This window comes from Megalobrama amblycephala, linkage group LG2 (genome assembly GCF_018812025.1).
Source record: "Megalobrama amblycephala isolate DHTTF-2021 linkage group LG2, ASM1881202v1, whole genome shotgun sequence".
Classification (NCBI taxonomy): Eukaryota; Metazoa; Chordata; class Actinopteri; order Cypriniformes; family Xenocyprididae; genus Megalobrama; species Megalobrama amblycephala.
The window spans coordinates 46,156,227-46,444,584 of record NC_063045.1 but is presented as its reverse complement, the minus strand read 5'-3'; the positions used below and the strand labels follow the sequence as shown (position 1 = coordinate 46,444,584).

At 37.1% G+C, this 288,358-nt stretch overlaps 11 protein-coding genes and 2 long non-coding RNA genes across 30 annotated transcripts in view; 5 read left to right on the top strand and 8 right to left on the bottom strand.

Annotated features, from left to right (window-relative positions):
* Positions 1-703, bottom strand: part of f9b (coagulation factor IXb) — a 4,711-nt gene extending 4,008 nt beyond the window's left edge. Inside the window, exon 1 of the mRNA XM_048179362.1 lies at positions 416-703. Coding sequence (XP_048035319.1) covers positions 416-482 — 67 coding nt within the window. The 5' untranslated portion in view covers positions 483-703. The remainder of the gene's footprint in view (positions 1-415) is intronic.
* A 1,165-nt stretch (positions 704-1,868) lies between these two features.
* fgf13b (fibroblast growth factor 13b) lies at positions 1,869-19,627 on the top strand. 3 transcript variants are annotated; one of them, XM_048179388.1, is made up of 7 exons: positions 1,869-2,336; positions 2,572-2,721; positions 7,459-7,626; positions 13,734-13,844; positions 13,945-14,048; positions 15,240-15,438; positions 18,182-19,627. In XM_048179388.1, the coding sequence occupies exons 2-7, from the start codon at positions 2,670-2,672 to the stop codon at positions 18,316-18,318; spliced, it is 771 nt and encodes a 256-aa protein (XP_048035345.1). In that variant the 5' UTR covers positions 1,869-2,336; positions 2,572-2,669; the 3' UTR covers positions 18,319-19,627. The 3 variants fall into 3 exon arrangements, with proteins under 3 accessions (XP_048035345.1, XP_048035336.1, XP_048035329.1); XM_048179379.1 differs by lacking the exon at positions 7,459-7,626 and having other exon boundaries at positions 1,873-2,336; positions 2,575-2,721; XM_048179372.1 differs by lacking the exon at positions 7,459-7,626 and having other exon boundaries at positions 1,873-2,336.
* A 9,461-nt stretch (positions 19,628-29,088) lies between these two features.
* On the bottom strand, positions 29,089-36,228 carry tmtops3b (teleost multiple tissue opsin 3b). The gene is made up of 4 exons (XM_048179335.1): positions 35,708-36,228; positions 33,588-33,916; positions 30,021-30,251; positions 29,089-29,939 (listed from the first exon to the last, which is right to left on the bottom strand). Exons 1-4 carry the CDS (start codon positions 36,060-36,062, stop codon positions 29,709-29,711), a joined length of 1,146 nt encoding a protein of 381 aa, XP_048035292.1. The 5' UTR covers positions 36,063-36,228; the 3' UTR covers positions 29,089-29,708.
* A 5,490-nt stretch (positions 36,229-41,718) lies between these two features.
* On the bottom strand, positions 41,719-48,401 carry si:ch73-52f15.5 (uncharacterized protein LOC100150557 homolog). Of its 3 annotated transcripts, none has more exons than XM_048179302.1 (4): positions 48,286-48,401; positions 45,097-45,281; positions 44,610-44,999; positions 41,719-42,578 (listed from the first exon to the last, which is right to left on the bottom strand). In XM_048179302.1, the coding sequence occupies exons 1-4, from the start codon at positions 48,399-48,401 to the stop codon at positions 42,541-42,543; spliced, it is 729 nt and encodes a 242-aa protein (XP_048035259.1). In that variant the 3' UTR covers positions 41,719-42,540. The 3 variants fall into 3 exon arrangements, with proteins under 3 accessions (XP_048035259.1, XP_048035275.1, XP_048035268.1); XM_048179318.1 differs by having other exon boundaries at positions 45,097-45,285; positions 48,286-48,397; XM_048179311.1 differs by lacking the exon at positions 48,286-48,401 and adding an exon at positions 45,522-45,727 and having other exon boundaries at positions 45,097-45,285.
* Positions 48,402-48,551: 150 nt separating this feature from the next.
* On the bottom strand, positions 48,552-58,533 carry htatsf1 (HIV-1 Tat specific factor 1). 2 transcript variants are annotated; one of them, XM_048179290.1, is made up of 10 exons: positions 58,411-58,533; positions 57,136-57,300; positions 56,808-57,015; positions 56,667-56,714; positions 56,121-56,275; positions 52,948-53,111; positions 52,721-52,817; positions 50,587-50,676; positions 50,330-50,467; positions 48,552-49,101 (listed from the first exon to the last, which is right to left on the bottom strand). In XM_048179290.1, the coding sequence occupies exons 2-10, from the start codon at positions 57,298-57,300 to the stop codon at positions 48,814-48,816; spliced, it is 1,353 nt and encodes a 450-aa protein (XP_048035247.1). In that variant the 5' UTR covers positions 58,411-58,533; the 3' UTR covers positions 48,552-48,813. The 2 variants fall into 2 exon arrangements, with proteins under 2 accessions (XP_048035247.1, XP_048035240.1); XM_048179283.1 differs by lacking the exon at positions 58,411-58,533 and adding an exon at positions 57,991-58,140.
* Positions 58,534-58,596: 63 nt separating this feature from the next.
* LOC125260750 (adhesion G-protein coupled receptor G4) lies at positions 58,597-70,676 on the bottom strand. Of its 3 annotated transcripts, none has more exons than XM_048179252.1 (28): positions 69,822-70,676; positions 67,760-67,857; positions 67,594-67,667; positions 67,480-67,510; positions 67,349-67,392; positions 66,981-67,129; positions 66,634-66,822; positions 66,377-66,523; positions 66,191-66,264; positions 66,007-66,089; positions 65,877-65,910; positions 65,751-65,773; positions 65,487-65,635; positions 65,169-65,292; positions 64,320-64,429; positions 63,847-64,051; positions 63,460-63,628; positions 62,035-62,181; positions 61,815-61,940; positions 61,691-61,736; positions 61,499-61,602; positions 61,222-61,343; positions 60,758-61,026; positions 59,889-59,994; positions 59,487-59,767; positions 59,304-59,405; positions 59,064-59,228; positions 58,597-58,978 (listed from the first exon to the last, which is right to left on the bottom strand). In XM_048179252.1, exons 1-28 carry the CDS (start codon positions 70,426-70,428, stop codon positions 58,827-58,829), a joined length of 3,930 nt encoding a protein of 1,309 aa, XP_048035209.1. In that variant the 5' UTR covers positions 70,429-70,676; the 3' UTR covers positions 58,597-58,826. The 3 variants fall into 3 exon arrangements, with proteins under 3 accessions (XP_048035209.1, XP_048035227.1, XP_048035218.1); XM_048179270.1 differs by lacking the exon at positions 69,822-70,676 and adding an exon at positions 69,148-69,330; XM_048179261.1 differs by lacking the exon at positions 69,822-70,676 and adding an exon at positions 68,182-68,529.
* LOC125260790 lies at positions 68,736-70,288 on the top strand. Its single transcript, XR_007183123.1, has 3 exons — positions 68,736-68,949; positions 69,875-69,937; positions 70,158-70,288. It is a non-coding gene; the product is annotated as an uncharacterized LOC125260790 (long non-coding RNA).
* A 4,306-nt stretch (positions 70,677-74,982) lies between the features above and the next one.
* fhl1b (four and a half LIM domains 1b) lies at positions 74,983-83,913 on the bottom strand. The gene is made up of 6 exons (XM_048179236.1): positions 83,756-83,913; positions 77,931-78,111; positions 77,202-77,376; positions 76,246-76,415; positions 75,896-76,082; positions 74,983-75,779 (listed from the first exon to the last, which is right to left on the bottom strand). The coding sequence occupies exons 2-6, from the start codon at positions 78,084-78,086 to the stop codon at positions 75,625-75,627; spliced, it is 843 nt and encodes a 280-aa protein (XP_048035193.1). The 5' UTR covers positions 78,087-78,111; positions 83,756-83,913; the 3' UTR covers positions 74,983-75,624.
* LOC125260744 lies at positions 78,051-80,537 on the top strand. The gene is made up of 4 exons (XR_007183113.1): positions 78,051-78,293; positions 78,415-78,508; positions 80,124-80,294; positions 80,399-80,537. It is a non-coding gene; the product is annotated as an uncharacterized LOC125260744 (long non-coding RNA).
* Positions 83,914-84,330: 417 nt separating the features above from the next.
* slc9a6b (solute carrier family 9 member 6b) lies at positions 84,331-95,702 on the bottom strand. The gene is made up of 16 exons (XM_048179228.1): positions 95,294-95,702; positions 93,609-93,808; positions 91,825-91,902; positions 91,627-91,703; positions 91,171-91,283; positions 90,962-91,067; positions 89,470-89,611; positions 88,887-88,992; positions 88,309-88,397; positions 88,101-88,214; positions 87,895-88,006; positions 87,532-87,685; positions 87,413-87,443; positions 87,181-87,266; positions 85,221-85,326; positions 84,331-85,131 (listed from the first exon to the last, which is right to left on the bottom strand). The coding sequence occupies exons 1-16, from the start codon at positions 95,565-95,567 to the stop codon at positions 84,895-84,897; spliced, it is 2,025 nt and encodes a 674-aa protein (XP_048035185.1). The 5' UTR covers positions 95,568-95,702; the 3' UTR covers positions 84,331-84,894.
* Positions 95,703-96,340: 638 nt separating this feature from the next.
* On the bottom strand, positions 96,341-128,953 carry synj1 (synaptojanin 1). 11 transcript variants are annotated; one of them, XM_048179193.1, is made up of 33 exons: positions 128,806-128,953; positions 127,798-127,945; positions 127,434-127,520; positions 126,378-126,645; positions 125,934-126,159; positions 124,418-124,501; positions 121,996-122,057; positions 118,628-118,724; positions 118,307-118,482; positions 117,289-117,370; positions 117,031-117,183; positions 115,621-115,786; positions 114,966-114,989; positions 114,424-114,615; positions 113,377-113,461; positions 111,094-111,234; positions 110,775-110,967; positions 110,240-110,398; positions 109,980-110,136; positions 109,763-109,880; positions 107,458-107,670; positions 106,706-106,784; positions 106,401-106,563; positions 106,117-106,302; positions 105,456-105,494; positions 105,135-105,266; positions 104,911-104,943; positions 104,094-104,132; positions 103,701-103,747; positions 103,433-103,616; positions 102,284-102,558; positions 99,197-99,844; positions 96,341-99,082 (listed from the first exon to the last, which is right to left on the bottom strand). In XM_048179193.1, the coding sequence occupies exons 2-33, from the start codon at positions 127,919-127,921 to the stop codon at positions 98,942-98,944; spliced, it is 4,773 nt and encodes a 1,590-aa protein (XP_048035150.1). In that variant the 5' UTR covers positions 127,922-127,945; positions 128,806-128,953; the 3' UTR covers positions 96,341-98,941. The 11 variants fall into 11 exon arrangements, with proteins under 11 accessions (XP_048035150.1, XP_048035104.1, XP_048035113.1 ...); XM_048179199.1 differs by lacking the exon at positions 96,341-99,082 and adding an exon at positions 101,707-101,730 and having other exon boundaries at positions 99,708-99,844; XM_048179208.1 differs by lacking the exon at positions 96,341-99,082 and adding an exon at positions 101,707-101,727 and having other exon boundaries at positions 99,708-99,844.
* A 1,271-nt stretch (positions 128,954-130,224) lies between these two features.
* Positions 130,225-137,452, top strand: LOC125260658 (solute carrier family 46 member 3). The gene is made up of 6 exons (XM_048179139.1): positions 130,225-130,443; positions 130,552-130,757; positions 132,301-133,165; positions 134,772-134,855; positions 135,117-135,273; positions 135,942-137,452. Exons 2-6 carry the CDS (start codon positions 130,569-130,571, stop codon positions 136,036-136,038), a joined length of 1,392 nt encoding a protein of 463 aa, XP_048035096.1. The 5' UTR covers positions 130,225-130,443; positions 130,552-130,568; the 3' UTR covers positions 136,039-137,452.
* A 44,318-nt stretch (positions 137,453-181,770) lies between these two features.
* LOC125260651 (protocadherin-16-like) lies at positions 181,771-287,603 on the top strand. The gene is made up of 21 exons (XM_048179131.1): positions 181,771-182,178; positions 195,809-197,632; positions 262,896-263,084; positions 264,557-264,788; positions 265,525-265,761; positions 267,129-268,175; positions 268,719-268,906; positions 269,142-269,238; positions 269,425-269,582; positions 272,258-273,107; positions 276,904-277,143; positions 278,405-278,530; positions 279,180-279,389; positions 279,501-280,367; positions 281,214-281,327; positions 281,475-281,686; positions 282,024-282,175; positions 282,567-282,697; positions 282,819-283,105; positions 283,460-283,601; positions 283,922-287,603. The coding sequence occupies exons 2-21, from the start codon at positions 195,830-195,832 to the stop codon at positions 286,543-286,545; spliced, it is 9,906 nt and encodes a 3,301-aa protein (XP_048035088.1). The 5' UTR covers positions 181,771-182,178; positions 195,809-195,829; the 3' UTR covers positions 286,546-287,603.
* Positions 287,604-288,358: the final 755 nt, after the last annotated feature.

The following is a 288,358-nucleotide window of genomic DNA, read 5'->3' as shown; positions in this document are numbered from 1 at the left end:
AAACACTGAAGATCTGGCAAGGGAATATTGTTTTACTTTGAAAGGCTTTTTGTGCTGAATTTGAACAGCTATTTAAGGCAGAAGCAAAGACTTCATTTCAGTTCCACCATGATAAGAATGATTTGACAATTGATTTTAGGTTTCCTTTATGTTTTCGAACAACACAAAACATGAAAAGGCTTCTGGTGTTAACCAGTTTCTCTCTTTACTTACTCTAATAAGTAGTAACTATACAAGGTTTTCACATTTCAAAAGACCACGTTACATAAAAATTCTTTGACCATTAGAACATATTTTTTGACACTATATAGAATTTTGACAACTTAGTGTTTCATTATATATATTTTTTTTAAATTTTTACTGAAGTGTGTGTTAAATGGTTTCCAGGAACAGGATTAAAATAATGTTTACATACCTTCAGATGTTAGCCAGGTTTCAAACAGTAAAGTGCATATCCAAATAATGGGATAAATCTTCGCCATTTTCTTTATGATGATTTCCCTTCAGGCAGAAATCTTTCCCAACAGTCTAAATACGTTCATGATCTGCTCCAAAGTTCAGGACATATCTGTTTGCACTTCATGCAAACAGATATCTCATCCGGTGGGTGTTTTTTTTCTTTTCTTTTTCAGTCTGCACCTGCAGTGTTTGTGGGTCATTTTCCCTGCATTTTACCATTTATACCTGTAAAGCAGTTTGTAGTGTCCTGAGAAAACATCACAATGTTTGAATAATGCATTTTGTCACACTTCAGACTTCCTAACATAAAGTATGAATATATAATATGTGGATTATATAATCCCTTTGGATGATTATATTTGTATGGATAGGCTACCTATTCACATGCCTGAGTCATTTCTGTCTTTTATATTTTTCTGCTGAGTCAGAGAACTTGGTTCAGACTTGGGACCCAGCAAATATTGACAAGACTTGGCTGACTAATACTGCCCTCATTGACGTCCATGGCTGTTAAACTACTAGCTAATGCTATTGAAATAACAGTTAAGAAATAACAAACACAGACATTATGTGCTAAGTGTTGAGATGTGCAAAAAACTACACCTTTTATGACATAAACTCTTTAGTGAAAAAATATAGTCTGTATAGCTTTTATAGTTTGTTTTCCTGGAAACTTGTTGTTCTTTAGTGATTCATGGTGAATAAGCCAACATAAGTTTCCCAACAGAAACTACGTGAATTTTTGTATGTCAGTATCTTGTGCTGAACAAAAGGAACCGGACAGATCTAGTTTAAAAGTGTTTAAATATTTATAGTGCTCATATCCGACAGTCCAACTTTTTTTTATGTAACAGGATTTGTGACTTCTCTGTGGCTGTCAAACAGGAAGTTTAAACTACATAATTAATGCTGCTTTTGGATGGGTGAATGAAATGGGAATAACAATGGCAGAATGGCTTTCTGGGGGTCAACTAGTCAACTTTTACTTTGGCATTTTAATTCTAGGGACTCAACATGTAAAGATTTATATCACTCAATATGTATTTTTGCACCCATATATCTTCAACCATTGTCTTGAAGGCTCTTAACAGTTTTATCACATAAAAACGACATACTGTTGCTATAGTTACCTTTTCAGGCGAACTCGATTTCTCAGCTGAAAACAATTTAGCAGCAGGTGAAAATTAGATAAGGTAGACTACCTTGCTACTGAAAATAATATAATTAGTTATTTATTTAGAAAACGACTGAGTGAAATTAACTACCCTCCCACAATAATTCGCACCCTTAACGCTCAACAATTATTTGATAATAGCTAGCTAACTACTATAGGCTACTTGTTGAAGTAATATAGTTTTTTTTTTCGTTCAGTGTTGTTTGAAACATTGTATATCAGATATTCTTGGTTATATTTTCATTTACTGACCTGTAGCTGAACGAAACCAACATTTTAATCATAGAATGCGTGAGTTCAGCTAATGAATGGTCTTGCGTAAATCTGCGTAATGTTTGTCAACTCCAGCGCATTTTGACTCTTCTGACAGAAGCAGCAGCGGAGGGCGACGTCACGCGTCACGTGGTGAAGTTTGGGACTGGGCTTCACAACGCGACCTCAATAGTTGCGTAGCGAGGGTGATACACCGCCATGTGGTCTGATTGATGTGTCAAAGCACATCATGAGCGCACGAATTGCAATATTGTACAGTGCAAACTGAACGACAGTAAAACAGCTTGGGAAGTGGCCTTTTACATTTTAATTTTTTTCCGAAGCCTGTTGTTACAGTTTTTCACGCCTTGCTTTGCTGCCTTGTCTTTTGTCTTATGGAACAAAGCGCTTATGCACACCTGCCAGAGAAGATAATAACGACCAGCAAACGGTAAGGATTCAGCAACATTAAAATGCACTGACTAATTATCCATTAAATGGGCCTACATTAAATTAATATGAATCTTTATTTGATGAGTGTGAATTGGGAAAAAAAACATACAGACCTGATTTATTCTGGATACTAACTGTATATGTATTCTTTGATTTTAAATATATGAAAAAGATAATTAAAAAGATATCATACAATGGGAAATCGTTATGAACAGCGCTCTGGTTCCTTTAAGGAGGAGTTGGCCACTGTTTAATAGAAGAGCCAGTTTTGAATGATCGGATCGATTCGGTGTGAGTTATCATCTGGAATTCTTCATTAAAACTGGGATCTATGAGCGGGAAAGCGTTACTAAAGACGAAAGAAGATAAGGATGCAACCAAGGGTAAGACATCACATATATGTCTTTTTACTTAAACCTTTTTTCCCTCTCCATGTATTGACATCAATTTGTTGTTGTTCATAATTACGCGCAAAAGGCGCACGTTGGAAGCCATTGATAGTTCTGGTTATGCAGGCGGTTACAATTAATGGGCCGATGTCAAGCATTGCACGGAAAATCATTAAAAATTGATTCCCTCGACGCTAGTAGCCGATCTATTAGGCCTCTACAAAGAGAGCAACTTAACATTAAATTATAAAAATATGTTCGCGTTTAAGCTTAAAGATACACCTAACCAACAAGTGTGATGTTTATTTTGCGATCATATTTGCGGTGGTGCGGTCACTTTAAATCTACTTTAACAGCTGAGCGCGCTTCACGAGAAGCAAAAATAGCTTTCCACTCTTCTCACGTTTTACCTCAAAACAACAATGGCTTTTATTAAACAAACGTTCTTTTGATAAAACGTATAGATAGCAAGAAAATTATTATACATGTATTTATTTCCTTTTCTTTTTATTGAGCGTGATATAGGCACTCTCCGCGCTTCAGTTCACGGATGTAGGCTGGGTACCTATTGCCATGGAGACAAAGAGGCGGAGAGGCTGCCTTATTAAAAATACATATCATGCTGTATAAGGCAGATGTATTCTGTTTTTAGTGTCTACAGTGGTTCTTTCACTGGAAATAAATTGCATAACATTTTATATAAGGTCAACAAGCATTAAAGTGCATGCCTGATTTTTTAGCCTATATATGTGTGTTGTGTGGTTGGGCCATAAGTAATAATAGCTTCACAAACCCCTGAGAGGGAGCTGTAAATGCCAGTGCTGAGGATTACGTTTGATTAAGTTGTTACAGGAAAAACTCATTAAAGTTTATTACGTCATGGAATGATCTACACATCTATACTGAGGCCATGTTAAATGAGGGGTCATTAAAAAGACATAGCTTTTAATTATATTTAATAGACCTTTGGGGATTCAGCCTAAATGAAAGATTAAGCTTCTGCTGAGTTTTAATTGAACACCGTTTATTTAGAACACCTTCATTAAGTGTTAATTCTGTATGTCACCATTTGCGTCCAAGTTTTTTAGTTTTACTTCAAAGATACATCGTTAACACTTTACAATAACGTTCCATTTATGAGTTAGAAAAATACTTCTATACCCAGTTTCACAGACAAGGCTTAGAGGGATAGTTCACCCAAAAATTCTGTCATCATTTACTCACCCTCAAGTTGTTCCAAACCTGTATAAATTTCTTTGTTCTGCTGTACACAAAGGAAGATATCTGGAAGAATGTTTGTAACCAAGCAGATTTTGCCCCCCATTGACTACATAGTACTTTTTCCCCTATGGCAGTCAATGGGGGGCGAAATCTGCTTGGTTACAAAAATTCTTCCAAATATCTTCCTTTGTGTACAGCAGAACAAAGAAATGTATACATGTTTGGAACAACTTGAGGGTGAGTAAATGATGACAACATTTTTAATTTGATTTTGATTTTTAAGTTAATTTTATTATAATTTTTAAGCCATTATACTGTGGCATTTCTAAAGCTCAAATTGCCCGTCTTCAACTGGTCCAAAATGCTGCCTCTAGATTTCTTCTAAAAAAGAAAAAAAGGGATCATGCCACTCCACTTTTAAAGGCCCTTCATTGGTTGCCTGTTCAATTTAGAATACATTTTAAAATCTTTTTTTTTTTTTTTTTTTTATCATTACACAATCAAGCACCCGGCTACCTGAATTGCTGCATCACTACATCCCCTCGAGAAGCCTAAGATCTGGTGACCAGAACCTTCTTTTAATCCCTCACTCCAGACTTAAGCATAGAGGTGACCGTGCCTAATCGGTCCTCGCCTCTGGAATGACTTGCCAGTGGAGATCCGAATGGCCCCTAGTCTAACCATTTTTAAGTCTCTTCTAAAAACCCATCTGTTTTCATTGGCCTATTAGGTTTTATATTCCTGCCTATTATATTTCCTATTTGTGTTTTATTTCTTTTTTTCTGGTTCTTTGTTATAGTATGTTTTATGTGATCTTACTGCTCTTATGATGCTGTTTCTCTTGTGAAGCACTTTGGTCAGTCTTGTGGCTGTTTTAAATGTGCTATATAAACTTGAATCTTGAATTTTCATTTTTGGGTGAACTATCCCTTTAAGACTAGTCCCAGACTAAAATGCATGTTTGAGCTGTTTTAACTAAAAACAACTTATAATATGTCACTGCCATTGTTTTGTCTCAAGATGCGCACAGTAATGTTTTATTCTTAGGCATGTTTATAAAAGCTACTTAAATATACTAATTGAACTAAGGCCTAATCCTGCCTTAATCTAAAGGCTGATTTATACTTCTGCGTCGAGAGTACGCCGTAGCAACGGCGTAGGCTGTGCGTAGCACGCGTAGCCTACGACGTAGCCTGACATGCACCTCTTCAAAAATGTAACAACGCGTCAATTCTACGCGGACCGCAAGCGCTCTGATTGGTCTGCTAGAACCCCTCCCTCGGGTCAAAAAACTGACTTGGAGCAACAGGAGAAGAGTGACCGCTTTCAACATCCATATGAATGAAAAACACTCTGTTTCAGAGGACACATGAAGTCAAAATGCAACAAAAGTCATTACCTATTTGCCGCTTCTCTGCCGTTTCTGTTTGCAAGCTTCTCTGACAACATACATGACGAGCTGCTTCTTGCCTCGGCTTTTGTTTTGATACTCAACATGACCGCGGACACTGCCTACAACAACGACGCAGAAGTATAAATGAAATAGCCTACGGCGTTGAGGCTCCGGCGTAGGTCCGACGCTGAAGTATAAATCAGCCTTAAGCCCATAGACGTTAGAACAGGGGGGGCCCTTTAGTGAAGTGGCGCGGCGAGCTTCTGGGACGCTTCTCAAACGCACCGCGGCGCGGCTGGTGTAAACACGAGCATTGACTAGAGTGGCCGCGAATCAGCTCCGGTAGCCGCGTCGCAGCCGTAACGCGCCGCACACGCGTGCAGTGTAAACGAGGCTTAACACGTACAGACTCCATGTAGGCCTATGATTCGCTCTTTTGTTGTTCTGTTTTCTTTCAGGATCAAAAATACAACAAATGAAAGCGTTTATCTGTATTTCCGACTGATGAGAACTATGCATATACATTCATAAATCAGTAAAATTTTGTATTTTATTATGAGATATTTTATTCTAATGTGATCAGTGACTCAAGCACTGATGGACCAAAGAGCGCGCATTTCGACATTTGCAGTAAAAACTTGAAATATAAATTCTCAGAAAATGCATTTAATACCAATATATTGAAACGTCTGTTTATATGCTCCATTAATAAAGGAGTCCAGACATTGGAAAAATATCAGTCCACATGCGTTTTATATTTAATATGAGGGAAATAGACATGCATGCATGCGTGACACAAAAAAAATCTTTAACTTTTAGGTAGCAAAATATTTTGTAGTAATTCTGTCAATTACACTAAGGTTATTACATTGTCTGCTATATATTTGCTTCTTATTTATTAAATACGGGCAATTGATTGATAAAACATTGATCAAAATTAAGATACAATTTATACAAAACGAATATCTTTTAAAAAGAGTTTTCTATAAAACAAAACTTAATGAAGTCGTCAAAATCATGTTTTACCAAAAACAGCGCCGTTGCTAGGAGGGCGCCAGCGCCTCTGCCTTTCAGCGCCTATGCCTCGCGAGTGGATGATAGCCCTGAAGACGCCTAGCAATGATATACCTTTAGTGGTAGTATACCTTTAGTTAAGTTATACCTTAAGAGTCCCCCCCCCTCCCCAGACGAATCCCGCCCCCCCTCTCACAATATAGTTCCAACGTCCCTGCTTAAGCCCTGTCTGTGAAACCGAAAAATTTTAATTTTATAATTTACTAATATATTACTAAAATCAAAAGTTGTATTAATCAATATTATTTAAGGGACCCGAGCTTACATGAACAAACAATGTTCTTAAAGATGAATAGATACTGTAACAAATGTAGGCTATTGCTCATTTTTAGTTAATAGTCAATGCATTAACTAATGTTAACTATTGTAAAGTGTTATCGATACATCGTATACTGTGATATTGATACTAATAACATTGATTTTCCATGTTGAAGCCTCAGTGATTTACACTTTGTAACCTCATAAAAGTGACAAGAATTCAGTATATGTGATCTACTATATAAATGCTCCACCCAAGATGTGTAAACAAATAATACAAAAAATAAAATATTTTTTACAAATGTAATTACAGGTAGGCTATATAAAAAATCATGCTATGCATTATGTTGGACTGTCTGAAAAATATGTTTTTTCCCTTTGTTTTTGCAGTTTGTATCATTACAAACTATATTGTAGGCTATATGTGAAATTTACATGTGTATGTGTAATTGCATGACTAATTATTCAGTCTTAGATAGCCTAATACTTTGATGTGTTCAGCTAAGTATCTAATTAGTTTTGTCATGATTGAAAACATGACACTTTAAGTTAATACTGTTGTAGATTTAGTGCAGAAGATACAGTGTAGTTATAACTACATCCATGGCTTTACCACCAGATGTCAGTATCATCTTTCCAAACTTATTTGGTCTATTTGCCTTTCGGCCTCCCTCTGTGTGTGTACGTGCACGGTTGCATGCGTCATTATAGTGTAAATACGATTTATGTATTTTTGTCATACCAGAATTTTTCCTAATACTTGTTGTTCTGTCACTATCTTGAAGTATACACAGTTCAAGATGGAAAGGAGTACATTCTGTTGCGGGCGGAGTCAACTCAGTCTCTTGCAGTAGATCAGAAAGAAAACTCACCCTTTCATAGTAAATGTCAGGAGCTCTTTTGCTGTCCATTCTGGAAACTCTTCGTTCTAAAGAAAAAAGAAATCCCTGAAGGTTTGTCGAGATGAGAGGTTTATCGGTTCTGCCTGCCTAGCACCTTCAATGATAATTTCACGAAAGAGTGTTCTTTGATAACGAAAGACCAGCATTAACATTGTTTTTATTATAAAACACATTAAAAAAAACACACACACCGTACTAACCCACCGGAAATAGCATGCGTTGTAAATGTTCTATATTGCAACGCATGCTATTGTTTCAGTGCACAATGTACCAGTGCTGTTATGAATTTGAATGAACTGTATTATGTTCTTTCGGTTGGACTTTCTGTCTCTGAATAGTAAGGGAATGTTTTCACGTCTAGGCCCGCACAAGTTCTTGTTACTCCTGCATGTGTACACTAACTGTATTTCAAACCCAGGTCTGTTTTATTGTGCACTTCATGAACGTTTGGATGTGGTGATGATGATGATGATGATGTGCCCAATGTTCTCTCTCAGCCCATTTCACATCTTTTAGCGCCATCTTGTGGTGCGCTTTAAGATCAGCTTCATCAGGGTGGGGTTGTTATTTTCGCCCTCTCAACTGAAATGTGGCTGAGAACATAAGCACATTCAGTCATAAAAATAACCCAAAGAGATATTTTTATGACTTTGTGCCATAGAATCAAAGACTACAACTTTGTTTTCTCATCATAACAAGATCTGCATAAGTTCTGTAACCTGTTAGCGTTCCACTGTAGGCTACCACCCGTGGTACAAACACCAGACCTTAGGAATGCTAATGGGATAAACTATGAGGTCACTAATAGCCATAATAATTTAAATAGAGACTTTATGGTTATATTATTGCCTGGCGAATTCAATTCAGTTCCTAGATACAGAAACAATGGCGTTATATTTGTTAATAGCAGCACAGAAAATATAGAGTGTAGAAAAAAGTGCTTCATTTCAGGGTCCCTTATCTGTAGACATCAAGAAGTTACTATCACCAGAGATTAGATGTGCATGAGTAATATAGAGACTGCATAAGCATAATAGGATTACATAAAACACTTGTGTATGACAGTGACTTTGATACAATCTTAAAACTTACATTAGATTTGTTTGCTTTAGAAGAGCAGGAAAATATGCTTGGATGTGTTGCATGTTAGCTCAACACATAACAGGAAGGAAGGCCAGACTAATTCGATTCCCCTTGTTTGAGAAAAAATCCTGTTTCCTCATTACGCCGATATCTCATTAGTCTCTCTCTCTCTCTCTCTGAACATGTAGCTGGTTCGCTCTGCCGTTCTGGACTGTTCCCAAACTGTCCGTGCATGATTTTTGGAGCTTGTAAGCCAGCCATGTCTCTGATGCTTTTATTAATAAGAATAATATTTAGAAGCAGGGCTTTGAATCCAAATGAGGTTTATTCATTGGCCTGTTATTTTTCATGATCAATCAATAATACTGTAATCTGTTATTGACTATAATATGAATATATTGAGCATATACATCTTCAGGTTTGTGATTAGGATTCATTCACAAAGGTTTGAGAGTGTTTGCTCGCTCTACCCTCTTCTCTCCTCATCTTCTTGCTGTGAATGACCCTGAAGAGAATATTAGAGTTGGCATTATCTCAGATGCATCTGATGAATCATTGATAAGGCGCCTTAAACTCATAGTGGTCTGTCAATAACAGGCTATAATGATCTGCTATGATTGCCGGGCTGTGCTCTTTTAATGGACAGAATACTCATGAGAATTAGTTGAAAGTTCGCAACGCCCTTTTTCTTGCTTTGCACACTGTGAAGAAGTGCGAAAGAATAAAAGCCATCTCTGGATGCCTCTGAGAGTAGCATGGCGTTTCCCTTGAGAAGATCTGTATCAGGTACACTTTTAGATATCTGAAGATATCCAGTCAGGGGGCTTCTTTAAAAGGAGTTAGACAAATGAATGAGATTTACTGATAATATATAAGCTGATAATGGCATGTTTGAGTGGGTGAATGGGGTTGTTTGTAATTAACAGAGAGGCGTGGGTCATTAGTGCTGTCCGTGGTGCTGAAATCCACCAGCTCAACTGAACGTCAGCTTAAGTGGGTTGGAAGAGTTTTCTAGTTGTTTCAGCAAAGGAGGATTGCAGTTTTAAAAAACAAACCGTTTTGAAAAAAGTATATTTGTCTGCTGTTCATCAATGTAGTTGTTGGCACTATCCATCCTTGTAAAAATGTTTTGTTAGGTGATTTAGAAATGTGTTTGATGTGGTAACATCTTGAACTGGTTTTGGATGGACCATTCAGTGAAAAATATTATATAACATATTATTTAATCTTATTTAACTTATACAGTAAGGGTATTTTATGTAATATTATTATATATTTATATGTAAGATAATTCATGTAAACTTGCTGTAGATTTTTAGATATTTTATAAATACAAAGTATGAATTACCTTTAGTTACATTTATATTTAAAAAGACAATACTACATACTTTTATAGTAACATATTAGTGAAAACAAAATTAATTGATGATGAAAGAGGCGTTCCCAGAACTTCCTGTGTGAACCATCTTTTGTTTAGATATTATTTAAAAGAAAAAATAGTTTTACTGCATTATTTTAGTGATATGTATGTTGCACGTATGGTGTATGTGTATATGTATGTATGGTGTTTTGTCTTTGTGCTTGGTCTATGTTATTATCAGTTGCTGGAGAGGGCAATTTTTCATTGTTATGTGGCCTTATCCACATATTTTGCAGAAACAAACATATTTGAATACCACAAATTAGTTGGTAAATTAACGTTATGAATGAGATATGCAGTTATGAACTGTAAAATTGTAGTAATTGTATTTTAAGGTAAAGTTCTAGCAACCATAGGTTTTTTTTTATAGTTTATATATATATATATATGTAACAAAACAATTTTACAGTACACTCTTAAAAATAAAGGTTCCCACAGCTGGTTATCGCAGCAATGCCATAGAAGAACCATTTTTGGTTCTCCAAATGAACCTTTCAGTGAACCATTTTTCTTACTGTAAAGAACATTTTAATAATCTAAAGAACCTTTTTTCACTATAAAGAACCTTTTTTGTAGTAAACGTGTTCCATGGATGTTTAAGGTTCTTCATGAAACCAATAAAGAACCTTTATTTTTAAGAGTGCATAATTCTACAAAACAAAACAAAATATGTTATAAATAAAAAACTATGAATGAGTTGGATTATATGTGCCAAAAAGGCCACTCCTCATTACAGGAGGCTCTAATGTTGCCTGTTTATACACGGCGGCTTGTTGAAGACCACAGTCACGTCTCTGGGGCTGTCTGTCACCATGCAGCCGCTGAAGCCGTGCTGCTGCAGGAGCTACTGCGAGGAGAACGAGCTGCTGCTGCTGCTGCTGCAATCCAGCCTAGTGTCGAAAAGAGGGCAGTCTGGAATCTCCGCACTGGTGGATGTGGATATTTTTCTTTCATGGATCATATTGCTGACACCTGAGTTTAAATTCTGTTTCCTACGCCTCTGAATTTCCATATTTTGGGCGGTCTTGGGGAACGAGGACGGGGAATCTGTTGAGTACCTATGCAGATCTCCACTGCTGAAAACATGAGCGCATCTGCAGGGGAAGCCGATTAATCTACTCAACTTCAATTAAAGGCTGCGTTATTGAAAGGCGGGGACCTCTTGCTCACAATTTTCCAGCACAATTCCTCCCCTCTCTTTCTCACATGAAGACAATATTTAATTATTTCCTCAGCGGCGTTGTGTTAACAGGTGCCCGTTTTTCTGAATCAGCGCATGGCTTAGTAAAGCTTTGGATCATGGCACAATGGCACGCGTTTCTCTCTCAAACAAACGCGCAACAAAAAGGCAACATTTTCTAGAAGACAGCTTTTTTTCCCCGGAGAGAAAAAGAGGAGCTGCTGTCCGGGATCTGCTGCACCATGTCAGGGCACAACAGCCGACGCTGAACGAAGCGGTTGTGAGGGCTTCAAACCAAATGATTTGTCAATAAAAAATATGCTCATTCTTGTGGGGACAACGGTGGACTTCTGAAATGACCATTACGCAGTCCGTCATGGAGTATTGATTTTTCTTCCTTACTGACAATGTTCTGAGCACACAGGACTTTAATATACACAACATATGGTCATTTTTAATCTGGGACGCGTCGCCACAACAAAACGCCAAACTGGCTACAGCCGCAGCGATCGCCAGCTCCCTCATTCGGCAGAAGAGGCAGGCGAGGGAGCGGGAGAAAGCCAATGCCAACCGCTGCGCCAGCAGCCCCAATAAGAGCATTGGGAACTGCGAGAAGCCCAGCAAGCTCAACTTGTTCTCACGCGTCAAACTCTTCGGCTCTAAGAAACGCAAGAGAAGACGGCCAGGTCTGATGTTATGTGTGTTCTTTTTTATCAGACTTTACCCAGATAGCCATGTCCATCGATCATCGTCATCATCCTCATCCTCATCACAGTTGACTGAATTAAGAAAACATGAGTACACTTTGCTCTATCTTTAACTCCTTATATGAACGAGTCTGAACTGTACTAAGATCCGCTGCGCAAAGTAACAAGACAAGGATTTCACACTTCACTGCTTTTGAGGCTTCTCTCTGTGCTAGAGCTGATGTTGCAATATCACCAGGGCACACAGATCCTCACTTGTTCTACACTACATGTCATGCAGTCTGAATCAGAGATCGGGCTAAACACAGATCTGTGGCACTCTTTAGGTTATGCTGACTTTCATTTGATGGATTTCTATTGCCAATATTGAGTATTTGTTGGTAATATATATATATATATATATATATATATATATATATATATATATATATATATATATATATATATATGTGTGTCGTTGATATGATCACTGGTTGGTCTTCAGTGTTTTTCACTTTTTATTCAGCAATAAATAATAAATGTTGAATTTATGAATTAATATAGTTGGTTTCTGGGTGGTAGGTTGGAGGTTTTGTTGGGTCACAGAAAATGTGCTTTGCAACATGCAAAATAACAAACAAAAAAAAACTTTAAAATATATGTTAAATTATATATTCTGTTGAGATATTCATGCTCGAAGCTTTGAAAATACAACCACTTACAAGTGAAAGCAGTACAAAACTAAATGTGACCCTGGACCACAAAACCAGTCATAAAGGTCAACCATTTTGTATACATCACCTGAAGGCCGAATAAATAAGTTTTCCATTGATGTATGGTTTGTTAGGATAGGACAATATTTGGTCGAGATACAACTATTTGAAAATATGGAATCTGAGGGTGCAAAAACATCAAAATACTGAGAAAATTGCCTTTAAAGTTGTCCAGCTGAAGTCCTTGGCAATCCATATTTTTGTTGTAGGAAATTTACAAAATATCTTCATGGAACATGATCTTTACTTAATATCCTAATGATTTTTGGCATAAAAGAAAAATCGATAATTTTGACAATGTATTGTTGGCTATTGCAAAAAATATACCCATATGACTCATGACTGGTTTTGTGGTCCAGGGTCACAAATTAGAAATGTAAAATATTATTAATAATAGTAACATAAATAACAGAAGCAAATACATAGTAAAGAATATTCAAAAATATTATTTAATATGACTGAACCTGACTACTTTGGTCAATGAAAATAATTGTAAGTGTCAGGTCAAGTAGAACTGTCTCTTAAAGGTAACAACTGCGTAGGTGGGGAAATGGCAATTACTATAATTAATTGTCTGGAAAATTGTTTGTGACTGAAACTATTATTTTAAAGCATCATCAAATATCAATAGCACAGAATTGATAAACATTAATGTGATTCGTGCTCTCGTTGCTCCTTTTGTTTTTGCATCTTGTATACAGTGAGGTAATAAAGTTTTTTAACTCATAAATTCAGAGCCGTTTAGCGTTAATCAGAATATTACAGAAATGCATGTTATATAAGCCATAGTTATCTGTCACCTAAACACCGAGGAATGCTTGCCAAATGCCTGGGTCCCGTTGGCACCAGCACTCACTATGTTTTCACAATGCACATTTTATGGTTTTCCAACCGTCATTTCTTGGCTTTCACAAGCTGTGCCTTTGTTCTGAATGTTCTTCTTCACCTCATGCAATGTGTTGTTGGATGCCCTCCCTTTCCCCCTCTTCCTAAATTGTGTTGTCTCAATTCCACAGAGCCTCAGCTCAAGGGGATAGTCACCAAGCTCTACAGTCGACAAGGCTTTCATCTACAACTCCAAGCTGATGGGACCATCGATGGTACAAAAGAGGAAGATAATAGCTATGGTCCGTTCACTACGCGCAACATGTTTAAACACGACTGACTGAGCCTACACGCTTCTTTCCCATGGGTTCAATTCTGTTTTGTTGTACTGTAACTTCACAGCTATTTTCAACCTCATCCCTGTTGGACTGCGGGTGGTGGCTATACAGGGCGTTCAGACCAAGCTCTACCTGGCCATGAACAACGAAGGCTACCTGTACACCTCTGTAAGTATGCTGATCTCTTCATACTGCATCTTTGTGAGTCCCTCCTACACATTGTGGGCTCTTCTGAGATCAGGGCAGTAGTAAACATCCCACATTCTATGTCTTAGACAGCATCATGGATGCCTGAGGATCCAAGCTGTTAACTTAAAGGTTGCAGGTTGGATTCCAGACAGCGAGCGATCGATAGACTGAAGAGTTAATGAGATCCAACTCCTGCCCAAACACCATCTGCCTCTTATTTATCACAGCATTGTATCGTGATCATATTCAAAGAAGAGATAATGGCATATTTAGACATTCTTGTTAGCGCCTCGCATTCACACAAAGATAATTCACACTTCATGTAATTGCTTTGTATTTGGACTATCTATAGAACGCTCTTGGGAGATGATGCATCATCATACCCAAGGTTTTCCGCCTGATATCTACTCTGCAGTTTTTAAATATGGAGAAATCACAATAATGCTCTAATGGATATTCTGCTTTGTGAGTGCCTCCCTCGCCTCGTTCCTTTGATTAAATGTGCTTTGGCGACATGAATTATTTAGTGCTGTGCCAATAAGTGCTTCTGTCAATTCAAAATGGACATTTCGAGCAACATTGCTGGCATTAGAACGCTAAAGATTTGCAGTGTCGCTTGAAACTTTTGGCCAGGTCTGTGATTTTACTATGCGGGAACAGTTGAAACTGTACTTTTCCATTTCAACTGTGTGGGTTCATGTCTGACTGCCCACAGGAATACTCAAACTCGCACCCATGGTCGTGCCGGTATACACGTATCTCCTTGTTGAGTTTGAGAGGTTGTTTTCCCCAGGATGAATGTATTGATCTGCAGGAATGAGTCAAAGTGGTTCGGGCCTCAGGAGTTTAATGATAATCAATCTACACCACAAACTAGATGGGGTGGCGTGCTACCACGTTTAGACCGCTTATTACGGTTCCAATCACTGGAATTTACTTTCAGGTTTAAAGACAAATCACGATGAGGTGATGTGTGGATATTGATGGAGGCTGGTCCTGGACCGTCTTCAGCTCAAATTTGTCTGCTCTTGCTTTCTTCATCTCTCCCGCGCACACACATTTTTTTTTCTCTCTCTCTCTTATGCAAATACTCCTCCACAAACATGTAAGAATAATTCTCTATTGTCTCTTATGTCTCTGTTGTCTTTTCTGCCCATTTCACTCTCACAGGAGCACTTCACGCCAGAGTGCAAATTCAAAGAGTCAGTGTTTGAGAACTATTACGTGACCTACTCATCAATGATCTATCGGCAGCAGCAGTCAGGCCGAGGCTGGTACCTGGGTCTCAACAAAGAGGGTCAAATCATGAAGGGCAACCATGTAAAGAAGACCAAGCCGGCTGCACACTTCATCCCCAAACCTCTCAAAGGTTCGTTCAAGCACAGATCGTCGGGCTGATGGCTTTCTAAAAATATCTACTTTAGATTGAGGATATATTGGCTGATTGTAGCACTAGCATTCAAGTAGCTTGCTGGCTTTCAGCACGTATCTGCAGTTGTTTGGTCTTATTGCTTTATAAAAAGATGAAAATGCAGATGTGTTGGAAGCGCATGTTTGTATTGTAGAAAGTTAAATTGCATAACCGTGGTCATACTCAAGGGGTGTCTGTGCTATTAAAGTGGTTAAACTGGTATAAGCACTGTAAAGATGTCAGTTTAACTAAGTTTTATCAGACATTTTATTGGACACTGACTTAAAGTTAATCTTTACAAAAATCTTACATAATATTATGTAATCTTATCTGAACATTATAATGTTGTGATTCCTAAATTCTAGGTAGGTTTTAGTTTTTAATGTTTTATATTTAATTCTTTTAGAAAAAATACAATAAAATGTTAATATTAACTTTTTATGGGTTATTGGCCATGATATGAAATTAATTACTGCATTTACTAGCATCTTAATATCAATCCCTAACTCTCAAATATCGCTCTCCCAACAGACCATAAAAGACATAGTTAAGCATAGGCGCACTTTTTTGCCCTGAGAAATAGTTTTTCCTATTTTCTCCTTAAATTAAAGTGGTGCCTTTCTTTCTCAGAACTGGCTAAATCCGAGGGGAAATCAAAAACTGCAGCTGCTTGTGTGCAGTCATAAGTGAAGCTAAGATGACTAGACATTAGTCTGCTTGAAATGAGCATGGGAGCTCCATGCAATTAGATTTAAAACAAAGTTATGTTATATTAGAACAATGTGCAGAACAAAATAATTTTTTACTGCAATCAGGTGCTGTATATTGTACTTACCTGGAACTTGTCAAATGATGATGTTCCGTTCCGACAAACAACAGACCAGAAGTCATTCATTTCCAGTTGGAGAGTATAATAAGGGAGCTGAGTGGATTTCCGATCATATATGCGTATGTGGAATTTTTGGTTCCTTTTTAATCTTTGGTTGTGTTGAAAAATATTTGAACTTTTGCAGCTAGACCAAATGCGACCGCCTGACCGGATGTGATGTAATCAAAACTATGAGCACAAATGAGAATTACCAATATTTTCCCACCAAAACGTATTGCTTTAAAACACTATTTCTTTTTAAATGATCGATTATGAATAATTATGTCAGAATGTCAGATATTTACGTTGATTATACCTAGAAAACCTACTATGTTTTTCTTTCTCACTGTATTCATCGGTCAGTTGTTTTGTGTGGATATATTCATACATTCATTATTCAATCATTTTACAGCCAAAAATGAGACAAACTTATGCGAATATTGTAGATGGAGTAGGAACACCTAAAATACTCTGAATGTGTTCAATGTTGCATTGCTGTTTAGTGCGAAACTGAACCGCTTGGTTCTTTTTAGTGAATCAAAAACATTAAAGGATTAGTCCACTTTTAAATACACTTTTCCTGATAAATTTACTCACCCCCACGTCATCCAAGATGTTCATGTCTTTCTTTCGTCAGTCGAAAAAGAAATTAAGGTTTTTGAGGAAAACATTCCAGGATTTTTCTCCTTACAGTGGATTTCAATGGCTACCAAAAGATTGAAGGTCAAAATTACAGTTTCAGTGCAGCTTCAAGGGCTTTAAACGATACCAGATGAGTAATAAGGGTCTTATCTAGCGAATCGATCGGTCATTTTCGAAAAAAATACAACCGTTTATGCTTTATAAACAAAATATCGCCTTGAACGTACTTTCCGCTTCCGCATTCTTCATAACGCTTACGCTGAATGTCCTACGCCTTCCCTATTCAAGTTACGGAAAAAAACGAAACTGGCGCCGCGTTCGTTCCGTAAGTAGAATAGGGAAGGCGTAGAACATTCAGCGTAAGCGTTATGAAGAATGCGGAATGCGGTATTTTTTCCGAAAATGATCGATCGATTCGCTAGATAAGACCCTTATTACTCATCTGGTTTCGTTTAAAGCCCTTGAAGCTGCACTGAAACTGTAATTTTGACCTTCAATATGTTGGTACCCATTGAAATCCACTGTAAGGAGAAAAATCCTGGAATGTTTTCCTCAAAAACCTTAATTTCTTTTCGACTGACGAAAGAAAGACATGAACATCTTGGATGACATGGGGGTGAGTAAATTTATCAGGAAAAGTGTATTTAAAAGTGGACTAATCCTTTAAGCGCATCCAGTTCCGGGCTAACAGTTCCGGTTTCTTTTTAGTGAATCAAAAACAGAGCCTGCGTCCCAGTGTGCATACTATCCATCCTAAATAGTATGTGACACTAGTAATATTCAATACTATTTAGGGTGGACAGGGTGGATAGTATGCACATTGGGATGCAGGGAGAGTTTGACTACTAAAATGTCATTCCTGACCCAAAGACTGGTATGAAAATTTATTTTTAGTTAATCGCAAACAATTGTGAATCAGCATTTTTTATTTTATAAAAAGATATATATATGAAGTATGTTCCCACATTTGATGTTATTATGTTCATTTTATGTTCTTTCAAATGTTTCTTCCTTATATTCAAAAGAATTAGTAAAAGAACCATTAAAGATTCAGAAGCATTCAATTTCTTGTGATTCCCATCCCTAGTGCTGTGTAGACACTAATAGAAGTTATTGATTTACTAATAAAGAGACAAGCTTGCTAGAATCTGAACATGAGACTCATGAGGCCTGTTACTTGTGTCTCCCCAGTTGCTATGTACAGAGAGCCATCGCTCCACGATCTGACTGAGTTCTCCCGTTCCGGAAGTGGTACTCCGACCAAGAGCCGCAGCGCCTCGGCCATGCTCAACGGTGGCAAGACTCTAAGCCACAATGAGTCAACATAACCGCAGGGCACACCTGCGGTCTGCTGCTGTACAGCTGCTGGACTCGACCATCAACTAAACAGCACAAATGCGTTTACAAGAGTGCGGTGAAACTCTTAGCTGGTCGCTAGCTAGTGTTTCCTGAAATCACTGTGATGAGAACACAAGTGCAAACCTACATTGTACAATCTTCTGCAGGTCAACCTCCTGAGACAAACTAACCAAGCCATCTTATTGATGTAGGGGTCTGCCTCCGTTTGCGGTGATCCCTGTTTCCATGTGTAGCATACAGAGCTGTGGTTCTACCCCGTGGCGTTGTCACAAAATCTTCTAGAACTTTTGTGTTTTGCTTCATTTCTTCTTAGGAATGCCAACTCCATAGTGCTGAGTCAACTACAACTTGACAATAGCAGCTTGTGCGACCCATTTATCGGTATATAGAGGCAGAAATCCCAAAGGTGTTGGACATATGATACAAGTCTTTCAGCTCAGCTTTTTTGAGGCAGCAGTTCATTGTTGTGTGCTTTTTAGACAAGGCGTTTTGCTCCTTGCTTCTCTTTTTCTGTCTTTTCAGCGCCACCCCCCATTGTTATTCTGCAAATTAAACAGATTTAGGGTTCGGTCTGTCTGCACACCAAAGATGTCATTAGTCTCTTTGTATGGAGGTAAGTCAATTTGTGTAATTTCAGCTCCCTCAGACAGATGGTTGAGAAAACCGCAAGAGTGAATGTCATTTAGTCAGAGGAAATGTATTCAGGATAGATAAAGGCTACTCGCTGTGCGTCCCTGCTTTTTTTTGTCTGTTTATGTCTTCCTTTACTTCCCTTCTAATTTGGGAACCCAGCATCTTGGAGAAGTGTCAAATCAGAAAATGTTAAATTATTGATTAACATCAGATTTCCGTTACGTAAAAACAGGTCAGGCTTTTTTTCACACCCCTCTTTTTGGTAAAACGTAATGAAAGCCAAGCAAGAGAAAGCTTCCATTGCTTTAACGGGGCTAAATCAGCATACGTAAATAACTCGTGTATGAAACTACATTCTTCTAGTTCTTCTTTCTAGTCTTCAGTGGTCAGGCAGGTTATAATTTTGATCAAAATCCTCTTCTGTTGTATGTATGTATGTATGAAGCATATTTAATGCATGGGGGACAATGGACGCTGCATGTTGTGTGGCTATTTATATTAACTACAATATGGAACCATGTGCTCTAATGGATACTGGTGTAAAATACAAATGTATATAAATGCATTTTATCTTGCTACCCGCCCGTTTATTATTTGTTGTACATTTAAGAAGCTGCACTGAATAAAATGTTTTGTATGTTCAGAGCACGTTTGATTATGTGTTAAGTGACTCTTCTTCAAAACGATACTAACAAATACAAGAGTATGTGACAACCCAACATTAAAAAAGCAAACATTTTACAAATACAAATCCCCAGAAATATTCATACTGAAATGAAATATAAATATAAAAATATGCATTAAATATGTAATATAAAATAAAATAATAAAAATAAAAAGTAAGTAAAAGGTTTTAAGTATAAAATAAATACATACATACATATACAGTGTATTTGTTAAGGGGCATAAACAGGATGTTTGTGTTTATGAATGTATTTATTAGTTAGAGACAAAGGACGTATCTCTTTTATGGCAGATAATAACCCCAAAGCTCTTACATAAAATAAAATATGTAAAATAAAAATAAAAAATTCTCAATATTTTGCGTATACACCAAATGTCACCAATATATCCCATTGCAGACTTGAATAATATTAAAATGATCACAGGTGACCTTAGTTTTAAACATGTTACAGAAAAATGCAATTATTAGACACCTCTCTGGAACACTAGATTCTGATTGGCCAATCACTGCCCATCATAAAGACTGGCTGACTGTATATTATTGATTGCATTTTTAATAACATCATTTAATTATTAACTGACAGATATAACGACAACAGTAGCAAATAACTTTACATAAAAAGTGACTTCAATTAAATGATGCATTTGTTGTTCTGTACCAGTTTGTCAGTGAAACTCTTCACACCCTTTAAATATGCAGATTCTGTGACATTCAGAACTCCTCAGGAACATACTCAATGTTCATTTTGGAACCGCAGTGCATAAACAGTAGTGAATTCATCTGAATTTAAAACATAACTCCTGAATAAACATCAGGTCAGCAAGCACAGTTTGATTTTTAAGTAGATAGTTCTACCTGCTTTTATATTCATGAATTCATATTGATGAAGACACCGAGAATGAAGAAATTGATTTTGTTGTGCGTTGCTTCACTGGAGTGGTGTAATGAAACCTTGATCATGTCTAATGCATAACCTATGGGGAGACCATTGGAAATGTTGTTTAATGTACTGTAAATGGACATGATATAGGCCTCATTTAAATGCCATCCAACTCTCTTTAACTCAGATGTGATCAAACCATTTAATAATGTATATAGGGAGAATCAAATGGATAAGCACTGAAAATAAAGAAGGCAAGATGGCCTTGCTTGATTGTGTTTTCAAGATGTTCAAAACGCAATCAAGCATTTAAGACAGACCAATAGCAGCAGAAGAAAATGAAATTACAGAACATAGCTTCAACTTTAATTGTTTTTGGCTGTCATATACCAAAGAAAAAACATCAAAACAATTGTGATTCGTTGACTCCAAAGCTATAGGAACACTCAAATGCTCATTCAAGCACACAGGATGGTCACTTCAAGAATACATAATGTGCCTCAATAAGCTCCTTGGGTGAATCTGGGATGGTTACATCATCACTGCCCAGGCTAAGGCCATCAAGTCCTTAATATTTCATAACCTGAAATGAATTTTGAATGAACTGGGCTTTCATTCCCAATAAACCCCCTGAGATGGATTATTTGCCCCTGGGAAAGGTACTAAAGACTTTGCATTCATTAACATTCTTATAATTAAAATAGCATTACATGTGGTGCAGAGGATGTGACATCACCTGATTGGTAGCCAGATGGTGCCTGAACGAGAGGCACAAGCTGACTGATATGGAAGAGTGATGTGGGACGGATAGATGTGTAGATACTGAAGAAAGGAAATGAGATGGAGGAGTAAAGTTATGATGGACAGCTCAGTGCTGATCTGACGCTTTAAAATCTGATTCCGAGAGCAGCACTCAGGAAATTGTGCTCCGTGCTGCACCAGTAAATGAAAATAATGAATGGAGGGAAACCAGACAATCTGGGCTGAATCGCATGTATGAAGCCCCTGCTTTGTGCAGTCATGCATGGTCACTCTAACTCTGCCACGGTCAACCTGGACTCTATAAAGGAAATGCGTGGCTCGGTGAGCACTGGCTTCTCAGAAGAAGTGAATTTTATTGGCTATACTGTGGGAAATATCAAGTTCTAACATGACTTCTTACATAACATTGGCAAACCTGCAGATACTAGAAAGTATAGTTGCAGGTTTGTGTTTATATTTACAGTACAGCAGAGTGCTGGAGCAGGTTTGAGTGTGAAGTTCCCATCTGTTTTGGTGTGAGTGTGCTGTGAGTACTGTCTCGCAGGCTCTGATATTGATGGAGTGCAGAAGAAAGGCGGGGCTAACAGCCTGTATCATCACTGGTTGCCATGGAATCAGGGAGGACTCTTTTTATATACAGTATATATATGCTTTTTTTTGCTGATGAATGTATGTGCATCTACACTTTAGATTCAGTATTAAATGTCTGGCCAGAGAAAATACATATAGTCATGTTTTATTCTATGTGTCATAAAAGCGTTGAGTCAGGCTATCAGAAGAATCTGGAAGCTTAGGGCTTATAAATGGAGAGAGCAGGTTAAAAATGCATGTAAGCTCTGTAAAAAAATCAAACCTTGTGTTGTTTGTGGGTTTGTTTTATGCATCTTTTAAAAGCTTGGTAATGTACAGCTTCTTGTCTCACACTCTTCCCCTCTCTCTCTCTCTATCCACTGGGATTTATATATACGCACACATAGAATCATGCAAATATACTGGCAGACGCTTCAATGTAGCCCCGCCCCAAGGAGCGTCACAGTCCTAAAGTGATCAAAGGCTTGCAAAATATAGCTACACATAGACTGTCAGTTCAAATATGACAAGAATATTTTGAGACCATAATTTAATATCTAAACAGTCTGGAATACTCTGTCTAGGTCCATACAGGGTTTAAAGTTGACATGAAACAGGCAAAAACATGAAGGGCAGGACTTGATTTTGTCCATTAGAAATTGATAAGATCATTGGATGGTTGTTGTTTGCTTTTGCAGTGATCTCATGTGAGTGACTTATTGTCTTGCCCTCGCACCAGTAAACACGTCATCAGAGAAGAGCATGCAAGTACTTCTAGCACGCCACAATGAACACAGCGTGAGCCGTGCTGTCTGATTCGTGAACAAACGATTCTTATGAACTGGTTCTTCTTAATGAATCAAAATCAGGGGCATCTCAAAACCATTTTTTAGTAGCGGTGACATGGCATCATCATGCACAGAAGCCACTGGCACATGCCACTTTGTTTAGTGGCACATCCGGTTTTCAGTGGCATATGCCAGTGGATTGTGGCATATGCCACTAAAATTGTGTCATGCATGAGCCTCAGTGAAATACCACTGTGCCCTAGTAAAATACTTGGCCTGCTTGTCTGACAATGGAGATTATTGTAAAGTGACTTGATGACTTTCCATGATAATATTTTAGCAGTCACGTCATGCAATGTAGTGAAGCAGCTCTTTATTGCGTGTGCAGCTTGTGAATGAGCAACACATTCTGTACTGCAGGAAATGAAAATTTGGTCACAATTTAGATTAGGGTCCAATCTGGTTCTCACTATTAACTAACTATTAACTGTAGACTTTTGCCTCCTAATTACTGCTTATTAATAGTAAGGTAGTTGTTAAGTTTAGGCAAAGACTATAGAATAACACAAGACGCGTCACTCGTATTGATTTGAATGGGAGAAAGTGCAACACACAATATGGCGGAATAAGTCCCACCTTCTAAATAAGAGTCACTGCAGTGATCGTTAGAAGCTCCGGTTCCGATAGAAACAGTCAGATGCGCAAAATGAGGAAATGCACATGCGCAATAGCTTGATCCAGCTTGAAAAATACAGTTTTTTTGTCATGATTCAAGCATTTAGAAACAAAATTTATGAGACAGTTATTGTCAGATTTCATTGGTGATTTCAAATATGAAATTTAATCGAAAGCTTGGGAGACAGCTTTGGAGAATCTGATGTTTCCCCATTCAAAGAGAGGCCCGAGAGGCATTTCAAAGATGGCCACCGAGTAAAATTACTTGTCCGAAAAGGGACTTTGGTTTAGGTATGAGGTTGGATTAAGGGATGTAGAATGATCATGCAGAATAAGGCATTAATCTGTGCTTTATAAGTACTAAAAAAACAAGTAATATGCATGCATAAGCAACTAGTTAATAGTGAGAATTGGACCCTAAAGTAAAGTGTTACTGAATATTTATATCCATATATCCAAAACAGTATAAAAAAAAAAGAAGAGTATTAAAATATGGGGACACTTTCTGATGGGCGGCCTACTTATGAAAGACTAGAAATGCTCCTGGTCAAAATGATTAACGAAACGATCTCAAACTCACTCGTTTATGCGGTTATGTTTGAAACAAAGGGTTTAAAATAGTGAGATTCTTGTTTTAAATAGTAAGATTCAATTGTACCGTGTTGGAGCTGTAATCAACACAACATCTGTAGTCTTAAAAGCAAACCAAACACCCATGCAAGCATAATTCACACATACAACACTTTTTACTGCATAGGTTTGTGTAATATCACCATATCTTCCATAAATAGAATCCCAGTCATACTGGGTAACCAAGGACACATCCATAAGACTGACAGTGATTTATAGATTTCTCGGACTCTGTGCTCGGCTCATGGTTTGAGCGCGTATGTGCGTATGCGCTCGGCTTTGGCACTCCTTTCACCTGATCGATCAGTAAACAGTCTGAGTTCAAGGATAAGACAGATCTCTAGAGCAAAAATGACAGCTTGATGATGCCATTTAATTTGATGATGTCATTCTAACGAAATGGGAACAGAGCGAACATGAGGCCAAATGGAAAGCAGTTAAACTGAACACAAAGGGGGAGAAGGCAAAAGCCAACTCCTTTTAAAGAAATATAGACAGGAACCTCCTATTCATTAAACCACAGGATTGCGGTTTGTAATCATAAGAGGTCATGCATCATCTTTCTGCCAATGCCGTGTTTACCGCTGTGCTTAGATTGAAATATACTGCCATAGATTATCTGACATGACAGGCCAAATTAATGTCTATTGGTAATCATGCACGTGAACCTTTGCCTTGCCCTGTATAATTAACGACAATGAGATTTGTGACAGGATAATGAAGTCCAGAGATGAATACAGAGGATATGATTTGATATAATACACAAATCACTCACATTACAGATTTAATTATGGCAAATACACTGATTGCTTTGTGATGTATTGAAAGTAGATGTTAGGGAAAAACCTAGGACCACTTAATTTTGTAGTATTCATATTTTTCAAAATGAATCCAGCCTATATAAATTATTAAAAAATAATAATAATAATTATACATATATGTATTTATAATAATAATAATACAATAATTATATATTTATTTATTTAGCGCATACTTAAGAATTAAGATTATAATTAGATTGTAATTAGAATACTTACAATAATGTTTGTAACGTGTAGTTCGTTTTAGTCCTTTTTTCACTGTGTTCTGTACCTGTTTGTGTTTTGCCTGCCTTGGTTCTCTAGTTACTTTCCCTGGTTGTTAATCAGTTCCCATACCTGTTCCGTTTTATCCTTGATTACACTCATGTATTTAGCCCTGTGTTTTGTTCAGCTTTTTGTCCGGTATCGTCAATGCTAATGTGGTTGTATGTTTTTCTCCTACGATCTCCTGAGCGTTCTTTGTGGATTTATTAAAGACTATTTTTGTTACTCATCTCCTTTGTCATACGCTTCATTACAGCTACTTGTCAAGTCAAGTCAAGTCACCTTTATTTATATAACGTTAGCGCTTTTTACAATGCAGATTGTGTCAAAGCAGCTTTACAGTGATAACTGGTATATAATTTGGCTGCACAGCAGACAGAATACCGGACTTAAAACTAATTTTTGTGGTGTTTTTCTTTCTTTCATTTCCCCTCTACTCCTCACAAATGGACCTACCTGCTGTCCAACTACTATGCCTGGAGCAGAAGGACTGTTATGGACCACACAATATTTTTTGGATTTGCGGTCCTTACGGTTCAATGCACGCCTCCCAAGGAACGGTCCTCAAGAGGATTTTGGCACTTTTGTGGAGTGGATGCTAGTGAATAATGGATCTTTCACCATCTGCCCAGTGGAGGACATCACCAGCCCCACTCCAGACCCAGAGTCCAGCCAGCCATCACCCCGCTGCATGGACATGACGGCAGAGCCCACCACAGACAGAGAGCTAGAGCCTGCCAGGGTACACGAGCCGGCGCCAATAACAAGGACTGAGCATACCATAGCCCTGCAGCCTTAGGGGCCGTTCACACAGAACGCGTCTTTGCGTCTAAAAACGCGAGATGCAGCGCTCAGTAGTGGTTGTAAAAAAAGCGCAGCGTAGAACGCGAGCGTCTCGAGACGCGCCTTTGAGACGTGATGCAATAACGACAATAACGGAATTAATAGAAATAGACAAACACCAGAATTGACAGATACAAGTTTTGACATGGAAAAAAAGAAAATAAGATAATAATGAGCGCCTACTCGGCAATGTTGCCGTCAAATAAAACAGTTGTCATGCCAACTTGCTACTGTAAACAGAAGCTCGCAACGCTTGCCCCGCCTCCGAGTTCTTCTGATTGGTCCACTGTTTTGGAACTGACATTGATGAGCTGCGCTGCGTGTAAAAGTTGAAATTCTTTTAACTTGACACGGCTTCTTAAAAACGCGGCGCTCATGTGTGAGGCGCTGCAAAAGACGCGAGACGCGAGCGTAACGGTCATGCACGTCCGTCAAGCGCGTGTTTACATAGAAAAACAATGGGAAAGTAGCGCATTGGAATAGAAAAACGTGTTCTGTGTGAACGGCCCCTTAGCCTCATGAAATGTCTAACCAGGTGCATGAGCAACATCATGTGCTGACATGGGAGTATTAGTGGAGTATGAGGGAATGGAGGAAAACCCCCACTCCCACCACTGAGGGTGAGCTGAAGCTGACCTCTGTGATATATTATGAGGATTTTGAAGAGGACGTTTGCATGAATCTCCCATCCCCACTGGTCCTGTCCAGCTTAAAATCTACTATGCCCCCACTGGTTCCGACCAGCTCAAAGTCTCCTGTGTCTCCAGAGTTCCCACCCAGCCTACCTCTCCCACCCACTCTTCCAATAACAGCCAGTTCTTTCGCGTGTTTCCTTCAGCCCCTTGGCTTCTCCTCTGAAGGCACTCTATGGTGTGGAAATGCCTCTGGTCTTCCGGTCTACATCTCCGCCTAGTAAAAAGGGTCCCTCGGCTCCGGCCCATCACTACACCTCGGCTTGTCCTATGAGCTCCTGAGTGTTCTTTGTAGATTTATTAAAGACTATTTTTGTTACTCATCTCCTTCGCTGTGCACTTCATTACAGCTACTAATTTTATTCTCACAATGGCAGTAAATTATTCATAATTCATTTATTCTTTAAATCTTTAAATTTTTCCTAGCCTCCTGCTTATATATGTTCAGAAGTCTTCCAGGTTTGTGGAATTGCGCACACAGACCAGCCTCTAGCCATGTGCCTGAAATCACTGAAAACTGTGACCCCCCACAGCATTTGATCATTTGTCAGCATTTTTTTTTTTTTTGTCAGCTGAACCTCTTTGACCTAATATATTTACTTGAAGTACCCCCTGACATTTTAAGTTAATAAGTTAGGTCTATAATAAAATTAAAATTCAATAATAATAATAATAATAATAATAAAAAAACTAAGGGTTCTCTGATGTTGGTTAATGGTCGCATGACATGCAGGTATAAAATATTTCATCTTTTTAGGTAAGCATTTTATTTTGTTTTTATTTATTTTAATCTAACATTTTTATGATTTAATTAATAGCTTTTCATTAAACAAAAACTTTGATAACAAAGAATGGGATATATTTTCTTTCTCTTTGTATTTTTATATCAATATATCAAGATTATCCCATTCAAATCAATGTGAAAAACCTAATCTATAAGTAGTCAGATTATATTACTTTAAATAATGTTACTAACTACAATTTTTGTAATGTAATTTGCAATGAGTAACTGACTACAATTTGTAAGTAATATATATTAAAATTAACATATATTATTTAATTAACATTATATTAATTCATTAATAATAATAATAATAATAATAATGTACTCATCTGCCCTCTATAATGTAATGCATGGCTTTAACTATTGTGATTAATTGCAATTAATTTGATAAACTACACAGCATATCATGTAACTAATCTGATTACATTTTTGATCGATCTTAAACATAACTGCAGCATACCAAACCTTGTCAACTCAGATATTGTTTTTTGGATCAACTTGCCATTCTCAGAGCTTTCTCTCATCGACTGGTTTGCTGGCTCATTAGAGAATGTGATATGCAGCTCTATCTCTGTCAGGTACAAGCCAATTTCAGAGCCAGTCATTCTGTGATGAGAACAAGGAGCACTATTAATGAAAGCCTTCCTCACATATTTCCTGTGAACTTAATCAGCCAAGGCTAATCATAGAACCTGCACCATCTATCCTGATGAGCAGTTAAAAAAGTTTGAACCTTTTGAAATAGTCTCGATTTCTGTCAGCAGGCTCTCAGCATGTGATCTGATAGCTTCCATCTAAGGCAATATTAATTAAATTCTGTCTTTTAACAACATTTTACAGTGCCACAAAAAGTTTTATGAGAATACTTATATTTAGTAAATTTTCTGTCCCCAATCGCTGTCATTCGTCCTATAGATGACCTGATGCACAGGAGGTATTTTGGTCCATTCCTCTGCACAAGCTGTTCAGAAATATTTTGGGATATCTTGCATATTTTTGAGATGCCAAAAAATGGCCTTGAATAGAAATCATGCCACAGCATTTCAATGAGATTGAGGTCAGGACTCTGACCTGACCATTCTAATATATGGAATTTCCTCTGTTTGGACCCACTTTGATGGTGATTTATTCCTTTGTTTAGGAACAGACATGCTGCATGACCCACTTTCTTTAAAGTTTCAGATCACAAACGTCCTGACAATGTGCTATACAACTGGAACAATTATATTCTAATGCCTGCAGAGCCATGGATTTCTCTCTCTAGGGTACATTGTCATTTAAAGGATCCTTTGACATGTCCTTCCACTGACCTTTTAAAGGGCAGCCAATGTACCACTGGTGCTGAATTTCGTCTATTTGTAATCAATCTGCTTCAATTGGGACTGATGGAGCCCCAAGTCTTCAGAAATCCTCTTGTAACCTTTTCCAGACTAATGAGCCTGTACAATTCTTCCTCTGTGGTTCTCTGAAATCTCTTTAGGTCACGCCACATTGCACTTTAACAAAATTCTGTGGTAAAGAACAGGTAACCAAAATTTTCTTTCATTGGGCAGGAAGAGCATGTGATTGAAACACCTGACTTGACTGATTTAACCTTTTGTTCAATAATAATAACATGGCATTGAAAAATATTTTTGTCTTGTTTGGTAGATAAGAAATAAATCCAAATAATTTTAAAATGTTTCATCAACATTTTTCTCATCATTGTTAATTGAGAGAAAAGACAGGTTCATGAGGCAGATATAAATTGAAAAATAACTTGACTCTTGACAAAAACAATATACTCAAAAAAGAGAGACAAAAACAATATATTCAGATATAGTATGACCGAAACATCCTAACTACACAAGGCCACAGCTAGGGTATTCGGAGCCCCAGTGCAGGTTGTTGCTGTGGGCCTTTCTCGGTTGAAATCGCATACCGGGGTTGAAATCGTGGGGGCCTTCTCAAAAGCTGGGGGCCCCAAGAATCATCACCAACTTTTTCCCCTTTAGCGATGACCCTGCTTCTATTTTTTCATACCTTTGCACACCATATGCATGACCTTTGGATGTTGCCAAGCCCAAGTTACATTGTTTAACGTTTGAACAAATACTGACACCTGGTGGCAAAACTTTTATGCAACATTTAAAACAAATTTAAACAAATTAAATAATAACATCTACATTGCACTTATAAAAACACAAAACTTTGATGCAAAATACTTATATATAGTATCTTTCTTATAAAACACACATTGAGTTAAGTGTATGGCAGTAAGAATGCGCACAATGTTGTTTCCTGTCTCTTCATACATGGTTTTGCATGGATAGTACTTCCATATCCAGGGCTTTCAAGGAGTACAGTGCACCACAAGAACCAAAGTCTTATTACCTCTCTGTAGTGAAGCCCTTTGGGTCATTGTGGGCGTCCCAAACTTGTCTGGGCTGTCAGGTGGAGAAGTAGCACCATATGACCCCATAGGGATGCAGTCCTGTTGAGCACCACCTTCTTCTGTGTGAAGAGTGAGATGGGCTGGAGGTTCTGGACTGCATCTTACTAAAGCTATAAAGCACCTGTAGAACTGGCAATAAATTCAGAATTGACAGTAATACAAGTCTATAAGGATAATAAGGAAACAAATACACCTGTAAGAAGCACATACCTGATTATTGAACAGAACATAGATGATGGGATTCAAAACAGTGCTGCTCTTTGCTAGTATGGAGGACACGACGCTGGCTGTGGGGCTGACAATGCCTACGCTGAATGTGCCAAGCAATGCCATGACCCCGTATGGCATCCAACAGAGCAGGTAACAGGACACCATGGAAACCACCATCAGCAGCACGTGCGTCTCTCTCCTCTGTGCAGCTGTCTGATTGATCTTAGCAACCTGTGGGATGAGGAGACACGCTTTGAGGTTTGCTTTATAAGACAAACAGCATCAAGCCTTACATTTGTGTCTGTTTAATACGCTACGTGTCGTCTATGCACCAGAACGTTTGACTGTATTTTCATTGATGAATTAGGAGAAAATTTAAAGCATCATTTATTTATTTATTACATTTTTAGTTTTAATTTACAAAGATTTTTTTTGCATTTGTTTAGGCCTACAAGAATTTGCACATTTACATACTAAAATGCTCAATCTGTTCCAGCTGTGCATGTCATTCACCATAGTCATTTAATGGGATAGTTCACCCAAAAATAAAATTCTGACAGCATTTACTAACCCTCATGTCATATCAAAGCAATAACCCTTTGGTTAACCCTCGAAACACAAATTAAGATTTTTTAATGAAACCTGAGAAGTTTCTGTTCCACCACTGAAAGTCCAGGTAACCAAAACTTAGATCATCCAAAAAAGGTCATAAAGGCTTTGCAAAATTAATTTACATTAATCGAGTTGTTTAAAAGTGTTGTGAAGATACTGTATATGATCACAAATTAAATCTGTTCATCATATAAATCAATCACATCTCCTCACAAGACTTGGATAAAACAATTTAAATGGGTTTATTTTACGACGCCTTTATCACCCAAAAATAAAAATTCTGTCATTAATCACTCACCCTCATGTCGTTCCACACCCAAAAGACCTTTGTTCATCTTCAGAACACAAATGAAGATATTTTTGATGAAATCCAAGAGGTATATGAATCATCCATAGACAACAATTTAACAGACACTTTCAAGGTCCAGAAAGGTACTAAAGACATCGTCATTTTTGTAACGACATTGTTTTGTTTTTTTGCACAAAGGGGATGTGCGTCTTAGGTGAATGAGGCCCAGGACTTTAATATGAATAAGATATTATCACTAACATGCAGACAAAAATGGTAAAAAACATTTCTAGGAATGACAACAACAGCATTACAGTAGGCTACTTTATGCGCTCCATCATTTTGAACTTGCATTGTGGATCTATTTCAAAAATGTCAAAAAACGGCTTTTCAACAGTCTACGTTTGAATTCGACCGATTTGACTCTGGCTTTGGAATTTCAGAATGATCATAGCATCGTTTCAGATGTGAGTCCGAAGATTATTCCAGTTATGTCTGAGTTTTTTAAATACATGTTTTATTACTAAAAACATTACTAGAAATTTCTTCTCTAAATATGTTTCCATCACGTCTCATGTGCATTTTATTTCGTTGAATAAAGAGTATCCACCCCAGCAAGTACGAGTTAGATTTATTCATATCTTGTGCAGTATCTTAAAAAATGTACAGATGTAGTCATTTTTTCAGAAAACCAATATGACTCATTTAAAATTCTGTAATACTTATATTACTGCATGCATAAGTTTCAGAAACCCACTTTAAAGGGTCATGAAACCCCAGAATACATTTTTCTGAGCTGTGAACATATATGTATAGGCTGCACATCATTGAAAACACTCAAAGTACTCATTATTTTTATTTAAAAGTTGAAATTAGTTATTTTTGCATTTTTCATAGCAATTTCTGTCTTCCGGTTTGAAAAGCAAAGTCGGAGCAACGTCACAAAATCTGACGTCATCTGGTCGAACATGCTGACGTCAACAGTTTCTGCATTTATTCATGCTTATTCAATCCAATCACTGCGCTGTAGTATGCATAAGATTATAATTGCAGTATTATGCATGAGAAAGTATCACTTCTCTCGCCTCTGTCTCTGTTGTCATTCAGAGACATGGGTCGTAGCTGTTCATTTCCTCAGCGCTACAACACAAAAATGCGTTTTCCTGCGACGCTGAAGTTTTGGTGCAGGTGGTTTGTTTTGCTGTTGTCCACCAGCACAAATGGAAAATATGTTTGCGTGACATCGCATTACAGCGGCGAATTCAAATGTCTCAAAAGTGCTGTTCATTCACCTCTGCGTTCAGACACGCGAGCCGTTTGTATGTTTCCCTCAGCACAGCAGCACATGAGCGTTGTTTGCATTTTGCACGCGATGCGATCAGAACTGAAGTTTGAATACGAACACATGAAAAATACAATTGTTACACGCGGAGCGCACATATGATCGGTTTCAGCGATGAGTTTAACAACACTATCCACGTGGCTCATAGCTCATATACAGAATAAAGTACAGAATAAAGTGTGTTTAAAGTTTTTATAGACATATTTCACACATTCTCCTGCACCAAACATGAACCAGCATGGTGTATGACCCTTTAAAAATGACAGAAAAGCAAATACCGGTCAAATACAATAGATCATCGCTAAGACATGGCATGGACCATTTTATGGTCCATTTATTCAGATTCTTAATGATTTTCAGTACATTTATAGATAAGCTATAGCAAGTTATTGACAACATTATTTCTATTATACTTCATTTTTCTGAACATATGTACACGGGTTCTGTCTCGCACACAGACGTGCGTGCGAACCTTTGAAAGTATTTGGCTGCAAAAAGACGCGTTCGGTGGACTTTTGTTTTCAAGCACTCAATTCACTCTCACATGGGCTGTTGTACAGTACACACACTGTCCATTCCATCACAAAAATTGGGCTGCAAGTGGACGGGGAGTGTGGACGTCTGCGAACCCTCCTGGTGACGAAAATTTCATGATGCGGATAGTGCGCGGACACCCAAAGGATACTTTGGCCCCCCAATCCACCCGGGCCCATATGCACATGCATACCTTGAAGGCCCAGATGGTACGCCACTGAATTTAAGGGTGAACCACTGCAGTCACGTGGACTATTTTAACAATGTCTTTAGTACCTTTCTGGACCTTGAAAGTGGTGATTATATTGCTGTCTATGGACGAGTCATATACCTCTTGGATTTCATCAAAAATATCTTAATTTGTGTTCTGAAGATGAACGAAGGTCTTACGGGTGTGGAACGACATGAGGGTGAGTAATTAGTGACAGAAATTTCATTTTTTGGTGAACTATCCCTTTAACTTTTGGTTGCATAGACTTTCATTTGAGGGAGAGAAACCTCTCAGGTTTCATTTAAAAAGTCTTTTGGGTTTGGAATTACATGAGGGTGAGTAAATGATGAAAGAATTTTCATTTTTGGTTTAATTAACCCTTTAATAATAATGACGATGCATGTGAGAAGGACTTTGGCTCTGGACAGCTGCATGCATGAAAAATGCTTAATTTATGGCGAACAAACATTTGGCTAGAAAGATTGATGAGTCTTATTCGAAGAGAGCTCTTTATCAAAATCACTGCTTCCATTCCCACTCTCTCTCTTTCAACCTTTTCCTCTTTCACTCTTCCCTCACCCCATGAATGGCAATGAGGATCTTCCCGTAGCAGAAGACCATGAGAAGAAGAGGCAGCAGCAGGCAAAAGACAAAGAGGCAGATGACGTAAGAACTCGTTTCTGGGGAGTGATGGTTCCACTGGACTGAACAGGTGGTGCCAGGACCTTCAGGACCGTAGCTGCTCCAGCCGAAGAGTGGTGGCACTGTCCACGCGAGAGAGTACAGCCAGCAGCCTGTGATGAAGAGCCAGGCCTTCCTATAGTCGGAAACATCCGCTTTTGAACAGCAGAGGATGGTGCTGTAACGCTCGTATGACAGCACAGCAAGAGATACCAGTGAAACAATACCTGTTGATATTAGATAAAGAGACAAAATCACTTAGGCCAATATGATTATAAACTAAATGTTTTTCTTTATTGTAATAGCAACTTATTTTATTTTATAGCTATATTTATTTTATTTTATAGCTATTTAAAGGGTTAGTTCACCCAAAAATGAAAATTCTGTCATTTATTACTTACCCTCATGTCGTTCCACACCCGTAAGACCTTCGTTAATCTTCAGAACACAAATTAAGATATTTTAGTTGAAATCCGATGGCTCAGTGAGGCCTCCATAGGGAGCAATGGACACTTCCTCTCTCAAGATCCATAAAGGTACTAAAAACATATTTAAATCGGTTAATGTGAGTACAGTGGTTCAATATTAATATTATAAAGCGACGAGAATATTTTTGGAGCGCCAAAAAAAACTAAATAACGACTTCTTAAGTGATGGCCGATTTCAAAACAATGCTTCAGGAAGCATCGGAGCACAGATGAATCAGTGTGTCGAATCTGCTGTTCGGAACGCCAAAGTCACGTGATTTCAGCAGTTTGGCAGTTTGACACGCGATCTGAATCATGATTCGACACACTGATTCATTTATGCTCCGATGCTTCATGAAGCAGTGTTTTGAAATCGGCCATCACTAAATAAGTTGTTATTTTGTTTTTTTGGCGCTCCAAAAATATTCTCGTCGCTTTGTAACATTAATATTGAACCACTGTACCGATTTAAATATGTTTTTAGAACCGTTATGGATCTTGAGAGAAGAAGTGTCCATTGCTCCCTATGGAGGCCTCACTAAGCCATCGGAATTCAACTAAAATATCTTAATTTGTGTTCTGAAGATTAACGAAGGTCTTACGGGTGTGAAACGGCTTGAGGGTAAGTAATAAATGACAGAATTTTCATTTTTGGGTGAACTAACCCTTTAACAGGTGGGTGAATTTCACTGAAAAATCAAAACGTATCTGTACACTAAACTTACACTTAACTGCATTTTAGAATCTAGAAAAACACTGTTTCCTAACAAAACTTTACCTTGGTAACCATATCTGCCTAATTCTCTTTTTGTACTTTTATTAAACCATGCACAAATGTAGGCTAATACAAATCTATACATCTAACAGAACAAACAAACGTTTTCGACAAATTCGGTAGCGATTCAAAAATATTCAGCGCGATCATTGTCAAAATCCCTTTAAGAGTTATTCTATTATCTTTGTCAGTGTACAGAAGTCTGATTCCAGAACGAATGACTCAGAGCCGATTCTTTTCAGTGAATCACAATCATATGCAGCGCGAGATGGTCCGGTACATGTCATTGAATCAAAAACAAATCCCGCGTCTCAATGTGCATACTATGCATCCTAAATTGTAGGCTATATGACATTAGTAATATTCAATACTATTTAGGGAGGATAGGGTGGATAGTATGCACAGTGGGCATTGTCTGATTCCTGAACAAATGACTCTTATGTAGTGATTCTTATTAGTGAATTAAAAACATCCCAATGAAGTTAATACAGTTAATACAATACCTTAATACAGCTTTATATAATAATACAGACTGTTTCAAAACAATTTCAAAGTAGGCTAATAAACAGGAAAATAAGAATCAATGATGCAAACTTCATCAGTCGAAGCTGGTAATGAACTAATTTGACTTCTAGCCTACTGAACCGCATACTATTGAAACGTCCCGAAACCAGTAGATGTTGCACATTTTATGATAACGTGCATTTAAAGATAATCATTATAATTAATTTTTTTGTAATTAGTAGAATATATTAGTTTTTAAATCTTAGGCTTACCAAACAGTGCGTTGGCAAAACCATACCACCTGCAGCCGTGAACTCCCGTCAGCCACCGGCCGTATACAGACGCGGCGAAACTTAAAGGTGTGCCAAAGATACAAACAAGCATGTCGCTTACACTGATGTTCAGCAGTATTAAATTGATCGGAGTCCTCAGGACATGAAAGCGGGCGAAGACCAAAAGAACAAGAAAGTTATTTAGGAAACCGAAAAGAAAGATTATTCCCAAACACACTGCCACTACAGTGTATCCCGTGCGGCTGAATCCGGGCTGATCTGGAGTCAGTGTGTCCAGCTGGCTGCCGTTCTCTAAGGACTCTCTGAGGAACATTAAATAGCGGACAGTAACCATAGTAGACTGAGAAGAGCACACCTGTATGCTGGAATGGAGAAGCTTAAGATGAGAAAGTTAGTTGCAGTCTGTTTAAATACCCTGTAGACCCACAGATCCCATTCATTATGCCCCACTAGTGCCCCCCTCCTCAGCAGAACTCGATACCCTTCTTTAATCAGCTCTATCAGCGTAAACGCCACTCAACCACGTTTATCCTCATAGTATGGCAAGCCATTTAGTCCTTAAAACGAATAAATATTTTTGTGAATATTATATTTTTTAGAAAGAAATCTGGTAGTGAGCAGGCCTTTTATTGTTGAATTTCAATTTTAAATTCTACACTGTAAAAAATAAAAATGGAAAATGTAGCCTACTGGTAATTTTCTGCTTGGACATTGTCCCGCAATTTATACGAAAATGTCCATCAACCCTAAAACACAACACAACGCAATGCGTAATTCAAAATACAGATAAAACTCTTGAAAAAAAATACAGAATATTTATACAGTACATGCCCTATTTTTACAGTTTTACAGTGTACACAGCAAAACCCCCAGGGCCCTATCTTGCACCCAGCGCAATTGACTTTGTACACCAGTGTTTCTCAACCCTGGTCCTGAAGGACCCCCAACACTGCAGGTTTTGTCTTTCTCCCTAATTAAACACACCTGATTCAACTCATCAGCTCATTAGAAGAAACTCCACTACCTGAAATGAGTGTGTCAGACAGAGGAGACTTTCAAAATGTGCAGTGTTGGGGGTCCTCCAGGACCAGGGTTGAGAAACACTGTTGTACACCGACGCATGTGTCATTCCTATTTTGCACCCGCGCAAAGCACGCTTTTCCCTCCACAGAAGCACGTCGCTAAACTAGTGAATGAACTTGCGCTCCCTGGGGGGTTCAGCGCAAAAAAGGAGGTGTGTTCAGGCGCATTGCCCGCGCATTGCTATTTTAAGGAGCTGAAAATAGACTGCGCCATAGACCAACTCAAACCTGGTCTAAAGTCAATGGCGCAATATTTTTTTGTTAGAGCGCGTTGGTAGAAACTGCGCCTCTGGGCGCGTCCACAGTGCGCGTTGACTTTGCTTATTACACACAGGGATGCGCATCACACAAACATGCCAAATATTAAAAACAAAAGGATTACAGTGTAAAAGAATATTATTGTGTACATAAATATAAAAATGTAATGATGAATAGTCATTGCGTGTATTAGAATTAGGCTACCTATTTTCAATTCAGCCTATTACTACTTATAATGATGAACGAAATTGGCTAATTAATTGAACAATCGTGCCAATACACACACACACATATATATTAACTGACTCATCGCGTGTACGCCATGTAAATAGCAATCCGCCATGGCGCGAGCGCATCTCGCTCTTAAAGGGAATGGGAGATGACACTCTGATTGGTTTATTTCACGTTTTGCCCAAACCACACCTATGAATAATGAAGCTACTTCAGACCAACCCATTTTAGATTTGCGCCGGGCGCAAGAGCCATTTATCCCGCCGGGAACATAGCAACAGCGCCGAGACCCGCCCACAAAGTTACTTGCGCTTCGCGCTTTGACACTTGCGTTTCAGATCGTTAAAATAGGGCCCCCAGAGTTAAATCAACTCTGCTCAGAGTACATATGGTCCCTCTCTAAATAGTGTTAAAATAACACTGAAGCAGAGTTAAATTTAATGAGATAATGAAGCAATTAGTTAAGTAATGATTGCACATTAGTGATGAACACCTGCTGTTAACAAGCAGAATCACTGAAGAAATAAAAAACACAAGAACTACAAGTGACTTGAGGCACAGCCTTATTAATTGCTTAATTACCTCATTAACTTTAACTCTGCTTCAGTGTTACTTTAACATTATTTAGAGAGGGACCATATGTACTCTGAGCAGAGTTGATTTAACTCTGGGGACTTTGCTGTGTAGTAAGATGTGGAGTTGAATAATAGGTAGCCATTCTATCAATACATATAACAAGTAAAAGGCAAATGTAATTAGTGAGATAAGAAATGTTACTAGTAACAAATGGGATAGATATTAGTGACATAAATACTTATTGATAGCCTATGTAGGCTACTAGTCACCTATAGACTAAACACGTAAATGAACGGCAAGAACGCATTAAAAGTCTTCTGTTTTCAGCTAAAAATGTGTAATTTAAGCGGCCCCTAAGTTAATAATTAATGATTTTTACAACGGAAGTGATTCAATCAAAATGTACTTTAGCTCGATAATAACTTTTTCCTAGCTGCTGTGAAGCCAAAACAATCTCTGTCCATTAATTTTCCTATTATCACTGTGAAGCTGCTTCAGAACAATCTGTATTGTAAAAAGCGCTATATAAATGAAGATGACTTGACTTGACTTGACTAGTTAAGTTCGAATAGATACTGGTGAGATAGTAATTTTGGAATATTTAGTTTTATTTAGTGAAACTGAAAAAGACACTATACTACTGCATTTTATAAAATCATTTTAAAAGTAAATACTAGTAATATAAAAATATACTAGTTAGTTTAAAGGAATAAAGGTAAAAAATGGCTTGCCACAATACCCGTATGCATGACCTATGCCTATATAGGTAGAGGGTCTTTTGATATCTGTCTAAAAAGGGAACTATTAATAAGGACTGACATATGAGTATGTCTCACATCTCCAAAGGTTTCAGACATTGTCTAGTCATTGGGATATGTGGTTTCATAGTCCATTATTTAGATAAAAAAATATATACATATATATTTTAACTGCATTGGACATTTGCTAAATGAAACAGTAAATGTAACGCTGATGTTTCCAGTTGGTCCTTCCTTCTTGTGTGCCTTTAGTAACAGTCTGTAATTTAGTCAACTGCAACAAAATTAGTCTGCGTTTTTTCTTGGTTGTTCCTCAAATGTGTTGAATGTCACATGATAGATTTAGATTTAATATGCCCATGTTGTCCTCTTGGTTAGGCATCAGCTTGATTTATTTACTTCATAAGAGAGCAGGAAAATAGGGCAGATGGGAGAGAACTTAAAATGTGCCAAGGCATCAATAATCGAATAGTGAGCATGCTGAAATTAAAAGTTCCACCATCTGGTCCACTTTAATGTACCCCTTTTTGCTGTGAGATGAGCATTGCATTCCATATTGTTCAGTCAAAATGAAACTCATTTACTTTCTAAGGGTGTTTTCACACTTGGTCCTTTTCAGGGGTCTGAGTTTGGTTCTTTTAAAGAGGACCCAAGTGTGAAAACACCCTAAATCTAAGTTCCATTGTTCATAATTACGTTCTGGCCTACACATTGAATTATGTTTTACTTATGTCACATTACTGATGTAAATGGGTTAGGGATTTTGTTTCATGCTTACTAAAAAAACTGAGCTCAAACAACAGCTTCCTCTAGCATGGTTGAGATTACTGCTAACAGTTTAATCAAATGAAAAGATATTTTAATTTAGTGTTCATTTAAATCTTTATTGAACTAAGGTAAATGCTTTGAGAACATCTCAAATTGCATTTTCTCACACTCTGGGGATCTGAGAGGAAGATGGGAAAGAGACATGAAGCAAGAACAGTGCATACACTGTAAAAAAATATTTCCATGTTTGGTGTGGGGTTATGATCCACTGATTGAACCCAAGAGAGTTAAAAAACCTTCAGTTTTAATAACAATTCTCATTCTCAAGCCATATGTTACAGTAGCGAATATTTCTTAATGATTTAATTTCTGTATAGTCACATATCATAAAGTCTTGGTTACAAAATAAGCTATTGAACATTCCCACCATTATTGCCCTGAAAACATTAGGCCTATAAAACTCATTGAACACTATGTGGGGTAAGTTGTCACAACAGAACCTGCCATTAAAAAACCTCTCACAGTCTATTTATTGATTTAATAAACTTTTTTTTTTTTTTAATTAAAGATTTAAAAAATATCAAACCATTATTTTGTCAAACAAATTTTGTAATCATTGAATTTATATTGCAAATAATTATAATCATAAATAAAAAGTATATTAAATATATATGCATTAATAATTATTTTATATTTTATATTTTTTAAAAATGTATAATATTTATTAATTTCATATTTATTTATAATATATAATATGGAACGCATGTGACAATTGGCCTCTATAGTATCTAGTATTATCACTAGTATGTTCAAAGCTATTATCAGTGTTTGGGGGTAACTGAGTTACGTAATCAGATTACTTTTTCAAGTAACCAGTAAAGTAACACATTACTTTTTCAATTTACGACAAAATCACTAAGTTACTTTTTCAACTAAGTAACGCAAGTTACTTTTTCACATTTATTGACTGACAGCTCTCCTGTCCTCATGTTGAGAGAAATAAAGTGCAGAGGTGTTGTGTGCGCTGTGTGAACATGATGGTTATTGTAGTTCTAGACTAAATGTGAACATGCATTTACTCATCTCACTTGCACAAATACGTTCAGTATTCCTCAAAATTAATAAAAACAGTGATTTACAATCTCAGAATTGTATGCAAACCTGTAATAATTAACTATATTAAACTACACATATACTTTATGTATTTAATCTCACTGTATTAACAAATGTCTTTGCTGCTGACCTTCAATGATCTAATTCAACTATACTAACAAGCAAAAATTACTTTATACTAGATTTAGAAATAAGAGTGTTGAACTTCCTGCTCCTGTATCCTATTCTTCTTTAATCCAGAATGGCAGCACAGCTGAAAGGTTTGAGCTGTGCCCTCTACTGTACAGGTGTGAATATGCATTTCCTTCAGCCTGAGGCTTATTCATTTCACTTTTGGTATGATAGGGCCTTAACATTTGCCAAAAATAGAGCTTTTTTTGTTGTTATTAAAAACAAATAAGTAAGTCCAGCCCAGGTAAGAAAAAGTAATGCAAAAGTAATGTAATGCATTACTTTTCATAAAAAGTAACTAACGCAATTAGTTACTTTTTAGGGAGTAATGCCTAAAAATGCCTGACCTGCGATAAATTATTGATCATTTTGCTTTCATTTTTGGGAAATTAGCAAAAGTTGCATTTAGTGGCTCTCTATGGCCCTTTAAGGTTTGTGGAGAGTGAAATGAATGATTCTGTTCTCCTAGAGAGTTTCCCAAGGTGTTATTTGCAGTAATTGCTGTTTTGCTGGGATGTGGGAGTAAGTGAGCGTGAAAAGCCATTCTCACGTGCATGTTCATACCCCACATCCCCTGAATACATGCAGAGTAGAGAGCACTGCAGCCCTCTTCTGTTGAAGCTGAAAGCATGTAGGAGGACACCTGTGGTGTGGGGGTTTCATATATTTATGAATGAGTGGGAGACGAATCCCCCATTGGCACCCTTGCTCTGCAGACATTGTCTCCCACTTCAGAACCTTATGAAACAGCAGCACGTGAGTTCATGAAGATGTGTGGGTGGCCTAGACGTAGTTGAGTCTTTATCCTCAAAGAAATGTATCCTTAAACTGCAAATCAATGCTTTAAACAAGAGAGAGTGCAGCTGAATTTGAAAACTAGTAAATTGCCTATAAAAAGGAAATATAAAGTAAAAGTCTAAATCTGATTTATTAATAAACAACATAATGTCAAAGTGATTAAAAAATGAAATAAAAAAATCATAATAGCAGACCTGCAAAAAGGATGTAAATGTGTAAAGTAAGTACAAAAGGACAATATTTATGAGGGATTTATTAAACAATGGGTCACATGTCTAATCTGAAAATAGACTGCAGTATACAATTCTTGGAAATAATTGAAGAAATTCATCAATGTGTAAAGCCTTTAGCTGTTTTGTCATACTCATATATCAAAAGTGAGGGACTGTGACAGAGAAATGCTTCATTGCTTGAGGGAAAAAAAGTGTGAAGCAGGTTTTAAGAAAACAGGTTTGTAAAGATGAAATTCATTTGAACAATTTCGAGGAAATTTATTTTTGGATTGCTCATGTCAGTTTACTTTTGGAATTGCATGAACTATGCTTTGCCTTCTGTGTAACCTGATCTAAAGAGTCGACACACTGAGGTTTTGAACGGTCCCCCAAGGTATGAGGAACTTTTCAGAAAGAAAGTTTCCTTTAAAAAGTAGCTATATTAAATATATATATATTTTTTGTCAAATGACAATATAGTTTTTGCATTGTGGAAATTACAGTCTACAGTAAAAATAAGAACTTTCAAAACAGCATACAATACAAAAAGAAAGTTTAGAACAACAATGATTGTATTACAAATAATATAAATAGACTTTACTTCCTCAATCACCAATTAAACAGCTAAGAGAAGCAAACCATTTCCAATCAGGTTTTCTCACTTATGTCCTATTATAAGGTAGCTTATATACATGTTCACGACTAAAAGAAGCAATTCATTTCTGAGGAATGTCTGACGCCATGATAATGATGGTTTGAGTTTAAGCTTACATAATAATGTAAACACAGGCAGTCTTATGCTGAAAATGTATTTTCGTCATAAAGTAAAGCCAGAAATCTCTTCTTCAATACCAGTACAAATCCTTATTGATTTCAGGCACACCTGAAAAACACAAAATGATCACAAATAAACAATCTATCACCACATAATCAGAGTGAACAAATGCACTGCATGTTAAAGGATTAGTCCACTTTTAAATACACTTTTCCTGATAAATTTACTCACCCCCATGTCATCCAAGATGTTCATGTCTTTCTTTCGTCAGTCGAAAAGAAATGAAGGTTTTTGAGGAAAACATTCCAGGATTTTTCTCCTTACAGTGGATTTCAGTGGCTACCAACAGATTGAAGGTCAAAATTACAGTTTCAGTGCAGCTTCAAGGGCTTTAAACGATACCAGATGAGTAATAAGGGTCTTATCTAGCGAATCGATCGGTCATTTTCGAAAAAAATACAACCGTTTATGCTTTATAAATAAAATATCGCCTTGAACGTACTTTCCGCTTCCGCATTCTTCATAACGCTTACACTGAATGTTCTACGCCTTCCCTATTCTACTTACGGAACGAACGCGGCGCCAGTTTCGTTTTTTTCCGTAACTTGAATAGGGAAGGCGTAGGACATTCAGCGTAAGCGTTATGAAGAATGCGGAAGCGGAAAGTACGCTAGATAAGACCCGTATTACTCATCTGGTATTGTTTAAAGCCCTTGAAGCTGCACTGAAACTGTAATTTTGACCTTCAACCTGTTGGTAGCCATTGAAATTGACTGTAAGGACAATAATCCTGGAATGTTTTCCTCAAAAACCTTCATTTCTTTTCGACTGAAGAGAGAAAGACATGAACATCTTGGATGACATGGGGGTGAGTAAATTTATCAGGAAAAGTGTATTTAAAAGTGGACTAATCCTTTAAGCTGCATCTGAATATACATGTTTCCCTATTATATAGCTGGTGAAAAAAACAGTATGTGAAAAGAGTAGAATGTCCAAATTCACTGTACGTATACATAAAATAGATGACTTTATGCTATAACAGTCGTGAAGTAATTACTTATTCAAAGAAGCACCTACTCAGAGGCCACATACACACTGTACATTTTTTTTACGTTGATAAATCAGTTTCAAAATCATTCTCACTGACTTCGCTCCCACGCTGTTCGGTGTGAGGGTACAAAATTCAGCGAAAAGGGTGGATTGATTTACAGCAGTACCTCATAAAATATGTCACACCGACATATCAATACAGACATCATGGCAGAGGCTAAGGGTATGTTTACGCGACAACATTTTATGCGGACAGACGACAACATTGTCAAAACGATTCCTTTACACACAGATCCACGAAAACGACTAAAATTGCTGTATTATGCATGCCAGGCCAGTAGTTGGGGATGACACTTTGTAAAGAAACACTAGACAGAACACCTAATACGCATGCGCATGATGTTTTCACAAATGTGCTTTTTTGTAGTTTACATGGAGATGATAACTGCATAGTTTTTGAAAACTTGGATTTTGAAACCCATTTTGAGACCCTTAGGGGCTGTTTACGTGACAGTTTAACAAAAACAGAAACATTTTTTGTCCATTTTGGCAGTTTATTCACACGACAACAGGGTTTTGGGTCCTGAAAATGCAAACTTTTGAAAATGGGTTTCAAAGTGCACGTTTTTAAAAAATGATATAGTTATCGTCTCTGTGTAAACTACAAAAATGAGTGAGAGGAAGTTAATTTGATTGAAGATTATGAGGAAACAAGGATTTAAAAAAAAAAATTATGTGCACAGATAAATAATTTATAATACTGCAAAAATCCATTAAAAAAAATAAGAAAGTTCAATCATTTCATGGTGACTTTAATATCACTCTACTGTTGCAGTGTTTTTAAGCTCAAACTGAATGAATTTATTTATTTTTGGTGAGTAGCCATTTAATACTAAATAATGTACAATAATGTATTAATACACATTAGCATTGCATTATCACAAAAATGATAAAGGCTGACCTAATTCCCTGTCATTGTTTATTTTGCGATAAAGACCGGATTCATTATCCCTTACGTAAAAAAGAATAGCCTTCTTGCATCAGATGCATCGGTGAATGAACAGTTAGCAATGGCATAAGTTACAGTACCTGAATCTAGGCCGATCCTGCTTCCAGATACATCTTTAAAGGCCATCCCAGAATTCCACTCTGGTCTGGTATCTGATTTTGAGAAGGGCGAGATCATGATGCCCCCTGTTGGGCGATCCATTTGTAACAGATTTAGGTAAGAGTTGGCACTGCTCTCAGCAGCCACGGGCTGTTGGTAGAGTATTTGAGGCAGTTCAAAGCCTGTGCCTTGTCTGGGTGGCCAGAAGGAGGATGATGATGATGATAGTCCTGAAGGATTCACGATAACTCCCTGGGATGGAGCCGAGGCTTCCATGGATGTCAGTTGGGTCAACTTTGAGGAGCCAGAAGAGTGTGTGGACTTAGACCATGTTAGACCCCATGGTGATGATGATGATGATGGAGGGACACCTATGATAAAAAAAGCACATATTTAGAAAGAAAGAAAGAAAGAAAGAAAGAAAGAAAGAAATTTACTGCATCAATAGATTTACTGGCATTAACACACCAGATTTTGGAGTCCTGTTGCTGTCCTTGGCTTTGGTGCTGAGGTCTTTGGGTATGGTGGCTTTGTTCAGGGCACGGAAGAAGTGCTCATCCACGGCAGTGTTGATGTCACCTTGATAGTATGTAAACAGCTGAGGAGGATCTTTACACTCTTCTGAGTGCTCTAACAGTCTGCCCTCCATCATCCTGACTTAGGGATACAACATATATTATTTTACAAAACAGGTTTCATTTGTGTCCCCCATGTAAATATGTCTAAACAGTACTTAACATTGAAATAAATCTAGTATTTTCTCTTATATATTTAGATTTATTTATCATAACATTTTATTAAAAACAATGAAGTTGTGCATCAATTTTATGACTGCTGCAGATTCATTTCAGTGTTGTTGATGCTGTTGACATGGAAACACATAGGCCACTTACACATTGCAGCTAAATTCGGTTGTCAGTTCACCTTTTAGTGCTTAATCGCGTTCTGTACACACACAGTTCAGTAAAATACGGGAGTGACAACCGCATTCTGCAACCGTATTAACTCCCGAGGTAGTGACAGGTAGTGACAACCGCATTTACAGAAATTCTACACACAGAATGAGTGCCGCGCGCTGTGTGAAACTGGCTATACAAGCATAAACAAAACACGACGCCTCCGTCGACTGTGTTTAGTGTGTTTAGTTAAATTGCTGAAAATAACGAGTGTTTTGTCACTTTAATATTACTTTGGTCACGATAACGGATACCAAACACGAGAGACGCTAGAACGTCGCTACGGTTTCCGAGCTGTCAATCATCGCATTTTCGAGAGTGAGTCGTGTTCCGTACACATATGTAGCCTAATGATAATTTAGGGGATTCAATCCCGCATTTAAATGCGGTTGTCACTCCTAAGAACTTACAGTGTGTACGTGGCCATAGGCTAAGTCTGAGGGCGTGAACAGCTCCGGTTAGAACGTCACGGGTTGCCATCTCTTAAAGGGTTGGTTCACCCAAAAATGAAAATAATGTCATTTATTACTGACCCTCAAGTCGTTCCACACCCGTAAGACCTTTGTTAAATCGTTCGGAATGCAAATTAAGATATTTTTGTTGAAATCCGATGGCTCAGTGAGTCCTGCATAGACAGCAATGACATTTCCTCTCAAGATCCATTAATGTACTAAAAACATATTTAAATCAGTTAATGTGAGTACAGTGGTTCAACATTAATATTATAAAGTGACGAGAATATTTTTGGTTCGCCAAAAAACAAAATAACAACTTATATAGTGATGGCCGATTTCAAAACACTGCTTCATGAAGCTTCGGAGCATAATGAATCAGCATGTCGAATCAGCGGTTCTTTGGAGCACCAAAGTCACGTGATTTCAGCAGTTTGGTGGTTTGACACGCAATCCGAATCATTATTTGACAAAGTAGAATCATAATGCTCCGAAGCTTAATGAAGCAGTGTTTTGAAATCTGCCATCACTATATACATTAATGGATCTTGAGAGAGGAAATGTCATTGCTGGCTATGCAGGCCACACTGAGCCATTGGATTTCAAAAAAAAAATCTTAATTTGCGTTTCGAAGATTAACGAAGGTCTTACAGGTGTGGAACGGCATGAGGGTGAGTAATAAATGACATTATTTTTATTTTTTGGTGAAATAACCCTTTAACTACGCCGGTAGTTATGGTGAATGCAGCATAAGCTCGTTGTTTTGATTCGGTAGGAAATGTAAAAGGTGGCTGCTGTTTGTTTGTGGTGCTGACCGACAGACTGACATCTTGCATAAACTCTGCATAGCATGAAATGCACTGATGACGTGTGTGATTTCTACGTGAACAGGGTGCACGAGGGTAAAAACTTAGGTAGGACCAATTATTTAATTCGGACCAAATATTATGATATATGGATGAACATTTTATGGTCCTACGCCTTTCACAGATGATATATACTTATAAAAATACATTTAGACATTGTTTAACATAGTAGGATATGAGGAGACTTTCAACCAGTATAACAAAAATATCTCTGTAGAGAATCACCTATGACACCTTTAATGGATATTATATTAAGATTTAACTTTTTTTCACTACCTTGAGCACAAGGCTTGTACTGTTAAATTCAATTGTAAAATTGACCATGGCAGCTTTATAAAAGCACATGATTTTGTTCCAATATTACTGTTTGAAAGTTTACAGTCAGTAAGATTTTATTTTAATCATCAAAAGTTTTAATCATCCTGAAAAAATGTATCATGGTTTTGCACAAAAAATATTAAGCAGCACAACAGTTTTAAATTTTGATAAGAAATGTTAATGTTAATAACAAAATCAGCATATTAGAATGATTTCAGGAGGATCATGTGACTGAAAACTGGAGTAATGCCATGGCCAGAATAAATTACATTTATGTTAATGTTAATAAACAATACTTTCAAATGAAAAACAAAAGATCCACACTCACTTGTCTTCTTAAAGAATTATTAATTATTTATTATGCAACAAAGCACATATAGATCAAGATTAACCAAACGTTTCGGCAATCAGCATTCTTCAGTGAATTAGTTTGATTCACTGAAAAAGGCTGATTGCAATTTCCACTGCTCTAGGCAACCCTAATTTTTTTTTTTAATAAAAAGCAAATCAGCATATTAGAATGATTGCTGAAGGATCATGTGACATTGAAGACTGGAGTAATGGGTGTTGAAAATTCAGCATTGCCAGAATAAATTACATTTTAAAATATTAAAATCGAAGTTATTTTAAATTGGAACAATATTTCACAATATTACAATTTTTACTGTGCATTTAATCAAATAAATGCAGTCTTGGTGAGCATAAGAGACTTTCAAAAACATTGAAAATTCTTACCAACCCCAAAAGTAGCCTACTATATATTAAAATGTATGAATGCTGCTTGAGATGGAAAACTACAGTTTATTAATATTTAAACATTACTTATTTGATAGAAAACTGGATAGTGCAACAAAATTACCTATTTCATATAAATAAGCTCTTATTTAGTCTAACAATAAACAGTTAACAGTAAAAGTAAAAAAAGACAAAACCACACTTCTAAATGGGAACAGGCTGTACATTTACTATTTATCCTCTAAAGAACTCCTTCCTCAGACTGAAACAGGACTTCAACTGCATTTACAAAAAAAATCCAATCCCCGAAACATTTAACACGCTGCTTACCGAACTGAATCCAGCACACATCCAGCCACCGATCGCACTAAAACAAAATGAATGTGATACTTTGTGCGGAAGGTTGTGCACTGAGAAATGTACCCGAGCGAGTTGAACAAGGTCATCTCAAACAGATAACATCACAGCTGTCATTAAGCTTACACGGAATTACACTTCTTAAGGAAACAGCTTTTTTGTTCACATATAAACCAAAGATCTTGTTTGTGAGGCTAAGTTTCTAAGAAATGTCTTTTCATGAAAGCAAGAAACAAAGATGAGGTCACAAAATGTGTTTTTACTATAAAACTATCAACAGAAGTTGAAATAGATTCGCACAGTGACACACATTAGCATAAGGGACAGTAATAATCACACATATGATTTTTTGCAGTTAAATTTCCATCATTGTTCCCTGAATTTTGAAATGTGGGGAAATGCATTGGCATGTCATGGGAATAATAAAAAGGAAATCACTGTATATTGGTGTGGAGATGTTTGAGCAAGAGACATTAAACAAGTTCTGTTTTCTCTCCACGTTTACGCATCCTCCTCATCACTTCCTGCTAAACTGCTATCGGTCGACTGCATTCCTCCTTCTCCTTCCTCCTCGTCCTCCTCTTCATCTTTTCCCTCCTGTGGTTTTGCGGTGCTTTCGCTTTTACCCTCCTCCTGTTGAGTCGGTTCTGCTGCTTCTTGTGTGCTGTTATTCTGTTGCTCTGCTGCTTTTGAAGGGTCCGCTTTAGAAGGGTCCTCTTTAGTTCCGTCAACCAGGAAAGAGGACCAGGCTTTCAGTCTCTCTTCTCGTTCTCGTGAGGTTTCCTCAACCTGCGTGACCACAACCAAAAAGTGAGGCAAAGAAAAATAAGCAGAAGAAAACAAAAAACGATTTAACCCAGTTGTTCTTTTGCAACCATTTAGCACATTATTTGTACATCTTAAAGACAATATGAAATCAAACGGACCAGATAATGTTGTTTTTATTAACGTTTTGAAGGGTTTTTTTTATTTTATTGCTTTATTAGTTTTCATTTTAATTTTAGTAGTTTTGTGTGTTTTTCATTTTTTATTTTTTTTTTAATTACTTAATAGTTTATAATTATTTTTATTTCAATTTTAGTTTTAGTAATTTTAGTACATACTGTTTATTACGAACAAACTAAATATTAGTACAAACTAAATGACAATTAAAAATGTAACTGAAATTTTTAAAATTTGATTTCACTTAATATTTATTTTATCTCAAGTAACACTTTTTTTATGGTTCTATTTTTCATTATTATTCATTCATATTTTGACAGTTTTAGTAATTTATTATCTTTAAAGCTTTTTGTTTTAGTAATTTTAGCACATACATTTAAAATGAATGACAATTAAAAATGTTGCATTGGCAACTAGCTGAAATAAAACTTTTTATGGTTTTAGTTTTCATTATTATTATTATTATTATTAGTTTTTATTTTAATTTTAGTTGAAGTTTTACTAATTTTGTTGTGCGTTTTTTAATTTTTATTCTTGTTTTAAAAGTTTTTAATAGCTTATTTCAGTTTTAGTTATTCTAGTGCATGCAGTTAAAATGTCAATTAAAAATGTATATATGTATAAATAAATATATTATATTATATTATAATATTAATTTATTTTATGGTTTTAGTCAACTATCATAACCCTATTAACTTATTACATATCTCTGGTCTAATTGTGCATGTGATTCTAAAGGAATTAAAAAAAAAAAGAAAAAAGAAAAAAAGTTTGTGCTAGTTTAGTCAATGTAATAACTTTCCTTTTCCGATGACATCATTTAGGCTGTGCAGACGGTTGGATAATGTTAAACAACAGCCAAATAGCTATTTAGAGACTGTTTTAGCAAACCCACATTCAGTTTGTATGTAACACCCACTTCTCATGATTCAGCAAATTCCTGATGGATAAACTAATGTCCCTCCCTAAATTTCTCTCTCTTCAAAAATCCTGTTTCATTCAGAAAAAACATCAGATCGAGGAAGTAAACTCAGATGCAAATTACAATTTAGAATGACTTCAAACAGTATTTTACCTGGTAATCAGTTACACCATCCCACAGCTGTGCTGATAGTTTCCTCCCACCGAACCAGCGTCCATCCAGAGCCGCCTGACATGTGTCCGCCTCCTCAGGTTCCTTAAAAGCCACAGATGCCACTCCATCGGGGTGCCTCTGTTTCCAATGGAAGAAAGTTGAGTGTAGAAAAAACAACAACAAAAATTTAACACTGACTTGTATAAACACAATTAAGTTATCATAATAATTGTGGACAGAAGTAAAAGAGGACTTACATCAAAGATGATGACTTTCTTCACTTGCCCGAATTTCTCACATTCTGTCCGCAGATCATCTCTGTACTCATTCAGAACCAAAGGATCCTCCTGCATGAGACATATGGTGCAGCTCTTCAACACATTATCAGTTAAAAGTTTGGACACACATGATTAAATTTATATCCTTCATTATCTTAAACCATTTGATCTAAAGGCTTATAATTAAAAAAAGATTGAAATGGGCTTTGTAAAAAAAAAAAAAAAAAAAAAAAATTATATATATATATATATATATAAAAATTGTACCTAACTGGTACTAAAATTAATTAAAAATATCCTGAAATGGATGAGATTTGACCGAATAATGAAGGAAAAGCAGCTAAACAAGTGTCTAGAATACATGTGAACACTTTTTAAATGTTTAAGGATGCCCTTCATGATGTTTGTTAAAGTTATTTATGTCCAGAGTGTGAAAAGCTGAAATCTAGTACACTTTAGAAGAAGCTACAATATAACATGGTTTTGGTTTAACAAGTTTTGTGGTCGATTCCCATCAGTGTTACTTTATAGGTTTTGATCATTTGCTATTATTCTAAAAATGCAGAATAATAGTAAAAATAAAGAGTGATTAGGTGTCTAAATATTTTAATTTGCAGTATACACTACTGTTCAAAAGGGTTCTGTTCAGGGTTGGTAAGATTTTAAAGGAGACCTATAATGCCCCCTTTACAAGATGTAATATAAGTCTCTGGTGTCCCTAGAAGGTTTCTGTGAAGTTTCAGCTCAAACCCACAGATCAATTATTTTTTGTTATAGCTTGTCAATTTTACCCCTATCATGTGCCGTCATGTTAATCTTTTGTGCAAATCCAGCATTGAATTGACCCTCGTTTGAGAAGCAGTATGGCATAAAATGATGGCATGGCAACAACACTCTACTACAACAACTCTTCTTCTTCTCTAAAGCAGCCTAACATGGCCTCGCCCCCTTTGTTGCGTGTTCCCGGTGGCAGGGTTTATATAAATTTTAGGGTTAGTGATGTCACTAAAACGGGAGTTTTGGTAGTCCCTACCAGCCATTTGTTGTAGTCCTTAAACAGCGAATTCTCCCTTTGCATTGAACTTTGAGCGTTGTAACTTTGCAGATGTTGTTTATGCTCAAACAGCAACATTACACACTGACTAAAGTAAAAAAAAAGTGAAATCATAATCAACCCCCCCTTGAATGTTTTTTTTTTTAAGGAAGTATATTGCTCTTACTCACCAGGGCTGCATGTTTTTGATGAAATACAGTAGTAGCGAAATAATATTACAATTTAAAATAATTATTAATTTAAATTAAATTCATATAAAATGTCATTTATTCATGTGATGGCAAATCATTACTCCAGTCTTCATTCTCTTCTGATATGCTGATTTGGTGCTCAAGAAAGATCTATTATTATTATCAATGCTGAATACTTTTGTAGAAACCATAATACAATTTTTCAGGAGTCTTTGATGAACAGAAATGGCATTTATTTTAAATACAAATCTTTTGTAACAATGTACAAGTATTTACTGACACTTTTGATCAGTTTAATTGCTGAATAAAACTATTAATTTCTTTAATAAATAATCTTACTCATCCCAAACTGAATGGTTGTTAGTTAAATTAGCCATATATAGTATTTATAATTAGGCCTATATTATTCATAGTTTATGACAAACAGCTTTAGTTCGATCTTAGTATCAATTTCATTCATTAAACACAATTAAAAGATGTAGAAAGCATGAGGACTTTTGAAGTGCGGATCCACACCTGCATTCCTGCTCTCCTCTGAGCCTTTAAGCTGCACCTACTTCAGGAATGCAGACAGACCTGCCTTGAGCTCTGACGCAGAGAGGTTTATCGTGGTTACAGAGAAACTAAACAATGCCATAGCTCTAAACTGTTACTAATCAAAACTATTTCTATAATTAACTTTACACATCTTGAATACCAGTGCAGGGCTGTACTTATTCTGAGCAGTAAAAAGAAATTCTGTACATCAGCTGAAGCAAAAAGCTCTGTCAAAGTACTGCCAACAAAATGTTCTTCTATTCAATAACATCTACAGTATGTTCAAGTGTTTCTTCTGGGTGTGTCAGTGTGTCCTGAGATTGACCCTTACCTCAAAGTCACTGGGATGAAACATGTTTTGAATGATGAGAACTTTTTCATGCCTTTTGCGAGCTTCCCCGGCCTTCTCCGGCCTCCAGTCCAGCTGCCTGAAGTCATAAATGACAAAAGTGCCAGTCATATTTACAGCAACACACAACATATATTGATTAAGCAGAGCACTGTTGCACCAGAATTGACTAAATAGAGCCGCAGGATTCAACTTGAAAATGTTCTTACTTTTGTTGCTGCTGGAGCTTTTTGCGGTACTCTTTGTTCTTTTTCTTCTTCTTGCTGGCGTCATACTGTCCTTTGAGCTCGAATCGTGCTTCCTCCACGTGCAGTCGGTAGCCCCGAATCTCAGATTCATCCAAGAGCCGCTCGGCAAGAGCTACAGACTCTTTCTGCAGGGAATAATCAAATAAAAATGTATGTCAACAAATTATAATACACAATAAATACACATGTAAAAAGTGTTAGTTTTAAAACAAACTATTAAAACAGTGAAATCAAGCTGACAAAAATAAAATATAAATATTAGATGAGAAACTTGGTAACGTTTTACAATAAGGTTTCATTATTTACCATTAGTTAACTACATTAGTTAATATGAACTAAGAATGAACAATATTTCTACAGCATTTATTAATCTTGGTTAATGTTAATTTCAACATATACTAATACATTATGGAAATCAAATGTTGTATTAGTTAACATTAGTTAATGCACTGTGAAGTAACATGAACAAACCATGAACAGCTGGATTTTTATTAAAGGATTAGTTCACTTTTAAATAAACTTTTGCTGATAATTTACTCACCCCTATGTCATCCAAGATGTCCATGTCTTTCTTTCTTCAGTCGAAAAGAAATTAAGGTTTTTGATGAAAACATTCCAGGATTTTTCTCCATATAATGACTTCAATGGGCACCAAACGGTTCAAGGTCCAAATTACAGTTTCAGTGCAGCTTCAAAGGGCTTTAAACGATACCAGACGAGGAATAAGGGTCTTATCTAGCTAAACGATCGGTCATTTAAAAAAAAAAAAAAATGTAAGTTTTATAAGCACAAATGCTCGCCTTGCTCTGTTCTGCGATGCGCGTTCGTGACGTCACGTAATACGCAATTACGTTGAAAAGTTCGCGCTTGACGTAGGCGGAAGTACCAAGTCCAAGTGTTTACAAGTTGAACGTGCAAATACTAAGTCAAACGGCGTTTACAAAAAAAAGGTAAAACAACAATGTCGGACAATTTTGAACTTCGAGGAGAAGATGAGTTTTTCGCCCTGCCCTACCTTTTTGAACCGGAATACACAGAGGAAGAAATTAGGCAGATGGAAGAGACTGCTGCGGCGACACACACCTCTCAAGCATCGGGCAGACAAGATCTAACGAGACGTGGTGGTGCACATGTGGCAAATGCCAACCATTGCCAACAGAGAAAGAATCTAGATGCTGCCACGACTGGACCATTTTAATCCTGCCATTAGAATCAGTCGGTGAGTCCCTGATTCCATCTCGCTGCATTACCGGACAAAATGGATTTCCACCGTTACTGAGCAACAACGTTTTTAGAGGTGTTTTTGTTCTGATGGAGAAGGGTATGACAGTCTGACGGCACTGACAACACAGGATGAAAGAACCATTAGTTGTTTTACCTTTTTTTTTGTAAACGGCGTTTGACTAAGTATTTGCACGTTCAACTTGTAAACACTGACTCGGTACTTCCGCCTACGTCAAGCGTGACCTTTTCAACGTAATTGAACCTCCTCCAGGAGTCTGAATGACAGGCGATCTAACCAATCATAACGCCGAATCTGCCATTTTGTCCGACAAAGCAGTCAGGGGAGTTAGCAGATTAACATAGGTGGACTTGAAATTGAAAAAAGGTGTGTACTGACATCTTTCCGCGATTAAAACAACATTCCTTAATTTCCTTATGATGTTCATTCATGTTTATTTGATGCTATAAATGAACTAGTAGGAAGAGATGATTGGTTCCATGATGTATTTTTCACTGCGTGAGAACATGATGTGTGGCGAGAGATCGGCATGGCTTGTCGGACATAGCAACAGTAACTAAAGTGGGCGGGTCTTTGCGAACAGTCAATTGCGTATTATGTGACGTCACAAACGCGCATCGCAGAACAGAGCAAGGCGAGCATTTGTGCTTATAAAACTTTAACTTTTTTTTTTTTTTTTTTTTTAATGACCGATCGTTTCGCTAGATAAGACCCTTATTCATCATCTGGTATCGTCTGGTATCGTTTAAAGCCCTTTGAAGCTGCACTGAAACTGTAATTTCGACCTTAAACCATTTGGTGCCCATTGAAGTCCACTATAAGGAGAATAATCCTGGAATGTTATCATCAAAAACCTTAATTTCTTTTCGACTGAAGAAAGAATGACATGGACATCTTGGATGACATGGGGGTGAGTAAATTATCAGCAAAAGTTTATTTAAAAGTGAACTAATCCTTTAACATTAAAGCTTCAGTCCGTAAATTTTGTCTATTTGTCGCCATCTCGGTTTGAAACCTGCAATTGCAGTTATTTGTGGAATTATCATCTTTACGTGGGTTGTGCAGCGGCACGGCTCCTCAGCACGGATGAATCTAATGTTTGCGGTCAGTCACCACATCGGTGTGGATACTGTACTTCAGAATCACAGATTCTACATCTTGGAAGTATGACCAAAATAAGAATTTTCACTGGAAAGTGTCATCTGAAGGAATAAGTAACATGTCCACGACTATTGTTCTGACCAACTGAGAAAAAAAATAAATTGCGCTGCCAATGGTGATTAATTCTAACGATTGCTTAGCTAAGATCATGTCAAACAGTGCAAATTATTATTATCGTTATACTTTGTTCTCAAATTGTTAATGTTAACAACATCAGCATTGCGTGACTGTATTTAATGTTAATGCAGGAGTGGAAGCTAAATTAGTACCAGTGCATCATGTTAGCTTAATTTCCATATATATGCCATCGGAGCGCATCTTCTCAAAGGTTGGCTTCACTGTGAGCAAGACACTGAGCTCACTTCATTTTGTCAAAGAAGAAACTCTGAGAAACATCTCATCATATTTTGAAAGTTATTCTTGGCCTTCCAGTCCTTTTCCATTACATTTAGGTATAAGAGAGCCAGGTTGCTGCTATTGCTCAAGTATAAGGGGAGGGGTCACTAAATACTTGATACTTTAGCCTATACCTTTACCCCCCCTATTTTTTAATACTGCATACAATTTTCCTGTATTTTCTGGTTATATTCTAATAAAGACACTGAGAAATAATTATATATGGTCAGTATACCATTGCTAAAACAACATCTAATCGTGGCCTAAGACTTTTGCACAGTACTATATATAGAATATTTACATGATACATGATCATAATAGTATAATGACCAACCTTCAAGTAGCAGCAAAGTCCATCTCCTTTTTGGTTTCCATCCTTGTCCTTGTAGAGCTTGATTTTATATTCTTCTGTGATAGGATCACGCATGATAATTCCACATTTGGACATGATCTCCACAAACTCATCAGGAGTTATGTCTGGTGGAAGACCTAGCAGAAAGACACATGTGAATAGTTGATGATCAGTTCTTATTCAAACCAGACGACTGATTTAAAAAGCAGATATGGCCACTAGAGGGAGTCAAACCAGTATTTACATCATGATACCAACTTGATATCAATATTAAAGACATAAACCCCTGGTTTCACAGACAAGGCTTAAGTCTAGTCCCAGACTAAAATGCATGTTTGAGCTGTTGAAACAGCAAGCAACATGCACTGACATGTCTTAAAATAAGCCATTGCCATTGTTTTGTCTTAAGATACACGTTTATAAAAGCTACTTAAATGTCCTAATTAAACTATGGCCTAATCCTGCCTTAATCTAAACCCTGTCTGTGAATCCAGGACATAGTAATCTAATAATGGGGAAATTATTTACCTGTCACATAAACATTTGTGTTTTTTTCATTTTCAATTTCAAACCAGCCTGTAAAATACAAGACACAATATTTTCTTTGTTAATATAATTAGAATACTTATTCATAATTATTTAGCTTATAATTTTTTTATATCTTCTAACCTGGATCTGCTTTCCGTTTCTCTCCTTTTTCCTTAGTTTTGCCCTCGTCCGAGCTCTCCTCTGTTTTCTTGGGTTCTTCTGGTTTCTTGGGCTCCTCTGGTTGGGCCGGGAGAGAGTCAGCAGGAGGGGCCGCAGCTAATGGATCAGGGGCCCCTTCCTCATTGAATCCATAGTTTGCTTGATATGCTGCGATGAAATCATCATTTATCTATACAAAAACAAAACAAATAACATGACCTTTAATGCACAATTTATAGCGCATCAGCTCTGATGGGGTTATTAAAACAGACATTGTGCAAATGTAGTATTTCGTTTGGTAATGGAAGACCTTTGGAAACCATGCTCTCTTTTCATGGTCCCAGTCATACGCAGTGCCATCTTCTGGATCGACGTATGTGTATGGATCATCTCCACCCTCTTTCTTCTGTTCATACAGCTGCTGCAAACGGAGCTGCTCGTGAAACTCTTTATTACCGTCTGAGTCCCGGCTCATCTACAGAAACAAAGATAAGACAGAGATAGCCTACTTCATGCAAATCAAGAGCTCTGAAGACACAAACATATTAAACAGATGTAGTATTAGGATGATATCAGATATCTGGAATCTGACAACAAAAACTTGTAAATTCTATGAACTTAAATATTCACTAACATGTAGAGAGCAAATTTAGATATGCTTATAGAAGATATAAGATTGAGAAGAAAAAAACAAAAACAATAAACTGATAGATCACACTGGAAGTAAAAGACTTTTGATAATTCAGTATGAATTGCCGCTTCATTTGGGGCCAGGGTTACTACACATCTAAATCACATTATGAATAAATATTAAAATATAAGAGTTTTCAGCAACATGATAAGAGTGAGACAGACTGATGTGAACTAACGCACATAAATTACCTTATGCCGAAAAATCCTAACTGTACAAGTAATTATGAATCATATTTTTATTGTTGTCTGCCCTAGCTTCCTCCCTGCCTATACTATAATTCGATGTGAATATCTCTCTGCTAAATTACTAATAACGTTACAACAGATAGACGTAATAATGATTCCCTTTAGCATACAGTATTTTGAGTGACTACAGTAATAGAGTGCTACTGTTAACTTTTGCTAGTAGTTTAATACTTAGCCATGTTAAGGAAGACAAAACAACAGTAGCCTATTTACAGATGAAACTGACCTGCACTTGAAGCCCTGGACAAGTCAATAATTTCGCTACATTGCCAGTACAGACTATCAGATTCATTGTTTATTATCTTTATTAATGCCGTATTGATCACTGTCGTACAGTGAGCAGGCAATTATATCAATTAATAATAACTTTAATAATAATAATATTTAAAAAAAAAAAACAGGGCAGCGGGCCAAATCAGCCGGGAATTCTCCCGGTGCCCCCGGTGGCCAGTCCGGGCCTGGATAAAACAGACTGATGTGAACTAAACCACATAAATCCGCTTATGCCGATCTGACGGGTGAACACACCTGCTCATCAGATTATTCAGTGAAACCGCAAGGTCCACATTTAATATAATAAAAGGCGAACAGGAAAAATTACACTGCTTTAATATTTTAAATAAAGAAAATATAAAAGACAACCTACCTTTTCCAGTGCTGAGCCTCCAAAACGTATAAATGTTGCACTTCCGAGGGCAACGCGCAAGTCCCGCGCTGTGTGTCTCCCGGAGTGCAACTGTCGCGCTTACATAGTTCCGCCCTAATGTTTCTCTGTCAGTACTAGGAAGCCTATGATTTTCATTCAAATCCACTTTTAGACTTTATTGCAGATTTATTATGGAAACATATAGGTAATTTCACATTTTTACAGACAAATCATACTGTTAAATCATTGTTGTATAAGGTACAACATACTTTTTCTTGATATAATCTAATTGACATTTTAATTTACATACATTTTTATTTTTGTATATTTATTTTTCTGAAGAGGCAAGTGTCATTTTAAAACTGAAAGTTTCCAGAAAAACATGTGCTTTAGTACAGAGCAACAAACAGTCACATTTATTTGGGATAAATATCTGTGTCGAATCCATTCATCCATGGCTTTGAAGAAAACTCAATCTCACTTGCTGTGGCAGGAGATGCATCACGAGGAAGAAACGACAGTCCTGTCCTGGCTCTTGGTATTACCAAACTGTTTTCATATAGAAATCCTACCACAGGAAAAGTTCAAACAAGAAACTGTAAAAGATTTGAACATTGTAGCATTAACAATATATCATATCGGTAACGTCTTACCCAGGTCCGGTCTTGTGATAGTCACTTGACGTTGGCTGGATTCTGAGGAAACAGTTGAGCTCTGAGTTGAATTCGATTTGATGGATCTCACAGATGCCATGAAGGGAAATGTATTTGGTGGATTGGGTTTGTGTTTGGGAACCACAGTTGCAGTTTGGCTCCATTCTGCAAACAATCAGGAAGTAAGTGCATGTGTTTTTCAATATTATTAATATTGCGAGGAAGAAATTTGTGCTTTACCAGAGTATTCCTGCAGCTTGAAAGCTCCACAACATAAATGTATTCTCCATTGCTTACGTACGTTTTCCTTCATGAGACAGTGGAACACAAAAATGAAGAATCCTGGAACAAATCACAACATAGAATATTAATAGATTGGCTTGTAAAGCTAAATCTAACTTCATTTTATGTGCTCGTTTTCACCTTGAAGGCTGTTAAGTATGGAGAACAAGTAGAGGAGGAACACTTTGACAGGACCCCAAGTGAGAAAAGCCACAGACCAGGTGAGACCCAGTAAGAAGGTAAGGCTCGCCACAGCCCGCAGGTCTTTCAAGATCCCACTTCGGGTGCCAGCAGGTTGATTGACTTGCATGTTTCTGATCTGGATCAGAACCACTAAGAAGATGGAGCCATTGCACAGTAGTATAAAGGCTATGTAGCTCACCACTGTCACATAGAATACCACATCATTTTGTACCCAGCAGCTGAAAAAGAAAGGCATGAAAATTCTTCACTTGCATTTGACACCACAGTAATGTGAAGTTTGTTATTTGTAATGCTGTTCTGTTACGGTTTTCATGCTAAAAATCATTCAGCTTCACTGACAACATTTCAGAATCATCCAGGGTCATTTGGGAATCACTCATGATGTTCATGCCATACGCATCCATGTTTATAGCCAGCACCAAGCCACATATAACAAGTGGAATCCCTGTGCAAAGACATAATGGATGTTAAGGATTAGTCCACTTTCAAATAAAATTTTCCTGATAATTTACTCACCCCCATGTCATTCAAGATGTCCATGTCCTTCTTTCTTCAGACGAAAAGAAATTAAGGTTTTTGATGAAAACATTCCAGGATTATTTTCCTCATAGTGGCCTCCAGATGGTTGAAGTTCAAAATTACAGTTTCAGTGCAGCTTCAGAGGGCTTTAAACAATACCAGACGAGGATCAAAAACAAATGATAAACAAATGATCACCAGCGCCAGTTCCATTTTTTCCTTAAGTACAATAGGGAAGGCATAGGACATACAGCGTAAGCTTTTTGAAGAATACGAAAATGTGGTTTTGGAAGAAGCACTTGAAAGGCGATCATTTGTTTATATAAAGCATATACATTTACATTTTTTTTCTAAAATGACCGATCGTTTCGCTAGATAAGACCATTATTCCTCGTCTGGTATCGTTTAAAGCCCTTTGAAGCTGCACTGAAACTGTAATTTTGACCTTCAACCGTTTGGTGCCCATTGAAGTCCACTATAAGGAGAATAATCCTGGAATGTTTTCATCAAAACCTTAATTTCTTTTCAACTGAAGAAAGAAAGACATGGACATCTTGGATGACATGGGAGTGAGTAAATTATCAGCAAAAGTTTATTTAAAAGTGAACTAATCCTTTAAAAAGAGGTAAATGAAGGAATTAAAGACATAAATCTGTTTCTGAATGTTTTAATGAGCTTAAATCTCTCACCCCAGCCAAGCAGGCAGAATTTCAAGATGTACGAGGGCACATACACATTGAAAACTTTGACCAAAGCAAAGTACATATTCACAGCCCCCAGGCCCATCCAGGTAAAGGAAGTCAGTAAGAAATAGTGTAAGGTCACAGCCACAGCAATGCATAGGCCATAGATGTCAAAAGAAGAAATCCAGGAGTTCAGTAGAAACACCAGGTTCAGTCCCAGTAATGCAATGGACAGGTTCAAAAGAATTTTGGATGGGTAGTCTCTTCTTAACTTCCTGTATTAAGATGCAATGCATTCAAAGTTAAGGACAAAGCAATGCATCATGAAAAAATGACTTTTAAAATATAAATTGTATTGTAAAACTGTTTGAATAGACATGAAAGTATTGCATATACATTGTGGCAAGTACCATAGAAATGCAAGTATGCTGCATTGTCATTTATTAACATCAAATATAAAAGCATCTTACTCTAAGAGGGTGTATGTTAGCACTGTGATCCCAAGAAAGCATGAAGACACACCACAGCCCAGGTATGTAATAAGAGTAAGGATTCTCTCATTCTTTTCATCAATGGGAGTTCTAGACACATCCTTAAATAATAATATAACCAATATAACAATATTTTTATAAAATAAATATAACAATATACAACAAATATAATATAAAATTATATATTATTGTATTACTGTTATTGTATTTATATACTATATTTTAAATTAATAAAGTTATTGTAATTGTGTCATACCAGCAGCACTCCAAAGTGGGTCATGTGGTCACACAGACAGGTTGTGTAATCTTTGCTGATGTTATATGTCCAGCACCCCTTTGGACTCCATCCTCCATATCCATCTAAAACAGTACATGCATAAACACTTATGAGACACAGCACTTAATGTGAGAAGGATTATAATGTATTCATTTAGTCCAAGTGACTTGCCATTCTTATTGAAATCCCAGTAGACACACTGGACATTCTGGTCCTTCTGTCAAAGGTAAAGATAATTTAATTATTTCTGCCAGTGTTTTTTTAATTGCTGGACATTTTTAAGAACTCCACTTACTCTCTTATCTTTTAGATGGTGCAGAGTGACTGCAACATATTCTTTTAGGTTTTCAATGTTTCCTGTGGCATTAGTCACACTTGCAGACACCACGTAAGTGTTCAGTTTTTTCATATCTGGGTTATTCTGAGGCAAGTTCACAAAAGTAGTGTGTCAAAATAGTCAACAAAAAGACAAACAAACTGTAAAATGAACATCTGCCTTAGTAACTTGAACTCACCTTTGTTTGAAAAAGAGTTGGAACACCATAAAACTGAAACTGAATACGGGGGCTGGTGTTGTTTACGATTGGGAATCTGTCTTGTATTTCAGAGGGAAGAGAAACAAAGGCCACTGTACCATCAAAAGGCTCCTGGTTGATATAAATCTATAGAAGAAAAGCATAAGATTTGATCATTGTGTGACTTTTAAAGGGTTAGTTTACCACAAAATGAAAATTCTGTCATAAATTACTCACCCTCATGTCATTCCAAACCCATAAGTTCATCTTCGGAACACAAATCAAGATCTTTTTGATGAAATCTGAGAGCTTTCTGTCCCTCCATAGACGGCTACGCAACTAAAACTTGGACTCTTCCAAAAAGTTCATAAAGAGATCGTAAAACGAATTCATATGAATTGAGTGTTTTAGTCCAAATTTTCTGAAGAGACACAATCGCTTTATATGATGAACAGATTGAATTTAGGCTTTTATTCACATATAAACATTGATCAGCGAACATAAACAGAAGCTCAACCGAACCTGCATAACGTGCAAGAACAAACCTCTTCCTGAAGCTCAAACGTGCTGCGTAACACATGAGAACGAACCTCATTGGTTCTTACACGTCAAGCAAACATGCTTTACCACAACTGCTGTGTGATTTGAATGTTTATATGTGAATATAAGCTTAAATTCAATCTGTTCATCAAATAAAGTGATCGAGTCTCTTCAGAAAATTTGGACTAAACTGCTCAGTTCATATGGATTAGTTTTACAATCTCTTTATGAATTTTTTTGAAAGAGTCCAAGTTTAAGTTGTGTAACTGTAGACAGAAAGCTCTCAGATTTCACCAAAATGATCCAAAAAAGTCTTATGGGTTTGGAACGACATGAGGGTGAGTAAATGATGACAAAATTTTCATTTTTGGGTGAACTTAACCCTTTAAGATGGGTTAAGTATATGATTCATTATATTTTAATAGGTAGTAAAAAGTATAAAATAGAAACATTCAAAGCTTGTGATGATTATTATATTATATTATATTATAACTTAAATTTTTTATATTTTAATATATTTTAAAATGTAATTTATTCCTGTGATGGCAAAGCTGAATTTTCAGCACTCATTATTCTTAGTCTTCAGTGTCACATGATCCTTCAGAAATCATTCTAATATGATGATTTGGTACTCATGTTAAAAACAGTTGTGCTGCTTAATTTGGGGGAGATTTCAAAAGATTTATTTAAAATAGAAATCTTTTGTAACATTATAAATGTCTTTACTGTCACTTTTGATCAATTTACTACACCCTTGTTAAATAAAAGTATTAATTTCTTAAAACTATTTCTTTTTTTTTTTTTACTGACCCCAAACTTTTAAACAAGAGCGAATGAAAGTAAAGTTCACCTAGTTTCATGAAAGTGCTGTGCAGGTGTGCTCACCTCAGGGTTAAAGCCTTTGTTAGTGGATGAGACTCCAAAGGTGAGGTTATGAAAATTGTCTTGGTCAATATTGACCACTGATATTGCCATGGCAGAAGCTGTTAAACTGACTAAGCCTCCAGTGAACCCTAACATCTGGTCTCCAACAGCCTCTGTGATGTTCAGAATACTACACAAATACAGGAAAGGACTTTTTGTTTACATGGAAAATATAAAATCTGCCTGTAAAACCCTCACATACAACATCAGACTTAATTTATTATATAGTTACACAATGTATTTTACTATCAACCACGTCAATTAAATAATTTACTATATTTGTTTTATTACTTTTATTGTTTAATAAAAATCCAGCAAATATATTAATTGAATATCACAAACACACACCTGTTGGTGAAAGGCTGCAGGTTGCTTTTAGACTCCAGGATGTCAGACGTGATGCTGATGATGACCTCTCCCAGCGGAGGTGTGATCACTCTAACGTTAATCACATCGGACAGTTTATTCAGTACAGTTGAGAGCTCATTCTCATCCAGATCTTTGATCTCATGTATCAAGTCCTTAATCATCATCAGAATATCTTCTGCATTGTCTAATAGGGAAAAGCATAAGGAAGTGCTCTGAAGATATACTCAAATATACGATATGTTTGGATGATATAAAGGCTAATGTGTTAAAAAAGATTTCCACACTCTTAAAAAAAAAGTATTAAAATATACTTCACACTAAGAAAAATTTGTTCTTTAAAAAAAAAACTGGGGAACCCAAAATGGCATAACTGTGGCACTGTGAACTGTAACATTCTGTTTACTTTAAAAGGGAAGCTTGTGTATCTAATGTGAATTCTAAGAAGGGTTTACCAGTAGTGACTATAATGCCCTCCAGATCTGACAATCTGTTGACCACAACCTGGCAATCGCCCAAGTCTGGAGACTTCCAAAGAGCATCGTTAGAGTTTGCATCCAGAAAACTGGTGAGAAGGGTGAGACAGTCACAATCAATAAACATATCAAATCATAAATTATTTGGATTAAATACTTCTATTAATTAGTTCTTGACTCCAAGATACACAACATTATATACTGCTCTTCAGGTTCAGGGATAGAACCAGTCCATCCGTTTTATGGCTGCACTAAACCAGAAACGACTGGAACATTGTTGAAACGCAAGAGATTGTTTAACCTCGGCAATGAAATCGATCATACAAACAGTTCTGACATTAATGATACCACCATATGGAACATGCATGTGATTAATTGGTTTACAGCAGCCCCTTCAAATATTAAATCAGATGGCTTCCTCTTTTTAGAGTTGGTAATGTGGAGCAACAACCCTGACAGTGGAGTGGTGAAGGATTTATAATATTCTATTACCAAGGTCTTATTAAGTAGAACAAAAGGCATCTTTGAACTGGAAATGTTCAAATGATCTAATGCAATTATTGCAATATGATCAAAGATCAAGTATGCGATTTGCTCAAATGAAACTGCATTCGGTTGTTTGAAACGTTGGCTCGACCGTTCCTGGAAGAACGTTGTCAGAAAATATAATGTTCTATTAAAGTTTTTTAAACTTTAAAAAATTATGTTTCAAAACTAAATGGGAATGTTGGGAAAACATTCTTACAATATTAGTTAGCTGGGAATGGAGTGAATTATTTGTGCAATTAAATTACACACTTTACAATTAAGCTTCAGAGAGGCTCTTACCATTCCCTAAATGCTGTCTTTTCAGGGTTTCCTTCACAGGAAAGCGATGCAATGCGCTGAACATCAGTTTGGGGCCATTTGAAAAGCCCCTGTCTGGTGTGATGGTTGTGTTCAGGACATGGCCCTGTTTTTGGAGTTGAAGAGAAATGCATTCAGAAACTCTGTGTGTGGTTATAGAATTAAATGTAATTCATTCAGTTGATTATACTCCTCAGTTTCTGTCGATATTACAATGAGAGAATAGCATGCAATACTGAGAATGTATTATGATCTTATTCCCTCATCATCAGATTGTTTTTCTTCAGATGTAGCTCATACCAATATAAGAAATTAAAATGTCGTCAGGCTGGGCATCCAAGCATACTGATCCACTGGTGTATGTTTTCTCCAGAAGAAAATGAATTTGTTTTTGTGTCTCTGTGATGTTTGAGGAAGTTGTTACCCGAGCATGAAAGACACAGCTTTGTCTGGGAACAAGCCATATCAGATTAAATCATTAAATCATGTTGTACATTCATAACAATTATTATTCACTATTGTTCACTTTTCTGCAATTGTTGTGTCTTGTAATGAAGAACTCACCTTGTTACTGAGAGCAGGGAATGCTGCGAAACAAATGAACAAGGTAATAGGAAATATAGTTATTTTGTGTGTCTAAGAGAAACATTTTGAATTTCAATATATTGAATATATACATATAGCATGTACCTTTCTAACCACTTGGGATGATTTTGTTTCCACACTGCAAACACAAATCAGACATGCATGTTTAAAACAAATTCTATAGTGTCTTGGTGTTTGGTCTGTTCTCTGCAATATAACAGCAAGACTGACTAACCTTCGTTTTCGTGCATGTGTTGAGGAGGTCAAGAGTTTAAAGTGGAACACAGATATTCCTTTACTAGAAAGAGTTTCATTAAGCTGTAATGATGATAAAAAACACAACTGAGATGTGATACTTGTTTCCAGTTTGACATGCAACACATCTGGATAATTTCAGGATTTCTTTGTTGAGATCTTACCCAGGTTTCAATGATATTCTTAGGGTCACCAGAGCCGTTTATTGTCACATTGACGTTGACATTGAAATAACTATCTATTTTTAGGACAGAGACATTATTAAATACACCACACTTCACAAGAGCAGTAATTGTGCGTGGACATTTTTTGTTGTTTTATTATGTCACAGTAAAAATGCAATTCTTTACCTGATTTTATTCCTTCAGGTGACACTATAGAAGAGCATGTAGTTGTTTTTAATGTAAGACTTGTTGTGGAGGATAAAACTGTTGTGTGTTTAATTGTCGAGGAACTTTCTGCCAGGGTTGTTTCCATGAATGGTGTGGAGATAGTGACTGTTGAAGACACAAAGAGATAAACAGCCAGAGAATCCTGTGTGAATCTTGCATATATCCATATTACTGTTCATAAGAGGTAAACTGATACATATAGTTTGAGTACAGACTTGTTGTTTCAGTAGAGGATGAGACAACTGCTGTTGTTGCTTCCATTTGTATATGTGTTGTTCCTATTGTTTTTGCAGTAGTCATGATTTCAGTAGTCGGCTGAGGAGCTGTGGTTGTTGGTGTTTCAGTTGTGCGAGGCAAAGATGTCGTCGCTGTTATTGGTGGGGTTGTGTTTGGTCGGAGATCCTCTATAGAGTGTAAAGTGAAAAAAAAAGACAATCAGATCATTGAAAACATGCATACCTGCACTGGTACTTGTTAGCTATCAGAAACATGCTTGACTATGGACAATTGTTAATTTGGATGGAGATTATGCATTATTGTCTTGGAGTATTATTTGATTTACCAAGAGGGTATATGAAGATGAAATCAGGATCTGTAAATATTTCATAGTGGTCTATTTTGTTTCTCTTGGCGAGAATCTCCGAGAGTTCTACCTGCATTTTCCCTACATTAGCACTAGGAACCACAGTCAGTTGAGCTAAGCAGTTAAACCTATAAAGAAAAACAAGGATGACATTATCGATAGTCTCTCTGCTTGTGCTGTAGAGTGACATTTTTCAGGTGTTTACTTTCAAAATTGCATGTTATACATGTTATCCAATATCAAATGTTACATTTCCATATACCAAAATCAATGTATGAAAAGCAAAAATGGTATTTAAAAAGCTGAAATGAAAGGTAAAAAAGATGAGATTTAGAAAAGATCCTCACTGGCTGATTCCAGGACTTGTGGCCCACAATTTCATGGTTCCCTCCTGAAAAGAGAAATCTTGTTAGTTTGATGAGCATGTGAATATTTATTTAATATAATATTTATAATTGTCTTAATGCGACTGACGCACCTCTGCATTACTACTGGAAAGTGTATGTAAGCTGTAGAAAGACAACAAGGGTAAATTTGAATTCTGGCCTGAGAACATTTGTACTGTGTTTAGAGAGATATTACAATATCTTACCCTCCTAAAGGAAACACTTCGTGGAAATATATGTATGACTGCCCGAATTTTAACTCTCCTATTGCTTTTGTCAACTTGAAGAGAGAGAGGATAATATACAAATATTATTGACATTTTGTCTTGTACTAATAGCAGTAAAAATTCAATATGGTTTTTTGTAGCTCACCCATTGATGTACAACTTCTTTAGCATCATAAATATTTGTTTTGTTTCCATCTTCACGATGGATGATGATCACTAATTTTACTTCATAATAAGGCCAGTCTGGAACAAGAGGAAATTGTGTGAGGTATAAAAAGACCAATAAAGTGGGCATGGTATATATGCTGTACTTACTGAATTGGACACAATTTAGCAAACATAATTTAATTTTGTTTAAATGGTCATAATGTAAATAGACATAATTTAATTACTTCAGCCAATATACACTATCACTTTTCATGAATATGGAACTCTGTTGTACTCCATTACTTTTGAAAACATTTGAAGCAAAAATACTTTTTTGTGGCCCTATTATATTTGATAATCTATTGCCTAACATAAAACTAACCTATCATGAAAAGGAGCAGAGAGACAAGTAAATATTACCAATCCATTTTCTCATTTTACTCAAACTGGACTGTCGATTTAGTAAAATGTGAGCATTCAACCTTGTTGGCTACTGAAAAAAACAAACAAAAAACAACAACCAAAAGCTCCATGTCAGGGACCTCAGACCATGGACGAGTGGAGCTCCACTCTCGAACAGGAAATACGTCACCTCCACTTGCGTTTTACTTACATCTACACCTAACCCAACCCTAAACCTACCCTTTACAGTAATGCAAATACTTGTTTTACTAACGTCTACACCTACCCCAACCCTAAACCTACCCTTACAAATAATGCAAATACAGTAATTAAACTATTGGAGGTGACGTATTTCCTGTTCGAGAGTGGAGCTCCACTCGCCCCCTCAGGCTGCAACTAGACCCTATTGGAGAAACCTGCCATTATCCAGGCTTACTCACGCAAATAATTAAATAAACATGGACATTAAAAAAACTATGTAACTGTTGGCCTTCTAGTAGTTAAAGAAATAAAACTGCACGAGTCTTGCGGAAGAACATTGTTTTGGTGCTTAGGCTCTGCTTCTCTGCGCGGATGAATGTGTGGCTCGAGACACCAATTTACAAAGAGATCTTATTAGAGCAGATGGATAAATAAATTACGTTTCTTTGTTTTTACAACCAGTGATTCCCCAAAGGTTTACTGTTTTGAATGATGGACAACATTTTCAACTTCACGCTGCTCCCACGCTGCAGTAACTACTTTTCTTTGTGTATGGATATGATGTGAAACACACGGGTGAATGACGTATGTATGCATTTTCCCCGCAAAATTAATCCCGACCAGTTTAAAATGTAAATCTTTTTAGGTTTATCAAAAGATATTTGGGTAAAGTAAAACTTTTTTTAGAAGATGATTGTTTCACACTTCTATTAGGCCTAATTAAATAATAATAAAAAAATAGTAGCTACTGCAAAATGTGCGTTCACGCCATGTCGCAATTACCTTAATGTCAGTTTGTAAAAACCATGCATGTCATTGAAGAGCTCAATTTTCGGAGTGCTCCTACTTGTACTAACGTTACGTGATCGCTGCAGATTCAAGCTCATGGTGTGATAGGACCAGGGCAGAGTTTCCCAAAAGTATCGTAAGCCTAAGCTGATCGTAGCTCCATTGGTGGCAATGGAGCTACGATCAATTTAAGCTTACGATGCTTTTGGGAAATTCTGCCCAGGACAAACATGAAAGTAGCGCCGTTTCAGAAAAGAGCGGCAATTGAAATTATTTATTATTTATTGCCAAGAAATTTTCTAAACTGCATTTATGTTGACATGATTGTGAAAATCGAAAAATATAGCTTACAGAAATTAATAATTATTATTTTTTTATAAAAGAGATTTTAAGGACTTTTTGTACACTGTAAAAATTAAAACGTAAAATGTGCTGGCAATTTTCTGCCAGGACATTATCCAGTAATTTTACCGAAATTTCCATTAACCCTAAAATACAACACAAAGCAATGTGTAATTCAAAATACAGGTAAAACACCTGTAAAAAAACAAAACAAAACCAAAATATACACTTTATATTTATGCACCTACATTATGCCTTATTTTTATGGATTTTTTTTTTTTTTTTTTTTTTTACAGTGTACCCTATTTGTGAAAAGTGCCCCTTACCACACTGTTGCGTATTGTCATCTATAGGATGACAGTCTTTGATTTCTTTCCAGATTCTTTCATCCCAATGCAGAACATCCCCATCAGTGCAGGTCTTCCCTGAAATGTCCTCAGCGGTACGTACATGTTTCCACACCCTGAACTGACTTAAACTGCCCTTTAGTTCAGTTCCTGTTTCAATGTTAATATTGTCCTTTACAAAACTGTGGGCCACAGCTAAAGTCAAAGTGCCACCACCGGCCACAATATGGTAGTGAGGGTGCAGAGCCATTCCTTCAAACTGTGCTTTTAAGACCACCTTGGATCCATTAACATATACTTTTGGCTCAATCATAGACTTGGACCACGTCATGCAAACTGAATGCCAGTTATCCAAGGACACCACAGAAGAAATGGTCCAAACTCTCTCAAACATTATGATATAGAGGTCTTTTCCATGACCCTTCATCCCTAGCTCTATGTGCGTCTTATCAGGGTGCAGGTACGTGAACACGGTCCAGTGCGAATTGCTGATCTTCCTCTTTATGTTGACGCACACACTGAGCTCTTCCAGGTCAGGGATTTCCTGACCATCTTCCAGCAGCCAGAATTTACAGTCCTTCTGCATGAAATTCACCTCCTTCCCCCACAGACTGACATCATTTACTGAACCTCAGGTATAAAGTGAAATTATGTAAAACATAACAAAACAACAAAACATTACAAATTGTGAATGTTAAAATATTTTGCACAACAATAATACCTCCATTCTTCGATGTTATTATACATAGAACGAGGATGATGAAAGCCTTAACCTGTTTGTGTTGTTCCATTCTTCACCTGACGAAAGGCAAGAAAACTCGTAAAGATAAAAAAAAAAGAGGCAGAAAATTGATTTTGGTTTATTTTATATATTCTGCAGTATCAAGCTCCACAGCAAACATAGGGCTAAAAGATGTTACAAAACCATTTATATACCATACAAAAGACGTACAAAACCATTTATCATTTATTGAGCATATTGCAGATAGATAGATAGATAGATAACTGCATAGTAAGTAATTTTGTTAAATACGTCAGTTAAAAATAAAAGCTCATCAATTATTCAATCATTTTTGTTATTTTTTAAAGGTAAAACAAAATTTAGATGTAACAGAATGCAAGCGAAATGAAACAATAGTTACTCACCGCATTCAGCATGTGCTAGTGTCAAATTTCCATGTCATTTCTTCATTCAAGAGAGTAACTACATCAACATGTATGTTGATAGATGTGAAAGGTATGACCATGAGAGAGATCTTGTGTTCATCCTTACAAGTTCCCCTGTTGTCCTGTTGAGTTATTCATTAAGCTCATCAATCATTCACTTATTCAGATTAGCCATGACATATTGTCTACCAGTGATTTTGTACATGCACTGTACACCATCTTCATAAAGCCAAGTGCAGCTATCAGTCAGTATAGTTGTTATATGATTAGCAAACAACAGCTGTAACTTTGAGGTTACAAGCCTAATTTTACAATTTCTCTCTCATTGCACAGCATCACATGGAGACATCCCAGGTGAAAAAAAGTACACTTCTATAATGTACTTAAAGTGGTCTATTTTTGTGCACTAATTTTGTACTTAATATACTAAAAATTCTTCTGTAGTACATCTAAGTGTAATCAACTGTGCTATTTTGAGACACCTTGAAATATTAACTAAAATCTGCTTTTAATATACTATCTCTGTATTAAAAAAACGTATTCAGATACCCCTTATAGTATTTGAACCCATAGTATACTAAAAGTGGTAACTAAATATATTTTTTAAATACAGAGATAGTATATTTAAAGCACATTTTCGTTCATATTTCATGGTGTCTCAAAATAGCACAGTCGAGTACACTTATTATCTTAAGAAGTACTAAAGAAGAATTTTTAGTATATTAAGTACAAAATTAGTACAAAAATAGAGCACTTTAAGTACATTATAGAAGTGTACTTTTTTTCACATGGGATATGCAATAAACCTAGAGGCACTTGTTTTTGCTGGCCAGCAAAATTCAGACAACTTTATTTACGGTGCTGAAATGTCTTTACTTCTTATTTAGATCACCTTTCATATTGATCAAATCTATTAGCATTGTAATACCAATGCTCTTAAACTCACCACTGTATACATTGGTGAGTTGAGACATTTATGGTGTAAGTATTTGAGTAAATGTCAGAAGTTAGCCTACTTAAGTATCTTTTTGAAGATACCTAAAATATACTTAAGTAACTAATGACATTAAAGATATAAAGATATTAGCAACTTTTACTCTCTACTTGAGTCTATTTTTGAATAAGTATGTACTCTTTACTCCAATACATTTGTGATGATGAATAATGCAAAAGAACACAAAAAAGTGATATCGCCATCTACAGGACATTGAAGGTACTATACCTTGTGCATTTTGCCCTTATAAGGCTACTCTGCTCGAATGTGAGTGCGCTAGCAGATATATAGCTAGTTGCTGAATCGCAGGTGCTTCACATATGAGATGACATGCGCTGCAGCCGACGATGAGGCCGAAACCAGCACGCCCAGTGCAAGTAGGCTTTGACTATTTAATTGGATTTATTGAAGAGACCTTTTGAATGATATTGGTTTATTTATGCAGTTTTTTAGCAGTTGAGCTTAACTGAGACTTGACTCTAGACATTTAAGAGGCTGTTGTGTCGACCTTGATTTATGACAATTTTGAGTTGTTCAGTTTTATTTCGACATCAGAAACAAAAAACAAAATTTATTCACCCTCAAACCATCCTAGATGTATATGACTTTCTTCTACCAGCCAAACTAAAAATGAAAATATATCCTGGATCTTCCAAGCTTTATAATGGGAGTGAATGGTACCCGAGATTTTGAAGCCCAAAAAAGCGCATCCGTCCTTCATAAAAGTAATCCATACAACTACAGGGAGTTAATAAAGGCCTTCTGATGGGAAGCGATGGGTTCTTGTAAGAAAAATATTTAAAACTTTATAAACTATTATAATTATGCGAGTCTAGTTCCAGCAGAAGAGTGACCTCTGACCCAACATATGACGTATTGATGAATGTGGAAGCGTAGAGGATAGAGCAAAACAAAACACTGGTCACAAATTAGAAAATATAGCTGCGAGCAGCGATGGCGGGCCCAAGCCGGTGGCACCGCCACCCCGGTGGCTTCAGGGCAACTGTGCACAGCGGGCAATAGGCAGTTAAAATGGTTAAACATCAAAGGACTATGTCAAATTCACTCTACATTTACTGCAATATAAGGTGGCGCTATTGAGCCCCTCCTCCCTGCCCGTTTCTAAGGCTTTGTCCGTGTCTACTGGCTAACAATCCTGACATGTGTGTGGAGTTTCAAACAATTTGAAGCATGCTAAGAGTCTCAAAAGCATCTAAAATGAATATTAAATTTTAATGCTTTGCCAGGGCAACTGTGTTTGAGATATCACGATTCTTTTGAAAGATCTACATGTGCCATGTTTTGACATTATTCAAATGAAGTTTGAAGCAAATCGGGTAAAAATAAGATGGTGATCTCAAAGCATGCTGAAAGTAACACATTTCCTGCTGCCAGTTGGTGGCGCTATAACTTTGACTCACAATAGACACATCCATGTGATCAGCCTTGTACAACGAAAGCCACACAGCCAAAGATTAATCAAAATCAATTAATCTATGCAGAAGTTATAACACTTTGTTTCCCTTTTCTCGCCATAAATTTGTTGCCTCGCCACGACCAAACGGTTTGATTGCCCAGCCCTATTTGTTTGAACTGGAAGAGGTGTCTACTCTCACCTAAACTTACACTACTCATACATCCTACATCATATGTCGGGTCAGAGGTCACTCTTCCACCCGAACTTGACTTGTGTACGACTGTTACCGGAAGCCAGTGATTATAGTTTATAAAGTTACTAAAATGCGTTGCTTTGCTTCAGAAGGCCTTTATTAACCTCATGGAGCTAGATCTCCACGGATTAATTATGATGGATGGATGGATGGATGGATGCACTTTTTTGGGCTTCAAAAACTCGGATACCAATCACTCCCATTATAAAGCCAGGAAGGGCCAGAATATTTATTTAATATAACTCTGATTGTGTTTGGCTGAAAGAAGAAAGTTACATATGCCTAGGATGGCTTTTGGGTGTGTAAATTATGTGATAATTTTGGGTGAAATAACCCTTGAAGCCTTTTCTGTAAAACCATGCATTAAACTTTTACTCAAGTGGTATTGGAATTTGTGACTTGTAATGGGGTCATTTTCGATGCAAGGTATTTTACTTAAGTATGGTTTTCAGGTACTCTTTACACCTTGCATTACAAGGCTACAATCTATCAATGGTGCTGAAACCATCATGTTATATTTGACAGAGTTATGCTTACAAAACACTTTGAAATTTTGACACCATTAATTTTGCTAAACTGGTAACATGTTTGTGTTCTATTGTAATACAAAATATTTAATACACATTTTATTCTATAGAATGTTTAAAAAGTACAGTTAAATTAACAAGAGATTGTCATTTAAAAATAAAGGATTTTTAGGTTTTAAAGGGTTAGTTCACCCTCATGTCATCCCAAACCTGTAAGACCAGTGCTTACATTCGAATACCGGCTCAGTATTGGCCGACACTGTTCACGTGAGCAGCACGACGCATGCGTGTGAAGCTAATACAGGAGCCGGCCAATAATGAGTCGACATTCTGACGTAGAACACAAACACAGAAGCCTGCAATGCGTTCACTACGTCAACTGCGTAGGAAACTGACAGGGGAGAGAAGTTGTTTAATAAAGTCGTTATTTTTTATCTTTCATTATGGTTGAACCACTGTAGTCACATGGACTATTTTAACAATGTCTTTAATACCTTTCTGGACCTCAAAATGTGCAGTGATGTTGCTGCTTATGTGTGGTTCAGAAAGCCTCGGATTTCATCAAAAATATCTTAATTTGTGTTCCGAAGATGAACGAAGGTCTTACTGGTTTGCAACGACACGAGGGTGAGTAGTTAATGACAGAAATGTCATTTTTGGGTGAACTAATACTGGTTTGAAGTGATTAAACATTTACTGATTCTGTGCTACATTGTGCCACTAGATGTCGCTGTTGCATGAAAAAAGACACGGCACATGGCAAATACAAATGACATTAGCAGTTTTCTCAGAATCTCAACTTTATTTTTCTCAGATCATACAGTGGTAAAATAAAAAAGTTTTCATTTTAATTACAGCAAGGAGAATGTGTAAGTAAAAATAGACAAAAGCTACACATTTAAATTTTTTCCAGTAAGGGTTTTTATATGTCAATGACATAAAATGTACAATTAGTATTTCAAATCACAAAGAAGCAATCTAAAAGATACCAAAAACACATAGTACTGTAAAGTTCAGCGGCCACGATTACAAGCTGTTACAGATTTAAACGTTATAAACACAAAGCTAGATTAGATAAAATGAAATGAGTCCTTCTGAAACACAGATGTACCGGCAATAAATCTCTAACAACCTCTCAAATTCTTCTCACCTCTCTTCATTATCCATCTTTCATCCTTTCTCACTATCTTTCCTGAGACAAATGGGCCATTGGAAAGAGAGAGGATAAGTTTTCCCATTAAAGCCTCTAGGTAAACGTCAAATTTCTCACAGGAAATATCAAACTCCCCTCATAAAGAAGCCAGAACCAACATAACAGAAGCCTTTGTCAATACTTATGTGGGATTTCTGTATAAATTGAAATGAATGCTGATATTTTTTCTGAATTAATCTCACTTTTCTGCGTCTCCGTGGTGAGCGGGCGCTTACAGTTTCTTGGAGCAGTCAGAGCAGTAAATGTCTCCATTGCGAGCTACAAAGCGCTTGTCTGCCAGGTTGAGGGAGCATTTCTTACAGTTAAAGCAGTAATCGTGCCAAGAGCCACCCTCATAGTTCACTACGTTCGTAGCCTTGCCAAATCCTGTGGGATGAGAAAAAGTAGATTTATTTGTCACTTTAGTTCAAGTTAAATACACAACGTTCAAGAAGAATGCATAAAGTCGAGAATTGTGCATATGTATGTGTGTGGATTCAAACCTGTAATGGGATTCTGGCAGCCGCTGCATTTTTTGGCCACAGTGCTTTTGTAGCAGTCCACACAGTAGACCTTTTCCTCATGGGAGGTGAAGCTGGTGCCAGCCAGAGGCTTTCGGCAGGAGGAGCACACAAAGCACTCTGAATGCCACGGCTGGTCCTGGTAATTCACACCTCCTGTGGTAATGGGCTGGAGGAATGGGCCAAAACATGTGGAAACAATACAGTGAGGCAACTCTCGACAGTCATTATTATCATAAAATTTTATAAAAGAACATGTTTGTATTTACAGAATATTAAGAAATCGACAACTTTAAAAGTAATCATAAAAAAATCCATTAATTTCTCTATACCTTCTTACAGCAAGCACATTGTTTGGCAAATTTCTTCTCGTGGCAAGGGCTGCAGTAGATGTTGTTGTTCTTTGTTATGAAACTTTTGGAGCCGATTGGCTTTTGACACTGATAGCAGATGAAACACTCATCATGCCATGAGTTGCCTTTGTATTCCACATTCTCAGTGCCTGTATCAAACACAGTAGAAGGTAAAAATGGAAAATACAGTCTGTTACACATGAAGATATTATATATATACAAAGGAAATGAATTAAACAAGAAATATAATGTCAGTTTATGTCTTTATTTTGTATTTCAGTTTAATGGTTGTTTTATTTTAATTCATTTAAGCCGTCTTAAAGGGATAGTTCACCCAAAAATGAAAATTATCCCATGATTTACTCACCCTCAAGCAATCCTAGGTGTATATGACTATCTTCTTTCAGACGAACACAATTGGAGATATATTTAAAAATATCCTTTGTCCTCCAAGGTGTATAATGGTTGTGAATGTTAGCCCAAATTCAGAAGACAAAAAAAAAGAAAAAAAGAATCCATATGATGTACTACGCGTTGTATGTCATGGTGTAGTGCAGAAGGCCTTTATTAACCCCCTGGAGTCTTTTTTTTTAATTTTTTTTTTTTTTATGGATGCATTTTTTTTTCTTTTTTGTCTTCAGAATTTGGGCTACCATTCACAACCATTATAAACCTTGGAGGACTAAGGATATTTTTAAATATATCTCCGATTGTGTTCGTCTGAAAGAAGATAGTCATATACACCTGGGATGGCTTGAGGGTGAGTAAATCATGGGATAATTTTCATTTTTGGGTGAACTATCCCTTAAAACCCTCTTAAATGTTAAATATGTGCTGAGGAGGCCCTGTCTTTCAGTTTGCTACAGTGAAGATATATATTTGATAATGAATTATAACTACTTTATATAAAAATACATATACATTTACATTCATACCTGCCAGTATGGGCTTGTAGCAGCCATGGCAGCGAGGGGCGTCCACACGTGAGCTACACGTCCCACACAGGATCTTGTCATCCTTGGAGGTGAAAGACTCCTTGGCCAGGTTCTTATAGCACTTTGCACATCGGAAACAATCTGAGTGCCAGTACCGCCCTTTATGGTGAAGCTCCTACACAGACAGGAACCAAGACTGAGAGACGTAGACACTTGATATATAATATAATATAATATAATATAAAATAATTTGTGAAAGTAATATATTCATAAATATACACAAATATACAAAGATTTTTTTCAGCAAGGATGCATTAAATTAATCAAAAAGTGACAGTAAATACATTTATAATGTTACAAAATATCTATTTCAAATAAATGCTTATCAAAGAATCCAGAAAAAGTGTATCAGTTTCCAAAAAAAATATTAAGCAGCACAACTGTTTCCAACATTGAGAATAAGAAATGTTTCTCAAGCACCAAATCATCATATTAGAATGATTTCTGAAGGATCATGTGACACTGAAGACTGGAGTAATGATACTGAAAATTCAGCTATGACATTACAGGAATAAATTACTTTTTTTTTTTTTATCAAATAAATGCAGCCAAAACATTCAAGCATCTTATCTCATCAAGATTTCATTCTGGGTTTTGTGCCATTTTAACTACCATGGAAAAAAAAAAAAAAAAACAGACAAACATACCGATCCAGATATCACGTGTTACCTTAGACTCGGTGCTGATTGGGCGCCGACACTCAGTGCAGGTGTTGGCGCAGAACTTGTCAAAGCATCGCACGCAGACTTGCTTCTCGTCTTTCCTCACGAACTTCTTTCCACTGAGGTCCTCGCGACAGTAAAAACAGTTGGAACGGTCTGCCATTGTTCTCCAATAAACCCGGGAATAGCTGTGAGAAATAATAACAGCGATTACCTCATCGTGATCATAAAATTAGGTCATAAAAATGCATCATGATGTATAAATGTAGGGGAAAAAAATGCATCTTTTGAAAAAAAGAAAAAGTTTAACACGTCCCACACCCCTCATGTAACTAACAGTGTTCAGAGTTTCCCCAGGAAGCGGTGTAAGGTAATTTATTGATAAGAGAGTGTTTGTTCCGTTTTCCCTTAGGCAGAGGGGCAAAATTGCTTTGAGCTGTTATGTAACCATAGGAACAACACAGAGCACATGTTTTTTTTATTGTCCTCAGGTCTTATCTTGATCTGATAGCGCGTTCAGTTCAGCTGTAAAGCAGGTTAGCAGACTGGCAGGAAGGGATGGAAGTAAGACAGATCCTTCGTTCAGTAAGATGATAAATCTATTCAGTAATAATGAAACAGCGCATTCATTACACACATTCATGCCTAAATCAAATGATGTCGTGAACAAGTCAAGGAAATACAACGAACATTGAATTTGTTATGAGATATTCGATTATAAACGAATGCCTGGTTGGTTTAAATTACATATTGTTTCACTCGCCAAAACAAACGTCACTGGGAACTTTCCCATGTAGTCATTAAAAATGAGGGCAGGTTACCAAACACTTCACGGGAAATATGAACGTTTGTGCAAATGCTTCAAACGAATATGTGCATGTTTAGTATGCGGGCACACATTTGATCGCCTTGGTTTATACGTGCAGAAGTATGTCTGGAATGCATGTGGTGAGATGAGGAATGTTAACAGTTCTTTAACAAAGTTTAAAGAGGGAACCTCTCATTCACTTTGCAGCGAGCATACATGTCTGCTTAATTATTTAGCATGCATCAGATCTGAATAACTTCCAGGTGGGCTGTCTGTAAAGTAAATAATGGCTGTGTTGTGACATATTTTACTGATCTACACTGAAGTCCCAAAAGCTGTGGAAGAAATAATACGTTTACTTTCCTGTCTCCTTTTCAAATGTAAACTCTAAACTAACATCCTTTATGGATGGGGAGCTCGAGGATCTGAAAGCTTCAAATGAAACTGGGCAAACTGTACTGCACAGTGCATAAAATATGTTTTGCTCAAGTTCTAACTTAACTGCCAAAACCAGAATAAACTCTACCTTCAATTTCTCACAAATGTATTTTTCTAGTGTAGGTCTCCTACTGACCCAGTGGTCCTATTAATGCATCTGAAACCAAATCTCCAGTCCATGTCTGTTTTAGTATTTTTTTTTTTAAATGGACAGAGGAGAAGTTTCTGAATTGTAATGAGGCTTAAATATGTTGGATACTGTTACAGGGCTTGGCAAAAGTGGACTTGTTTTTTCCAGAAAGTTCGAAGACTTCCGAAATGCGCTGTTCTTTATGATACCTTTTCCAGTTCTGTGTTTCCTGGTCAGTTAACTTTAATGACAGACCAGATAGACATTTGGAGATCACATTTTAGCTCAGTTCTAACAGCCGCTCACCAAAGCTCAAAGATCACTGGCTCATACTTTTTTAAAATTGGATTTATGGTGTTTTTATGGGAGAGTCAAGTGAGGACAGAAATGAGGAGAACAACGTGAACCATGGACTAGATTCACAAAACATTTTTGAGGATAATATTTCTTAACTATTTTCATTGTATTTTCTAGCTTAAGATTAAGAACATTTGTTTTTCTGAAAAGACTTAATAATGTAAGAATATTTTTATTATGCGTCATCTTTTATCCGAATAACTTTCATTATTTTTTTCCATCAGATTTGCATGAAACCCACCCCAGATTCAAACTCACATCGCCCACATGTGCTAACCGCAAGGCCACAGCTTCATTCACATGGTTATAATTAATAGCAAACAGCTCAATTAAAACAAATAATGAGCAATAAGGGAACCCGCTAAATGGGTCACAGATAAGTGTGAAAGGGGGCATTTTTATAGACGCTGATGTAATGGCGAACTGACAGACTCTTGTTTTAGTCAAATATTTAATGTGATCTCCAGGGAGATGGCAGACTGTTGAGACTGGAATCTGGTTTCAGGATGACCTCATGCACCAGCATCTGGAACACAGTCGAGCGAGCGTAGCAGCCAAAGCAAACGAGGGGAAGCATTGGAACAGTCACGCTGCTCGCGACCCATTGGTTGATGCGATATGAGGAAACTTGAGAGCCTGTGAGACCTCAGTTGAAGAGAAAAATAATATGGTGATACTGACCATGTTTTTTCCTCCTTTATGTTGCTTTTGCGTGCATTTAACGAGTTATTTTTCTTTGTAGGCCCACAATAGGGTGTGGTGCATATGATGAAGGCGGCCAAATTAGAAGTTGGGCAATGACATCACCTGCTGGTTAGCTCAAAACATCACTTTTACAGTAATTACTGCATTCGAAAACCACACACATGAATGCACTTGTGCATATGCTCTAACCCAAACAGAGAAACATATGTTGGATGAATGTTTCTTTTTTAAATGCATTTTAAGGTACAAATGGTACTGATTAGCCAAGGTGGGTCATCTGAAATTTGGTAATGGAATCAACCCTGTTATACAGCTGGGAAAATTGAGGGGGTCTTGGCAGAGTGTTGTTGTGTTGGCATGATGTATTTGCTGAAGAATGTGGCAAACGCTTGGAAACAGGAAGCCTGTGAAGCAGCGGTAAGAAGAACAGGCGAGACGGCTGGCCAGCGGTGTAACCCTAGTCCTCTTGATCTGCACTCCTAAATACACTTTCACAAAGAGGAAACTCAAACAAGACTACCGTCTCTCTCTCTCTCTAGGGTTAATCTGGGGCCACATTTAAACCATCATATAATTACACTGATGCCTTCATGAAGTCATTATCATTTATAATGTATCTCTTAAAGGGACCTGGCTCTAACAATAGGCTACTTATTACATGGCGTTCTGGAATACTTCATTCTGATTGGTCAGTCACTGCATTCTGCAGTCAAAAGTGCAATATAGTGCAACTGTCAGGTTCCGGAAATAAAAATCCCATTAATTTTCTCCATTGGGGAATTGATTTTTAACAATAGCTTATAAACCGTTAAAAACGCAAATGCAAATGAGCTGGTGCTCCCGGTCCCCTTTCAAGAAGAGGGTGGAGCTTCAAGAGCTCATGCTCAGACATACCAGAACCAGTGTTGCCAAGTCTGTGATTTCCTACCCCGTAAGTACGATTTCGGCACTCCAGCACCCCCAAAACACCCCCCAGATGTACAAATTCAGTGGAGATTTCGGCTGGCCGAAGGAGAAAATCACATTGGGCTATTTTTGGGCTACGTTTGACTGGGCCTTGGGCTACTTTTGTTGCACAGAGCTGGCAACCCTGGCCAGAAAACCAGCAACAACAAAGCAGGACAATCTCGAGTCATTGAAAAGACCCTTGTTTGTAAAGCAGTCCGGCACAAAATGATTGGCGCAAATGTATAAGACTTTACCGATTTTCTTCAGGACATTTCCTTGTCAGGAGTCTATGGAGACTCTTATGTGCATTGGTACACCCCAAAACAACACTTGTAATGCCTCTTTGGCACAGACATTGTACAACTCCAACTGCTACAGCGAGGATACAGAAATGGCGGACTCTGTGCTTCCCACTCAGGGCTGTGTCTATGCTAACAGGGTAGATTGAGTGAGTGGATTTTTACCGTTATAGGCTGGTTGTTCTCACACGCTGCGGACACACATCAATGTTCAAACAACCGTATAAAAGTGAATTTTGCATAATAGGTCCCCTTTAAATATTTGTATATATACAGTATATAAGCATATTTTGCAATAAACTTAAAATATATGCTTATACAGGATTTAATCATCATTTTAATTCAATAGTTTCTCCATTGTTTTTAGTTAGATTGTCATTTGCAATGCTTCACTGTAGTTCTTTCCCTCATTTAAGCTAAGTATACAGTCTTGTACCTTTGTCTGATTTTCAAATACTTTTGCTTCAAAACAAAGTTTATAATCTGATTCACCTTATAGGTGGTTGGTTTGGTTCTTGGTTTGTAACTCTTTAATGAAGACATTTTAAAATCCCTATGGGAGAAATAGACTGCTGTGTGGGAGGGCAATTAGGAAATATCTGAATGTTGAGATTGACCAATCAGAAAATTCCATAGAATAATAATCAAAGCTGATTCTTATCAACTTTATAAACTGCCATATGGTGTAAATATCAGCCTTTACACCCTAAGCAAACAGTTTGTAATATTTGTTGTATAGTCAAATACACAGAACAGAGGGATTCGAAAAACAGAGTATCAATCCACTGAGTTCTTATCTAAATGTTTCCACATATGCTTTTAAAAAGGCCCCAATAAGCAAAAATGGAAATGAAATCACTTTTCATCGGACATTAAGGGAATTCCAAATGCTTTACAGGTCCCCACTGTGTTCTTGGTTGCAGGAGAACACAAGATCATTTCACGGATGTAAAACTGGATCTGTATGGATCAGACGTAAATGAGCAACAGACATCTGTTGTTGGTCCATGTCAAATGTTTTTGAGGATCATTGTGTACTCCTTAAGAAAACCTGTTATAAAATAGTTGCAAAGTTTGTCTTACATTTTTTAGGAAGTTTGTTGCAATTGGCTCCTGATTCATAATCAGTCCTGAGACAGTGACTCATACACATGAGATCGTACATGCACCCTTGATACAATACAATACTTGTCTTGGGGTATGAACAGGGAGTTTGGTTCCAATTTTAAATGTGCATTATAATACTCATTGTTATTCATTTATGGACTATTCATAAGGTGTGCAGAAACACATTTGTATATTAATAACACAATTCAGTGTCTGTAAAGACAAATAATTTTTCAGCCAGCAAAAAGTGTCCAAATGGGAAAATGGATCTAAATAACGAATGCCAGACATGGTATGATGGCGTAATATTTTTTCTGTACATTTTACTTCCTCTGAATGTGCAACAGATAATGACAGAATCATGGACATCAAAGACAGATAACTGATATTTATATCACTCTCATGGGGTAAATTCCTTTCTGCACACAATTTAGACACAAACTGTCTAGCGAGTCTCTCAGCCCATCAGTCCATGTTTTCGACATGTGGATAGATCTCTGGAGTGAAAATCTTTAATCAGAAACAGACTTCAGAGGCTGAAAGAACATGCAGAAAATCCCTGCAGCCAACGCCCCATTACTGTACTTACATTAGTGCACTTCATATTCAGACTCACTCACTGGTAGATCATAGAGGTTAATCAAAATGGCATACTGCACATGTAAGGGTAGATTTTTGTCTTGGCCAGATTAAATATTAAACAGTACAGTACATCAAGAGTACAGTGAAGGATGTTTGTAATAATTCTTGCTGGCAGGTGAAATAAATTCCAGTTGAACGCTAAACTATTTAGAATATTTTCTGAAATCACAGAAAATATATATTTTAAATATTTTTTTAATATATTATTACTTATTTACTCAAATATGAAAACATTACTTTGCCAAATTTTTCTGCCTCTATTATTTGATGTTTTTCTCGGTACAGGTCTTTACATGTATGCAGAGTAGCACGTTCCTGTGACTGTGTCCTAATAAAAAAACGTGAATTTCGCTGCCTTGTTATCCTCAGTTATTTACCGTTGAGAAAGATGAACTTACCTCTTTCTGTGGGACACGGTGCTGTAAGTGTCCTGTCCGCTGCAGCCACAGCAAAGTTTCAATGTGCTTTGCACTTGGTTCGGTTTTGCGTTGGTGGGTTGTTGCGAAGTCTTCGCTCATAAATATATATCAGGTCATGCTAACGTTCATTGGTAGACTTCCAATGGCGAAGACTGTCTTCTTAATTTTAATTAGGTAATACTGGCGCTGCGTAGTTACCATCCAATGACGAAGATTTGGCTCATGAATATTAAGATATTTTACCATAGTAGGATTCGTAAATCCACAGGGCGCGTAGCTAGCTTTTTATTTATTCATTGCAAAAACAATCAAATTAAGATCCAACGGTTTCATTTGATGAAACAGGGGCCTTTTCCATGATGAAAAATAGATTTTAAAGTCAATTTCTGTAAGATTTTCCAAATTTCATCAGGCAGTAGCCTATCTATGGCAATTTCTAGAAAGCTACGTCTAATAATATTTACCTGTGAAAAGACGAAATCGTTATCTTTTAAGTGAATTAAACAATGAAGAAGACGACTGCACTCAAATAATTTTCAACATGGCTTAAAAAGTACATCAAATATCATTTATTAGAGGGTCAAAGGTGTGGAAACACTGAAATAAGTCACTTTTTCACAAGTATGAAACCTCTTTTCCATAAGTAAATGTTAATGAGGTAATGATGAGTCATAAAGCACAGTACAAACACCAGGAAACTGGACATAGGCACTTCTTTAAATAGATTTATCCACAATTGACCTACAAGTTATGTATGGCTTTGAAATGATCAGTCAAGACACATCAATGCATTCACAATAGAAGCAGACGTTCAGTCTGAGCTACACACTACTCAAACACAAAATTTATTTTGGATCTTTTATGGCACATTTTTGTTTTTTGTTGAGAAATTAGGAAGATGATTAGCCACCATAACCATAGTACAAAAGTGTCTAGATAAATAAATAAATATTAATGGCACAAAATAACCCAATAAAAGCATAAATAATCATTTAACTTAATATCTTTGAAAAAAAAGCATCATTTTTAGAGGGCAAGAGGTCAGCAGCTGTCCCGCAGGCTCAGACTCTGTGGCGCAGAGGGTCCGACAGAGGCGGGGATGGTGGAGGAGGAGGAAATTATGTCAGTGGGTTTGGAGGCTCATCTGTGGGGAGGACCAGACGGGTGCCTCCGAACGCAAGCTCCCTGTCGAGAGGATCGTCTGAGGTTCCAGCTAGTGAGTAAAGACCAGCCTGGCTCGTGGAGGTGGTGGGCATGCCATGGGCATCCGTGCTGATCGTCATGTCACTGTACATGAAACCACCTCCGTCATTTAGAATCAGCTCTGTGTCCTCATCATGCAATTGACCGGCATTCTAGCAGGGAGGGGGAAAGATTATGCACCATTCAGATTAAACTAATATTATTTTACACAGCCAAGCGCAGCTATGGTTCAATGGTTTACCTCATAGGCTTGTGAGCTGGTAAGACAGCGTGCTATTGGACCACAGCAGGCTGGCAGAGTTGTAGTAAGAGGAGGCCCACTGTGTGTGAGGAAGGGTTTTAAATAACTGCACCACTTCATTAAGGATTAAAGATCATTTAAAATGACAATTATAATACTACTAGTTTTTATTCATTATACTGTTACATATACAGCATTCATTTGACCAAAAATACAGTAAAAACAGTAATATTGTAAAATATAATCATAATTTAAAGTACATTTTTCTATTTTAATATACGTCAAAATGTAATTTATTCCTGTGATCAAAGCTGAATTTTCAGCATCATTACTCCAGTCTTTAGTGTCACATGATTCTTCAGAAATCATTTTAATATGCTGATTTGCTGCTTATTATTATCATAAGTATCAATGTTTAGAACAGCTGTGCTGCTTAATTAATCATTTTTACCTCTAATACACCACTATACTATGTCCAACTGCGTTCAGCACTCGGTTAGTGAGGTCTGATCGCGCTCTGACAGCGGCAGTGATGTCTCGCGCTTATACTTCAATGAGTGCTAGACATCACTGCTGTTGTCAGAGCGCGATCAGACCTCACTAAGCGAGTGCTGAACGCAGTTGGACATAGTATAGTGGTGTATTAGAGGTAAAAATGATTAATTAAGCAGCACAGCTGTTCTAAACATTGATACTTATGATAATAATAAGCAGCAAATCAGCATATTAAAATGATTTCTGAAGAATCATGTGACACTAAAGACTGGAGTAATGATGCTGAAAATTCAGCTTTGATCACAGGAATAAATTACATTTTGACGTATATTAAAAGGTAAAATTAGAGGTAAAAAATGATATAAATCTATATGTATTAGAGGTAAAAAATGATATAAATACTGTTCGGTTTCTCGCACAAATTGATCGTTTCATGTCTTAGGACATCAATGTGTCATCACGAGCCACAGGGTTTAATTTGGATTTGTCTAAGTAAGTTTTATTTACTCTTATAGTAGAAGTTCCCATTCACTCCTATTACTTGACTGACAGACGGCAACGGTTGCAGTTAAAAATCATCATTTGTGTTCTACTGAAGAAAAAAAGTCACCTACATCTTGAATGCCCTGGGGGTCAGCAGATAAACATCGAATTTTCATTTTTGGGTGAACTATCCCTTTAATATTTTTGTGGAAATTTCTGTGGATTTTTTATGAACAGAAATTTAAAAAGAACTGCATTTAGTAGATTTTTTTTGTAACATTATAAATGTCTGTACTGTAACTTGATTAATATGTATGTAATATGATTTATATATTATTTTGACTATTTCATGCACACTGACATTTATTTCTCATTTAATATTTCTCATTTATTATTTTTTATTTATATATTGTATGCCAAATTTTATTTCAGGAAGGATGCTCACTGTATTTCATTGGCTTTGTATCTGCACTGTGCACAATGTCTTGAATTATAATAATTATATAATAATCATTATAATAAAATATAATAATTTTAATAATAATCATAATAATCATTATTCCGGTTTGTGAAAAATTAAAATTCTAGAGCAAGGTTTCCACTCGTGTGTTCATGAGTGAATTGCAAGGGGTTCATGAGTTGATGAAAACCTATTATTTAATTAAATAACAAAAATGTAAAATTTAAATCATTTAAATATGAAAAAAAACAAAAAAACATTATTTGTTTAAGTGCATGTCATGTGGTAATTGTGTCATTAGTGAATCTAAGATGGAAAATCAAAGCTTGATGTAAATTTTACAGCTGATCATGAGCGCCCTCTACTGTTTAACATGCTGTACTGAAGACATACTGTTGGAGATGTACAATGCATTATGGTTGCCTAAGATTGCCAAAACCAATATGTAAGGTGCAAGGGTGTAAATAAGTCATTTTTAAAGAACAATTAAATGTTGATACAACTTGGACAACTAAAGGATACTTGTGGTCAAAAGTGTACCACAGTCTGAACGGCCAGGCGCTCTCATGCTTGGTACTTCTTTGTGTCATCCCATCTGGTGCTGTGACCTGTATGAGCAGGGAGAAAAAGACAAGACAAGAAAGTTAAAATCTGTTATAGTACCCTTATGTTACAGATTTGTACAGTAAATATTTGAATGTTAAACAGCGTTTTTTCTGATATCAGTGGTCCAGCAGACGTGAGTAGAACTTACAGTATTATCTTGATCTGTGTCCACTCCCACTCTGTAGAAAGATAATGTCATTTCAGCTACAAAATAGAAAGAAACACATAGTTTGCTTCTAGTATACAAGTAAGACCAGTGAGACTCACCGAATATGCATGAGTGACAGCATGGGGGTCGTCCCACCCCCACAGACCCACACGGTGAAGAAAACGATCAGTAGGGTGGTAGAAAACATCATCTGCCTGGCGTATGTCGCAGTGTCTCTAATTGAGAGGGCAAATGTCATAGCCCCTCGGAGCCCTGTGAGGTCAGCGTGACATCATAAACAACAGAAAACAGGAAATTATGCATATTGTCTATGTCTATGGAGGGACAGAAATCTCTTAGATTTCATCAAAAAGATCTTCATTTGCATTCTGAAGATGAACAAAAGTGTGGAACAACATGAGTAATTAATGACAGAATTTTCATTTTTGGGTGAACTAACACTCGAAATGGTAAGGTATTACCTGAAAACATCATGACATGTTGGAAATTGGAGGCGATTTTGTTCTTGCGGCCCAAGTTTAACAGGAAAGACAAGGGGTAGATGTTGGCTGCCCTGCCAAGAAATATAGCCAACTAAAAATGAAAGCCATGGTCAAGGATAAAGTGTGAATGTTTATCCGTACACAATTCATGAGTACAACACAAACACACCGCTTCGAAAGGATACAAATGCACCTATGATGAACAAGGGATTAAACACATGGTGCTGGAAGGAGAAAAGTGTCAAGCCCATGTAAGAAAAGATGAAGTTTTCAGCCAGGAAATTCAGCAGCTCAAACAACTATTGGGGGGAATGAAGGACAATACTATCAGTCTACCAATCTTCTATGCTAACAGTTTGTACAGTTGTTTGAGGGCTTTTAAATGCATGTTACCTGTTTGGCTCTAGTCTTTGATTCAGCAGAAAGATTGTTGTATGTATAGTGAGCCTGAGTGATTCCACAGAAGAGCACTGCAACCACACCTAAACAGAAACAAAGATTGTTTTAGTATTCTTTATCTACTGTTATAGTACTGTATTTATTAATATGCTGAATTCACTTTTATTATGTTCAGTTTTCATTTTAACTTTAGTTTAACTTTTAGTAATTTTTTTGTGCCTTTGTAATTTTTTTAAATAGTTATTTTAATTTCAGTTTCAGTCATTTTAGTACTTTACTTATATATAGTATTTATATTTTTAATAATTGAATAATGAAACTATTTTTAAGAATTGTAGTTTTAGTTACCAATAACATAATTGATTAAAAATATAGTTTATGATGTTTATAAATAACAATGTCATTATATTGCAAAATAAAAATAGAGCACTGAGGCCATGACTGATTAGAATCAAGTATTCCTGTAATAGACGTCACCTTTCTTCATAAACCAACAGTATTCATTTTTTCCACTTTGTTATATGCAACATTAGGCTAAACAAAGATTTCTATCATAGTGTTGCCATAGTTACCTGTGAGGCCACAGGCCTCAGCCAATAGGAACGTACTCCAGGACATGAGGAAGAAAAGGGCCGTTTCCAGCAAGGGGAAATCTCTCAGCCTGGTGAACTTTGTGACCTAAATAACAGCACATAATAATTAGGGCTGTCAAACGATTAATCACGATTAATCGCATACAAAATAAAAGTTTGAGTTTGTATAATATATGTGTGAGTAATGTGTGTAATTAATATGTATATATAAATACACACAAATTAATGTATATATTTAAGAGAAATATGTTATTTATGAACAAAAAATGTATTTATATATATAATATAAATTATATAAAAATATAAATAAATACATATACTTGTAAATATTTCTCAAATATATACATGGATGTGTTTGTATTTATATATACATAATAATTACACACAGTACACCCACATATATTAGGCAAACTCAAACTTTTATTTTGTTTATTTTATTAATCGTGATTAATCGTTTGACAGCCCTAATAATAATACATTAACTACCTAAGACAGGTTTAGACTGATTCTTTGGGGTAGTTATGTCAATTAAAAAAAAAAAAAGTAAAACATATAAAGTTACCAGAGCTGTCATGACTCCAGTTGCAGCCCCCATTGCAAAAGACCCACTGAAAAACCCCAGAAAGATACCCAGAGACTTGAGCAGGGCACTGCCATCAAATGTGTGACGATTGTCTCCCTCAGGCTGGTATGCCACTATTGATCTGTTAGAGGGTGAGAAAGATACTTTTTCTTATTGAAATAAGACATTTAATGATTGACTGAACATGCTTACAATACACAGAAAAGCTTGTATACTTGAAATAACTGGGGAAATTAATACTTTTATTTAGCAAGGATGCATTAAATTGATATAAAGTGACAGTATAACATTTATAATGTTACAAAAGATTATTTTAAAAAATGCTGTTCTTTTGAAAACTGTTCATCAAACAATCCTGGAAAAATGTATCATGATTTCCATGAAAATATTAAGCAGCACAACTGTTTTTAGCATTGAAAATGATGATAAATGTTTCTTGAGCAGCAAATCAGCATATTAGAATGATTTCTGAAGGGTCATGTGACACTGAAGAAGGGAGTAATGATGCTGAAAATTCAGCTTTGCCAATTTCAAAATGTATCCAAACAGAACACACTTATTTTAAATGTCACAATATTATTTTTTTTTACTGCATTTTTTTGATCAAATAAATGCAGCCTTTATGAGCATACAAAACATCTTTCAAGAACATTAAAAAATCTTACCAACCCAAAACCTCTGAACTGATCTATTAAAAATAAATCATTTACTTTAAATAAACAGAAGTAGGCTACGTTCAGACTGCAGGCAAAAGTGGCCCTTTTTTTTTGCTCATATGCGACTTGGATCTGTGTTTTTTTCATAACAGTATGAACAGCTAAAACCACATGGAATCTGATCTTTTCAATTGTAATTTGGACAACTTCCATATGTGGTCCTAAATCAGATACAGGTCAGATGTTTTGCAATGCAACCGCAGTCTGAACAGTCATTGAATTCATGTGACTTTTACATCACTCTAGATCAATATTTGCCATAATTCTACACTAATGAGAGTCACTCCAAAGATTTTACACACCAGAAGTTGTATGTTGTGTTGTGTGTTCACAGGAAATTACACACGGGACAGTTGTGGCCTAATGGTTAGAGTTTTAGACTGGTAACCCAAAGGTTGGAGGTTCAATTCTCAATACTGGCAGGAAATGACTGAGGTGCTCTTGAGCAAGGCACCTAACCCTTTATTGCTCCCCGGGCGCCACAGCAAAATGGCTGTCCATCTCTCCGGGTGTGTGTCCAAGGTTTGCAGTGTGTGTGTTTACTACTCACTACTCCAAATGTGTGTGCAATAACTTGGATGGGTTAAATGCAGAGGACAAATTCTTTCAATAAAAGAGAATTAGGCACTAAGGCTTGCAGTGTGAACATAACCGTAGTGACTAATTTATATGTGTATAATTTAGATTATCTGAACATGAGAATCTATAGCCCCGAGGACCTCAAATGACCCTGTGTGGTTGTATTTTGCACTCACGACGACAGAACGATGGCCACGGCATCATTGAGGACACTCTCACCGAACATCAGCGCATAGAGATCCACGTCAACCTTCAGATCATTGAAAATGGCCAGAACAGTCACTGTAAGCAATTAAAAACTTGGATCATTCAAAGTGAATTTTAATATAGCCAAATATATTAAATATAAGAGCTCAGTGTACTACTTTTAAAGCAAAAACAATACCTGGATCTGTAGCAGATACAATAGCACCAAAGAAAAGGCAGTCAGTGAAAAAGAAATCCCCTCCAAGCTGACCAATGGCTTTCATAAACGCCACACAGCCGTACATCACCAACCTGCACAGAGGACGTTTGACAAAACCAGAATGAATTATATAAAATATACTATTAGTTTTTTTTTGGTCACACTTTAGTTTAGGGTCCAATTCTTACTATTAACTAACTATATACTACGACTTTTGCCTAAATTACTGCTAATTAATAGTTTGTAAAGTAGTTTAGGTATTACTTAAGTCATTAATATGTGCTTTGTAAGTACTAATAAACAGCAAATATCCTAGTAATATGCATGCTAATAAGCAACTAGTTAATAGTGAGAATTGGACCCTAAATAAAAGTGTTACTCTATTTTCATAAAGCTCTTTTCTTTTTTTTCTTTTTTAAAAAAAACATCACTTACCCTGTAACAAAGCATGATGTCAGTGTGCCCACAAAGGCGTAGCAGAGGATAGACCCCAAATTTCTGAAAAAATGCCTCTGATTTTTAAAATGAATATAAAAAAAGGTTACTAAAAACGAAACAAGCTCATCCACATCAGTTACTGATAAAAGAGACAGAATTTTGTGAATTTTTTAATTAGGATAATCATATTCTTACTCGTTTGAGACTGTATCCCGCATGAAAGATGATGGGTGGCAGCAAAATGTTGAAGAAAACCTCAGGATCAAAAGTAACCTGAAGAAACAGAAGTGTGAAAACAAAATCCTGTATACAATATACAAACCTGATTCCAAAAAAGTTGGGACACTGTACAAATTGTGAATAAAAACAAAATGCAATGATGTGGAAGTTTCAAATTTCAATATTTTATTCAAAATACAACATAGATGACATATCAAATATTTAAACTGAGAAAATGTATCATTTTAAGGGAAAAATAAGTTGATTTTAAATTTCATGGCATCAACACATCTCAAAAAAGTTGGGACAAGGCCATGTTTACCACTGTGTGGCATCCCCTCTTCTTTTTATAACAGTCTGCAAATGTCTGGGGACTGAGGAGACAAGTTGCTCAAGTTTAGGAATAGGAATGTTGTCCCATTCTTGTCTAATACAGGCTTCTAGTTGCTCAACTGTCTTAGGTCTTCTTTGTCGCATCTTCCTCTTTATGATGCGCCAAATGTTTTCTATGGGTGAAAGATCTGGACTGCAGGCTGGCCATTTCAGTACCCGGATCCTTCTTCTACGCAGCCATGATGTTGTAATTGATGCAGTATGTGGTCTGGCATTGTCATGTTGGAAAATGCAAGGTCTTCCCTGAAAGAGACGACATCTGGATGGGAGCATATGTTGTTCTAGAACTTGGATATACCTTTCAGCATTGATGGTGCCTTTCCAGATGTGTAAGCTGCCCATGCCACACGCACTCATGCAACCCCATACCATCAGAGATGCAGGCTTCTGAACTGAGCGCTGATAACAACTTGGGTTGTCCTTGTCCTCTTTAGTCCGGATGACATGGCGTCCCAGTTTTCCAAAAAGAACTTCAAATTTTGATTCGTCTGACCACAGAACAGTTTTCCACTTTGCCACAGTCCATTTTTAATGAGCATTGGCCCACACCTGCGCTTCTGGATCATGTTTAGATATGGCTTCTTTTTTGACCTATAGAGTTTTAGTCGGCAACAGCGAATGGCACGGTGGATTGTGTTCACCGACAATGTTTTCTGGAAGTATTCCTGAGCCCATGTTGTGATTTCCATTACAGTAGCATTCCTGTATGTGATGCAGTGCCATCTAAAGGCCCAAAGATCACGGGCATCCAGTATGGTTTTCCGGCCTTGATCCTTACGCACAGAGATTGTTCCAGATTCTCTGAATCTTTGGATGATATTATGCACTGTAGATGATGATAACTTCAAACTCTTTGCAATTTTTCTCTGAGAAACTCCTTTCTGATATTGCTACACTATTTTTCGCCGCAGTATTGGGGGAATTGGTGATCCTCTGCCCATCTTGACTTCTGAGAGACACTGCCACTCTGAGAGGCTCTTTTTATACCCAATCATGTTGCCAATTGGTCCTCCAGCTGTTCCTTATATGTACATTTAACTTTTCCGGCCTCTTATTGCTACCTGTCCCAACTTTTTTGGAATGTGTAGCTCTCATGAAATCCAAAATGAGCCAATATTTGGCATGACATTTCAAAATGTCTCACTTTCAACATTTGATATGTTTTCTATATTCTATTGTGAATAAAATATAAGTTTATGAGATTTGTAAATTATTGCATTCCTTTTTTATTCACAATTTGTACAGTGTCCCAACTTTTTTGGAATCGGGTTTGTATTATACATTCACATCCAGTAGGAGGAACGAAAAATATACTTAAAAATCGCAAGTAACATATTTCTGTTATTTAGAGGATTTAACAGCAGTACCTTCCTGAGCATCTCTGCATTTGGCACATCATGGCCCTTGCTGTCCCGCACCTCTCCTTTCAGGCTGTACTCGTAGAATCTGCCGCTCACGTTCACCAGAATGGTGGTGGGACTGCTGTTCACAGCACAACTCAAGGTGATGTCATTGAAGTCCTGTGGCGAATGGACCCCAAAGCGCAGAATCACACCCACAAACAAACCTGGAGACAGAAAACGTATACGTAAAATATTGTTTTAATACACATTACATTGAGCAAAGCACATACAGAAAAATCACATTCACAAAAACAATTATCAAGCTACCAGAACAAATATTTATGGAGATCATAGTTTCTTCCAGAGTACCAGATATTGTTACTACAGTAAAACGGTGCCAATGGAAAAAATAAATTAAAACAATTAAAGCTTTACATGTATTAAATTCATTAAAATATATAAATTAAGACTTATATTTAAGATTAAATTTAGATGTAAATATTTATTACACAATAACTGTATTACTTAAAAGTATTACATTTATAAATTAATTAAGACACACTTAAAAGTATTTATTAAACAATAACTGAATTAAAAATGGACTTAAATGTATTACATTTATTAAAATATAGAAATCAAGACTAAACACTTAAGATGTACATTTAGATTTTAAGTATTTATTACACAATAAATGCATTAAAAAGACTTAAACGTGTTAAAGGATTAGTTCACTTTTAAATAAACTTTTCCTGATAATTTACTCACCCCCATGTCATCCAAGATGTCCATGTCTTTCTTTCTTCAGTCGAAAAGAAATTAAAGTTTTTGATGAAAACATTCCAGGATTTCAATGGGCACCAAACAGTTGAAGGTCAAAATTAGTTTCACTGCCCTCCACAGGTCAAAGTTTGAACTAATTGTTATATACTATCGAACTAACATATTGCATATAAAAATTAATTCAAAACTTTGGACTGTGGAGGGCAGTAATACGCTTAGCAGTGTCTAATCTGCTGGAATTCTAATAGAGGAGAAGAAGAAGAGAGCTAGTTCAAGATGAGCATTTCTGGTTAAAATGTATATAATTTTACATTTTTTTCAGAAAATGAGCGGTTTTCACTAGATAAGACCCTTATTTCTCATCTGGGATCGTGTTGAACAATTTGAAGCTGCAGTGAAACTAATTTTGACCTTCAACTGTTTGGTGCCCATTGAAGTCCACTATAAAGGAGAAAAATCCTGGAATGTTTTCATCAAAAACTTTAATTTCTTTTCGACTGAAGAAAGAAAGACATGGACATCTTGGATGACATGGGGGTGAGTAAATTATCAGCAAAAATGTATTTAAAAGTGGACTAATCCTTTAACTTTAGTAAAATATATAAATTAAGATTTATATTTAAGATTCTAATTTATATTTAAATATTTATTACACAGTGATGCATTAAAATATAATTGTATATTACATTTATTAATTGACATATCTAAAATTTCAATTTTGATTTTTAAGAATTTACTACACAATAATTCAATAAAAAAATAGACAAAATCTTTAATAACAGCATATATAAATATATAAATCTGGCTAAACTGAGCAGTTTTGTAAATATGTCAAAACTGGGATATACTTTATCTTACATTTCCCCGATATTAATGAGGTTAGGTTCCTGAATGTGAACTTGTATATGAATACATTAACTAAATCTCACCATAAATCATAGCCAAACCCGTCTCATGCAGGAACCTGAAGCGGCGGTGTTTGAAGAGCCATATCGTGAGGATAGTGAGTGTGAGTAACATGATGAATATGAGCAGATTGGCGCTGTCCTGCCTGTGGCTCTCCTCCGCTTTCCTCTCCGTCACCACATTCACCATCTCCGTGTTCTCAGCCAGACTAATGACAGCAAAGCACATCAGGCAGACTAAACGAGGAAGCATAAAATCCCCCGAGACGGAGGTGCGTCTTCTTTGACATCCCGTCATGGCTGTGAGAGACTGGTCTGCCGTTCAGTTCACCCGCTGCGTTGATGCGAATCACGGTGATCTATTTACCTCCACATAGCGGTGCGAAGACAGCAGCAACAACATTGACAGAATATGCCCGTTTGACCGGAAGTATTATATTACAAAATAAAGGACTCTTAAACTGATTAGTATGTTACATGAAAAAACTGATAAAATTTACGAAAATTAGAATTGAAGTACTAAAATATTATACTAGATATATTTAAAAACAATAAAAAGTAGTAAAAATGACAAAGCACATACACTTACTAAAACTTAAACTAAAAATTAAAATAAATGAAAAATATAAAATAAAAGCTAATTAAAATAAAAATATGAATACATACTATAGTATTAGTATATAGTAGTATAATTAGTAATAATAATTAGTATAAATAATAAATAATATAGAATAAATAACTGGCCTAAAACACATAAAAAGGATATTTTCTTTTAACAAACGGTCAGTGAAAGGTGATTAACCAACAGAAAACACTGAACATTAACCTCTGGAGGTCAAACTAAATATAGCATGAGCTTGATTTTTTAAATGCATATTTGAATTGTTGCAACTTTGTTTATGTACAGGTTAAAAACTTGTTTTGTGTGTATTTAACCAACGTTACATAAACATTCAAATTAAAAAATAAATACAATATTATTGTAATGCTTTTATAAATAGCTGTTTTCTTTTTAAATATTTTGTCATATGTAATAAGATTTGTTGCAGCCAATAATAAATACCATTACGATTCATGTTGAATTACATTTATTATTGCATACATACAACATCAATTGCTCCATACATAAATGTGCAGTTTTGGTATGCACTTAAATTACAGATCGAGTACTCGTTACTGAATTGCAGTTTTGGGGTTTGTGAATACATACATATAAGGTTAATACCACAGACTTTTGTTCACTACTGGGCTAAAAGCTACATAGGAGAGTTAACTTCACAAAAGGAGTTAATTAATTCCTATAAAACCTTTTTTGTTTTTAATAACTGGCAATGTCAAGATTCAATGCTTTCATAACATACAGAACACCTGAACAAATAACTTCTAATGCCTTTGAATGTTAAGTGGTTACACTGTGTTTACCAGTCATCAAAATAAATATATATATATATATATATAGTATATTTTCCATAACCTGATACTTGTTTGTATTCTGGAGATGTTCACAGTTAGTGCTTTGGAATGCATTTTGGAATGGTTTTCTCATGCATTAGTACACATAATCTTGCTGGCTAGCATTCTTCTGACCCCTTCCTCAACCAAACCCCAAATAGAGACAAACTTTTCAGTGCTTTTCAGGTTCAAAAATATATCTGTAAGCTCAAAGCCAAAATATGTTGCTCAACACATCCCAGGCGAACATTTGAACAACTACGCAGATGTTAAATTTGTACCTAAAATGTAAACAAGGAACAAAAGTACAAGTAAAATACTGCTTTCCTGAAATACCTACACTTTAACCAAGAATGAATCATTTCATTATGCCCTCGAGGGACATTAAAAAACCTGCATAATATGAGTAAAATTACTGCACACATAAAATCAGTGCCCGAAGGCTGATCATTCACCCATAATGCATCATTACACAGTCTGGAATGCTATGGAATCAACAAAAACAACTGAGGCTGAACCATTAATCCAATAAAAACCCATCAAACACATTTGAACTTCTCCAAAATGTCTAAGGCATTATTAAACAACATAGGATGGTAGCTTTAAATGTTATGGTATTCATAATCCTTCTGTGTGTTCATTTAACAGTTTGCTTTCCCCCTCAAGATTATACCATACTTGATACCATAACAAATATATTTCTCTAAAACAGTCTGAAGACATAATGCTATAATGACTCGTACTCGAGATATCGGAGTCCCTCAACATGACGACGCAAACACTCAAGCGCACTCGCACAAACAGCTAAAGTACAAGAACCAGACGTCACGCTCCAAAATACAGCACAGTATTCCTCCACATAACAATAAATAGATTTATCAACAACCTGTTCATCGAAATTAAAAAATATTTCATTGAGCGAATAAGTACACATTGCACAAAAGAAAGCATGACCAACAACCTGAAGGAGGAACCCACCAAATCAAACACGCACACACTACACATTTGTTAAATACAGCAGTTCTGTTGTGAGCTTTGGATCAGATGAAACTGAAAGCACATGTATATACAGTGTCGATGAATGAGAGGGCCACTGTGACCCTCATACGCCCTCTCCACACAAATGTAACATCTCAAACTTTGTGTTTGAAAGCCTAGAGGACAAAGCTCTTCAGTGCACTTTAGATATGGCATGTATATGCTGCAAATATAAACACAATTCAGAACTACTTTACATTTTTCCTCACTAGGAAGACATATAATCACTATGAATATGTATAGAAGATATATTTTGACAAGCTAAGCACATTGGCCGTGCTAGAGGATGCACGGGGATGGGAGGGGGGTCTTTTGCGTGAACACCCAGAAAAATTAGACCCTGGATTTGAGTATGCAGTAAAGCACAGCAACTGTACTGCGCACACCAGTCTGAATCTAAACATAGGCAATAGAAACTGGTGAAAGATACATTCATAAGATAAACAACGAAAAATATCTTGGCTCACTGTTAAGCCCATTTATCGGATATGACGGCGTAGAACAGGTTGGACAAAGCCAGGCATTTTAAATCTGTGCATTTGATAATAAGTTTTTCTTATTTGCAGAATAAAGGGATATTTCACCAAATAATTAAAGATCTATCATCATTTACTCACCTTATGTCGTTACAAAGCTGTTTGACTTGCTTTCTTCTGTGGAACGTATTTTGAAGAATGTTTTAACGGGTTTTGTGCGTATAATGGAAGTCAATGGGGTCCAAAACAACCCCATTGAGATCCACTGAATGGGGAAAAAAAAAAAAACATTTTCAAAATATCGTCTTTTGCGTTCTGACATCCGGGTGAGTAAATAATGAAATTGAAAACGCAACAAGATATATAATTTAATATTTGTACATTTTTTACATCTGATTATGTAGCTTGACGCTGAATGATTTGCGGTCTAAATGTGTAATATCTGGCCATTTAAGTGTAAAATTTTACACAAATATGTGTGTACATGTCTATGCAGGTTCTCTGCCCATTATTTTAAAATCTAAAAAAAAACATACTGTGCTAAACATACTTGATTTCTTCTTGGTTTCCTGTCCGAGTTGGGCTCAGAAACAGCTGGATTCATTTATTTCGGACAAACAAGTCAATACCACCACCTCACTTTTATACAAACCATAGATACACAATAATATTTTCTCCATATTTTACATACATGTTCTCCGCTGTATCATCTCTCTGTAAATTCGTTTCTGGAAGGGATGTGGGCATTTTTGATGCTGGTATTAGTCCTGGTTGAGATTGGAGGGGGGATTGTGGGGAACGCAGAGGTGGGAAGCGACGTCCAGTTACTGTCCATGTCAAAGCTTGAGCTGGGGAAGCTGCTCTGGGGTTGTGGGAAGGAAAGGGATGAGGCTGCGGGTATAAGTGGCGCGCCGGTCCCAACTGCAGATGGAGCCTTTGCTGAAAGGAAGTCAAAGCCCGAGCTGGGGAAGCTGCCCTGGGGTTGTGGGAAGGGAAGGGATGAGGCTGCGGGTATAAGTGGTGAGCCGGTCCTAACTGCGGATGGAGCATTTCTTGAAAGGAAGTCTGAATCGTCATCAAAGGTGACCCACTTTTGGGTCTGTTTGGTTGGGGCTGCTGCTGTAGCAGGAACTAAGGATTGTTGTCTGGAGAAAGATGGTGGAAGAGTGGAACTGTGAACCACAGTCGACATGGCCCTGTTCAGGCCAGGCTTGGCCGCTTGGGCCTGCTGATGGGTGAAGAAATCGGGTGTGAGTGATCGGGGAGGGGAGGACAGCAGGTTGCCGGTGAAAGGGTTGGTGCTGTTGGGTCTGGGTTGAGCATCTGCGAGGAACGGATTGGGGGATGCACGGAGGGTCTCCTGGGATTTGCTGCGTGAGGTAATGGGTGGAGGCAGGAGACATGGAGCGTTGCTGGTGTCCGGAGACGAGAACAGGGAGAGGGAGCTGGGTAACGTAGAGGAAGAAGAAGAGGAGGGGGTGGATGAGGATGAAGAGCGAGGGAGAGAAGCGGAGAACGATGCGTTCTGGAAGAGGGACTGGTTGTTAAGCATGTCGAAGGGGTCTAGTTTCCATTGTGCTTCTCTTTGGACTCCATTCATATCCTTGGCCTAGGGGAAAGAAAAACACAGAAATCAAACTTATGACGTGATGAGAAGCTAGAACATATTGGAGTTTTAAAGTCAACATGAAATCAGATTTAAATATATTGGGAAAAATTGACTGTTTTTGTAATCTTCTTTAACCCTCCTAAGTTTAAAAAAAGGTCACGCCTTGGCTGTTTGAACAGTAAAGGCCCATTCATACCAAGAACAATAACTATAAAGAGAACTATAACGATAACTATATTTGCATCCACACCAACGAACACTAATAGTTTGTTTATTCTAAGCTCAAGCGCTGTGGTTTCAAAGTGTGTACATGTTTTTGTTGCATTTACATGCTTTTAACAAGCAGATGTCCTCAGCATGCTATGTTTCGAGTGGATAGCTAGTGTAATCGATCTAATCTAACTGAATGTAGCTGACAAAGTCAATATAGTGGAATAAAAACGCCTAGTCTTTTTCACTTTAACTTCAAAGGAAGCAAGACAATGTTGTTGAAACTAGAGCTGGATACCTGAGGTAATTTTATGTTACACACTGTTTGCTAGCCTGGCATAACGATCTCATCGTTAATCCTTCTCACCATTTATTCTGAGCGTATGACTGATTGTTTCCATATATCAGTTTTCTTTAAAGTATCCTTGAAAAGGGTGTTTGCGATTAACTTCTCCACAATGTCGTCTGCCATTTTAAATGCATGAGCCCTTAAAATATTCTGATTTATTGTTGAACAGCTGGAAAAAAATAGTTCTAAAAGTGATTCCAATGATATTGTTTTTCTATATCGTTATTGTTATAGTTTGTCATGTCATGTGGACAGTGCTATTCTTTTATATTCAGAACAATTTTTTAGAACTATATCTTTATCGTTATCGTTATAGTTATCGTTCTTGGTGTGAACAGGCTTTAAGAATTAATTTCTTTGTGCGTTTTATGAAATGTCATAACATTAACTTCACTGTAATAGTAACAATAACTTTGAATTTAGATTTTTTAGATCTCATTTACCCCTCCTAAGCTGCTAAATAATAGGCCCCTTTTGGCGGTTGGGGGTCATTTATGACCCAGAACAGTAAAAATGTTTTAAATGATATAACTCTAATTTCCCTCAAGTAATAACAATAAAACTATGCACTTATTTTAGGTTATTTAGATAGTAATTCAGTAAATTAGTACCAAACTACTGAAATCACTTAAATATCCTGTTTCATTGTTACAGATGTAAAAAGAGTTGAAAACCTATGTTGTTTCATGTTGACTTTTAATTTTAAACAATGTGTTTGTTACAAGTTTTGATAAAAATCATGATGACTTGTTGGTTAAAACATAAATGGTGCAATGACAGACCTTAATATAAATCAAAAACTAAAAGATCTGAATACAGTTTATTAAACTGTATTATATATATATATATATATAAAAAACAGCATTATAAAACATCAAAAACACAAATATGATTAGTGTGCAAGTCTACTAGAGCCAAAGTGAGGCTATTTACTTGCTTTTCCTTGTCCAAGAAACATAGAAAACAATTATAACAGATACCACAGATTAAAACAAACAATACCCACAACAAATACTGGATGACACTTTCCTTGAACCCCCTGTTAGAACAACTCGATAAACCTCATAACCAGGTCATTTTTTTTCTCTAAGTAGCTATATACAATATTATCAAGGGGTTCAAGTTAAGTTTTACAATATAATTATCTGAATTTCAAAATAAAAAAGGTCAAATTAAAGATGGAAAGGGGAAAAAACAACTATAACATGGAGGATCCTATGTGTATGAGAACCCAATACATCGTGACTACAGGCTATGGTGCCATGAAGACAACGTAAATACTAGAAATTACTTAATCCAGTACCTGTCAACCTGAGGATTGCTCCTGCTAGTGAAAGAGAGAGACACATGCATCAAGAAGAGCGAAACATGACTATGAGAACCACCTGGACAAAGTCGTTATTACTAGAAAAGTAAAAAAGAAAGAGGCCCCTAAAGCAGGTTATTGACCCCAGGATGGGATCTTAAGGGTCCTGAGAAAAGAAAACATAATATCCTCACAATAAAGTTACAGCACCATATATATATATTTGAACAGCACAAAGTTTTGACCGATCAGATATTCATCAGGCACATTGGTTCATTAGTGCCTGATGAAGACTAGATCGGTTGAAACGTTGCGCTGTAAGTAAATAAATAAATAAATATAGTATGGACCTGTAACTTCAGTGTGCGGACATTATTTTTTCTTTTCTATTTATCGTTATCTGTTTTGTCCTGCACCTGAGGCCAACTTGGGTTTAGGGTGTGCACACCTTTATGTAATTTTTTAATCTTGTGGGTCCTTGCCTCTTTGAAAGAGTGTTGATCTTTATCACAATTAAATATAGGGCTTGTGATCTTGACATCTATGTAAGAGTGAGCAGAGAAAGAGGACTAACCTGGGTTGTAGGGGGAGGAGCAGACTCAGGTGGCAGTGTGTGAGAGGACCGGCTCCGGGGTGGAGGCTTGGGAGATGCCAGTCCGGACTGAGGGGCGGCAGCGACTCCAGCAGACACTTGGGAGGCCGGCTGAGGCATCAGAGGGGCAGGAAAGGTGGGCTGCATTGGTGGAGGGAGCTGAGCTTGGACAGGAGGCTGCACTGGTGACATAGACTGAGGTTGCATGGGTGATATCATCTGAGGTCTCATGGGACCTGGCAGTGTGGGGGGTGGACCTGAAAGACAGACATACAGCGTTAGTAGAAGGTTAAAAATTGGTACACATACATAATATTTATCTCAATCTTATATAAAATCACATATAAATGTATGGTTTTTTTCAGATCTTTCGATCTAATGGACAAAATAAGCTTGTGCAATTTACATATGAACGCTACCGGAGACAACAGAAAAACATACAGCAAGCATCAGCTTTCGTTTCTGCTCTGACAGCAGCAAGCCTGGCCAAACACGGTGAGTGTGTATTAGAAATCAGGAATGGTGAGAGAACATTGTGCTTGGTATGTTTTTGTCTTCAAACCAAACTTGGGTCTTCAGCCAACAAAGTTTAAATCCCGTCTGGCTAGTGCGCTTCCCATAATGTTTATGTTTGGTCAGCAGACGGAGAGTAGGCGGTCTTTAGTGGCTGTTCGAACACATTCGACCACATGAACGTCTACACTACGAAAGCAATCCGGTCGAATGCGTTTTTGACTACCTCTGGAAGTGGTCGAAAGTGGACAAACTCAAAACGTTTTACACCCCGTTTACACCTGTATTAAGTGTCACTTGTGATCTGATCGACCAATACGGATCCAGTTGTAAACAGGGCCAAAGAGTCTGAAAATGGTTAGAAGATTTAAGTCTCTCTAAACCCCTCCTTTCCGACAGCCTACTCCGCTCTGATTGGTCAGACGGCCTAGTCTGTTGTGATTAGTCTACTGACTAAACTAAATGCCTATTACCACATCTGAATTTCATCTCCGGAGGCTTCCTCAGCGCTTGATCCACAGTGATACAAACAGTAATGATGGCATCCGTTTTCGGTATCAATTCCAGTGCGAGAAAATAAAAGTAAAATTAAAATGTAATTGGAAGTGTTTAACGAACCCAGAGGCAGCTCGGATGGCTTGCTTTGGGGTTCAGGAGTGGGTCTTGGTGCTCCGGGGTGATTATCAAGTGAAGGTCGGGGGGCCCCAGGATGCACTTCTATGGGTCTGGGGGCCCCGGGATGAGCAGGAGGAGGTGGTCTTGCCTGAGGAGGGACACTGATAACTCCTGCTCGAGGTGGGATCTGAAGCAAAATCATAAAATTTAACATGATATACATCTTATTTTTTTCTCTTTTAATAATATTCATGTCATTTAGCCCACTCACCGGCCTTGGGGCGCCTCCAGGGGCTGTTCCAGTTGCTTGACCTCGACCTGAAAAACAGCCAATGGCATAATCAAACATTCAGTAATAGTTATAAGAAAAATGTTTGTGAAAGTATCAGAAATCTATATTTTGAACTTCATGTCTAATTCAAATGCCAGTCAATTTTTTTTATTCTACAAACTTGACAATGGAAGAAGAGTATATTTAAACAGATGCCTTAAAAAAAACCCTGGAAAATGTCAGATCAGCGCTCCTTTCAAGAACATCAACTAACTTCTTTAGCCCTATTTTGTGTTGAAACTAGCCTGAGGCTTACAATATCATGGCATGAGGGAGGCTCAAATATGTCCGTCAATGATTAATGTTATTTTGATGAGTGAGACAAGAACTCACCAGCTGCATCTGCACGTGCTAACGCTGGGCTTTTTTGTCCTTTTGTCAGCATGAGGGGAAAAATTATTAAAAAATTCGAAATTATTCAAAATGTGTTTTGTAGCACGTTACAGCCTTCATCTAGGGGGAAAATATATCTGACCAACAGACTCCTTACCTGATGGAGAGATAATTTATTTATTTCTCAAATACAAAAGCTAATTCACCTAATTCAACCCAGCACTTCACACTTGAAAACTAAATCAAAATCATTGGAACAACTGAGACTTCATGCACTGCATCATGGCAAGATGGTTGACTTGAACACCCCTGCCCCACATTAATTAGTCTATTTCTGTTAGCAAGTGCAGGAGGTCTCAACTAACAAGGAGGTCACCATACACAAGGACAGACACTGCAAGAATCCTCTAAAATCTAAATTTCTTTCAGAAATTACCTTCATAATCAGTCAGATCAAACTCTAGATTGAGAGGCTCAGCAAAGCCTTTGAAAGAAAATTCAAAGTTGTTTCCAAAAACAATTCCATCATGAAAAAAAAATACAGTTGCAAAAACATTTACAGTGCAAACCTGATACAAACCACAAAAAGCCAAAATTGCAATAAGGCTCAGGGAAAGCATATGAAACACTACCAAACAGAACACAGAACCACATCATCGTGCATTACATTCGAAAAGGTTAGCCAGACACTTTTAACATCTAGGCCCACCCTAATTTATTATCAGGTGCAACTAACCAAATCACAAACAAGTCAATAAACAGCAATATGCCAATATTCACTTGCGAATACACAGTGCTGGTTCATGTACAGCATTACCTGCTGAATCTTTCCTAACAGGTGTAGGACCTCCTTTAGAAACATCATTGTAAAATGTCAATGAAATCAAAAAACAAGTGAAAACATTTAAAGGTGTTAACACATTTGTTTGGGCATTTCAATCCCATGTGAAATTTGCGTCATTTGGGTTTTGACTTCAGGTGAGAACAGATTGGAAAATTTTCATGCCTGTGTAAACGTTTACAAAGAATTCATAGCTGTACCTGAGGGTGGTGGTGGGCGCTGTGGAGGTGCAGGTCGGGCTGGTGGGGCATTGGGACGTGGAGGAGGGGGGCGTTTTGGCTCTAGCCCCTGCGATGAAGGAGCTCCAGCTGGCTGACCATCTACCGGAGAACCTGAGCAAAGAGAAAAAGAAAAAAACACCCCATTATTACAAGCGTCAAAACAACAGCCTGGAGGGATTTAGGTCAGCTCACAGCACTGCAAACCACACTGAAGCATTGAGACACACAAATTCACACACTCTAAGAGCTCAGAAACCATTGAAGCACGTCAGCAACACCTCTGCAAACAGCACTCTTTACCTGCCAGTTCCCTTCTAATGGATGCTGGGCTTAATCCTCCTTTTCGCAGTGTAAAAACAAAGGAAAATTAATGTAGTAGATTTTTTGTACAATTATATAGATTTAAACCTACTATGGTGTTCTGGAAGGGAATTTAATTATTAAAATATAGTTTTTGCTTTTCTACTTTCCTGGAAGTTACATAGTTTGGGGTCTGTGAGATTTTTTTTTAAATGTTTTTGAAACAAGTCTCTTATGATTACTCCAGTCTTCAGTGTCACACGATCCTTCAGAAATCCTTCTAATATGCTGATTTTGGGCTCAAAAAACATTTCTTATTATTATCAATGCTGAAAACAGTTGTGCTGCTTATTTTTTGTGTGGAAACTGTAATACATTCTTTGATGAATAGAAAGTTCAGAAGAACAGCATTTATTTCATAACGATATAAATTTATTTACTGTCAGCTTTGATCAATTTAATGCATCCTTTGTGAATAAAATTATTAATTTGTTTTTTGAAAAAATAAAATCTTACCGACCCCAAAATTCTGAACTGTAGTGTATAAATGAAATGTGGTAAAATGTAGGAAAGGACAAAGTAAAACATTGTCTCCTTAATAAAACTGATATAAATACATAAGGGTGCGTCAATGTTGAGTAGATTTAAATATTAGCACTACCCTGTGGTGGTCCAGCTGTGCGTGGGGGGGCTCTGCTGGGCCGGATGGGGGGCGCAGGCTCTCCGTGGGTAGGAGAGGGGCAGGGGCTGCTGCGTGGGGATGGGGTGGGGGACGAGCCTAGATCCATGCCTGCTCCAGGCTGCAGGTGCTGGGGTAAGATATCCTCAACCTCTTCGTCCACATCACCTGTCAAGACAGCAATAAAAATTTAACTCCATACTGTCCTATATTTCCATAGGTTCATGTTGCATTTTGAAATCATGTAACTCAAACAGATGCCATACCTTCCATATCATACTCTTCCCCCATGTCAGAGTTTTCTGCCAACAGGGTAGAGCTGGTGGACGTTGGGATGCTACCGCAGATTCTCTCCACACTCATTTCTTCCTCTAGACTCTTTATCCAACCAGGACTCCTCAGACGGATGTCTATGGTCTTTCCATTCACCTGCATGTGGACACAATGAGGGATGATTAGATTAACTGTCAGTACTATGATACAGTGTAATGCATATCTGCATGTAAATGTTCTTTCTTTCTTTCTTTCTTTTTTTTAATAATGAAACTTATTTAACAGCAGAGTCACTTACAGTAGAGGCACTCAAAGAGAGAGCTGCCAGTGCTGAGTATCCCTCCAAAAATGTCACCCACATTTTCTCTTCAACAAACCTGTTCACGAAAAGATTATTGCTCAAAAGTTGTTTTTGAAAGAAGTCTATTATGCACAACCAATGGTGCACTTATTTGATCAAAAATAGTAAAAACAGATTTAGAAAAAAATATTATTAGAATTTAAAATAACCGTTTCTATATATTATATTTATATATATTTTAAAATGTAATTTAATCCTGTGATTGCAAAGCTGAATTTTCAGCATCATTAATCCAGTCTTCAATGTCACATGATCCTGCTGATTTGCTGCTCAAACATTTCTTATTGTTATCAATTCTGAAAACAGTTTTTTATGCTTAATGTTCATGTGGAATAAGTGATACATATTTTCTGGATTCTTTGATGAACAGAATGTTTTAAAGAACAGAATTTATTTTAAATAAAAATCTTTTGTAACAAATGTCTTAACTGTCACTTTTCATCAAATGAATGTGTCCTTGTCCTTTCAAAAAAAAAAAAAAAATAAATAAATATATATATATATATTATTATATATATATATATATATATATATATATATATATATATATATATATATATATATATATATATATATATATACATAAAAAAGAAATATCTTACTGACTCTAAACTTTTGGTAGTGTATAAATAAAGTTACATCACAATTAAATATAAATATAATTAAATGATATATGCAAAAAAACTTACCTGATAAGAATAACCTCGCCAAAATTAGCAAACTTGTCCAACAGGTCATCGATCAAAGCATCATCAAAGAAGTCATCAGGACCAGAAGTGCAGAGAGAGACGAGGATGGTTCCATCAGGTGGACCCTGCAGGGCGATCACGTCCTTATACACCTGATGTCTGGCCTCTGGATCCACCTCAAGTATGTCCACGTCTATGATGGCCACCACAGGCCTTTCGAGAGACAAATGTTAAAGGAGACATCGCAAAATTCACTTTTACATGGTGTTTGGACATAAATGTGTGTTGGCAGTGTGTCTACACAACCACCCTATAATGATAAAAATCCACCCAGTGCTTTTTTTTAATCCCCACAAATCATAAGCAAGTATTCAGATCAAGCCATTCACAGATCCTTGGCAAAGTGACGTAAATTTGCACAGGCCCCTCCCACGACTCTTGACGGACACTGCCGTTTTAGCATAGACCCGAGTGAGCTGTAAACAGTCGGCCACTGTTTTGACGCCGCGCAGGTGTAGACAAGAATGTCTCCAAAGCAACTGAGGCGTTTAGTTATTGGATATAAGAATGGACATAGCAGTCGTCCTTTACTCTGGACATCTGAGCCGCTGAAGACGCAGTGGATTCATTTTTTTTTTTGAAGGGAATGCACCCCCGGATCCACCTATATGTGTTTATGTCTCCACTAAAAAGTTGATGTTTTGCTAAAAAGTTCCTGAAGGATGGATCAGTACCTCCAGAAGACATTATGTGTTTTTTTAATGAATCTTTGCAAATCGCCTTTCCTAATAATGTGCTAGTTAGCAAGTTCCACACAGATGCAGCTAAAGTTAAAGACCAGTTCACACCGCACAGATAAACGCCAACAAACACGTCTGTTGGATCAGGACACAGCCACCAAAATGAAACGCAGCAAGTGTGATACCACTGTCGGCGTCTGTTTGTTTTCACCCGACTGAACATGTTTAATCGGCATTTGTTGGGTTGGGGAATGTGAGCAGTGTGGTATGATTTTCCAACAAACTCTGACGTAATCTGACCTGGCCACGAACTGTTGCCATGACAATGAGGCAAGTCCCTTGCAAAGACTGCTGTTTGATCGCGCCGGCACCTCACGCACACACAACAAAGCACTGCAAACGTGACATTGCAGCTTGTTCATTATCAAAATAATACAGTCGAACCAATGTATGTGTCGTCATTTCTATTTAGAACCTTCTCACTGTAATTCATAACTGCACGTTTATAATGAAGAATGCATTAAGGTGACTGTCTTATTACAAACTGTGTGCATTTTATGTAAAGATAAGATGGTAACAATACAATAAGGTTTATAAAGGTGTTAGTTAATGAATATTAAGTCCGTACTTTTAATATTTTAAAGGGGGGGTATAATGCTATTTCATGAATTTATTTCTGAGTATTTCTGTGCCAAAACTACTCTTCCAAATTCTTATAAACTTCGCAAACTTTTTTCCGAGTATGGGGCTGTGTGACGTCATATAGGTCGGAATTCCTTGTACGGGCACTTCTCTCGGAAGAGCGAGAGAGCAAGTGCTCGCCCATCAACACGTGTTCGGCTTTAAGGAAGTCGTCGGCAGCGCTGCACAGGTCACAGGACTTCGGGAAATCAACAACATCACCTAAGAAGTGTGTTTTTGGTTGTGAGAGAAAGATAACCTTGCTTCCCAAAGAATATCTCGTGTTTTTCTGTGGCTGCTTGAGCCCTCAGGATCGGCGCTTATGGTTTCATAAACAAGGCCCAGTTCTGCACTGGATTTACAGATCGTTTGAAACTGAATGATAGAGCGGTCACAGCGGTAATGATCCCGGTCATGAGCCGGAACTGGTGGTAAGTAAAACTGCTTCAAATGTCTGTTTTGTTGGCAATAGGCACCTAAGTGCATATAATGTAAACAACAAGAACGTAGTGAATTCATAAATTCATTATTCATCGTTTACTATACGCTATATTTATTATAATATTATCCAGGGATGGTGTATTGTGTGTGTTTAAATACATTTGTTTAGCTGACCATTGATAGCTTGCAGACGATCGCTACGCAAAAGCTGCGCGTGCTTGTCACTCTTTAGCTCCGCTCACACGGCACGCCTCCAGGCGCTCGGCTGTTTTCGGAAAGACTCGGTACAGCGCATGTATGATACCCACCCTTTAACAATGACTTACAAAAAAAAAAAAAAAAAACATTAACTGACAGCCTCCTGCTGTACCTCTGAGGCCCACTGGATGGCACTAAGAATGTTGTAAGTTTAAATCCTGAAAGTTGGCTTTAGTCTCTCTCACCTGTGATCAGAGGTTTTGAGCTCTGCTCTACCATAGTACTTGAGCTCTCCAGGGCTCCATGGGTACTGATCTTCCTCATTCACTGGGGCTCCTACTACATTCAACTCCAATTCTTCTGCTGTAACACACACACATTTTGAGGGATGCGTAAGCTGTTTTATACTGCATTTCAAATTTGGCTGTTGATTGAAGTTTTTTTTTAAAACATAACTCTCACCAGTTTTATCAAAGTTCCACTTTCTTCTCTTCCACAGCACACGGTCAGTCCAGGCCGGTGTGCGGCACTTCTCACTGGTGTCATAATCCTCCGAAAACAGGTCATATTTGTAAGTGGGGGCAAAATCCAGCTTCCCTTCAATGAAGCCTCTGAAAACCTGAAATATGTATTAAAAAAAAAAAAAAAAAAAAGTTTAGAAGAGTGACGAAAAATGTTCAAGAACTGTTCTGCTGATATAGCTGTTTTTTTTCCTAAAATACCTGTCCAGCATTCTTCTGCTCCACCAGTTGATCTCCAGCGATCAGGGCATCCCAGCTCTGCTGTTTGATCAGCTCCTTCACCTCTTCATTAGGAATATTTATTCGGTAGTTGAAATCTCCACACCAGAATACGTAATCATGAGAGTAAAGGAGACGACCCTAAAATAATAAAAATATACATAATCATAAAAATAACACTATTATATTATTATCATCATTTATTAATGATAAATATTATGTAATATATTTGTTTTTATTTATATAATATAAAATAATAAATATACATAATTATTTATTATTATGCATTTAATATTGCTACTAATAATAGCAATATTACTGTATAATAATAAATACTATTATATTTGTTTTTTTTAATATTATAATAAATCATATATATTATTTACAATTCATATTATTGATGATTTATTATGTACTTAAATTTTACTACTACTGCTAATGTTGATATTATAAAAAGAAGAAGAATGTGGTCATAACCTGAACAGAAGTAACACATTTTTACATCATAAATGATTACCATAGGGAAGGACAGTTTGCGTGCAATTTCATTGTAGTCGTCGTTCCTTTCCTTGACCTGTGATTGGCCAGCGGCAAAGTGTGAGCACACGAAGCAGATGCTAGTTGTGTGGAAGAGCATGCGAATAGCCACACCTCCTTTATTACCAGTGGCCCCGCCCATTCCAGTCTTCACTGTATCAACAGCAACATCCCTATTATAGAACAACACCACATAATGAGAACAGATAAGTCATTTAAACCCTCTTAAATACTTGAAATGATCATACTAATTTGACAGCCACCAAATCTACTTTTACAGCACAAGTGTGTGAAAATACCTGATGAACGGTGCATGCTGAGGGCGTATGAAGACGAACAAACACACACCAACCAGCTGCTCTGAGGCCAGCAGCACGTATCTTTGATCTCGTGAGAGGTTCTTCTGCAGTTCTGCAGCCCACAGTTTCTGATTAGTGGTGCTGCCAGAGAAGAAAGACAAGTTAAACAGTTCTCACAGGAATGACAGCATGACGATATCACAAAGAAACATTTCACCTTAAAGTGCATATTGCAGGTTTAACATTTTTTTCGAGATGAATATATAACCTTGTACAAAAATACCATATAAAAAGGTACTGCAGGGTTTAAAATGTTTTGCGAGACATAAGGGCATTAATTTAGTAGATAAAGTGACGGTCTCTGTAAAAACCGCTTTTTTTTCAGCGTCGCGTCATTTTACGTCACTACAGGGAGATGTTCGCAGAGCTCTGTGTTGATTCAGTGCAGAATATACTGGTATTTAGCAACAGCGGCCGTGAATCAGTGTGTTTTCGGTAGTTTTTGTATTCTATTTATCATCGTAATGGTAAATTATTGTGTTTGTGGAGGTTGCACAAACTTCAGCCTGTCAGGGCATCGAGTACAGAGGTTTACTAACAAGAAAAACTACGCTGCTATCTTCTGTGCCGGGGTTTGTTTTGTGCAGGTGAAGAGACGGGACTTCACTTCTGCATCTGCGTCGAAAAACGCGTTCATTTTAGACTGAGGATTATCATCCTGGCGATATGATGGAGTTCAACATTGTAATACTTCTGTAAATGATTATATTAAATGAATAAACTTACACACGCTATGCTTCTTCACCGTTTTTACTTGAATCAATTTCAACACTGATGAATACAAATTATGTACACATGCATACAGTCTCACACTCACACAAAACATGTGTGAAAACCATTTTGAATGATGTGCTGGTAATGTAAATACTCCAATTTCATGCATGCCATGTATGTAAACTTATATATACATTCAAGTTCACACAACTACATAATCACGGCGTCATACATCCTCACACAATCAGTGAATGGGCACGGAATAAACTCATAACACAGAATTAATGAATAAAGGATAACATGAAATACATACAGTAAGTTAACACTATGTTTGGCCGCCGGCGGGAGACATGATCACGGATCCGTCAGAGATGCAGTTACGGTGCACATTTTAAGTTTTGTGTTTGATTATTACATTTGCTAACTACCAAATCAGTCGTGATGAGAAACGGCTATATCACGTAACGTTAGTGTGGACGGATATTAACGCGTGTGACATACGCTTGATCAAAGTTATTCGTTTCTGTTATAGTAATCAGTTAGGCCTACTCCTAGATGACCAATAGCTTTGCTATTGCCTGATTCATGATAATAATCTGTACAATATTGTGATCTGAGCACATGTCGTTAACGTTATATCTATAAGCTAACACCGGTCTCTGTCCTGTTCTCCACTGCTTCTCACACAACAGCTCAATTTGTCTCTTTTGACCGTTATTCTGTCTAATTCTGGCCTGTCCCTGCTCTCTTGACCACATAGCAGGCTAATTGTATGGCTGTGATTAGTTATACGAGTATAAATAAGCATTTACAATTTCCTCAGCATCCGAACTGTCATTGCGATCCATTGTTTTCCTATAGACCTTGTGTAGCCCCGCCCCTTTTCAGCGTTGCGCTCGTTGTCTTTTGACTTCCGGTTTGTATTTCCACAGCGATATTACATTTATGAATGAACTGCTCGTTTTGAAATCTTCCCGATCTACTGACATTTGTTAAGACACCTGCTTTAAACATAACAATGCTCATGATAACTTTCATTAACTCTACAAGAAGTAAATCCACTTAACAAACTAATTATTCTTTGACAGCGATGCCATAGAAATGAACAGAGCTACCGCAAAACGGAAGTTCAAAGACAATTTTATAAAGATGGCAGCGCGCTTGTCTCTCTGGTAAATAAGGTCTATAGTTTATATTGATCGCGTTCCCTTCAGTGACGTCACGTCCGATTTGGCATTTTTCAGATGCGGAAGTAAAATTCTCTCACAAAAAACGACTCCAGAAGCCTATGTAGCGTATTTATGCGTGTTTTTTCAAGAAAATCTATTTCATACATTATTTTTCTACACATTGAATCACTAAAGCTCTAACCTGCAATATGCCCTTTAAATACTGATTGAAAGAAATGATTATTGTCTAGCACATCACAACCACTGACCAAAGGAAATGTTGCTTCTGTTTATTATGTAACTACAACAAATGAACTTTGAACGTCAGGTTAGCTCTTACCTTGCACTGACAATATTCCCAGCATTAAGCTCCACCATTTCCTCAAAGCCAATAGCAAAGATGTCCACAGGGTTGGATTTCCCATCTGCATGACAAAACAGTCTGAGTCTATGATATAAGAAGCCACTAAAGTATTTTCACTAGTTTCATTAGTCATTTGACTGACATATATTAAAGAGGAACTATTATGCTTTTATTTTTACAGTTTACATTTTTATGAATTCCATGAAATGTCTCGATTGTAGTCTTAAGTTTTTATCTGGAAATGTGTTCCTCATTTAAATAATTCCCAAGGCATACACAAAAAATATATTTTGGTAGTGTATTATCGCCATGTCCAAGAGACTGTTTTTTCCACACTGGATTTAACACAAATTATGGTGGGGGGTGGGGGGTGGGGGGTTTGAAATTTCCGAAACGCGCTTGAAGCAGTTGACCAATCACAACACACTGATCCAGCCAACCAATCAGAGCACTTGGCGCTTTTCAAAAGGATGGGCTTTACTGACAGACTGGAAAGAGAGGTGCTGCAACAATGCAAAATATGTGAAAAATAAGGTGTTTTTAACATTCAAGCTAGGGCTGACCGATATATCGCATGCGATTGTCACGCGCATTTCGTCAGTAAAGCCGGTTCCCTTATTACCACTAAATCGCCATCACCTGCTTTCAAATGGAGCGCCATTTAATAGACAGAGCCGTAGTTCACTGACAAGCCACGCAATATCGCGTTCATTATCGAAGGCGATTCATCTGCGCTATGAACACGATATTGCGTGGCTTGTCAGTGAACTACGGCTCTGTCTATTAAATGCCGCTCCATTTGAAAGCAGGTGATGGCGATTTAGCGGTAATCAGGGAACCGGCTTTACTGACGAAATGCGCGTGACAATCGCATGCGATATATCGGTCAGCCCTAATTCAAGCATGAAAAACTATTCTAGTAGACCCCAAAATAAAGACTTTGTAAAAGGGGATAATAGGACCTCTTTAAATACAAAGCAACCTTTAAAGTATCATTTGCATAGACTTTGCATCAACACATACCCTGGAATTCAGGATGACGGGCCTTCTTAGGGGCATCCAGGAGCCAGTCATTAAGCGTGTGGTTACGAAACGCAATGCTGCGGAATTGCTTGCCTCCGTTCACGTTCCATGTACCCACACACACTCTGATCTTCTTGGGTCGTGTGTACTTGTAGTGGTTCTGACACATGCCAAGAAGCACTCTGGGAGATGCTAAAAACAGACAAATTCTTATCAAAAACTTACATTAAAATGATTAATGAGTACTACAGTTGGATATGATATAATATCTTAGACATGAAACTAATGGCCAGAGTGCACAAAAGAAAATATAAAGCATATGATTGATTGACTAAACCACTATGAGACAGATTAAATTCTGTCCTTGAAAGTTGGACAAAATGATATGCGGTATTTAAAACAAGACCACACAGCAAAGTAAAAGGATGATAAAAAGGAAAAACACGCAATACAATGTCAGAGGCGCCAAAATAAACAATGAGTTTATGAAACACGGAACCATAAACAGTTATGGATTTATGGCTGGTCTGTGTATACTGTACCTGACTGTAAAATGGGCTCAGAGACTAACATCGTAAGCATTAAAGAGAAAAAGAGAGAAAAAAAAAAGAGAGAGGGGGAAGAGAGAGAGGTTAACAGTTAGCCGTTAGACAGATAACAGCATTAGTCCTCTGGTTCAGAGCTAATCTCACACCCAAAGCAGCCGGGAGCCACAGATTAGCACGCTAGCATTAGGAAACTAATTCATATCCACATCCACACGACAAAATCAGTCAACTACAGCAGACTGATCCCATAAACCATGACCACCAACACAAAAGACCAAAGGTACAAAGCATGTCTGAAACCAACTGTACCTGAAATGGTATAATTTAAAATCTATTTTTTTCCCATGGCCAATGCATTTACATTAAAAAAAAAAAAAAAAAAATAATAAAAAAAAAAAATCCAATTCAAAATCCAAGCAATTATGGCTGTTACCTATAAAATCAAATCATTATAAAATACAAAAGAACAACATGTTATAGTACAATAAACACTTGATAATTTTAATAAATATCTATAATTATTAACTAATAATGGCACATGGGCATTGTTTATCCCCACATTCCAAAAGTCTGGGGTCTTATTTGTTATTGTTGTGGGCATTTCTTCCCCAGAGCCCTGGTATATTGCTGACTCTGGAGTGTGGCGTACCATACAGGCTGCTGGTTGTGAGAAGAGCTCGTGCTTTATCCGCCAGGTCACTGTTCAGGGTGCTGCCCAGTCTCAGGATGTCAATGGCTTCCTGTTTAGAGCTGTCAAAGAAGTTGTTCTGAATGGTTCTGGTAACAGAGCGAGCGCCGTCTTTTAGCTTTCCACCCTACAGGGAAAAACAAACAAACAAAATAAAACAGTTAAGGGCTGGAACAATGAAACAAAACAAAACGAAACACAAAAACAAGTTTACTTGTGGACTTATCTCACTCAAGCAACACTGTTACTACACAGCACTGGGAGATCCAGTGAGAAAGCGTCTGAATTCGCCACATTATTAATAACATTACTGTGAGATCTAGTGAGAAGCATTCAAATTCAGTAACCAGGAGAAACATTGTGCCATGAACGAACCAGTTATAGAAGGCTTTTCAGTCCACAAATCACCAACATTCACCATGGATTTGTAGTAACGTAATATAATGTAGTAACACTAACTGTAACCATGATATTGTGGCAGAAATAGTCGAATGTTATTACATTATTCATTTCAAGGTTCGTACAACCTTTTGAGAGGGAAATTCAAGCACTTTTCCCCCCCCAAGGACCTTCAAGTGCTTAACACTTTTCCCAGCAAAGCTCTAAATATTATCCAATTTAAATGTTATTTTTAATGTGATGACCCAAAAAATAAAATAAAATACATTTTCCCCTATAAAAATTAGGTTATTGTTGTTAATAAATTTAATTTTGTGCATTCTCAACTCAAGCTCAGCGCTTTACTGTCAAATGTGCATTTCCAAGAAATAAGCATGTAAATAATGTAAAATAATTACTGTACTTATTAATGCAAAGTAATAGTAATTTTATGATTAAATTACTTTTATGGTTAAAAATACCCCCAACCCTCAGCACCACTAAATCAGGTGCTGGTGCCTCCATCTAGTGCTACTGCTCTCAAACGTTAGTCTGGAGCCCTGTTAAATAATATTTCTTTGTGATTAGCAAGATGAAGCCTGTGGTTTGAGCTCTAGTTTGGAGAGGTTTCCAGGCTTTTATGGTTTACAGTCTGTAAAGAGGCCTAATGAAAGTTGACAGCAGTGCCAGCTTCAGTAATCTCTCTCTACTAACACAACAGAAGGTACCAAATACAAAAAGAACCAATACAAAAACCAACAAAAAACAGAGCACACATAATAAATACAGCATCACAACTCAATCGACATAACTAGCTACTATTAACTCACCACAAAGGAGGAAGAACAGCCATAGGAAAGCAAGGAAAAACAGCAGACACATGAGTTAAAACCTTAAAGTATGAGGCGAAGATTGCACAGAAAAGACCATTTTCAGCTCTCTGTTGCCTTTTGTGCTGCATTCTCTGCATGTGTATTACAAGCCGACACATACCTTAGCCTTGCCATCCAGAGCGCCAGTGCCTGCGTAGATTTTGCTGACGGAGTCTCCATTGGTGGACCACATAGCGCGGAAGACCTCCTGAAAGCGTGCCACCAGCTGAGGCTTCTCCGTCAGACCCATGTCTTCCAACTGTTTTGGAAGCATCTGAACAACAGAGACATATTACATGAAAAACGAAAGACAAGCAAAAGGTAAAAACAAAAAAGATTTATGCAGTAGTAAAAAGACAGAACTGTACTACAAATATACCTCAAGTGCAATGAAAGCCTGGACACTGTTTGTTCGGTCCAAGCAGTCCAGACAATTGGAACGAATGGTCCCAGTTTGACATCTGTGGTGAACACAATTGTGGTAAACAATTTAATCAGCTATTTTTGGTTATTATGCGATGATCAGCATTGGCCAATAGACCTTAAATCTTGAAAGTGTTTTTAAATACTTAAATATTGTGTAAATAAATGCCACGGTAAGTGTTTTTTACGTTCGCGTTTTAGAATGTCGCCCTTTTTCTTGTCCACTAGATGTCATTTCATGTTGGACAAATTCGTGCAAATTGGAACGTGATCAAACTCTGTCATGTCCTCTATCTGTATGCAATGAACACGACACTGATGGATTTGTGTTTTTATTCAACAACTTGAAACACAATGAGTTTATTCTCAAAGTATAATGAGTTCATTCTCTAATTTATTTTTCCTTTTTTTTTTTTCTCTCAAAACATCAGTTTATTCTCAAAGCATGAGTTTATTCTTGACATTTTATCTAGGCTTTTTTCTCGAAATTTAAAACTTTTTTTTTTCTTCGAAGCACAATTTATTGAGTTTATTCAACATTTTATTTATTTCTATTTTTTTTTTTTTTTTTTTACATTTTTGAATTTTTTCTTAAACATAATGACTTCATTCTCTAAATTTAATGAGTTTATTCTCAGCATTTTGAGTTTTTTTCTCAAAAAACTGCGAATTTAATCTTGAGATGGTTTTATTTTTTTTATTATTGCTTGGCCCCAATCCTCTTCCGCAGTTATACCATATTACAAATAAATTTTAATACAATTATTTGACATTATATTGCGCATATATGCATAGCTCAAAATTTTACTATATTTCTGCTTTAAAGCCACCAGTGGCTAAAAGAAAAAAAATATATATCCACTAGCTATTTCAAGTAAACACACAACAAATTAAATAACCTGATGAAGAAAATGTTCTGCAATTCTATGCTATTCTTTCAAAACCAGCAGTGTTGGGATGGCATATATCCCCACCTCTGAATGCCGGCCTCCCCTGAGTAATAGAAGAAACCACATTCCTCCAGAAACTTGCTGATCTGAGGTTTCAGGACAGTATTGAGCTTGTCAGTCTTCCCACCTTTAACCATCTGATGATAGTCAAAGTTCAACATTCTCACAGCGTTTGCATGCTCCGAAGCTTTTAGGTGACTCTGTGGGCGAAGACAAAGACAGTCTTTACACAGTAAAGAAAGCAGAACAACCACTATTGTTTAGTCATACTTTTAGAGTATTGAAATACATCTGAAAGTATGTACTGTAGCCCAAACAACTGGATTTTTCCAAAACAACAATCACCTGAAATGCTTTACTGAGCATGTGTTCACCCTCCTTCATACCCAGCAGGTTGATGATCACCTGTTTGCCATACAGCCTCCTCAGAGCACTAAAGTGTCTGGACAGGAAACATCACACAGGGTTAGTACGCATTCATACACATTAATCTTACTGAAGCAGAATAAATAAATGCTTATCTACTCCAGCAATCCAATGCTTCAAGAAAAATCAAAGGTGATTTTAAAACAAAAGAAGCTATGGAGACAAGTAATCAATAGTTCATTAATGATGGAGGGGGAGAAATGAAAGCCTCGTGACAGTGTTGTCTGCAACTACTTCCTCTCATCACGACCTGACTCAGCACTCCAGGGAACAGAGCAGTGACTCATGATGAATAAAAAATGTCCATCACGCTCAGCGTGAGGAGCCAGGGCTGGCTAAGAATAAATCCTCCCACTTATACAGGATAAGATTTTATCATTTTAATCAACTTAATCTTGTATTTTTGAATTGAATATATAATTTCAAAGATTTTTAATTGATGAAGAGGGTGACGTTTAGTGACCTTGAACAGGTCATGTCGTTATTAACCTGTCCCAATGTAACAAATGCTTTAAAACTGGCTCACAAATGCTGACCTCTTTCAGACTTTCCATTTGATCAAATACAAGATTTTGTAAATAACAAAAATGTAGCATTTATTTAAATGCATAATTTGAAATACTTAAATATTGTGTACATAAGTGATAAATTTAAATAAAAATAAAAAATTTACATTTAATTTAATTGTAATTTTTCACATTCTTATTTGCAAACATTATATTATATTATATTATATTATATTATATTATATTATATTATATTATATTATATTATATTATATTATATTATAGAGGAACTGTAATAAAATTATTTGAATATTTGAATTATTTGGTTTAAATTTTTAGTAATTCTGTTATGTGCTTTTGTCCTTTTTAGCTTTGATTCCCTCTTATTTCATTTTAGTTTTAATCATTTTAGTACTCAATTTCCTAACATTCCTAAAATTTTTTTTTTGTTTAAGTATAATATATTCATAATATTTATATTTTATTTCAGCTTTATTTCAATAAACGAAAATAATTTTTATAATTAAAAATATGTATTTTTTTAATACATTTTAATAGTTAAAATATTTTTTTCATTATTTTTAATAATTATTAAATATACAAATAAGAAATTATTATTTTAATGCAATGCATTTAAATTTTACTATACATCATGTTTTTAATCCCATTATATTAGGTGTCAAAAACATATGTATGTATTGTGTTCATGTTGTATTGCAAAACACTTTTGCCGCTATTGAGGTGGGACACGGGTAAGTTTAGGGATATTTTTTAATGGTATGGTTAGGTTTAGGGGTGGATTAAATGGTCAACAGTGTAATTACAGATGTAATTACATGCAGGCATTTACAAAAAAACCATGTATGTACACAATAAATGCATTTAAATAAATTAATAATTCACTGTAAATGTTAGTACATAGTAGTTACTTAATATAATGTGCATTATTTTTTAGATATAATTTTTATGGTCAAATTATTATTTTATAGAATGGGTTTCAAAATGTTTTTATATTAGGACTGGACATCTTAAGCTTTGTTTTCAGCATTTCATGCCATCAGTGCTGATGCTATGAGCTGTTTGCATATATGAGACAGAAAAAGTTAAACTTTTATATTATGCCTCAAGACCCCCTGCAGTACTTCATCCAGCTGTCCTGTGTGTAAACGCTGCTTACGAAACCCATCTGATCAGGGTCTGAACATGCCTATCCAAACTGTGGTAAATAACAGGAATGATTGAAGCAGGGCCTGTACACAAAAGTATTCTCATCACTTTACAACATTAAGGTTAAACCACTATAGTTGCGTTGAAACCTCTTGGATTTCATCAAAAATATCTTAGTTTGTGTTCCAAAGAAGATCATTATTGGGTGAACTAACCCAATAATGTCCTTCAAGATATTTTGTATCTTGAAGGAATTTCATAGTTCAAGACAATATTCACCTCTAAATTATGTACCATTAATTTCTATGCAAAATAATAGAAATATTAGAAAAACAAATGTAGATTGATGCAATGTGTTGAGAAATTAAGAAAATCATGCATAATACCATGGTGTGTGTATTATATATATATATATATATATATATATATATATATATATATATATATATATATATATGTATATTAAAAACGTATAAAAACTTCAGTGTTTTTAATTGTGATTAATCGAGTTAATTTTTTTAATCGATTGACAGCACTATATATATATATATATATATATATATATATATATATATATATATATATATATATATATATATATATATATATATATATATATATATATATATAAAATATTAACGCAATTTACGCAGCATCCATTTTTTTCCGTCATCCTTTGGCTAGCATTAAAATATAGGATCACGCTCTTATTCATGCAAATGCTTTTAAACCATTTAAACGTGCCAAAAGAGAAAAAGAGAACGCACTGTCTGTGAATGTCATGTCACACGCATGACGCACATAAAAAAAACGCACTCCATCGTGCATTATTTTTAATAATTATTAAATATACAAATAAGAAATTATTATTTTAATGCAATGCATTTAAATTTTACTATACATCATGTTTTTAATCCCATTATATTAGGTGTCAAAAACATATGTATGTATTGTGTTCATGTTGTATTGCAAAACACTTTTGCCGCTATTGAGGTGGGACACGGGTAAGTTTAGGGATATTTTTTAATGGTATGGTTAGGTTTAGGGGTGGATTAAATGGTCAACAGTGTAATTACAGATGTAATTACATGCAGGCATTTACAAAAAAACCATGTATGTACACAATAAATGCATTTAAATAAATTAATAATTCACTGTAAATGTTAGTACATAGTAGTTACTTAATATAATGTGCATTATTTTTTAGATATAATTTTTATGGTCAAATTATTATTTTATAGAATGGGTTTCAAAATGTTTTTATATTAGGACTGGACATCTTAAGCTTTGTTTTCAGCATTTCATGCCATCAGTGCTGATGCTATGAGCTGTTTGCATATATGAGACAGAAAAAGTTAAACTTTTATATTATGCCTCAAGACCCCCTGCAGTACTTCATCCAGCTGTCCTGTGTGTAAACGCTGCTTACGAAACCCATCTGATCAGGGTCTGAACATGCCTATCCAAACTGTGGTAAATAACAGGAATGATTGAAGCAGGGCCTGTACACTTCGCAAATGTCTGCTGGCTCTCTTTCATCACGCACTAATGTTTGGGCTTGAGTCAGAACAGCTGGATACTGGCGCATGCACCAAGCAGCAGAATCTTAATTACCTCTCAAAAGCTGGTGCGTTTGCTTCAAAACCACGGGACAGCTTCACACGGTGGGATCCGACCTTTGTGGAAAAAGAAAGAAAACACAAAAAAGGAAGAACTGTGAATGGTTTCATATTTGATGCAAGAGGAAGTTAAGGTGGCAGAGGGAAGGAAGATGAGAGAGACAGCGAGAAAAAGACAACACAGGCCTGGCCCGCCTGCTGAGTTGAGCTGCATTTGAAGATATGAAAAACATTTGGTGCAGAATAAGACAGTGGAGCCAACAGTAAAGATTTCATAAGCTCACTGAAGCCTGAAGATCTATCAGAGATACCGATCATACCAGGAAACATGAATTTTACAACCTAGCTAGACAGTCATAATTCTCATGATTCGTGCTCTAGGTAGAAGTTTCAGCTTCTAATGGTGGCTAGTTGCAGGAAGCCCCTTTTTAATAATGGTTTCCTATCTACGTGACATTTGACCAACTGCTCTCATGTCCTTCAGTGTAATGCATTACGTTCACACCTACAACCATAATAGGTAAGCAATACAATGGACTTTCTCATCTCTAGGCTATGACTGGCTTCTCATTTCCTGCAGTCTCGTATCAGGTTACAACTTTGAATACAACTGGTTCCTATTCATGCTATTCGATTGGTTCATGTCGTCTAACTAGGGTGACAATAAAATAGTCTTTTTATATTCTCCTTTCAACGTTTGACATCTATGCATTTTGTATCATTTATTTTCACCCAATTTATTTCAAAATTTGACACCAGGGGTCTTCAACAAGTGGCCTGTGACGGTACTGCAGTTGGTCTGCCAATTATTGTTGATTTCAAACTAATCTTTATGGGAAAAAATTCAAATATGTTAAACGAAAATCCAATCAACTTAAAGCCAAAACCAGCAAAGCTTAAATATAGAGTAAATCGTGTCCCTACCACATTAAACTGTGTTATTTTAGTATTATTAACAGTTAGTAAGGTAGTTGTTAGGTTTTGGTATTGGGTAGGATTAAGGGATGTAGAATATGGTCATGAAGAATAAAGGCATTAATATGTGCTTTATAAGTACTAATAAACAGCCAAAATCCTGGTACTATGCATGCTAATAAGCAACTAGTTAATAGTGAGAATTGGACCCTAAACTAAAGTGTTACCATTTATTTCAGTTTAGTTCTTGTAATTTTAGTAGTTCAATGTAACATTTCTAATATTTCTTTGAAAAGTTTTTCATCTAATATTTATTTATTTATATTCAAGATTATATTTTCTTTCCTTTCAGCTTTATTCTAATTATTGAAAATTATTTAATGGTTTAAGTTTTTAGTTAACAATAACAATTAAATGTTTATTAATGTATAAAATGAGTAAATAAAATCATTAATTATTAGTAACTGTTTTAATTCAATGTATTTACATTTGTAATATATTTATATTTAAACAATATAATATATAAATATATATTTAATATATTCAAATATGCTAATATGGTATTTTTTTTTCCATTGATATGTAAGAGATGGTTCCTTGTTTCACCTCCAACAAGGGGTCCTTATAGGCTGAAGACCCCTGGTTTAGAGCTGGTGTGGGACATTTATGCTTTAGATTCTGTCAGTCTGTGTAGAGTCCCACCCAATTCTGTTTGTTGCCTCTGCAGGTCCCTGCATTAATATTTCATACATTCGGAATGGCAGCAGAGATGAGCTCACATTACCCTGAGCTTTCTGGGAGCAGAAACAAAGTATCCTGTGGTGATACTATTTCCTTTATTTTGCTCTTAGCTTTGCAGTCAGTGAAGATAATGGACTCCCTTAACCAATACCACTATGGCCTGAAATACACAGAACACCTGTCATTCAGGTTCTGTGCAAAGCTTTGAAAAAACAGCTCAAGAAGGGTCACCTCACCAGCTTCCCACTAAAAGCAGCGATGATAACGTCTATGCAATGTCAGAGGAAAGACACGGCAATTCCAGACCTGCTTCCTGGCATCTTAACTCGATTTCGCAAGAAGGCAATAAATTTATCAGAATCTGGCTCCTTTCCAAAATGAATCACAGTCGGTTTAGGTGCAGCTTTCACCGACTGACATTGCACAAACTCTTTGCAGTAAAGAACAGATCATCCACCAAACAGAACTAAACCTTCGATATACCAGCTGCTGGTTCCCTTGCAGTCCTTTTGGCTCTCGACTTTGATTCAGCTGCAACAAAATCCCCTGAAACGAGTGTTTCTGATAATATGAATAAAGGGGGTCAGCACTGGTGGTCATGTGTGTCGAAGTGGAAACACAAGAAAATATGTTTGTTATGATGACTCAGCAGGGGCTTGGAACTCCAACAAGCTCAGTGCAGTAGAACGCAATGCAAATATTTTTCTTCAGTGTGATTTGAATGCAAGCATGCGTCATATTGACTCAAAGCTTTATTGTACCTGAATTCCTGGCTGCTCCCAGAACAGTGGTATTGACCCTCGGATTTGAATGAAGGAGGATACTTTGTCGTCAAGGAAAATAACCTGTAGGGAACATGAATAAATGCAGATACTTAGCTTTGGGATGCCACATATGGTCTTATTTAATGAAATGAATGTAATAGATTTTGTTCCAGAAAAGTAGTAAAGACATTGTTAAAATAGTCAACATGACTACAGTGGTTCAATCTTAATGTTATGAAGCAACAGGAATACTTTTTGTGTGAAAAAACAAAACAAAAATAATGACTTTGTTCAACAGTTTTTTTTTGTTTTGTTTTTGCGCACAAAAAGTATTCTCATCACTTTACAACATTAAGGTTAAACCACTATAGTTGCGTTGAAACCTCTTGGATTTCATCAAAAATATCTTAGTTTGTGTTCCAAAGAAGATCATTATTGGGTGAACTAACCCAATAATGTCCTTCAAGATATTTTGTATCTTGAAGGAATTTCATAGTTCAAGACAATATTCACCTCTAAATTATGTACCATTAATTTCTATGCAAAATAATAGAAATATTAGAAAAACAAATGTAGATTGATGCAATGTGTTGAGAAATTAAGAAAATCATGCATAATACCATGGTGTGTGTATTATATATATATATATATATATATATATATATATATATATATATATATATATATATATATATATATGTATATTAAAAACGTATAAAAACTTCAGTGTTTTTAATTGTGATTAATCGAGTTAATTTTTTTAATCGATTGACAGCACTATATATATATATATATATATATATATATATATATATATATATATATATATATATATATATATATATATATATATATATATATTAACGCAATTTACGCAGCATCCATTTTTTTCCGTCATCCTTTGGCTAGCATTAAAATATAGGATCACGCTCTTATTCATGCAAATGCTTTTAAACCATTTAAACGTGCCAAAAGAGAAAAAGAGAACGCACTGTCTGTGAATGTCATGTCACACGCATGACGCACATAAAAAAAACGCACTCCATCGTGCGCATGGACGGTATTCCCTAGTTGCTTATAGGAATATTTTCAGATATAATTACTTAATTTTATTAAGTTTTGCATTTGGATATCCATTTAGACATTATCAAAGACTGCTTAATTGTGGCTGAAATGTAGACTGTACCCCCAAAAATTGCTCTGTATTTCTTGTATTTCTCATTTATTTCCTATGGTGGTCATTTCTGACCACAAAGATCTGAAGTGAGACTTTTAAGACCATTTAGCCTTTTCTAATCATGTCTACAATTGTTTGTGTTTATATAGCAAGTGCCATAAAAGTCACAAAGATTCATACAATTCTAATGAAGTAAAAAAAAAAAAAAAAAAAGTTTTTAAAAGTAGTTTAAACCCTAAAATTAAATTTTGAGGGGCTAAAATAACCAAAGACCACCAGAGGATTAAGGAAGCGAGTTCAAAGGTCATTCACAGGTGACTCATATTGTTGACATACCTGCTCTGTCTCCACAAAGTTGGCCACCTGGCCGTCGTCATTTGTGCCTCTGACATTGAAGCGTGTGCCTGCTCTCTCCGAGCTGAGACGAGAGATCACGCAAGCTTTGGCCTGTTTGTGCCCAGCGTAGATGGTGCGAATCTCCACACCGCCACACATTAACCTCAGCAGCCAGTCATCACAGTTCACCCCATAATGCTTGAGATGGAGATGGAGGGACTGATTCCTGAAAAGCCATTATATAATTACATTTCCATTAATAACCACTTTTCGTCTAATGATTGAGTTCATCAGTCTAAATAACCGGAAATATTTTGCACACATGAAACAATAAAAGGAAATGTTTTGAAAAAAATATATATTTGTATTACAGTAGATATATAGAAAACTCTTTCAAAACTAAATCAAAAGGACCTTCAAGGTTACAATCTGAAAAATACCCACCAGAAAAAACGATTGTCCGATATGTCTTCTCTGATCCTGCGGTGTGCATTCAAGCTGAGGTCCAGACTCACTCCAGTGGAGGACCAGGCAAAATAGAAGTTCCCAGAGTTTAAGATTTTCCTGACATCAGCAATCCGGTCCTCATCTGAGGGGTCATTCTTCAGAGAGACGAAGTCTGTTCCCGTTACCCGAAAAACTTCTGAGTCCTGGACTTTTCCAACTGAACTGCATCCCGTTACGACCACCAGGCTGTGGAGCATAGAATCTCCTATGGAAGAAGAGTGAAGCAGATTCAGAGTTCAGTTTGTGGTGTATGCAAGTATTGCAACCACATATTCAGAATGTGAAAGTTTAAGAATCAGATATTGAAAAACCCATATGTATCGGCCACTTCATTGAATACTGGGGTGGATGAGTCTCAATGTCTATGTTGCATTCATTAAAGGGATAATTCACCCAAAAATGAAAATTTTGTCATCATTTACTCATCCTCAAGTTGTTTCAAACCTGTATAAATTTCTTTGTTCTGCTGTACACAAAGGAAGATATTTGGAAGAATGATTGTAACCAAGCAGATCTTGCCCCCATTTACTTTCATAGTATGTTTTTTTCCTATAATGGTAGTCAATGGGGGGTGGGATCTGCTTGGTTACATGCATTCTTCCAAATATCTTCCTTTTTGTACAGCAGAACAAAGAAATTTATACAGGTTTGGAACAACTTAAGGGCGAGTAAATGATGACAGAATTTTCATTTTCGAGTGAACTATCCCTTTAAGAAAATCTCAGTCAATACATATTTCTGAGAACTTTAAGAGATACACTGTAATTATTGACTATATTTGTATAAAAACTGCTTGATAATATGTTGTGCATTTACCTTCCATAAATCTCGGTTTTGCTGTGAATTTTGTGTTTTGGTGAGATTTACACTCTAATTATCTTCTAAAACATCTGGGTTTTTCTCTTAATCTGGCGACAGGGTGGATTTGTATTTGTTGTGATGACAAACACAATGGGCAAGTCAAATGACAAAAAAAAGGCTGAGAAACTGTACCAAGGTTAAGACGAAGAACTCCCAGAATCCCATAAGCATCCAGCATCTTGGTGTATGCCGTTTTGATGGTCTCTTTCTCTGCCGCCGCTATGGATGACATCAAAACATTTACTTAAAAACCACATGTCATATTAACAGATGATGTATAGACTGAAAAAAAGTATTTTACATGCAAAAAGACAATATTTAAGCCTTTTTTCCCTCTTGCATCTAAATTCTGTGAATCAATGGAAAACCTTTAAGAATTAAAATCTTAATTCTTTAAGATTTATAATATATTTAAAAACAAAAAAGACTGGTTTGACATCTTAGATTTAAAATAAATAAAAAGTAAGTATTATAAAGGGTGTGTGGACAGTCTTACACAGTACAGCAACAGCTCCAGACTCAAACATCAGGCATTCCTCTCGATTTCTGGTCTCCACGATCACACTGTATGGAGGTGGATCCAGTTTATGATAAATACGATAACCTTTACTGAATGCCATGGCTCGACACAACCGGTTTCAGTCCTGAATAAGAAAAAAATAACATTTACTTTGAAAACATACCATATGAACATATTCGAACCCTCAAACCGCCTGCAGGTGTATCAAATGTCGCATCATGCAACCACGAAAACACACAATTCAAAATGTTTTATTACTGCATCCTGTCATAAACAATTGATATAAGAGGAAGAAAATAAACTGAGATGATTGAACAGTTTGTGCTTTTGATATTCTTCTTGCTAAAATACACTCTTAAGGCTACTAAAAAAATTTCAGCGCATTATAGGGAAGAAAGACAACACGATGCTAACATAAACATGTTAGTTATGCTGTCATTTCAGCAACACGACAGCAAGGGATGCAACATGAACCCAAATCCCATCAAAGCCGAAACTAAAATGTCCGACTCAAGTGAAACAAACCATGCAGAAACAGAGGATGACAGGTGCTCATCACAATGCCACGCCACATACATACACATTTGCAACCCAAATCTATGAACATGTTTACAATTCATGCACATATACAGACTGTCTAACCTTGGCCCACAGTCTCAGTGTGAGGCTGAAGGTTAGTGCACAAGATATTAATAATAATCCGTATGATAACTAGAATTTAAAAAAATCAGTAGCCGCCGGCCCTGGATCTGCCAAAATCAACAGTTAAGACAGACTGACAGCGCTAAAAGCCTTTATCACGACCAGCCCTGGCGGCTAACGTTAGCCGGCTAGCTCTTCATTGCGTTTCTGAACAATATAAACTGACATTTTACTGTTCGCAGCGCCGTAACGTGTTCATTTCTACGTTAAAGGTACAGCTGTAATATGTCAGTATGTATTATGCATTTATAAGGACGCTTGATAAAGAGGAGGTTTGTGTACCTGTCAGAGTTGTGTCTGTCTTCCCCGGTTGGTTGCGATCGTATATGGCTAGAAACAAAATGATTAGCGGGCAGGTAGTTCAAGCACAGAAATACAACCGGAACCTAGAAAGGACAACTGCAGTACTGTGGTAACGCCCCAGACCGTTTCCGGGGCCTCAGGCTGACCGCTGATTGGTCACATTTGTGTCATGTGATGTAGGAAATTGAAGAGGCTGCATCCTTTGAAGGCTGCAGCCTCTGATTTGGAACACATCCCAAGTCCTGTATGCCATTTTTGTGATAATTAAAGTCAAAACAATTCTTCTTTTTTTTTTTTTTATGGAATATTGGAGTATTTAGTATAAATGATTTATATGTGCACATTTAATTAATGTGAAATTAAGATAATTTCAACAATTGTATGCAAAGTATGGGTTGTAAAGCTATGATTTAATTCATAGCCAAACATAACATAGTGCTAAAAGAAAATGTATAAAATCAGAAATAAAACAAATAGAAGCAACATGCAAATCTCAAAATATAAATAAACTGTGTAGATTGCGCTATGTTATGTTTGGCTATGGATAAAGCCATGGCTTAAAATCCATATTTTATATACAATTGTTGAACAAAAATACAATAATGATACATTTCTCGTATATTTTTACGTTACATAAAAATACTCATCTTGAGTTAAAAAAGAGGTAGTGACTTTCATTTTTGTCTATACAGAAAAGAGCGGCCATTATGGGCCGTGAGGCGCCCTCTTCAGGCCAAAATAATTCAAGCAACCAGTATGGATTTGTTTTTCCACGTCCAGTTTTATTCAGTTCAGTCATTTAGACCCCTCCCATTACGTTCGTCTACTCAATGTTACCAATACACTTACATAAAGGGAAAACAAATGTCTATAATGCAGTGGTTCTCTACCAGAAAAAAAAAAAAAAAAAATGATAATAAAAAATAATGTAAATAATAATTTCATATTTTGTTTTAACAACTATCTGGACACAACCAATATCTGCTTGTGCATGAGCAAGAATACGAACTGCTAAGGTTCTGTGATAGGCCTAACACAACAAATATGTTAACCTGAAAACATCAAGATCCTGCAAAATAAATAAAAGTAAATAAATAAATAAATAAATAAATAAATAAGTGAATTCATTACCTTACAAAAGTATTCAGAAAATATTATATTAAAAGCAATTTTAGTTCCACCAGCAGCATTTGTTAGTGCATTTTAAATTATAATATAACAAAAAGTGCAAAACAAAAATGCACATTTAAAGGGTCCGAAATCATCAAAATTATTATAACACCCCTCGCATTTTCACGACTCAACCCGCCCATTGGGAGTGATTGGCAGCTTCACCAACCAATGACTTGGAGTCCTTAAATTCAACTGACCAATCAGAATCTCACGGGCAGGAAACCGGCGTATCATATCGTACTGCGATCAGGCATGTTTCATAAACAAAACAGAGGGTATTTTATAACTGCCACAACGCTTGCAAAAGAGTCTCAGCAGAAGAGAGGAACTTCTGTAGCATTTTTATTTTAACCTAAATCTGTTTGCTTTGTTCGTAAGTAAACTGTAGGCTGGTGGCTGTCCAAGGTGTTCAGCAGTTGACAGTTTTATTTGTGCTGTCATGATGTAAGTCTTTAGGAGGTTGATGGTTAACCAGTTTAACCAATTATGTTGGACTACAATTAGTCTGATCATGTGGACTGATAATTGTCTGTGTTCCTCGTGTCTTTACAGCACACATCCTCGACATTATGAAGAGACTGTACTTTATCGAGCCGATCGTCGCGATTTACGCGTTTGCCAGTTTTATGGTTTATCCTCTCGTGCAGCAGTACGTGTATCGCAGATTGTGGCAGGAGATCACAAACTCATCTTACCCACAGTCCGACGACAGTTCCCGATGCTCCGCCAACAGCAGCAACCACACAAACCAGCAAGAGGTAAGAAGCCTAGATGTCACAAGAAATACTGACACAAACACATACATATTTGCATACTCAAACCACGCTTATAAATGTTATTTGCATTATATAGCAACATTTCAAATGAAGAGTTGCTAGAGCTTTTCTTATAACTAACATTCTTGAGAAGTTGCTTTTAACCACCTGGTATCAAGATATTTTTAGTGGACGCATCACGAATGTATTAGTTCTCCTCAGGTTTACACAGGTGTCTAACTGAGTAACCACAAGTTCGTCGCTTTATCCGAATTAGCGTGTCATATCCACTTGACCGTTTAGGCATTTTTTCAAAGATAAAATAAAAAGTAATTTATTATAGCTATTAATTACATCTTCAACAGTGTAAATAGATGCAATTACTCTCTCTAAAAGTATTACATTACTTATTAGTAATTGTTTTCTAAATCCCATAAAAACCTCAACCAGTTGAACAATATAAGGATAGACATGAAACTGCTTCTTTAATTCTTTCAAATAAATCACATAAAATTGAAGTATTTAAAGGGAGAAGGTTACATTAAAAACATACATTTTAACATTAGATGTTAAATTCATGTTAAATTTACTAGTTTTATGTCAAATTGTTCTATGGTCATACAGTATTTAGTGCAATTACATCAAAAGTTACTGTAATTAAATTACAAAAAAAGTACTTTTTCTAGGAAAAAGTAATTAAATTATAGTAATTAATTTCTTAGTAATGCATTACACCCAACACTTGTTTTGTTAGAGTAATGTTTTTTTAGGAGGATCTGGCAAAAAAAAAAAACTATAGCAAATGTATTGTTATGAAATGTTTATCTTGAAAAGTATGCCGTCTTTCTTTTAAATAAATGCCTTTTGATTTGGTATTATCCAATTGTTTTTGTTGTTATCCATTGGTATCCTATGACGTTCATAGGTTTTTAAAATGTGGCTGGGGACCAAAAATAAAATTAGATTTAAAAAAATGTTTAATTTTAATGATCTTTTTTAAACCTGTGCATTTAATTGTGTTCTCTGCCATGGAATACTTCATTCTGATTGGTTCATTGCTGAACTCAGTCTAATATTTCTAAATCATGACTGTTGTCCATGGCAACACTGTTTAACAGACTGGAAAACGTCCGGGAAACCCATGTTTAATGTGCTGGTGTTCTGTCTCATCGTATAGAAAGACAGAACGGTAATACAAAAGTAAATACCTATAAGAAGAAAAAGTAATAACTCAAATCAATATTTTGTGTCCAATATTGCAAAATAAAAAGATCTTGATCACCCTGTCAGGGTTTATTTTAGTATATCCCTTAAATATAGTGCGAGTTACACCTGTTGTTTTAGAGAATAGTCTGTTGTAGTATAGTTTTGGTCAGTGATACTTAAGCGCACATGTGTGTTTCATTTCCTCTTTCTTTCTTTTTGTTTTTTCATAGCTGTTCTTATTTGGAACTGGAATTGCATTAGACGTCATAAGACAGGCTACATATATGCAGTAACAGAGTTTTGTATGCACTTCTGTTTTATTTATTTTGCTTTTTTTCAGGAGGTGCAGAAAGCAGCTTCTCTGTTCTCCATGTACAGTGATTTGTTTTCCATGATCCCCAGTCTCATAGTGACCCTCCTCCTGGTGGCCTACAGTGATCAGCGCGGGCGAAAGATCACCATCATTATGCCCCTCATTGGGTCTCTGATCTACACGCTTTCATTCCTGGCGGTCTCCTTCTTCGAGCTTAACCTCTATCTCCTTATTGCCGCCTCTTTTGTAAGTGCTCTCTTTGGTGGTATTGGCACCATGCTAGGTGGCTGCTTCTCCTACGTGGCCGATTTATGTGTGGACGACAAGCAGAAAACCCTTCGCATGGCCGTGGTGGACATGATGATTGGCTTGTTGGCGGGTGTGGCGTCAATCTCCACAGGGTACTTCCTGCATGCGTCCGGTTTTAACTGGCCTTTCTTTACGTCAGCCTTATTTCAGCTGGTTAACTTGCTATACGCTATCTTCATTCTGGAAGAAACCAGGGTGATTGACAGGTCAGAGACTGTAGCTTGTTGCCAGGCCCTGAAGAAACTAGCATGTAGTATCTACAACTTGTTTGCAGGAGGAAGTAGAGGAAAGAAATGGGTTATTTTGCTGTTGATTGTCATATTTTCCTCCTTATCTTTTGTCAATACCGGGGGTCTGTCCATAATCACACTTTACGAACTCAATAAGCCGCTGTGCTGGAGCGAGATCCTCATTGGCTATGGCTCTGCAGTCAGCACCTCCATTTTCATCACTAGTTTTGTCGGTCTGTATTTGTTCTCCCTCTGTCTGCCTAACATAGCCATCGTCTTCATCGGGATGCTGTCAATCGTTATAAGCATGTTGATGACGGCTTTCGCAAAGACTACGCTTATGATGTTCCTCGGTGAGCGTGCACATTTACACAAATCTTTTTGGGATATCACACACACACACACATTTATTTACTAACTTTTATGTTAGATTAATCTATTTGACAGCATTCGATTTTGGCAGCAATTGAACAAATTTTCTCTCTTTTTAAATAAATTCAATTATAATTAACATTTTCTTAGGGATAAAAAAAATCTTAGCTTATGCTGAAACTATATAGGGAGCCCTTTCTTGCACTTTACTATAATATTAAAAGTTACAATTAACAACAGAGCCCAAACTATTAAATTCAGTTGCAATTTTTTTTATAGATATAATAATCAACACTCAAATAAAAAAACATGTAAATTACACATAAGGCAGTTAATTCTATATCTAATTCTAATAGAATTTTTCAATTATTTTTTTACTCCAATTATTTTTTTGAAATATAATCATTTACAGTTACTGTCATAACTTGTTTTCATGACAAGTTTATTTAAATATATTAAATAATTAAGACATAACTAACAAGTAAAGTAAATAATTAATATATAAGCTAATATAGTGCATATATTTAGTGAAATGCTCCACTCTAGAGTGCATTTCTCTAGTGAGCTAACATGCTGTGGACACTAAATGACTTGCCTGAAGTAAATGTAATGCTACGATAGAGGTGTATATATATATATATATATATATACTGTATATACTGTATATAATATGTATATATAAAAAAACGGTCCTACTCAACCCGCTCCAAGCGGAATTCGAACCGGCGTCTCTGGCATGGGAGGTGGACACGCTAACAAGAATGCCTTATTGGCCTAATAGCCTTTAAAACAATTGACTTTTGTTTTTAGTCAGTTTAATTTAGACAATTAAATTTTAATAATTAAATATTTTAATTTTAATCAATATATTTTAATAATTTAGACAATTAATTTTAATATCTATTTTATTTATTGGCCAAAACGATGGTAAAAATGATAATAATTTATTGTACTGACCAGAATTTTAATATTGGTACATCCCTATTTTTTTTTTGGAATTTTTGTTTAAAGGTTAACAATAAAACAGCATTCAGAGCCATTGAAGGAAAAGAGAGAATGACTAAACCTTCAACAATGAATCAATCACTGAATTACATTTTTTATAAGATGCCACAGTCAAATAAATTCTTTTATATGTGTGTCCAATCGCAATCTCACAAAAGTGTATATTGCATGTGCGATATTGTGGTGAGGTTTTATAAAATTAATTAAGAGCAAACGGCAGCTGTTCTTGGGTTACATCAACCTCACATATCTTATCACATTTTTATGCACTTATTATATGTACAGTAATATAAGCTAAAGTTTGCTCAATTAACTTCTGTGATAACTGTCTGAACACAATTATAGTGGTAACTGTACTAAAGTGTTAATGAATTTCATTAAATATTATCACTGATCTTTTCTATAAGTTAGGACCCCCCCCCCCCCCTTTTTTTTTGTAAATTAGCAATACATATTAGTCCAATATGATGTAAAAGTCAATGTGAGCAGTAAATTTAAAGCCATCTAAAATAGGTGGAAAGTCTGTAATTTTGGAGGCCTTGTTTGTTTAGTTAATGCGAGTATTGATCTGTTTCCTTACAGTAAGGATTCCTGCTATGTTTGCCATCATGCCGTTCCCCGTTCTGCGTTCGATGATGTCAAAGGTCGTCTCAAAGTCCGAGCAGGGTGAGTTGTTCTCTGAAAATCACTGTTCCATAGCAAAACTCCTTATTCAGCTAGATGTTGGTCATAAGAGCTCTTCTCTGCTCAAGAGACCGTGACTATGCGGCGTAAAGGCATTTATTCAAAGTGGTGTTAAATTTAAGAGTCCTTATGTTAAACGTAAATTAAAAGTAGTTTTGTTTGCACTTTTACCCTGTATGCATTCTTCCTTTGAAAAGACAATCATATCAGACTTTTCCTTGTTTACCCTTCATGTTTTCTCAGGAGCGCTCTTTGCCTGTGTGGCTTTTATGGAAAACCTGAGCAGTAACGTGTCCTCTGCGGTTTTTAGCAGAATCTATGCGGATACTGTGGCATGGTGTCCTGGCTTTATCTTCCTATTGGCTGCTGGACTCTGTCTCATTCCCATAAGTCTACTGGGGTAAGAGCGGCACTGAAACATAATCAGTTACTGATCTTTAGAATGCTGAAATGTCTAAACCATGCATTTAAACCACCACTTTAAAATGAGTGCTGCCTATATAGCGCTTTGGGCATGAGAAAAGCAAGTTTTTAATACATATTATTATTAATATTATTATTATTATTAAAAAAAATGCATTTTAGAGAGGCTTCATAAAAAGGAATAAAATGTATTTCTTTAAGCGAGTGTTACATTGCGGAAAAGATGATTTAAACATATGGGAATATGGGAAATTAGCATGAACAATTAAATATCCAATATCAGCCGATACCAATAAATTAAAAATTGGTACCACTATACTGTTCATTCCTACTTTTTTTGTAATATGACTCATCAATGCAAGGTGAAGTCTTTTATTTATAGACATGATTTAAATGATGCACAGTTTTGTTTCATATGATATGAAAACACCTTGATGGACTGTAGTAGTCCTTAGAAATGTTATTCTTAACTTTTAACTAACGTAGTTCTGTATTTCCGTGAACAAAGGCTATAGTTCCTCATTCTTAAATGCCAACTAAGGCTTACATTTCCTCTTTCCATTTGCATCTGCTGCTTGTATTTGTTATACATGAGGGTGTGTAGTTAACAAGGCTGATTCATTCTGACTCTGTGTCTCACTCCAGAATCCTTAGGTGTTTCCATCCATTGGATCCTAATGACACTCAAGCACTCTTATCAGAAGATGGGACTGAAGCTTCACAAGACCCACCTGTAGCTTAAAATCACAGGGAGTTCAAATACCTCAGTCATTCACCTCGACTCCTCTGTGTGCTTCTTTACTTTTTTCTCATACCGACACAGGGTGATAAATTACGAACTGGATACAGCTGAGCACATGTGGGCACTCTGTTCAAGCCAAAAGCCTATTATTAGCATTTCGGTCACTGCCATGAAATATGTTTTGGCTGAAATGCAGTATATGCTAATGGTGGTTTTAGGGAGGACCACAAAAGAAGGGAACATAACTTTATATTTCTAAAGGGAAATATATTTTATAATAATAATATAATAATAATTTCAGCAAAAACTAGATTTGCATTTCCTAAAGGAAATCCAAGTAGCTTGCAAGGCTGCAACAAAATATGATTAAAGTTTAAGGTAACTTTATGTTTAAGGCTTTGGTTTTGTGTCATCTGCAAACAAGAATCAATATATTGTTACTGTGAAAGGCTTCTATAAATGTTTAAATGTAAGCACTGCAGACAAAACCAATCACAAATCAGTATGCAAATAGATGTAAGATAGAAGATAATGAGCAATACTATTGTACAGCGTTTACCTCAGTAAGTTGAGCGAGTTCATCTCTGAGATGTGTGAGTGGAGGCGGGGCTAATTTGCATATTCATTGATCCGTGTATATTAAATGAGGCACGGGTGTAGAGTTACATTCAAGCTATTTTAAGGCTTCCCACAGGGGAAAAAACCATTTGAATATATAATTTTGGTGATCAAAGATGAGTTTTAAGGGATAAAATGTTTGACTACAGGAGGACTTTAAACTTAATACATTAATTGTGTGTAATGAATTTACTACAGAAGTTTAATACTTAGAGATACTCAGTACATTGCTGTCTTACAAGTACAGTAATTATCTAAAGTTTGGACTGATGTGCAATACGTTCTTGTTCTGTTTAGAGCAACAGATTTATACATTTTATAAGACATAAAATTTAGGATGCATTTTTTTTTTTTTTTGTAGTTACCTATACTTTTCTAAGTGTGGGAGGTTTTCATTAGTCTCATACTGGTCTCATATTTGCACAGGCCTAAGTCATGAGCAATTCAGTCAATAAGCTCTGTCCTGCCATTCACCTTTTAATCACCTGTCTGTCCTGTGTGGTGCAGTGGTTAATTTGCTTTGTTGTGATAAACATTCTATTCTCCACAAAAACAAACAAATTTATTGATGTAGGTCAGTTTACTTTTTTTCAGTTTACTCATTTTACTTTTTTTACAGTTAGATTTTAGAGGACTGGGTAGATCATTCAGTAGACAGAAACTACATTGTTCAGCACATGCTCAATAGGAAAACATACAGAACTACTGAAACAAACCAGTTCACCTCATTTATTTACACAAACATGCTCAAGTTTGGTTTTTATTATTATGAAATAAAATGATTATAAAACATAAATGGCTGCTGCTTTGAGTTGGTTTATCAATTTTACAGGCTTTTACAGCCCCACTGATGTGTTATTAGAAACATAGTGTAGTAATTCTGCTTTCCAGACCTGAAAATGATCAGGGGCCTGTTTCATAAAACAAGTTTACCAAATAAGCCAGGCTTATTTCAGTTAGTTTGATTATTTTGAACCAAATCAACTGACAATAAATCAGACTTACTGAAATAAACCTGGATTATTTGGTAAACTTGTTTTATGAAACAGGCCCCAGGTCATAGAAATTATTATTATTATTATTATTTGTTATGATCAGCTCCTAATTCAATTGCTAATTTAGTGTCTGCCAAATGAATAAATATTGACTAAAAAAAGCTCTCAATCTTTAAAAATCCATAAACATTATCCTGAAATCACAAACATGGAAAAGTAAATTCAATAGTTACATGATGTGGGAACCCTGCATGTATACCACTATTGTTTTACTTTAACATTTGTGGTAGATAAATGTTTGTAGAGATTATTTTAAATTGTCTGTGTGCTTTATCATTGTGGCCTGAAGGTGGCAGTATTGATACATATATTACAGTTTTTCTCGATTGCTTAAACACTATAAGCAGGCTTTTGAAGTAAAATTTCAAAACCATAACGCCATTTATCAAAAAGCACACCCATTTCCCTAAACTATAAACACTATTCCCCTGTTTTGACACATGAATCAGATTTGTTGAACTGTCACTGCAAAACTCTACACACAAATCCCTTCATTTCTCATTGCCTACTACACCATGTTGTCATTTAGAAAGCACTAGCATTCAATATTGTTCACTCAAGTCAGCATTGCTTGAGCTCAATTAGCACACAGTTACCCACGTGGAAACACTAAGAGTCAAAATTGATCACACACCAGTCAGAACCGTCAATAGAGAGATAAAAGAGCCCGAGTCAGTTCATTCAGTTTTGGAACAATGGATCCAGAGAGACGTGCCCAAATCTGTGGTGATCAAAAAAACACCACCATTTTAAATAAAAAATGGTGATCTTCCTGTGTATAAATGCAGAAATCCACTGACGTCTCTCCTGTCACACCTCCCTGCGGATTTGCTTTCCAAGCCCCCTTGAGTTTTGACGTGATGAGAGGTCAGAGATCTGCAGCTCTTCATAATTGTGCAGTCAGAGTGTCTGCCGAGTGAAAGTATGATAAATCTGAAGTGAAGGGGTGGTGGGCTTCTCTGGTTTCCAAACTGAGGCTCCAACCGCTGACTCCACATGATCTACCTTACCACAGACTGCCGTCTCCCCCACACCCTCTGTTTATCTCCCTCTCTCATTTCTCTCTCTTTTAATCTATGTATTTCTCATTTTGTTTTCTCCCCTTTCTATGCACTCCCACCATACGTACAGACACGTTTTGTTTTATTTCATCTTTATTCAGATGCACACACACATGATTCACAACCCCCTGAACTCCTTGTGGTTGGCTAAGCCAGATAACACTCGCACCCACACGCCACCCAGGGAAGAAAAGCATCCACGCTCATGACAAACGTTTGGACCCTTCTCTTAACGGACGCATCTGGGGCTTGTTGGACACAGATGTTTCTGTAGACCCACGCCCCACAACGGGTTAGAGGCACATGCTCGTGTCACATAAGGTAATGTGAACATTGTTTGCAAGAACGGCAACATAAACTTAAAGGGACAGTTCACCCAAAAATTAAAATTCTGCCATCACTCTCACACTCAACCTTGTGTTGTTCCAAAACTGTATGACTTTCTTTCTGTGGAACATAAAATAATATATTTTAAGAAATGTCTTTGGATCTGTTGTCCATGTGGAAATTCATTGTCAGTGTGGATATCAGCTTCTGGGCCAAATCCTGACTGATGGCTATCCGTTCTGGCCTTAAAGTGCTCGGAGTTGATCACAATTTGTGGGCTTCTGCTTGTCCACTCGCCTTTTGAGAACTGACCACAGGTTCTCAATGAGATTATGATCCGGGGAGTTGCCTGGCCACAGATCCAATATTTCAATGTAATGATCTCCAAGCCATTTCATTATCACTCTTGCCTTGTGACATGGTGCTCCATCATGCTGGAAAATGCTCAGATCATCACCAAATTGCTCCTGGATCACTGGGAGAAATTGCTTTTGCAGGATGTTTTGATATCATTCTTTATTCATGGCAATGTTTTGTGCAAAATTGTGAGAGAGCCCATTCCCTTGGATGAAAGGCAACCCTACAAATGGATAGTCTCAGGATGCTTTACTGTTGGCACGACACAGGACTCATGGTAGCGTTCACCTTTTCTTCTCATGATTTTCCAGATGTCCCAAACGGGCTTTACCAGAGAAAATAACTTTGCACCAGTCTTCTGCTGTCCAGTTCTTATACTTCCTGCAGAATTTCAGTCTGTCTTTTTCTTGGAGAGAAGTGGCTTCTTTGACACAAGGCCATTGTCAAAATGCCTTTACCTCACGGTAAGGCACAAAAGAAGCTGTCAGGGCAGCGTGAAATTTGTTACAAATAGGTAGCACATTTTGATGGGTGTGATATGGTGTGAGGCTTTACTAAGCTCCAAACTTATGTCAAACCCTAAACCTACCTTTAAAACCAGCAACCAGTGTTGGGGGTAACACATTACAAGTAACTTGAGTTATGAAATAAGATTACTTTTTTCAAGTAACTAGTAAAGTAACACATTACTTTTTCAATTTACAACAAAATCTAAGTAACTTTTTCAAATAAGTAACACAAGTTACTTTTTCACATTTATTTAATGACAGCTCTCCTGTCATCATGTTGAGAGAAATAAAGTGCAGAGGTGTTGTGTGCACTGTGTGAATATGATGATTATTGTTGATTATTTACTCATTTCACTTGCACGAAAACATTCAAAATTTCCTCAAAATGAATAAAACAGTAATTTACAATCTCAGAATTTTACGCAAACCTGTAATAATTAACTATATTAAATTACGCAAATATACTTTATTTATTTATTCACACTTTATTAACCAATGTCTTTGCTGCTGACCTTCAATGATCTAATTCAACCATACCAATAAGCAAAAATGACTTTAAATTAGATTTAGAAATAAGAGTGTTGAACTTCCTGATCCTGTATCCTATTCTTCTTTAATCCAGAATGGCAGCAAAGCTGAAAGGTTTGTTTGAGCTGCGCCCTCTACTGTACAGGTGTAAATATACAGCTTGGGGCTTTTTATTTCACTTTTGGTGTGAAAGGACCTTAACATTTGACAAAAATAGAACTTTTTTGTTGTTATTAAAAAACAAACAAGTAAGCCAAGCCCAGGTGAGAAAAAGTAATGCAAAAAGTAATGTAACACATTACTTTTCATAAAAAGTAACTAAGTAACGCAATTAGTTACTTTTTTAGTAAGTAATACAATATTGTAATGCATTAGTTTTAAAAGTAACTTTCCCCAACACTGCCAGCAACGCACTACTGTACCTTATGCAAGAGGGAATATAGAATTTTAACATAGAAAAAAGAAATAACTAATAAACATCTCAGGCTCTCAGGCTCAGAAGAAAAAGTCCAGAAGCACTGAGTAAACCCAAAGAAGATAGACTGATATTCTCGAGTGGTGCATGTGTGGAGCTAATAGTCTGTGGAGCTGTTGGATTCTGGCAGCCACATCTGTCTTGGACACTTCACATGCTCAGCTGGCCAAAGGATTAAGTGTAAATTCATATTCTGAGTAATGACTAGATAACTGCTGTAGCGTGTTTGCAGTATTTTACTATTGTGATTTAAATCTTGCCATTGGCTAGTTTCATCCACAACACCCAGATCAGAACCAGGACAGCTATGGAGAGTGTCTCGGGTCACTGAGGGCCTGCCAGCACAATTCACGGTGAAAATCTCCCTTGCTATCAGAGGCTGATATGAGAAGAATGCATTTAAAACCACTCTGGTTTGAATGATAGCCAGTAGAATTAATTTTGGATTCTGTGTTATAGTCGTATATTAAATGTCTGTTAAAATAGACATTATTATTGTTATTGTATTGTAAATGTTTAAGTTATTTAATAATTAGACTATAGCAAATTAGCACAGAGTGTATATATAAATATTTTATATATTAAATATATTTAAATTAAATATATATATATAAATTTTTTATTACATATATCAAATTATTCAGACAATAGCTATAATTTTTTTATATATACATTTTTTCTAGTGGGTGCAGGAGACTATAGTTCATTTATATAAGTGAGGATAGCAAAATAAAGTAAACTGTGACATATTATACCCAAACATTCTTCATACAGTGGACTACCAGTCAAATTGATAAAAATTTGGGAATAAAAATTATTCAGACACATTGACCTGACCATGTTTTGCTTAAGTGTTATCTGACATAATTAAGATTATTTTTTTCTGACACAGTTTAACTCTGAGATCTTATCATTAAACTATATTAATGAATGAAATGTTCAAAGTGTCTGAATACATTTTGGTTTGACTGTATATATACACTATATTGCCAAAAGTTTTGGGATGCCTGTCTTTATGTGTGCATGAACTTTAATGACATCCCATTCTTAATCCATAGGGTTTAAAATGGAGTTGGCCCATCCTTTGCAGCTATTACAGCTTTGACTGTTCTGGGAAGGCTTTCCACAAGGTTTAGGAGTGTGTTTATGGGAATTTTTGACCATTCTTCTAGAAGTGCATTTGTGAGGTCAGGCACTGATGTTGGCAAGAAGGCCTGGCTCACAGTCTCCGCTCTAATTCATCCCAAAGGTGTTCTATCGGGTTGAGGTCAGGACTCTGTGCAGGCCAGTCAAGTTCCTCCAGACTAAACTCGCTCATCCATGTCTTTATGGACCTGGCTTTGTGCACTGGTGTGTAATCATGTTGGAACAGGAAGTGGCCATCCCATTTGGACAATTTCATGCTCCTAACTTTGTGGAAACAGTTTTCCCACAAAGTTGGGAGCAGGAAATTGTCCAAAATGTCTTGGTATGCTGAAGCATTAAGAGTTCCTTTCACTGGAACTAAGGGGCCAAGCCCAACCCCTGAAAATCAACCCACACCATAATCCCCCCTCTACCAAACTTTACACTTGGCACAATGCAATCAGGCAAGTACCATTCTCCTGGCAACCGCCAAACTCCGACTCATCCATCGGATTCCCAGACAGAGAAGCGTGATTCATCACTCCAGAGAACATGTCTCCACTGCTCTAGAGTCCAGTGGTGGCGTGCTTTACACCACTGCATCCAACGCTTTGGATCGCACTTGGTGATGTAAGGCTTGGATGCAGCTGATCGGCCATGGAAATCCATTCCATGAAGCTCTCTACGCACTGTTCTTGAGCTAATTGAATTCACTGAGCTCCTGAGAGCGACCCATTCTTTCACAAATGTTTGTAGAAGCAGTCTGCATGCCTAGGTGCTTGATTTTATACACCTGTGGCCATGGAAGTGATTGGAACACCTGAATTCAATGATTTGGAGGGGTGTCCCAATACTTTTGGCAATATAGTGTATATATAAATGAATTACACTTTGCCATTGTCATTGTTGCCATTGCTTTTGCATCATTTCTTTCTCAGTCATTTTTCCCTTTGTTTCCTTTTAATTGGAAGGTCAAAACTTTGTGTTTTTGTTCTCCTGTATAGCTATGTACTCTTTGCTCTCCCCATATAATTTCTTACAGGCTTGTTTGTATTTTGCTGACGGTGGGTGAACGCTTTGTGCCTCACCCATAATTACAATGTTTCAATGCCCTGCAGCTTTGCTCTGTGGGAGGGTGAGCTTCACTTACTGTAGGCAGTGACACTGAACTCACTATATCACTGCAAAGACAGAGACGGATACTACATCCGTCTAATAATTGTGTGTTCTCAGTATACAGTACATCTGTTACATCTGTTGCATATAGCTAACAATTTCTCTTTCTTTAATGGCAAGATACTGTAATTTCATATTATATAAGTTAAACACAGTGCGCTTATATACTACCATTTAAAAGTTTGGGGTCAATAATTTTTTTTTTGAAAGAAATTAATATTTTTATTCAGCAAGGATGCATTAAGTTCAAAAGATGAAAAGTGACAGTAAAGCACTGGTGAGCGTGAGACTTCTTTCAAAAACATTTAAAAAATCTTACCGACCTTATATATCTTCTCCAACATTTCTCCTTTTGTGTTCATGGAAGAAAGAAAGTCCAACTGGTTTGGAACAACATGACGGTAAAGTGTAAATAATGAGAGAATTTCCATTTTTGGGTGAACTATCCCTTAACCTAACCATTTTGTCCAGATTTCATTTATGCAGCTCATGTTTTGGTGCCAGCAATAAGCTCACCATGAAAACCAGCACCATATCACAGTGCCAGGATATGTGGAGGGTCCTGTTCCTTGCTCCTGTCTCCCATCTCCTCTCTAACCACACTGGTGTTACAAATTGACAGGCTATTTATTTTCAAACTCAAATATAGATCAGCACGCTGCGTTTCAAACCACAGGCCCGGTCATCATAGGCCCGCCTTTCTCTTCCACTCAAACCCGCTCTGAGACATCTCAAGGCCAGCCCACCTCTGCCATTCTGCCCCAGGAAGAGTGAGTCTCATGTGGACCTCAGGTCAGTCCAGACACAGCTGCTTCATCTCCTCTGACAGGCGATATTGTGCTGCCAATCTAGTCCTTTTTATAATGCAGAGGAGGAATCCATTCAAAGAAACCCTTTCATGTTTTGAGAGCATTACCTTCGTGATGCCTCAGATAAGATTTATATTTAGGAAACTGATAAAAAAATTGTGTGTGCTGTGCAAAAGGATAAAAGGTAAAGGTAAAATTTGAATCATAAGCAATGTAATGTTAAAAGCAATAGAAACCAAGTACAAATTATGTCTGTCGTTTATTAGGGCAGGGCCCTATTGTTTTTCTAAGGATTTGTTTTTCTTTCAACCATCTGGGGCTTTTTGGGGGCCCTAATGTGCTCAAAAACTCTTGAAAACTGGCATTAGGATGCCGCAGAGGCTGGGACCCGGGCATGGCACAGGGGCTCTGGCACCCCCTTGAATGGGGTCTGTATTTCAAACACGCTTGCATATTAGTATGAAACTCGGTACACATATAGACTTCATCGGGCCTAACAACTTTCGTGCTCTAAGTTATACGCCAGCCCAACAGGAAGTTAGCTATTATGGGTTGTTTGAAAATGCATGCTCTGGAATTTGATATATTCCTCCTAGGTGATTAATCTGATCACCACCAAACTTGGTCAGCATAAAGTCAAGACATTGAGGATGCTAAATTGCGAGCAGATTTTTGATATCTTGAATGGTTTGGCCGTGGCGAGGCAACAAATTTATGGCGAGATAAGGGAAACAGGAAGTGTGTTATAACTTCTGCATGCATTGATTGATTTTTATGAAACTTCAACTGTGTTCGTTGTAGGAGGCCGATCACATGGATGTGACTATTGTGAGTCAAAATTATAACACCACCAACCGGCAGCAGGAAGTGTGTCACTTTCAAAATGCTTTGAGATCACCCTCTTATTTTTACCCGTGTGGTGTGAGGACCCTATTGTAATTGTTCATTCAGTTAATCTTCTTCTCCAAAATGAATTTTTTTTTTAACATCCTCAAACTCATGAAACTTTGCACACGCGTCAGAAGTGGTGAAAATTTACATTTGATATGGGTTTCAATTAGGTGTGGCAAAATGGCTCGATAGCGCCACCTACAAAATTTCAATTAAGCGTCTATCACGCTACATTTCACGTACAAGTAAAAAATTGCCATTTCCAGACATTGTACTTTAACAAACTCCTCCTAGAGATTTTATCAGAACAACATCATATTTGGTCAGTCTGATCTAAAGGCCTTTGCGGTGTTAAATTGCAAAGATCTTGAGTTTTCACTGAAGGGCGTGTCTGTGGCGGTCTGACAAAATTCAGTTTTTCGCCATGAAACAGGAAGTTGTTATAACTGCCACCTGCTGGCACTATGCTTTACACTGTAATTCACACCCAGAAACATTTAAATATGTAAATAAGTCCCAAACATGTTAGAAACACATTAAATCATGCAGCACTAGGATAAGTGCTAATGTATGTGATTAACGCCACAAAACAGGAAGTTGTTGTAACTCAGGCATACAATGTCTGATCTTCTTCAAACATTCACATGTTTGATAATAGTCCTGGGCTGCATTCAGCCCTGACAAAACATTGCAAAAAAATTTAAAATGGAAACGGTGTGGTGTGTTGAATACCCTGTTCTGATGAGGCAAGAGTTGCAACTATGGCAGCTGAGAAGGCCATTCTTTGTGTTCTTTTTGAAGAATTTATATGCTATATTTTTACTTTAAAACTCTTACAACAAACATGTATTTTAATATCTTCAATTGTTGCATATACCGAGCTACAGCGGACACATTGTAAACGACTTTACTTGGACCCATTGTGCGAGCTGTCTCTTTAATACCGCGTGGTTTATATACATGTTGCTGCTGATTGGGCTGACATTTTTGACACACCCACCAAACAAGAGAAAACATATCTCAAAATCCGTTGCACACCGTTTCCAGGAAACATGTCCTTCAACCCAGAAACCATAGCAAAACATTGCACACCAGTTTGAGCTTGAACATGCCCCTGGTCTGAAGTGAACTACATGGCAATATTCAGTTATAGTCAACGCGCCATCTGCTGGCAGCAGGAAGTGTTGCACATCAAAATGACTTTGCCATATTTCTCCAATATTTACCCACTCAAACGCATGTCACCCACTGTTCACTGTTTTTCTAAGGCCACCGGGTGGCGGTGGCCCCATGTGCAAGGGCCCTTTCATCGCTGCTTTCAGCTTTAATTTACAATTAAAACTCAATTACACTAATTGAAGCTAATTTACTCTGCAATGCTGCTTATATGTAATATATATTTAGATCTGCAATATTATGATTCACAGCACCCTCTTCATACACAACAGTCATGAAAAGGTTAGTGTGTCAATCAATAAATATTTAATTCCTATCCTGTCTGCGTCTGTAGGACCCTTAATGTTAGTGTGCTTTGTGCCAGGATTACTTGCTGCATCAGCCGCAAGCCATTTCATTGTCTATTGATTTCCTTTTAACTGTAGCAGGGGGAACTGCAGTACAATTCTTAGGTCATGTGTGAGGTATAAAAGCTTCTGCGGTTTTCCCTTGCAAATGTCTACTTGGATATATATATATATATATATATTACATATGGCAAATATTACTTGCTGATATTGATATTCTACTACTTTGTCTAAATAAATAAAGAAACAAAACACTAAAAACTAAAATCTAAAATTTTTATTTTTAGATTAACTATGCCACCGTTTACAAGGTTGTAGGTTAGAAAAATGCTGCTTTGCAAGATAACCCTGTTTTTCTTTACTGTTTTACCACTAGTTATGCTTTTCATCATCTTTTATCATATTTTCATTGCATAGGCATGTTGGACGAAAATTGCCCTGTTGTCATAAACTTTTGGATCAGTTCAACCCACGACATTCTCTTCCTCCCATCCTCCATAGATCTAATGTGTATGACATTTAAAAGCATGTAAAGTCTGTTTTGCCTATGTAAAGTGATTACCGAGGAATTCTACTAGATTAATGTCATGACTTTAGTTCCAGCACTAATTACTGTACATGATGATGAATAGTCAGGTTTTAGTGAAGCAGCTGACTGTATACAGACAAGATAAGGGTTTCACTCCTATAAAAGCATGATTGCACTGCAAAATCCTCCCTAAACATATTTCTGATGGCCCCACTGTCTGTCCCACGCTCTGATTTGTAAAACTTTGATTTGTAACAATAACAGGTGTTATTAGAGTTGATTATGAAACAATGTTAGAGATTGTGTGATAGACCGTTTAAAAATCTTTTCAACATTTCAAACCCACTCTGGCTTTTCTTGTTTAAGGATGGTTAACCTCACCGAAACCTCTTCGACAGCTGTCCGATTCACTTCCTGCATCGGACAAACTCCAAGGATGTGTCAGCCACTGTATAAAGATTGTCTAAGTGAGGAGTTACCAGCTTTGATATCTGATATACTGCACAGCAGGACAATTTGTGTTGAACAAATGTGACGAGGAGAGAAATGATAAATGATGAGATTTACTTCCTTCACCTCGCTAAACTAAAAGTCATCTATGCATAAAGAACGGAAATGTTTCGCTTGTGGACTCATATGGCACACATACTTTGTCGAAAAGTATGCCACCTAAAAACAACACTGCCAAGATCATAATCTAAACATGTTCATTGGACCCTTTTAGAATATCAATATGCTTATCAAACTCTATTTTAATACTTTATTCATTATAACTTACATTATACTGTATGCAATGGAAAGAAAATCAAAAGGATTGAAATAAAGAACTAAATTGCTTGATTGAGACTGAGAGTTAGCTTGCATGAGGTCATCAAAAATGTTTAGTTTATCATCTTTTAAAATTTTGATATAATTTCTTGAATACCTTTATCTTGACATTTTGTAGTCTTCCACTTCTCTTGGATTGTGTTACAATTCTTTCTTTTCTTTTAATAGCTATACAATTCAGAAGGACATGTTCAGCTGTCTCCTCATGATCGCAGTACATACTTTTATCTGTAGAATTCGTTCCAGTTCTCTGTGTGTAGTTTAAACCACAATGGAAAGCCGCAAATATGAAGTCTAGGAATTTTTTTTACCTTATGCATTGTTAATACTTTAGTGTAGTACTATTGTTTCCTACCAAAATGATGCTACTTTTTGGAAGATGATGCCATTATGGAACGAGCGTTTGTCAAAAGAATATTACTTCTTTTGTGTGTATGGTTTATAGTATTAGATACTTTTATATTGTTTATTTAATGTTATTTATTTAAACAATAAAATAAAATATTACACATTTTTTTGTGGCAACATCTAATCAAAATTTAAAAAAAAATCAGAATTCACCCCTATGTTCACTTAAAGGTGCCTTGGGATTAAAAATTGAATTTACCTTGGCATAGTTAAATAACAAGAGTTCAGGACATGGAAATGACATACAGTGAGTCTCAAACTCCATTGTTTCCTCCTTCTTATATAAATCTCATTTGTTTAAAAGACCTCAGAAGAACAGGCGAATCTCAACATAACACAGACTGTTACGTAACAGTCGGGATCATTAATATGTACGCCCCCAATATTTGCATGTGCCAGCTCATGTTCAAGGCATTAGACAAGCCAGTATTAACGTCTGGATGTGCACAGCTGAATCATCAGACTAGGTAAGCAAGCAAGGACAATAGCGAAAAATGGCAGATGGAGCAATAATAACTGACATGATCCATGATAACATGATATTTTTAGTGATATTTGTAAATTGTCTTTCTAAATGTTTCGTTAGCATGTTGCTAATGTACTGTTAAATGTGGTTAAAGTTACCATCGTTTCTTACTGCATTCACGGAGACAAGACTGTCGTTATTTTCATTTTTTAAACACTTGCAGTCTGTATAATTCATAAACACAACTTCATTCTTTATAAATCTCTCCAACAGTGTGTAATGTTAGCTTTAGCCATGAAGCATACTATCAAACTCATTCAGAATCAAATTTAAACATCCAAATAAACACTGTACTTACACGATTAGACATGCTGCATGACGAACACTTTGTAAAGATCCATTTTGAGGGTTATATTAGCTGTGTGAACTTTGTTTATGCTGTTTAAGGCAAGCGCGAGCTCCGGGGGCGAAGATTACGAGAATTTAAAGGGGCCGCGCAGCTTGAATCGGCGCATATTTAATGATGCCCCAAAATAGGCAGTTAAAAAAATGAATTAAAAAAATCTATGGGGTATTTTGAGCTGAAACTTCACAGACACATTCAGAGGACACCTTAGACTTATATTACATCTTTTAAAGAGACGTTTTACGGCACCTTTAATTATGATAAAAAACAACTACTATGATTTCCAGCTTTAAATGTTAAAGGGGTCCTTGATTATGATTTCACTTTTTTAACTTTAGTCAGTGAGTATAAACACACATCAAACACACACACAATGATACAATGCTCAAATTTCAATGCAAAGGGAGATATTTTCTTTTACAGAAATCTCTTTTTAAGGACGGCTGGTAGGGACTACAACAAGCTTCTTCCCAGGTTGGTGACATCACAAACCCCAAAATTTACATAAACCCTGCCCCCGGGAACATGTAACAAAGGGGTTGGGCTGCTTTAGAGAAGAGGAAAAGTTGTTGTAGTAGAGTGTTGTTGCCATGCCATCATTTTATGCCTGACTGCTTCACAAACAAGGGTCAATTCAACACTGGATTTGCACAAAAGATTAACATGACGGCACATGCTAGTTAATGAGTTGAATCAACTCCACAGCAACTATATAAATTTATCCACTAACCATTCAGAAACATCCAGTTACATTATAAAAGTTGTAACTTCTTCCTGAGTCTCCATCAGTCTCCGACTACAGTTTGAACAATGTAAGGCCATCGTTTTGGCTGCGTGAGATTCTCCAGCTTTGTTGTTGTTGAGTAACCAAAGCGCGAGCTGTTAAAGCTCCACCCTCTTCTGGAAAGGGGGCCGGCAGCAGCAGCTCATTTGCATTTAAAGGGACACACACTAAAATGGTGTGTTTTTGCTCACACCCAAATAGGGGCAAATTTTACAAGCTATAATAAATGATCTGTGGGTTTGAGCTGAAACTTCACATACATATTCTGGGGACACCAGAGACTTATATTACATCTTGTGTAAAGGGGCATAATAGGTCCCTTTTAAATTTAATCCAATATTATTGGATTGGCCCTCCAATTACATTTTTTTTTCTGCCACTGCATGTATTTCCTAAACAGGTCCCCTATAGTCTTATATTTCTTATTTATTTTGGTTGCATTATAAACCTTTGGCAGTGAAGGGCACGTGGAGGAAGAGCTCGATGGTAAACTTTGTGGATACTTAGTTTCCTGTTGTTTATAGTAGCCAGGCCAGGCTCAATAGAAAATCACCACTCAAACCACACATCCATCTAATTTCGGATGAGTATGGGTGGATCTAACAAAGACATGGATTGCATGATGCTTTCATATACGCCTTTCCTCCATGTGATGTGTTTTCATTGCCTGACAATCAGTCCTGTGGCCTAAACGGCCATCTCACTGCAAGCGCAAACCAAACAATGCGCCCCGCTCAGAAAATCCCTGCACCACAGCAGGGCACCGGAGATGTTTCCTGCTCTGCCAGAGCGACTGTGGCCACATCATCAATGCCAGCATGCTGTTTTGGTACTGTGGGGTTTGACCGAGACAAACTTCAGTTCAACATAGTCAAAGTATTGTGGTTTCTGATGGCCCTCCGTTCCTGATACTGTTCCTGGATCCACCCAAAGTGGAAAATGATCAACCACACCCTGAATTGACCCAAACAACACAGCACGGCATCATGGGAACCACCCCAGTGCACATGGCCACACTTCCGGAAAAGCCTCCCACAACTTCCCAAACGTGCTCACACAGATATTAATAACTTTTACCCGTTTTCCCGGTGTCAGAGGAGTGAGATGTTCCCACTCAAACACATTTCCTCCTTTCCAAGATGCCAAAATCTCCCCCCTCTTTTGTTGCCTCCTGCCTCTGTCTGTGGTTTCCTTCCAGTAGTGCAATAATAATAAGCTCAGCATTTCCCTTGATGCACCTGGAGCTCAACTGTTTTACTGACATGCTCTGCAGGATGGGTTTATAAGAATAAAAGGAGAATTACACAGGTGGCGATCGCTTTAGGCCATCCAGTCAGCCAAATCTTTGTGTTTTGATGTATTTATTGGTGTTCGTGTGAATCTATCATGTCAGCGTGAATCGAGCACTCAATCACAAAGGACCATATCATGAGCAGATGAGGTTTTCATCTCACCATCAGCCTCTGTTTGATGTTTTTCGGACAGCTGTGAGTGAGCACACCTTAACCTCCAGCCAGATCCCTCTCTGGCTTTTGGCAGTTCATTCTAAAAGAGAAGTGAACAAATATTGACACTTTCTGTGAATTCCAGGGGTTCCCTAACTGATGTAATGTTAACACTATAAGAATAACACAAGATTCATTACCAGAGGTTTTCTTTATTTTGGCATAATTTTTCAGGGCAAGATGCAATCACTCTAATGGTATATTGGCTTTGATATTATTTACAATGATTCTAAAATTATCATGCTATATTTTTTTCCCCAGAAAGATTATGTTTCTATTTCGCGGATTACGTCCTATTCGATTTTCATTGTATAACTTATCGTTTCTTACAGGGTTGTGTGCCATTGAGAATTGAATTAAGAAGGCTTTGTACATCAATTTCAAATCAAATTTCAAGGTTGCAAACAGTATTCAAAACTGCAATTTGAATGTATATAAGAAGTAGAATCAAAATTAAAATTCTGAAATTCAAAGAAATTCATAAAATTAATTTTTAACTAAAAAGAAAGTTTGAACAATGTTTGAAATTTTAAAAATCCTTGAACTTTGAGGTAAGTTGAAGATAGATAGATAGATAGATAGATAGATAGATAGATAGATAGATAGATAGATAGATAGATAGATAGATAGATAGATAGATAGATAGATAGATAGATAGATAGATAGATAGATAGATAGATAGATAGATAGATAGATAGATAGATAGATAGATAGATAGATAGATAGATAGATAGATAGATAGATAGATAGATAGATAGATAGATAGATAGATAGATAGATAGATAGATATTTCTCAGTGTTTCCCATTTCGCAGAATGTAACAGTGTTTGAATTGTAATCTGATCTGTCCCAGAACAAAAAATACACCCATAAGCTCATCAGGAACACAATATTCTCACAAAAAATGGAAAAGAGTGTAATATCAAAGCCTCATTCAGATATTAAAATAAAACAATATGTAATGTTCCTACTTGTACCAATTTGTTGGCAGCACTAAACGCAAAAACTGTCAAATCTTTTTAACAAGTCTCAAACTGACAAGGGACCCATATGCGATCGTGTCTCTGCCAAAACGGCAAATAAAAGAGAAGAGGAAGGGTGGGCTTTGAATGAAGAGAGAAAATAAACTTACACTGGACAACAATAGCTGAATATTTTTACATTTTGGAGAGGAAAGCACTGGACTTTGCTTATTAACACATGAAAAGCATGTACAAAGGATGAAGTGTTTCTTTTCTTAAAAGTATTGTTGACAATTTGCTGGCAATTATTGTCTAGCTAGATGTTGCATTCTTTCCTTGCTCTGAAACTCATGATCTCAAAACGAGTTTTACAGTAAAAGCTGTCAATTAGAAGTGAAGTCTTCACAGTTTACTGACTTTATGCAGCCATTTTTTGGTGTGTGTGTAGTGTCCCAAAATATTTTCAGCTGATATTTTTAGTATGTCAGCGTGAGTGCGTAACCCAGGAGCGGTCAGCTTTTGATGTGTGCGCGGCCTGTCGCCGTATTTAGAGTGAAAACACCATACAGCGTTTTACCAGATCATCGCACACTATCCTCACTGCAAATTAGAGCCTGTGCTGTGCCCCGGCTTTCTAAACTTTCTTTCTCCGGTGCTGTTAAATGGAAACATGTGGCAAATCCATATACAAACACACAGTGCACATACAAACTCATGCATGCACACAAATGATTACATTTACAGAGACACAAACATCATGCCTCAGTAATGAGTACAATCTATTATTTTTCTTGTTAAATATGGTTTCTGCTGGATGTGGATGCAGTTTCTGTTATATCAAAGATTTCGAGTGATGCCAGACCATGAGAGTTGCTGTGCAAATGAAATTCGGTACATTTTCCAAAAGGTAACACAGCCACCCACTCTGAAGTGTTAATCAATTTTAATGCTTGGCTGCTGAAACTTATATGTATTTTATGTCAATTAACAGTTACCTTAGGGAAATTTGAATCATTACTGCAGTGTGATTGACCATATGTGCAGTAGTTTGATTCTGAGGAACAAGGATCTTCCTACACAAAAGTTAAGAATCATCCAGAATGAACATATTGTTTTGAGATTACATTTAGCTTCATTTAGCTTTCTTATCTGTGAAAACGAATTTAGAACAAATATGATCTTTCTTAAAGGGGAAGTTCACCCAAATCTTTGGAGTCAGTGAGTCATATTGAGAGCCAGATCAGTCTGAATCATATATACTGGTTTTGTGAACTTAATCAATCGATTCACTAAAAAGAGACAACTCAAAAGAATAATTCTTTATGAATCGGACATGGCCACTTCTCTCATGAACTCTCAATTTCAGTGAATGGGTTATTCTTACAGTTTGGTGGATTTGGGACTCAGCAGGTTTGTTGAAAAAAGAAAATTCAGATATTTTAGTCTTATCAGAAGGAGAAAATGTCTGTCAATCAGGAAACACACTTGTCAAGCTCAGGCCTCAAGCTCAAGTATAACCTAATAATTCTGATAAAATATTCCATAGGAATAAAGGATATTTGTCCACCCTGTTCGTGACATTTTTACAATGCAAAGTGTAACAGGGACATTTTAAACTAACAAAGCCCATACTAGCTAGGAAAGAACAACATGCTGGCAAAAGATTAACATTTAAAGGTTCTTTGTGATCCCATGTTTCAAACTTTAGTTAGTGTGTAATGTTGTTGTTAGAGTATAAATAAAATCTGTAAAATGTTAAAGCTCAAAGTTCAATGCCAAGCGAGATATTTTATTTAACAGAAGTCGCCTACATCGAACGGCCAGTTTGGACTACATCCCTCTACTTCCTTCTTTAATGACGTCACTAAAACAGTTTTTTGACTAACCTCCGCCCACGGGAATACACAAGATTTGTGTTTGTAGAGTGTGTTTGTCGCCATGTCGTCGAAACGCTGTTATTTTCATCCCGCAGTCCAATCACCGGGTCTGATTCCGGCTCAAATTGATAGGGTAAAATTAAAGACATGTTTACAATAACACTGAGCGCGTGCATCTCCACGTTATGGTAAGAGGCGTGACCTTTCCGGGCAAAGTGCGCTAAGCTGCTGTCGAATCACAACACAGGAACCGCTGGCACAATCAGAACTCGTTACGTATTTCTGAAGGAGGGACTTCATAGAACAAGGAAGTCATCAGCCTGTTTTTATGACAGTGGAAACAGCGGTATACAGATATGTAAATTATGTGAAAAATACTGTGTTTTTTTACACGCGAAACATGAACACATGTTATATTGCACACTATAAACACAATCAAAGCTTCAAAAAAACACGAAAAACGGGACCTTTAAGAGGAATTTTAACAGATTTATAAAAATCTATTTTTAAAAAAGAAGAAACATTTTCATGTCCAGTATAAATTGACACAACAGGGTGGACATGTTGTTTTACGCTATTAGATATGTCTTCTAAAAATGGGGAAAAGAGAGAAAAGTTTATGACTGATACTTTGTTCTTGGAGTTGCTTTCTCTATAAGGAAATTATGTCACTTCTAGTCATGTGATTTAGGGCATAAGATTAAAGGTGCCATCGAACGTTTTTTTTACAAGATGTAATATAAGTCTAAGGTGTCCCCTGAATGTGTCTGTGACGTTTCAGTTCAAAATACCCCATAGATTTTTTTAAATTAATTTTTTAACTGCCTATTTTGGGGCATCATTAAAGGTGCTAAAGAGGTTCTTTTTGTCGACTGAGTTTTTGAAATGAGCACATGGGTAAGAACAACCCCCCTCCTTCACAGCTCATTTAGAGGGAACGCCTCCCAAAACTCATGCACGAGTATCAGAACACGAGTGTTTACCACCGGCATTCGCTGTGTTATTAAGCCGGGCACACATTTAACGACTAGCTAAAACATTCTGACTATGCTCAACATACAGCGATTGTTTCCTGCTCCTGAAGCAGATTTATATACTTTCACATGGAATTTGAACACCGACTGTAATCGCAGACTGAAAGCAACTGGCTCTGACTGGACGCGTTTGAGCGCGATCAGTCATAAGTATCAATTTACATTCATAATCGGCCTTACAATCGTTAAGTGTGTGCGCGACATAAAGCCGTGGATTCATTATGTCGGACTCACCGCAGGTGACTCATAATCTGCAGTTGTTACTCCTGACAAAAACATTGCATGCAGCGCCTGTGGAGTGTGGAAAGTTACTGGAGCACGCAGCCGCGCACGTCTCTCACAAGGAACGTCATGGCAGTGATTGACAAGCCAGAGGGCCAATCGTTTATGCGATGATCGCGTAAACGATTGGCTGATGTTTTTAAGGCCCTACCTCGTGCACAGATGATGTATATTAATATTATTACTTTCAGTGCACCTAATAAATAGTCTTTTATCAGTTAGTAAAGACAGTTTCAAGTAATATTGCAAAAATGTATAAAACAAAACATCCTCTTTAGCACCTTTAACTATGCACCGATTCATGCTGCGGCCCCTTTAAATGCTCAAGGCCCCCGCCCACGGAGCTCGCACTTACCTTAAACAGCATAAACAAAGTTCATACAGCTAATATAACCCTCAGAATGGATCTTTACAAAGTGCTTGTCATGCAGCATGTCTAATCGCGTAAGTACAGTGTTTATTTGGATGTTTACATTTGATTCTGAATGAGTTTGAGGCTATGCTCTGTGGCTAATGGCTAATGCTACACTGTTGGAGAGATTTATAAAGAATGAAGTTGTGTTTATGGATTATACAGACTGCAAGTGTTTAAAAATGAAAATAGCGACGGCTCTTGTCTCCATGAATACAGTAAGAAATTATGGTAACTTTAACCACATTTAACAGTACATTAGCAAAATGCTAACGAAACATTTAGAAAGACAATTTATAAATATCACTAAAAATATCATGATATCATGGATCATGTCAGTTATTATCCCTCCATCTGCCATTTTTCGCTATTGTCTTTGCTTGCTTACCTAGTCTGATGATTCAAATGTGCACAGATCCAGACGTTAATACTGGCTGCCCTTGTGTAATGCCTTTGAACATGAGCTGGCATATGCAAATATTGGGGGCATATATTATTGGGGGCTGTTACGTAACAGTCGGTGTTATGTTGAGATTCGCCTGTTCTTCGGAGGTCTTTTAAACAAATGAGATTTATATAAGAAGGAGGAAACAATGGAGTTTGAGACTCACTGTATGTCATTTCCATGTACTGAACTCTTGTTATTTAACTAATCATTATGACTTTGTGTTAATTGAGGTATATCAATGCATGGACAATCATGTAGAATTAAAGTTGATAAACATTTTATGTTAAATATGCAGTGTTGTTTCATGGGGACATAAAATCCACCAAACTATACAGGAATGACCTGAATAATGACTTGGAAAACAGTGCACAAGTTTTATGGCCCTTTTTTTCATTTTGGAGGTTAACAGCCATCATCATTCTCGTTCTTGCACATAGTTTACTTTTGTGTTGTCACAGGAAAAAGTCATTCAGGTTTGGAATAAATGATGACAGAATGTTCATTTTTGGGTGAACTATCCCTTTAAGTATCATGTTTTGTTCTAGCCAGTTTTGTTTATATATTTGAATAATGGCCAAATTAACACACACACACACACACACACACACAAAAACCTTAGCACATCAACAAACAAAGATCCAAGTTTCATCAAAAACAGAAGTTGTAAAGACCTCTGGTGAAATTATTCACATCAGGCATTGCAAAGGGAAAACCAAGGTTCATTTTTAATTGTCCAAGGCATTAATTTAATTTTCAGTAACGCTATGTACAACCTTAACCTTAGAGTAAAATGCAATGCATTAATGCGAATGTGAAGAAAGTATGAAAGTACTATAACGAGGCTGCAAAAAACACCGTAAAATGACGGCTGGGATAAAGTAGGTGCTAATGACAATGGAAAGGTCACCTCACCTGGTCCAGTTAATGTGCTTTTGTGGGGCTGAGCGAGGCTTCTTTTACTATGATTTTACAGTCTTTAAGTGTGTGCGATCTCATTTGCTGGTGTGCTGAAGAAACACCTTCAGTTCTGCCAGACCGAAGTTCACTCGTTCTTCAGAATCAAAGAACTCGTTTTGGCAAGGCGGCTGCGTTCCCTACTGTGTGCTGGTTCCTTAGTCCTCTCACTCGAGCCGCAGACAGGCATCAATCAATCCTCAGCCCAGGGCTCTTGCCATGAGAGAGAGACTGAAAGAGAAAGCAAGAGGAAGAATGAGAGATGTGGGAGAAAGTATAGAGCAGAGGTGATTGAGAGCTGGCTTTCCTCGCAGGCTTTTCTGGCATCTTATATACATATCAGGCGAAACACTCTCAGTCATGCCAAGATTCTCCCCACTTCCCATGCTGGTGTCCTTCACAACCTCCTCTTGCAGTCTCCCTCTCTCTCTCTCTGCTGGGTATAAGGCCAGGTCAGTGCTCTTGTCAGAGCCAACTCACAAACACTTCATGCAACACTCTGAGTGCCTTTAAAAATGTATGCTTTCTGTTGAGTAATTGCAGTTCACCACATGTTGTGAGGTCATTTAAATCTGTTCAAGCAGTACATTTGCAGGAGTGCTGTGAATAATTTTACAGTGATGACAGGTATTGTTGTTCAGAACTATTGTACCATTACAGATGGCTTGTTTGCTGTTATGTTTACTGACCTCCAAATTAGATTTGCAAAATAAATCATTTTAAATAATATGTATGTATTTACTAAAACCTGATCATTGTTCCCCATTCAAACATATGGAAGCCGATTTCTGACACATAAGAAAAAAAAATCATAATCAAAAGGCAAATCATTTTAATTGTCATTTACTTATGAATTATAATTATGTTTTAAATTATGTTATTAAATTATAATATTAAAAAGTCAAAATGTGCCTTTTGTGTGGCATAATTATGACTTAGTTTGTCATAATTTTGATCTTTCGTCTCATAAAATTGACTTTTTAGTTCTCAGTTATTACCAGTTTTCTTAAAGGCACAATATGTAAGATTTTTGGATTAAAATATCCAAAAACTACTAGAAGAATGTTATATATTTTGTTGACTTTTTTTTTATTTTTTTTAACCAGGACACGGACCGTATCTGTGTCGCCTATCAATGACATCATACCAGGTGACCATATCAGGTGAGCAGCTGTTTGGATACATTAATCTAAAGAAAACTAATCATTAGCTGTGTCCCGATTCAGGGGCCGCGCACTTCGAAGTGCATGAAAGGGGTGGGGTTTTGGAGTGGAGGGTTGCCAGGTCTGCGCAACAAAACCATCCCAAAAGTAGTGTAATCACAGCACAAGTGTAAAAGTATCCCAATCCCGGACATGGCAACAATGAGCCGAGCGTCGTTACATGCCTAGCGCTGTGTGACAGACAGCTGACAGTTGACGTTTATGTGTGCATTTTAAAGTTTTATGACTGATTGGGTTTTGACATGCTTCACTGCCAGCGACGATGGGACACTGGACCAAAATATGTATGGTTAAACTATGTAATGTTAGTTTTATATCGTTAGCAACTAGTTAACCTTGTTTGTTTTATTTAATGTTCAATTATGTTAAATTTAGGCTATGTTAACTGTGAAAATATATACATTCATATTTATACATTTATTCTGTATTTAAGTCTGAATTTAAAGTACAGTACTTTAGGATTTTATTCAACTGCACTTAGAGACAAATATTGTATTTATGAAAAACAGATATTACAGTTTGATTTAGATATTGGTGAACACGGGGCATTGCTTACATTTATGTGAATTCACACAGAACTCCTGTCGTCACTGGCGCGCAATGTATTGTGGGATAGTGTAGACCACGAAGTGTCTTGAGATCGGTGCTTCATTCCACTGGGAAACGGAGAGGGTGCACTTGAAGGCGTTCTCGAATTACGTCATCCCTCCTCGCGCCGCGGTGAATCGCACTTCAAAGGCTGCTTTCCCCCCACTTTTCTCAAGAACAGAATAGTGCATAAAATGTGTCGATATAAATATTATTTAAATGTCACTTTGTCAATGAAACAGCCTAATTTCTGTACAGCTTATTTTTGTGATGTAAGTTAAAAATGAAATGCATAAGTTGTATACATTATATTTGTAAAGTAATTTATTTGTAAATGAGCCAGAGTAATTTCTATTACTATAATTTCTGTTCGATAAGTTTTTTTTTTTTTACGCATGTTCACGTCTGTAAATAAAAGAATTGTTCTGTTCATTGTTTATTTCTTTTATGCAACTTATAATTTTACATGAAACATTATACATATACAACATATACAATAATTTTTTCATCATGTAAATTAAATATTTTTACATTAAAATACATCGTTCTATACATTACATAAAGTACCTTTACAACTGTTTTACAACAGAACTTAGGTTGAACATCATAAACAACAACTGAGATGGAGTAGTTGAATAAAATCCTAAAGTACTGTACTTTAAAATCAGATTAAATACAGAGTAAATGTATAAATATGAATGTATATATTTTCACAGTTAACATAAATTTAACATAATTTAAGATAAAAAAACAAACAAGGTTAACTAGTTGCTAACGATATAAAACTAACATTACATAGTTTAACCATACATATTTTGGTCCAGTGTCCCATCATCGCCGGCAGTGAAGCATGTCAAAACCCAATAGAAAGTCATAAAACTTTAAAATGCACACATAAACGTCAACTGTCAGCTGTCTGTCACACAGCGCTAGGCATGTAACGACGCTCGGCTCATTGTTGCCATGTCTGGGATTTGGATACTTTTACACTTGTGCTGTGATTACACTACTTTTGGGATGGTTTTGTTGCGCAGACCTGGCAACCCTCCACTCCAAAACCCCACCTCTTTCATGCACTTCGAAGTGCGCGGCCCCTGAATTGGGACACAGCTTCTGTTATCAATCAAAATTTATTGTTTAAAGGTGCCCTATAGATTATGTTTTTAAAAGATGTAATATAAGTCTAAGGTGTCCCCTGAATGTGTCTGTGAAGTTTCAGCTCAAAATACCCCATAGATTTGTTTTAATTAATTTTTTTAACTGCCTATTTTGGGGCATCATTATAAACGCGCCGATTTATGCTGTGGCCCCTTTAAATCCCGTGCTCTCCGCCCACAGAGCTCGCGCTTGCCTTAAACAGTGCCTTAACAAAGTTTACACAGCTAATATAACCCTCAAAATGGATCTTTACAAAGTGTTCGTCATGAATGCGTCGGATTATGTGAGTATTGTATACTGTTATATTGTTTACATTGATTCTGAATGAGTTTGAGGCTATGCTGCGTGGCTAAAGCTAACATTACACACTGTTGGAGAGATTTATAAAGAATGAAGTTGTGTTTATGCATTATACAGACTGCAAGTGTTTAAAAATGAAAATAGTGACGGCTCTTGTCTCCGTGAATACAGTAATAACCGATGGTAACTTTAACCACATTTAACAGTACATTAGCAACATGCTAACGAAACATTTAGAAAGACCATTTACAAATATCACTAAAAATATCATGATATCATGGATCATGTCAGTTATTATTCCTCCATCTGCCATTTTTCACTGTTGTTCTTGCTTGCTTACCTAGTTTGTTGATTCAGCTGTGCACAGATCCAGACGTTCTGCCATTGTCTAATGCCTTTCATAATGATAATGTTGGGAACATGTACAAATATTGGGGGTGTACACCCCGACTGTTACGTAGTCGGTGTTGAGATTCGCCTGTTTTCCGGAGGTCTTTTAAACAAATGAGATTTATATAAGAAGGAGGAAACAATGGAGTTTGAGACTCACTGTATGTCATTTCCATGTACTGAACTCTTGTTATTTAACTATGCCAAGATAAATTCAATTTTTCATTCGAGGGCACCTTTAAATCTTGTTTTCTTGATTTATCGCGAGTTCCATGTTTTACCATGCCTAATATTGATCTAGCTTACTGCAGTGTGCATTAAGTGTCTCATAGTAGCTGCCGAGTGAACGCACAGAGTAACATTATAACAACTTTCAATACACAAATGTATGCAATATGGCAAAACAGTGCTGCGTTACCCCACATACGCATGACCGGAAGAAGCGGAAGCGACGACTGTGGCATAATAAAAGCTCATCTCCTCTCAAAATGTGTGTCACGCTTGTCTCTCATTAACAATCCAATGGTTTTCAGCCATAATATTACAGTAATGTTAATATATCTTTAATACATTAGCTCATCCATTAATATGATTTCTGCCCAAGCCCTGTCGGATTCTTTTCCGCAGGATGTAGACGTGAAGACAACACCTCCCATGATTCTTAGAAATCAAGGCGTCATCAAGCGACCTCTAGTGGTGAAAAATTACATATTGTGCCTTTAAGTGGTGAAAATGGGCACATAGATGTGGTCAGTTGTATATGTATAGAAAGCTTTTTAATCAATGTGATTTAATTTTGAAGGTCTACATAGTGATATAATGATTTAATTCTGTCTAGCATGATATAACAGGAGAAAGGCTAAACACGTCCCTAAATAGGCCTTTGGCTGTATACTTATACTTTTTTAGTGCTTTTATTGACATCAATCCACATCATTGCTCCTTAATCTTTCAGAAAACATGATGGCATTAGAGGAGAGAAGACAAATGAAAGGATTGGAAGGGACCATGGAGAGTCGGCTGAAGTGATGATCTAGACACTAAAATGGGAACCACCTGTGGGTCGCTGTGGTGATTTCTCACACTGTACACTGAGATGAAACATGGGATTGATTACTTAAACTATCCCTCTGAACTTGCAGTCCTTGGGGTGTTTTTATTTTTCAACCCAAAATGATCTCAAAATTAAGAGTTTCAACCACAGACACTTTTTAGCAGAGCCAAAAAGATTATCCTCCAGATTTTGGCTCAGTACTTGAATGCTTTTTGGCTTCCTCTCTCAGCTCCTTTTCCTGCCCCTCCTGCTTAAAAACTGCAGCCCCCCACCACAAACAAACGACCACAGAGCCACGCAAACAGATCACATGCTTTTTTAGAGTTTTGTCTTCACTTCTTATGTTTAAAGACAAGTATAAGTTTACAAAATCTATTTTTAAAGTTCTTAATAATTTAAAGGAACAAGTTAAACTCTACTGACAACATCTGTGATGCTGTCATTTATCACAAACAATAATTTTGACTCATCCCTCCATATATATAATCGAAACAAAACAAAAACCCTCATAGAATTACAGTAGAAGTTTATAGGTCAAGTGTTATTTACACATATATAATTCATTCTTCCATTTAAAATGTGTTATTTAAGCCACAATGTTCTCCTTTTGAATAGGCAGATGAAATTCTGATTATCTGTTCTCAATATTGTAGCATCCCAGCATTCTGGTTGGCTGTTCATTTTGCAAAGCATTATGATATGCAGTTCTGCTTTAGCCCTTTTGCAGAGTTGTTGTGCAGATATGGTGTGATTTTGGGATGCAAATATTTTCTCTGTGTGTTTCAAAATAAAAAGCTTGATTTTTCAAGATTAATCTGATGGGAAGATAGAATTATTTTACTGACTTTTTACTGTTTTATTGTTTGATCTCGTTCAGCAAAGTGAACTAATCCTTATTCAAGTAATTTTATTCATAGTTAAATTGATATATTTTCATTTGTCGAATTCCCCATACACATTCACATATGCTATCTTTGACAATTTTCCAAATTAGGAAATCATTATTATGAAGCCAATAATAGACTAATTATGGGAAACACAAATGATTAGTTCACCTTCCAGGTTTTTTGTTCACTTAATAATAGTGATAATAAATGAATCACAGCTAACAGGGAACAATCTCAGAACTTCTCTAATGTTCTGGCAAGGTTCTCTCAAAGTTTCTTCCATAACGTTAATAGAAAATTTATTCAAAGTTATCTGGTCTTTAATAACGTTCTCAAAATGTTAGCACAAAAATATTATGCATAGTTCGTGGAACATTTTTTCATCTAACATTTTATAAATGTGTTTCAGAACAGTCAGAAAACATTCAAATGTAAAATTCTCATAATGTTTGCAAAATGATAATAAGTAATGTTCACATAACCAAGAATTAAATATAATATAATATAATATAAAAAAAAATATATATATATATATATATATATATATATATATATATATATACACTACCGCTCAAAAGTTTGGGATCGGTAAGATTTTTAATGTTTTTAAAAGAAGTTTCGTCTGCTAGGGTGCATTTACTTAATTAAAAACAGTAAAAACAGTAATATTGTGAAATATTATTACAATTTAAAATGCAAAGCTGAATTTTCAGCATCGTTAATCCAGTCTTCAGTGTCACATGATCCTTCAGAAATCATTCTAATATGTCAATTTGCTGCTCAAGAAACATTTATTGTTTACAATTGTACAAAATATTTGTGTACAATATATTTTTTTCAGGATTCTTTGATAAATAGAAAGTTCAAAAGAACAGTGTTTATTTGAAATCTAATCTTTTGTAACATTATAAATGTCTTTACTGTCACTTTTGATTGATTTAATGCATCCTTGCTGAATAAAAGTATTAATTTCTTTCATTTCTTTTCAAAAAAATAAAAATAAAAATTCTTACTGACCCCAAACTTTTGAACGGTAGTGTAAAATGTTACAAAAGCTTTGTATTTTAGATAAATGCTGTTCTTTTGAACTTTCTATTCATCAAGGAATCCTGAAAAAAAAAGTACACAACTGTTTTCAACATTGATAATAATGACAAATGTTTCTTGAGGAACTAATCATCATATTAGAATGATTTCTGAAGAATCATGTGACACTGAAGACTGGAGTAATGATGCTGAAAATTCAGCTTTGCCAACACGAGAATAAATTACTGTAAAATATATTCAAATAGAAAACAGTTATTTTAAATTCTAATAATTTTTCACAATATTACTGTTTTTACTGTATTTTGAATTAAATAAATTGGTGAGCAGACAAAACTTCTTTTAAAAACATTAAAAATCGTACCGATCCCAAACTTTTGAGCGGTAGTGTATATTTTAAAGAACATTCAAAAATAACAATTTCATAACTTAATGGGAACATTTGCGAAACATTCTTAGAACATATTTTGGTTAGCCTGGCAATAACTTACTTCGAAATGACACAATGTTATTTTATGGGTGAATGTTTTTTCTTGAATAAATTATTCCTTTTTTTTTTGCATTCTTGCGTGTATAATGACCATATTTACTGGATTTAGGAGCCCTTTTCACAGAACAGAAAACAACGTAGGCTCTCGAGACCTGTTTCAGCAAGATGCATTAAAAGCAGTCAAAGAAAAGCATTTGTGAACCGGCTCTTAAATGGTCATTTAACAGGTAACTAAAATTAGCATATTAGTGTCAAGACTATTTTTTGTGTTGTAAGCAACATTAGATGCAGTTAATAAAGCATATTCAATGCATGTAGTGCTTCTGTAATAAGAAGACCATACAGATTATACATCTGCACAATGCGAACCATCTTTAAAGATGTAAAGAAAAATGTTATATATTTAAAAATGTTAAATGTGGTTTTGTGAATGTGTGCGGTGTTTTATGCATTTGTTGTCTCTCATACACACATGGAGATAAAGGAGCAGGTGGGCCAATGTGTGTGTTCTATATTTTATGTATTGTTGCCACATCATAAGACTGTGTGTGAGACCTCTGACCACAACAAACTCACTTGAAGTTTGTGATCATTAGATGTTTTTTGGAGTGTGTCTACCAGCTCTACATCTGTTGTATGTCCCATCATGCTTAGTAAATTGACAGGCCTCAACCCCCCCCCAACCCTGTCTTTATCCCACTCACAAAAAAAAAAAAAAAAAAACTTAATTACCCCAGAAACAGAGACCCACATCAGAGGAACCCTATGTGTGAAACCAAAACTGGGAACAATCCATTGTGATTTAGGGGGGAAAAAAGAATGAAAGCATGGGACTCGTAAAATGGCCACCTTTATGGTTTTTATGGGATCTGTGGAGATCACCCAAAAGCTTGCAAGCACAAGAGACTACAGTGTGGGAGATCTGAATATTTTCTTACGGAAATTGCAGTTTTGTGTAATATTTAGAAATGGTATGAAATTTATTCTGAAATACAAGTCATCATAATTGACTGGTACAAAGGAAATACTTATCTGTGTTTCGTTTCATACTGGTTTGTGGGTTTAATTCATGATTCAAGAGTGGATATCATCGTCAGATCCAAGTTCTACATCTCAAACCTTTTATCTGACAGCTGTGAACAATTATGTTCAAATCTGACATGTCGAAATGTTTTTCAGCTATTATTTCCGGCACATGACTCTACACAGGCACAGATCGGTGTTGTTATTGGTAACTAAAACTGAAATGATTAAAAATCATTTTCATTGAAATAAAGCTGAAATTAAATGAAATATAAATATTAGAACTTAAAATAAATTAGTTTAAGAACTAAAATTGCTAAAACTGAAATAAAAATAAATGAAAGCTATATAGAAAAATAAAAAAGTAATAAGATGATGAAAGCACGTCAATTTTGTGAAATGGTTTATAAGGTGTGTTGAAAGTTTCCAAAATAGTACTAAATTTTTTTTGGTAGCTAAACCTATTCAATAAATGAACATGCAGAGGGCAGGAGATGTGTAAAACTTTGCAAATAAACTCTGTTCTATGTCCTTACATTAATATTATTATTATTATAACATTACAGAAACATCCAGATGGATGAGGAAAGTTCTGCACAGCCCTGTCCATCCATATGCTGCCCATATTTAACTACACAGTGTGTGAATATACAGCACAACTTCCTCATTCCTCATTAGCTGCCATGTTTCTAACAATTCCCTGTCTTTTGTTCTATGTTTCAACTTTTTCTTTCACAGAGGGAGAGGAAATGAAGAGATTTAGAGCTGCAGTTGTATCTTTCTCTGACCTAGCCAATCTAGCATGAGAATAATAGCAGAACATCAGGTCAGTTCAAGGTAATGTGGTCAGTGTCCTTCACACCTACTATGATGAACAAATAACTGATTTGAGAAAAAAAGAAAAATAGCTGATGTGTGTCTGTAGCCACAACTGATGGTTTGAGGATATCCAGAATTTAATATGAGTGTCCTTATAATCTTCCTTTTTTCAACTTCAAGTAACTACTTTTATTTTAAAGGTGCCGTAGAACGTCTTTTCAAAAGATGTAATATAAGTCTAAGGTGTCCCCTGAATGTGTCTGTGAAGTTTCAGCTTAAAATACCCCATAGATTTTTTTTAATTAATTTTTTTAACTGCCTATTTTGGGGCATCATTAACTATGCACCGATTCAGGCTGCGCGGCCCCTTTAAATCTCTCGCTCCCTGGCCATTTTTCGCTATTGTCCTTGCTTGCTTACCTAGTCTGATGATTCAGCTGTGCACATCCAGACGTTAATACTGGCTGCCCTTGTCTAATGCCTTGAACATGGGCTGGCATATGCAAATATTGGGGTCATACATATTAATGTATGACCCCATACATTAATATGTTATGTTGAGATTCGCCTGTTTTCCGGAGGTCTTTTAAACAAATGAGATTTATATAAGAAGGAGGAAGCAATGGAGTTTGAAACTCAGCATATGTGACCAGTCACGGAAAGTAGGGACACAAGTCGGTTTTGGGGCATTTTGAGTTATTCACAGATTCTGAAAGTGCAGTCTCCAAGCTTTCCAACGATGTGTGACACATGGAAATCTGATAATATTTGGAGAAGTTGTGGCCATTTGAAGGTAGGCAATCAAGAAAGCTCAAGAGGGAGAAAAACCCCTTTAAAGTTTGTGCAGTTCTCACCTGTTCTCACCTGCTGGGAGTGACAATAGGGCTCATTTACATCTCATTTAGATAAGCCATACCCCCTGTAAAGCTGCATGGACCGCATACTATTAATAATAAAGGTTAATGTGCATTGTAAATGTCAGTAATTTTTTTTTTTTACTTTTATAAAAATGATTTAGAGGCTGAAATATGTGACTTTTTTGTCAAAACTCTATTTGAACTTGTGCATTGTAGATAACATGTTGCAAGACACTCCTTTAAAATCTGCCCATCATTTTTAATGTTATTATTTTAATGTTTATGTAAAGAAAAAGTACATATTGATGCTAATTTTATTTTTTATTTGCTGGTTTTCCACATAAAACTTGGTGAATTTACTTTTTGAACAGGATTCTGTGATAACCGTGATCATTTTGGTCACTAATCATGAAATGAAATGTTCTCACCTGAGAAGCCTGTTTAAGAAGAATAGGCAATCCAGGAAATAACTGGACTAACAGAGGCCAGAGATCGCTAACTATGGCTATTCAAAACACTTTTCAAGACAATAAATACACGATTGAGGCGATGAATGCATGTATTGACTGAATTTGCATCTGAATAGCGCTGGCTCCGTGGGCGTGGCCGCATTAGCGGATAATGAGCTGAATCACGGACTTCTGACATGGCTCTCTTTTCATACAGATTACATAAACACAGAAGGTTTGTTTTCGATTTGACTTACACATTTTAAAACTTGACATTTCAACGTTTTTTCAGACATAAGTATAATTTTTTTATGATTAGTATTCACTAAGTTACAGTTCATTTTCTGAGAACTATCAGATTGGACTTCGTTCAGAGGGAGATGAGAGATCACGCATCATGTTAGTTTTCTTTATTTTTCAAAAAGCACAACATTTTGTTTTTACTCTGAGTGTACACAAATAAAAGAAGACATTCTATAGTTTCAATTGATATATATTACTTATGTCTCTATGACAAAATATGATGGAGTATTTTAAGTCTGTTTTGCTGCAATGTGAAAAAAAACCTGCAAAACGCGCCGGCGCGTTACCCGACTCCAGAGAGGTAATGTCTTATTATGCCGCTTTCATCGTCGCTCAGATCGTCTTCAGAATCAGTGAGCGCTTGTTCATAAGCATCCGGCTTGTCAAAGAAGTACTTCAAAACATTTTCGGTGTAACGGCCACGGTTCTTCATTGAATTTTGATATCAGCTAGAGCCGGCCAGAGCGCTGCATAATAAGTAGCCACGCTTCCCAGTATGGAAATACACACAGACAATGACACACCCCTACTGCGTGCTAGAATCTCCGAAAAAACAAGCCGATTTTGACCTCAAAATGTACGCTTTTAAATATACCAATACTGCTATCTCAAACACGGAAAGGCTTCTTCATGATCTCAACTAACAGATTCTGCAAAAAAACGAAAATCACCAATTTTGAAAAAAAATGCTTCTTTCTCATTTTGCTCGAGAGTTGTGCTGCCGACTTGTGTCCCTGGATTCCGTGACGGGTCACATATGTCTTTTCCATGTACTGAACTCTTGTTATTCAACTATGCTGAGGTAAATTACATTTTTGATTCTAGGGCACCTTTAAAGTCACCATGAAAAAAGTCACCATTCATAATTGACCATTCTTGTTTTTTATGGCATATTGCAGTAATCTCTTGCAGCAACTTCTCTTCTCTGATGATGTGTTTACTGGCATGAGGGCGGGACAACCTGTCACTCACATGAGATCACAGTAACAGCAAACCACACCCATCCAATCAATTCCTGATGGACAAATTCAAGTCCTGCCCTACTTTTTTTTTCTCGTTTGAGAGACTGTTTCTCTTTAAGAGAAGAAAATATAGTGAATAGGGAAGAAAAAACTATCGCAACTTCCCTTTTATGCCAACTTTAAAGCAGAAAATCGGTTAAAAACTCACATTTTAGGTAAGAGTGTAATTTCTGTTATAGCATTAAATACCTTAATTTATTAATTAACTAAAAACTGCTATTCTATGAGTTGGAAACTCTAATTTTCTTCTGGGTTTTAGATCTACAAACTGAACAGTTTCATAGTGAGGCTTCTCAATCACTTTCAATAGACCTCTGTTTTACACTAAGTGACAGACGGACACCAGATGTTAGAATCCTCCATCTATGGACTTGATAAAACTGTGCATATTATTAAAAATGATATTTTAATACACATTATTGGTTTTTCTTTCACTGCAAGAGGCATCTGGTGTTTAGCGGTGAAGCAGGATTGATCTTGCATGTTGACCGCATTAAATAATTCAGCTTTCTGCTCTTTGCTCACAATGAGAAACATTCAAGAGAATCTCATGGCAGTGTTTGTATTCATTTAGTCATGTTCTGTGGCACTGTGTTTGGAAATTTGATTTAAAACCCTGACGACATTGAGGGTTTGACCAGGGGTGTCATGCACTTATTTATAGACATGACCATGAAAAGACATGACCAAAGACCAAATCAACAATTTTTAAACAACTAAGTAAGAGTAAAATGTGTTAGTCTCATTAAGACCTATAATTTTAGCATACACAATTTATATGAATTGTATTTATAATGAGTTTGTGAGTTATTTCTTCTCAGTCGTGTTTTTAAAAAGCACCTACTTATGTTGAACTAATTTATAGTTCCGGTACCATTTACAGTTTGACAATGAACATCCAAAACTGAATATAAAACCAGGGTGTGCTTCTGTTACTGGATGCTGGCAATCAGTATCTACTCCCCAGTCATTCCCAGAGTGCAGTGCTTGAACTGACCGAACCCTTGCGAGCCTCAACGTTGCCATGGGTCTCCAACAGTCACGTTTAATCTTGATCGAGCTCTCTTTGTTTGTTATTTTTTGCCAGGGACTTCCAGCCTTGCCATAGAAACCCGATCTTACGTGGTTTCTGGTCTAATACATAGTCGAATATCACTAAAATAGTCCATTGCATGATAATTACAGAGGCCGCAAATCAGAGGTCCCTGTGATGTGGACGGCTAGCCAACCTCTAAGTGGTACAGCAGATCTCCCAAATATTAAACCACTACCTTGCTTTTCCATCCTGGGCTATCTGTGTGTAGTGATGGGAAACACAGTGGTGTATCAATGTGACTTTTGACTCTCGCCTGCTCATGAAGAAGCCAACAAACAGACCCACACTCTTCCACAGTTTAGCTCACCAAACACTCTCCATCTTCACTGATGTGGCGACGGGGATAATAATTATTAGAATTATAGAAATATAATAGCTGGTTGTATTTGTACCATGTATGTGCCAAGAAGGGGGACCAAAATGTACCGTAACCTCTAACAATCATAGAGAAGCACAGCCAACCAGTGGTTGTATTTGAACTGAATTTAACGGCTGCATGTGTCACAGATGTTGGCTGCAGTATTACACTCTGTTAAGGACAAACTGTGACAGGAAAATTAATTTAGAATCTGTTGTGAGAATTTCCAGGCTAATGTTAATAGCTTTGTTGCTATTTTGCTTCCTTATTATATGTTTTCCCAGGGTTTTCTAAGAAGATGCGCTGGGCATCACTAAACGAAAGACGTGAGATTCTGTTTCCCAGAGCTACAAGTTGTCCAACTGAGTAAAATAACTGAACAAATGTTTCTAGATGTTATTAAAAATATATATTTTGAGGTCGAAGCTTAAGCATTTTTTCATATCTTTATGTTAGTATCTGTTTTTAAAGCTCAGTCATTGACCAGCTAACTTGCATAACCAGAGCTTTAAAGCATACAAAATGTATTTTGTGGTTTTCTTATTTATTCTTTCATTATGAAATGTACTTAGATTTAACAAATTTGCCTTTTTGAACCTATGTTTATAAGCAAATGCATTTGTCCAAATATTTAGTCTGATTGTTCTGAATGAGGCATAAAATCCATTGACTAGATAACTGAGGAGATCTTACTGTATCTACAGTGAATGGCCTATTTACATTCTTTTCCGTCCACCCTGCTCTACGGTCTAACAAATCTTCTCTGTCAAGGGCGTACTTGAATGATGAAACAAAAGTAAACATCTGTTGGAGTCTGAACACTTTAACTGGATCTCACAGTAGACTGTGAAGAGACGTGTTGTTTTTACTCCTTTTTGGTTGCTTGCAGCTGTTTTACTGTAAACTTACCATGCATAACATGGTGTTTTAAATTTCTGCTGTAGGTTGTGTCATAGCTTTAGACCTTTTTCTTCTGTGTAAAATACATAAACATGCTTATATAGAAAGTTCCCAGATTTATAAATATATTTCAATTTAAATAAATGCTTTGAGTTTAGGAAAAAGCACAGAGTTGACAAACAATGCATTCATGGTACATTTTATTAGTTGTGTGTTCCTTGTAAATCAGACGACTTTGCTGAGATGAGTGATCTCAATCTCACAAATAGATGATGACGTGTCCTTTTAATAGACCTGTTTTGGGAGCCAAGTCACCCTGCAGTCCAGCAGCCGGGTGAGTTATCACGTTTTCAAAATGTTTCTTGACTGAAATCCAGCACCATTTCAAGTTCCTTGTTGTTTTTCAAAAGCATGTGATTCTTTTTAAAGCACTTTTCATTGTTCCCACAAAATACTCAAATTTGGGTTTTCATAATTGGTCATTGTCGTTACATGTTTACATAATTAGTTGTTGTTCCATTAAGTGAATGCAAGCTACTTATTTGCATGTTCACAAACAGATTTGAAAACGGGTTGTGGGGATGGGAATTTGATTCATCTCAGTGACTCAAATCTTTTGAATCTGTTTAGCAAAAAGATTTTTTCAGAATCATTCAGTGACTCATTCACTAAGGGTATGTTTACACAACAACGATGTACTTGAAATGGAAGCGTTTTTTGCGTACAGACGACAAGTTTGTCAAAACGATACCGTTCACATGGTTCTGCGAAAACTATTAAAACGCTGTATTATGCATGCCAGGCCAGTAGTTGGCGATGTCACTTTGTAAAGAAAAACTACGTGTCTATTGAACACGTAATACACATGCGCATGATGTCACCGTTTTCAAAATTTGCATTTTTGTAGTTTTTTTTGTTTTAAAGCTTTCTGTTTTTAGGCTGGAAAACGTATGCGTTTTGGCCCATCATTTACATGACAACATCGGTTTGTGGCCTGAAAATGGGTTGCAAAGTGCAAGTTTTTGAAAACAATACCGTTATTGTCTCCGTGTGAACTACAAAAATGCCTGGATGCACGAGTGATGAATCTGTGGTTCTTGCGGAAGCTCAAACCAGAGCCATGCGTAACATATGCAAATGAATCTCATTGGTTCTCGCACATCAAGAAAGCATGGTTGAGCTTCCATTTGCCATATCTGATGATATCTTGATGAACATTTATTTGTGAAATTAATGTTCTAAATTAAATGTTCATCATGTAAAGCTATCCAGTATCTTCAGTAAATTTTGACTAAAACCGCTCAATTCATATGGATTAGTTTTATGAACTCTTTTTTCTCTTTATGTACTTTTTGTAGTGTCAAAGTGGTAGTTGCGTGGACTGTCAATGGAGGGGCAGAAATCTCTCTGATTACATTAAAAATGTATTCATTCCGAAAGGTGAACTAAAGTCTTATGGGTCTGGAACAACATGGGGGTGAGTAAATGATGACAGAATTTTATTTTTTGTGTGAACTAACCCTTTAGGAATGGTATAAAAGCAGCTTTAAAGTCACTATAGTCTGGTAAGAATTTTAATCTAACAAGTGTCCATGTGCAGGATAGAGAAAACCCTCCATGTGCTGTCCAACACAAATGTTCTTCACTGTCTTTCAAGTTTTCCGGCCAAACAGATACTCTCACTGAGACCTCTTCATGGCTCACACATCCTTCCTGAAGTTCAAAGGCCAGGCACTACTGTTGGAAATGGATGAGCTGAATGATTTGGCCTCCTGCATGAACGGAAGCTGTAGCAGAATCATTTCCACCATTCCTGGGGTCGAAGGACAAACATCTTTATCACCGAGGCACAACAATCTCCATAACAATAAACAGGAAGCAGGTGAGATATCCATTTGCGTATTTTCTGGCACTTGACCTTCCCATCTTTCCTTTTTTTTGGTAATTCGCCATTTAACTTGCCAAAGCTGAGAGAATGGCTGAGGTGGAGGATGACTTTAGCAATGCTGATTGCTTTTTCAGTGGATCCTAAAATCTCATTTATATGCTTAATGGCAAGAATAGGCTCATAAAAGGGGGGAAATAAGGGCCCGTGGATATGACCCCTGCGTGTGACCTTGCAGGACCTTGTAGAGTCTGGATCTGCTTCTTACAGAGTTCTGTTTTACTCTTGGACTGATAAGAAACGATTAATGCTGATAAGAAAACAGCAACACAATACTGGAAGGGTGAACTTTTAGTGTATGATGCCAAAACTGCATACAGTCTTTGTGTTCGTGATACACACATCCACTTTTTTGCTCACACACAATCACTGATAAATCATGCCACGTCATCAACACACATTTCTCATACACACACTACTGTACATGCACAAACATACACTAATATGCTAGTTCTAGTGTAATGTTGAGTGACTAGGCACAATGCAAAGGAAAGGCCAAGTGTTGTCCAGAGTTTCTTTCTTTCCCACGATGCTTTTCACAGTCAGGGCACCACAAGGAAGGAAGCTGACGGTGAGGTTTGTCGCCTTGGCAGAGGCGGCCATGTTGCTCTCCCCATGCACACTGTTGGACATAAAATAACTCATAGGAAGTTCTCAGGATTTTGCACTTCCTGTTTTCAAAAAGGCCATTTTGACATACAATACAGGGCAGTACAGTGATTTCAAAGAATTGCTTATGAAAAGCTTCACTAATCTAAAACTGTTACACTAGTCTTTCAATATTTTGATTCATATTTGTATACTACCACTCAAAAGTTTTTGAAAGAAATTTTATAAAGCAAAGATAAAGACTTAATTTTAACATTATTACAAAAAATTCTGTTTCAAATAAAGTTTTTTGATGGGCCGATTTCAAAATACTGCTTCGGAGCTTTGCGAATTGAATCAGTGACTCGGAGCGCCAAAGTCACGTGATTTCAGCAGTTTAGCCGTTCGATAGGAGATCCGAGTCACTGATTCAATTCGCAAAGCTCCGAAGCAGTATTTTAAAATCGGCCCATCATTATATTGTTGAAAAATCGTTATTTTGGGGTTTTTTTGGCGCACAAAAAAGTATTCTCACTTTATAATATTAAGGCAGAACGACTAAACTCGCAACTGTTTTAAATATGTTTTTAGTACCTTTATGGATTTTGAGAGAGGAAATCATTGCTTTGAATGCAGGCCTCACTGAGCCATCGGATTTAATCAAAAATATCTTAATTTGTGTTCCGAAGATGAACGAAGGCCTTACGGGTGTGGAACGACATGATAAATTACATTATTTTCATTTCTGGGTGAACTAACCCTTTAACTAAAGAACCTTATTGTAAAGTGTTACCAGTTTTTTTGTTACTTTCTATTCATCAAAGAATCCTAAAAATGTATGAAAGTTTTTTCAACATTGATAATAATAAGAAATGTTTCTTAAGCACAAAATCAGCTTATTAGAATGATTTCGTAAGGACACTGAAGACTTCAGCTTTGCCATCACAGGAATAAATGTCATTTTAAAATATATTAAAAAAAATTTTTTTTTAATTGTATATATATATACAGAGAGAGGGAGAGAGTCAGAGAAAGATATACATAATTTAGAAATTTTATAATACTTCATAATAAAACCAATGTTTCTGAAGTTAAACTTTAGCCACATGTGAAAAATCTCACATCATTCAACCCTCAAACCAAAAATACCATAAAATATGAGTGCATACTCACAACCATATATAGCGGTTAACTACATATCCATCAATATTTCTGCACAGGAGTGAGAAACGGATACAAATGAAATCCAAAGTCAATGAACAAATATCCGCAGTGTAGTGTATTTTGGACTGACAGAATCACCCATAAGCTTCTTTTCAAGAGATCTGTGATTTAAAAGCTGCTGCTTAATAAAATATGTCAGTATCTGCACAATGGAACAAATATCCCTACATTTTTTTTTCAATCCGAATGAATCTGATCGACTCTTTACACATCTATAAAGAGCCTATTGAATAACATTTAACTGCTACATTACTGGATTCTGAAGATGCTACTTTACCTGGTTCATAAACTCCTTATGCTTTCCTTATTCTCTATTATATCAGTCTCCTTCGCACCACTTGAGACCTTGAAGATCTTCTCATTAAACACACAGCCCAGCCTTAATTACATCATCTCTCTAAAATTATAAGCAATAAGAGAGGAAAAACGCCAACAAAGAGCTCATTGCTTGATTTTGATTCTTTTTATGTGCACATTTACACACACACACACACACACATAATCACAACAATTTGCACAAAGGCTGGAAAGCCGTTATCGAAAATCAGACGTTTTTCACTTTGAAATGATTTTATTAGCAAAACCTATTCGAGTTGACAGATAAGACACAAATGTTTTCCTGATTTCCTGCTTGACATATGAATTTTTCAAGATGTTGTGTTGAAATAAATCTTTCAGGGTTTGAAGAAAAACAACTGTCAAAGGCTGAATTTATTGAACTTGTCAAAAACTCTGAAACTGGTGAAATTCCAAGGTTTCTGAAACACTCTAAATGTGCATATTAAATCCATTAATAGATTATGAGAAGTAAATTATTTCATGTGTGGTGTGGCTACAGTAAAAGCCTTGAGTTTGCTATATTTTGCCTGACAAAAATAAACTTATATAGCCTACTCTGACTTAATGGTGCATTAAATTCCTCCTGGGAAGTTTGTATTCATGAGTTGGGATGTCGTAATTACAATTTCAGGTGCATTCAAATCACTTTGGTAAGAGCAAGAAAGCGATGTACTGTTTCTCTACTTGTACTGTGCTTCTACAAAATGATGAATATAGAATGTGCATTAGGTTTTTATTCAATTTATGAAGTTTCTGTAAATTGAATTGTTATATATTGTGCAACACTATGGTGTTTTGTACATGTAACTTAGGGGCCGCTTTCACTACACAGTTTTCAACTAAAAATCAAAAGCTTTTATGTGTTTTGGCCATTCATTTACACTTTTGAAAGTTGAAAGGGTTTCAAAGTGCACGTTTTTGAAAAAGACACTGTTCCATGCCATGCAAACTAGAAAAATGCAAATTTGTGTAACTGGTGACTTCATGTGCATGTCTATTTTGTGTTCAGTCTATAGGTGCGCAGTATTACAAGTAACATCGCCACCTACTGGCCTGGCTTGCATAATACAGCATTTTCAATCATTTTCACTGGCTTAAAGAAAGTGTTCATGCCACCTCGTAATTCCTGTAATTACGAGATTCTAGCTTGTAAAAAGTGTTCACGTCCTCGTAGAGCTCGTAATTACAGCTTGTAGGATGGGAGTTTTTTTGAAAGCTCCCACGTCTACCACGTGGCCGCTGTACCACCTGACCACTGTAGATTAATTTATTAGGTGTTGATAGTGGTGCCATAGAAACGCATAATTCCCAGTCCGAGGACGTGAACAGCTCCGTATATATTGTCATGTGTTGTCATCTCAAGATTCCGGTAAATACGAGGTGGTGTCAACGCAGCAAATGTTCAGAGTTTCCCACGTTTACAATTACGGCCTTGATCATGTGAGTTCAACTCGTAAATACAATCTTTCTGACATGACTTGAACGCACCATAACTTAAAAGGTTAGTTCACCCAAAAATGAAAATTCTGTCATTAATTACTCACCCTCATGTCATTTCAAACCTGTAAGACTTTCGTTCATCTTTGGAACACAAATGAATCTCTTCAATGAAATCTGAGAGCTTTTTGTCCCTCCATTGACAGCTAAGCAACTACTACTTTGACGCTTCAAAAAGTTCATAAAAAGATCGTAAAACTAATTCATATGAATTCAGTGGTTTAGTCCAAATCTTCTGAAGAGACTCCATTCGCTTTACTGTATATGATGAACAGATTTAATTTAGGCTTTTAATCTTATGGGTTTGGAACGACATGCGGGTGATAAATGACAGAATTTTCAATTTTGGGTGAACTAACCCTTTAATGGGCTCTCATTGTCTTTATAGTCCAAAATCTGAACACTGTAGAGAATAACTGTAAAGGCAGCTATGACATTGTGAAAAAAGACATCATTTCCTCTCCTCACATTATGGAGGGTGACCTCATCCTTTATGTTTTAGGGAAGAAAGTGTGAACTAGAACTGCAGCAGACTTTTGGCTGGAGATGTAATGTTGATTGAAAGAATAAGGAAATTATTCAGAGTTTGAATAAATATTTCCATAAAAACATAGTTACTAAAATGTTTTCCTATGTAAAATGTATAAATGTCCACAATTTCAAGTATGACACACATCAGAAATGGCTCTGTCCAAGCCAGTGAAAAGTCTGTTAGGACAGCCAAACTCAGCCTTGTGTGAATGGTGCTGGCACCTTAGACAGAAACCCTTATTAACTCTAAATGAGCCATGACAAAATGACCTCACAGTGATTGGACTCACCATAGCTAGGACATTAAGCTCAAAGATTAAGATGGCTTGAGCAGAAGACTTTCACAAAGTTTCAGGTACTCGTGTCCCTTTTCTCCAAAAGATAACAACAGCACTGGTTGTAAATCAGCAATGGAAAAACTTCAAACAGTATAACAATATACAATACAGCTCCACATGCGTAGGTTTAACTCTGCGAGATTACATTTAAATTAAGTTTGTGTTTTAGTATGGCTGGGAATTTGCATGAGCCTCTCTATTAGCTAAATTGGATAGCATCTAGACATAAAATCAGAGAAATAGTGAGGCTGATATGTGAAGGTTATGAACAGAAGCCTAAACCTTGTGGGGAGCCTCTCCCCAAACGCTCGCACACGAGAAACGCAACGTCACCATCTGCTAACACTTAGGAGCGTGTATCATGAGTTCTGTGGTCTTTTTACAACAGAATGGCACTGCAAAGAAATTTACATATAAGATGATTGAATGCTGATTCCACCTCATGGTTTATAAAGGACCTAAATATTTATGCCCAATATTCAGAATATAATTCTGGAGAAAATGGAGAACAACGAATGTGATATTTACAGTAAGACTAACACAAATTGTACCTTTTACATTCAAAGGTTTGAGTTGTTTAACACGGAAAGACTGTTCTCTTTTGCAGGTTTGTATTCAGGCAGCAACCCATCTCTCTACTTAACGCTTGGGTGCAGTTGGAGGGGGGTTGACCTGAAACCCAGGTTGATAAATGACCTTGCTGTCAGACCGTTCTCCTGGTGCTGCTGTGCACTTAGACTCCATCAGTCTGTGGGGTGTACGCCCACGCTCCCTATACTACAAATAATGCCCAGCAAGGACTAGTAGACATTTTTTGATGTCCACTCACAGACATTAAATAATATTCAATGCTAATTTATTCAAAATCATTAAAAATCTCTACAACTACTATCAATGAATTCTAGGCTTTCACATTCCCAACCTTTTTTTTTGTATGCCCAAAGCCCCAAACCTCCAATATGTTCCTCTTAATTCATATTATACTGTTTATAATTTAGCATCTTCAGTAATATTATTAAAATGCCCATTATTATACATTAAATGCACATATACAGCCATACCGCAAGGTTACTTGTGTGATATTGCTCATATAAAAAAAAAAAAAAAAAAAAAAAAATATATATATATATATATATATATATATATATATATATATATATATATATATATATATTTTTTTTTTTTTTTTTTTTTTTTTATATGAGCAATATCACACAAGTAACCTTGCGGTATGGCTGTATATGTGCATTTAATGTATATATATATACATATATACATATATATTTATATATACATATATATTTATATATACATATATATATGGTACGAGAGGCTGTGTCCTTATATTCAGTGAAATTAGTCACGGCTGAAGGATTTAACTCAGAGTTGAGAAGGACGCAATACTAATGCAATACTAGAAATTGCAAAGTTAAAGCATGACCAAGGGACGAAAATGCTCATTGGGTCAGCGGGGTCAGCAAAAACAGGTGGAAAAGAAAAGACACGTTACTGCAAAATAATTAAGAATTATGTGTGAAACCATCAGGAACCCTTTAGTCTCCAGCGCCACCATTTTCCAGAACTGCAACCTACCTGGAGTCTCCAGAAGTGCAAGGTCTCAGGATCTCAGAGACTTAGGTTAGCTAAAGAATCCTAAAAAATGACCCGCACTTGATAAGAATCACAAGCTGAAGTGTTATAAAATACATGAAGACTGGGTTTTTATAGGCCTTATAACCGACAGCTTGAGAGTGACTCCTGAAGGACCAGCACCACATCCTCTTGTACCACTGTTTGAAGAATTTATCTTCCAGAATCTGGCAGTAAGTTTTGGAAGATCATTTTTAGTCCATCTCTGCAAGACAGACATTTCAGGATAAGAGATGGACTAAAAGTGAACTCAAACACCTTACTGCCAGATTCTGGATAAATTCTTCAAACAGTGGTACAAGAGGATGTGGTGCTGGTCCATCAGGAGTCATTCTCAAGCTGTCTGTCTATAAGCCCTATTAAAACCCAGTCTTCATGTATTTTATAACACTTCAGCTTGTGATTCTTATCAAGTGCAGGTCATTTTTTAGGATTCTTTAGCTAACCTAAGTCTCTGAGATCCTAACACCTTGCACTTCTGGAGACTCCAGGTAGGTTGCAGCTCTGGAAAATGGTGGCGCTGGAGACTAAAGGGTTCCTGATGGTTTCACACTTAATTCTTCACCTTAATTCTTAATTATTTTGCAGTTAACATGTGTCTTTTCTTTTCCACCTGTTTTTGTCTGACCCCGCTGACCCAATGAGCATTTTGCTGTCCCTTGGTCATGCTTTAACTTTGCAATTTCTAGTATTGCATTAGTATTGCGTCCTTCTCATGAGTATTTAATAATTTTTGACTTTTCAGTCTGAGTTAAATCTCTTTTTTGGCTCATTTTGCCTGTAAAAGAAAACTTGCCTAATAATTCTGCACACCTGAATATAAGGCATTTTTCATTTCCAGCCTTCATGAACAATTATATATCACTTATAAATGATTAAAAACAATATTAATAGTAGTTATTAAGATTGATGTGGATTGGAATTGGTAAAATGTGCTTGGGAAAAAAATTGATCAAAAATCAACTTGCCTAATAATTCTGCACTCCCTGTATATATGGTACGAGAGGCTGTGTCGTGAAAAGTCACGGCTGAAGGGAGTTGTTAGGAGTGCCGCGAAGCGGAGTGCCTGCAACCCCTTCAGCCGTGACTTATTCACGATACAGCACTAGCCTCAAGTATTATAATTGCTTTTATAAAACGGTTACCACACAATACAAATATTAAAGCCAAAAATATGTATCAATGCAACTTTCATGAAGTAAACTTTCACTAAAGCCTTCCTTCCGCCGGAAAAAATAGTCCCCGACCGTGAACAGCAACAGAAGTTACATTATTATGCCATTAGTGGCGGCAAAGACTGTCTTTATGAGTGTGTCAGTCAGTAGCAAAGACTTTTACATTGAAAAGACTGAATTGTTGTGAACACGGAACAAGACGCAACTGACAAATGCTTTGATTAGCGCTGTCAGTCACGGGAAGACCCCTTAACTGTTAAAAGGACAGAATAATACATCGGACATTTAAACCGATTTTTTATTATGAACATAGGACTTACCTGAACAAAAATGCTAAATCTGAATGCAGGTAATAAACCTGGTATGTGTATATATATATATATGAGCAATATCACACGAGTAGTCTTGCGATATGGCTGTATATGGTGTATCACTGGCCGAGATGAAGCTGGTCTCGGCGGGTACACGAGCACTGAACGGCCGCTGACGACCTGGAGCTCACATCTCCGAAAACGTCTAAACAAAGTGTAAATATGAGCCACATATTTCGGGTCTAAACAACTACATTATTGCAGAAAAAACTCTTAAAACTACAGTTTGTGGTACAAGTGTAGTATTTGTAAAAATTATGATGGATTTTGTTGGCTGCCATGACAGACGCTACCAGCGAAGTGATACAAATGGTGAAAAGGTAGGAGTGCTGTTATCACTAGAATATCACAGATTCAAGAACCAGAAAGAACTGTCATATAATATATATATATAATTAAAAAATATAATTATTTATAGCTATATATAACTATAATTATTTTAAGTTGTATAAATGATACATTTTAAGTATTTTAAAGCCTATACAATTTATAATATTTAATATTCATATAGTATCATTTATATTACAAATTACAAATACAGCCTATATGCAAAAACATAAGTTACATATGTGCACCATGAAACTACATTGGAAGAAGCTCTTGAATCTGGTTCTTTGTCTTGAAACCACTTCTCCAAGGTAGAGCATGGTGGCACTACAGTCTACAGGAACTAGTCTAGTCTTTTCCTTACAGTCCTCCTCTTTTTTCCAGTGCTCCCCCTTTTGTACCGCTCCCCACGTGTCGAATATATTAGCAACCCAAATTAGGAGAGGCCGGGCCTGATGTGGGTGTCGGATTTCACTCGCGGAGGTGCGGTGTATCCACAGAGCGTCCAGTCCATGCAGCATTGGATGCTGAGGTGACCGTTATACGGAGGTGCGCGTTACTATTAAGACACAGAGGCGATCGTATGATATTCTGATCCCGTTTGGTGAATGGAATAGTGAATGCGGACCCGCTCACACCTGAGAGGCTAGGCTATTATTTGCCGGTGAAAGCAAGGAGTATCTGCTTGAGAATTTAATCTCCTTCCCATGGATTTAATGCTTATGTATTTATCTTAAAAACGATCTGTTTGCGGCTGAAAACGGGCTGGATACATCTGCATACAAATTGGATTTGAGTGAGACAACGGATGCTCTCAGACAGCGGCAGAGCTCGTTCAGATGAATGTAAGAATCATTGTCGTTATCCTATCTTTCACTATGACTCAAGACAGTCTTCTTAACACTAATTCTGACACCTCAAGCATTTGCTCAAGAGAAAACGTTGGGGTGCTGCACGATTTAGCCACATTTTTATTGATCATTTCACTCATTTACATATCTGTGTGAGCAAAACCAATCGCTTCTTTGTGTTTGCAAGAGTGTGGCTTCATTCATTCTCTTTTACCCGAAGAAGTGACTGTATTCGTCCGCCTATTTCATGTCAGCTGGTTAAAGCATTCAGCTTGGATGAGTTAAGCAGGAAAATTAATGTTTCCTAAATGGACCGACACGTAACTCATAAGATATTGCCTCTAGGAACAATTTAAGAAGCTAAACCAAATCAGTAAAATGATCTAGACCTACTTATTGTTTAGTTAATTAACGAGTGAGAATTCATGTTCTGTTCAGGTGTATTCCCGCAGGCAGGGTGCAATAGGGGGTGATGGTTATGCTAGTGGCTGTGGGGTCTTACTGTACCTGTTAAAATATATTCGACAGTTGGACATGAAGGCTATATTTTTACATAGTCTACTCCACAAGGAAGGTGTCAGTGGCTTTTCAAACAACAGAAATCGCGTTTCCTTTAGCAAAAATTACATCAACAAAAGTGTTGATAGCCTAAATACAGTAGGCGTTTTTTGTTGCTGCAAAACAATTAGGCCTGCTGTAATTAATCACTTTAACATATCGCAGGCTATAGCCTAAAATAAACAATTGTTAAGTTTTGAATTTGCGTGAGTCAAACTTCAAAAGATTGAGCTCCAAAAGCAATTAGGCAACTTAAAAATAGTTGACTCTGAAAGTCACTTCATAATTCACACTCTGTCCGCGGGTGTTTAAACTAACGTCCACGTTAAAAGATGTTTTCTGATTGTATACTGTGGGCACAAAATCGTTCCTACCTTCACTCAACCAAGTATACGGTCCTGGATCCTACACTGAGCCACTATCTATTCCTCGCACGTAAACCGAACCGTTCTCAGTAAATGAACAAGCGGAGATCGGTTTCTTCTTGAGCGGCGAGGCGTGCATTCTCCGAAAACAGACTCCTATTTTTTAACAAGAGACATATGTTTGAGTTTTTGTAGGATTACCAGTTTTTTTTGCTCTCTTTCATCGTCGACTGCGGCTACCGGACGCGTAGCTATAGTATGTGCCTGCATGCAACGTAACTGCACGCACCTCACGGCATCAGAGCATGCCTATTATTTAGGTCCCTCATTCAAACTACACAGGCTGTAATTAAGTATCATGAGCGTCAAGTTAAAAGAGAAGAGAGCAGTTCGCTCACTCATGTGTGAAAGGCTGTAATAGTGGTGGAACTGACAGAAGTAGCACTGAGGGGTTGTGTGCACTCCACAAGTACTGGGAAGTACATGCTATGTGACTGCAGATGTGTATATGTGTAAGAACTTGCCAGTTTTGCTATGGGACCTCACTGTTGAGTTCTGTGGTGATTGCTTCAAGACTGCACTGCTTTAAATCCCTCCATTTATGCAGTGCTTAAAGAGTGATGAAAGAGAATACAGAACTGGGACTTTTCATCATCACACATAATATAGTGATACAAACAGCGAAAAGTCCCAGTTCTGTATTCCGTTTCATAACTCTTTGCATGTATAAGTGGTGGGGATTTTTCAGTGACCTTTCTGGAGATTATATCGGTATGCCTGTAGGTGGCAGCAAGCGTTTTTTTTTTTCTTTCTAATATTATGAGTGAGTACATGAATCATTCACTGAACTGATTCGTTAACCAAGCGCTAGTATATGCGTTGCAACAGTAAAGCCCAGTTTCACTAGTGCGTTTTCGTTTTAAAACGAATAACTTTTGCTACGGTTATGCCTCTCGTCTACACTATGCCGGCATTTTCGAACCTCGACTTTTGAAAACGCTACAGACCCCGTTTTAGTTTGAAAACGCCGGGGTTGCGTTTCAGTGTAAACTTTGCGTATCCTTGACAGTCGTGTAAACAATAACATGGAGACTGAACTGCAATATTTGCTGGCTTTGTCATTTTTAGCGGCCGTTGTGCAGTTAAAATCTGCATTTATTTTAATACTGCAGCTGCCTACATGCACAAGAGGCAACTGTTTACACTTGTACGCGCATGCCCAGTGTGCATGAACGGTCATGTGACGTGCGTTTTCGGTCATGTAGTGTAGACGGAGATCGTTTCTGAAATGCTGTGGAAATGCCAGTGCAGACGAGGATCATTTCATTTTAAAACGCCATTGTAAAACGAAACGCACTAGTGTAAACAGGGCCTAAATCCTGCTTTAGCGGAAAAAAAAATTAGGCTATCTAAGGCCACATCCACACAAGGCCAGAGCTTTCCCTATCCAATCTTTTTTCCCCTCATCTCAAGAAATATCTGCGTACACACAAAACCACTGAAACCAACTCAAAACGATGTAGTATACATGCCAGATCAGTATGTGGCGCGGTAATTCTGCCACAGAGATACACTAAAAATGGAGAATAAGACTTGCGCGCTGTATACAAACTTTAGTAAAGCGTAGAAATAAAGCTTTACTTTGGTAAAGCTAATAGGCTCAGTAGCTTCTACAGCACGAACACAAGCATGACTGATTGACTGTCAGTCGTGATTGGACGCAAGCTCTCAACTGGGTGGGATTTTGAACAAACAGTGATGCACAGCGCTTATAATTTCAAATCAGCTCGGCGATGGTCACTGGACGTCTGTCTTTAATAGCAAAGCATTAGAATTTCATAATCGCTGCTCTTGCAGTTATGTGCTTGGTTATTCTTACATTTGTTTGGCATTTGTTTGAGAAGCAGATTTAATGAGCAACATTACAGACACAATTTCTTAGTAATCTCACAAAATCTTAGTACATATTTTGCCATAATAAGTAGGCTAAGTGATCTGATATCTGTGATTCCTGTCTTTTACAAATCACAGGTTTGGTTGAAATATACTTAAAAATGATCCAGGTCTATTTTCAATATCTTCATACATTTTTTTTTTTTTTTTATCAGTACCAAATAAAGTACAAATGTGACCATGACTGTTCTGGAACCTCTTTTCCTGCATCAGATCATAGCTGATGTCAGCAGCGCTGGGCACATGTGCTGCCTCAGCGTGAGACACGTTATAAGGCAGTAAAAGAAAGACATACCCAGTGAGGGGGAATCTGTTCATACTGTTGTCCATCAACACTTGGAAACTGATCAGAGGCAACACATGGGGGGAGAGGAGCTGCTTGATTTAATTAGAATAACCAAAAGAGAATAGGGTGTGTGTTTCAGTAGGAGGGGATTTGAAACCACACATGACCACTTATTGCTTGAGGATCATTTGTGCAGCTTATGTACTTTGTATTTCGTTGAATGATTTCTATTTAATATGAATGTGTATTTGCCACCCTTTTTTTTTTTTTTTTTTTAAAGACATTGAAACTCTAAGATTAGAAGTAAGGTCTGAACTCTTTGTTGGTCTAAGGGAAACCACGATTAATCTGTTTCCTGCAAACACCGCAGTCGGAAAGGGGAGAAATAGCCCCTTTGCTGAGTGATTTCCCTGTCTAGATGTAAGATCTCAAGGGTGTATATCCATTTCTCTTTCCTTATTTTCCTTATTCCTTAATTGAAGCCTTATAATCATCCAAGAATTGTTCTTTGGAGGAAACTGTTTGTGTGTGATTTTATGCACTTGCCATATCTAACAAACAAAGTATGAAAACATTTAATTTCTGAAGTTATTCTTGGATGTGCCACAGAATGACTCTCCCTCCTCCCTCCATTGAATTGATGACCAAAATTCAACCTTTAGGCTCGTTGGAAATACACGACTCTACCTACATTTTTTGCAAAACGTTTAAAACGTACCTATACATACAGTTCACTGCAGTTTCCAGCTGAAATGAACTCTAATCTATAGGAAGTGAAACGCCAATAAATTTTTTTCATTTTCACAGCAATTATGAAGGGCATATGATCAACTAATAAAGATTTGTTTTCATGCAGTTCCTTGCACAATATGGCTATGTTCCGACTGCAGGTAAATGTGGCCCAAATCCGATTTTTTTGCTCTTATGTGACTCAGATCTGTTTTTCTCATGACAGTGTGAACAGCACAAACCACATATAATATGATCTTATCAATTCCGATTTGGACCACTTCCATATGTGGTCCTAATTCCGATATAGGTCAGATGTTTTACAATGCGACCTCAGTCTGAACAGTCAAATCGGATTACATGCCACTTTTACGTCACTTTTCATCACAATTCTGCGCTCATGGGAGTCACTTCAAAGGTTTTACATACCCAAAGTTATCAAGACAGTTGCGAAAGGTAGTCAGTGGAAGGACAGTGATGTGTCAGAACTCATAAGTATTACAGTGATAGCTATATACAAGCAAAACATGAGGGCTCGTATCATAAATGTTTAAAAGCTGCTTTTTTTCACAGCCTCATCTGTTTTTTATATTACCTGCACATAAATTCACACTATAAATAATAACTAAAAATAATAATATCCGTATTTACTTCCGTATGACAGCGTGTTGCGTGATGTCTTTTTTTATTATCATTCTTTTGCGCATGTGGTTCAGTCCAGGACCATGATTGGTTCACACTGGATTCTGATATTGGCCACATTTAAAACAACAATGTGAACAGCTATAAAAAAAAAAAAATGCAGTATGAACGTAGCCAATGTTAAGCCCTCTAAACGCTTAGTGCATGATTTGTAAACTAATACAGTTTGATGTTTGCATCACATAATCCATTTGTATGGCTTTTCTGACTTAGTAAACTTGCTCAGTAGCTCACCTGGTACAACAATGCACTTGCGATGTGGTCAGTTACAAGTCCCATGAAAAAGGAATCATGATTCAAAAGCTCCAAGACTTGTAGAAGCAAGTTAAATGGCATTCAGTAGATTTGATTTTATCTCACTTTTGCTTTTAGTTAACACTATCGGTTTGATTTAGTGTAGGTGTTAAGTTATTATCAAATGCGATTAAGCATTAACCTTTTAGCAGTACTCACCATGCATTTTATTATCAAACTGCCACAATGTGTTTCACTTTGAAAGTGTCGCGAAACATGCAGGAAGCATAATTTTGCTGAAATGTCGCCACACGCACTTTTTTTCCAATGAGCCTGGGTTAGAGATATAAAAACAAGACCTTTTTTTCTTTTAAATGTACTTGCTGTTCTAACTTCCCTTACACTCCAAGATAGGTAACAAAAACTATCTAAAACACTTTGTGTCTGCTAAATGTTCTGTTTTTAATTAGCTTACCTAATGGTTTCTATTGTTGGATTTTGGAATCGGCTCCCTGGCACTTTGGTTAGAGCCAAGCCATTATATTTAAGTGCTCAAGTGGCTTTTCTCCTGGGAAAGGTTTCTTTTTTCCATCTATGAAGCATGTTCTTGCTAAGTCATTTGACCAAGTGGTGATCCACTCTACTTGAGTGAGGTTGCTATATACCCTTTCAATGTAATGTGCAACTATTCGTCTTTGCTCTTATTTGTGTGCTTTATATTTAAATACTTATAATAAGCCAAACCAGGCTAGTGAGACACACAGAGCACTCAAAAGGCTCTGAATGCTTTGCTCTGCTCTCACCTGAGATGCTCATTTACTCAGCAGTAATGTCATTGAATCATTGAGAGCTTCATTCACGATACTCCAATGGAGTGTTCAATGCTGTCTAAAAGCCCTTGACAGCATATTTATTCAGAGTAGCAAACTTCAGCATGGTGGCACTGTGGCTTTGTTTGTGCTGTGTTTTATTTTTCAATGTCCAGTAATGGTAGTTGTTCTCAAGCATCAGCACTGTCAAATGGACTGGAAACATGCATGTTTGTAGATAAGGTCCGAATTTGGACAAGTCAGTGTACAATTCTACTGAGGCACAGTTCCTTTTCCTTAATAGAAAATACCACGGTGCCGGTGGTGGTTGCTCTGGGTGAAGGCCCTCTGTAATTCTAATTTAGACAAACATCTGTTCTATACATTTTAGCATTAACTACCCCATTAACGTCTAAGAAGTAAAATATGTTGGTAGTTTGTATTGGTCACATAATTTCTTATGAAATTGACACATCTTTAGTATGTCATTAAATCTAGTATTAAAATATTCCTTCCAAGTATACAGAATATTTATTCTGCATTTCTTTTTTTCCCTTTCTTTTCTTACTTATTTGGTTTTATCATATGCATTAATTTTTTTAATAATTTGTTTTAATTATTCTCAAATGTTGAACATTTAATTACAAATTGATGTGTAATTTATTTTAAATATTCAAATATGTATTTATTACGGAAGAGGATTAGGGCCAAGCAATAATAAAAAAAATAAAACCATCTCGAGATTAAAGTTGTTAAATTTTGAGAAAAAAATCTTTAAATTTCGAGAAAAAGTTGAGATAAAATGTTGAGAATAAAGTCATTAAATTACGAGAAAAAAACTCGTTAAATTTCGAGAAAAAAGTCGAGATAAAATGTTGAGAATAAAGTCATTAAATTACAAGAAAAAAGTCCTAAATTACGAGAACAAATTCATTAAATTATGAGAAAAATGTCGTTAAATTTCGAGAAAAAAGTCGAGATAAAATGTTGAGAATAAAGTCATTAAATTATGAGAAAAAAGTCGTTAAACTACGAGAACAAATTTGTTAAATTACGAATTTGTTCTCATAATTTAATGACTTTTTTCTCGTAATTTAATGACTTTATTCTCATAATTTAATGACTTTATTCTCAACATTTTATCTCAACTTTTTTCTCGAAATTTAACGACATTTTTCTCATAATTTAACGAGTTTATTCTCGTAATTTAACGACTTTTTTCTCGTTATTTAATGACTTTATTCTCAACATTTTATCTCGACTTTTTTCTCGAAATTTAGTGAGTTTTTTCTTGTAATTTAACGAGTTTATTCTCAACATTTTATCTCGACTTTTTTCTCGAAATTTAACAAGTTTTTTCTCGTAATTTAATGAGTTTATTCTCAACATTTTATTTTGACTTTTTTCTCGAAATTTAACAAGTTTTTCTCAAAATTTAACAACTTTAATCTCGAGATGGTTTTAATTTTTTATTATTGCTTGGCCCTAATCCTCTTCCGTAATTTATTCATCAATATTTCTTTTTATTTAATTTAATTTTATGTGAATGTAAAATGTTCTGTGGTGGTGATACATACTGTATACAGTACTGTGTTACAGTGATTTACCTAATATCTAATATCTGTCTAAATGTTAAACCAGTTAAAAAGTAAAGCGCTTTTTTTTTTTTTTTTTTTTTTCAGTGATTTTAACATCTGAAGCAATTAGATGTCAGAGACGTTTTATCACAAGTAGTCTAATACCCAGTTTAGTGTGTATAGTGAGACAGTGTGTGCTGTATGTAACCTGGGAGACATGGGAACCTGAGATGTGGCATCTCAATGTTCAACGTTTGTTAAGCAGTACGTCACTGCTTATTAATAATTCAGGAAACTTGTCTCTCTCACAGTCTCCCTTTTCCTGTTACATCCCATTCCTCGAGAAAAAGCATGCTATACACCCGACCCCGATCATAACAGGGAGACCGCAGGTTGTTTTTTTCATTCACTGCAGCTTTCTCTTTCTTAGAGCACACAGTGTATAGGCAAAATAATGTTAATCTGATTACTTTTTTTTATTTAACCATGGCAAACCACTCAGGGAAAGGTAAATAATTTAATGTAAATTAGTTTTTTACTTGTGACATATATCCCAATGAAACAGCTTTTTTGTTGTCAGTTGTGGAGGATATATAGCCCCACCCTACGCCGAGACATACATCATGAAGAGAACAGATGGCACAGATAAATCATTTATAATAAACTTTCTGTCAAAATTAGAAATGTCAATTATGATTACATGGTCACTTTAAGACATGTTGGACTTTTAACAAACCTGCGCTGTGTTTCCCGAAACCAACTATGGTCGCAAGTTCCATCATTACCAACACAATTCAACGTAACTTGCGACCATAGTTGGCTAACAATGCTTTTGGGAAACGTACCCCTGTATATATATATATATATATATATATATATATATATATATACAGTTGAGCTCAAAAGTTTACATACCCCTTGCAGAACCTTTGAAAATGTAAATAATTTTAACAAAATAAGAGGGATAATAAAAAATGCATGTTATTTTTTATTTAGTACTGTCCTGAGTAAGATATTTTACATAAAAGATGTTTACATATAATCCACAAGACAAAAAAAAAAATGCTGAATTTATAAAAATGACCCCGTTTAAAAGTTTAGATACCCTCGATTCTTAATACTGTGTGTGGTAACCTGGATGATCCATGACTGTTTTTTTGTTTTGTGATGGTTGTTCATGAGTCTCTTGTTTGTTCATGAGTCTCTTGAGCAGTTAAACTGAGCTCTGTTCTTCAGAAAAATCCTTCAGGTTTTGCAGAATCTTAAGTTTTCAAGCATTTTTTTGCATATTTGAACCCTTTCCAGCAGTGACTGTATGATTTTGAGATCCACATTTTCACACTGAGGACATCTGAGGGACTCAAACACAACTATTAAAAAAAGGTTAAAACGTTCACTGATGCTCCAGAAGGAAACCCGATGCATTAAGAGCTGGGGGGTGAAAACTTTCAAACAGGATGAAGAAGTCCAATTTTTTCTTATTTTGTTTAAATATCAGATTTTTTCATTTAGTACTGCCCTTCGGAAGCAAAAGAAGATATTTTCACATTTCCTGGAAGACAAATTAAGTACAATTTACCTTGATATTCAAATTCAAAAAGTTTTCACCTCTCGGCTCTTAATGCATCATGTTTCCTTCTGGAGCATCAGTGAATATTTGAGCCTTTTTTAATAGTTGTGTTTGAATCCCTCAATTCTCCTCAGTGTGAAAAGACGTGTCAAAATCATACAGTCACTGCTGGAAAGAGTTGAAATATGCAAAGATTGCTGGAAAACCAAAGAATTTTTGGGACCTGAAGGATTTTTCTGAAGAACAGAGCTCAGCTTAACTGCTCGGGACAAACAAGGGACTCATGAACAACCATCACAAAACAAAAAAACAGTCATGGATCATCAGGTAACCACACACAGTATTAAGAACCAAGGGTTCAAACTTTTGAACGGGGCCATTTTAATAAACTCAGCTATTGTCTTGTGGACTATATGTAAACATCTGTTATGTAAAATATCTTACTCAGGACAGTACTAAATAAAAAATAATATGCGTTTTGTATGATCCCTCTTATCTTGTTAAAATTATTCACTTTTCACAGATTCTGCAAGGGGTATGTAAACTTTTGAGCTCAACTCTCTCTCTCTCTCTCTCTATATATATATATATATCTATATATCTATATATATATCTATATATATATATATATATATATATATATATATATATATATATGTATATATATAAAACACTGAAAATTAAGTATGAAAACTGCGTAGCTTTCACTGATGATAAAGGAAACCTGTGTTTCTTGGGTGGCTAGCATGAGAAATGTCTCACCTGAACTTGTGGGGTCACTGCTTTAGCCCAAACCTTGTTTTTTCTGGACTTGCCTCTGATTGGAGAAGGACATTTGGAAACATTTCTTCCTTGCTTTTTTGCCACAGTGACAAACTCCATATTTCCAGTTACTTTCTCAGGAAACCACATATCCTATTAAACCTGTGCCACAGAGAGACCATAAAAACCCAAACTAGTGTGTGCTTGTGTGGAGAGAAATGTCCAGAAAGCTATATTACACCAGTTCCTTAGGATTACGTCATTGTTGTCCAAACTGGGGGACAAACCTTTCATTCACTCACCTGATGATGGAGGTTGTTTTTAGTCATGAGATCTTTCCTCAGCCCATGTTTGTGTGTTAACTGAGAAATTTATGTTTTCTTGGGACTGGTAAACCTCCCTTGAACCAATAGCAAATTCTCTATAAGAGATTTAGAGTTGGCATTGGTTTTAACCTTGAACTCACTCTTGATGTCTTAAGCTGTTTTGTTTAAGTGCATTGAGGGTCTTTACACGCTGAAGAAATTAGTAGTAATTGCCCTCAGAAGTGTAATCTCGGCCTTTATTCAAACGCGGTACAGATGACAGCTAAAAGCGTGTGTTGACTACCATGAGCTCAGTGAGTGAGTCACTGGTAAAGCACGCTGATAAGGGTTTTTATTGGACCTCATATGTTTAGGATTTTGTAAATGTACTGTATGAATGGCTATCTTTGTAGAGAATTGAGTTTTCTTTGAGATATAGAGCGTTACAAGTCTAGTGCAGTTTCATACCAGGCACACAAATAGTCTCAATCAGTAGATCTCAACTGATTTTGGTTTAGGATTTTACATTGTATGACCAAATGTTTGAATCCCATTTTATTGATTGTATATATATATATATATATATATATATATATATTAAACAGATTAAATTGAGCGTTTTTGCATTTAGCATTGTTTTTTCCTCCTCCCAATTACTTCAATAATGAAATAAGTTTTCGTCCAAAGTAACCCCTATATTTATTTTACTGAATTACTTGGACTTTGTTGCAATATTATAAAGCATTAGCATCTTTAAATATTCCTTGCATTTTATTTAAAGGATGCTCAGTGACCTGATCCTTCTTTGCTCATCTGTCACCTGCTTTCTCAGTCTTAGCGTAGCTCAACTGCCATAAAAACCAACTAAGCCATTCTTGTATCAGTTGGGATCTTTTACTAAGACCCGCTTGCCACCTTTACCGTTAAACCAACCAACTCCAGCCTCTTGACGACAGCTGGACGGCTAAAAGCAGAAAACCCAAGGAGGTCTGGCACTGTGGTTGTCTAAATACTGAAAACTGAGCGGGAGTGAATTCCATACCCATTTAGCCTGCGGAAACTGTGGCAACTGCTCATCCGTATTCAGTCATTTCAGGCCCATCATAAGCATAGGTTTTGGTGAAAGATTTCTTATTCGTCCCTCAAATAGAGCCAAGATTCTTAAACTGATATATCCTACCCTGGATTGGTTTCTGCATCTTTTTCATAGCGCAACATGAATGTAATCACTCACAGTTTGACTGTTCTAATGCTTCTAACAAAAGTAATTAGGCTATCAAATTAGTTTTAAGATGTGAGTTTGAATGTCTTGAGGAAGATTCTCAAATCTCTGCGGTCTAAAATGTCAGTAAGCTTTGGCTCTCTGCTTCTGCAGAAACGTTGAATAGGACAGCCGGCCCCCCACAGGTTTTCCTCAGACGCCTCTGTCAATCACTCAGTCTGGCCTCTGTTTATTCAGAGAGATCGTGATGGAGAAACCGTCAGCTCCACCGGCCCCCTCGGCAACCTTTTTATGCTATGTATTTTAATAAGCCGTTAAATATAAGAATGAGACACATTGTGGTGCAATGCATCGTGGGCCTCCATGATCTCAGAATCTGTTTAAATTGGCTCAAAGTGGCCCCCAAGTGCCCCACAATCTCTGCTACTTTCATTAGACTGAACATTGGGCCCACCACACAAATACCTATAGGGGGTCTCCTGATCCTAGAATTGTAGGTTTGAGGTTTTAATCCCAGATACAACAGTTTATTGTCTTATAATGATCACTTAAATTGAAACACTTAAATTGTGATTTGTGTTTCAGATCACTCATGTGATAAAAACTGATGGTCATTGCTGTCTTTGTCCTAGATGTCCTTGGACGTGTGATTTGTGTGTTAGTTACACATGTCAGGCTAAGACCGTATCAGAAATCACATGTTAGTGAAGGTCTCAGATAGTTGATTAGGACAGACCGCATGGAGCCCTGCTGGTCATCTGTGTTTGTGAGGTTAATTGTTTGTAAATGCCTGCTATTATAGGCACAGAACCACTTGAATGTGTCATACACATAGGAAAATTGGTTCAGAGAGTAGACATCTGTCCGTGTAGTGTTAATATTTGTGATAAAAAAGGTAAGAAGCATTACTTTTACATCATCTATCTCTTTCATAAACCTATTGACTCATTGTGGCCACTAGAGGGAGTCTGCTTGAAAAGCCTTCATGTGGTTTTATCTGGAGGGCTTCTTCCTTGTTAAAAAATGACACTGAAGTCCAGATTCAATATTTCTTTTCGTCCTTCAGTGAGTTCTGTGCGTCTCACTGGAGAACTCTTAAACAGAACTGACAAGGACAAATTGCATTTGTAATCCACTTATGTATAGAGACCACAACTGCCCGCAGTGATGATTTGCCATCATTATGCATTGAGGTTTGGATAATGCAGACTTTACCAAGAGATACTCTACTCAGCGCAAGTGCAAAGACTCCTGAGGTTTGTTGTGATTCCAGCCAAAGTAGTATAATTTTCTAATTGTGCTAGTACACTTCTTCAGTGGCGTATAAAATATCATCCCAAGTCTGACCATCTGTAGCAGATTGCTTCACAGAGGATTCAGCCTTCACACATATGACAAGAGAAGAGAAGCTTTCCAAACACATGCTCCAAACTCCTGTCTGGCCTTTCTGTCTGAGTAATGTCTTTCTGTCTGCTCAAAATTAGCGGCTAAGTTTTACTCTTTAATATGGCTTTAATTTTTTTTTTTTTTTAAGTTTCTTAAAAATCAGCTTTAATGCTTTTTTGTCTGGTTTTGGTTTGAATTGACTGTACTCAACGGATGAAGAATAACCTGCTAAATGAATAAATGTACTCAAAGAATATTATGTCAAAATCCCAACTAAAGGTTTGTCAATGTGTTGGATTATAGTGTCAAGCAAGACAGGCTTTTCCTGCAATCTGGTGACCACCCTTTCAAATATGATTCTATATGATTCTATGCCACATGTCGTTACTGTTGGTACCAAAGCACAACTATAGGCGGCCATATTCGTAACATCCTGGGCAGCCTTTTACTGTACAGTTATGCAAGTAAAGTTGTTATATTACATTCCAACAACATCTCAAATCAGGAATAAAATATGACAACAATGGTATCATAAATTGTGCTTTTTAGGTTATCATATTAAAAGAAAAGTCTGATCCAGCTAATGGGCGTATGAGTAAACAAATGTGATTGGCTCTTTTAATAGTAAGGCAGAACTACAGCCACAATTTTTAGTGTTACATTTTCTTTTGTTTGTATATGTACAAGTGGCTCATCTGCTATAATTTATCTGATGGTACCCTTTCATCTTAATATGACTGGAAAGAACATATATTTTCCATTCATAATAAGAAAGCAAATTAGGATTTATTGTTTTTTTTTTTTTTTTATGTAAAAACAATTTACAAGAGATGTCTTGATTATAATCAAGGTTTATTTTTTGATGTTTTATACACTAAGTAATTAAAGCAGTTAGGACCATCCGACAGCATCAGAGATAAGGCTTTTTGGAGCCATGGGAAATATATGCATGTGGATTGTATTTTGAAAAGGCGTAGTGCATGATTAAGAGCATGTACAACATATCAAAGCCATATACTTTTTTACTGCCTTGACTGGGGGAAGCCTCTCCTTTTTGAAGCAAACGCACCCCTTTCTCATGCATTCCATTGATTTGGATTGGTATTTATGTCATAATATTGTGCAGTGCTGTGATTGTAACAATCTGCTCCTCTCCTGTTTTGCAGGTGTGAAGAAACCTTGGCACGATGACTCTGTTTAATGGCTTTGGGAAAAACACATGTGGACAGTTCCGGATGTGGGTATTCTGGAGGCTAAGGATGCTTTTGGTGCTTTGCGTAGTAGTGGAACTGTTAACAGTAATGGTTGGCGGAGAGGATACACAAGGTATCTTAGAGCTTCAATTAGATGAGGAGCAACCTGCAGGGACGATAGTGGGTGACATTAGCGCTGGTTTGAAACCTGGAGTTACAGCCTCTCTTTACTTCATCTCTGATCACGAAGGCACCGGCATTGGTAATGATCTCCACATCGATGAAAACACAGGCATCATCAAGACTGCCAGGCGACTTGACCGAGAGGAAAGAGACCATTACAGTTTTATAGCTGTCACTATGACAGGGTTCACAGTCGAGGTCTTCATCACTGTAAATGATATCAATGACCATGCCCCCTCATTCCCCAAGAAGAAAGCCTCTTTGAAGATCCCAGAGCAAACAGCAGTGGGAACTAAGTTCTCTCTTGAGCCAGCCACCGATGCGGATAAGGATCAGCTTACCGTACAAGGATATCAGATCAAAGAAGGCAATGTAGGACAAGTGTTCCGACTCGAGACCAAAAGAGCTGCAAACAAAGTCCTTTACCTTGACTTGGTGGTCAATGGAGTCTTGGACCGAGAGAAGAGGTCCTCCTACTCCTTGGTGTTGGAGGCCTTTGACGGTGGATCTCCAAGGAAGACTGGACAGATGAGTCTTGCCGTCTTGGTGCAGGATATCAATGATCACGCTCCGATTTTCAACCAGAGTCGTTACAATGCCATCATCTCTGAGAGCCTTCCTCAGGGCAGCAACATCCTGCAAGTTTTTGCATCTGATGCTGACGAAGGAGACAACGGCCTTGTATTGTATGAGATAAACCGAAGGCAGAGCGACCCGGATCGCTACTTTGTCATTGACCCTCGCTCTGGGATCATTACACTCAATAAGCCTTTAGACTACGAGGTGAGGAAGGTTCATGAGCTGGTAGTGCAAGCCAGAGATAATGCGAGCCATCCAGAGATCACCAATGCCTTTGTTACAATCCACGTTCGAGACTTCAATGATAACCAGCCAACCATGACCATAATTTTTCTCAGTGAGGACGGCTCACCCCAAATCTCTGAAGGTGCTCAGCCAGGCCAATACGTTGCAAGAATCTCTGTCTCGGACCCTGATTACGGCGAGTACTCCAATGTCAATGTGTCTCTTGAGGGAGGTGATGGGAAATTTGCCCTGACCACTAAAGACAGCATTATCTACCTCATCTACGTGGACCAGATTCTGGATCGAGAAGAGAGGGATTCTTATGAGCTTCGTGTCATGGCTACTGATTCTGGAACCCCGCCCCTTCGTGCAGAGTCCTCGTTTACAATTCACGTCACCGATGTAAATGACAACCCACCTCTCTTTGAACAACAGGCATATAAGCAGACCATACCAGAAGTTGTCTACCCAGGTAGCTTTGTGCTGCAAGTGACCGCGAGGGACAAAGACCAAGGTCCCAATGGTGATGTCCGCTACAGCATCCTACCAGACAAGAAAACGCACGCCAGTTGGTTTACCATTGACCCCGTCACAGGTATCATAACCACTGCAACCAAGCTGGATTATGAGACAGACCCAAAGCCAAGTATCAAAGTAGTGGCCACTGATGGAGGACGACCCCCGTTATCCTCCACTGCACTGGTAGAAATAGCCCTCCAGGATAGTAACGATAATGAGCCAGTGTTTGGAAGCAGCTTCTACAATGTTTCCATCAAGGAGAACACATCAGCGGGGACCTGCTTCCTTGAGGTAGGAATTATGTTTTCCTTTTATGTTTTGTACCATATTCACCTGCTTCACTTGTATTATTTCTGTGATTTGAATCTCTATGATTGTTTTGGGCATGATTTTTTTCAGGTTTTGCAGTACTAAATCTTGTAATTTTACTCACCAAGACAATTTGTAATTATGACATATGATTAGCAGATGTTATCCTCTCATAGAGAATTGCAGAAAGAGCCACTTGGCAGATGGTAAAATTGTGCTTTGTTGTTCTTTTGAAATGTTGGTTTAAGTCTGTTGCCGTGATAATTGTTGTCACCATGTGGCAACTGGGCCAACTGTGTTCTCAAGCTGTTGTTACCCCTGTGGAAAAGAAATGAAAATTGGGGCATGTTTTTTCTTCAGTTTTTTTTTTCACCCAATAATAAGCAATTCTAGACTTCAAAGGACCTCCGTAATGTCCGTTTCCAACAGAAGCATCTGTTAAAAAATACCCTCCAGAACAAACTTTTTAGATAAATACTGGAATTCCACATTGTTGCTGGTTCATTTAACGTATATTTGGAAAGAGTCGCTGGTCAGTGTTTGGAGGAATTTGGTATGTGGTTTTGCATTATGAAGAAGAAGTAGGAGAGGGAGTGAAAGAGACGAACAGAGAGACAAAGAGAGAGAAAGAGGCTTTGCCACACACATAGAGGGATGCATAAAGTCAGGAATAAAAAGGAAGCTGGAAGTGAACAATATACTGATCGGTGAATTATGGAATGAACAGGTTATTAGAAAGAATTCTGTGAAACCAGAAGATATGCAAGTTTAGCAGAGAGCGGTTTAAATTTCTCAAAGCATTATCTATTTTAGTCACTCAACACAAATGACAAGAAAAAATTTCTGTTGAAAGAATCTTTTCTCATTATTAGTCAACATTCTTTTAACTCGTTTTAGGGCACACAGCAGCACAGTTGTTTTTTCAGTACCCTTGTAATAACTTTCATTCCAGAATATTTCCCTTTGGTCTCACTCGTCCAGGTTAGGACACTAGGATGAGTGTTATTTTTATCCAGTACTCGTAGCAGCAGTCCTTATGGCAACAGGCCTCACAAATTGGCATGTACTGTATAGCAAAAAACTGGCTGTGGTCACTGGTTCTGATCCACCAAGAGACTGGATTTGGCGTGCCTTAGACTTTTGGTATTTTTGTAAATCACTATGGTAACACTTCAGTATGGGAAACAATTCTCACTTTTAACTAGTTACTTATTAGCTTGCCTATTGGCTGCTTATTAGTACTTATAAAGCACATATTAATGCCTTAATCTGCATGACCATATTCTATATCCCTAAATCCTACCCTATAGCTAAACCTAAATGCTACAACAACGACCTTACTAACTATTAATAAGCACTAAATTGAGAGTTTATTGAGGCAAAAGTTGTTGTTAATAGTGAGTATGTGTTCCCCATTCTAAAGTGTTACCATCACTATTTGTCCCATTCCTATTTTTATACAATTTGGATCTTCAGAGTAAGCAGAAATTTATGTTATTTATTAATAACACATAACCAAGGGGCGAACCACAAACAGTAATGCTATTTTCCACAAAAACGTACATCTTATTTGTTAACCACCTACAGTCCAGTTTAACTAGGCACGAAATGCACTAAAATAACTACCATCTCCTTTTTATGTAAATTAGTAGGGCTGGGACAATACATCGATTCTTGATTCAAGATTTTGATATTTTCTGATTTATCACGATTCTCTTTCAAAACGATTCTGAGCTTAGTTTTTAACAGCAGGTGGCACTGCGTGCTTTAGAAACACCCGTACTCTTCTTAGTGAGCATTTGAGGTTGCGGCTAAAAACTATCCTAGAGTGCCATCTGCTGTTAAAACTAAGCTCAGAATCGATTCGAGAGAGAAGATATCAGAATCGATCCAGAATTCACGAATCGAAAATCGATGTATTGTCCCAGCCCTATAAATCAGGCTCATAATACATTGTGCCTTGTTTTATTTAATAGGGACGTTTGTGTAATTTTATTGATCATGGCTGTAGCTATTCATTACATAATAGATAATATTGTTATATCCAAGATGGGGAATTGCGTTTAGAGTTTGCATAATCTTTTCTGAGATATCAAATCGCATACTAAAACATCACAGACTGCATATCAATAAATGCATTATTTCTTGGTGAATTTGCCCTTTACAGAGAAGGGATTTGTATTTATTAAGTGTTTGCATGATAATAAACTGCTGTTACATAATATACATTTTTATCACACCTCAGAATAAACATGCATTTGACTATAGGAATTTTAAGACATTGATTAGCAGTCTTGAATGACAGATTGGATTGATGAATGTATATTTTTAATAGTTTAAATTTCAACCACTATCCCCCAAACACAAACACTCACTGCTAGTCCTGTCATTTCCTCCGAAAACATGTCTGTTTAACTAAGCTTATCTATAGAATAGAATGGTGTATTATTTACACACTGCTGAAAGAGAAAACTGCCTTATATTTATATTTCGGTTTCCTTTCTCCTCCCGAGAGTAATTTCTCATGGAAGCAGTCTGCTCTAGTTTTCTGTTCATTGTTCTGGTGATCCGACAGATTTCGTGAGTAGGGCGCCCAAACCAAACCCTGTTTGGGACAGTCCCAGTTATAACATGTTTGGATAAGAATGACCCTTCTATATGTACTGGACAGAGGTCTCTCCACCCAACGCTCTCATGTATCAACCGTTGGGCTTTTCCATTAGTACCCCGTTACACTCGTTACGATCTGTTTCCATTGTACGATTCATAAGTGTAAGAAACTGATCCCAAGCTGGTGTACATTGTCCACCCATTACTAAGATCGGAGATCAATTCCCTCCTGTTCACATCTGATAATAAATCTCTCACTGTTTGGTCTGATGCATTTAAAGTGTCTCTTATATGGTGGTCTGGAACATATAAGTTTAATTCAGAACAAATGAGAGAGAAATGGACTTACACCCACTCAGGACAAAATATAGACAAACAAATCTCCAAGTGTCATCAAGGGCATATCATTCTTCTAGTATGTGCCTTGATTATTTTCACATTTGAGAGAAAGCATAGTGTTTATATGCTCTTCTCAAAGCGAAAAAGATCTTTTCCTGGATCGTGCCTTGGCAGCTCATGGTCATGTTGAACTGGACAGCTCTGGACTGTGCTTAAAACAATTCATTTGTATCATATGGATTTATTGTGTACTATGTATTTCTTTTTTGGCAGGGTGGTGTGTTTATGTTCACAGGTGCAGCTAGTGTTACATTCCCCACATTAAACTGTAGAAAACGCTTTTCTTCACCTGTTGAAGCAATTGTACGCACCTTGGTGATGAATGGTATTTTGTCCTAAAGACTAATCACATTTAATAAACCGGGCATTGGAGCACATCTGGACTGATGCTTGTAGAGGAAACTACCTGGGAAACAGCTTCCTGTAACATAAGACCGGCCCCCTGGTGGGGTCGCATTATAAAGTGCCCCAACGGAAACAGGATCCAGACTGTGACTACCTACACATAGTCTGTGTCATTTGGCAGTAGAGCCCACAAACCCTTTTTGTAGTTGGTAAATGGTGATAAATTTATTGAATACCCATGTGAGTTGCCCAAATGCTCGATAAATCCCCCTTAAAGTTTTTTTATACTCAATAAACCGCTTTCCATTAAGGCACAACAATTAGTAAAGTCATTAAACCAACACTTCATGTTTTATAAATGTTCTTAATCTCAAATATGGGTTGAAATCTCAATCGTATGAACGTGGGGTGGCAGTATGCCTCATTTGTTTGAATTCTCACCCCATATGGCCTGTGGCTTCAGCCTTTTCTTCATTTCCTCTACTCTGTTTTTCCAGCATTGCATTGTATTATGCAATATGATGGTTCTCTTCACCCTCTTTTTAGTGAAATACTTGCATTATCCTGTTTATTATGTGGCTCTTTGGAATGCTTGATTCTGATTGGTCAATTACAGCAGCATTCAGCAGTTAGTGATATCAGTATCATATTGGTTATTGACTATTAGAGTTTTCTTTATAGATATTTAATTGTGCATGCTCCAAAGATATATATGTATAAAACTGTGTAGAGTTTAGTGATAATTTAAAAAAAAAACCTTTCAAAATCAAGTATTCCAGAGAGCTATGTACTCCGCATCTTCTCACGCCTCTGTTATTCCTTTATCTTCAGTTCCATTTAATTTCCTCACCATTCTTTCATTTCTCTCCATATTTTTCACACTAACACTCATGTGGCTGTTCGACCTTCACTCGTTTGCTAGCCTGATGTCCACTGCTGTTGTCTCAGAGTAAAGTAGAGCAGCTGTGGCTGTATCTGGTGACATAGTGTTGAGACTGGCAAGCTTAGAGGTTTCTGGGGGCAGTGGTGCTGTTTAAGATCAGCTAATTGAATTTCATGATGTGTTGAGATGACTATTACCATGTATGAATCCTTGGGGTCCAGAACGTTGCTGTTGGAGAGTTGCTTCAATGGACAGCAGGTGGTTGATGGCTTTAGAGGTGATGATTCCTTTGGGCGGTGAGGTCAGCATTGGGGATAATTTTCCCAGAGTGTCATATTTGATATAATAAGAGATAAAGTTGAAAAGCAGAGATGGCCCATCATGAATGTCACATCTGGTCTTTATCTGTAGATGGTTAGATACGATCTGGAATATTCTCATAGATGTTACATTATAATCGAGAAATTCAGCTTCAGTCAAGACTATCATCTGAGAGAACAAACAAACACAGCAGTAACAGGACACACAAGTTTGTTTAGCATCTCAACAATGTAAATCTTTTTAAACACTCATATTTTTCCATTGTTCATTTCCTCAGTATTACAATAGTTCATGTCACAAAATCTGAAATCTAGACAACCGCAATTTTCCACTGTTGTGTCTTGGCCTCGTTATGTCTCACATGTATAATTCTTTGTGGTCAAAAGGAGATTTCAAAGCAGCATTTTTCAAAGCGTCAGGGGCGCCCAAAGCATATCAGATGAGGCGAGTGATGATAATTCATCAAGTAAGAATAATTAAAATATACAATTTAAAACTTTAATAAAAGCAGAATTTAATCCTAATAATGTTTCTCTGCTTAGTGGGCTGTAACTCTGCCTCTGTGGATATGGTTTAGTGTGGGAGAAAACAATTTTATTTTATTGTAATTATACATTCATTGCTTATAGGCAAAATGAAGAGAAAAATCCTGCAGAATTTGCTTTAAACTTTAAACTAAGTTCCCACTCTCATGAAGCAGTGCTAAATTCAACATATATATTTGACTATTTTGCAATAAACTATTAGTTTTTTACTGTGCTGTACTAAGTTTAGGGTCCAGTTCTCACTATTAACTAACTATTAACTACGACTTTTGCCTCAATAAACTCCTAATTAATCAATAAACTGCCTATTAATAGTTAGCAAGGTAGTTGTTGAGTTTAGGTACTGGGTGGTGGCTGAATAATTTCATGCAGAATAAGGCATTAATATTTGCTTTATAAGTAATAAACAGCCAATATCCTAGTAATATGCATGCTAATAAGCAACTACTTAAATAATGATGAGAATTGTACACTAAACTAAAGTGTTACCATTTTTTTATTTGATTGCATCATTCACAGTGCTTTATGTGTAGATCATTGCCTCATGAAAGATTTTAAGTACACAGTCTTGCACCTTTTGAGATTTGTAAAAATTGTAAGAATCCCTATGGAGAAAATGAATGAGAAAAATATTTATTTGGTGTGAACGGGTTTTAAGACTGTGAAAACCTCTTTTTAAATGTGTTGTAATGTCAATTTCACTGGGCTCAAAAAAATGAAAATTCTGTTATCATTTATTACTCATCCTCAAGACTTTTGTTCATCTTCAGAACACAAATGAAGATATTTTTGATTAAATCTGAGAGCTTTCTGTCCTTTTGTCAACAGCTATGGTGACTACCACTTTGATGTTTCAAAAAGTTCATCAAGAGACCATAAAATGAATTGAGTGGTTTTAGTCCAAATTTTCTAAAGAGATACGATTGCTTTAAATGATGAACAGATTGAATTTAGGCTTTTATTCACATAAACATTCATCACCTTACACATCAGTTATGATAAACGGAAGCTCAAGCATGCTTGCTTGACATGCAAGAACCATTAAGGTACATTCTCATGTTACGCAGCATGTTTGGAGCTTCTGCAATAATCAATGAGGTTTGTTCACACGTCACACAGGTTCGGTTGAGTTTCTGTTTATGTATGTTTACGGGTTTGGAACAACATGAGGGTGTGACAGAATTTTCATATTTGGGTGGACTAACCCTTTAAGCATCTTCAACAAACACTCCTCAATCTCTTCTTTTCCTGCTAGCTTCTGTAGTTCATATCTGCTGAGCTAATGTAGATATCAATGCTGTGCTGCACAGAGGCAAAATTGCATCCAGTCAAAGAGCCTAATGAGGCTTAAATAAAAGCGATTATAGTTTAGTGAAAGGGCAAATTAGGAGAGGTGACTAGAGAAGGGTAATTGCACTCTTCTGTTTTTATTTCACACATACAATACTCGCATTTACTTTTTCACCATACGTCACTTCTTCCTTCTCAAACTTTACTTTTTATTTCAGACTACAGTTCAATGTATGGTGTCCATTCTCCAAAATAAGCAGGCCTCTCCCTCCCTTTTTTAAGCTTTTTCCATCAAAGAGCTCCGTTAAATGAAATTTAATTACAAAGCTACTGTGCGCACCAGACGCAGCCAGTAATAATACCTGCTGCATTGATTTAATGAACACGTTGCGGCGAACAGTCCATTAAAGCCCGCGGACCTTGAACCACAGCATGGAGTTGGTAATCTCTTCTGCTTTTGCTCGCTCCACCTTCAAGTTTCTGAACAACTGCCTTTATAAGCCGATGTGCCAATAAACGGGGCACATATACACACACGGTGCCATTAATTGTGGTCTTTCTAACCCATCCTTGCTTTTGCAGACTGTCAGGCACCTAGATTATCCCTCCAACACACCCAGTAATCTTGCCGTCACCCTGGTGGTCTCTTCTCTGACCTCCATCCCGCACGGTTGATGCTTTGCCAGCTGGCCTTTGTGAGATCTCGCCACTTTCTGTTACTCATCAAAGCCTCTGGCCTTCGCCCTCTTTCGCAGGACTGTCATTTCCCTCCATGTGTTGCCATTACATAATGCCCTGTCAGTATTTTTAAGGTTTGTTTGCATTATGTTTAAGAGGCTGTACATTAACCTGAGGTTTCTGTTTGATGGGAAAAGGAGCTTACTGCATTTTTCCAAACCTCACGCTGAGTTGATTCATCTACCCTTGGCAGGGTTTGGGTAAACTTGTTTGAGTTGGCATCTGAGCGTGGTTCTGCGAGATTTAACTTTGTGGAACAGGCTCTGCAAGGCGAAGAGAAAGATATGGAGGTGCTTCCACTCAGAATTCACACATTGGCCCTGTTTTATTCCCCCCAAGCTGTCATACTTGCTCAGAGTGACTCATAATCAAGGTCTTGTATTCAAGCCAGATCAACTCTTAAGTACTGAATTACTTGCAGTGACTATCCAAATGGTCTTTTGTAAAGTTCATTGCTTATTCAGTCCTTATTTTACTTGTCTCCTTCATAAAGCATAGAAGTATAGAATTTGGAAAAAAGCATAGAAGCAAAGCATTTGGAAATTCGTCCATCAGTAATTTTTTCAGCTGATTTGATGCTGAAGTATTTATTCTGGCTACAGTAGCTTTTTAATCCTTCTGTGGTCAATAAAGTTTCTGGACTTCTTGCCTAGTTGTCCTAGTTTTGTGCGTACCGTATTAAGTTTACTCTCTCAGAGTGATGTGACACAAATGTTACAATGTGTTTCTTAACCTACTGTTCAAAGCATTTTCAGTTGGCATGGTCCTTTCTTTTCCAGTCCACGTTTGTTTCAGATCAAGAAAAGAAGGCCTCTGTAGGCCTATTGAAAATACCTTGGGCTGCAGAGCCTGGAAAAATAAGATTGTCGACCTCACGGTCTCTGTCAGCTTGATCAAACTTGTGTGGGACGCTTAAAAGTATTACAGTGAATAGGAGAGTGAGTTCCAGTAGCTGCGTTTGGTCTGTGTGCACCAGGCTTTATGTCTGCCGTCACTCACTGCTTGGAAAGAAAAGAGACGTTCATTTGAATTCATAATGCTTTTTCAGATGGAGCCCTTGATTCTCGTGGCAAGTATTAAGCACTCTTGCAACTATTAAGGCTACGTTAACACTGCAGTCAAAAGTGGCCCAAATCCATTTTTTTTGCTCATATGTGACTCAGATCTGATTTTTTTTTAATAATAGCACAAACCACATGGAATCTGATCTTTTTGATTCTGTTTTGGGCCACTTCCATATGTTGTCTTAAATCAATCAACCTCAGTCTGAACAGTCAAATCAAATTCATGCGACTTTTATGTCACTCTAGATCGACATTCGTCACAATTCTGTGCTGATGAACATCACTCCAGAGATTTTACATGCCTAGTTCTTTGAATATGGCAGACGGCAGCGAAGTTAGTCAGTGGAGGGATGGTGAGCTGTTATACTCATAAGTATTATGGTGACAGCTCTATACAAGCAAAACTTGAAGAAAAACTGTACAAGAAAAAGGTTGCTTTTTTTTCTAATCTTCGTCTGTCTCCTCCTTATCGCCTGCATACAAATTTGCTGACTTCCGCGGCCCATCTTCTTACACTTTACAAGCATAATGTTGATTGCCAAAATTATATTTTTCGACTTTTTTTTTTAATAAAAAAAAAGAAGCAAAAATCAAGGTTACGGTGAGGTGCTTGCATTTGAAGTAAATGGGGTCAATTTTTAGCAGAAATGTGAAGCTTGCATAACCATTCAAAAGATTTCCGTGCATTTTTTTAACACATTGCAAGGACACATTCATTTGATCAAAAAATAGTTCTTTTGAACTTTCCATTCATCAAAGAATCCTGAAAAACAAAAGTATTAAGCAGTTGATTTCCACATTGATAATAATAATTAGTTTGTTTTGTGAGCACCAAATCAGATGATTTCTGAAGGATCATGTGACACTGAAGACTGGAGTAATGGATGCTGAAAATTCTTATTCTTACTGAAATATATATTAACATTTTTTATTTTAATAATATTTTATAATATAACAGTTTTTTTCTGCATTTTTTAAATTTAATTAAATTAAAAAAAATCTTAGTTTTTTCTGTCATTTTTTTGGACATTCTCATAGTTTTAAAGTTTCAGGTTTACGTTATCTTGGCAACAAAGTTGTAAAATTCGACATAACTTTAGACAAAGGTTAGTAAGTGTTATTTTCCTCAGAAATATCATGATAACGCACATATTGTTTGCATCTTCTGTCTGGACAGTATATTTAAAATATTAAGTATTTTAATATTTACAAATTCCCCATTCACTGTAACCAAGATTTTTGCTTTTTTTTGCTTTTTTGCTTTTTGCTTTTTTTTTTTTTTAAAGGTTTTTTTACAAGATGTAATATAAGTCTAAGGTGGCCCCTGAATGTGTCTGTGAAGATTCAGCTCAAAATACCCCATAGATTTTTTTTTATAAATTTTTTTAACTGCCTATTTTGGGGCATCATTAAATATGAGCCAATTTATGCTGTGCGGCCCCTTTAATTCTCGTGCTGTCCGCCCACGGAGCTCGCGCTTGCCTTAAACAGTGCATAAACAAAGTTTACACAGCTAATATAACCCTCAAATGGATCTTTACAAAGTGTTCGTCATGCATGCTGCATGCATGCTTCGGATTATGTGAGTATTGTATTTATTTGGATGTTTACATTTGATTCTGAATGAGTTTGAGGCTGTGCTCCGTGGCTAACGGCTAATGCTACACTGTTGGAGAGATTTATAAAGAATGAAGTTGTGTTTATGAATTATACAGACTGCAAGTGTTTAAAAATGAAAATAGCGACAGCTCTTGTCTCCGTGAATACAGTAAGAAAAGATGGTAACTTTAACCACATTTAACAGTACATTAGCAACATGCTAACGAAACATTTAGAAAGACCATTTACAAATATCACTAAAAATATCATGATATCATGGATCATGTCAGTTATTATCGCTCCATCTGCCATTTTTCGCTATTGTTCTTGCTTGCTTACCTGCATAAAGTCTGATGATTCGGCTGTACTGCTCCAGACGTTACTGGCTGCCCTTGTCTAATGCCTTTCATAATGTTGGGAACATGGGCTGGCATATGCAATTATTGGGGGCGTACACCCCGACTGTTACGTAACAGTCGGTGTTATGTTGAGATTCGCCTGTTCTTCGGAGGTCTTTTAAACAAATGAGATTTATATAAGAAGGAGGAAACAAAGGAGTTTAAGACTCAATGTATGTCATTTCCATGTACTGAACTCTTGTTATTTAACTATGCCGAGATAAATTCAAGTTTTAATTCTAGGGCACCTTTAAAGAATAGAGGGACAAGTTGAAATTAATTAGTGAGCAACACAACATTATCCCACAATTGCTTTTGATTGAGCTTGTACAGAACCTGGAATAGTCCTTTAACATGGTCCCATTCTGTGGAAAGACATTCCGCCAGCTGCAGTCCTGTGGTGATAACGATTGTCCTCTACACTCCAGGTGATGATTTTGACCCTAGTTCAATGGCCGTCTATGCTGTGCTGAAACATTCATCATCGTTCCAGTAGCACGCACTGCTCTGAGCTCAAGTGTTTTGCCTCGGGATGAGTTTACCCCTGGAATGCAGTGCTTTCGTTGCTTACACGGAGAAAGCGGATATGAGGGTGCTCCGTGATTGCAGTAGAACTTGACCGGATCATCTGGCTCAACCTGCTCCACCTGCAAGCAGAGATCATTGACTTCTAATAAAGAGCCCTGCACCCCTCATAATGAGGTGGAGATGTTTCTTTTGCTCCTTTTCTCTTAAAGATTGGGTAAATGGGCCAGCGCTGATCAAACAGAAACCTCTGATAAGATCTCTGGACTCTCGAATATTCAATAAAAGCTCTCAGCTGCCTTGCGGAGAGGCTGTGCCCTTATTGGATTTTTTCCAACTAATCAATTCATATACAGGAATCAAACACGGATCATTCAGATCCAGGTGCTGAAAAATAGCAGCAATGTGTCCCTGGATAACCCTGAATCTGCACCGACTGCCAGATGGTTGTGACTGAACTGTTTAAGAGCGTACTCGTCTTATGAGAGCTCTTATGAGTAGAAGCAAGTAGAAGAGCAATGATGCAGTTAAAGGCAACTGTTTATGAGAGAAGTTGATCTGGGAGTTTTGTTTTGGTTGGCTGTTTACACTTTAGTACAGTTCGTACATGCACTTACACATAAATTACAACCCCATTATCGGCATAGTTCGATGTGTGCTCTACAACAACAAATAACGGTAAATCAGACAATCAGGGAGGCTTTCACTCGCAGTTCAGATTTTCTTGGTCAATGACATTTAAGAATGTCCTGGATAAAACAAAAAAGAATTCTTAGAATTTCTTAGAAATGTACTCTTTGTATTCATGTTGGTTTCGAATACTGTTTCAATTTAATTGCTCTAAGAAATTCAAAATGAACATTTTCCTTACACACTGAATACATGTGAGTGTTACACATCTGATCACAAAATGATCACTGTAGCCAATCACAGACATAAATGTTGAGCGCATGAACACAATGGCCAATCAGAGGTGTTTACGAATCCGCTCAACAGCGCTCAAAGCTTCACATTTTTTAAATTTCAGTACCGACTTGTCAGTACTTGTCAGAAGTCGGTACTTTTGACAACACTACACTGAGCTTTGCATGACAGAAATAAATGATATTTTAAAGTATATTAAAATAGAAAACTATTATGTTAAATTGTAATAATATTTCACAATATTACTGTTTTTTTCTGTATTTTTGATCAAATAAATGCAGATTTGATGCACATATAAAACATCTTTCAATGTTAAAAAACAGTAACATTTCCAAACATTTGACCGGTAATGTTTATATATTAGTCTTTTAAAAAACATCTTTGACATGTTAAAAAATAGTAACGTTTCCAAACTTCTGACCGGTAATGTGTATATATTAGTCCCATTGATTTTGATGCAGTTTTAACCCAGCAGCAGAGTGCAAACAAGAAAAAAGCCAGAATGATGATTGATTTACAATAAGTGTAAAAGACCCTAACGATTAACTCCAGGTGATTAAATCCATTATATAAATCCATTATATATATCTGTACAGTATGTATGTATGTGTGTGTGTGTGTGAGTGTGTGTGAGAGAGAGAGAGAAAGGAGGGAGATGTCAGCATGTGGTGTGAGTTATTAGCAAGGAATTGTGCCAGTAGTCATGGTTACCATGACAATCCGACGGCGAGGAGGAGGGAGGTAGTGTATGTCTGTGGTGTGATTGTGTGTGTGTGTGTATGTGTTTGTGTGTGTGTGTGTCGGTACGGTTGTGTGTAGGGGTAGTAATTTGCTTTCGGCTGATGGTCTGGTTGGCAATGGTCCCTTTTGTCCTTTTTTAGACATTTCTATGTTTTATGCTTTTTTAAGTGTGTGTCTGCAGGTCTGCTTTATGTCTGCCCAGGCTCCCCTCAAGGACATGAGAAGTGGGTTAATAAATTATAAGTGTGAACCTTTTGTAAGTAAAACTTGTGCACAAACACACACACAACAATAAATAGCCTTTCGATGGGGAAACAAAACCACTCCCTACCGTCTAATACATTTTCTTGAGTACTCTATCTCATAAACTACACACTCTTATCGGATTGCCTAAACCAAAGAATTACATGACAAAAGAGAGTGAAATGGAAGCAGACAGTCTGTGGGCAGTGAGCCATGCTGGTATCACACTGGTAAAGAATAACACCAGCTCTCCCCAGAGATCTCCTCTCTACTAGAACAAAGAGCTGTCCCTTCCTCCAGAGCTCCTTCACACACAAGCCGCCTTTCCACTGCCCATCATCTGTCTCTCCTGGTTTGAGTGATCATTTTGAGAAGAAAATTGATCTTTGGCTTAAATGTGAAACATTTAAACGTGCAATTCTGCACAAGATAGTCATTTTATGGTGTTGAAATTTAAATTCCGTAGTCATTTTGGGCTGGTTTGCATGTGGATATTCTTTTAATGATATTTATATTCTTTTATTGTCATAATTGTGATTGATGTCTTGTTATTGTACCTTGGTACACACACACGTATTGATTTATTTTTATTTTTTTAAATTTACATGAACTCATTTCCCCTCAAACTCGTACTGAATGTGTGTTTGTTTTGTGTGGTTGAAAGGGTGCTGTATGCGGTTTGTGTGGTTGTTTAAGTATCAGGCTGAGAGTCTACATGCAAAAGTGTATGTGGGTGAGATTATGTAGGTGTGAAACAATTGCTTAATTGTTACTGTGCCTTAGATAATTATCATGTCTAATTTTCATCATCTTGTTAAATCAAGCTTCTATAACTATAGAAGAGCCATACTCGTAATTAGCTAAAAGACAGCGTGAAATCTCTGTGGAATATTTCAGTACCAGCAATCTGATCAAGGAAGTTTTCTTTCATATCCAGATTAATAAAATAAACACATATAGATTTATATGAGCTGATTGTAGATCATCATTCTGGCTTTTTTCTTGTTTGCACTATGCTGCTGGGTTAAAACAGCATCAAAATCAATGGGACTAACATATACACAGAAGTTTGGAAACGTTACTATTTTTTAACATTTCAAAGATGTTTTTTATAGGACTAATATATACACATTACCGGTCAAAAGTTTGGAAACGTTACTGTTTTTTAACATTGAAAGATGTTTTTTATGTGCATCAAATCTGCATTTATTTGATCAAAAATACAGAAAAAAACAGTAATATTGTGAAATATTATTACAATTTAATACAATAGTTTTCTATTTTAATATACTTTAAAATATCATTTATTTCTGTCATGCAAAGCTCAGTGTAGTGTTGTCAAAAGTACTGACTTCGATACCAAGTCGGTACTGAAATTTTAAAAATGTGACGCTTTGAGCACTGTTGAGCGGATTCGTAAACACCTCTGATTGGCCATTGTGTTCATGCGCTCAACATATATGTCTGTGATTGGCTACAATGATCAACACACAGGAGCGTTTGAAAACACACAGAAGTGTTTACATTTGAAAGCGTTTTGAAAGCGGGAGCGTGATAAGCGCCTGATTTCAAACACTCCAATGTGTATCTGTGTAAGCGTCATTGATGTGTATTTACAACATGTTTTTGAAGCGTTGATCATTGTAGCCAATCAGACATATCTGATGAGCGCGTGAACACAATGGCCAATCAGAGGTGTTTACAAATCCGCTCAACAACGCTCAAAGCGTTACATTTTTAAAATTTCAGTACCGTCTTGGTACCGAAGTCAGTACTTTTGACAACACTACTTCAGTGTCACATGATCCTTCAGAAATCATTTTATGATAGATATATTATCAAGGACAACCAAGCTCCCAAAATATGGGGTGAAATATTTTTTCCCCCCAAAATAAAAATTCATACCATAGAGAGTTAACTACCATTTGCACCCTTGCTCTCCACATATCTGTATAAGTCATTTAAACCCATATTGCAACCACTATTATCCAGTACCTCTAACTTCACATGTGAATAACTATGTTTCTGTAATGTTTCTGTAATGTCTCTATGCAATTCTCCCAGGTCATCATTCACAGCCCATAGACAACCCCTAGAGTCATTAACACTTGTCTCCTGCATGCATTTTCACTGTATCAAGGTCATATTAAAATAGGCCGGTGCTTCGCCATCCTCAGGCTGCTAATGTGTCTCCTGATGATCAGAGCTATGATTGTGTTTTGTCCGTTTGACTGAAGCTGGCTGTCATTTCTTCACATAATATCCATTGAGTAAATGGGTGCCTTGTTAATTATTCTGGATTTGGTGTTGGTTTTGTTTGACAGCACACACAAAACAAGACATCTGTTCCTCTGTGGATCTCATGGATTTTTGATCTGTAAGGGTAGTGGAGTGTGACGTCTGGGGTGATGTCTGTTGTCTACCAACCAGTTATGACTGAGTGGTTGGGAGAAAGAAAAAGGGGAGGAAAAAAAGAGAAACAGGACCATTAACTAGGTTTAGCAACCTTGTTACTATAGTAACCGACACCCATGGGATGGCAGGTGTAGGGAAAGAAAACTGATGCAAGCTTAGGACAAACCGGATGTCGGAATGAAGGGTGATGGACTGACCTGCATGTGTGTTATTTGTAAATCTTTAATAGACCTTTATCAAGAGCACCATCTGGACAAATCCACAATTCATTTGTGGAACTGTTTATGCATATGTATGTATGTCACTACTTGCACATGCATGCTATTTCATTGTTTATAAAATGTCATGTCACATGGCGCCTGGTAGGTTTTTGATGGTTCATAATGGTTATTCAGGCAATGGCTCCTTTACATCAGCACCACTCTGTGATCCTACTTGTGGCGTAATCAAAACCCGTAGAAATTGTTTGACAAACTAAAGGAACCCATAAACCCCATTTTTATTTACCACAAGGGAAATTGGTCTTAATCCTCGGCAGCCTTATTTTCCACCGTATGAAATCTACGAAGGGATCACTGTACCTCCTGCCACACAGATGCAAACCATTATGAACAGCTAAAGAGAGAGAGCAAATCACTCCACCACAACCTGCAACACAAAAAACAATGAAAGCATGTAGACACTCTGAGCAATTCTACAGTAAGTCCCTCCACTTTCCATAACCAAAGAAGTTTGAGTTAACAATCATTCTGAGAGCAAAGCGCCACATCTCTCCCACCCCACCCTGTCTCAGAGCTGTGAAGTGATCTAATACAAAGCCCTTTGTCTGGGTGGAAAATGATCAAACAGGCGGAGGGGATTTCTTACAGGATTGGTCTCTTTTATATTTTCACACCGACCCAATTAAAACACACACGCTGTTATGATCCATGAGATGGTGTAACGGGAAAATCCAGTCTCCTGATGGAGACCACGACTTCCTTACTTTCATCTGAATGTTCGATTCTTCAAATAGCAGCCACTGATGCTTCAGTCAATATGCAGGAGCTTGAAATTATTTTATGAATTTTCATCTGTTCTGACTGCATTAAGTAGGGATGTGCAATATATTGGAACCATATTGAATCATAATTCAGATTTTTCTTTTAATTTATCGGTATGTACCGATACTGGATATTTAATTGTGCATGGTCATTGCACACCTAAAGTAATCTTTATAATCTAATATATAATTTAAATATAACACTATTAAATGTAATCTTTAAATATGCATTTTTAATACTTTGTTATAATGTTTATGATTTAGTGCTTTAATTTAAATGTGTATATATATATATATATATATATATATATATATATATATATATATATATATATATATATATATATATATATATATATATATATATATATATATGTAAATATGTTTATTTCTAGAATTATAAATAAAAAATATGTATATATTAATCATATTATATTAATATTATTTAATAATAAAATAAATTAGGTTAAAATGCATAATGGTATAAAATACATTAAAAAACACTTCTAAGCTTGAGCCTGGCAAGCTTAGAAGTAATTCAAAAAGAAGGGAATGTGAAACTTTGTTGATTGCTAACATGTATTAAATCCCGATAGGAAAACTTACAGACTTTGATGTCTTTATCAACCTATGCGTAATGGTTTCAGATTTTTAGCTTTTTCTAATCTGAATAATGGCGCTATCACAGCAAGGCTGATTCTAAATGGAGCGGTGGATGCCAGTGAAGTCAGATGGTGCCGTAATTTTCAAACTGGATTACCTCATCTGTTAAGGAATCACTTCCTTCCTATGGAGATCTCAGAGCAGGAAGCTAACACCTCATGCTGATCAGAGATATGCCGTCTGGACCACAGTGCTCTTTCGATACTTATCAGTAATCAAAAAAAATTAGCATTCCTAATAGGAACATGCATTGTTATACCATAAACAATATAATAAGGGAATTTAAGAGGTGAAACTGGGAGCTCACTACCATCTGGATTGTGTTTGGTGAGAAAATATTTTTGTAGCTGTTTGAAATTGTAGATTTTGAGCGAATTAATTTTTTCCCGGCCTCCCCTGTAAAAGAAATCTGCACATGGTTATTTTTATTTTTTTTCAGGCTGCCATTTTTATCTCTCTTGCAAATGCATTTGTCACTGTTGCACTGCAGGCGAGAGAAAAAAAGGAGACGAGACGGGAAGAGTGGCGAGGAGAAGAAAGAAAAGAGAATGAAGGGGAGTGCAGTGTAATCGTTCATTTGTCTTTAGTTTCTAACCTCCTGGCTCTGCAGATAATGGAGTTGAACAAAGGCGCAATTTGACAATGCATCATTAGAAATTTGTTGTTGTTATTTTTTTCAGTGCAACCAGATCCAGACCAAGACTTTATGCTTCCAGTAGGGAAAGGCATTATGAGTCCCTACTGGTTTCAATGAACAACCAGTTGATTAGTGATTTCAGGAGTCCTGCACGTGTCCACCTAAGCATTTTTTTCCAGCAGCTAGCGTACTTTTCCAATTGTTTTCAATGGGAGCTCCATGTTTTTTAAATGCCAGGAACTTAACGAGGTGATGAGCGTCTTTTTCACGTTAAAGTGCTGAGCATTCAGCGATATTTAAACTGGTCGCCTCAAGTTGAAGAATGTTCAACTTTGAGTAAAACCAAAGACTAGATATAGAAAGACTGTTCGCTCCTATTAGTTATGAATGAGAGAAACTGCATTGCGCAATATGGTGGAATACGTCCCGCCTTCTAAGTAAAAGAACTAATAGAGTGCCCCAGGGATGACGTGTTTTTGTAGGCCAACCCGGAAGTTAGCGGCGCATGGGTTCCCTCGGTTGAAAGCCTATGCATTTTTCCCATAGACTTTTGGAAAATCGCAGAAAATAAGCTCTGTGTTTAACAAAGGGTTATGACACTTACACGTTTTGTCTATCAAGATAATCTTTACAAGTTAACACGACATTTATAGATTTTGAAGCCTAAATAAAGTCGTCAGATATAAAAGGCTAACAGTAGGCTATAAACGGACTACAGCACACCATGGTCGCGGATCAACATCACCACCACCAAGCTTCCTCAAACTTTATTTAGAAAACAAAGTTATTTAAAAGCATGCTCGCTGATTATGATCTGCGCTGTTATTAATACTTATCCACTTTTTCATGAGAAATGCTGTCCAAATGTCCCGTTTTTAATGATGACGTCTAAAGTCCTCGCCAAAGGAAGTAGTCCCTTTTAGCAATTTGTTAGCAACCGCCGATTTTAAGACACAGTAAAAGTTTAAAAAATCACAAGTGGGTTATAACTGGTGTGTTTTATGTCATAGATCAAAACGTGAAAGTATTTAGAGGCTTTGTTAACCACAGACCTTATTTCAGGCGATTTAGCAAAAACCCATTCAAAAAACCCATAGACTTTACGGAAGTCCTAAAATGCTAACTCGCTTCCAGGATTTTGCCTACAAAAATGCGTCATCCCTGAGGCAATCTATTGCTCATTGATAAAGTTATTGCGTCACTGCAGCTGCCGTTAGAAGCTCCGGATCCCATAGAAACCTGAGACTCGTGCTTAGGACTGCACGTGCGAATTGGCTCGTCTAGCCTGAAAATAAGCTTTTTTAACACTATTTGAGCATAAGAAACAACATGTATGGGACAGTTCATGTCAAATTTTGTTGCTGATTTGAAATATGTTATTTAATTGTATGTTTGCCAAGCAGTTTTTGAGATTTCAGGATTCCCCCATTCAAATACATGGGTCTTGGATGCCCAAAATAACTGCCTGGAGGTGTTTCAAATGTGGCCACTGAGTGAGCAGACTTTCCTTGAAAGGGACTTTGGTAAAACGCTGCGCTCATCACTGACACTTTTTAGCCAGCCGTCCAATCAGAGTGGAGGAGGGGCAGGACAAATACAACACTGACAAACTGTCACAACATTCTTGCTGTACAACGACATCAACAAGCAGAGAACGGAACAAAATGGATGAGAAATTAATATTGCTGATCTCTGAACATACTGTACATAGCAAGTGCTCTATATTTTATCGACAATTTTAGTCTGAAACAAATTATCTGCGAAATCAGTTACAAGTTACAGTGCCGTGGATATTTCGTATTATAGCAACAAAGCGTCTCAACTGAAAAAAACGCTGCGCTGCCGAAGCGCTCAAAGATAGGCGCTTTCAGCAGAGCACCTAGCATTTTCAGCTGGCTAAAAACGCTTTGGTGGACACGCAGCCTAAGTTCTGTTCTGTTGCACTCCGTCCCGCTGTTTTTGAACGCAAGAACATTCCCTGCTTTACATGCAATGTTATAATCCATCAGTAACTGACGCTCAACCGGACTGAAAAGCTTTCATGTAAACACCTTAGTAGATCCGACTGAGTTTGACCCTTATGAAATTTTGATCTGATTGAAAGGGGTGGTGAAGATCTGAAATAATCAGGTAAATAGGGAAAATCGGGCATATAAACTCTTGAATCTATTTTCTCAATTGTATTCAAAAATACTTGATGCACATGCTCAGTCCAATTTTTACGTCATTCATTTTACACAACAGACACTGCACTTCCACAGATGTTTTGTTCTGAATATATGTAATGCACATTTATATGAATATTTGAATTGGATTGTAATGTTTATGGTACATATAAACCATATTTTCGGAAACTGCAATTGTATTTAATTCATTCAGATTGATAAAAATGGGTGCATACCTATAAGTGTGGTCAGGTGAATCCAAAACTAACCTATTCAGGCAACCCTCCAATTAGCTGATTTTATGTTGAAAATACGTTGAAAATATGTTGTTTTGCCCTAGTTTTGAGACTGAGACTTAGTCCAAGGTCACCTTAATGTGTTCCCTTAAGGTCTCTAGAGCAACTCCATAAGATCAAGACTCCAGTTCTGGCACCTAGAACTGTTTATCCAGCATTTTCTTGTTGGTCTTACAAAGGTGTCAACAGCAGCATCCAGAGTTGTTTGAATGAGTTTAACCCTGAGCTCCTTTAGACCTTTGACCCCTGAAACTAAACTAGGCTTCTGCTGGTTGAGTGTAGGGAACTTCAAACTGAATTTAGAGGTCAAGTCAGAGCAGCTTCTACAGACCAGAGTCCCTGAGTGTTTGCAGCTTTTTAAGTTGTAGTAATATGACCACTGACGTAATATAGCAAGCATTAGTAAAATGATTGATAGGGCTGCCGAGGAACTTGGGAAATATTGTAGAGTCACACAATAGCCTTGCTCCCTGGAGTATAGGGAGGCACCTTTGATGAAGCAAAATGCAAAATTTCCCTCACCCGTAGCCATTATAACTTGTTGGATAACATTAGTCAACAAGAAATCGGCACATCATCTCACGTCAGTGTTGATGTAGAAGTTTTGTTTTTCTGAGTCTCCTCCAAACTTTCTCCTCTTCCTTGAACCGCCTATTATTTGCAGAACTACAGTAATGGAAAAAAATCCAGACTGTTCCCGGCTGCTGTGAATCCTCGTGATATTTTTCTCACAAACCTCTCCCATCTCCAACCTAAACAAGTCAGGTCTATAGAGCCATTTGCACCCTTTTTTAGCTCTTTGATGTCGCTGGGCACTTGTGATTTATGCAGGGCTCTGAATAAGACAATCTCAACATCCCTTAAGCACATAATGTCTCCGGAGGGAAATCTGGTGAGAAACGTCTCCGACAAGTTTCCACAAGTGTCGCTCAATCCCTATCCGTGCAGTACACGATGAACACCTGGATGTTCGGTGTGTTAGTGAGACCGCTTTCGTCATGTAAACATTGTAACCATTGTCTAAAGACTGCTGATGGTTAAAAGACCCTTGTCATATGGTAACAATCTTTTCGCAAGCTGTTCACATGCCACCAAGTTATATTCATCCTAAACTGTCTTTGAAATATTAAGAGGGTGGGCGGCTGCCCCGAGCTAAACGTTCCCCTAAAATGGAAAAATGCCACACGACCTTCTTTTCAAGGTAATTAGTCTTCTCTATTTATTTGCGTAACAGACAACCAGGTCCATGGCAAATTTATGTTTTATACATCAGACTCCCCATTTGTCTCATGGACATGGGCTCCGGCAGTTTAGATTGAGTGTCGGACCCAAGCCCAGAACGCCTCTTGGATTCCTGGGCGTTACTCCACAATAGTGCCCTTCATGTCAACCGGTGAAAACGGCTCTTAAGTGGAATGGCTTCTTTTTGTTCTTAAGCTGAATTAGTTTTTATGTTGAACTGAAAAGAGAAACATTTCAGGCGTAATAGTGATTGTTCTGGTTTTGTGGGGTGATATATGGAGTGAGGCTTCAATGTGTGGCAGAGCTTAATTTATGTGCCCTGTCTGCTGGTAACAATGTGCGCTTTAAAGACTTCCATCCTTCACTTTCCCTTCCAGGATCTGGGTTTAAAGATTAGGAGTAATATTCATCTGGGTGTTGTAGCAAAACTTTCTTTCTTGCTGGCTTACTTCCTTCTCTCCATCTGTCTTGTTGTACTGTATCTATCCATCTGTCCTTCTCACTGATGTCTTTTCTGTCTTTTCTGCCCACTATATTTCTTAAAGGTCGTCTGTTTATTTCTCTGCTTGTCTGTCTTTTTCTAACTGTCCTTATGTCCTTCTATCTGTCTTTCTTTTTTCTGTCTGTGCATTCTTCCCTTACTTTTCCTTCCTTCCTTCCATCTTTCTGCCCATCTATCCATCCATCTGTTCATCAATTCTTTTTTTCAGTCTGTCTTTTCTGTCTCTCTTTGTCTGCCCATCTTTTATTTCTCTCTTTCTCCTTCTGAATGTACCGTTCTTCCATCTGCATGTTTAATCCAATACTTCATAGTTTTGGTTTAGCGACCGATGCCACTCCACATCTGGCCGTGAGGATGCTAGCCGTGGAAACGTCAGTTTTGAGCAGACCAGCATGCCCCAGGGTATTGTGGGATGCTGAATGTCTCCCCTCAGCAGGAGGAAATGAGGAGTGTCTAAATAAAGCCGGTTTAAATGAGTCATAGAGAGCAGCATTGGGAGATTTAGCCCCGCTAAACCCCAGCAGAGCAGACACAGGAGCACTATGGGTGCTCAGGAGTCCAGACAGACACTTTAAGGCTTCCTTTATCTTTGGAAAATGAAAGTTCTCATCCCCAGAAAGTTCTCGTCTACAACTCCAGCTGACTGTTAGGTGTAAATGTATGTTTCTGTGCATTAGTCTCCAGTGATCTAATTTGGCCTAATTCTTGGCATGATGGGTGAAAGGCAAAATATATTTGCTTTTGTTGGAATATATGTTTGAAACATATGCTGCAGGGATATTTAAGGTTTGCAGTACAGCACTGTATGTATGTGCTGCCAAAACAGAGTCCTGGGATTTGAGTTTGGGACTATTTTAAGGTCAAACTGTGGCGATGAAGAGAAGCTTGGCAGCTAGGCATTATCAGGTCAGCGTTTGATTTAGGAGGAAACTGTTGGGTCTGGAGTTTTAACTTACCTGTTTGTGCACCAGCGGAAACATTCTCAGTCTCTAAATCAGTGTTTCTCAACTCCAGTCCTCGGGACCCACTGCTCTGCACATTTTGTATGTATCCCTTATTTAACACACCTGATTTAGATCATCAGCTCATTAGGAGAGTCTGCATGAACTGAATTGAGTGTGTCATATAAGAGAGACATACAAAATGTGCAGAGCAGTGGGTCCCGAGGACTGGAGTTGAGAACCACTGCTCTAAATTACACAAATGTAACACTTTTAAATATAATCTTAACTAATCTCAAGATGAACATCCATTTTCATACTGTTCATTACAATGTTGGGATGCTAGGATCTCTTCTAGCGTTTAAAATGATTAATATTAGTTTTTAATGTTTTATTTTTTTATTCATTTAGATATGCTTTGAGTGTTTTAAAAGGAAACATGTTTCCATGGTGTAGAACATTATATCTTGTTTTCCATGATGTGGATGTTTTACTGGCGTTGTTTTAGGGAGACAGATTGAAGAGATCCATACTGATCCGAAACTTTCTGGTTGAGTTGAGTTTGGCTCAGTCAGCCTGAACAGACCGCAGTTTTCAAGGTAGGAAAAGAGAAACGTTTCCAAGCGGTAACTGAGTATTTATGGAGCAACTGTTTCCCTTAATGTATCCTTAATGTAGTGAAGACTTTGTGTCTTTAGGCAAGGACCTTTTTGGGATTATTTCTTGAGTCTCTCTAACCATGCAACTCATATTGACCACGGTGGTCCGAATCGGGAAGAGAGTGCTGAGTTACTCTATTACTCCGTTACATGTCAGTCAACAGTGTGGGAATAAAAGTCAGCAGTCCAAAATAGTGCCAACAGCGAGGATATGGATTTTGTTATATAGCAGATCAGTTACTTCTCTTTCTCTGTCATTCACTCACACACATAAAGAAGCTTATTTTGTTTCATATCAGATCCACAATAGCTTCACATCACTGTTGTTAACTGAAACATGTCATGCCAGTTATTGCCTCCGGCATAGCATAGCAATCTCAGATTTCCTCTTTTGGGAAACGATTCCGATCAGTCCAGTTTTTCATCAGCAATCTGCAAAGAAGGAAAATCGGCCGTTAGACTGGACTGAGGCCAGGTGCCCAAGATCTGGGCAGTGTTACTCAAGACATTTAGCAGCCGGCTTTAAGTTATAACTCTACCTGACAGCTTTATCCTATGGGCCTCTTTCACTTTTTCCCCTCCACATCTCTCTTTTGCTCCACATACAGTGTTCATTTGTCTCTTTTTGTCTGTCAGGGAATTTCAGGTGTGATGGTTTCTTTGGCACACCATTGCTGGTGCTCCTTTTAATCAGTTCTTCCACTCCTCCTCTGTCCAGTCTCCTCATCCATTATTCCTCCGAGTGAGAATGAGTCAGGCAGCTGTTTCAGTGGTGGAAATAAGGCTTTGAGATCTGCGTGAAGGTGAGAAATGACTAAATGTTGTGCCTAGTTACTTCCCAGAGGGACTATCCTCTTTAAACTGAACCTTGCTCAGAGAGAGTGGTCAGTTTCTTTAGCCACAGGGAGTGTCTATCTTGTTCTCTTTCTCCTTTTTTTTCTCCCGTTATTTCTTTTTCACGCAAGAGGATACCATGACGGTTGATTAGGACCGAAAAGAACTGAGCGTGACCATGGATTGTTTTTTTTTTTTAGAGGTAACCTTAGAGCTAAAGTATTCCACGAAAAGAGATCCTGCCTGCTTCAGTGCTTCATCAGTGTAGATCTGATTTGATTTCAAAGAGTTTTTGTGGTGATTTACAATTCCTGTTACCTCTACTGTGAAGCTGTAGTTCTCAACCTATTTTGCAACAGGATATTTATTTTACACTTTTACAATGGAAAGAAAGTGGCAACGTAGCACAGTATTTATTTTATTTTATTTTATTTTATTTTATTTTATTTTATTTTATTTTATTTTATTTTATTTTATTTTATTTTATTTTATTTTATCAGCCAAAGTTTCACTACTCTGAAAGTGCACCCACTTAATATATGTTTGATGAAAGATCTGGGGCAGGTCACATCTTCTGCCAAATCAGTAAGCCGACTACAACAGCTTTTAGTTTCAAACCCTGTTTTGATAATGTCTACCTGATCAACAGATTGCTTTGAAAGCTGGATGTTGAATGCAGTTTAATACGCCCGTTATGTTTAAACCATTGCTAGACATATGTGAAGTTTCTGTAATGAAATGCACATGCTAGTTTTTGACCTTGCAGCTTATGCGGGCCGTGCGTCATGTGAAGCGTCTTACTAAATGATTTGACATGCAAGCATCACAGCATTTTTTATATTAAGCAGATTTCTGCTGCTTGAAACCAGCTGGTGACAGATACATTTAGATGGTTAGCTTAACCACCCTGCAGAAAAGAATGATGGTCACCAACATATTTTATACATTGACTAGCTTAACCAGCAAGACTTCTTGGTCAACTAGCTTTTACTTTACCTCCCTGTAGCAGCTGTCACCCTGCCCTGCCTAAATTCTGTCACCCGCTTAAATCCAGTGTCTACACGCCAGGTGGAGTGGTCCCTGCCTCCAGCGAACACTTGAGATACATTTAGTGTTAGTGCAACTGCTGTCTGCCCAGTTCTCTGAGCCAAAACTAATGACGATGGATTCAAATATGAATGTAGAGGTATTTGAGTGCCTTCTTTTATAATTGTAGAGTTTATAAATCCGTAATCGCTGAAATGTAGATCCATTTGGCCCATTGGATGTCGACAACTCATTCTGTTCAATCAAAATAAGGACATTTTCCATTAGTTCTCCATTGGCAGCATCACGTAAATGGAAAATGTGCATTATTAACAACAATGATCTCATTCCAACATGCTCTTTAGGCATCTGGTCTATTGGTTAATTTGTTTTCTCTGGGATATTTGAGAAAATTGTTTTAATTGCTAGCCTTAAACCTCCAACTTTAACTGTTGTTCCTCAGCTAAACGGAGCGAGGGCTTGAGAAACGCATGTTAAACAGAAAGGGAACAGGGGACGGGGTGAGGGGGGACTTGGGGGGGCCCCTCTCCTGTTTCTCCAGAGAGGTTCTCTCTTGGCAGACATGTGTAAATATCTATACATGTCTGTTTTATCAATCTGAGGCTCTCCTCACGCGAGGCGCTGATTGGAGACCCAAGGCCATCTGTCAAGCCTGGATTTCAACAATTGGATTTTGTAAACAAGTCCGCCGGGCGCTAAACACTCTCGCTCCCACATGTCAGGTACTGGTACATAGGCAGAGACCTGTAGCTTAATCATTGCAAAGAAATTAGAATTAATCAAGAAAAATAATAGTTTAACTCCAGAAATCGATGACCTGGGGTTTGGGTTTGATTTAGGGTTAAGTGTTCCACCTCTCGGGTCGGCAAATGGCGAGAGATAGCAACTAAGCTCCTGCCTGCTGATCGAATTACAATCACAGTTTCAAGGTCAAAGGTTAGAGGTCAGAAAGTGAGCGCAGGAATGCAAAACTACGCCAAAAAAGTCAGTTTAACTTGAAGCAATCACAATACCTAGCCACAAATCATTACCAAAGGCCTTTTTCTCCTAAAAACCTTTCAGTCATTCAGTTAGCATGACAGTTACATGGTCAGAAGATGCCATTCATAAATGACTCCCTGCTGCTAACATGTCTTTTAACATGGCTGATCCTAATAAAGACCATTCTTTCAGCACAACGCCATCCAGTTAGCCAAAGTGCGACGTGGAGGGGAGGCCAAACAGTTTTGGCTGGGCTCACACTCTCTCTTGCTCTGTATAACTGAGAATGGCAGAAGGAACTCAAGCCTGGCCTGAAATGAATCTGTTTTTGTTGCTTGTTTATGAACAGCGTTCATGTGCAGATGGCGTCTGGAAGCGATCTCTGTTTTGAAACCTAAGATTTAAGTAGTGGATTGACATTGCTGTCTTGTTTCTTTAATGTGCAGCGCTCATCTTTTTTTTTTCATCCTCTGTATGGCATCATTATCATCCCACAGTGAAGGTTTTGCTCTTTGAGCGGGGACCCATGAATCTTGGACGCGTCTTACACGGAACAGTGTCGGGCTCAGCTGTCATAACTTTGTGACTAATGTAAACTGGAATGCCACAGCTGAGCCATGAGCGAGTGGAGCGGAGAAAAAACAAAAACAGAACAAAGTAAAAATTAAACAAACAGATGTAGAGAGAGACAGAGAGCATGTGAATGCCGGCATCATCGGGCAGTCCCTGAAAATGAATCAAGACGTTTATGGCCCACATGAAATGATTTAATTTAATTAATGTGGAAGGTCATAAAAGGGTTTCTTGATGTCTATAGTGCTACTCTGAATGCATTTCAGCCTTTTAGCATAGAAAGAATGTCTTTCTGGTTTTTAACATTATGCACTGTGAGAATATTAGCAAAAGCAATCGAAAAAACAAAATCGTTCTGTCTTTGCTAACTTCGGGCTTTAAAGTCCCTGTAAAGTCAATTCTGAGAATTCTTTCTAAACACTTTATAAATGTTACAAATGTATTGCTGAAACACATTACAAAGTCTGTGAATTGTGTAATGCTTAATTGTGAAGTTAGAGCGTTAAACAGTTTTTCACTAAGTCTCTGCTCAGGATTTTTTGGGCGGAGCTAAAACGGGGGTCTGATGACGCACTTGGACCCCCGAGCATAGCCCCTCCCCTAACACTATATAACTGTCGATGACGCACCGAGCGTGGCACCTCCTCTAACTCTACAGCGGTTCGCTCGCTCAATCTCGAGTGTCATTACAGTTATACAGCCCTTTGCACATTTAGCTAGTAATGCCTTCGTCACGCAAATGCATATTACATGGTTGTTTTAATATACAATATGCTCAGTCTCCTTATTTAAATTTCCTAAAACGATGATATGAAGGATTCTAAAGTGGTCGTTCTACACCGGATAATTTTACAAACTTTCATCAGACAGCTGGGATTCACAGATAATCCGCTGTTTTTGGTGAATGTGACTGAACAGACCTCGGCCCCCCTCCCGCCTCGGCCTTCCTACCGTCCCACCGATAACCGATGATGTATGGGGCCGGACAGAGTCTCTCCCGCCCCGGCCTTCATCCTCCAGTCTCGCGGCGCCGTCATTTGTCGACTCGACAACAGTCGGCAGTTCGTGCCCACCAATGAGTGTAAGTTGCTGAGTTTGCTTATGAAGGTAGTCCACAGTAACTAAAATTTGCAACCCTCTAAAAATGATTCTTTTTATATGCATCAGTATGTTTGATTGACTCATTAGACAAGTAACTTGAGACGGCAGCTCTCGCGAGTGGGTGTGGTTTCAGCGCCGACAGCGGACACGCCCCCAGCGTTTGAGAGCAGAGAGCGCTGCCTATTTTTTCAAGATTTTGATAACTTATTTCATTTACTTGCAGATTTTTTTAATCATTTAAATTTGGCTGGGTGGTTAATAACACATTTTTCTGCGGTGTGACAAACTCAGAACACATACTTTAAAATGACTTTACAGGGACTTTAAGAGCCATGGTACCCCAAATGCTGAGATGTAGAATATTACTTATGACATGGCTTTAATACTTGATTATAGCTTGTCAGTCACAACATTCTGCTGCTTATAAGTAATGACCACTAAATTGTAACTGACCATTTCACATATTTCCCACAAACCTATACTCAAGTTTAACAATTCTCATATCATTCAGCAGTCACTTTCTTTTCACATAATACTGAGTGAAAAGAGTGTTTTCTAATTTAATACATTTAATAAAACAGCCACAGTGGAATTTTCAGTAATTACAGCTATTTACATATTTTGCACCAATTTCCCTTACAAGTGATGTTTTTTTTCTCCTAAACACAAGGGATCAAAATAATATTTTATTTTATTTTATTCAACTTGGATGGATTTTTTATTATCACAACTTGGATGGAAACATCTAGTGATACACTTTATTATACAAACAGCTATAGATATAATGTCACTGTTCTATTTAATTTAATATATTTAAAATGTAATAATTTAATATTCCCCTTTTTCACAACATGGAATGAGACTTAGCTAATGACGCTAATTTCTCTATCTTCAACACAGTTTGAAGTAGACCCAGCGGCCTCATTGTCTATTTGGCTTCTCACCTTGAGACGGGCCTTGACTGCTGACAGCTCAGACATCTTGTGCGAGTGTGACGGGGGCCTGGGAGGAAAATTAAGAACCATGTGATTGATTAAACTTCTTTGTTCTTGGAAAGAGCCCTTCTTGAATGCATACACAGTCCACTGACTCGTTTTCAAGCTCGAATGTTCCCGTCACTCCTTTTTTCTCGTTTTACTGCCTCTGTGAAGGCACCTCATCAGCAGAAACCTGAAGAGCTGTGCTGAGCTGATGTCATTGATTTAGCACTTCGGGTGCTGCCCATGCACTTCTAAAACACATCCTTGATCAGCCTCTCGAGGTAACACAAGGATAGTGTTTGTTGTTTTTTGGGGGGTTGTTTGCGTCGGTGTTGTGGTGGTGGGTTTGGACTGAGGTGTTTGCTCGGAAAGCCATTTGAGGGCACATTTAACATCATGAAAACAAAGTAACCACAAATTGTCAAATGTAGAGAACCGTTATGAATGTTACACTATGGAAATTATGGCTTTGACCAGTCTATATTTTCCATCTATGGCTTTATTGACCACATTACAGGCTGATGTCATCCATTCAATCACTCGTTTTCAAAGGTTCGCCACATCCACCCTTTAACCTCCAGAATCCCATTTGAAGGAAGCCAGATGTGTTTGTAGCGGCAGCTGCAGCATGACTTGCGCCATTACCTGTAGCACAAAGCACTGACTTTATTTGTCTCATCACAGCCTAAACCCGCTGACCCCGGTCTCCACTTCTCTGAAAACACAGGTTCGGGTTTTTTTCTACCATGTGAAGGTTATTTCCCCGCCCTCCATGTCAACACCATTACACAAAGGGGAGGCCTGGACATGAGATCAGCGGAAGGGTAAACATACTCGAAACTGCAGACTCTCTGGAAGCCCAAAGAGCTAAACAAATAGACCATACTCTTCAACACACATCCCAGCAGGCCCTGTGTCTGCTCTCGCGTTCATCGGTGAGACTAGTGTGTGCTTGAGTCTGTGCACGTCTTCATTTATAAGCATGTATTAATCATCATGTGTGAATGTTTATGTGCAGAAAGTCTTGTGATCTATAATACACAAATCAATCTCTTTATCGTTGCACCTATCTTGATGCTGACATCATGCTTGGATAAGCAAGTATGTAAACTGTTTGGAAAAGTACTCTGATGGTTTAGCCTCGTAGATTCTCTTCCCTCTTGGGAAATTTCATGGCGTTTTGCCGGTTTATCTGTCCACTATCAGTGCAGTCAGGCTTGGGCATCACTGAGGCAGCACATAATGCTGCTGACTGTATCTGTCCATGGTAACCTGTCCGGGGGTAACGGTCTCCCAGGGTATGGTTTCAGTCAAACGCTTCAATAATTAATTGCTCTTCTTCAGCCAACATTCAGGAAGCCATAGATTTTGTGTCTTGAGAATGCAAAGGCGTTTTAAGAAATTGCTATAATGAGCTTTGCCTTCACTTCTACACTTCGTGAGTAGGTGATTTCATTGGAAGACCATGATGATCTAATGCAGATCTGATTATGTTGTGTATCTCTGTGAGCCGAGTACATCCAAAATGCTTGTTACTGTAATGTGATTCTGCTTAATGATTTGGATTGGACTGGAGTAAAGGCAGGTCACCAGAATTTATAAAACTGGCAGGACATTTGTGTTATGACACCAACAAGCAAAACAATATTTTCTAAAGATCTCTCCAGTGTGCAGTGACGTCAGTTATGCTTCTTCCATAAGTTGAATACAGAAAACGTAGGACGTAGTGTAAGCATTTTGAACTGCGAGAGGCATTACACTTTCTTCCTAAGTTGAATACAGAAGGCGGTCTGGCGGAAGCTATATATTTTACTTTATAACTTGTTAAATATGGATATTTTTCTTACACAAACGCATTGCTTCGCTTCAGAAGGCCTTTATTAAAGGTGCTCTAAGCGATGTCACGCGTTTTTAGGCCAAAACATTTTTTGTCACATACAGCAAACATCTCCTCACTACCCGCTAGCTGCCTGTCTCCTGAACACACTGTAAAAAAACGCGGTCTCTGTAGTCGCCACAAGCTCCGAAAACGGCAATAAAAACAAACTGGTGCAGCCTGGACCACAAAACATAATAAACACGCTCCAGCCAATAACCGACAAGAATGATTTTAAATGTGCGTTCATGACTGTTTCAGGAAGCACGGAGGGGAGGGGGAGGAGGAGGAGGAGGAGGGGGGGGGGGGTCTAGCTAGCCTCTGTTTTGTTTGACAACACTTCGAACGTTAACAGGAAGTTACTCCACCCAGGATCGCTTAGAGCACCTTTAACCCCCCAGAGCCATGTGGAGTATGTTTATGATGGATGGATGCACTTTCTTGAGTCCTGTTCACTGCCATTATAAAGCTTGGACACGTCAGGATATTTATAAATATAACTCAGATTATGTTCATCAGAAAGAAGAAAGTCAAGCCTAGGATGGCTTGAGGGTGAGTAAATCTTGGGGTCATTTTAATTTTAAAAGTGAACTAATCCTTTAACAACTACCTTGCTAACTATTAATAAGAAGTAATTGCGAGTTTGAGGCAAAAGTCATAGTTAGTAGTTAGTTAATAGTGAGAATTGGACCCTAATCTAAAGTGTGACCATATATGTGTATATGTGTGTGTATGTATATACATGTGTTTTGCAATAAGAATTTGGAGAGGAAATGTGCTTAATTGTCATAAAAATCATGTTACAATGCAAAGCATGATCTGGACATGTTTTCTTGAGATTTCTATGACACAAAAACAAGCATGTTCCTCATCAAGCCGGATGCATTAACCTCTCATACCTGTGTGCCTAAAACCTTCTTGAGGTGCACAAATCCCATGTGCTGTGATTAGGTATGAGATTGCACTCCGACCGAGGGTGAAAAGGTCAAGTGTGCTGCAGGAGTCATGGCTTAACTGCTGCATTCGTTCTGCTCTCCGGCGACTGATGAATCCAATAGTGCTGACCCTCAGTTAACGTGATTGATTGGAATGTGTCATGCTGCGTGAAACGATCTTCCTTTGTAATGGCATTCTAGAGTTCAATCCTTCACGCTGATAGATGCATTTAAACATCAACAGGCTCCGTAGGCATCTTGACACCACAGGTATAGGAATGCCGCACTCATATCAGTTTTGCTTTTACTACAATTTCACATCGCCCCCAATGATAAAGCGTGCCAGATTCTTTTCCTATTGCTCTTATGTTGGTTGATGACCCAGCACATTTCAACCTCTGCAGTGTAAAGAGAGAAATTAGTTGTTGAGGTGCTGTAAAGGGAACCCTAAGGTCACATTGAAAGGCTGTACTAGTACTGGAAGATCTCTCTGTAACATTCCAGTGACCTTAAACTCACATTCTGGAAGCCATTACCTAAAATTACCTCAGTATCAAAGGCTTTTCTGTCTTTTTTTTGTTTCGTTTTTTTGGTCTCCTGTCTGCTTTTTAGTGCTAACAGCACTGCAGCCGGCACAGACGCAGCACTGAAATTATCGCCTTTGGATCATCTCTACTCAGTGCTTGGTTCAGTGATTTGAATCAAGTGCACAAACTCAAGTGGAAAGGAACAATGAGGCTGTTAAGGTAATTAGGCTTTAAGAAACAATGGTGCTTTTCCTGTTTTTGAAAGCCGAAAACTTATGTTGAACACAAAATTCAAATAAAATTTGTGAAATTATTTTTTGGTATTCAGAGTTGCAAAAATGCATTCATAGCCAACACTCAGTGCTGTTAAAACTTGTTCAGTGAACTGCTCTGCTACATGTTGCATTAATTATAGACATATTTAAAATTTTATGACACATGGCAGGACGTTACTTCACAATACATTGAGAAATGTTGAGGTAAATTAAGTTTTGATAGATTTAGATTTCACTGTAGATGGTAATTTATAACTTTTTTTTGTTACATTCAAACATGCAGACAGCATTCTTTGTTTGTTTGTGGTCTCATGTCTGTTATTTGATGTTCAGAGACAGTTCCTGTCATTCAAAACAATGTGGTTTCATTGCCAGCCTCCTCACATGGATGTAGTCACAACAAGTTACTGGAATCATTACTGTCAATCATCACAGAGGCTCTGGCCAACACTGACACATAAGCACAGTCCTCAATATCATATTTACACCCTATCAAAAAATCAAAATGACATGGATTTTTAATTCTTCATTACATTTAACTTGTTTTTTGATTTTCTGGTGTTTAATAATCATCTCTGACTCATTCGCGTCTATCCTAGTGGCTTATCCAATCAAAGTGACGCCCATTCATAGTAGTAATAGCCTGAGCATTTGGCAAGCTTGCATGGAAGAAACCATAATATGCCAAACCCAGAGGAGAACAGCCGTGCCGTATAAAATGTCCCTTCAACCACACAAAACACTGTACTTACACCGATTACATGTTGCTTTTATGCCATAGTCTGAAGACGCAGATTGTAAAATAATTTGCACGTTTTTAGTGAAGATTCACTTCTACTTTGTGAATCTACTTATGTGTGAAATTAGATATGAAAAGACCATTGTGGATCAAGACAAATTTAATATAGTCTTAAAGGTGCCCTAGAATTAAAAATTGAATTTACCATGGCATAGTTAAATAACAAGAGTTCAGTACATGGAAATGACATACAGTGAGTCTCAAACTCCATTGTTTCCTCCTTCTTATATAAATCTCATTTGTTTAAAAGACCTCCGAAGAACAGGTGAATCTCAACATAACACCAACTGTTACGTAACAGTTGGGATCATTATTATGTACGCCCCCAATATTTGCATATGCCAGCCCATGTTCAAGGCATTAGACAAGGGCAGCCAGTATTAACGTCTGGATCTGTGCACATTTGAATCATCAGACTAGGTAAGCAAGCAAGGACAATAGCGAAAAATGGCAGATGAAGCAATAATAACTGACATGATCCATGATATCCATGGTATTTTTAGTGATATTTGTAAACTGTCTTTCTAAATGTTGCGTTAGCATGTTGTTAATGTACTGTTAAATGTGGTTAAAGTTACCATTGTTTCTTACTGTATTCATGGAGACAAGAGCCGTCATTATTTTCATTATTAAACACTTGCAGTCTGTATAATTCATAAACACAACTTCATTCTTTATAAATCTCTCCAACAGTGTAGCATTAGCCGTTAGCCACGGAGCATACTATCAAACTCATTCAGAATCAAATGTAAACATCCAAATAAATACAATACTCACATAATCCGATGTATGCATGCAGCATGCATGACGAACACTTTGTAAAGATCCATTTTGAGGGTTATATTAGCTGTGTGAACTTTGTTTATGCAATGATAGAGTCGAGAGCTCTGGAGTGGGCGGAGAGCGCTAGCAATTAAAGGGGCCGCAGCCTGAATCTGCGCATTTCTAATTATGCCTCAAAATAGGCAGTTAAAAAAATTTATTTAAAAAAATCTATGGGGTATTTTGAGCTGAAACTTCACAGACACATTCAGGGGACACCTTAGACTTATATTACATCTTGTAAAAAAAACGTTTGATGGTACCTTTAAAAGATACATTAGTCTTGCATTTTCTTTCATTTACTCTGGGAGTATGGAAAAGCCATAGGTTGTTTGTTAGCATGTACGTTTACTCAAACATGACAGTGTTGATCCTAAAAATCCAACAAATCTTCAATCAGAAAATATTTAGCTTAAAAGTAAGCATGAAAACCTCTGTTAGCATCTGTTTTAGGGTGTGTTCACACTTGGCAGGTTTGATTTGATTAAAACAAACTCTGGTGCGTTTGCTCTGCTAGTGTGGTTCATTTAAATAAGTGTGATCGCTGCCATCTGAACCCTGGTGCACAACAACCAAGTGGACCGAGACACATCTTTTTTATGGTGCGGTTTGACTAAAAAATACAAAAGCAACATGGACCAAAAACATCTAAACGAGCCAAAAACAGAATGTGATGTCACAAGATGCAACCCTAAAAAGGACATAATGCTCAAAGATTCTCAACTTGTTCTACAGTATGTACGCACATACAGCAAGCACATTTAGCCCAACACACAGCATTGTTTTTGGATGTTCGTTAAGTTCTGTCACAAAATACACTTCATAAAAGCTTTTTTTGTTTGTTTTGTATCTTTAGATTCAAAGTTAAAAATGACAGTGTGAACACTAAGCAAACCAGGACTAAATGTATCATTTTCTTTTTGGTCCAGAGAGAACCAAGAGACCCAAACTACGAGTGTGAACACACCCTGGGGTTTTTAGGCAAATAAAGCTTTGACACAGTAATCTCAAACATATTGAGCCATGGTTGGCATGTTGTGATTATTTTTTATAGCATCAAACTACGAAATACTGATATTTATTATGCTCTTGTAATACTGAGTTATGAGGAAAACTGACGTCTGGACACATTGTTTCTTCTGTTTTATGATACTTTTTTTTGTGTGGCAACAAACGTTGACAGTTTGCCACTCAGGTAACGCGTCTTTGCCTCTGAAGTTTAGTGTGTTCGCAACACATGAGCTCAGTGTTTCCGCATTGTTAAATTGATATTTGTAAGGAGCCAAACGTAATGTCAGCTATATTAACTGCCTTACAACAATGATTTTGCCATCTGTGCTGTTTGCTCTTACAGAACAGCAGCTGTTCTTTGCTGCCAGGGGAAAATATGAAAGAAAAAAAAGGGAAGCCCATTGGATTATGAGATAGTGTAACCTACCGGTTATTAAAAATAGATGTTGGAGAAGATATACGTGCAAAGTTAATGTCTTCTCAGGATGGTTAGAGCCCTGAAGAAACGTAAAGGAAAGAAAACAGTCTTGGTGCTGCAAATGAAGCCAGTATCGCATTAGCAAAGCTTCCGTTCTCTCTCCACCAACAATAGACACCTTTTTCCTGGTTTATTACAGAATTTCCTCCAAGGTTTCCCTTCTTCAACATTTGTGAGGTACCACAGGTTTTTCTGAATTACTGGTTCCTTATGTGTTGCTGTAAAGAAGTCAGTTTCCACATAACACTTTTAAAAAGCTAATCTCATGGGTGAATTCACACCTGGTGGTACTTTTATTTTGGAGAAAAGTGAATATATATATATATATATATATATATATATATATATATATATATATATATATATATATATATATATATATATATATATGTCCATTTTTATCCCAGATTCCCAGTTGTAACAGTTTGTAAATGTTTAACATTTATATTTTAACATTATTATGTGTGGTTTTCTTGATAAATGATAAAAGCTTCTTATTTGGGATGAAAAGACCATGTCATTTAAGCCCTTAGCATTCCTAAGGTCTCTTTTAAATGGTATGTGTACCACAAGCAGTACAGTGGAATGCTAACAGGTTAATATCTCACCAAGAAAATCAGAATGAACAAACATCTCAGGCTGTTTTCAGGGCATTGTCTAATTCTGCTTATGTTGACCTGAAAGGAGGTATGTGTGTATATATTTTGTTGGACAGACAGGAAGAGAGGGGTGGTAGAAGAGGCAGAGATATACTTTGCTGAGACGGAAATGGGAGAATGTCGCCTGGCGGCCCCACATTTCTCCAGGCTCTCACAATCGCACTCCACAGGTCCTGGTAAAACATGCAAGAGTGATAAGTGAAACTCTGATACACATGGGCAGTGACTCACACTTAACAACTGGGTGGACACACTGGCGCTGTTGCACTCATTCTGTGCTGCCCTCAAACTTTTTGCATGTGCCAACACAACAAATCGCTAAACTATTCTGTAGTCTGTTATGAGCGGTGTTCGAAAAAAACACTAAAATTTGCTTAGATATTTCTTAAAATAATTACAAAGATTCCTGAAGTAACTCATTGAATTGAGGAGTTAGTTCACCCAAAATTTAAAATTCTGTCATTAATTATCACCCTCATATCATCCCAGAAACATAAGCCTTTACCATCTGTTATAGTGTCAACGCACGAAAGTGGTAGTTGCGTAGTCTATCAACGGTGTGACATAAAGCTATCAGATGTCATTAAAAAAATCTTCATTGATGTTCCAAAGATGAACACATATAAAACAATGACAGAATTTTAATTTTTTGGAGAACTAACCCTTTAAATGTTACATTTTTTAAGTAGAAAGACTGAAATAGTATTTACGTGTAAAACATACTCCAATAATCTGTTTTTTTTTTTTTTTTTTACCTGCACAATGTTTTTCCCTCCACAATTCAATATGGAGAGGACTAGTGAGAATGTTTTAGATTGAGTTTGCAGCATTTTTATACTGTATATATATACTTTTTGTGCCTTTTAACTTAATGACAAGTACTTTCTTGTCTAATTTTTTGACTAACCAATGAATGGGATAGTTCTAGCAAGATCTAGCAAATATGAGCTTGATGAATATAAGTTCTCATTTGGCTTTAACTTGGCAATATTCTGCCTACATGTTAGAAACACAATGAGTTATAGCAAACCTGTTCAGTTGTTCGCTCCACGTTGTTCAAGTGACGTTTGTAGGGTAGATTTTTTTTTTTTTTTTTTTTGGTCTTTTACAAAACTGCACCATGGATTTGTTTGTTGTTCCATGAGAGAATGATGAATAACTTAAGTCTGTGATTCTGTCTCGGATAAGGAGAGGTCAGAGAGTTGCTTGGCCAAGGCTACACGTGAGCTTAAACAAACTTGCTGTGTTGATCTGTTTATACCTTGACTGTTCATCTACAACACAAAGGTTGCTGAGTTGATAACGAACTGGGCCTGGCAAGAATATTGTGCCTCATTATGAGGGAATTATTCCCATAGTGGTTTGTGGAAAATATTTGGTAGAACACCAACAATTAAATACAATTTTGTGAAGAAAATGTAAGCCATTATTTGATAGAAATCTTGTCCTCTTGCCTTATGCATATATTCAAATATAATTCATGAAGACACATCAAGCCAGGTTCGACATCATTTGTGCTGAATGGTATTGGTTCCAATGTTCCAGTTGGATTTGAATTTTATTTGAATATACAAAAATGTAAATAAGATAAAAGAACTACAACATAGTTTAAGATTTTAGTGAATAAAAAGTCATCAACTGGTATTTCTGCAGCTATAGTTAGCTTTAGCAATCCAATATGATATTTAAGAAGCCACTATAATGTTATGAGCCAATCTGGGTCATGAAAAGTCCTGATTTGTTTGATAGTTGTATTTGATTGCAGACACTGTATATGGGCTGAGCCGTGTCAATATGTGCAAAAGACTAATGAGAAAAAAGTGTGGTAGTATATGTCTGCGTGCATGTTTTTAGAGAGAGAAGATGGCTGGGGTATTAACTAACCTCGTGCACATAGAGGCCATTGTGCGCTTTGGATTTGGTGGCTAACCCAATCTGACGGCCTGGTTTAGAATAGGCCTGCAGGGAACCAAGTGTTTAAGGTAGAAATTTACAAGACTGTGTTGTTTCTTCATCCTATGCTAGCCCATCTCTCTGGAGAGAGATGTTAAAGCCCCCCCCCCCCCCTCCATAAACGTCAGTCTTCTCAATCTCACATCCACTGCAGTAAATGTAAAAGTTGTGAAGTTCACAGAAGTTGGCAGCTATTTCCTCAACATTGTTTTATTTGAACAGAACTGGCTGAAAGTGTCATTCAGAGTTAAAAAATTGTCGAGATTTATCGTTTTGGGCCTTTGATATTGAGATCAATTAATTAAATAGTGGAATGTGCTCACATTTGTTGTCTTCAAAGGAATGGTGGTGTGTTCGATCCCCTCATGCTCTGTCATTTTTGGGACATTTGTTAAACATGCATGATTATTGTCTCCCTGCTTCAGAGGTCAGCAGGTCAGACCCTGTAACTGGTTGGTATGAAGCTAAGCTATGCATCTTCAATTTCAGAAGGCTTTGGGGTTCTGGGTAACTCTTTGATTTAAATTAGTAATCCTTACACATGTGTACATTGCTGATTTGCTAGTGGAAATGTGATTAATTGGAGAGATGCTTCCATTAGCCTGCAATTAGATGTAGTAAGCATCTTTTTATATGTTAGTGTTACTTAAGGTGTGCATTTTTTTTTTTTTTTTTTTTTTGATTACATTTTTTTTTTTTTAAAGGTTTTGTTGACAAAAATATAACAGAGGGAAAAAATGATATTAAAGGGATAGTTCACCCAAAAATGAAATTTACATCATACTCACTCTCATGTCGTTCCAAACCGTTAGACTTTTGTTCATCTTTGGAACACAAATGAAGATCTATTTAATGAAATCTGAGAGCTTTCTGTCCCTCCATTGACAGCTATGCAACTACCATTTTAACCCTTCAAAAAGTTCATAAAGAGATTGTAAAACTAATGCATGTGAATTGAGCGGTTTAGTCCAAATTTTCTGAAGAGACACGATTACTTTATATGATGAACAGATTTAATTTATGTTTTTATTCACATTTAAACATTCATCAACTCACACATCTTTGTGGTAAACAGAAGCTCAAGCATGTTTGCTTGACGTACGAGAACCAATGAGGTTCATTCTCTTGTGTTACGCAGCACGTTTGAGCTTCCGCAAGAGCTTTGTTCTCACATGTCAAGCAGGTTCGGTTGAGCTTATGTTCGTTGATCAATGTTTATATAAAGCCTAAATTAAATCTTTTCATCATATAAAGCTATCATGTCTCTTCAGAAAATTTGAACTATACCGCTCAATTCATATGGATCTCAAACATGATCTAACAATGAACAATATTTATAAATCAACATGAATGTAGATTCATAAATGCTATTAAAAATTGTTGTTCATTGTTAGTTCATGATATCTGTCGATTAGCTAATGTTAGCAACTTGAACCTTGTAGTGTTATCAAAGAATTCAAATTTCCAATCATAATATGTTGCAAAGTGAAATCAGCTCCTCCTAAGTCAGAACTATGGAGCTGTGACTAGACTTTGCTCAAGCTAAAAAAAGAACATTAGGGTGTCTCATCACGAGTTCTCTTGCTCACACACTTTTTTCTCTGCCTTTTATCTCACACCAGTGCTGTGCTGAGCTGAACATGACCCCGCAATAGACTGCCAGCTTAGCTTGATTATAGGATCTCTGTCTCTTATCTGGGGACTCCGTAGGAAAAAGAGAGATGGCAGGAGTCAAAGAGAGAATGTATAGAAGAGTTTTGCAGTAACGTCCTTGTAGAGGTCAGGGAATTTTCAGAGCCTGTGTTTCAGAGAGTTGGTTTCTGCATTACAGCACGACAGACCGTAGAGGGTTTTGTTTGGGAATGTCCTGGGGAGGACAACTTGAGTGTTTCATCCTGAATCTGAAGAGAAATATACATTAGTTTGATTACGAATGAAATCATTTAAGTGAAATTCATGAACGTGAGGTAAATACCTAGACACGATTCACACAAATATGCTGACCAAACACACACAGACACTCCCACAGGGTCATGGAAATACGTGCTGCTTGGAAGTCAATGAAGGGGCAGACGGAATACTCAGTTCCGGGTGTTTTCCTGGGACAGGAAAAGAGGTTCACAGAATGTACAGAGCAGAGACTCTTGGAAGGAAGCATCCATTTGAAACGTGCTGCTTTATCTTTTGCTGTTAATCAAAATATTAAGGAGATGCAGAGCTGTTCCCATTGACAGTAGCTTTGTTTTCACAGGCGGAACTCAGAGCCAAACAGTCATAACAGGCAGTTTTGGAACAATACCATCAGAGACAATTCTTATCATGCTGTTTTGTTGGCCTATATTGGCAGAGTATTTGACCTGTGAGTGCAGATGCTGGGCTCAAAGACTAATAATGCCTTTATACAACTATTTATTTTGTTTTGCAGCAAGATTTAAGAAATATGAAACAAAATGCAATATGTCTGTCATTGGATATGAGTACTTCGTAATAAATGATTTGTTCTCTTGGACAGCAGAGGGAGTATGTTTAAAAAAAAATTGTGTAGCAAAGGCCATTGTTGCTGTGAACTACAAAAAAAAAGATCTTTTACAATTTTCTTAGTCAGAGATTATATATCTTGTTTATAAGATATAAAAACTTTTTCATAGAATGATTTTTTTTTTTTTTTTTGTTTATTAAAACAAGACATAACTATGTGCAATTACTAATTATTATTAGCGACCCATTCTTTCACAAATGTTTGTTGAAGCAGTATGCATGCCTAGGTGCTTGGTTGTATATAGTCTACCTGTGGCCATGGAAGTGATTGGTACACCTGAATTCAGGGTGCGTTCACAATTGTCATGTTTGGTTTGATTAAAACGAACCCTGGTGCGGTTGCTCGGTTAGTGCGGTTCATTTGAACATAATGTGAACGCTGCCATCCGAACCCTGGTTCGCACCAAACAAGTGGACCGAGACCGCTGAAAAGATGGGTCTCGGTCCGCTTCCAAACGAACTCTGGTGCGGTTCGAATGATATATGAACGCAGCACGGACCAAAGACATGTAACCGAACCAAAAACAGGAAGACGAGACCCTAAAAAGGACAGAATCCTCACGCGTGTCGGTTTTTCTCGTCATAGACGCGAGTTTGCTCATCACATGCATCAGACGCGCGTCTCCACGCAGCAGATCGTTTGTGTGTGTGACGGATGGATTCCCGCCGGTGTCTTGACTACTTTACACATTTTATAAGCTCTTCACGAGTTCCCAACTGGCCAAAATACCATAACATGCAGGCTACGCCTCGCTACGCACACACAACGAGCGCATTTACCTCAGCAAACAGCATTGTTTTGGATGTTCGGTAAGTTCCGTCTCAAAATAGGCAATACGTCATAAAATCCGACCAATTACGTTGTGAATGTATCCCTGTGCCTTTAGGTTCGGTATCATTTGGTTCGGTGATAAAATTGCCAATCTGAACGCTAACCGGACCAGGACTAAATGTTTTTTTTTCTTCTTTGGTCCGGACCAAATGAACCAAACGAACCGAACTACAAGTGTGAACACACCCTCAATGATTTGGAGGGGTGTCCCAATACTTTTGTCAATATGGTGTAGGCTATGTATGTATATGGTAACACTTTACAAAAAGGTTCATTAGTTAACTACTTTAGTTAACATGAACTAAAATGAACAATACCTCTATTGCATTTATTAGCATTTAATTTAATTATTTTTTAGGAATTCTCCAAATGCACATAGTGGTGGACACCTCCAGACATCCCTCCTAAATACTGAAGCATTGCACTTAAAGGTCCAACTGGTCTGTTCAGAGCCCACCCTGAAACCAAAATCCACTTTAGGGAGCTTTGATCAGCTAATCACCTTCCTGCTAGCCCTGTTTGGCCGCACATATCATGTGATGATGAGAGCTTTGCACCCTGACATGAAGTCTTTTATTTTGCTGGCAGTTCAGAGGCCCAGAGGCACAGTGATTTAAAGATAATCTCATCCTCCTCGGCTTATATTGGCACACAGAACAGCTTTACTCTCTCTAATTTTTCCAAAACATATTCCTTAACTCCTTGTTTGCATCCCATGTGTGGGAATGTGTGTGAGAGAGTGTCATTCCATGTACATCTCCTACCTCAATAACATGTCATCTCCTCTGTGTATGTCAGTAACGAGTTCAGTTAAACCGGCTGTGGTGGTACTGTGGGGAATCAGCAGGTGCGAAAAACGAACATCCACCCAGAATGAGTCCCATCTCGGGAGGTGACTGCAGAGGGGGTCCGTGTTTTGTCTACAGGGTTTGATGTGATGGCTGGCTCTGTTTGCAGTGTTGTAACAGATGTGTTTTGTTATAATGGGACTCATAAAGCAAGTTTTGGGAAAGGATTAATTCTGAGGTAATTTAGTTCTGGTCACTGTGCAGAAATTCTGAACCATATGAAGAAACACTTCAGCATAAAGAGGGTTTAATTTTCAGTGGAACGGACACGGGCAGCACTAACCCTGATGAGAGCAGGGGATACGTACTGCAAAATTGAAACAATAGGACTTGTAGTGCGAATTATTCATGCCTGTCATACCACAAATATGGCAGTTAAATTCCTTAAGGATATTTAAAATCTATGAGGGATTTATTGGTTCAGAATTGTGGGTGTGATGTACTGAGATGGTATCTTTTGAGTTAATCATGTAAGAAAACAGACAGTGTGAGAGCCTCAAAGGCATCTCTTGTAATTGAGGTCATGATGATGTCATGCTCCTCATCTCTTTTATGAGACACTGACTTTATAGACGGTCTACAGCTGGAGAATTTAAGAGCTCTTCTCTCCTCTTCAACTTCCATTTTCCTTCTTTGGTGTATATAATGAAAACTTTCATGAACATCAAAAAACGATAAAAAATCCCGTTATGTAAAGAAAAAGAACTAAATTATATTTTTAAAGCAAATGAAGCCCAATTAAGGGATAATATACAATAGTGTTGTCAAAAGTATTAACTTCAATACCAAATCGATACTGAAATTTTAAAAATGTGACGCTTTGAGCGCTGTTGAGCGGATTCGTAAACACCTCTGATTAGCCATTGTGTTCACGGGCTCAACATATATGTCTGTGATTGGCTTCAATGATCAACGCTTCAAAAACATGTTGTAAATACACATCTTTGACGCTCTTCACCAAGCTCTTGCACAGATACACACGGGAGCATTTGAAAGCAGGCTTCTATCAGTGGACTGATGTGTGTGTGTGTGTGTGTGTGTGTGTGTGTGTGTGTGTGTGTGTGTGTGTGTGTGATTTATCATAAGTGTTGAAAAATGAAACATCTGTAATGTATATAAATGGCTGAATTTCTTTTTGGTTGTTCTGACATTTGCTGTAAACCCTTTTTTTTTTAGTAACAAGAGTTGGCAGTCGAGGCATCATTTTGTGGTTTGGTCCTCGGGGGACGCTTCCAATTAGACTCAAGTCAAACACTAATCAGATAAAAGCGTCCTCTCTGGTCCTGATTTCTAATAACCATTTGCATAGAGAGAAGACCATTTTAACAAAAACAAATCAGAGGGCTTCGAAATGCGTCATTTTTGAGAATTACGCCATTATTTTGCTTTATTTTGCTTGAATTACTCCTCCTAATATGCAGGCACCAGTCCTTGAATCAGTCCGCTTTAAGGTTGAACGATTCTGCAAGGACAAGGTCTTGATTTAATGTTCCCTCGGACGTTTTCTGCACCCGCACGCACATACAAACACACGTGCGCTTGTAGCATGCATGTTACTCATCTCTCTCGCTCGGCTCTCGGCCTGACTCTCTACGTCCCAGCTGGAGCCTCAAGACCTTTGACCCGTGTGCTATCTTGCGTTCAGCCGGCGTGTTTTTCTTGGCCATTCCCAGAGCGTTAGGTAGCCAAAAGTGAAGAAAATAGAGTGCAAGTGAGACCAAGCTGGTGTGTGCTGTCTGGAGGATGTTTGTGTGTGTGGGAGGGTGTGCGTCTGTGCCTGTGAGTGCTTTATATGTGTGTATGTCTTGTAAGTTTTGTTATGGATGCATATGGGTGCGCAGGAAGTGCTGTACCACTCTGATAATTTATGACCCGTTTTCCACAAGGGAGAGACTTAATTATCTGCTGAGCATGTGGTGTAAACCATCATGGTTAGCTTTGATCGCGTCCGTCCGTGTCCAGAGGCTGTGACTAGGCTGAGCGAGGATGTAACGGTTACATCCGGGCAGCAGGGATTTGCTGACAGCTTTATTTCGGTTTATGTGCCCCTGCTAAGCTCCTCGGAAATCTTTTCTCAACAACAGCAGGGCACCCTTGTGGTAACAGGTGCTTTAAAAGTTTAAAATTCTCCCCCAAACCCCCCTTTGGAACATATAAGAGGCGCATATGTGAGGAGGTGGGGATTGATTGGTGAGCATGTGTGCATTTGGGGGGGCTGGGGGTCTAAATACTCAGATCTAATTATAATTTATAGCCAGAGAGTAAATGCGTTCAATTATGCTATAAAATCGACTGAGTGTAGAGAGAGAGTGATTTTACTGCCCAAAGGTTATTCGCTCATGGCTCAGGGGATTTAATTCAGTTTTCAGTATCAAAGGTTTCTCCTAAAAATAGATGTGAATGAATCAATTGTTGACATACAGTAACAGTATATAGCTATAATGTTGTGTATAGCATTAGGGATACCCAGTATATTAGTGGTAATTTTTTATGTAGAATAGGCTGATATATTTAAGCAGATAAAACCGATTTGGGACACCCCTGGGGCCAGTTGTTCAAAAAATGTTTAATCAGAATGATCTGGATTTGGAAATCACATATTTTGCTATCCAGAATCAGGTAATCCATCTTTCAAAGCAAAATTGATCTGAATCACCCTGATCCAGATACACACTTTTCCAGATTACTGAATCTAGATTACTAATGCTCTACAGAGCCCCTAAAGGGACATGGTGATTTTCAGAAAACTAAATGTTGTATATGTTTGCATAATAAGAAAAATATTTTTTTTTTTTTGCATAGCGCTCACCCAAGAAACCTTGCGTTCGCTCGCAAATAACTTTTGACTGGTTAATTTCTTATGATTGTGCCAATGTAGTTTACAAACAGTGATAAAAAACACTTCAAATTAAATTTTGTTTGATATTTACAGTTTGAGGATTATTTTATGACTCCAAAATCTCTTTTTTACTTTACTGTAGGCTATTGAAAGGCTTAATAGGTATAATGTCCACTTCTAATTCATTACTTTAACAGTAAAAAATATATGTGTGTATATTACATGATACAAATGTTGTATTTTTTGACCAGTTTTAAAATTATATTACATTTTTGTTCCTGAAATCCACCCTTCTGCTGGGATCAGTACAGTCCTGATTTTTTGGATCAAAGGTATTCCAATCTTCCTAAAAAAGTTTTGAACAGCACAAACTGATGATTTGATTCAGATCAAAACCAAGATTGGATTTTGTCATCTAATCTGATTTCAGAATCCTTTTTTTTCTTTTGAACAACCCATTTTCAAGATTTGATCCAATCGATAGCCGAAATCCGATCAGATTACTTTTGAACTGGCCCCGGGTCTAGTGCATATTTACATAGAAATACAATTAAAAGCAGCAGAGCTTCTGTAAACAGCTTTGACCGAGCTTTATGATTTCTTTGTACGTGCTCATACCAAAACTGATTTACCGGTATTTACCAGGGCTTATGAGACATTGTCGAGATCTCTTCTGAACCTCTTGAGGAGACGTGAGATTACTGAGGCCTGTTTCTCAGGAGAAAATTCTTGGGACTAAAGTGAAACTCTCCATTTACTCTCCATTTAATCTCATTGCCGTCACTGAGAAACAACTGAGATATTTGTTGTTTTTCTTCTATCCTATGGAGAACCATGACCTGCTTGGAATGTGGTCTGAATAAACTGCAGCTGGTTTTCTCTCGCCGTACCATCTCTGATTCCATAACTCTCTCTGTATCTCCTTTCTGGTACAAGATTAAATAAATGATGCCTTGTTCCACAATCAGCGTTACACATTAAAACACAGACCTTCAGTAGTCAAAAAAGAGATATCTTTTTTTTGTCATTGTTTCAAGAGATCTCCCATCTCTTCATCTGTTTCTCTCCTTTTCTTTTTGCTCTTCAAACAGTCTTTCGTCCATTAATTCATGTCCTCCAGATAATGTTCCCCGGGGTCCTGATGGTTGATTCATATTCACACAGCTCCTTTGGGACCCTGACTGGGATTTTAACCCTTTAAACCATGTGTTATTTTTGGTTTATTTATTTATTTATTTATAATCAATAAGCTTGGTTCCCTTAATAAGTCCAGAATAAGTAAACAGTGTTTCTATTTCCACACTCACAGAGGTCTTGATCGGTCAATGCAGTGTAAATCAGGTTAAGCGAACTATACTGCGCCTTTACAAAAACAAAATCTAGTTATTGGTCGACTGAGAGCAATATCTGACTTTAACCTTGGATTTTGGCGGCTTACACAGTTGTCAGCTATCAATTGGCTGCCATTTACTGTGATTTCTGTGGTCATAAATGTGTGTGTGAGTCACCTTCTACAATCTGCTGCATGTGTTCACACCGGCCTAATTCAATATGGCTTCCATTAGACAGATTGGAGGGGTTCTGCTGAAGTGTTTTTCAAGGCCTTAACACTAAGCAGAACTCTCAAGGGAGGTGCTTTTTCTCTCCCTTCCCCCCTATTTTAGCCTTCTAATCACCTTTTTTCTTCTATTTTCCCCCTTTCTCTGTCTTTCTCTCTTTCTTTCCTCCTCTCTCTAAATTTGCATCGTATAAGTGAATCTTGAGCAGCATTTGTGCCTGTGACCTTTCTCTCAACCTTGTTCAAGTATGGATTCATACTATGTGATATTTAAAGGGTTAGTTCACCCAAAAATGAAAATTATGTCATTAATGACTCACCCTCATGTTGTTCCACACCCGTAAGACCTTTCTGTCCCTCCATTGAAAATGTATGTACGGTATACTGTCCATGTCCAGAAAGGTAATAAAAACATCATCAGAGTAGTCCAAGTAACATCAGTGGGTTAGTTAGAATTTGTTGAAGCATCGAAAATACATTTTGGTCCAAAAATAACAAAAACTACGACTTTATTCAGCATTGTCTTCTCTTCTGGGTCTGTTGTCAATCCGCGTTCACGACTCCGCAGTGACGCTGCTGACGTGTTATCTGGTGCGCCTGAGCTTCGTTTACAGTCTGAGGGAGACGCACGCTGTAAACAAAACAACCTTCGCAAACATGTCTAAGGATTTCGACACAGAGGAAGACTTGCATTTTTTTGCTCAGCCATATTTATTTGAACCCGAATACACGGACGAAGAACTAAGAGAGATGGAAGAAGCTCCAACACAGCAGCAACCGCTGTCACAAGCATCGTCACTGCGGAGTCGTGAACGCGGATTGGCACAATTTTGTGTTGGTTTTGGATCATTGTCCTGATGGAAGATCCAACCACGGCCCATTATTGGATTTCTAGCAGAAGCGGTCAGGTTTTTATTTTTTTATCTGTTGGTATTTGATAGAATCCATGTATCTGAACAAGATGTCCAGGACCTCCAGCAGAAAAATAGGCTTAACATTAAAAATCCAGTGCTATATTTAATTGTGGGCATGGGGTACTTTTTATCCATGTGTGCACCAAACCCATCTGGTGGGTTTGCTGCCAAAAGCTCTTTTTTAGTTTCATCTGACCATAGAAGCCGGTCCCGTTTGAAGTTCTAGTCTTGTCTGACAACTGAATATGTTGGAGATTGTTTCTGGATGAGAGCAGAGGATTTTTCTTGAAACCCTCCCGAACAACTTGTGATGATGTAGGTGTTGTTTGATAATTTTTTTTAGGCTTTCTGAGACTCAAGACTCAACTAATCTCTGCAATTCTCCAGCTGTGAACCTTGAAGAGTCTTTGTCCACTCAAACTTTCCTCCTCACTGCGCATTAGGACAATTTAGACACACGTCCTCTTCCAGGCAGATTTGTAACATCTTTAGTTGATTGGAACTTCTTAATTATTGCCCTGATGGTGGAAATGGGGATTTTCAATGCTTTAGCTATTTTCTCACAGCCACTTTCTATTTTGTGAAGTTAAACAATCTTTTGAAAAGAAGCACTATCCACAGAATCAATAAAGTGTTCTATACCTTTTACAGACTTAAAACAAACGATAAAAGAATACATCAAAAATAAATGGCAATCAGAATGGGATCAATGTCTAAATAATAAGTTGCGTGAAATAAATCCTGATGTGAGGAAAAAACATAATTCCTATTTTGATGAACGATGTAATCAAGTTATATATACAAGATGTAGAATAGGACATTCAAAAATGACACACCAATTTTTACTCTCAGGAGAAAACCATCCAAAATGTTCATCTTGTCAAAATCCATTGTCCATTAAACATATCCTTTTAGACTGTATTACATTTACCCCTGTGAGAAACCGTTTTTACTCTGTTGATAGTTTTGAAAAGGTTTTTAATCAAGTGAGCCCAAGCATGGTTTTAAGATTTTTAGAGGAAATAAATTTGAAACATCTTTTTTAATCTTCCTTTGATTTAATTATACTTTATTCTCGCCATGAATATAGCCTTTGAAGCTGGTATGGTGTTAAAAAAGAAAGAAAGAAAGAAAGAAAGAAAGAAACAATCTTTTGATGCACATCAGAACTATATTCTTTGGTTTTTCTCATTGTGATGAATGATTAAGGGAATTTGGCCTTTGTGTTTCCTCATGTTTATTCTCCTGTTGTGGCTCGACAATATCATGTTCATGACCCCCCCAGCCCCATTATATTATATTATATTATATTATATTATATTATATTATATTATATTATATTATATTATATTATATTATATTATATCTTTATACTATATTATATTATATCTTTATACTATATTATATTATATCTTTATACCATATCTTTTGGAATACCATCAAAGGTCTGAAAAATGTATTTAGCTATCTTGCTGAACCCTACGTAGTTTGAAGTACTTTATATTTTATATACAATTTTTACATTTATATTATTTCTGAATTGTTCATTATTGTATCATTAAGAGGGTCTGTGCAGTAGATCGCTATGTTGTAAGCCCACATCAAAGGGCATTTCGCAAAAGCAGAGCTTTAGTTGTGAAATCGAGTTTCATATTGAGACTTATTAAAGTAATTTATGTCACAGTCAAGGAGCAGAGAAACAACCCACAATCCCTGGAAGCCTCTCAGACACACTTGCAACTCAATGACCAGCCCTTGAACTGACCTCACAGGTTATAGTAGGTGGTCCCATGACTTCTGGAAACTTAAAGTTCTGTTGATGTAGTAGAAAACCGAGAGGAATTCCAGGAATGAAGTGGGTATAAATCTCAAAAGTTGGTCGGTAGACATTTTTCTTTTCTGTGGTGATACTATGGGAACAAGGTCAAGGGATGTGGTTTTAAATGATTTCCATCTTTCATGGGCCCCCGCCATGGGGTGGTGATAAGACTTGAGTCATTAGCTACATGAGATAGGAAAACGATGTAGAACTGACCTTCTCGCTCCATACTTTGGTCTGTGTTCTCTGGGTTCGGGTAATTGATTTCAGGCCTCAGATGTTTGTTTTTTTTCGCATAGAGCTTAAATTTGACTCTTCCAAAAGTCTTTTTTTCCTACATTCAGTAACATGTAGTTGGGAAATAGTTATTGTTAGCCTTATTGTTTAGATTTCTCAATGACTATCCTGCAGGTTTTCATTTGTTTCTGAAACGTTGTTTCTGGAAATGTTTGGCACTGAACATTCAGAAACATGTCTAGTTTGTGCTTAACAGACATGTTTAATTGATTCATCCCAGTGATTTGAATCATCTGATTTGAATCCTGGCCCTTTCTTCAGGTTACATCACCAGTATTTTTTTTCTTCTGTTGAATCATTCAGTCAGCTGATTAAAAAAAAAAAACTGACTGAAACAAATTGTATGATCCTTTTTTTTTTGTCTGTACAAAATGGTTTAGAGAGTGTTTAGCATCAAAATAAATCTATATTTTTTCCCCTCCATTTTCCCTCCAACCTTTAGGCATGAGCTATAGAAAAAAAAGTCATAAATAGCATAAATACTACTTTCAGTAAAGTCTTTGTTACATTTTTTGCCCATTCATAATTTGTTCGCCCTCTTTCTGTCCTTGTTTTGAATAAGACTCACAAATTGACCAAACATCATGCCTTCTCTTGTTCAGACAGATGGAATGAAAATGACTCATTTACTCATTTGAAAAAGATTCATAATGGAATCAGGAAAAGTAGGGAGAAAAGCTTCTTTTCTTTTTTTTTTTTTTAAAGTATTTTATTATATTCATTGTGATTATTCTTAACATAAAATCACATGTGATTGAAATCCAGACTCTGATCAGATGCTATAGGGTTTGTCACCAACATTGTGTTCCCATAATTCTCTCCTGCTTTTAACTTTTCACACAGTTTCCATTGCAGTGCTCGAATGAACCATAATCTGAACTCACGTGGCACTGAAATCGGTTTGTGTTTCACCCCAAACTTAGAAAGCAAGTGAGAGTTTGTATAGCAAGTGACATCATGCCTCAGGATATCCCCCTTCCTAATTGAATTTATTTGCTCCTATGAAAAGAGATGAGCGGAGGCCACAGAAGTTTGTGTATGTGTTTTATTTAACGGTAACAGGTGGTCTCTCATTGTCTGGCTATGTGGCATTTGTCACAGTCCAAATGAACAGCTCAATTTAGATGTAGTGAAAGGATTGCGTTTGCAGCTTAGCAGCCAGGGGTCAGGGGTCAAAGTGGCGGCTGACAAAGAACTGGATGACATTTTGCTGACCTATGACCTTGACCCTTAAAAGGTCCATGGGCCATGACCAGAGGCAGCGTGTGTACCTCTGCAGGTGGAGCATGTAAAGTTAGTTAGTAAAGTTAATTAGACATGGCAGAATAAGTCATCTGATCAAATTAGGAACAGATCTAAAAAACAAAATTCAAAATCAATGTGAAATCAAAATGGACCCTGTTTGCTTTCATAACCTTTAATCAATATATATACGCTGCCATTCAAAAGTTTGGGGTCAGTAAGATTTATTTATTTATTTATGTGTGTGTGTGTGTTTGAAAGAATCTTTTATTCTCACCAAAGCTACATTTATTTGATATAGTACAAACAGTAGTATTGTGAAATATTAATATAATTTAAAATGTGTTTTCAATTTTAATATATTTGGTAATGTGTAATTTAATTTATTCCTGTGATGCAAAGCTGAATTTTCAGCATCATTACTCCAGTCTTCAGTGTCACATGATCCTTCATATATCATTCTAATATGCTGATTTGGTGCTCAAGAAACATTTCTTATTATTATCAATGTTGAAAACAGTAGTGCTTTGTAACATTGTGAAATCAATATAATGCATGCTTGTTTTAAAAAGAAGTATTATTTAAAAAAAAAAAAAAAAAATCTTACTGACCCCAAACTTTTGAACTTTTAGCCATTATTTTAGCAAACTCACATTCAGTCTGACTCCATTCTGCTATTTAACCTTTCATGATTCAGTAAACTCCTGATGGATACAGTCAATCCTACATTTGTTTTTCTATTTGAATATTCCATATTGTTTAGAAATACATCACATTGCAGAAGTAAAACGGGTCGAAAATGGCAATTCACATAGCGGACAGTTACAAAAGAAAACATAGTGTGATAATAAAATTCAGCTTTGTGTCATCCAACCCATGTTTTTCATGTTTGAGGACATATGCTGAAATCTAAACCATGTCTGATCAACTGTTTGTCAGCCATGGTTGAAATTTGTGACAGGAAAAGCAGGACTCTGCCGTAATCAATGCCAAATGTGACTGTCAGCGTACTTCCTCTCACAAAGTGGCTTTATGCTTCATGGATACTTGTATGTAATTTGTAAACTTACAGGCAAGTGTGTCTCCCCTCATGATGCTGGCGATTTACCCTGTGGCAGAAATTGTTTATAACAATGACAAATATTGCTGTTATAATCTGGGTGTCTAGAACCTCAAGGTCACCAACTTTGCCAAGCTCTTGGTTTTGTTTATAATATCTTTTAAAGGGATAGTTCATCCACCACCCAAAAAAAATCATCATTTATTTACCCTCATGTCGTTCCAAACCTGTATTACATTTGTTTTGTGGAACACATAAAATTTGAGACATTTGGAAAATGTTTTAGTATGTTTTGTCCATACAATGAAAGTCAATGAGGTCAAATGTTATTTGTTCATTGACTTTCATTGTATGGATAAAAATAGTTGAAACATTCTTCAAAATATCTTTTTTTTTTTTTTTTTTATGTGTGTGTGTGTGTTTTCCACAGAAGAAAAGAAAGTCATACAGATTTGAAATGACATGAGGGTAAGTAAATGATGACAGAATTTTTATTTTTGTGTGAACTGTCCCTTTAAGAAGAGTTGTGGTCCAGAAGATAATGCACTTGCTCTCTGCAGTCGTGCAAATAAAGGCCAAAAAGTCTTAGAGATGCTGTAATGCTACAAAATACTGACATCCACATAAACTTTTTTCATTTCTTCTCTTGGGGTTCAGAATGATTTACCTGATGCCTGCATACCTTAATAACTCAATAAGCTTAAAGACTCCTGGTGCTCTGTGCGTTTAAGTTAAAGTGATACCGTATGGAGCACAGGTCCATGTTTTGGGGGAGAGCACAGTTTGTCTGCCCATGTTTATGGGGCTTTGACAGCTCATGCTTATCCACCGAACTCCCCCAGATCCGAGAGGATGTTGCGTTTTAGCTCCACCCCTTTTCTTACCCCCCCTTCCCTTCTGCTCTTACTCAACCCATCCTCCCCCATCCGAAAGAGCTTTTGTGAGGCGTATGACTGAGATACTGCTGTCACGGTGGCGACTGCATTGAAAGGCTTTGTAGGTTATATATTAGAGTTAGTTTATGCTGCTCTAATGTTGTTTGGGTTTTGGGCGTCTGTGTAATCAAGACCACACCATCCGAGAGGAGATGGAGAGTGAGGAAGTTGGGATGATGATGCCATGTTTCTTCCATTCTTTCCTTCCCTCTCCCTTGTTTTTTCCCCTCCATCCTCATTCCCTCTTCCTTAGGGCTGGGATCACTTAGTGTAAGAGTGTTGAGATGTGAGTTTTGTGCCATTCAAGGTCAGGGGTTGGGGGATGTATGGAAGGAGGAGGCAGCGTTCTTCTAGTTTCTGGCCTGCACTTTGTCAGCATCACTGAGGTAATATCAATAAATCAATAGAGTTGTACTCGTATTATGGGCAGGAAATGATTATAAACTACCGTGTGCTTCAAGTTTAAGCAATGTTTTCATTGAACTAGGTTTTTTAATCCCAGTAGAACATGTTCCTACAGTAGATCAACATCCATATTGTCATCAAGACATTTATATCAACCAATCAGAAGTTTAACCCTAAAATCACAATGGCTGCTTGATAAGAATGTTGTTGCGGGAACACACTAAACTAGTGTTTAAATATAGGTATCTTTCTTGTTAGCTTAGTTTAGTGAAGCTACTATTGAGAATTTGGTTGTTGGGTCAGTGAAATGACACGTTCAACATATGCTATTCTTCAAAAGTTTGGCTGAGTACGTTTTTTAATGGTTTTGGTTAATCAAATAATATACAGTAAAAACGATAATATTGTGAAAAAATTTTTACGATTTAAAATAACTGTTTTCTATTTTAATACATGGTAAAATGTAATTTATTCCTGTGATGGCAAAGCTGAATTTTTATCTGTCTTCCGTGTCACATGACCCTTCAGAAATCATTCCAATATGCTGATTTGTTCTTATTATCAATGTTGAAAACAGTTGTGCTGCTTAATCATACATTTTTTCAGGGGTTCTTTAATGAATAGAAAGTTCCAGAGAACAGTATTTGTTTGAAATGTATATCTTTTGTAACATTATAAATGCCTGATCGATTCGATCTCTTGAATAAGTGGTAATGAAGTGTAGAAGTGCTGTAATCAGTGTGCTTGTATAGATGGGTGTGCGTGCTGTCCCCGGCCAGACCCGAAGATGAAACCCTAGCCAGATCTGGGCTCTTGCCTCTCTCACATTCATTAGAGGCCTAGCGGGGATGCTAATCAGCCTACATTTAACAAGATTGGTCCCCAGGCTCCATCAGAATAATCACATGAATCCACTTTACAATGCCTGGGATAAGGTAGATGTGCTCGGGTGCATTTTAGGATACGTTGTTAACAATTCATACAAAAAACAAGTGAACGTATAAGAGGAAAAATCAAGTGTTTTCTTCCAATGCGTTCTGACTTTGCCAGAAAGTTGGAAACAGGCAGAAAATATCTTGTAAAATACCCTGTGATGTTCCAATGAGTACATTGCCCCCAAAACAGAGCTCACGACCGTTTCCAAACCTCAGTTGCCAAAGTAGAGGAATGAATTATGTATAACATGTTTGTGCTTTTCTCGTCTGTGTACATACTTCTGCCATGAAATACAAATTGGAAGCAACCAACAAGCATTGCATACACTTCAAAAGCATACACAAGTCTGGAACGAAGACCCAGGCCAGATCCCACAAACTTGTAAAAGGAAAATAAGACTCTTGTGGCATCTTGCAAAAGCTGTTGGGAGGAAAAACATCCACACTGTACCCTTCCTTCATTGTAAAACCACTAAAATACAGCCTTTTATATTCTCTTTAGTGATGTATAGCTCAAGGCCCCAAAGCGAGATGCTCTTGCCCATAAATTTTCTTAAAGGTGCAGCATGTTACACAAACAGCACTGAGTGGAGTTCGCTAGCGTGGTTTGCAGTTGTTGAGACATAGACCCATTGAGAAAGAGAAGTGGTTGGAATCCGTCTGCTCTCATCTGTTGCCATTTAAGAGAACGTTCTGGATTGTCACTGGTCCATCACTGTCCTGCTTAATTACAGCTGTCCCTACACATGGAAATTAAATTTGAATGGCAATGTGTTCTGGAAGTAATAAATTTTCATTCATAAAAGAATCTGGAGGCATTTCTCATTCTTATTTGGTTTGTCTCTATGCTTTTGTATTCCTAATTTCCCAGCTTACTCAGCGTTTTTTTAGAAACTTTGCATATTTTAGACATTTTTGGGTTCTTAACACTTAACACTTGACATGTTGCAAAAGTAGATTTCAATGATTTGTATGGATTTGTTAGAATGTTAATGTTTTCTTCCTTCTCCATAACTCTATGTGCCCACACAAATGTAAAATATTCCTCACATTAAACCACCAAAGAGAAAATATAAGGGATGTCTACTGTGTATAGTATATAAATATAGGTTCTATTGCATTATATACCATATAGTACAGTACTTGCAGTGGGTTCTAATGGCACAATGGTTGTATTTCTCATCAGAGAAGAAATGCAGCAGAGTAACCAAACAGTTAGTGTAAATAAAAACCTTGTTGCTTTTATATATTTTAGTATCATTATTATCCCAAAACTGTCTGATTAAGAAAACACCATCATTGCAGTACATTTCTTGGTCTATTGGTCTGGGAATGTAACACATTTTTGATGGTTATTTATTCTAATAACTACCCTTAGCCTTAAAAGAGTGAATCATCTGCATAGCCGTATGCAGTAATGATCAAAAGTCCACTTGCACTAATCAATGAATAGTCCATGTGCGTTGCAGTCAGCTATTTACACGTAAAGCATTAATGAACAGTACGGTCTGCTGACTCATGTCTGGATCAAAGAACAGCTACAGGTTTGCTCCAATATAACCACCTCGCTTTCACCACTTCTTACAATAGACCTCATATTTTTGCAGTAGCATATGAGTGCCAGACCAACTTCCTCTTTGAACTGCCATTTGCCATAGTGTGGGAGGTTCTGGTTCCGTCTGGCCTTCATAACACCATATGTCTCCGAAAGGCTCCCATTAATGAATAAGACTACTGGTGGTTTGTCTGGTTTTAATTTTCTCTGTGGTGGTTAATGATATATCGAATAGGAAGTTTTTTTAGGAAGTATTTTTTATTTTATTTTATTTCATGCTATGACAATTGAGTGGTCTGGTTCTATCTAGCCTTCGTAACACCTTATGTCAGTTAAAGGCTCCCATTAATTAATAAGACTAGTGATGGTTAGGTTTATGGTTAATTTTCTCTGTGGTGGTAAATGATATGTTGAATAGGAAGAGTTAGGGTTTTGATTTATGAGCTGTATTGATCTTAATCCATTATTCATGTTGCCATGGGAACGGCCTATTTAAAATATTTAAATTACCAATCCAATCCATATTTACAGAGTCCAGACCCTCCCCTGAAGGGTGAAAAACTTGGCAGATCTATGTTTAATCGTTACTTTTTGCAAATATATTTAAAGATTGATCTAAAGATCAATAATGTCTAAAACTGTAAATTCTGCAAAGTAGACCATTTTTGTAGACATTTTTTGTGCCTTTCTCCCTAGAAGAAGATTTTTAAGAATGTTTCAACTGTTTTTGTCTATACATTGAAAGTCAATGAGTCCAAACAGTTTAGAACAAAATGATAGTGAGTAAATGATGACAGAACTTAAATTTTTTGGCTGAACTATCCTTTTAAATAAATAAGTTGCTTGCCGTGCCTCACAAATACTCAAACTCAATACAGAGACCCTCAAATGTAGATCTCACTGTCTGGATTCTTAATCCAGATTTAAGCATAGGTCTAGATACACAGGTGTTAGATTTAAACTGTGACATATACAGTACAGTCCAAAAGTTTGGAACCACTAAGATTTTTAATGTTTTTAAAAGAAGTTTCGTCTGCTCACCAAGGCTACATTTATTTAATTAAAAATACAGTAAAAAACAGTAATATTGTGAAATATTATTACAATTTAAAATAACTGTTTTCTATTTGAATATATTTGACAAAGTAATTTATTCCTGTGATGCAAAGCTGAATTTTCAGCATCGTTACTCCAGTCTTCAGTGTCACATGATCCTTCAGAAATCATTCTAATATGCTGATTTGCTGCTTAATAAACATTTATGATTATTTTCAATGTTGAAAACAGTTGTGTACTTTTTTTTTCAGGATTCCTTGATGAATAGAAAGTTCAAAAGAACAGCATTTATCTGAAATACAAAGCTTCTGTAGCATTATACACTACCGTTCAAAAGTTTGGGGTCAGTAAGAATTTTTATTTTTATTTTTTTGAAAAGAAATTAAAGAAATGAATACTTTTATTCAGCAAGGATGCATTAAATCAATCAAAAGTGGCAGTAAAGACATTTATAATGTTACAAAAGATTAGATTTCAGATAAACACTGTTCTTTTGAACTTTCTATTCATCAAATAATCCTGAAAAAAAATATTGTACACAAATATTTTGTACAATTGTACACATTAAATGTTTCTTGAGCAGCAGATCAGCATATTAGAATGATTTCTGAAGGATCATGTGACACTGAAGACTGGAGTAATGATGCTGAAAATTCAGCTTTGCCATCACAGGAATAAATTATTTTGTGAAATATATTCAAATAGAATAGTTATTTTAAATTGTAATAATATTTCACAATATTGCTGTTTTTACTGTATTTTTAATTAAATAAATCTAGCCTTGGTGAGCAGATGAAACTTCTTTTAAAAACATTAAAAATCTTAGTGGTTCCAAACTTTTGTACTGTACTGTACATGAGAGTGCTTGGACATAATTTCATCTTGAATCAAACATACTGCCACTCACAACTTCTTTGAAAAGGATCGGCAGAAAGGTCACGGTGAAGGAAAGGACATCTAAAGATTAGCTCTCAATTAATCACATCCAAAGCACTGCTGCTTATCTTGATATAGACCTGAGACATTGTAGTAGTGGATTTCCTTCATTTCTTTGACTTATTCTAACCCCTGCGATTTTTAAAAGAGGCAGATTCCCTTGGGAACGAAAGGAGAAATTGGAGATTAACCAGGTGATCTTGAATTACAGATATCAAGGTTGTGTGCATTAGCGAGAAACTCTATAAGTTTGCTGAGCCTTGTAAAAATAACACAAATGTGTCTGTTGGACAAGCAGTGACCTGTAATAGATCTGTTGTCTTATCTGAAATTGTTTATATGAGCCTGTGTTTGGGTCAGTGGGTTCATGTGCATTTGAAACTAATGCCTTCAGTGTTTAAAAAAGGAAAAAAAATGTTTCATGTTAAAAATGCAGATAAATTACAGCATCAGCCTCTTGACATTGGATGCTAGCAAAAGATAAACTCAAAGATTAATAATTTAGACCACATGTTTGAGATTGTAAGCAATGTAATAACAAACCATTTATTGCACTTGTAAAAATGCAGTGACCCTGGGGAGATCTCAGGCAATTTTGTTGTTGTTTGTTATGTAAAATTTACGTACATAGACATTTGTCAGCTTGAAATATCAGAAAAAAACTACTAGAATTTAGGAATTTCAAACTGGTTTGACCATGTATAATGCAATCACTCACCAGTGGTATTATATATATTTACATATATTTGTAGATCTTGTTTAATGCTTGTGAAGTTGTTGGGAGAGTTTGAAAAGAAATCTAAGTAAATGTCCTCCACACAAATTCTGCTGTATGTGTTTTGTACTTTGTATTTGTCCTGGATGTTATTTTTCTATGGAGTGCAGTGGGGGGCATCAGGCGAAAGAAGATATTGCACATTAGTTGCTGTGATAAATTCAGTTATGTATGTCAAGATTAATATGAACTAATATGAATCTGCCGTTTCATGACTCATGATTTATTGTGGCAGTTTTTGAGAGGTTTTAACGGAAAACATCTTATGTACCACATCATACAGTACCCTTCAATTACAGTTTTTCTCCTCTAATCAGAGTTCATCTGGTTAGTTATGGCAGAGTTCAGCCTCCTGAGAGGTCTGCAACCCAAGAAAGCCATGAATTATGGCATATGGTGTTAAGTCCTATTTTCCGGGAGCGTTTGTCCCATGTGTAGCTCTGGATAGGGAATGGATGAGTCTCTACGGCAGAGCACGGCTTCATCCAGACTGAATTATTGCAATACTTTTGCACAAGTCTTTGATTTAACTGTAAAGTTTGGTAATACCAGAAAGACTAAGTGGTGTTTGAAAGTTCTAGTTGCTTGTCGTGGGCTGAATGTGTCTCGATGCTATTGATCTGCTGTGAAAAGCATGGCGAGTTAGTGATTTGTTTCTTGTGACGTTGAGAAAGCCTCAGTGTCTGTCGTTTAATTTATTGATGAATAAGGGATGGAGTGATGCAGATGGGAATTCTGGTCAAGACTGTCAGATTGATTGATGGCAGAATGGAAGATGGATTCTTGCACGTGTGCAGAAATACTATACAGCTTTATATTTAATTGGCATTGATGAGTGTGCAGAAAATCTTGGCGGCCCACTTTCAGTCTGCAAACTTGCTGACCTTTTTCTCTCTTTTGAAGTGTACAAGCTCTGTTTATGGATGTTCGGCTGATGTATACATAAATAAATAAATAAATAAATAAAAACATAGATTTTGTATTATATATTATTTATAATAATTATTTATTATTTAATTATTTGTGTAAGTGTTAATAAATTAAATAAATTGGTATAATATTTTGTGTGTATATATATATATATATATATATATATATATTATGTTTATTATTAATTTATTTACTACAAAAATAATATGCACAATATATATTTTGTGTGTGTATATATATATATATATATATATATATATATATATATATATATATATTTGTTTATTATTTTATTTATTATTACACAAACATAAAATATTGTACATAAATTAAAATATTTTGTATGTATGTGTTAATACATACACACAATACAAATTAATTTAATATATCAACAATATACAAAATAAGTAAATAAATAAATAAATAATAAATAAAATAAATTATATATAACTATATATGTAATTGAATATATATATATATATATATATATATATATATATATATATATATATATATAGTTATATATATATATATATATATATATATATATATATAGTTATATATATGCAATTGCTCACTCTCTCATACTGGTCACTGGAAGTTCAGCATGGCACCTCATGGCAAAGAACTCTCTGAGGATCTGAAAAAAAGAATGGTTGCTCTACATAAAGATGGCATAGGCTATAAAAAGATTGCCAAGACTCTGAAACTGAGCTGCAGCACAGTGGCCAAGACCATACAGCGGTTTAACAGGACAGGTTCCACTCAGAACAGGCCTCGCCATGGTCGACCAAAGAAGTTGAGTGCATGTGCTCAGTGTCATATCCAGAAGTTGTGTTTGGGAAATAGACATATGAGTAGTATTGCTGCAGAGGTTGAAGGGGTGGGGGGTCAGCCTGTCAGTGCTCAGACCATACGCCACACACTGCATCAAAATGGTCTGCATGGCCAGAAGGAAGCCTCTTCTAAAGATGATGCACAAGAAAGCCCGCAAACAGTTTGCTGAAGACAAGCAGAGTAAGGTCATAGATTACTGGAACCATGTCCTGTGGTCTGATGAGACCAAGATAAACTTATTTGGTTCAGATGGTGTCAAGCGTGTGGCGGCAACCAGGTGAGAAGTACAAAGACAAATGTGTCTTGCCTACAGTCAAGCATGGTGGTGGGAGTGTCATGGTCTGGGGCTGCATGAGTGCTGCCGGCGCTGGGGAGCTACAGTTCATTGAGGGAACTATGAATGAGCAGAGCATGATCCCTTCTGAGTCTGGGCCGCAGGGCAGTATTCCAACATGATAACGACCCCAAACAGACCTCAAAGACGACCACTGCCTTGCTAAAGAAGCTGAGGGTAAAGGTGATGGACTGGCCAAGCATGTCTCCAGACCTAAACCCTATTGAGAATCTGTGGGGCATCCTCAAACGGAAGGTGGAGGAGTACAAGGTCTCTAACATCCACCAGCTCCGTGATGTCGTCATGGAGGAGTGGAAGAGGACTCCAGTGGCAACCTGTGAAGCTCTGGTGAACTCCATGCCCAAGAGGGTTAAGGCAAGGCAATATATATATATATATATATATATATATATATATATATATATATATATATATATATATATATATATATATATATATATATATATATATATATATATATATTCATATCTGATAATGTTCCATTTATTTATCTATTATCTAAAAATGTGTTTGCAATTTTCCCAGCAAAATTGCATACAGATTTTGTGCACTGTCAGAGAGTGTGAAGAATGGATGTGCTGCTTTCATTCCCCTGTCAGTATCAACTCTTTCGCTGCAGATAAGACCTCCACCCCTCAGCACCCAGAGGGCCCGACATCTCACCGGGCCCCTTAATGCTTTTCTCACCTGCGCTTTGTTTATTGGAGAAGGTTCCTTTCACCCTCCCAACCTCACAAACACACACATTCAGTTGAACCCTCTAGACCTTCATGCCCCATTACCCCATACACCTGATCAAATCATCCATAGCTTGAATCTTATTGGATTTGCAGTATAAATGATCGGCTGTAGTCTGCTCTGGAAAAAGGGGGTGGTGTAGAGGTCATGCTCACCAGGTGGGCTATAAGCTTGTTTCTATCAGCGTCCTGAGAGCGAGGTCTGGCTACCACAGCGTCCCAAGACGAATCATTATCGCAGGTGCTTAATCCCAGACACTTTACCCAAATATCCCAAGAACACAGGCAAACGTGGGACTTTGATTTGTCAGAAAGATAGTATTTCAACACACGTAATCCCAACAGGAAATAACAGCGATAATGGTAAAAACAGATGGAAAAGAACTGACCACTGCAGAGCAGAATGTGAGCAGAGGTGGTCTCATTTGTATTGAGATCTGGCTCCATCACACATCAACCGAAATAGAAATTCACCTGTTGGTCTATTGCTGCACACATAAGCCATTCCTGTCATACCAGAACACCACCGCTACAGCCTTCCAAAACAGTACATAAAATGCACATGGGAATGCATTGTGAAATGTGGACAGCATTCTCTGAGCAGGTGTTTTGATTTTGATTTAATAATTGAACCTCAAGATGCAGTTTTCCCATATCAGACTTTAAAAGTGATTTGCTCTTCCATGCCAGTATCAAACAGAGATGCAACTGTAATGGAAAAAGGGAGGGAAAAAAATCCATTCTTGTTACCGTAAAGCATCCAGATGTTTTACTTTTTGACTTTTTTGTAATTCCTATTATTCTCAGTACTGTAATACTGCATTTTTAAATAATTTAATTTAAAAGTCAGTACAACAAAAACTATTATGACATATAAATATTTTCAATTTATATTATTTATAGAAATATACATAAGATTTTTGCAATATAGTAAAATAAGAAGTTATTTGTTTTGTATTTAAATATATTTATTTAAATTTAAAGGTAGTACAAGAAAACTATATCTTGATATAAACATACAATTTATATTATTTATAGTAATAAAATGAGATTTTTAGACTATTTCGCTTTATTGTAATGAGGATTTTTTTTTTATTTAAAATTGATTTGTTTAAATTAGGGGCAGTATAACAACTCTATGGTATATGGTATATACATTTTTGTACAATTTGTTTTTAGTAATGAGAATGAGATTTTTGCAGTGCATTGAATTTTTTTTTATTTTTTTTTGTATTCACATCTACACTTAATTAATTATTTCATTTGATTTATTTTTTTGTATTCACATCTACAAATTAAAGGCAGTATAACAAAAAAAAAAAAAAATCAAGATATTTTACAATTTCTAATTTTTCATAATAACCAGAATAAGATTTGTTCCTCCAGTACTGAATATTTAGGTAAATTGTGCTTTTAACAGCTGGCAACTGGACAGGACAATCATCTTGCAGCTTTTATACATCCTGTTTTTACAAAATATTGTTATTGGAATGGATATGGGGGAAAAAACATCAGGATCCATGAAGAAAAGTTGTCTGACCTTGCCATTTTGGCCAGATTTCACATCCTCTAGATTGCATAAAAAAACCTCATAAATGGCAGCAAGCAACGTTATGAAACATCTTCCACAGCCTACCGTATTAAATATTTGCAGGCCCGGCAGAGTCAAAGGTCATTTCCCCTTAATGTTTTGCAAGGAGCCCTTTGTTGTGTTACAGGCACTAGGGTCTACAGGTCATTATGAAGTTGATGAATGGGAAGTTTTGTGGACCACCAGAGTAATTTTGTTTACAGAGAGCGTCATGGTGGGAGAGGGGTCACCGCATAAAGCAGAGTTGAGGGTTCGTGACCTCAACCTTTCCGGTAGCAGGAGCCCTGTTGAGTGAGAGCCTGAGATGCTTAAGTTTTGTACGGCTTCTCTCTTCTGTTTTTACCATGTCAGAACTGTAATGTGAATCAGCTGTGCAGCTGCAGTTATATGGCCGTGACAATAAGAAGATTATCTGTGGTGGTGTGTGTAAAAATGTGATTGCGGTTTCTTTTAACTATTCACTGTATTATGAGCTCAACTGATTTACTAGCTTCAAAATAGCAATTTCCATAAACTATAATTCTTCTTTTCACGGCCCTCTGGAATGCTTGATTCTGATTGGTCAGTTGCTGTTAAATATTTTTTTGTATAATGACCATTAAACTGTATCATTACCAGACAACCATGTTTCTTGTCTCTTGTATCATTCTGTAGTCTTTTTCTACTACATAATGAAAAAAAATGTAATTGTGAAAATGTATTAATTCCATTTATTTACTTACAGTGTTTGATAAGTATGAGCTGTGTAATAAGGAGGATAACACACAGTTAGCCGGTCATTATCGCAAAATAAACCCCTTCAGGGTGATACGAGTTTCCTGATCCCCCCTGTCTGGGTTTATATTGTGATAATGACCAGCTGAATGTATATTATCCTTTACTTAATATCTTCTTAATGATTATATATGAACTGTTGGAGTAGATTTTGGTAGGAAAACGTAAATTGAAACAGATTTTTCCTATTTGTCTAGTTCATTTTAGTTAGTATGAACTTGACCTTTTCTGAAGTTTTCAGCTAATGGACAGTTTTCAGTTAAATGTTTTTCCTTGTTTCCTTTTTCTCTAAAATCTCTCCTTTTTCTCTAAATCAAGCTCTCACATGCAAAGTGTTAAATTTTTTTTTTTTAATGAATAGTAAGAACAGCATTTGTTTGAAATATAAATCTTTTGTAACAATGTAAAAGTCTTTACTGTCATTTTTGACAATTTAATGCATCCTTGCTAAATAAAAAAGTTAATTTTTAAAAAACATATAATACTTACTTTTGAATCCTGACTCCTTCTTTTGCATCATAAAAATTGTGTTTGTCCCAATCCAGACTGTCTCTTACACATTTTCCACCCTTTAAAATTGGTCATATCACAAACATATCATTGATGTGCTGTACAAAAGCCAGTGCACAAAGAGGGCAAGATGCCCAGACAAACAAAGGCTTTAATGATTTGTGGAAGCATAGAAGAAAGAGATCCTAGACATTTTCCCTTTCCTAGCCTTCAGCAACTATAGTCCCTAAGTTCTCCTGAGAATATCTGAAATTCTCTCAATAACATTTGTCCCTTGTGAATACAGTGTTTTCAGTTCTGTATGGCTGCATATGGTATGCATTTGATGAATCTACGCTTCTGTCCTCACATTAATGCCGCCATAAATTGGCTAAAGCCCTTTCCGAACACAAGGCCAGATTTTTCCACCTATGGCGTCTTTCATTACAAGAAGCCCAATAGCTTCAACCAGATACCTCCACCTCATCACTCTTTGGAGTCTCCATCTCTCAGCAAGAGTGGCCCTCTTTCCTTAGACGTTTACCCCGACATTCAAGGGCAGGGAATGTGAATCGTATACGGGGAGACACTTTTCATCCCTGCTGCTCTCCCTCCTTCTCTTTCTGCCTTCTCTTGTTTTCCCACTCCACTGTGAGAGATTGATGAGACAGGTGCGGCCAAGAACAGACTGGCTGGCAGTAAATCCATGGTACAATCAGCTTGTGGAGAGAGAGAGAGAGAAAGAAATTACAAAGCGATGGGGATTTATGTCTGAAGTGTCTTGGTTATTTAATGGGGCTATACCGAAGTCTCAGCATTATTGATTAATTATTTTAATGAAAACATATTAAGACCTCTGAATTTGATCTTGTTGTGCTTTCTCTCTGTGGAGACGAAGGTTTATGACGTCAGTCTGCCATAATTCTGACCATGTTCTCTGTGCTCAACAGGTAAAAGCAGATGATGCAGATGGTGGGTCATTTGGGGCCATCACGTATTCTATTGGATCCGGGCCTGCTAGTGCTCCACCCAGCCAGTTCACCATCAATAAGGAGTCTGGACAGATCTGCACCAGTGTGGCTTTGGATCGAGATGAAGGATCAGACAGTTTCGACTTCACTGTCACTGCAACGGATGGGGTGGGGGAATTAGTTTGTACCTGTATTCTGGGTTCAGTTATGCTCAATTGGTATTTATGGCATAATGTAGATGCCACAAAAAATATTTTGACTTTATGGTGTGGTACTTACAGTGTTAAAGCTTGTATTATTTGAGCATAATTCTTACAGAAACAAAAATTAGAAATGCTGCCTTGGCAACCAACTGAAAAAAGCTTAAGTTGAAGTGCTAAAATTACTTATATAGAATATATATATGTGACCCTGGAACACAAAACCAGTCCTAAGTTGCACGGGTATATTTGTTCCATGAAGATATTTTGTAAATTTCCTACCCTAAATATATCAAGAATGTATTTTTTGAGTGGATATACGTTGCGGACTTCATTTGAACAATTTTTTTAATAGGCGATTTTCTCAATATTTTGATTTTGATTTTTTTTTTTTTTTTTTTTGCATCCTCAGATTCAGATTCCAAATATTGTCCTATTCTAACAGGCCATACATCGATGGAAAGCTTATTTATTTCAGATGATGTATAAATCTCAATTTAAAAAAAAAATTTGATCTTTATGACTGTTTTGTGGTCCAGGGTCTTATATGGAGCTTTATGGAAGTATTTAAAAACCCAATAAAAATGACTAAAGCACAAAATAAAATAAAACTTTAACTAAAATGAAAACTAAAAATATAAAAAAAGAAATAATAGAAGATATTAATAAATATTATAAATAATACTAAAATTACACTGGTCTCATTGTAGCCCAGCCCTTTTTAAAGAAAAGTCATTTATTCAGTTATTTTTGTGCTAATCAGCATTATGAAGTGCCGTCAATAGAGCTTAACCTCAACCCACAATATTCCTTTAAGACCCACATTGTATGTTAGTGTCCAAAAGTGTGAGACCACTTGGAAAAATGCTGGTCATTAATACATTTAATATGCTTTTTAACTATTTAGGAAACCTGATCCATTTGGAAATTATACACTGCAGCTTTAAAGAGTTGAAAACCCTTTAAAACTCACTGCAGAAGCATAAAGTTTGATTAAAAAAAGATCATTGGTTCTGTTGTGTAGCACCTAGATGCCCAGTCATTCAGTTCTTTCTCTCTCAGTTGCCAGTAACAACAATCATGAGCTCTCTAAATGAAAAGGCAATAAACCGCAGTGTCTCAGGGGCACATTGCTGTACATACACACACACGCACACTATTTCCCTTTATAAGCTGATAGCAGTGGCCCGCTTTGTTTCCCATTTCAATTATTAATGCAGCCATAAAATGCTCCCTGTGAAGAGCAAGCAGGCCTACTACAGTACATACTACAGCTCACTGGCCTCTTGTAACCTGGAAAGACAATTATATCCCACTGCGCAGTATTCTTCTGCATTATTACACACAAGAAATCATCAAGATCGATTAGATAGTAGTGTGACAGTATCCGCAGTCCTCTCGTTGTTATCGTCAGTAATATAAATTGTTATTTTCCCTCAGGGTGGCCTTGCATCCTCTGCCTATGTGAAGGTGTCACTGGTGGACATTAATGACAACAGACCTACATTCTACCCTGTGAACTATGCCGTCAGCTTGAGCACACAAAGCACACCCGGGACCTCTGTTGTCAGGGTAACGGCCCAAGACCCAGATGCTGGTGCAAATGGTAAAGTGACATATCACACTGTTCCTGGTGGTGGATCCAATTTCTTTACCCTCAACAAGGACACAGGTATTTCAATTAAATTAATTGCAATTATTTCAATGAATATTCATTATTAATTGAATATATTATTAGACATTTATTAGACTATTATTACACACACACATGTATTTTAGTGCTGTCAAATCTATTAAACGCTATTAATCGCATCTAACATAAAAGTCTAAGTGTGTTTGTGTGTGTGTGTACATACATACACACACACACACACACACACACACACACACACACACACACACACACACATATATATATTCATATATATTTACAAACTTTTATGTTAGATGTGATTAATTGTGATTAATCTATTTGATAGCACTAATGTATATACAGTTTATGTATGTATGTATGTATATTGGATATTATTTGTATTATTTATGTTAAATGGAATATATTAAATTACTTTTATATAAAAGGAATAATTCAGCCAATTCTATATGACTTTGCAAAGCATGATTTTGAATGACTTTCCTCCTTATGTGGAACACAAAATACATTTTTTTTGAATAATCTTTTGTGGTGTATTCTTACTTTTAAAGTGATTTTTAGTTGATTTAAATTCCCATAAAAGTTTTTTGCCTTTTCAGTATCCACAATCCTGTCGTTAATTCCACTAATCGCTTGTCAGATTGGCTGACTGAACTTGCTCATCTGTATCCTCATATTTCTTTTTCACAGTCTTCAGGTCTGATCATAGCCTATATCTCATTTTATTCCCTTCTCACTGCATTTTTTTTCCTGTTAGGTGTGATCTCTCTGTCACGCTCGCTGCATGGAAAGGCCAACTCTGTCATCACCATGGTGATCACAGCACGGGACGGAGGTGGTCTCACGGCACCTGTCAATGCCAGAGTGAACATCAGCGTTGTGGCTGGCTCAGTAGCGCCTCCAGTGTTCGAGCAAGCGCAGTACTTCTTCACCGTATCTGAGGACGTGCTCCGGGGTACCGAGGTTGGCGTAGTGAGAGCCAGCAGCAGGAATGGTTAGTTTCAGCATTTTCCATGTTCCACCTTCTTGGAATTACCATCACATTGTCTAAAAATAAATTAAATTAAGTAGCCATGTGCTGCTGCATACTTTCACATAGCTCTGCTAACCTCACTGCTGTGGCTCTCTGAACCATGAACTGGTGTCTGTGAGACAGTCAAGGGTGCTGAAAAGCCTGATAGGGAATATTTTTACTCTCGCTGAGCCAGTTGTGCAAATAGAGCAGCAGCTGCTGTGTGAACCTCATTAAACAGTCACATCCATCACAGATTCCACTCTACCTCATGTTGCTGGAAATGTATTTGTTGATGTATATTTTCTGATAGCACAGGCATTTCGTTGGGCTGTTTAATGAAAAATAATGTGATTCTATAAGAAGTACCTGTCTGTACTAGGGATGCACTGATATTACATTCTAGCTGATACTGATAAATCAATAATTATTTTCATGTTATGACAGATATTAAAATGTGATACTATTTTTGTCTAAATAAATTGTAAAGTAAAACACAAAAAATTAAAACCAATTGTTTTAAATGCTACAAGTGAATTTAGGCTTCACATCATTATAATGTACATGATCAAAAGTTTTAGTTAAGATTTTTTTTTTTTTTTTTAAAGAAGTCTCTTCGGCTCTTTAAGGCTTCATTTATTTGATCCAAAATACAGCAAAAACAGTAATATTGTGAAATATTTTTACAATTTAAAATAACTTTTCTATTTGAATATATTTTAAAATGGAATTTAAAAAAAGTTCAAAAGAACAGCATTTATCTGAAATATAAAGCTTTTAAAAATTAATTTCTTTAAAAAAAAAAGCAAAAAATTTACTCTTTTAAAAAATTATTCCACATTAAATTAATCAAAAGTGATGGCAAAGACTTACATTGTTACAAAAGAAAATAAATGCTGTTCTTTTGAACTTTCTATTCATTAACACAAAAAAACTGGTTCCACAAAAATAATAAACTGTTTTCAACATGGACATTAATAAGAAATATTTTGTGAGCACCAAATTAGCATATTAGAATGATTTCTGAAAGATCATGTGACACTGAAGACTGGAGTAATGATACTGAAAATTCAGCTTTGTCATCACAGGGATAAATTACATAGGAATAAATTTTTACTGTATTTTTGATCAAATAAATGCAGCCTTGAGCAAAAGAGACTGACCAAAACTAACCAAAAAGTTGAATCACTGAAGAGGTGATCCCTGAATCATCACCATTGTTTCCATAAAAACATTGTCCTTGTAATAATTTTACAAAGTCACTTTAGATTAAATCTTCTAAATCAAAATCACTAATCATCATCTAAATCACTGCTTACTTATCTTATCCCATCACTCTCTTGTTCCAGGAGTCTCTAAGGATGTCACATACACTATCTCTGCTGGGGATCCAGATGGATATTTCATGGTAGATCCGGAAACTGGAGCACTTAGAACAAGCCTTCCTCTCGACCATGAGTCACGTCCCTTTTTCGACTTGGAAATTCAGGCGCGAAGCGGATCCCCTCCAGCTTTTGGAGAGACGCGCGTTCGGGTCACCATAGCAGATGTGAATGATAACGGCCCCATATTTTTCCCATCATCCTCTGAGTCTCTGCTCCTACCAGAGGCCACGAAAATGGGTACTGTTGTGTACCGCGTACAGGCTGAGGACCGCGACTCAGGCCCTAATGGACAGCTGAGCTTTGACCTGATGTCGGCCGGAGGGCAGCGCACTTTTGGCGTGGAGCGCAGCAGTGGGGAGATCCGGCTAATTGGGAGTCTGTCGTACGACAGCGTACCTCGCTATGACCTCCAAGTGATCGCAAAAGACAGCGGCGCGCCTCAGCTTAGTGCTACGTTCAGCCTGGTGGTCCACATCCAGGCGGAGAATGACCAGGGTCCTGTGTTTGACACAATGACCTACCGTGTGGAGCTGAAGGAGAACACGCCACTCAAAACCAACTTCTTACAGGTCAGGGCACTCAGTAGAGATCCCAATGGAAATGGAGGGTCATCCAGAGGTTCCACACCATCTTCCACACTGGCTTACCGACTCCGGCCTGATGGGGACGCAGCAGGATTTGGGATTGCCCCAGACAGTGGTTGGCTGTTTGTTAAGAGCGCTTTGGATCGAGAGGCCAAGGATATCTACCTGCTAACTGTGCTGGCCACGTCTGGAAGCGGCCAGATGGGGAAGACTGGCAGCGCGACGGTCAGGGTTTCTGTGACGGATGAAAATGATAACTCTCCTCGTTTCTCTCAGGAGAGGGTGTTCTTGGCAGTGAGGGAGAACTTGCCTGCGGGAACTGGTTTTGGGAGGGTGTCTGCTACCGACCGTGATGCTGGTCTCAACAGCCGTCTTACATACAGACTACTTCACACGGACCGATACTTCCAAATCAATTCACAGACTGGTGAGCTGGAACACAATCCTGACCCTTCAATGATTCAGTTAATTCAATTAATTAAGTTTGTTTGTTTATTTTTGTACATTAATTTTCTCAGACGTTTTTTGTGGACTCCCTAGAACCTCCCTGTTCTAGACTCTATACTCTAATTTTTGACTGTAAGCTTTTGGGTTTTGAGTGAATTTATGAATATCTTGAATAATTTTTTTTTTAATATTTTCAGTTTTCAATTTAATTTTAGTTTAAGTTTAAGTAATTTTTGGTAATCTTTTTTCTTATTTCTATTTAGATTTCATTTGTTTAATTGCAGTTTTAGTTTTAATCATTTTAGTACTTGAACTTTTTTGTTTCAGTTAGTTGTTAAGGCAAGTTTAAGTTATTTTTAGGTTTAAGTTTTTCATCTAATATTAATATTTTATTTTATTTCAGCTTTATTTCAATTTATGAAAACGATTTTGAATGGATTTAGCTTTAACAATAACAACACTGAAAATCATTTGCAGCATTCTAGACTGAGTATTCTGACTAACTCCCAATTTTCATGTGTAGGTGAAGTCAGTACTAGAGCAGCTTTGGATCGTGAGCACCAGTCCAGTTATCAGCTCATTGTAGTGGTCCAGGACAGTGGTACCCCTCCACGTAGTGCCACCGGAACAGCCCATATAACAGTGCTGGATGAGAATGACAACGCGCCAACGTTCAGCCACACGCAGCCTGGCAGGGAGATTCTCATTCAGGCAAGAAACAGACTGGCACAGGCTATATTCAAAGATTTAAATCAGTGTGTCATAACATAGGTGCTTGTGTTTATTAAAGCACAGTTTACACATCATAAAAACGTCATTACGTCTGTACATAATATCTTTCAAAAATTGTTTATGTGACCTTGGATACATTCCCACTCTTGAGGTTGTTTGTATCAAGAATAAGCAGCCAGGCTGTGCTGTTTAAATCTTGCTTGATGTTTCCCAGGTTCAGGAGGGTCTTCCTGCCGGTTCTTTATTAGGAACTCTTCACGCCAAAGACCCAGATGAGGGAGAGAATGGCACTATTTTCTACTCATTATCGGGTAAACAAGAGTCTAGAATATTTGGGTATTATTATTGAGAGAGGATGTTATTGCAAAATGGTAAAACTATAAAATGTAAACATATGTCCTTACAGTTATCTTTGTGCCCAATATGATGTATTGTATGGCTAATTATACTACCATATTTGTCTATATTTATGCTTCCATTTGTCCTTGCTTTTTAAGGCTCCAGAGCAGAACGTTTCTCCTTGAACCCAAATACCGGAGAGCTGCGCTCCTCTTCCCCCCTGAGGCGAACTGAAAAGGCAGAGTACAGTTTCACTGTCACTGCCTCGGACCGTGGAGCTCCATCTCAAAGCACTTCAACTGCCTTACTTGTACAGGTGAGACTATTATTTTTATTTTATTTTATTTTATTTTATTTTATTTTATTTTATTTTATTTTATTTTATTTTATTTTATTTTATTTTATTTTATTTTATTTTATTTTATTTTATTTTATTTTATTTTATTATTTTAAAGTCTACCCTTAATTTTTATTTAGTTAATCTGCTGTCTTAAAGTCTTAAAGATGCCATGTTATACCCTTTAAAGGTACAATATGTAATAATTTTGTCCGCTAGAGGTCGCTAGAGGCCTATTCAAAACAAAGGCGTAGCTTGATGATGCCAAGTTTTAGAGCTGAATCTTGGGACATGTGGTCTCCATCTCAACGGACAGTGCAAAAGAATAGGGATTGGAGTCAGGAAGAAATCATGTTCATGGATGCGATTATTAACGTTGCTGTAGTATGAAGCAGAGCAGGACCGAGTGTTGTGGGAGTTGAACGAGGCCGCTGGAGCGATTGCGCAACACGAGCCTCATGAGCAGCAGAACTTTTATTATGCCACAGTCGCTGGTGCCGCTTCCGCTTTTCCGATCATGAGTATGAGGTAACACAGCTCTGTTTATCATATTAGATACATTTGAGTGTGTTGAAAACGTTACTCTGTGCGTTCGCACGGTGGCTGCAGTAAGATTTTAGAATATCATATTAAATACTGGATGGCTTGTGTCAACCTGTGGTTAGAAGCATAGTTTCTTGTTTGTATGACGTGGACTTTAATAAATCCTTATCTTGAGCCAAATAAGCAAGCTGACATTCAGTACAATCTATATCTTTTATTTCGAATGTATGCAAATGTCATTTATGTCTTTTAGTTTGCCAAGCACTGTTTTTGAAGAGGGTGTACATGCTATAGTACTTAAGAATGAGCCTATGATTTAATCTGGAAATAAAGCAACATAACTGAGAAAAAAATGAGAACTAATCCTCAGATGCCATGTCTGTAATTATATTAACTTGATCATTCGATCTCAATGGTATTTATTAAAATAAGTTATTACCCCACTACCTGCGTGACATCATTAACCAACGTGGTTGAACGCCAAATTTGGTTAGTCATGACTAGCTAGTTGATTTCTTCAATGATGCATTGTACTATAGTAGATAAGCAGCGAGTTACGTTGTTGTATGGGAAATGCACTTAGTTCCTGTCTCTATGAAGCCACTCCTTCAGTTGGTGGGTTGGATCAGTGGTCAACTGTTTCTTGTTTTGGAAAAGTCATGCCCCTTACCATAACCTTGAGTTTCTACACACTACTAAAGTAATTCACCCAGGCCTCATCCCTTTTTTGCGTATACCTTGAGCGGGAATTATTTAAATGAGGAATATTGTGATGTGTACATTTCCAGAAGAAAACTCAAGACTACAATTGAGGCATTTCAGGGGGTTCAGAAACAGTGCGCACTGATGTAAAGAATAACTATTGGGGTGGACTTTGTGCTTTGTAACTTTTAAGACTTTTTCATTCAACAGCAACATTACACTAAATAAATTTAAAAATGTAAAAAAAAAAAAAAAAAAACACACAAAAAAACATAATAGGTCCTCTTTAAAATCTTGCTGCATGAGAAGCAATATGGGCAAGTCGCCTTTGACTGTGCCAAAATATCATCATGCTCACAGTCCCCTGAGCTGTGGTATATATATTCAAGCAGGGAAATTAGTTGTGACCCAGAGGCCAGTTCCTTTCTATACAAACACCTCAAAACTCCCAGGATTACTTCCTGCTCCAGAGGAACATACTGTAACACAAAACCATGTATTAATCCCAACGCTCAGCATGGAACTGTGTGAATCAGACATGTCAAACTATATCTTTGACAATTGGATAATTTTCATAGCTTTTCATTCCAAGGTAAAAGAATCCTGATTCTAAATAGTTTATTCTCTGCAAAATGATTCTTGCGGGTCCTTTTTTGTTGCAAAATATCTTTAGTGCTTTTACAGATGTGATTTCAAAAAGGGAATTGGAGGCTAATTGTAGAGTGTGTGGTTGCATGCAATTTCTGTACTCCCTGTTTGTATGGGGAAGATGAGAGTGAGGGAGAAATGGAGTAAGAGACAGAGGGAGAATGCACCTTTGAATCAAGTGTTCCCAGATGGCTCTGATGAGGCCCAGCTGTGGTTTCCCATGATCAAACGGAAAGCTGCAAACTTCGTTCCCCTAACACGGTAGCGCTAACGCCGATACGCTCGCACCACAGAACTTTGCACCATAGCAATCTCAAGATAATATTTTACATACCATCACTAATACCAGCTTCATTTTGAAAGTCCAGTGTACTTTGCACCTAAGAGAGAGCCCAGAAATGGATCAACTTCAATCCTTCTGTTGCTTTCCTTCCTGTGATCTGGTATGCATGTACTGTTTTTTTTTTCATGGGGATATTAGTATGAAAGTCTTCACCTGTCAACCATTTTCCAGCTTTACTGTACTTCAAGGACATGGGATATGATATCACACACCTTGAAGGGTCATTCCATCTTATTTGTTCAGTATTGTGTGTACTGTTGACATCTAAAACAATGAGAAAACAACCATGCACTGTAAATTGTGGCATACTGTATACGTGCTTCATAGTTCAGGAGGAATATTGTAAAATATACTAGTTGAAAGTATAATGTAACTAACATTTTATGTCTTCTAAATTCTTTGTGTTCTCAATCTGTAGGTCATTGGCTCCACAAGGACCCCTCCAAAGCCCAACACCCTATCCATGACCCTCAACTCAGTGGAAGGAGCCAAGCCAGGCTCTGTTATTGGCTCAGTTAGAGCACATGACCAACATGAAGTGACCTCAAATGGTCAGATAACTTACCTTGTAGTGGGAGGCACAGATCATGAAGGAACCTTTATGGTTGACCGTTTAACAGGAGATGTTTACTTGGCTAGAGAGCTGGACTATGAAAAAGGGTCACGGTATACTCTACAGATTGAGGTGGATGATTTCTCCGAGGCCTATCCAAGCACTCACATGGTTCAGTTGGAAATCAACGTGCAGGATAGTAATGACCACGCACCACAGTTTCCAGAAGATCCAGTCACTATTGTTATTCCTGAAAACATACAAGCCGGTTCCTCCATTTATACCTTCCAAGCTACTGATAAAGATGGTAGTGGCCCTAACAGTGAGGTACGTTATTCTATCCAACAGCGGTGGCCTGACAACCCAGATCTCTTCAGTCTAGATCCTGTCACAGGAGTCTTGAAACTGGGTCGAGAGCTGGACCATGAGGAGACCTCCAGCCTGTTCCTGGTGGTTCATGCCACGGATTCAGCCTCGGACCCCGATCAGAGACTCTGGGGCTCGGTGACGGCACGAGTTTTCGTCACTGATGAGAACGACAATGCTCCAGTCTTCAGCTCCCCGACTGCTGTTAGTGTGATGGAGGATCAGCCGGTGGGCTTTGTGCTGCTGTACGTCATGGCCCGGGATGCAGATCAGGGCGAAAATGGACGAGTATCCTACAGGGTCCAGTCAGGAAACACAGCAGGACGATTCAGCCTCAGCCCGAACAGTGGTAGGAATCATTACTTCTCTCAATTTGAAAGACATCTCCTTCTCACACCACACTGCTTTATTAGGCCATTCTCTCAAAGCCAGAAGTAGTTTAGCAGAACAGATTATTTTCTTGAAGGCTTTATTCGTGGGAGTACAGTTTTATTTTGGCCCATTGACCGCACCTCTTTGATTTGACGTTGGAAATAAGCATGTATAAGTTTGAAATTCCTCTCAACCTCCAAGAATATGACCATTTACAGCTCACGCAAAATTAGATTAAATAGACAAAGTCACCTAATCGACTGAACATCTGTAGACGATTTTCCTTCCATTATTGTCAAATGGTTTATGATGTAGGTTAGTGTTTAATTCCTGTTCTAAATCAGGCGTATTCTATATACTATATACATTAAAGTTGTGTTAAAGCACACAATTAAGTCACAGCTGATATTAACCAGACACCGAGGAGAAAGTCTTCACACTGTTTGGACTCTTTGAGGAGGTCTAGAGATGGACGTTAAGCACAAAACCAGAGCTACCGTATTCAGAAGCAGAAGCCAGCTCAAACATCTCAATGATGTGTTTAAAGCTAGAGTGTGTTAGGTGGACTATAAATAAAAAAAGAGGCCGCACACAGACTTCTCACAAACACACAATAATATTTCGCAGTCAGCAAGCAGTTAGGCTGCCATATCAACCGCAGGGGTGTGTTTATCCTGAGTGACCCTCGCTTGGGGTCTTGCTGATGACAGCATTGCAGAGAGGTATAGCTGGAAAGGATCAAAAATGGATCCATGACAACAACTTTCTTCCCTGGTCTTCATACCAGCAAGTCAGCAAAAAGCTTCATTCTCAAATTCCTTATAGAGAGTGCAGGAGCCAAACTGAGGAGAAAAACAGGATGAATAAAGCTAAAATTAATGTCAGATTGTAGCTATATTGTGTTTGACTTCTATGTTGTATGAACAATTTTATGTTAACAAAGGACCAGCAAATATGAATTATCCCATGAAGCATGCTAATAAAAAAATAATACCAAAGAGTTCTAATATACCTAAAGAGAGCTAGCATCCCTATTCATCTCAGTAGTATTTTCTTAGCTGGCAAACATTATTATATTATATTATATTATATTATATTATATTATATTATATTATATTATATTATATTATATTATATTATATTATATTATATTATATTATATTATATTATATTATATTATATTATATTATATTATATTATATTATATTATATTATATTATATTATATTATATTATATACAACAGTTTGTTCTGATTCTGAGAGCCTTTTCCAGCCATGTGATATTCCCCCAGTATCAGCACTGGAACCTTTTCACCATTTTTATGACTCTGCTTGCGGCGATTTGACGTCCACACACTGATGTCCAACTGATGTCAAAAAACCCCCCCATCAAATTGACGTCAATTGTTTTACATCAATTTGACGTCCACACACTGATGTTGAAAAATAAAAATAAAATTGACGTCAAAAGCTTGACATCCATTTGACGTCCACACACTGATGTCCAGTCGATGTTGAAAAAAAAAAGTCAAATTGACATCCATTTGACATCCACACACGATGTCCAATTGATGTTGAAAAAAAAATATCAAATTGATGTCAAAAATCAGGTCAAAAATGCATCAAAAATTTGACGTCCATTTGACATCCACACACTGATATTCTTTCAACCACCAAAATAATGACACAAAAGCAATGCAATGAAAGAAAAATACAAAGTTCTGTCATGAAACTCTAAATGCGCAGGCTAATAGGTCCTTAAAGGTGCTCTAAGTGATCCTGGGTGGAGTAACTTCCTGTTGATGTTCGAAGTGTTGTCAAACAAAACAGAGGCTAGCTAGATCCTCCCTCCTCCTCCTCCTCCTCCCCCTCCCCTCCATGCTTCCTGAAACAGTCATGAACGCGCATTTAAAATCATTCTTGTCAGTTATTGGCTGGAGCATGTTTATTATGTTTTTTTACAGTGTGTTCAGGGGACATGCAGCTAGCGGATAGTGAGGAGATGTTTGCTGTATGTGACAAAAAATGTTTTGGCCTAAAAACGCGTGACATCGCTTAGAGCACCTTTAACTCAACTGCCCGTAATCACATCATAGGACACAGATGATTGGTTCCTGCTGTATTAGTAGCTAATGAGCTTGCATGCTCAGTCTTATACATGAGTAGCATTTGCCTAAGCGGTGCGGCACGCTTTCAGAAACCCTCCACCTTCCCCAGCTCCACCTGTATAGATCTGCTACGGGTAATTCATGTACGCTATATTGCACAGCAGCAACAACAGTCTTACTTGCTCACAGCAGCGTGTTGTGTATGTATTGGCAGTAGCAAATAACGTACTTGCTCTGCAGCAGCAGCAGCAGCAGCAATAAAAGCAGCAGCAGCAATAAAAGCAGCAGCAGCGTAGCAGATGTATTCCGCCAAGACCAAACATATCAACATTGTCATACCCATTACCATGCCAAACACTCAGAGAGTTTTCATGACAGAACTTTTATTCAGCAAACTTCAAATCATTAATACAAATGTAAATAAAAACAAAAATGCACCTATTCTGATTGAGAACAAAGACCAATGGCTGTCTGGCCCTTCTGACGTCCCATACCCCCATATCTGTCGGGAGCTGATCGGAGTTCTTTATGTATTTGATGATGTCAGCCTTAGACGATTCTGGATTTGACTGCTGTACAGCACCTGTATGAAGATTGAACAACTTGTATCACTCAATTTTAAGACATTATTACAGCATTAAGAGGGAAATTAAGTTTCATAACTTAGCATTTAACGTTAGGCTATATTTACCTTAGATCCTGTACTAGAGCACCGCTTTTGACTGAATTGTTTGCTTGTGTTTATTTACTACTGTCTTTTATAATGGCTATTGCTGTTAATTTAAATATTATTGTTCAATAAATATTATTTTATATTAATAATATGCCGTATTTGGTATTGAAAAAGGGTCTATTAGTGATCGTGATATGAACTTCAGTGAAAGTTACATTATTAGTCCATTAGTTGGTGGCAAAACTGTCTTTATGAGTGCGTCAGTAGTCATGGGAAATCCCCTTAACTTTTAAAAGAACTTTCTTCAGCTGACATTCAAACTGATATTTATAATGGATATAATATTATGGACATCGACCTGAAGAATGAATGCTATCAGATGCAGGTAATGCACTCGTTTAGTCGATCTCTCTCATTATACCATAATACTCTACTCTACATAATACAGTAAGCTTCGATGAAGTGACTCAACTTTCCTTTGTTACTAGTTCTAAAGTGACGTTTTAGAATTAGTTACGAAGGCTTGGTCACAACTGTTAAACTATCAACTTGAGATTTGAATCTGTGGCGGAAGGAAGTAGTTCTACAAAAAAAGCAATTTTTTAAAGATACACCATTGTTGCTTCTTATTTATTTACTCACTTCTGCCATCGAACTGTCGTATAAGTGCAATATCACACTCATAGCCGTGCGATATGGCTGTATATTAGCGCGTTGTGATTACCTACGGCACTTGGCGTTATTTGTTGTGGTGGGCTACTTTAAGTCACGAATGAACTTCTAACCTCATCAGAATAGCCCAGCCACATTCAGATAGCTTAAGATAGTGTCTGGCATGTACATAATGAAATATTACAAATATGCATAGTATAAAACAGAACAGCTCTCTGACCTCAGTCACACTCCTCTAGCCACAGGCCATATGAGCACGAGGCCCTGCTGTGAAGCGTGCAGCAGATCTACAGATGTTTTTCTCTTTCTCTTTTCTCCAGGCTCCCTCTCTATCCTTAAACCTCTGGATCGTGAGGAGCAGGAAAACTACAATCTCACAATTGTCGCTGAGGATCATGGGATACCCCAACATTCCACCACTCAAGTTCTATCTATCCAGGTTATTGACGTAAATGATGAAGCACCGTGGTTTGAACTCAGCGAGTTTGAAGCCCAAATCAAAGAGAACCAGCCAGCAGAAACAAGCATACTGAAGGTCTCCGCTTCAGACCGGGATCATGGTGAGTGATTTCTGATCAAATTCTGCAATAATCCATGTGTTAAATGTTCCTTTACTACTGAAAAGAATCAGCTACACTCGAGGGTATTTCAATCTTTCAGATATTCATGACCTGTGTCTGAAAACTTTGGCATCTGGTTAAAGCAGTTATGTTAAGTTGCAGCGAGGGCAGTGTTTTTTGTTTTTTTTTTACGCTTCCTGTGGAGGGTATGTGGGACTCATTCTCAGCCTCCTGGGTTTAGTGAGAGAGTATGAAAGAGAGATTGTAAAGACATTTTTCAGGAAGCGTTAATTGAGTAAGCAGGTGCTCGTGCCAAAGCTGGCTAACTTTGCACGCAATCTGGCACCCGTATGTCTTTAGTCCATGCTTAACATTTGTGTGGACCATGACTCAGTGGCTGAATCAGCAAAAGGAACTACTATTGAAACCGGTGTTAAATCCAAGATGAAAAGGTTTAAACCTGAATATTTTGACATTTGACATTGCACTTCTGTTTTAATTCAAATCAGGTTGTTCACGACTTCTTGTACACCTTCTAACTTAGAATGAAAGGAAAGAGGCTGTGTTTGGAACAAACACATACAAATAATTGATCTGACTGCCAAAAAATATTTAAATATTGTAAAAAATCCAAGCATATTTAAATATTGTAATAAAAAAAAATTTTTTAAGGTACACTATTTAACTTTTTTTAAATTTAAATAATGAGTAAATACATCATCAATCCTTCTTCAATCCATCATCAAAATGCAGACCAGAGGAGAGTCTGCTGGCAAAAAGAGAACACGAAAGAACTCGTAATAAATCAAGAATCAACATTGGCTTGGCTTGAGATGGTGAAAACTGAGGGATTTAAAATCTTGTAAAAGCGATGCGGAGATGGCATTTTTTTTTTTATTACCCAACAGGTGAGTAAGGTATTTTATTGAACAGATAAATTGCCATATGTAGCTCTGTGTCTAACAGAGTTCATTGTAAAGCATTATCTATTGTGAAGGGTCATTTCATTATGATTGTTGTAGCCCTGTGCTTGAATTTATTATCAAGGAAGTACCGTGTTTATTAACAGCTACAGTAAACAGTAGGATAATCATATTCATCTGCACAGTCACACAGAGCTGAATAATACTTTGAAAGTTTTCACTTTCTACTTAATATAGTAGGCAGTTTGCAGTGTTTACTGTGCAGTACTCAGTAGGTAGTAAGCTAGTATTCGATTCTGGTCAGAATTACTGATTATATATTTCTGTTTTTGTTGCAGGCACTAATGGCTTAGTGACTTACGGTGGTGTGACTGAGGATGGATTCGCAATTAATCCAGAGACGGGTGTGATATTCGTCACTCAGGTTCTAGATAGGGAACTTCAGGACCACTACACTGTAACAGGTACATAAACACAGCCAAGATCTGCACATAATAAGGCTGAAACAGTATTATTTTAGTATTATTTTTATACTATTATTGTGTTCATTAATATTAATATTATTAACTTTTATTTTGATTTTTATATTTTGATTTTAATTTTTATTATTTTGTTCTGTGCTTTTATCATTTTTATTAGGGTTTTTTAATATTTCTATTTTTATTTCTATTTAGCTTTATGCTGTATTTCAGTTATAGTAATTTAGTACTTCAACTTTAAAAATTAGAAATGTCGCCTTGGCAAATAACTGACATAGTTTTTATAAAGTTTTGTAAATTAAAAATGTTCATCTAATGTTTTTACTATTTTATTTTATTTTATTTTATTTTATTTTATTTTATTTTATTTTATTTTATTTTATTTTATTTTATTTTATTTTATTTTATTTTATTTTATTTTATTTCAATTACCGAAAAGTTTTTATTATAGTTTAGTTTTAGTTAACAATAACAACACTGGCCTGAAAACTATTATATTATATTATATTATATTATATTATATTATATTATATGCTGCTATAAAATATTATTTTAAATAATTATAATTTATAATATTATCAAAACTTATACTAAACTTCTTAATAATCATCTTTATATATTTTGTATGTGATAGTGTATGCAAAAGATGGTGGCATACCCCCTAACTTTGCCAAGGCTAAAGTCCACATCACAGTGCTGGATGAGAATGATAATGCTCCTGCTTTCGGGCGGCAGCATTACAGTCTGGAGGTGCCTGAGAACCAAGAGCCTGTGGAGCTGTTCACCATCAAAGCCACAGACCTGGACACCGGAGAGAGTGGACGACTGGAATATAAGATCACTGGTAAAAAATTTTTTTTTTTAAATTTTCACATTACATGCTTTTTTCTCATAAAAAGAAGACCCACTCTGCTTGATTATTAACAAATGTTGTGTCTGTGTGTTGCTATTCTAGCTGGCGACGCAGATGGTGATTTTCGACTTGATGGTTCCTCTGGAGCTCTGTCTACTTCAAGACCTCTTGACCGAGAGCGGAAGAGCAGTTATTCATTGCAAGTGGTGGTTCAAGATCATGGCAGCCCCTCTCTGAGCAGCACCACCACTGTGGAAATCTCAGTTCTTGATGTAAACGACAACAGCCCCAAGTTTGGCAGCAGTAGCTACAACGTTGATGTCTCAGAAGATGCTGCTGTAGGTTTGGTGGTATTGGATGCGACAGCCACAGATGTGGATGAGGGTGAAAATGGGCAGATCTTATACTTCCTTAGCCAAGAAGCCAAAGGTGCATTCATAGTGCATCCAGACACGGGGCGGATCACTACCGCAGCACTTCTGGACAGAGAGAAAAGAGCTTCTTACACATTCCAAGTGTACGCTGTCGACCTATCACCCGCTTCACCCCGCAACACCACAGCCCAAGTAACCGTTACCATCCTGGACGTCAACGACAATGCACCGTTCTTCATCCAGGACCCACTGATTATCAATGTGTCCAGTGGTAGTGTGTCCACACATCAGGTGGTGGCCACCATGAGAGCAGAAGATAAGGACTTTGGAGCCAATGGGTCGGTGTTCTACCGCTTTGCTATGCCAGTCCGAGGATTTGCTATTAACTCACTAACAGGGGAGATCCAGACGACAGAGAAGCTCCAAACCCTCACGCAAACCCAACGCACCCTCATAGTGGAGGCTATGGACCAGGGCAGCCCTCCTCAGTCTTCCCTTGGGGTGGTGATCGTCTATGTGAAGGAGGAAAATTACAAGGGCATTCGATTCTCTCGCACAGCCAGAGATGTTAGCTTACAGGAGAATGCTGCTACAGGTACACAGAATTTACAGCATAAAATTTGGTGTGCTATTAGCCTAGAAGATTGCTGTCCATTTCATGGAAAAAAGGAATGAAAGAAATCATAATGTAAAAAAATAAATAATGAAAATGATTGAAGTCAATATCAACCCTATTTTACTTTCTTAATTAATGTTGCTGGTTGTATTGTGCACTATTCAGTGCATGTTATTCCTAAATGCCATGCACAGTTATTACAGGGAAAAATAATGTTACATTTTTAGAAAATAATTACATTTTTTAAATATTTTGAATTCCAGGATTAATGTAATAAAATTGATGGCAATAATACCAGATGATGGAGAAAAAAAATACTTACCATTGAGACACATAAAGATGCAACTTTTTCGTGATCCAGTCAATTACAGATGGATAATACTATGTCCCACCATATTTTTTACTTAATTTTTGTATGTCCTTTTTTGCTTGGAAACAAAGCACATTACAGAAATAAAATGAGTTGAAAATTCCACTTCATGTTGACTTTAAATGCCAACAAGTATCAATTTCATTAAATTACTTGTATAAAATCTATCTCTTTACAAATTATGCAGTACATTGCAAAACTATACAGACCTCAATTGCCAATCTTTTATTATAAATCCTACACTAAAAGTTAGTTTTTGTGGTATCGTCATTTCAAAGCACTGGCACGAGGCAGTTAAAAACTTTTGCAATGAACTGCATGATGAAAACTGCAGCATTGTATTTCAGCACTCACAGGCACAGTCAGTTTGTGAAGCATCGAAAGCCAATGCATCAATTTAAGTGAGTGTGGCAGAAGAGTATTGAGTTTTTTTGTGTGTGTATTTTTCCCCACAGGCACTGCGGTCGCCCAGGCTCAGGCTCAGCACCCTGACGGCACCCGTGACGGCATCACTTACAGCATCTTCAGTGGGAATAAATACCATTCTTTCAGCATCAGCTCCAGTACAGGTCAGTTAAAAACCCCAAGATATGTGAAAATGGCTTGATTTTGAAAAGATGCATACATAAACTCATCAGAAAGATGAAAAACAATATTTCTTATTCACACTGGCAATCAGTTTGACCTACTTCACTGCATTATTGGTGATTTCATAGGTGAAATCTGGGTACAGAGCTCAAATGGCCTGGATTTTGAAGATACTCCAAGACTCCGTCTAGTGGTGAAGGCTGAAACTACATCTTCAAACTCCTTCATGGCTGTCAACCTGATTCTTCAGGATGTCAATGACAACCTACCCCGATTCCAGCTGCAGAACTATGTGGCTTTTATGCATGAAGCACAGGGCTATGATTTTCCTATAATTCAGGCAAGGGGTCTCTTATTTATTTATTTATTTTTGTACTTCTAAAAGGTAAAACATAATTGAAAACATATAGGAAAAAGTATTAAACCGTGAATATTCTACAAACAACTTTCTTTTACATCATACCTGTTTGCCAATCGTGGTTGAACTGAGAACATTTAGCGGTCATGAAACAGTATTTTTTTAATTACATTATTAACCATATTACATTGGAATTATTTACTTTTTTCCTCACATATTTTTGACTTGACATCAGCAAGCATCAGATTTAAACCTTGTATGGCAAGTGATCATTTTGGACCCTGTCTGTGTTAGATCAACCTGTTTTCATATGCATTAGGTTATGGCAGAGGACGTTGACCAGGGGCAGAATGGTCAGGTGACTTACTCCATTGAGTCTTCGAGTCAAAGTGGCCTTTTCAAAATTGACCCTCTGACCGGCAGCATCACGACTGCGGCCATTATGGACAGAGAAATCTGGACGCAGGCACAGTGAGTGTATATTATGTGTGCTGTGCTTGTTCGGCCAATGAAGTCACTGCTCTGCAGGTCTTTAATTTCCTTCTGTTCTGTGGAATGTAACTGTCCTCTCCAACGTTATTTAGTTTGTGTGTGTGATGTGTTCAAGCCCTCGTAGTTTTACCTCATGTGTTTTGTTTCTAAAATGTTCCCCGACCCGTATAAAACTGTGTGCTTCTAATTTATTAAATTTTTGGTCTGTTAGAGCTTTTGGATTGTTGTACAAATATTTTTTTTTCAAAAATAGAAGGCATCTTTTGTTCTCTGTCTTGATCTAAAAAAAGAACCTGAACAGAAACATCACTCATATGATATAATTAGGAAAAAATGTATCTAACCCTTTATTTTATCTCATTTGCATCAGGTTGGTGATAAAAGCCACTGATCGTGGTAGCCCCAAGCTAGTAGGCACTGCAACCATCACAGTGATTATTGTCGACCTCAACGACAACAGTCCAACCATCCCAGTGCCACGGGAAATTAGAGTGCCAGAAAGTAAGTGAACTAACCGGTGACCTTTGACCCTTTACCCTGAAAGATTACAAGCACCTAAAAGACAAGCACTTTTATTACTGTACATGTATCTGAATGTTGTGTCCCTGCTTCCCTCTTCCAGACTCTCTTATCGGCACTGAGATCACTCTGGTTACTGGAAATGATGTGGATTCTGGCCCAGTGCTTTCTTACTCTTTGCAGCTGGATGCTTCATCACAGGGAAAATTTGATATCCATCGTTACAATGGCCGTGTGTCTTTGACAGCACCACTGGACTTTGAAGAGCGGACATGGTACACATTGACTATTCGAGCTTCAGATTCAAAGCACCAGAGTGAAGCCAATTTAACTGTGCTGGTGGAGGACATAAATGATAATGCACCTACATTTACTCAAGATCTATATCAGGTAACTTTTCTTTCTACCATTTGAAGTATTTTAAAAGGAGTGACATAATTTGTATCTTGTTTTATTAGGATTGATGAAGGTTTATTGGTTTTGTTCTTCTTTTGTTAACTTTTGTGAAAAGTCAGTGTGAGGAAAAGGGGTTGACTCTCATGGATTTAGATCGAAAAATAACTTGGTTAACATAAATTTATCCTAGAATAAAAGTACATGCACTCATTCACACCGGTAAAAAGTATGCTGTCATTTATGTTTGCATTTATTCGTTTAGCAGATGCTTTTATTCAAAATGACATCACTGTGGATACAGGAAAAAGCATGCCAAGTAACAGCTTTGTTGTTGCTTTTGGTTTCCAGGTAACACTTCCAGAACATTCTCCACCAGGCAGTCCTGTTATCACAGTAACAGCAACAGATCGAGATTCAGGAGAAAATGGAAAGGTCACCTATCGAGTGTTGTCTTCAACGAGGGACGGGTTTTACATTGATCCAAAAAATGGTATAAGCCCAATGTTTATACTAAACATGTTGTTTTGTCAGTGGCATTTACACATTTATATTCCATTTATATGAAGTGTAAATAGTGGTAGATAAAGAAGTATAAATAGCAACAAATAGCATTTTTTTTTTATATAATAAGTGCAATTAGTAGTAGATGATGTTTACATTAAGTGGTAGGTGGAGTTAATGAAAACAGCCTCTACCAACAACGGTCAGCTACTTGCATATAGTTTAAAAAGCCACTGCCTATAGTTTTAACATATAGTTTATATTTAAAGCATTAACATTGTAGTAAAAGCACTTCCCATATTCTTCTAGGTACACTTTTCATCAGACAGAAAGCAGAATTCGACCCGGAGCAGCCCTCTGTGAGTGTAGTCATCGAAGCTCGTGATGGAGGATCTCCAACTCTATCATCTTCTGCCACAGTCCAAGTTCAACTGATGGACGTCAATGATAACGCCCCCATATTCCACCAGTTGGAGTACAAAGCCACAGTGTCTGAGGACCAGCTACCTGGAGCCACTATTCTGACCTTAGAGGCAGTAGATGGAGACCTTTCTCAGGAAAACTCTGGTTTTGATTTTGCAATCGCCAGTGGGAATGTTGGAAATGCATTCCAGATTGAGAGTAGCGTTCGTTTTATAGAGGGCCATGGATTCCAGACCGTAGGAACCTTGATCCTGGCGGAGCGACTGGATTTTGAGGCGTTATCACGCTATAACCTCACCATTGCGGTCTCAGACCGAGGTGTTCCCCAACGCAGCTCCAGCGTACCAGCCATCATCACAGTCACTGATGTGAATGACAACCCTCCTGTCTTTGGCAGAGCTGAGTACATAGTGGCTTTGAGTGAAGGGGCAGCTGCTGGGACAGAAATCTTACGTGTGACTGCAACTGATCCAGATTCAGCTCCCTACGCAGAGGTCCAGTACAGCATCAGCTCTGGAGATGAGATGAAACTCTTCTCTGTGGATCAATGGACTGGGGCACTGAAGCTTCAAAGGCCTTTAGACAGAGAGAGCCAAACTTCCCATGTGGTTATAGTACAAGCCTCAGATGGCCATGGTCATTTTGCCTTGGCTCCAGTTAGTGTAGAGGTAAAGGACATTAATGACAACAGACCTTACTTTCCCATTACTACGTTAACGGCCAGTGTCCGTGAGAACCAACCACCCAACTCTGCTGTAACTGTGTTACATGCAATCGATTATGACACAGGAGTTTATGGACAGCTTAAGTATTATTTGATGGACCACTCCAGTCTAGGAAAAGACCTCTTCTTGGTAGATCAGAACTCTGGAGAAGTTCGTACCAGGCAGATATTTGATTTTGAGAAGGTAAACTCATTTAACTTCATCGCTTTGGCTGTAGATGCAGGGAACAACTCGGCTACAGTCACAGTGCAGGTCTATGTCACAGGAGAGGATGAGTATGACCCAGTTTTCACATCTTCAGACTTGTCCTTTGAGGTACCAGAGGGAGCCAAGAAAGGTCAGAGCATTGGGCAAGTACAGGCCAAAGATGAGGATGGTGGGGTGGATGGGATTGTACTCTACTCTTTCCCTAATTCCTCTCCTTACTTCGAAGTGAATAAGACCACTGGTGTAATCTACCTAAAGATGGACAGCTCTGGCAGCTCAAGTGGTGGGAGTCGCTCAAAAAGGGAAACCCGCCTAATGACTATGGATGTTACCGCCCACAGCCCCCTTGACACCTCGAGAGTAGCTTCTGCTCAGCTAACCATTGATGTCACCAACACATCCTTTGGCCTCACAACAGACTTTAACATCCTCCTTGTGAGCATAATTGCTGCCTCTCTTGGAGTAATTGTCTTGTTAGTCATAATTGCTGTGGCTCTTTATCTAGTAAGATCAAAGCGAAAGAAGAAAGGACAAGACACTGGGAATAGTACTGTTTCTTCAGGCACAGCTTTGCAAAAATTGGATGAGTCTAAACCTGCAGGGAGCGACAGGATCTATCATCAGGCGCTTCCTGGATATGCAGGTGATGAGGAAGGAACAGGTGGAGGCTCCTATACTCGAGGAGGATCCTTAGATCCTTCTCACTCCAGTGGACGGGGATCTGCCGAAGCGGCAGAGGATGACGAAATCAGGATGATCAATGAGTACCCAAGAGTTGCAAGCATCACCTCCTCAATGCAAGAGCACATCTCTGCCAGGGGCCCCGATTCAGGTATCCAACAGGATGCGGACCAACTCTCTGATATTTCTTGTGAACCAGGGCCACTTGATGCAAGCCAGTGGTTCAAAAGTAAGAAACTGGGGAGCATCAGTGGGAGTCTCAGTGGTACCCTACTGTCTGGTCAGCTCCCAGTCTATAGAGATGAAGGTGGGGGTTACCTTGGAGTAGGTCGTGGGTTGAATATTTCCCATCCGAAAGATTATGCTTTCCCTGAGGATGGCAAACCCTCAGTTGATGGCTCCCTCACAGCCATAGTGGCAAGTGACGAGGAATTGCGAGGCAGCTACAACTGGGACTACCTTCTCAACTGGTGCCCTCAGTTCCAACCCTTAGCTAGTGTCTTTACAGAGATTGCCAGGCTAAAAGATGAGAGCTTACCTCCCAACAACCCACGTAGACCCTTCCAACCCAAAGTCAAGACAGACCCCAAGCCAAGAATTGACCCTCCACCCCTCATTACCTCGGTGGCTCATCCAGGGGCCAAATCTGTCCCACCTAAACCCGCCATAGCACGGACGTTCCACCACTTAGCATCCCTAAGGCGTTCACCTATAAGCCACGAGGGCTCCATCTCCTCAGCAGCGATGTCTCCCAGTTTTTCCCCTTCACTGTCCCCACTTGCTGCACGATCCCCAGCCGTCTCCCCATTCGGTGTCACCCAAGGTCCCTCAGCCTCCATCATCAGCACCACAGAGCACTCTCTGGAGCACAGTGATGAGGCTGAGATGAGAATTTAATGCTACATTGCTCTCCATTTTGTGGAGGTCATTTTAAGTCTTTTGATAAGACATTATAGTAGTCACTCAAAGCAATGTTGCATACCTGAAAAGGCAGCATGAAGAATCAGTCGCTAAGCCATGATAGTGACGCAGGTGTCTGGTAACTGAAAGGGTAAAAACATTGTGTGGCGACATTACCCTTCTTCAGAGCCACCGCAGTGTTGATGTGAAGTGAGTTGTGTGTTGCTTTGTTTTGTCTCGCTGGCTGGCCAGGGAGGCAAGACGTTGACTGCTCCTTTTGTTTGTTTCTTTTTATACTGATGACTCAAACAGCTTTGAAACTCCAGTGTTATGTTAAGTCCATCCAAAATAGCTGCTATTGTCATACTTTGTAGGCCGCAATGAGAACTCTGTAGAAACTCAAACTGATGTCACTATGTTTGTTTATTACTGGGATATTTTTTTTTCTTTTCTTTTGTATTTTTTTATAACGCTACTCAGATTCATTTATATTTTTTTTTTTATGAAGGACTGGCCATTGCTTTGAGTGAAGGAGTTCTTACATTTTAGTGACATTCTTTGTATGTATATTTATATGTATGCTAGCCATAATAAATGTATTATCATTGTATAGTGTCTAGGATCACCATACTGTGTGGTTGTGAAAATTGTGACACTTGTAATGTGAATGATTGGAAGATTGTTGTATTTTATTATTTATAAAGAGTAAGGCTGAAAGTGTTGAAACTTCCCATGTTGCATAGTGTTGTATTATAGGCCTTTTCAAGTTGTATTGTCCCTTTCCCTTTGAACTAGATTGTTAGCATCTTAGCTAATTTATTGTAAAAAAAAAAAAAAAAAAGAAAGAAAGAAAGAAAAAAAGAAAAAAGAAAAGAAAAAAAAAGCTCTGACCGGGGCCATACTTTTTTCGGCTCATCTGGAGACCTTTCAAGAAATTGGTGAAACCTCAAAGACTCTTCTGTATATAAATGGATTTCTTCATAAACAGCAGCTCTCTCACACTGTTTCTATGCTGCTTTTTCTGACAATAAAGAAGTTTTGTATTGTCTACATAACTTACTGTTACTTACTTATTAGTAAATTTAGAGTGAAAAAACTTTTAGCCCATCATCTAGGATGCATTTTATTTACCTTTCAGGGGTAAATCACTAGAAACTGGACCTTCATTTGTAATACACAGTGGATGTGTTCTGTTTTGAGAAGAAGCTTCTGAAGTGCCCTGTATTTTTTTTTATCTAACAACCTCCTCTGTGGAAAGAGATTTAAGCATTTGAATGACCTGATGAATGACCAGAGGGGCTGTTTTGCTACCTGCTGCATGCCTGATACCGCCACTGCCTCAAGTTTAACTGCCCCCTGTTTAGCACTCAGAACAGATGCAAGGAAAAGAGGGGCCTGACATTTCTGAAGTCTGTCTTACACAATTCATTTTAAAAGTTAACATTTAATTGTCTCAGTCTGGAAAACAACAGATTCCAAGATAGCTGCCTACATTCCAGCAGCAGTACAGTTTAAATCATCTGTGCATATTTAAATCAAATATTAAATTCCTACTGATTTCTTTTGTCAAACCTGAGTCTTCTCTCTTCCTTCCTCCAAGTTTAAATCAAAACATGGATGTGGAGTTACAGAGTAACTGAAGCGTAGCGAAAGGCCAATCATCTGGCTTTTAGAAAAAAGGAAACAGGAGGGGTCAGAGTCAAATTTGTCCTTCATTAAAAAGCAATTTGAAAGGATACAGCATGTTCCAAAAACTTAGACTAGAGCTGGGCCTCAGGCTGTGTATAGCTCAACACAGGGTGTGCCCATT

What these genes read in the sequence shown, in the direction of transcription:
- fhl1b (XM_048179236.1), bottom strand. Translation starts at nt 78,086, where the DNA reads ATGGCAGACCGTTCCAACTGTTTTTACTGTCGCGAGGACCTCAGTGGA. An exon ending in CAATCAGCACCGAGTCTAAG is followed by an intron (nt 77,377 to 77,930) that starts GTAACACGTGAT and finishes CTGTCTGTGTAG; the next exon opens with GAGCTTCACCATAAAGGGCG. An exon ending in CTGCCAGAATCCCATTACAG is followed by an intron (nt 75,780 to 75,895) that starts GTTTGAATCCAC and finishes CTCATCCCACAG; the next exon opens with GATTTGGCAAGGCTACGAAC.
- slc9a6b (XM_048179228.1), bottom strand. Translation starts at nt 95,567, where the DNA reads ATGACGGGATGTCAAAGAAGACGCACCTCCGTCTCGGGGGATTTTATG. An exon ending in TGAGGCCTGTGGCCTCACAG is followed by an intron (nt 88,398 to 88,886) that starts GTAACTATGGCA and finishes GTTTCTGTTTAG; the next exon opens with GTGTGGTTGCAGTGCTCTTC. An exon ending in CCAGCTCACAAGCCTATGAG is followed by an intron (nt 85,132 to 85,220) that starts GTAAACCATTGA and finishes CCTCCCTGCTAG; the next exon opens with AATGCCGGTCAATTGCATGA.
- tmtops3b (XM_048179335.1), bottom strand. Translation starts at nt 36,062, where the DNA reads ATGGTTACTGTCCGCTATTTAATGTTCCTCAGAGAGTCCTTAGAGAAC. An exon ending in TTTTGCCAACGCACTGTTTG is followed by an intron (nt 33,917 to 35,707) that starts GTAAGCCTAAGA and finishes TAATATCAACAG; the next exon opens with GTATTGTTTCACTGGTATCT. An exon ending in TCCTCATTGCCATTCATGGG is followed by an intron (nt 30,252 to 33,587) that starts GTGAGGGAAGAG and finishes CTCATCCCACAG; the next exon opens with GTTGCTAAGATCAATCAGAC.
- LOC125260658 (XM_048179139.1), top strand. Translation starts at nt 130,569, where the DNA reads ATGAAGAGACTGTACTTTATCGAGCCGATCGTCGCGATTTACGCGTTT. An exon ending in ACCACACAAACCAGCAAGAG is followed by an intron (nt 130,758 to 132,300) that starts GTAAGAAGCCTA and finishes GCTTTTTTTCAG; the next exon opens with GAGGTGCAGAAAGCAGCTTC. An exon ending in ATTCCCATAAGTCTACTGGG is followed by an intron (nt 135,274 to 135,941) that starts GTAAGAGCGGCA and finishes GTCTCACTCCAG; the next exon opens with AATCCTTAGGTGTTTCCATC.
- htatsf1 (XM_048179283.1), bottom strand. Translation starts at nt 58,056, where the DNA reads ATGAATCTGATAGTCTGTACTGGCAATGTAGCGAAATTATTGACTTGT. An exon ending in GAAACGGAAAGCAGATCCAG is followed by an intron (nt 56,715 to 56,807) that starts GTTAGAAGATAT and finishes TGTATTTTACAG; the next exon opens with GCTGGTTTGAAATTGAAAAT. An exon ending in AAGCTCCAGCAGCAACAAAA is followed by an intron (nt 52,818 to 52,947) that starts GTAAGAACATTT and finishes TTATGACTTCAG; the next exon opens with GCAGCTGGACTGGAGGCCGG.
- LOC125260651 (XM_048179131.1), top strand. Translation starts at nt 195,830, where the DNA reads ATGACTCTGTTTAATGGCTTTGGGAAAAACACATGTGGACAGTTCCGG. An exon ending in CTGTCACTGCAACGGATGGG is followed by an intron (nt 263,085 to 264,556) that starts GTGGGGGAATTA and finishes ATTTTCCCTCAG; the next exon opens with GGTGGCCTTGCATCCTCTGC. An exon ending in CCAAATCAATTCACAGACTG is followed by an intron (nt 268,176 to 268,718) that starts GTGAGCTGGAAC and finishes TTTCATGTGTAG; the next exon opens with GTGAAGTCAGTACTAGAGCA.
- synj1 (XM_048179147.1), bottom strand. Translation starts at nt 127,921, where the DNA reads ATGGCATTCAGTAAAGGTTATCGTATTTATCATAAACTGGATCCACCT. An exon ending in GGGGAGGCCGGCATTCAGAG is followed by an intron (nt 117,371 to 118,306) that starts GTGGGGATATAT and finishes TGTTCACCACAG; the next exon opens with ATGTCAAACTGGGACCATTC. An exon ending in CACAGCTGGACCACCACAGG is followed by an intron (nt 105,495 to 106,116) that starts GTAGTGCTAATA and finishes CACTGCGAAAAG; the next exon opens with GAGGATTAAGCCCAGCATCC.
- si:ch73-52f15.5 (XM_048179302.1), bottom strand. Translation starts at nt 48,401, where the DNA reads ATGACCTTGTTCAACTCGCTCGGGTACATTTCTCAGTGCACAACCTTC. An exon ending in TGTGTGCTGGATTCAGTTCG is followed by an intron (nt 45,282 to 48,285) that starts GTAAGCAGCGTG and finishes TCCCTAAGTCAG; the next exon opens with GATGATGGAGGGCAGACTGT. An exon ending in CAACAGGACTCCAAAATCTG is followed by an intron (nt 45,000 to 45,096) that starts GTGTGTTAATGC and finishes TTTTTATCATAG; the next exon opens with GTGTCCCTCCATCATCATCA.
- fgf13b (XM_048179388.1), top strand. Translation starts at nt 2,670, where the DNA reads ATGAGCGGGAAAGCGTTACTAAAGACGAAAGAAGATAAGGATGCAACC. An exon ending in AGATAAGGATGCAACCAAGG is followed by an intron (nt 2,722 to 7,458) that starts GTAAGACATCAC and finishes ACTATCTTGAAG; the next exon opens with TATACACAGTTCAAGATGGA. An exon ending in GAAAAAAGAAATCCCTGAAG is followed by an intron (nt 7,627 to 13,733) that starts GTTTGTCGAGAT and finishes TCAATTCCACAG; the next exon opens with AGCCTCAGCTCAAGGGGATA.
- LOC125260750 (XM_048179252.1), bottom strand. Translation starts at nt 70,428, where the DNA reads ATGCAGAAGGACTGTAAATTCTGGCTGCTGGAAGATGGTCAGGAAATC. An exon ending in CATTTTAATTTCTTATATTG is followed by an intron (nt 65,293 to 65,486) that starts GTATGAGCTACA and finishes CTCCAAAAACAG; the next exon opens with GGCCATGTCCTGAACACAAC. An exon ending in TATCACAAGACCGGACCTGG is followed by an intron (nt 58,979 to 59,063) that starts GTAAGACGTTAC and finishes TTCCTGTGGTAG; the next exon opens with GATTTCTATATGAAAACAGT.